At 53.3% G+C, this 256,935-nt stretch overlaps 8 protein-coding genes across 11 annotated transcripts; 5 read left to right on the top strand and 3 right to left on the bottom strand.

Annotated features, from left to right (window-relative positions):
* Positions 1-18,299: 18,299 nt before the first annotated feature.
* Positions 18,300-83,224, bottom strand: Kdm4b (lysine demethylase 4B). Its single transcript, XM_051139930.1, has 23 exons — positions 83,097-83,224; positions 76,369-76,533; positions 73,758-73,933; positions 73,292-73,406; positions 68,476-68,669; positions 53,085-53,134; positions 49,482-49,585; positions 45,957-46,094; positions 35,218-35,414; positions 30,807-30,908; positions 30,464-30,654; positions 25,902-26,290; positions 25,566-25,686; positions 24,326-24,504; positions 23,897-24,113; positions 23,666-23,742; positions 23,430-23,485; positions 23,198-23,306; positions 21,109-21,294; positions 20,808-20,972; positions 20,618-20,737; positions 19,462-19,554; positions 18,300-19,185 (listed from the first exon to the last, which is right to left on the bottom strand). Exons 2-23 carry the CDS (start codon positions 76,507-76,509, stop codon positions 19,015-19,017), a joined length of 3,291 nt encoding a protein of 1,096 aa, XP_050995887.1. The 5' UTR covers positions 76,510-76,533; positions 83,097-83,224; the 3' UTR covers positions 18,300-19,014.
* Positions 83,225-107,244: 24,020 nt separating this feature from the next.
* Positions 107,245-127,968, bottom strand: Uhrf1 (ubiquitin like with PHD and ring finger domains 1). Its single transcript, XM_051139848.1, has 17 exons — positions 127,767-127,968; positions 126,115-126,279; positions 118,747-118,989; positions 117,920-118,080; positions 116,382-116,597; positions 115,262-115,365; positions 114,977-115,187; positions 112,581-112,704; positions 112,395-112,502; positions 112,021-112,125; positions 110,729-110,835; positions 109,819-109,978; positions 109,593-109,730; positions 109,204-109,327; positions 108,931-109,076; positions 107,753-107,857; positions 107,245-107,541 (listed from the first exon to the last, which is right to left on the bottom strand). Exons 2-17 carry the CDS (start codon positions 126,265-126,267, stop codon positions 107,395-107,397), a joined length of 2,352 nt encoding a protein of 783 aa, XP_050995805.1. The 5' UTR covers positions 126,268-126,279; positions 127,767-127,968; the 3' UTR covers positions 107,245-107,394.
* A 1,907-nt stretch (positions 127,969-129,875) lies between these two features.
* Arrdc5 (arrestin domain containing 5) lies at positions 129,876-136,754 on the top strand. Its single transcript, XM_051139950.1, has 3 exons — positions 129,876-130,128; positions 132,787-132,992; positions 136,235-136,754. Exons 1-3 carry the CDS (start codon positions 129,876-129,878, stop codon positions 136,751-136,753), a joined length of 978 nt encoding a protein of 325 aa, XP_050995907.1. The 3' UTR covers position 136,754.
* A 9,509-nt stretch (positions 136,755-146,263) lies between these two features.
* On the top strand, positions 146,264-152,484 carry Plin3 (perilipin 3). The gene is made up of 6 exons (XM_051139685.1): positions 146,264-146,480; positions 146,654-146,736; positions 147,717-148,014; positions 150,253-150,452; positions 150,910-151,035; positions 151,920-152,484. Exons 1-6 carry the CDS (start codon positions 146,336-146,338, stop codon positions 152,253-152,255), a joined length of 1,188 nt encoding a protein of 395 aa, XP_050995642.1. The 5' UTR covers positions 146,264-146,335; the 3' UTR covers positions 152,256-152,484.
* Positions 152,485-159,589: 7,105 nt separating this feature from the next.
* Ticam1 (TIR domain containing adaptor molecule 1) lies at positions 159,590-161,990 on the top strand. Its single transcript, XM_051139837.1, has one exon. It carries the CDS (start codon positions 159,723-159,725, stop codon positions 161,937-161,939), a length of 2,217 nt encoding a protein of 738 aa, XP_050995794.1. The 5' UTR covers positions 159,590-159,722; the 3' UTR covers positions 161,940-161,990.
* Positions 161,991-171,103: 9,113 nt separating this feature from the next.
* On the bottom strand, positions 171,104-173,238 carry Fem1a (fem-1 homolog A). Its single transcript, XM_051172916.1, has one exon. The coding sequence runs from the start codon at positions 173,120-173,122 to the stop codon at positions 171,152-171,154; it is 1,971 nt and encodes a 656-aa protein (XP_051028873.1). The 5' UTR covers positions 173,123-173,238; the 3' UTR covers positions 171,104-171,151.
* A 40,882-nt stretch (positions 173,239-214,120) lies between these two features.
* On the top strand, positions 214,121-245,655 carry Dpp9 (dipeptidyl peptidase 9). Of its 4 annotated transcripts, XM_051172926.1 has the most exons (21): positions 214,565-215,369; positions 215,577-215,629; positions 221,303-221,556; positions 226,818-226,930; positions 227,827-228,000; positions 228,071-228,239; positions 228,364-228,477; positions 229,622-229,750; positions 231,047-231,108; positions 234,054-234,154; positions 235,148-235,325; positions 235,460-235,622; positions 237,130-237,209; positions 238,347-238,499; positions 238,844-238,979; positions 241,109-241,254; positions 241,329-241,475; positions 241,928-242,080; positions 242,653-242,795; positions 244,077-244,188; positions 244,943-245,655. In XM_051172926.1, exons 1-21 carry the CDS (start codon positions 215,274-215,276, stop codon positions 245,033-245,035), a joined length of 2,769 nt encoding a protein of 922 aa, XP_051028883.1. In that variant the 5' UTR covers positions 214,565-215,273; the 3' UTR covers positions 245,036-245,655. The 4 variants fall into 4 exon arrangements, with proteins under 4 accessions (XP_051028881.1, XP_051028883.1, XP_051028880.1 ...); XM_051172924.1 differs by lacking the exons at positions 214,565-215,369; positions 235,148-235,325; positions 235,460-235,622; ... (7 more) ...; positions 244,077-244,188; positions 244,943-245,655 and adding an exon at positions 214,121-214,243 and having other exon boundaries at positions 234,054-234,232; XM_051172923.1 differs by lacking the exons at positions 214,565-215,369; positions 215,577-215,629; positions 235,148-235,325; ... (8 more) ...; positions 244,077-244,188; positions 244,943-245,655 and adding an exon at positions 218,015-218,199 and having other exon boundaries at positions 234,054-234,233.
* A 2,967-nt stretch (positions 245,656-248,622) lies between these two features.
* On the top strand, positions 248,623-255,139 carry Mydgf (myeloid derived growth factor). Its single transcript, XM_051172894.1, has 6 exons — positions 248,623-248,830; positions 250,110-250,160; positions 253,553-253,614; positions 253,864-253,945; positions 254,446-254,518; positions 255,045-255,139. The coding sequence occupies exons 1-6, from the start codon at positions 248,678-248,680 to the stop codon at positions 255,122-255,124; spliced, it is 501 nt and encodes a 166-aa protein (XP_051028851.1). The 5' UTR covers positions 248,623-248,677; the 3' UTR covers positions 255,125-255,139.
* The last annotated feature ends 1,796 nt before the right edge of the window (positions 255,140-256,935 follow it).

Below are 256,935 nucleotides of genomic sequence, written 5' to 3'. Positions count from 1 at the left end.
GCCTCTGCACCCCACATGGAGGATCTAGTCCCCAGGACTATGGGATACTTGGGGGACATTTGACCCCCTGGAGCAAGTGAGGTCTTTCTCTTTGTACGACAGCGGGTCAGCACTCGTCCGCGCTGTTTTTTGGGCAGAAGCAGCGGGTGACGCCCCTGTATGTAGATAACCGACTTTGTATTAAAGAAAGATTCGTCCGACCTCAGTGAATGGACTGGTCCTTGATGCGGCCACTGTTGCAGGGGCGGGGGGTGGTAGGATGGGATGCTGGTGACCACCGGGCCCAAAGAAAAGGTGCTGCCCATGAGGTCACACAGAGACTCGGGTAAAATGCCTGCCACGCAAGTCTGAGAACCAGGGTTCAAATCCTAGCACCCACGTAAAGAAAGAGCTGGGTATGATGGCAAATGCTTGTCATCCCACCACTGGGGAAGTGGAGGCAGATGTGTTTCTGGGGCTCACTGTGGGAAAGGTGGCAGCACTGGGGGGAGGCAGGGTAGGAAGGACAGTGAAGAAGGGAAGGTGAATTGGGCAAGTCTGCCATTCGTGACCTTAGCTCTGGATTGGAGGAAACCCTTTCTCGGGCTGCCTGAGTCTTGAGTCCACCTCTCTGAAGAGATTGGGGCTGAAATTTCTGACTTGGGGTGGCAGGTGAGGACCTACCCAGAATCCCTTGTTCCTCTCTCGTGTGATGTCAACCTGCTGTTGCTCAACCCCAGGCTCTATGAGAGCCTCAAACAGGCTGGAATTATGGGATGTGCCCTGGTGTTGCATCTGATACATGATATGCAGAGATGTCCTAACCTTGACTACCAGTGACTGAGCATGCGTCAGACCCTGTCCTGAATGACTGCGTCTACTTCATTAACGTCCTTAGGTTCACCTGGGGGGTTTATTCCCTAGTGGCGTTAACTTTGAACTCACAACCCTCCTGCATCAGCCTCCCTGAGTTGGGGGTTATCACACACCACCACACCTGGCTAAATGAATTTTCAAGCAACAGTGGCTTTACTCGGATGTGACCTCATCCTAAGGCCTATGGCTGGAATTAACCAGATTATCAGCAAAAGAGCCAACGCTTACTGACCATGCTTGTCTCCTCTGCTTTTGTTTTATTGGGGGGGGGGGCTTTTGTTTATTTGCTTTTCAAGACAGGGTTTCTCTGGGTAGCCTTGGCTGTCCTGGACTCCCTTTGTAGACCAGGCTGGCCTCAAACTCTCAGTTATCCACCTGCCTCTGCCTCCCAAGTGCTGGGATCAAAGGCATGCACCACTGTGCCTGGCAACATCTCCTCCATTTTTTATTTCAAAATTAATCTTTATTTTTTCATGTTGTTGGGACACTTAACAATGGCCAGAAGGAGCCAAGTCCCCTGGACCTGGACCTGGCTTCCAGACGGTTATGAGCAGCAGGACCCGCTGCCTGCCACACCCAAAGTTCAGTCCACCGAGGCCAGTAGTTTCTCACCCTTCACAGTTGTCTTTTGTCAAGGTCACTCTACAAATCACAAAGAAAAGTTGATGGGGAGTCGCCCCAAGATTGGGGGTGAGAGGCTGAGGCCACAGCCAGGAAACACAGAACCGACCGGTTCTGTTAATCCAGCCTCCACTAGGCCTGAAAATGGACAAATGGGTAAATCTGACTTTTGCTTTGCATTCCAGTCAGGCAGACGAAGGGTCCAGTTCTGGCTCTTCTCGTTCTGAAGCCGGACAGACAGAGGCAGGGCGGGACATCTGAACCCCGCTTTGCCTGCCTCAGCCTCCCCTCCTGGAGCCTGGCTGTGCTCGCTCTCGGCCTATGGCATGGCTGCCCTGCAGCAGGCAGGAAGACAGGAAGGAGCAGGCACCTGTCCCTCACAGGGCTTGGCCCAGTCCTCCACAGCCCCACACTGCCCCTCTGGCCCCCACAGCAAAGCCTCAGGCAGATGTGGGGCCCATTTCACAACTTGGGCTGAGGCATGGGGATTTAAGTTCAAGGTCAGCCTGAACAAAAGCAAAAACCGTAGACATGTCTGTGGAGAACAGAAAGGTATGTGTGGTGTTGGAATATCATACAGCCATGAAGAAGAAGTCACAGTGTGGAGGGACCTGGTGCTGGTGAAGCAGAGGCCACACACAGTGCGGAGATCCAGAGACAGGAATGAGTTCACGGTGGCTGGAGCCAAGACAGCAAAGGGTGATGGCGCATGGGGTGGAAGTCGCTTTTGACATGATAGAAAGTTCTAGAATCAGAAGGAAAGCCCATACAATTCTGTGGATGTCTTGGTTGAGTTTTTTTGAGATAGAGTTCCTCTGTGTAGCTCTGGCTGTCCTGGAACTCACTCTGTAGACCAGGCTGGCCTAAAACGCAAACTGATCCACCTGCCTCTACCTCCCAAATGCTGGGATTAAAGGCGTGTGCCACCACTACAAGGCTTAATTCTATACGTATTGAAATAAGCAAACTGAAGTACTGGTTACATGGTACATTTTCCAAATAACCTCAATTAAAAACAGTGTGAGGCTGGAGAGATGGTTCTTAAAGAGGACCTGGGTTCAATACCCACATGGCAGCTCACGACTGTCTGTAACCCCAAGATCTGACACCCTCACACAGACATACATGCAGGCAAAACATCAGTGCAATAAATAAATAAAAGTGTAGCCCAGACTAGCCTCAAATTTACAGAAGTGCTTCTGCCTCAGCCCCCTTCCTCCTCCTCCCCCACACCCCCACCTTGGGGGCAAAGTAAAGGGCAGTTTTGTTTTTTCAGATCAGGTTTCATAAGCTGAGTCTAACTTCAAACTCCTTCTGTAGCCGAGGCTGGTCCTGAACTCCATTATAGCCTGCCATTCCCAGAGGGCTTGAGTTTGGCTCCCAGCATCCATGGGGAGGGTCACAGCACCTGTGGCATCGCTCCAGGGGACCTGACACCTCTGGCTTCCTAGGACAGCTGCCCTCAAACCTAATACACTCCCACACAGACACAGCAACAGTTTTTTGTTTGTTTGATTTTGAGACAGGGTTTCTCTGTGTAGCCTTGGCTGTCCTGGACTCGCTTTGTAGACCAGGCTGGCCTCGAACTCACTGTCAGCCACCTGCCTCTGCCTCCTGAGTGCTGGGATTAAAGGTATGCACCACCATGCCCAGTTTAGCAACAGTTTTTTAAACTAAACTTTCAAAAACAGAAAAGGATTCTCAGAAGGGCCCTCCCTCCATCATCCTGAACTGGTTGATAGCAGCCCTTGCCCCCTTCCCCCCCTCCCACCTTCCCTGAGGACCAGCTGCACTGAGCCGCTCCCTAATAAACCTACCGTTTTGTCTTTGGCGGGTAATTCACAGTTACCCAAGTAGATGATAAACACAGATACCGGATGTTCTGGAAGGAGTATTTGCTTTCCATTAAAGACAAGGAGAGCGGTATGGGGACCAACCAGCTAAGGAGGGGATGGCAGGGAGAATTGCACGCCCAAACACCAGAAGATGAAGCTCTCCCCCTCCCTCTCCCCTTCCCCCTCCCTCTCCCCTTCCCCCTCCCTCTCCCCTTCCTCTCCCCCTCCCTCTCCCTCTCCTCCCTCTCCTCTTTCTCCCAGACCAGGCTGGCCTCAAACTCACAGAGACCTGCCTCTGCCTCTGCCTCTGCCTCTGCCTCTCTGCCTCTGCCTCTGCATTACAGGCATGGGCCACACTTGCCTAGGAAGGTGGAATTTCTACTTTAGGGAGGAAGTGAACAGGATATGTGGATGTGTTCCTGTGGAGCTCCACCTAGAAACAGCCACCAACCCCCAGTTAGGAGGTGGGGGTGCAGTCAGGGCTGGAGGATCGCTGACCACATGACTCGGGTTGGAGGGGTAAATCACCCTCTCTCAAGCCTCCTTTCTGTATGGCCAGGAGGCCTTGCCGACTTCCTGACCACAGCAAGCACCTTTTCATTCTTGGCCAAACAGCACAGAGATGATTAGTTTTCTGTAATATTTTATTCAAATAATTAGTCCCCACATATCAGCCTCTGTAGTGAGGGAGGGAGACAGATAAATCCCCGCCAGCCTCTCTTAGTCTTTTAAAGGCAATTAACTCCTCGTTATTAGCTTTTAATTAGGGTGATTATATCCTCATCAATACGTGTTATTGCAGTTGTTAGCAGACAGCTGTTGAGCAGACCATACATCAGATGTCTGTCCTTGGCCCCTCCCTGCTGCCAGTCACCTCCTGTCCCTTCACCAAACAGCATGCCAGCCTGGCTCCTTACTGCCACCCTGCTCACAGGACCCCACTCCCCCAGCCCTCTCTGTGCCGCATGGTCACTGCATGCTCTGGGTGCAAGGCCTTACCTCGAAGAAGTCATGGTGAAGGCAGCTGTGGGAGTTTCTTTTAGAAAATCCTCATTTTGCTCATGCCTTTAATCCTAGCACTCGGGAGGTAGAGGCAGGAGGATCTCTGTGAGTTCAAGGGCTACACAGAGAAAGCCTGTCTTGAAAAAAAAGAAAGAAAGGAAGGGAAGAGAGAGGGAGGAAGGAAGGAAGGAAGGAAGGAAGGAAGGAAAGATGAAGGGAGGGAGGGAGGGAAAGCTTCATGTTCACACTGTGGTGCTACAGACCTGTCACCCCAGCACTTGGCACCTTGGCTGGCTGAGGCAGGAAGATTAGGAATTACAGGCCATCCTGGGCTACATAGCAAGACTGTATCTCCAATGGAGTGAGCTAGGATGGGGTAGGGGAATGAAGGTGGGGATGGTGGCGGGATCTGATCCCAAGCTGAGCTGGGGTAACAGGTGACTCCCGCAGCATTGGATGATCATCACGCTGCCCCAGGCCAGGGAGGTCAGCCTGTGTCTTCCCAGCTCTGTTAATCCGATGTGAAGCCCCTCACGGACACCCTCCTTGCTAATTCTAGGTCCTATCACATCAACCATTATGACAAGGAAATAAATAAAACATCCCAAAATAATCACAACAGCCCCACTCGCATCAGTGATGTCCCCACCTGTCTTCTCATCACTTGGTGAGTGTATCAAAGCTGTGGTTTGTTTCTCACGGTAGACTATCCCACAGGCAGAATAGAGGGTCACACCAGGAACACACCGGGTGGAGTCCCAGTGTGTCATCCTGAGGGACAAAGGCAGCTGTGAGCCAAGTCTGAAGTCTCCGCACCAACAACCATGGAAATGCTGCCAGGAAACACTGACAGCCGACGAAGACTTCTGGGGAAAATGTTCTCTTCCTCTTCGGTTGCACTCACTCAACAGCACACATTAGTCAAACGAGAAGGTATTAAATGTGGGACAAGGGTAATTAGTGACAAAAAAAATGTCCACAGTAACGCTCAAATGGAAAAGTTCACAACCTTTCTTTGTAAGAAAAATAACTACAAGGAATTGGTTACCTAATGGTGGATAACAAATTATTTCAAAGCCTAGTGCTTTAAACGAATGTGTGGGTATTACCTCAGGACACTGGGCGTGAGTGGGATTCCTAGCCTCGCAGTTTCTACACAGGGTTCCGTAATATCTAAGGGAGAGATTCAGTGGTAAAACCCTACCCAAAATCCCCCAGTGGGAGGCTGGGGGCGTGGTCAGGGGTGGAGCATCACCTAGAATCCCCCAGTGAGAGGCTGGGGGCGTGGTCAGGGGTGGAGCATCGCCTAGAATCCCCCAGTGAGGGTCACCATGCTCAGTTTATATGCAGTGCTGTGTATGGAACTCTGGCCTTAAGGAAGAGCCATTTTACAGCCCACAAATATAGTTGTATTTTTGTTGTTGTTGGGTTTTGTTTAAGTTTTTCTGTGTAGCCTTGGCCGTCCTGGAACTCACTCTGTAGACCAGGCCGGCCTCAAACTCAGAGATTCTCCTGCCTCTACCTTCCAAGTGCTGGAAGTAAAGTCATGGCCAGAAAGCCCTCCAGCCTGTTAATGCAGAGTGTTCTCTGAGATGCCAGCACCCAGGCAGAAGGGTGAGGCCTCACCGCAGCCAGCCGGCTGGTCTCAGGGCTGAGAGGCCTCTGCCTGCTCTGTCCCGTGTACTGTTGGCTGCGCATGCGGAGGTCACTGTTGGGTGTCTCCCTCAGTCGCTCCCTGCCTTGTTTTTGGATTCAGGGTCTCACTGAGCCCAGTGCTGGTCACTTCGGTCAGGCTGTCTGGCCAGAGAGCCCAGGGAACCCCTGTGTTTCGAGAATGGGGCTATAGTGCACAGTGCCATGTTTGGCTGCCTTTCCTGTGTGGGCCACGCCCTCAGGCCCTGGATTTGCACCCCTGTAGTCCACTCTCCAGTCCTGGGTGGGACACAGGGCACTGGCTCAGCCCGGTTGTTGTTGTTGTTGTTGTTGTTATTATTATTATTATTATTATGTATACAATATTTTGCCTACAGGCCAGAAGAGAGCACCAGATCTGATTATAGAAGGTTGTGAGCTAGGCAGTGGTGGCACATGCCTTTAATCCCAGCACTCGGGAGGCAGAGGCAGGCAGATCACTGGGAGTTCGAGGCCAGCCTGGTCTACAAAGTGAGTCCAGGACAGCCAAGGCTACACAGAGAGACCCTGTCTCAAAAAACTAAAGGAAAACAAACAAACAAACAAAACAAAAACAAAAAAGAAGGTTGTGAGCCACCATGTGGTTGACCTCTGAGCCATCTCCCCAGCCCCTCCCCCTGGTTCTTGACAAGGAGCATGGTGTTGGGTACTTAAGTAGCAGCCCCTCCTGGTGTCCCCCGCTGCCCCCACTCTGCTCGTCCCAAGATGCCCTGTGGCTCCTAAAACAAGGGTGGACAAGGACTCATCACAGTCAGCAGAAGGCCCTCGCTGCAGTCCCCGGCCATCTTGTACGCAAAAGACTCCTTGGCCAGGCCCCATGGTCACACGACACAGTCCTGAGGAATAAAGGGTGAGTGGCTGCGGAACACTAGAGGGGACACCCAGTGCCACTCCCAGCGTTTGCTAGCCCACTCCTTCTGTAAGCAATGGGGCTGTACTGACTGGAGTCGCTCGCAGCAGCCGTCAGCTGTCTTGAGGGAGGCCAAGTGTTCGTGGGTTGGCTGTATAAATAGTCTTGTCATGGCCAAGCTCGGGGTACCAGTGTAACGCTGCAGAAGTGTCATAGTGCCCATTAATTAGAATAAACGTGAGTGTGGCAATGGCTGCACAGCAAAGGCACCAGCGAGGGAAGTGTTCTGGGTTCCTTGGGAGCCATCCATTTGAAAGAAGCTTACATTAGAACTTTATTTATTAATGTGTTTTTTTATTTTTATTTTTTATGGTTTTTCGAGACAGGGTCTCTCTGTGTAAGCCTTGGCTGTCCTGGACTCACTTTGTAGACCAGGCTGGCCTTGAACTCACAGTGATTCCCCTGCCTCTGCCTCCTGAGTGCTGGGATTAAAGGTGTGCACCACCACACCTGGCATAAAAGTAGTTTTTAATGTTGTTGTCAAGCCTAATGTCACAGGCCCATCATCACAGCATCAGGAAGTGGAGGCAGGAGGATCAGGAGTTCAAATCCATCCTTGGATATACAAGGAGTTTGAGGGGTATCCTGGGCTAAAAACAATTTGCATGTTCTCATAGTTCACAGTGATGGAAAACATTAAATAAAAAAAATGCCAGAAATGACTGAATATATCATGTACCATTCTCTGTGTAGTGAGATCTTTTTTCTATTTCATTTTCTATTTTTATACTTTATTAATTTATTCATATTACATCTCAATGGTTATCCCATCCCTTGTATCCTCCCATTCCTCCCTCCCTCCCATTTTCCCCTTACTCCCTTCCCCTATGACTGTTCCTGAGGGGGACCTCCTCTCCCTGTATTTGCTCATAGGGTATCAGGTCTCTTCTTGGTAGCCTGCTGTCCTTCCTCTGAATGCCACCAGGCCTCCCCATCCAGGGGACGTGGTAAAATATGGGGCACCAGAGTTCGTATGAAAGTCAGACCCCACTCTCCACTCAGCTGTGAAGAATGTCCTGTCCATTGGGTAGATCTGGGTAGGAGTCTTTTTTCTTTTTTTTTTTTTTTTTTTTTTTTTTTTTTTTTTTTTTTTTAAAGATTTATTATTTATTATTATGTATACAGTGTTCCGCCTGCATGTACACCTGCAGGCTAGAAGAGGGCACCAGATCTCATTACAGATGGCTGTGAGCCACCATGTGGTTGCTGGGAATTGAACTCAGGACCTCTGGAAGAGCAGTCAGTGCCCTTAACCTCTGAGCCATCTCTCCAGCCCCATCTTTTTTCTTTTTTAAAGATTTATTTATTTATGTAATTATTATGTATACAATATCCTGCCTGCATGTGTGCATGCCCACCAGAAGAGGGCCCCAGATCACATTACAATTGGTTGTGAGCCACCATGTGGTTGCTGGGAATCGAACTCAGGACCTTTGGAAGATCAGACAGTGCTCTTAACCTCTGAGCCATCTCTCCTGCCCCGTGTAGTGAGATCTTATGTCACTGTTTACTTCCATCCCACATGAGTGTATATCATCTGTCTCGGTAGCATCTGGGCTGTGTACATTTCCCTCCTGTCAGTCAGCATCGCACACTGACCGTATGCTGTGTCAGTTAACTGTTCAGGTGTCACAGAGGTCATAGCCGTAGTAGATGTAAACACGTTTTTGTTTTGATCCCAAGTGTGGGATGGAGAACAGACTTGTGAGAGATCAGGTGATGTTTATCCACTAGAAGATGAACCACCTAGTTCAGGGGCTTGGTTTTTGCCAGCTGAAACACATCTTAGTACAGACTCTGAGAGGAGATACATATATGCGCCCAAAACAGGGGGCAGGGCTTTTTGGGTCTTGGTATTGTTTGGCTGTTCATCGCTTCACTTCGAGATGCTCCTAGAGAGACCGTTCCAGAGAACGCTTCAGGGCTCCGGGTTCCGGCTGCTGTTCCAGGTTCCTGCAGCAACTTTGGTTGAATTGCTGGTCTGCTGAACTCCTGCCAACTGAGCCAGGGGAATTGCTCCAAGGAACTGAGTCCAAAAAGGTCTGCTTCTCCTGTTCCTGTTCCCTTTAACTTCTTTTCTCTCCTACCTAAGGTAGGTGGGTTGGACGGGAGGTGTAAGAATTAAAGAACCCCAAGTAAAGTAGGTTTGGAAGAGGTCATAGCCTAGAGGTGGCACCCAACGTGCTTTGGACATGATGGGTGACTTAACTTCTAATGTTGTGGAGGAACGTACAGGTTTTGAAGATGCACAGATGCTGTTTTAGGGTGTCAGCAAAATCGCAGCTGCTGTTGCAAAATTCTTTCCTGCTTTATACCCAGAGGGAATTTTTTTTGTGTTTTGTTTTTCCTTTGTCTTTTTGTTTGTTTTTGTTTTTTGTTTTTGTTTTTGGTTTTGGTTTGGTTTGGTTTGGTTTAGTTTAGTTTGGTAGTTTGGTTTGGTTTTTCAAGACAGGGTTTCTCTGTGTAGCCTTGACTATCCTGGACTTGCTTTGTAGACCAGACTGGCCTTGAACTCACAGCGATTCGCCTGCCTCTGCCTCCCGCATGCTGGGATTAAAGCTGTGCACCACCACCACCTGGCGGTCTTTGTCTTTTTACTATATTACATTTTTTTTTTTTAAGATGGGATGAAAGACTGATAAGATATGAAAACCAAAAGGGTCAGTAAATTCTATCATTCTGGAAAGGACTGCAGAGTTGGCTGTACAACTAGAGATTTTTTTTTTCCAAGACAGCGTTTCTCTGTGTAGCCTTGGCTGTCCTAGACTCGCTTTGTAGACCAGGCTGGCCCCTGCCTCCCGAGTGCCTGGCTATTTGCTGGTAGAGGTTGAAGCATTTGGAAAGCAAAAAGCAATGTTGGTGAAGGGAAAACACCTGCTAACTGCCAGGTGTTCAGAGAACCAGCGTGAGGAAGGAGGCGGAGAAATAGGAGGGGCCAGAGAGGCTGTAAAGATTCTAAGGCAACAGGAAAGCAGACAGGCCGAAAGGGTTTTGGAGACAAGAGCTCCGAGAGACAAATTCTTTAGGGCTACACAGGCGCCATCAGCTTTTCCAGCCTTTGTGCAACGTGTCCCTGATAACGATGGTGGTGAGGCTCACGACGAGATGGCATGGCCTCCAGTAGATACGCTAGATTTAAAGCCTTTTAAAGGGCCATTGTGCGGAATGGAATGCATTCATCTTTTGTTAAACAAATGTTAGTAACTGGGCCATGCGGCGTGGATTTATTCCCCAAGATAGGAAGAGATTGGCGTCAGCTGTGTTAGAAGCTGCTCAGCAGTTACAGTGGTTATCATGGTGGAGAGATGAAGCCACGAGAATAGAAAAACAAAATATGACAAGGGAGATAAGTGTTATTAAAGATCAATTGCTGGCCGGGCGTGGTGGCGCAGGCCTTTAATCCCAGCCCTTGGGAGGCAGAGGCAGGTGGATCGCTGTGAGTTCAAGGCCAGCCTGGTCTACAAAGTGAGTCCAGGACACCTAAGGCTACACAGGGAAACCCTGTCTCAAAAAACCAAAAAAAAGAAGAAGAAGAAGAAGAAGAAAGATCAATTGCTTGGTGAAGGGCCTTATGCTGACTGAAGAGAACAAAACTGATCTGAAGACGTAGTCATTGAATAGTGTTGTGTTGCAGCCTTTAGAGCTTGGGACATGGTTGAGGAGCCTGGAAAAACAACCACTTCATTTACTGAGTTATTTCAAGGCCCTGGAGAGGCCTTCACAGAATCCTTACAGAGATTGGGTTCAGCTCCAGATAGAGCCACCCCAGATCCTGAAACCACACAGGCATCGACACTGATCATGGCGTAGGAGAATGCACATACTGAATGTAAGAGAGCAATTGGACCATTAAAAGCACGAGGAGCCCCATTAGATGGATGGGTAAGAGAGACAGTTAATATTAGCTCTCAGGAGCATCAAAACAATATCATAGGACAAGGCTATAGCTGGGGGTCTCAGATATCAAAACACCTGGTGCTTTAACTGTGGTAAATTGGGCCATTTACAAAGAAACTGTAAGGTTCAGAGGTTAAGAGCACTGCCTGCTCTTCCAAAGGTCCTGAATTCAGTTCCCAGCAACCATATAGCGGCTCACAACCATCTATGATGAGATTTGGTGCCCTCTTCTGGCCTGCAGATGTACATGTAGACCACGGTATAAATAATAAATAAATAATTTTTTAAAAAAAGTCCCAGACCTCAGAATAACAGGTGCACTCCGTTTGGAGTAAATGGTACCCATTGAAGAGCACAAGGAGCTTCTGGCCGTGATGGTGATGAGGTGCCAAGACTTCCAGGGTAATGTAGCCGCTGTGGGAAGGGAAAACATTGGTCTAGGGATTGTCAATCCAAGAGAGAGATGTTGAGGTTATCTCTTGCCAGTGGGAAATGAAACGAGGGGCCTGTTTGCTCGAGGCCCCGCAGCAAACAATGTGAGCCGTCTTTCTTTAGTCAGCCAGGAGGTAACAAACAGGCAGGAAAACGAAGACTAGGTATTGATGATTTAATGGACGCGACTGAAGACATCACAGCTTTGGATCTGGCCCCAGATAAATCTCTTACACTATCCCCACAGCTTGAATGTTACAAATGACCACTGGTGTTTACGGTCCTTTACCTTCAGGGGCAGAAGGAATAATCTTGGGAAGAAGTGGATTAACTTCTCAAGGCTTTATTGTGCATCCCGGTATTATAGATGTGGGCTGTAAGGAAGAAATTAAAATCATCATTAGGTAAAGAAGGAGATGCATATTCACGCAGGTGATAGAATTGCTCAGCTGTTACTGTTTCCTTACATTAAGCAAAGCCTCTCCAGTAGAAAGAACAGGTGCATTCGGGGGTAGTGGACGACGTGTGTTCTGGCAGACAATGGTTAATCATCAGAGACCCGAATTAATAGTACAAGTGAATGGTGTTGAAATAGTGGTGGGGGACACAGGAGCAGATGTCACAATCATTTCTCAAAAGTCTTGGAATCCAGGCTGGCCACTTCAGAAGGTTAATACACAATTTATGGGAATTGGTGAATTATTTCATATAAGACAAAGTATAGTGCGGTTTAAGTGTGTGAGACCAAAAGGGCAGACAGGGATGCTGAGACCCTATATGGCTGATGTACTCATAAACTTATGGGGAAGGGCACTCGAATTAATATTCCTGCAATCACAGAGACAGAAAATGATGAAATTGGGGGTGAAATGGTAGATGCTTCTGAGGAAGGTATTAATATGTATAATCACGAACAATCACAAGCTGTGCCCACTGTCCAAACACAGAACTTCATATGTAATGAGTTTCCAAATTTATAAAAAAAAGGGCCACTGCTGACATGCCAACAGCCTTGCCCCCTAAGATGGATATCAAACAGACCTGTGTGGCGAGAGCTGTGGCCCAGAACAAAAGAAAAAAATGCAGGCACTTTAACAATTGGTACAAGAGCAGCTGGAGGCTCACCATATAGAAGAGTCTGCCAGCCCATGCAATTCCCCTCTGATTGTTGTAAAAAAGAAACCAGGAAAATGGAGGATGGTGACGGATTTAAGAGCAGTGAATTCAACCAATGGGTCCTTTATAGCCTGGAATTCCTTTACCTGCTTTGTTACCTAGGTCATGGCCTATAATAGTTACTGATTTAAAAGATTGTTTTTTCACAATACCTTTTCCTGAGCAGGATAGGGAAAGGTTTGCTTTCTCAGTTCCTGCTCTGAACAGTAGTGGTCCAATGACGAGATGCCATTGGAAGGTCCTTCCACAGGGATGTTGAATAGTTCAACTTTATGGCAATACTTTGTGGAACAACTATTAGAAATAAGTCACCGGCAATTTCCTCAATCTATTATTTACCATTACATGGATGATATTTTGTTGGCTGATTCTGATGCAGATACTTTAGAGAAAATGTTTAAGGAAACACAAAGCATTCTGTCATGCTGTGAGCTACAGATTGCTCCAGAAAAAAAAAAACCAAAAAAACAAAACAAAACAAAAAAAAAAAATAAGAGGCTGGGTGGTGGTGGCGCACGCCTTTAATCCCAGCACTTGGGAGGCAGAGGCAGGTGGATCTCGGTGAGTTCAAGGCCAGCCTGGTCTACAAGGTGAGTCCAGGACAGCCAAGGCTACACAGAAAAACCCTGACTTGAAAAACAAAACAAAAACAAGCCAACAAACAAACTCTGTGTGTGTGTGTGTGTGTGTGTGTGTGTGTGTGTGTGTGTGTGTGTGTATGGAGAGGGAGAGAGAGAGAGAGAGAGAGAGAGAGAGAGGAGAGAGAGAGAGAGAGAGAGAGAGAGAGAGAGAGAGAGAGAGAGAGAGAGAGATGTTCAGCTATTTGGGCTATAAAATAACTCAACAACAAAAAAATTGACCACAAAAGCTACAGATCTGTAGAGACCATTTGCAAACTCTTAATGATTTTTAAAAATTGATGGGAAATATTAACTGGCTGAGGCTAACAATTGAATTAGCTACTTATGAGTTAAGTAACTTGTTCCAAACGTTACAAGGGGATTCAGATTTAAAGAGTCCAAGGTGTCTAATGGCTGAAGCAGAAAAGGAGTTAATTCTGGGAGAATAAAGACCACAAGATGCAGATGTGGATGGAGCTGGATCCTACGCGCTTGGTTGTTTTGCTTTGTTTTTGCCTTCAGCGCATTCTCCTCCTGGGCTCATTATGCAAAGGGAAGATAAGATCACGGAATGAGTTTTCTTAGCACATAAACAAAGTAAAAATTTGAAGACATAGATAGAAAAAAAAAATTTCTGAATTGATTACAAAAGGTAGAATAAGATTGTGTCAACTGTCGGGAACAGATGCAGCAGAAATTGTAGTGCCTCTTAATAATGCGGAAATTATGTCATTATGGGTAATCCGTGAAGACTGGCAAAGGGCTTGCAGTAACTACTTGGGAGAAACTAATAACAAATATCCAAAAAGCAAATGTATACAGTTTATAAGAGGAACTAATTGGATCCATCCTTGCATTGTAAAGAGAACAGCAATTCCAGAGGCACCAACCTTCTGTACTGAGGGAAGCAGGACGGGAACGGCAGGTTCTAAGTAGGGTGAAATAACCAAGGTGCTCAGAAGCCTATATACTCAGTACAGAAATCAGAATTGGACGCAACCCTTATGGTGCTGTTAGATTTCTCTGAATCTCTTTTTTTTTTTTTGGTTTTTCGAGACAGGGTTTCTCTGTGTAGCCTTGGCCATCCTGGACTCACTTTGTAGACCAGGCTGGCCTCGAACTCACAGCGATCCACCTGCCTCTGCCTCCCGAGTGCTGGGATTAAAGGCATGCGCCACCACGCCCGGCTTCTCTGAATCTTTTAACATAATTTGTTTTGCATATAGAAACTGCTGAATTGGGCTGGAGAGATGGCTCAGTGGCTGGGAGCTCTGTCTGCTCTTCCAAAGGTCCTGGGTTCAATTCCCGGCGGCCACAGGGTGGCTCACAACCACCCATTCTGAGATCTGGTGCCCTCTACTGGCATGCAGGCAGAACATTGTATAAATAATTTTTTAAATTTTTTTAAAAATTTTTAAAAATTTTTTAAAAAAACTAATAACTCAGAATTGTCTTTGTTATTTATGGAATTGCAACAGGCCATCAGAAGTAGAAACCATGTCTTGTATAGTACTCATATTTGGTCTCATACAGGATTACCAGGCCCATTGGCACAAGGAAATGAGGAAATTGACCAATAACTAATAGGAAATGTGTTAGAAGCCTCAAATTTTCATGAAAAGCGTCATGTTAACAGTAAAGGTTTTGTTTTTGTTTTCGTTTTTCTGAGACAGGGTTTCTCTGCGTAGCCTTGGCTGTCCTGGACTCCCTTTGGAGACCAGGCTGGCCTCGAACTCACAGAGATCCTCCTGCTTCTGCCTCCGGAGTGCTGGGATTACAAACATGTGCCACCATGCCTGGCTCCATGTTTTTGTTTTGATCCCAAGTGTGGGATGGGGAACAGACTTGTGAGAGATCAGGTGATGTTTATTCACTAGAAGACGAACCACTTCCTGCAGGGGCTTGGTTTTTGCCAGCTGAGACACATCTTAGTGCAAACTCTGAGAGGAGATATATATATGAGCCCAAAATAGGAGGCGGGGCTTTTTGAGTCAGTATTGTTTGGCTGTTCATCGCTCCGCTTCAGGATGCTTCTAGAGAGACTGTTCCAGAGAACACTTCAGGGCTCCGGGTTCCGGCTGCTGTTCCAGGTTCTAGCAGCAACTTTGGAATTGCTGGTCTGCTGAACTCCTGCCGACCACGCCAGGGGAATTGCTCCCAGGTACTGAGTCCAAAAAGGTCTGCTTCTCCTGTTCCCTTTAACCTCTTTTCTCTCCTACCTAGGGTAGGTGGGTTGGAAGGGAGGTGTAAGAATTAAAGAACCCCAGGCCAGGCGTGGTGGCGCACGCCTTTAATCCCAGCACTTGCGAGGCAGAGGCAGGTGGATCGCTGTGAGTTCAAGACCAGCCTGGTCTACAAAGTGAGTCCAGGCCAGCCAAGGCTACACAGAGAAACCCTATCTTGGCAAGAAAAAAAAAAAAAAAGAAAGAACCCCAAATAAAGTAGGTTTGGAAGAGATCGAAGCCTACACAGTCAGTTCAAAGGTCACATCAGCCTAAAGTTAGTGTCCCTGGCACCTTATCTGGCAGTGTTGCCTCGAGTTACCGCAACAGGAAGGCACTGATGTTAACTGAGCATTGTGTGCTGGCTAATTTATATCAGCTTGACACAAGCTACAGTCACAGGTGAGGAGGGAGCCTCCATTGAGAAAATGCCTCCACAAGATCAGGCTTTACATGAATGAGCCTATAGGTCATTTTGTTAACTAGTGATTGATGGGGGAGGGCCCAGCCCATTCTGGGTGGTGTCATCCCTAGGCTGGGTGGTCCTGGGTTCTATAAGAAAGCAGGCTCAGCAAGCCATAGGGAGCAAGCCAGTAAGCAGCTCTCCTCCATGGACTCTGCACCAGCTCCTGCCTCCAGGTTCCTGCCCTGCTTGAGTTCCTGTCCTGACTTCCTTAGATGGAGGTCAAACAAACCCTCTCCTCCTCAGGTTGTTTTGGTCATCATGTTTCTTTGCAGCGATAGAAACACTGACTAAAGCACTGAGGTAGAAACCAGAACAATCTGGCCACAAGATAAGGTACTTAGGGCTACCCGTGGAGTTTTGGGTCAGCATAGTCCTGTGGGCCCTCCACTTGGTCTTCAAGCCACCATCCTGCAAGGACTAGCTTGTACCATCCAAGTTCATAGTTTGTAGACCCCAGAAAATGAAAGAAGCAACAGACATGTCTGGCTGCCAACAAGGATGCTCAGGGGGTCAGGTGACATAGACTCATCCAAGCAATCAAAGCTTCGGTTCTGCTTGTTTATTTTTGGTTCTTTGAGACAGGATTTCTCTGTGTAGCCTTGGCTGTCCTGGACTCGCTTTGTAGACCAGGCTGGCCTTGAACTCATAGCGATCCACCTGCCTCTGCTTCGAGTGCTGGGATTAAAGGCTTGCACCACCACGCCCGGCTTTGGTTCTGCTTCTTAAGCATGAGGCTGGTGCTGTGTAGGAGATGCAGTGGACCTGATTCTCCACCCTGCTCAGTTGGTGACAGGGGGGGACATCTGTCAGGGCAGGAGCCCTCTGCAGCCACTGGGACACCAGGCACAGGGCCAGAGGGCTTCAGACCCCATTTGTGGCACGGGGACTAGGGCCCTGAGGCATGTCCCCTTGTGTCTGTGTTGGGGACTGTCCTACTGTCTGTAACTTGAGTCCTCAGAGCAGTTCTCCATAGGCCTCGGTGGGTTGAATGGCCAGTTTGGAAGAGCTAGTGTTGAGGTGCAGACAGCAATATGGGGAAAGCCAGTGAAGAAGGAAACATGGCATTTAAGGTAGTCAAGGAAGCTGTAAGCTGTGGCCATGTGGGATCCAGGCCTGCACTTCTGTGTGCACACAGGCGGGACAGGGGTGGAAGCCATGCTCTTTCCACCCTGGGCTGAGGTGCAGCTGTGGGTGTCGGAATCGTTTCAAAACCTGAGAATGATAGGAACAGACAGGGTGGGCTGGGCCTAGAGGACAGGACTTGGGGGAGGTGGGAGCTGACTTGGTGCACTCGGGCGACCTTGGCTGTTGCAGAAAGGGATGGAGGCCGGAGCAGGGGCGGCGAAGCTGGTGGCCCAGGGTGTCTCTTGTTAGGTCCAGGTCCAAGCTAGGTTCAGCTTCCCAGGCCAGGCAATCACTCAGCTATGCTGAGGTTGGGCCAATGGCTGCCACATGCAAATGATATAAGGGTGGCCCATACTCAAGTAAAATTTTATTGACAAAAAAACAGGTCTAGGGCTAGGGCAGGGGTCAGAGCTGGTCAGATGTTCCCTCCCCACAGTGCCCTGGCCTTGTTACTGTCAGGGCTGCCTTCCCTTTCAGGCCCAGAGCAAAGGCCTGTCCCATAGACCATAGTATGATACTTCAAAAAGGAATGGAGAACAAGGCTCCTGGCCTGCACCGGGAATGCTGCCACTGAGAACACCCAGCAGGCTCCTCCCTCCCTTCCTCCTCCCTCAGGGCCAAATCCAAGTCTCCCTTTCGGGCCACCAGGTAGGAACTCCCATGCCCCCAATCCTCTCTCTGCTCCCCCAGGCCAGGATCTGCCCACCCACGGCCTTTGCTCACCTGTGGCCCTCCCAAGTGTGGGAAACAGGTGGAGGCTGGGTGGCTGACAAGCAAGGGGGCAGGGGGCAGAGAGCCCAGACATCCTGTAGGGGACATGCTGCCTCAACCCCTTGACACTTGGGTGAGACAAAGGTATCTGGGGGACTGCATCCCACCTCCTGGCAGCGTCTACATTCAGACCAAAACGCACTGTCCCCATCATGCCCACCAAGGAGACCTCCATCCTAAGCCCATCTTGCCCTGGCCAGAAATGAAGACGTAGCCATGACCAGGAGGGAATAGGAAGCACTCAAGGGCTTTAATTCATTCTGAACCAGAGGTCAGAGACTGAGGCAAAAATACGGCGTCCTTCATCTGGGGTAGGGAGAAGTGGGGGTGGCTCAAGGTTTTGTTTTGTTTTGTTTTTGCACAAAGTAAAACCCAGGCCTCCCTGTGCGGAGCGTGTGCGGGGCCAGCTGCAGCCACTGTAGAGTCCGCAAGGGGCACAGCCTGAGACCCTCCAGGCCCAAGGTTGGGTCCTTTTTATTTTCTTTACAATATAAATAGAATTCCAAAGTACACATGGACACTCCATCCACTGGACACTCCACAGAGGCCCAGTCCCTTAAGTCCCCGGTAGGTCCCCAGGGCCAGTCCTTTGTCATTTCCAGGTCAGCTGTCCATCCTGGGGACTCAGGTGCTAGGATGGCGGTCACTTCGAAAGAGACAGAGCCAACCCATGGGTGGTGGTGGCTAGTGCAGAACAGGCCTGTGAGATGTGTCTTGTGTCACCTGACCCATGCTGCAAGTGAAGGTGACACCTGCTTTCTTCTGCCCTCAGCCACACATATAGGATCTCTGGCCAAGGGTGAAGGCTCATGGGAACCCAGGCTGCATCCATGGGACTTGGCCACCTTGGGAGCCTGGCTCACCCATGGGGAGACACCTGCCATCCTAGGCAGTGAAGGCAGAGTGAGGCGGACTCTGCGGGGCAGGGCCCCATCTCCCCCAGCAGGAAGCAGAAGGGACCACACACAGCCATTACACAGGTCACTGTGCACTGGGCTGTTGTCCCCTCCATGGGACTCCTGTACAAAAGTGCCTCTCCACCTGCTCAGTAGACAAACAACATCTGCAGGCAGCAAACAAGGACGAAGCTTTTCTCTCCTCATATCTTGGTTCCTTGGTACCGAGGAAAAAGAGCATGTCCACTGTCAGTTTTTAAAGCCGCAAATCGAAGACAAGTTGGGGCTGTGCCCCGGCGTCCTTGGCTGGCGTCTGTCACAGGAGGCTCTGGGACGCCCCGTAGCACCTTTAGGAGAAAAGCAGAGCCAGGCTGGGTCCCGCGAAGTCGCTGCAGTCCAGGGATGCTGGCCCCGCTCCCTGAGTCCGGCCATGTTGGATTCTGCTGGTCCTGTTGCCCAGGTAGGTCCCACAGTGGGACAGGTGTGGGCAGTATCTAGAAGGGTGCCCCAGGCCGGCCCTGCACCTGCAGCAGGCTCTCCATGAAGGCCAGGTATTCTGGGCTGCGCCCTGTGTCCTCAGCGGTGGTGGCCACCCGCGGGCGCTTGGCAGCCTTCACATCGTCTCCAGAGAAGCTGGGCTCCTGTGGTGTACCGGTGCTCAGTGACTGTAGACATCAGAGATGGATCAGACTGTCACCCTGGCACAGCCCCTCAGGACCATCCCTGTCACCACACCTGGCTCACGCCCAGGGGCAGCCCCCACATGTCCCTAGATCTTGAGACTCTACAGAGGAGACAGCTGTGTCTTGGCTGAACAGAGTCCAGTTGGGGAGCCCTGGATGACTATGGACAGGGCTGGGCATCACTCATGGCCAAGGAGGGGACAGCATATCTGAGACATCCATCCTCAATGCCCCAGGTAGAAGTGCAGGGGCACTCACCAGCCGGGACCGCACCCTCTTGGGCAGCTCCTCCTCCAGTGTGAAGACATCCCCACGCTTCACAGTCAGCTGAGACCCGTCCTCAAATTCCACCTGCAAACACATCTCAGCATGGGACAGGCCACAGAGTGATAGCCCCGTCCCCAGGGGCTCAGGCATCCTGGGGTCACAGGGCCCAGTGGACACCTACCTAAACCCAGGACTGGCCTAAGTTCTAAGCAGGCCCTGGGGCCTTAAAGTCAACATAGGCTAAGACATGGCTGGACAGCAGTCCTGCAGCCTTAAGGTGGGCCTGGACAGCAGGCTAAGGAGGTTCCCCAGGGCCCTTGGGACTTGGCACCTGCTTCTCTCAACTCAGAGTGGCAGCTATGGCATACCACCCCACACAGGCTCCCTGCTCCATAATCGATGCCCAAAACAAGGATGATCAGGCTGCCGGGCTGGGAGATGGACACCACGGGCGCTCAGGGATCTGGTCACCTTCTCTGGGGACAGCAGTGAAGTGCCCAAGTAACCACTGGCCTAGGTGCCAGCCAAGGGGTAGAGGTCAAGGCCCCTTCTGGTGCCTTTGAGGGACCCTGAAGTACATGAGCAGGGTCTGAGCCTGCAGGGCAGCAGCTGGCCTGTACAGCGTGGCTTGACAGTCCCGTGCACTGGGAGTCAGGAGCTCTGGAAGGCACCCGCTGCCTCCCACCTCTGCCTTAGCCCAGCCCCTCTTTAACCTTCTCGAAGAACCAGTGTGATGTGAGTGCGCCTAAACCCTGGGCTCAATGAGGGGTGACCTGGCTGGCCTTCCACGTTGTGCCAGCACCTTGCTTGGCCACACAGATGCTGTGTGTCCCCAAGCCACCTTGTCTCCAGGCACAGAGATGGCTGGGCTGGGCCTGTGCCTTCCCCTCCTTGTCTGCCCAGGTGGGAGCACAGCTGTGTTGTAGTTCCCTGTTGGTGTTTGCCTCTGTGCCTGGTGTTGTTTGAGACAAGGTGTGTTGCCGTGGCCAGGCTGGCAGCTCCATCCCAGGCAGCACCCCACCTCCTACCCCTGTTGTAGCTTGTCCCCAGCCCTGGCATGCCTGCCAGGTGCCTCTGTGTTGAGCACTGACACAGGGCAAGCTGGCAGAGGCTGTGAGTCAGAGCAGGCCGCTGTGAGACTGCTCACCTGGTAGATGAGGCTGGTGGCCGCGGAGATGAACCGGGCTCTGTATAGGTTGCCATCCGTCCACCGCAGCTCCACTAGCTCGCCCTCAGCGGGTGGTCCAAGCCGCACACAGTCTCTGCTCTGCAAGGAAGGGACAATGAGGCCCTGTCCTGCATGCCTGTACCTTTGCTGCCCCGGCCCCGTCCCTCACCGTGATGCTCTCTGGGTACAGGTTGTCACTGTAGGAGCCATCGTCAAAGTTGACCTCGTAGAAGGTCTGTGCGGTGGTGCCAATGACACGGCAGCGGTAGTACAGCCCATTGCGATTCTTGGTGATAACGACCTGGCCCAGGGACACCACTCGGAGGAGCTGGCCCTAGGGGTGGAGTGGTGGCACGTGTGGAAGGGGCTTAATCCAAGTGAGGGAGGCTAGGTGGGCAGGACTAGCCCACATGGGTGGTGCCCAGGCGTGCTTGCGTGAGTGTGTGTAGAGCTCTAACCACCGCACTCACCCCGGCTCCACCTGCTCTGTGCTTGAGGCAGGTGATGGACACTACATAGGGCCAGTCATCAGGCTCCATGAGGACGCCAGCAGCATGTGCGCAGGTCACATGGAAGGACGTGGAGCAGTGCTCATAGGAGCATTGGATGCAGGCGCCAGACACCTTCTTCATGCGTTTGCGGCAGTACACACACTTCTGCAGAGGATGGGGTGCAGGGTTATCAGCAATGCCAGAAGAGCCCTCCAGAGCAGGCAGGGGCAGGGGACATACAGGGCAGGGGCTGGGGCTTGATGGCATCTGAACCCAACCCCCTCTTCTCAGGTACCCTCCCTAACGGCAAGTCCCTACCCTTCCTGAGGCAGAGAGCTGGGGGTGGGGCAAGGGTGTCATCTCCTAGTGCAATGCAGCCATTGGGGTTTTTAGCGGTAGGCTCCACGGTTGGAGAGGCTGTGTGCACATGGTGGCAGGAATGGCTGTCAGCATGCCATCCTCATTGGCCATGTTGCTCACTAAAGCTACCCTGGCTCCATCAGACCACCCAGCCATCAGGCCCTGCACCAGTGGGCTGTGACTCCCATACCAGCCACTGGGAGCCCAAGCTCTCTCTGGGAGCCAGCCCAGTGCCCACAGTGCTCCACAGCAGCCCTGCGCAGCATGCTGACAGCAAGGGAAACAAACCAGGAAAAACCAATGCAGGACACGGTCTATGCCCTAAGGGCCTAGCCTCCAGGCGTTCTGACAGCAGCCTTAGCCAGCTTCCCCTGCCCAGCAGTGTGGTGCTCAGTGGCCAGAGCAGGGCTGCCCCAAGGTCTGAGCTGAGCCACCTTCATTCCACAACCCGCTGGCCAGGCCACCTTCCAGACACAGGGTAGGAGCCCCACTCAGTCCACATCTGGGGTCAAGGGAAGGCCTAGGAGGGTGTGTAGCAAGAAAGGCCCCAGGGAACTGATGCTCTCCAGGTAGTCACGGCAGTCCACACTCCTGCTTGGGAAAGCTGAAGCCCAGAGTTTGTCTAGAGGCGCACAGCTCCTGGGCAAGCAAACTTGAACCTGTGGCCTCCCTCACTAACCTGCTGCAGAGTGTGTGTGTGCGCGTGCGTGCGTGCGTGCGTGCGTGCTCACGCAGGATCCTGACATGCAGCAACACTGAGTGTCTTCAATTCAGCAGAGACACTAGTGATCTGACTGGAGACAGGTCAAGGATGGGGACAGCAGCAGCTCTCAAAGGACACGGATCTGAGGAAGGTGCCCTGTGTGCAGTCATCAGGGAAACCACTGGGAGCTTTACAAACTGTCCCTGTGACACCACTGTGACCACGGTGAGCGGCTGCGTGCTGCAGGAGGCCACAGAGGATGTAGGAAAGGTTCCTTGGAAAGTTTCCCAACAGTGTGACAAACGACTGTGCTGTGGCAAGCATGCAAAGAGGAGGTCTATAGTCTGCATCTGCCTGTTTCGGTCAGGCAGACAGGTGAGTGAACGGAATAGCGCAGTATTAACTCTGGCATGAGAGGGAAGGAAGAAGGCTGGCGAGACGGCTCAGTGGGAAAGCGTTTACCACACAACTGGAAGGGCGTGCTTGAACCATCAGAATCCACGTAAAGCTAGCCGCAGAACATGTGAACCCAGTGGCGCTGTGGCATGACGGGAGTCAGAGCTGGGGAAGTCTTCAAAGCCGACCGGCCAGGTAGCTGGGCAGCCAGTGAAAGACTCCCCCTGAGGACTGACGCTTGTGGTCCTCTGGCTCTACACGTGCCTGCACATGTGCGCACACACGGGACACACTGCCATGTTTGGGACACAGTGGAGGAAGAAGTAGTTTGGGAACATGACTGAGGGGCTAACAGTCACAGCTTAGGAAAAGGCTCCCTTCCCTGAATCATAGTCGGAAGCAGTGCGGAGGGGCAGCGGCTCTCAACGTGGTGCAAGCACTGAGCTCAGGTATCAACAGGACCTGCAGGCTCTGGAGTTGGGACGCTTGGCAAAGCAGGAGCTTCAGGGCTGCACCTGGGGGGGGCTTGCCACTGTGCCCCGTGTGCTGCACACAGCTCCCCAGCCTGCTGCAGGCCTGAGGCTGCTGGCTGCAGTCTCGGGGACCTACCAGCTTCCAGCGCTGCTCAGGGATGGCACTGACGTCCACGGGGTTGCGCTCAATCACACTCAGGAACCGCACCTCAGGGACTGCGATCGCGCAGATCACATGGATCCACCTGAGGTCAGGACAAGACCACAAGGGTGTTGCTGATGGTTCCAGGCTATCCCCAAGGGGCCAGTGTCAGCATAGGTGGTAGGAGGGTGGGTAGGTGAGGTTTACAAGGCAGTCAGGGACACACCTGTGTTCTGTGGTCATCTGCAAGGCTCCCCCGCGGAGGTTGCACAAACAGCACTCCTAAGGGACAGACCAACATGGTAAGGTGCAGCCACCTCCACCATGCACACCCCAACCCCAGGGACACCCTAGAGATAGTGTCAGGCCGCAGCAGCCTCAGCACAGCTAAGAGCAAGGCCACTGGCCCATGGGGTCCAGGACCTCCCAGGCTTTAGGTGCCACCCAGCACAGGTGAGTTACCGCAGTCCAGGCGTGGGCCGCACACCGGGAACATGTCCAGCCCTCCTTGGCCAGCTCAGGCCGGACACCATAACAACCTGGAAGACAGTGGAGTGGCTGGGACCAGACCAAATCTGTCAGCTGGAACACCTGCAGCCCTCTACCCACACCCTCCATACTCAAAATGCACAGGAAATGCCCTCCTGTCCCCGAAGCTCCACAGAGTGCAATAGGGTGGCCACGGACACTCACTGGCATGGACCTGCAGGCAGCAGTGGGCACAGGAGATGAGTGGGCTGGTGCCATCCTCGCCAACGTATGAGTTGGCAGGCAGAGGCTCCGTGTTCTCCCCACTTGAAGTGAAGCACATCTCAGGGATCAGTGGCCGTGTCCTCTGGCCACTTTTGGAGGGCGGTTGAACAGCACTGTCCCCCGGAGTGGCCAGGACCTCCCGCTCTGTGTGTACTGACTGCAGAGACACAGTTGTAAGCATGAGACAGAGGGCCCCACACCCAGCTCGGGGTCACGGTAGGCCAGGCAGCAGCTTCCCCTACACCCATCCTCAGAGCCTGGGGTGTCCACACGACTCTCCCCTGGGGCTAGGGCTATACTGGGACTGAGCGGGGCAGGAGAGACAGCATCGGGCACCATGAATGTGGGGCGGCCAATCAGACAGCTCACCTGGCTGTAGGGGTAGAAGAGGGTACAGATGGCGCAATAAGGCTCAGTGAGGGCAGCGGCCGCATTGAACTTCCTCTCCGCTTGGAAGCCAGCTGCCTTGTTCTTCCACTGCAGTGACAGCAGGGACTTCAAAGCCTCAGGGTCACTCACGTCGTCCTCTCCTGAGAATGGGAAGGTTTCTGTGATGGATGGAGGGACTCAAGCTGGAGTTCAAGGCCCCGCAGCAGCGCGACCCACGCAGGGCTCCTGCTTGCACAGCACCAACCTTGGCTGGCAGTGGGTGGTCTGTGCTCCCGGCAGGGAGGGGGGCCTAAGGCCTATACACCAAACATACCACCCTCAGGCATGTCCTCCTGTCTTTGAAGCCAGGCCCAGTGCTGCCTACGTGTTCAGGAGCCTTAGCCACAGCCTGCTGAAGGCTGCCCCACCCATGCAGCAGCACAGCCACAGGCAAGAGGATGGAGTGAGTAGGGAGGTCAGTCAGCACGTGGAGGAAATTCTCATCACCTGACACCTTCCAGCCCCAGAAACTCCTCCAATGGAGCCTGGGGCACCTGCCTGGATCCAACCTGCTCAGCCTGAGGAAGCCTCAAATAACCCCAAGAGACCCAGAGGTACCAAGACTGTGTGGAGTCTGGATGCTGCCATCTACCAAGGATGCCTGGGGCATGGAACTAGGGGAGAAGGCACAGAGCCTTCTGGGAAGAAGCCAGCTAAGAGGCAAGAATCTGGGGCGTGGTACAGCACAAGCTCTGCCACCTGCGAGCCATACCCTCTGCACAGGTGCTGGGCACCAGGCCTCAGCCACCTGTCCCAGACCCCAGCTCCCCAATCTTCCCACTGAGATCCTTACTGCTGCTAAGGATCTGAATCCTGAATCCATTGCTCAGATGGAAAGGAAACTATCAGTGACACCAGGGGTCCAGGCCCTCAATGGCCACATGACATTTGAGGCACTGGGCCTTGCCAAGTGACTGAATGGGAGGCAGGGTGGGGTGGAGGAGGCCCTGCAGGCAATGAAGGACTGTGGGTCACGATACATGGACAGCGGGCCTCTGCAGATGTGAGAGGACATAAGAGGCTATGTTGAACCTCACAGCATGCAGACAGGGTACCATAGTGCAGAGAGGACCTGACTCCAAGGGACAGGATGAGTGGACACTGGCAACTGTGGAGAGGGGCTTGCCTGGGCCCTATGCAGGTGGCAAAGGAGCTGCATGGTGGCCGGGGGCCTCCTCACCTTCATCACTTGAGGCCTCCTGCTTGACCACAGACAGCGGGGATCTCGTGGGCGGCCGACCCAAGGGATGACGACGGCTCTTTTTGATCTCCACCTTCAGCTTAGAGAAGGGGGTTGGCGCCTGAAACACACAGCACTGTGAGTGCCCGGGCTTGTCACTCACAGCGCACACGCAAGTGCTCACACACACTCCTGTCCCCTACAGCACGCATGCACATGCTCATACACACACAGTAAGGGGGGGGGGGGGGACTCCAGTTGCTACCCTGGCAACCAGATACCACACAGCTGTGTGGGCAGAGCTACAAATGTACCCAATGGCCCTTAATCACACACCTGTGTGTCACCAGCCTGGGCCTGGCCTTCCTCTTCCGGCCCCAGCTCCATGGGTGCCAGCTGTGGGTGGGTAGCACGCTCTCTGTCCCCATCAGCGGTGTTGGTGCGGGGCAGCACATACAGCATTGGGATGATGGGCCGTGGCCGCACCTCTGCTTCCTCACCTGGCACCCCAGGAGGCATGACATTGAGGGGTGTTGGTGGAGGACCCCCCTCTGCAGCCATGGGGCCCGTGGCTTGCACTAGAGACTTGGGTCGGGGTGGCTGCCTCAGGACCTCCTCGGTGGGAAAGAGGGCTGGTGGGACAGGTGGCAAAGGGGGTAACACCGGGCTGGGAGTCTTCTTCTTGCTCCTGGCCTTGGTTGGCCGAGGCTTGCTTCTGCCATCCTCTGCGAAGAGAAAGTGCCATTGAGAACCAAGTGGAAACAGATGGAAGTGCTGGGGACTCAGTGTCACCAAAAGCTTGGCCCACAAATACCCAGTACTACTGCACTGCTGCACTTAGAGATTCCTTAACAGGTGTACAGCTCAGGTTGTGGAAAGAGGAGCTCATAATACTGACCCTCCGCCTCCAAAAAAAGAAAAAAGGGAGCTTTCTGGAATCAGGTCTAGGAGGGCGAGCCTGGGCTCTCAGGGCTCAACTGTGGAGAGCTGTGGGCTCCTGCCAGGCCAGCACAAATGTCGGGAGGAGCTTTTCATGAACCGACTTCCATGTGCTTCTATGGTTACTGCAAGCGCCATGTTAAGAGCTACCACAGAGGGACCCAGTGGCAAGTCCCTGGGGACTTCCCATCTGGCAGTCTCTGGGGGGAGTGTTGGGGACAGTTCCTGACAGGGAAGGAAAGGGGCCGATGGGACATTTCTTTGGTGATACCTTAGTTTGGTGCCATGATGGCTGTGCAGCACATTGGTGGGGAGAGAAGGACCAGGGCCTGGTCAGCCAGTGTGCTCTCAGGGAGCACCACTTAGCTCCCTACACTGGGGCCCCAGGGGTTAAGATGTTACTTCAGAGTGTCATGGGAAGCTGGGTGGTGGTGGCGCAGGCCTTTAATCCCAGCACTCAGGAGGCTGAGTGCAGGCGGATCGCTGTGAGTTCAAGGCCAGCCTGGTCTACAAAGTGAGCCCAGGATAGCCAAGACTACACAGAGAAACGCTGTCTCAAACAAACAAAAAAACCAGAGTGTCATGGGACCATACTGTGCTTTGAGTGGCCTGGGCTGGCCACCCAGGCCATAGGATTCAGTGAACTGGCTTGTGGGTAACAGCTTCACCCCAGGCCTAGAACCTAGCACCTGCCTCGCCCAGCCAGGCAGCTGAAGGGAGAGTGGGAAGGAAGCATCCTGTCCCTCCTCACACTAGAATCATGTGTCTGGAGCTGACACACCCACCAAAGGCAAGGGCTCACAACCCTGACAATAGGTCATACTCTGTCTCCAACATGAGGATGAAACCTCCACCCCCTTAGACACTCAGCTCCCCACCCTGCAATGGGGCATGGGTGTCCCCTGGACTTGACTCATCCTAAATACTGGGGAGCCGCTTTGGTCACCATGGACTAGGATGAAGCCCCACAGGATGTTTCCTAAGACTGGGGGAAAGGACCCAGAGTGCAGCCTCAGGAATCTGTACCTGTGATCATGGCAGCTGCTGTGCAGAGACTATGGTCCCTGATCCTGGACCACAGGACCCTGCTCTGGTTTTCATGTGACCAACAGCTGTGGATGCCTTGGCATCTCCAAGCTCCACATAGCCATGAGAGACCCTGGAGCCCTTAGCGGAAGAAGCCCAAGAGGGAGCACTGCCAAGCCACTGGCCCAACGCAGACCTACAGTGGCCACGTCAGCACAAACACTACAGTCCTCTACCTGCCTTGAGGAGAAAGGAGAGATAGACTGAAGGTCCCAATCTGGTCCCTCTGGAGTGTTGGGGTGGAGAGCCTAGTGGACAGGCCCTTCAGGGGTGACCAGGACCTATGGCCAGGTGCCTAAACACGCCTGTGTTTGTCAGCCTGTCTGGTTCAAGGTCACAGGCCATGGGGGGCCGAGGGGTGTGGTAGGCCAAACATCTACAGGTGTGGGCTCTGTCCCAGCTATTGAGGCTGAACATAGTGGGAGCAAACAGGTGCTCCTGGCTTGTCTGAGTCAGAGTTGGCCTATCGTGGTCCAGTTAAGAGCCACTCTGCCACATCATGGAACCAAGCTGTGCTGTTGGGGGAGTTCCCAAGCCATCACCTGTCACCACTCCCATAGATGCCTGGGATGCTGCCTTCTTACCACCCAGTCCCTAGTGTCCTCTCCTGATGGTGAGGCTGGCTCTCCTCTGTGACACACCGAGCCTCAGCCCTCAGAGCAGCAGAGGCCCCGTGGTGCCATGGCCACTCTGCCTATTTCCAGTCCTTCAGGTAAGTGTCTCAACTGTGCAGAGAAAGAGTGGAGGTGCGGCTGTGCAAACACATAAGGTGGAAAAGCAGACTCAAGAGGAACCATTAATTTAGGCCTTACTACATTCCTGATGGTCTGAGCCTCCAGTGTGCTTGTGCAGATGGGGTGTGTCAGGGAGACTACCTCTTGCCCTTCTAGAAGACCCTTAAGCCCCATCCCACTGTCCCACCATATAGCGTGGGTGCCTGAACACGAGCTGTCACCCCCACAGGCCTCCCTGTCCTGCCAGCAGCTGGGGACCCTGCCTCTGCATGGAGACCCGACAAGGGACGCATCATGACCCAGAATCCACATCTTGAGTAGCCACCAAAAGGCATTGGTGGTGCGATGCTGGGGTGGCTTCAGTGTCTTCACATGAAGGGCACAAAGCAGGTTTCCCCGGTAACAAGGCATGGGGCTGGCACTCCTCCCAGCCTTGGCACCCACCACTCCCGGATCTTACACACTGGCCAAACGTCTACCTCAGCCTGTGGACCTTTAATCCCCCCGCCTGGGAGATGTGGCCCAGCGGCCCACGCATGTGCCACAACTTCACAGCTGACTAGACGAATGTGATTGTGCCACACATGGTCACTGCAGGTGCTTGTGATGCATAGTGGCTGGGGGCCACCTGGGAAGCTGGTGGCACCTTCCTTCCTCACACCCACCAGAAGGGACATCCTAGGTACCATGAGAGTTCCTTTCTAGCAGGGGACACACCACACCTGCGGATGTGTCATCATCCTTGGTGGTCCCAAGTCTACTGGAATGCCCTAGTAGGCTCCAGGCGAGGTTCCTGTTCACAGCAGAGGCAGCCAACCCCAGCAGCGGGTAGCAACCTCTAAAGCTGGAGGACACGTGTGTGGCAGGCTGAGCTATGTGGCCTGCATGATTCTTGTGGGCATCTCACTGACTGCTGGGGTGTCAGGAACCCTGTCACCCCCATCTGCTCCTGTCACCCTCTGCCTGGTAACTCTACTTTCTGCTCTCTGAGGTGAGAGGCCCCATATGCTGTCAGACCTACTCATCCAGGTGTTTCTCAGGAAAAAGCTGCCTACCACGAGGACCCTGCTTCCACTCTATGCTAGGAGTTCAAGGTCAAGGGAATCTTTAAGGCAGCGAAGACAACGGAGGCCTCAAATGATGGCCATGTCACCTCCACAGCAGAAAGAACACTAACTAGATAGAGCCAAGGACTCTGAGGTCACCATGGGATCCTCAGAAACGGAAAGACTGGGTGATGCTGTGCTGCAGGGTGAGCCAAGGGGACCACCCTCCACCCTTACCCCACACTCAGGAATGAGGAGGGGTTTGCACCTGACAGCAGATCCACAGGAATAAACATACATCAAGGCAGTGAGCCCACAACCACTCACATGGCTACGGGGACTCATATGTCAGTACTGGAGACTAGAGAAGGGAGCCCAGGATAGACTCTTAGCACGTCACCTGCTTTCTATGGCTTCTCTGTCTGTGTGTGTTTGTGTCTGTTAGCATCACTCTAGCTCCTGAGGATACCCATGTGACCATGATGACCCACATGACAATTCAGGGATGTCACAGTACCCCATGCCCACAGCCTCCTGGCATCTCATCTGCTGCTGTAGCTAGCTAGTGTCATCCGTCTGCATGCATAAGCCCAGGGCCTTGTGCACACCAGCAGGCACCTCACCACCTTGCTTCAGCCCTATTCAGGCATCCAGCTTGGAGCTCTCTGGATCTGTGGTCATCATTTTATTCTTGGCTGATGTCACACTAACTTGCTATGTAGCTGGATCTGGCTGGGTGGGTAGGAACTGCTGCCCACCAGTGGTCTGCCACATGGGTCACTGTCTGTGGTCACTGTTTGGGCTTTCTGGGATGGAAGACTCTGTGTCATGGCATGCGGGGGACAGGTGTCTGTAACTACTCCCAGAAGCCAGTGAGACCTGAGATGCTGTGGCGATGCAGGCTAGTTCCTGGCCTCTCATCCCTGCCTAGCACCCCAGAAAGGCCAGGGCCCTGCCTGGACACACGGCTGCAATTGAAAGGAAGCCAGTGGCAGACAGTGTCAAAAGGAAGGGCTGGGACCCTTGTTGCCTCATGGTACACCCTGGCAGCAGGAGTAAGACCAAAGGGACCCAAATCCCATACAGCACTGACCTTCCATGCCCTCGGCCTCATGGCTCTGTGAGGGCAGTAGCTCCTCCTCATCCTCTTCGTCCTCAGGTGTGGCCTCTTCACGGGAACAGCCCTTGGCCTCCTCCAGACCAGCCACCCCAGCTGCGGCCTCCCCAGGACACCTGGAATCTTCAGGCTTTGATTTCTTGGGCTGGCTGCGTCTCCGGTGCGACCTGGAGGAGGGCACTAGTCAGGCAGGAGGGGAAAGGGAAGAGACCGAGGTGGTCCAGGGTGGGCAGGGCGAGGAGCAGGGTTGGGGTGAAGCCAGTGATGGTGGCACGGGATGGGCAGGATGCTGCGGGTGGATGCAAGGGAGATCACTTACGCCGGCCCTGGCCTCCTGGTTGGCTCCCGCCTCCTCTCTAGACTCGGCCTCCTCTCCTCCTCAGCCTTTCTCCAGGGTCTGTTCTCCTTCACACTAATTTGTCTAGAATGTAAATTTTAGGGTTTTCCTCTGGCTCCAGGGCCCTCTCTTAAGCCCTCCACATGGGGCTCTCAGGCCCCGCACCCAGCCTGAGCACAGGAAAATGCCACCCTCCTGATGATAGCAGGAATGGTCCCTGACACAAACAACCCAGCCCTGACGCAGGAGGCGACAGGGTGAGCAAGTACAACAGGAGCAGAGGCAGGACCTCCCCCACTAGCACTTAGACTGCTTAGACTGACAAGAGAGGGAGAATGACTTCCTACAGCTGTGTCCCTGGTGTCCCCAGCCCAGTAGCCCTCACCCATCACAGTCCCTCAGTGGCCCAGCAGAGCTGGGAACCCTCTGCAGTCCCTGGCCCTGCGTGGTGGCCTCTGGTTCTGACCATGGCTTGCCCTCCTCTCTCTCACTCCTGTGGCTGAAACACCCCGGACTAGGACAGGATCCCTCAATGAATATGTGAGCCCCAAGAGATGACCAGCAGGCAAGCAGGTGGCATTCCAAGGGGGATACAGGCAGAGGCAGGGTGTGCATACACAGTGGCTGCAGGGCTGGACAGGCAGGAGGAACAGGCAGGAGGGACAGGCAGGAGGGAGGGGATTAGAGACATGGGGCCTCGATCAGGGACCTCCAAGCCAATCTGATCGGGATAGGCAACCCCAGCAACAGGAAACTGGGAAACACCAGGTCAGGAAAAGAGTGGGGGAGGTGCAGACCCCCAACTGTTGCCCCAGGGTCTAGGGTTGCTCCTGGTGGCTCCCAGCTCCAGATAGCACTCACAGCCTACCACCAACTCACCTGAATGCAGCTTCCTGAGTGGCCCTGACTCAGGCACTGTACTGACCCCACTGTGAGCTGGTTCTGGAGGCCGCAGCGGCTGGGACAACCTAGGCTGCACACAACACTGTACAGCTGAGCACCCAGCCTGCCTGGTTCCCACAGCCACAGCGCTCAAGGGTACAGGAAACGGGACCGTAGACCATCTGTGCCCCATACCAGAAATTAAGGAACTCAGGACTCAAATGCATGTGCTGTGCCCATCCAGAGCAAGAAGGGCCACTGTATGCCAAAGAACAGCCATACTGAATTATGAAAACAAGCTGGGACCCAACCCTGTCAAAGCTGTCGCACCCCATACTGACACCCCTTCCAGAGGCAGAGCCGACCTGTATCCTGTCTCCCTCTTGAGGCCTGACACACACAGATACGGGTGGCCACCTTGCTGCAGCAGCTTCTCTTCAGGCCGCCACAGCATCCTGCACTGTGTGACCCAGAGCCGGGGCAGGGCTCCCGGTGCCTGCAGGCGGCTTCAGACCCTCTTCTAATGGATGATTGATGCTTCTTGGCACCTCCAAATGCTCTAGCCCCACTCTGAACCCTAAGCTGCTCTGTGTCACCAGCTCCACAGTGATGACCACTGCCTCTAGCACGGCGAGACTTCCTTCAGCTTCAGGGCCTACACTTGTGCTGGGCTGCTGTGCACCCGGCAGTAGCTTTCTCAGAGAGGAAGTGCACTCTGAGGAGCTCAGCTCTGTCTTTCCTGCCTCTTCAGTCCAGCAGGTGGTTGGCCTGGGGGATCCTGGGAGGGGAACACAGACCACAAGGGCTTGCTCCTCTCGGGAAGTTCTGGGGACTGCCTGCTGAACCCAGGCGGGGGACCCATGGCCATGTACCACTCCTCAGGCCATCAGCACCATGCTGTACACTGCTGTAAGTGTTTTTGCTTAAAACTTGTGCAAGGCTAGACCCCTCTGCCTTTCCTTGACTTCTAGCACTTTCTCTCTGCTGCTCCCTGGGGGCTCACATTTCTCTGCAGTGGTGCTGGCTTTTCCTGTCCCTGCTCTTCTGCCACATGTTCTGGTGACTTTGGAATGGCCTTGAAGACTGTCTCAGCCCCACCCTGGCCTCTGGCTTCTTTGTGAGCTGGCATGAAGGATGCACTGGGAGGTGGTAAGGGGCTTGGCATAAGGGTATAGAAGGCAGAGAGAGGCTCCACAGAGACCATATTTAGGATCAGAACCACTGGTGGATCCTGTATGTGGCACTCAGGGCTCAGGAAGGTGAGGCTAAGATTCCTCCAACCCAGGGCTCCACCCTGGCCTATGTAAGCCATCCAAGGCCCCAGAGCTCCCAAAAGTCCTGGCCGAGTCCAGCTTGGTCTGGCAGGCCTCTTGCTGTCTTCTCAAGGACTCTGAGCCACACAGCTGCTCCTGCACAGTCCTGCTCTCGTGCACACCCCAGTGGGATTAGCAGATGGCTGAACTGGGCACCATTTTGTCAACTTTTGGAAATCAAGTGTTGGCATTTACACAACACAAATCTGGGAGAAAGCTGGTGCTCTGGTACTTCAGTGACAGGTGAGGAGGAAGCTCACAGCCTTCACTGAGGCATGACACATCAAGTGAGAGATGACAGCTGCAGGTACAGGGTGACCTGTGTCCACAAAAGAGCTATAGGCTGCCTGAAGGCTCTGGCTTCCCTCATCGGGCTCCATTCCTGCCACTAAGTGGCAGCATGTAAAATATCACCCGGGGAAATTGAGGCACATTGTGGGATTAGGAGACATTTCTGAGGCCCTGGCTATGAGTGGTCCTAGAGCCATCAGATACTTGAGGTCACAGGCTGACTCTGGTGATGAGGTCAGGAGGCTGGGGTGTCACACTGGAGCATTGAGTCAGCCCACCTGTTAAGCCGCTGCAAGAAACAGGAGCCTGGGAATGGGGACAGGGTGGCACAGGATAGCCTGTGCTTAGGCCTGTGCTGAGAAGCAGTTAGCTTTGAGAGAGCCCTGTACAAACATCAGGAGCAGAGAAGAGGGGCCTTCATGGGGTGAGGAGGCTGAGATGCCACCGCTGGTCTAGACAGCAACACCCTACAAGGGGCCAATGGAAAATGTCTGATGTCTAGGGTTGTGACTGAAATGTTGCACAGAGGGCAGAGGCCAGGGGTACTCTCAGCACCTGTAGAAAACAATGCTCCAGTACCCCAGGCTCTGGTGTGTTGGGGAGATAGGTGCCTGACTCCACCTCTGAACCCCTACTGTGCTTCAGTTTCCCCAAGGGAGCCAAGCAGGGTCATGAGCACAGCTGGGAGAATCTGGGCACACGATCAGTAAAGTCGCAGCACCGTGTGCTGTGGACAAGCGGAAGCATGACAAGTGCTTCCCACAGAGAAACAAACAGCTCTGCTCTCGTACATTTTAGCAGCTTTAACAAGAATTATGTCCTTAGAGGTGGGCTTTACCTGCTACTCAGACACTGTGGCATTGGCACAGCTTTCAGAGAGCAGGGGTGGGACACTGCCTGGGAGGGAAGCCTGGGAGAGGCTGGCTGCAGCTATGAGGGTGGGAGGTCCCATATCTGGATGGCCCTGGTGTCACTGTGGTCCTAGAATGTGGTGTTTGTTTGCTGGTCATCCGCTCAGCTGGCCCACAAGCCCCAACCCTGAAAACCATCCATCAGAACCCACCCAGCACAAAGCCTCCAGGTACACTCAGACCCCATAAGATGCTTGCCATGGGCCCTGCAAGGAAGGAAAGAAAGACATTGCAGAATGACCTAGAACCACAGACTGCCCAAGAGAGGAGGACATGGAGCAAAACTGGTGGTAAGACTCCAGGACACACGCAGCAGGGTTGAAGAGGACGTGGTGAGGAGGGAAGGCTTTAGACCACAGGTGACTGACACAGAAACAGCTCCCAGGGCCTGTCTGAGGGGACCCATGGCCAGGGCAGGGCACAGCCAATAGTGACCCCTGGGCCAGACTCCTGAGCTCTCCAGGAATGGAAGACTGCAGGCTACCCACAGCACAGCCAATGAAGGCTGCAGGCTACAGATGGTTCCAGAAGATGTCACAGATTCTGCAAGATTTGGAAATCGTCAGGATCTTAACTGCAGTGTCTGCAGGCCAAGGGAGCAGGCGCATCCCTATGCAAGTCTTGTCAACAGTGGTGGTTCCTTAGTGGTCACCTCCCCATCCCTATTACCCGCTAGAGGCCAGCACCAAGGCTGCACCAGCCCTGTCCATGTCCCTAGTCAGAGGTAGCCACACTACTGTAAGGAGCAGGTCAGTAGGGTCCAGGCATCCTTAGAAGCATGGGCTTTGGCCCCATGAATGCTTGCAGGGGACCTGGCAGCTCTCAGAGGCATAAAGGTACCAGGATTATGTCACCAAGGGAACTAGTGGCAAGCATTCGGATGCCCAGGCATAGGGCCTGGGGCTCTGCCCGCACTGCTCAGATAACCCCTGCTATAGAAGCAGAAGCAAAACAATGAGTGGAGGAAGGGGAGGGCACTGGGGTGCAGCCACTCACCTGCGCAGTAGCTTGGCCTTGAGTGAGGCACGAGAGGCACTCCAGGAGCTGAGCTCAGGGCTACTCAGGGCCGTGGGCCGTGTGTGGTCCAGCACAGTGAGGTCTCGGCCCTGCTTCCACTGCTCATAGCGTTCAGGCTGCAGAATGCGTACAAACACGTCCATGGAGATCTTGACCATGTCCTTGCGACATGTACACTGTGGGGACACACAGGGGCACTGACTGAGTCTCATTCACGCCAGGCATCTGGCTCCCAGGCTGCAGACACCACTTTGTATGAGGATGGAACTGCTAGCGCAGCATGCTCCCTGCCCTCACCACGGCAGGCCAGGCTGAGAGACCTCTTTCCATGGCAGAGACTCCCAGAGGGAATGCCTGTCTGTGAGTGGATGCCCAGCCTTGCCCAGCAAGAAGCAGAGAAGAAACATAGACACAGCATCATTTCCAGAGGGCAACATAGATCTTACAGGTAAACCACCTATAGGACCAGGCAGTCTCATTGCCATCCAAAGGGGCCTAGAAGATCCAAGACCGGGTCTGGCAAATCCAGACAGGTTAGGGAGCAGCCAGGGCCTTGTGCTCACTACCCAGCCTGAACACTCCCAAGCTAGGCTCCATCCCAGCTTTGTGGATACAAGCCTCTCAAGCACCATGGCAACCCTGTTACAGGACGAGCTGGGCTGGAGTAGAGCACTGACAGGGTAGCTGACACACTCTTGGGTCTCTTCTCCTGAGGGGACTACAGGCTGTGATACTGCAGACAGGGTAGCAAGTGGCCTCCTAAGCCCACTGTGAGCTCTCTGCCCCAATTCCACAGCAGCTATGGCTGCATTTGGGGTGTCCTTAACAGAGAGGAAGGAAATAGACATGTGTGTGATGAGTGTCCCTCCAGTGTCCCCAACCTGCTGAAGAATCCCTTCTTTGGGGGTGAGGTGAGGCACTAAGGACCTGACTGGGCCCAGCATGCTGAGCGAGAGGGAATATTTATGGCTGAGCAATTCCCAGCAAACTCAACTTGCTTAATGGGAATGTGCAGGATAGCGGCTGAGAAGGGACTTGGCCAGTCAGCGGTGGCCGCAGATGGTGCCCAGGTTGCGCGTTCCTGGGCCTGGCCTCCCTGAGCCCCCATCAACTGCAGATTAAGGGATCTGTGCCAAGCAGCTCAGCCATCGCTTTGCCGTCAGTAATTAGCAAAAGCACCTGAGTGCTCCCACAGGGCCCACAGATACCGTAGCAGCCAGCACTGGCTCCATGGCCAGTACCAGCAGCCAGAATAGAGCTGCCAGCTCAGGCTGGCCTTGCGATGACAGCGGCCTTCACACACTCCACGTGGGCCCAAAAGCAAATGTTGTGAGGAGTCGAGGAGCTGGGTCTGGGAGCGGCAGCCTGGTGGATCTAAGACATGGTCACCTGGAGAAGGGTGGTGAGGTGGCCTGACAGCTCAGCCACAGGGAGTGCCTGCTCCATCTTCCAGGGAAGCACCCACCAGGGTTCTGCATCTGGCTACAGCAGGCTAGTACCATCAGCACAAGAGATGGTGCACAGTTCTCTACAGCTAAGTCCTCTCTCCTGATGGACAGAGGTCCACCTGTGCAGAGGGTCTGACTGGAGCCTGCTCAGAGCTGGACATCATCACCTTGAGCCACAAAGAAGGAAAGCAGTGGGGCCACTGAGCCCAATCCACTCTAGAGAAGGTGGAGGCTTGGACTCCATCACCTCCTGGGGGCAAAAGTGGCCTTAGGGCTCCCTTCTTGGTGGGCAGCTATCACCTGGGCATCCTACTGCCACCTGGGATTCTCGGGTAACTACAGCCCTTTCTGGTAAAGCCCAGACTATGATGAGGGTGGGTGTTATCCACGTTGGAAATTAGCAAGCTCTCCGAAGATACCTAACAGCGAGAGCGGGTCCTCCCGAGGCCTGAGTGGCACCGCTCTCCAGAGCTGCTGGCACTGGCTCACTTATGAGCAGGCAGGAATGAGGGTATCCTGGGACAAATGACTAACAACATGATGGAACACACACACACCGTACACTCCCATCAGGGCTGCCAGGAAGGCCTGCATCCACCACCTGTGAGGTCCTTGCACCTTGTGCCTGTACTCCTGTGGCTGGGCAGCCAGAGCTCTGATACCGAGTTCCAAGGGTGGCACCGCACTGCCAGCCTGAAAACAGCAGCTGCATCCCAGGAACCCTTGCTCAGTGCAGTTTGCTGAGAATCTTCCAGAACCGGAGGCACAGGCACCTCACCTGTAGCAGCCTCTTCACTTTCACCATCCCTTGGTGCCACCCTACCAACAGGACAGTCACACCAGGCCCACATAGCATCAGGCAGGCACCTCACACATACCACACACAACAGTACAAGCTTGTAGTTAAGCATCTGTGATGGTGGTCATGGAAACCCCAGCTGCAGTGCTCCACGCCTGAGGGTAAGGAAGCAGATAGATCACCCTATTACTTGGCTGGGCCAGGGGCTTTCTGCTCTGAGGGCTCCCTGAGGAGGGCTGAGGCATGGAAGGCCAGGGGCCTTCCTCAGCCACTGACCTGGACTTGGCTACCTGCTGAGTCTGCCTCAGAATGGGGTTTAGGGACGATGGGAGGGAAGGCTCCCCTTGTGCCCCTCCCCTGAGGTTGCACTGGAGTCCTGAGCAGGGGTCCTGTCATGGACCTGGAGAAATGGTCTAGGCTGAGAGGTTCGGCTGACACAGCTGTCACTCACTCGTGACAAGCTGGGGAGTTATGAGAGGGCACAGGTTACGATCAGTGCACTCCAGCCTGTCACTGTCTGGGGTGATCAACGTATCAAACAGCCTTCTCAGGGCTGCTGCTGGGGCCCAGGGAGAGCAAGTGAGAGGCAAGGTACTGCTGTCCATGGCCGTACTTCACGCTGGCAGCTGGGACGGCTGAGGTCTCCCCAAAGCGAAGTGCAGGGACTTCCAGTGCAAGGCACAGAACGCACCTGCTTAGGATGTGACATGGGTGTAAGCAATGAAGAGCAGAGCCCCAGGTTGTGACCAGGGGCCTGCCTGATTCCCTCAGGATGCCTATAACAGCACAGGTCAAGGGGCAGCGACACTGTCCAGAAGGGTAGTAACCAAGGGCCCTCCCTGCATGCTGCCTGCTGGAGTCTAGGCCAAGGAAGCACGGGAGGAAGCAAGAATGACCAGCTCTACTCCACATCTCTCTCCAGGAGCCCCCAAAGCTGACTGCAGACCCACTGTCCTCTAAGCGCTAACGTAGTGGTGCCTCATGGCAGCCCTAGGGAAGGGGTCTACACTGACATTTGCAGGTGGAAGCACAGAGCATAGCAGTGCTTTCTGGGGTGCAAGGGAGGCTAGTCTGCTGCTCCCAGTGCCTGGGATCCCTGCTTCTACTTCCTGTCCTTTGCCATCATCACCTGGAAGTAGCCAGATGGAAGTGACGCTGTATCCCCAGCTCCCCACACTGCTCTTCTCAGCTCCACTCCGTAACTGTCCAATGGGAAGTGACCACAGCCAGACAAAACCAGGGGCTTTTGTGAAGTACAGAACACATCTGAGCACTGAGCCGTGGCCTGCAGGGTGTGCTATCCTGCCCACCCCACACGGTGGCCCCTCAGGGACTGTAAGCCATAGTGGCCAAGCCTGGTGCCCAAGAGGCTCGCAGCTGCCCCTTGGCGGGCAATCCTGTCCGGCTCAGCAGAACTCCCAGGCAGAGAAGAACTGGGATCTGCAGCGTACACAATGAGCACAGACCGACCCGGGTCCTGGAGGTGCAGGGTGGCTCTGCAGATGCAGAGGAGTGAAAGGCCTGCCACACGGTTCCCATGAGGTGAGCACAAGCAGACCTGGAGCCGAGCTGGACCAGCCTCCAACTCTGCACACAGCCTCTGGGGAGACCTGCAGCTCCCACTGCCCAGCCCCACACTCTTCATCTTACTTTATGAAAAATGGCATCCTGCATCCTGCATCCTGCTGCAATCACACGGCCACTTCATAGCCTAAGATGCCTGGTACCTCCTCAGCACTGTGCGATGGTCCAGAGCTTAGTGTGCCTGCACATGGCACAGACAGCTTCAATGTACTGCTGCATGAGACCCCACAGTGGCACCTGGCCTACTCCTGCTCTACTCATTTTATACCATCTGTGTCACTATCCACACCCCTTCAAAGATCCTGATGGAGACCCCTTGTCTACCTCACAGGTCACTTGGGCCACTGATTATCAGGAGCCTATCTAGGTCCGTGTGGTCAGTGAGATCATCAGACACACAAAAGAGATGTATCTTCCCAGACTCCCCAAGTCATGGAAGTGCTTGTCCAATGATGCAAAACACGTGGCCAGCAAACACAGGGCACCATCAGCAGCTTCAGGGCTCTGCACATCCCTTGTGTGGCTAGACCACGGCTCTGGGCCTAGTTGAGCCTTGGCCCCAGGACCATCCCCATGGATGGACTGTGTCTATGTGCCAGGCATCTCCAGCAACTGAGGACTTCTGAAGGTGTTTCGCTGTAGTGGGGTGCATGCATGCTTATTCCAGCCCTACTGAGGGCTTACATGCCCTCAGCTTCCTGGCTCCTTCAGGGCCAAGTCAGGCACTGAGGTTCTGGCACACCCCTGCCCCCAAGGCTTCCACATCCTCACACTCTGAATCTGTTCCCACTGCCTCACTCAAAGATGGGCTGGGTGTGCGGCAGTGAGGCCACCTGGACTCCCAGGATCCTCTGTGGGCTCTGAGCTCTGGCTGTAGGCTGTGTTCTTTTGAGATGCTGGGTTACAGCAGAACCTGCTCATGTACAGCAGTGAGCTAGGGAGGCAGCGGCTGGAGAGGAGATGATTAAAACGCAGCTCAATAAAACCACCAACCCGAATAGCATGTTACTGCTGGGACCTTCTTGCTCTCACCAGTGTAGTGGTGACAACGCTCAGTCACGGCACAGGAACCAGGGCGGAACACAGAGCCTGATGCTGGGGTGGCCGGTACCAACTGCGGGTGGCGCATAGCATCCCTAAAAAGCACCAGTCCTGAGGGGGACAGCAAAATTGTCCCCAGCTGACCACCATGGTCACGTGTGGCTGGACATGTTCAGATGTGATCGTCCCTCCCCTCCCACCCAGGTCTGTACCGTATTTCCTCTACACAGACAACATGACCATACAAGGTCCCTGACTACAGCAATCCTGTCCATGCTGAGGTGTCCAAAATGGCCTCCAAACTCAGAGCCCCTCTCAAAGCAAGCAACACAGCCAAGTGGTCAGTCACCACCACTTTTCCTGGGCCCCCAGCTCATCTGGAGGTGGGGGCCCCACAGTGTGAACAGATGAACTCCTGTCATGGGGTCCAGCAGCCAGAGTAGGGGCACACCACAGGCTGTAGGAGGGGTACTGCCCACTGCTGACCTGATGAAGACTGAGCCACAGTTGTATGCTCTGGATGCCTGCCTCAGGCCTGGTCTGTCAGTCCTTAAAGGTGGGCCTTGCTAAACCATGGTGCCATGCCAACTGGCTGTGGCTACACGCACCTTCTCAATGCCACCATAACCTCCCAGTCAGAAATAATATAGCCGAGGATGACCTTGAACGTGAGGCAATAGTTTTGCCTCGGCCTACTAAGGTGACAGGTGTGCACCTATCAGAGGAAGGTGAGCATGGTGACTGAGGAGACACTTCTGCAGAGCCATCTGTTTGATGGCCAGACGCTCCAGCCCACTAAGGGTTAAAGCACAGAGCTCTGCCTGCGGCTTGGCCCATTTCTGCTGTGATTACCAGCACTGCAACAACATCTAGTTCATTAGAAAGCCACAGGGACCTGTGCACAGGACGATTAGGCGCCAGCCCACAGTGCTGCCTGACGGGGCGACTTGTCCTGGGTGGTACGGGACACCAGGGCACAGTGAGCAAGGTGCTGGCAGCACTAGCCTGCCTTCTCTCCCTATGCTGCTCTTTGCTCTGCTTTGTGCAAACCTCAGTGTGACCATCATAAGCCAAAAACCTGGCACTGCCACGTTGGGGGCCTCCCAGGGCAGCCCAGAACATCCCAACATCACTTGACATGGGAACCCCTGGAGCCCCACCTGGCTCATGGGGAAGTTGAGGCACAAGTGGCAATGCCCTGGCTACATAATGTGGGGGTGTCCAGGGTCTGTGTCCATGATGCACTCATTCTTCACTGAACGTACTGGGGAGTCAGTGGTAGGGGTCATGGGTCAACACGTACCTCCCCAGCCAGGGCCCTCAAACAACACTTGGGAACACTATTGTCATCAGGGATGTGGGAGGTTCTGACAAGGGGTGCATGGCTAGGATACTGCACAGAGAACTCCAAAACCATGCACAGTGCTGAAGAGCCCATGCCAGGGAACCTTGCTGGAGCCTTCCTTTCCCAACCACAGGCCAGCTGTGCCACAAGGTGGAGTCAGCCTTACACAGGACCCTCTGTGCTCCCAACAGCCTTCAGGGAGCATGAGGTACGGCCAATGGATGCACGGCAGAGTAAGGCTCTGACAGGGAGCAAGGGAGAAACACATTTCATAACAGCTAGCCTTGTGCACACAGCTCTGTCACGGGACAAACCAGGGGTCAGTCAAGTAGGGTGGCCAGGTGGTACTGGTAGCCCAGACCCAGCAATTGCAGCTGCAGGCCCAGCTTCATGCCTCCCAGTCTACAGCTAACTGCGGCACGGAAAGCGCTGCCACTGACAGCGGGGACCATGGCTGTCCGTCCTCACCTGGTCATTAATCTCAGTGCTTCTTACCCAATGCCTGCTGCTGCCAGCCCACCACAAGGGTGTGATGACACAGCACCAAGCAAGGGGGCCAACTCCAGACTTTTACCCTCAACTCCACAGGAGGCCTCCCAGCTCCAGTGCCTACCCCCTGAGGCGTGCCAAGCATTCCTGGGAAGACTGGCGTAGGGCCACAGGGACTGCAAAGGGGACAGAAACCACTAAATTTGCAGCCAGGGCCAAACTCTCAATCACATCCTCAGCCTCATCACAGCTCAGCCTGGCCGGCTTGGGGAAAGACCGTTTAAAGAAGAGCTCCCTCCCCTGCAGTGTGCGGATGTGGCATTTGCAAGGGCGGATGCAGCAGCTAGTGAAGAGCAAGGCTGTGCAGGCAGCTCCCCCTTGCTGGAGAACCCCTTTGATCTACTTAGTGACCTAGCTGTGGAGAAGGTACTCCAGCTTGCAAACGCTGACAACCCAAGCAGGCAGGCAGACAGGGTGTGCCTCAGGCCTGCCCATGTCACCCCTGGGGAACTCAGAGTCGGGAGGGCTGACCTGGAGTGGTCCTAGAGAGGCTCATTCCACATTCATATAGAGGTCTATTGAACAGGCTAGGAACCTAGAGGGCACGCAGGACATGGCACCTGCTGTGCACCACTGTCAAAGTCGCTTGGGCTCTCTGCTCCTGTTTGTCAGGCCAGGGTGAGCGTTCCATGGAGGGTGCTGGTTTCATGGAGCAGGGAACAGGCCAGGCCTGCTGGCCCAGCTCACTGCCTGTCTCTTACGAAGGAAGAGGCAAGGGATGTTCAGAGTGCTGGCCAGTGCTGAGCCAATTCAGTTCACTCAAGGCCCTTGTACATGAGAGAGGTAAAGTGACATGGCTGGGCGGCTGAACTTTCTAGATGCTCAGCTTTTTTCATTTTTGCTTCCGAGACAAGATAATTCACCATAGCTCAGGTTGTGACCAACCTCATGGCAATCCTCCTGCCTTAGCTTCTTAGGCGCTAGGATTCTGTGTGTGCACTGGGCACAGCTCAGACACCTCTCTGTTAAGGGTGAATGCCTGGAGCCTCAGGGGCCCAAGCCCCAAACGGGCCTTTGTTTTGTCTCTGGGGCTTTGTTTTGTTTTGAGGTAAGCCTCTCATGCAGCTCAGGTTGGCCTCAGACTCACTATGTAACAGAAGATGGCCTTCAGCTCCTTTCTCTGGTGTTGGGGACGGAACCAGGACCTCATGTGCACTTATGGTTGCCTTTTTTGTGTGTGTGTTTGTTTTCTTTTTTGGTTTTTTGAGACAAGGTTTCTCTGTGTAGCCTTGGCTGTCCTAGACCAGGCTGGCCTCGAACTCACAGCAATCCTCCTGCCTCCGCCTTCCAAGTGCTGGGATTAGAGGCGTGCACCATCACCCCAGCTTCATTTGGTTGACTTTAACCCTCACTTCAAAACCAAACCAACAAAACTGCTAGCTACAACTGGTGCCCCACATGGTGCCACATGTGGAAGAGACTCTGGAAGGCACCCACATGACCAAGGCCATTCCCGACTACCCTGCTGTGACCACAAAAGACAAAGTCAAAGGAATCAAGAGGGTGGCGGAGCTAGCACTAGCTTTTCTGCTGTCCCCATCTCTCCACACAGCCAGTTTACATAAGGACACACATGGACACACACCCCTCCCATGCAGAAGCGGGAGCTGATGTTCATGGCCTATGACTTGCCCTGTAAGTCAGACTATTGAGGTCACCTCTCCATGCCAGTAAAGGTGGAAAAAACCCCATGGGAGAACTATTTTGATGGCTGCGTAATATTCCCTTACTATTACCAGGTAGGCCTTGGCCATCCCTGTCTGTCAGACCATACTACATCTGTCCCAAGAAAGCAGTTGCCAAGGTCAAAGGTCGGAGCAGATGTGGTTCATGAGGCAGCCTTCTGCAAAGGGTCCATGAGTTGCTGCAGTTGGCCTGAGAACTCTGGGGTCTCTGCCCCGGGTGACCTAGATGCCCCAATACCAGTCCTCTCCCTTGAGCTGAGCCTCCCACAAAGTCTGCACTCACATCTGCACAATTTAGAAAATTCCCTGTCTCCTGCAGCATCTTGTCCCCATAGAGATCCTGGTGGCCCCAGTATGTGCTGGTTCCTGGCCCAGAGGCCAGTCTGTAGCTGCAGCGAGTTTGAGTACTGCCTCCCACTGCCAGGGCCGGAGGCCTGCTGGCCCTGCTCACTGCCCGGGCCCTTATGAAGGAAGAGGCATGGGATGCTCACAGTGCTGGCAGTGCTCAGGCCTTCACTTGCACAGCCAGCAAGCACCTTTCTGGGAGACTCAGCGGGTACTAGGCTGCAGAGAGGACCTGGCTTGGCACTGCATGGACGGGGTGAATGACTCCATGCTAGTGGCTCTTCTGTTCCTTAGGGATACACAGGTGTCACTCCAGTGCCTACCATGGCCATGTATTCCTCTACACCCCTTCAGCCATTAAAAATGAAAAGTGGTACCTGCTCTGCCACTGAGCAGGAGAGGGAGAGAGGTGGTTTGCCTGCAGCTTCCTACTGCCACTATACTGGCACTGTGCACCTGAGAGAGCAGGTGAGGACCCAGGAGAATGGGTTTAAGCCAATAAGGACACAGCCTGAGCATGCAGGCAGAGGCCAGTATGGGACTGGGACCACCACGTGGGAACAGCTGGCTGAGGAGAGACAGGGGAGATGGGCACTAACCCTGCCCAGATGCCCTGGGGCTCAGACCCCATCCTGCCCTTGCATGGCATGTCACCCCTCACAGCTTCTTTGCCCACACTGGCTAGGGAGCACAGTCTTGGTCCCCAGTTTCTACCATGAGGCCCCACCCTCAGCTGGCCTCATATTCCCCCCTCACTGGTGGATACTGCCTCACTAAGGCCAGCCTGGCAGCTGGGCAGATGTGGGAGGGTGTTGTACTTGCCACTCTGCCCTGTCCCTGCCTGGTCTGTGGTGCCTCGGGCCACTTGTTCCCTAATTTCACGCTATACTGACTGACAATGTGAGCATGGCGCCATTGCGGATGGCACTCCCCAAATGTTACTTGTTTGTGAACACATGGCTGAGCCTGAAATTGCTTTTACTATCTGGGCAGTTCCTGTCATGGCTGCGGCTGAGACAGCCCTGTGAGCACAGGCCCTGCCATTACAACTCAATCTGCCACAGGTGCAGGTTATCTTAACTGCCATCCCAACAGCCCTAGCCATGAAAAGTGTCGGCCATCACCAGACACAGGTCCCAACCCTGGGTTATGCTGCCTCCCTACCTCACTCCAGACTTAGTGTTTCATGAAGACTGAAAACAGGCCCCAATAACCCCAGAGCAGATAACCAGGTCCATATTGCATCCTTAGCGAACACCTGGCCAGAACTCAGGCCCTGGCTTCGTGTTCAGCCACAAAAGGAGACGACTGCCCCCAAGGAAGCAGGGTGAGGGCAGCAAGTAAGCAAGCAGGGGAGGAGCAGAAACGGCCTGGTGGGCAAAGCAGTGATCTGAATCCCTAACCTGAGAACTTGCACAAAGGTGGATGTGCCAGTGCATGCCCATGAGATGAGAGGCCGATGGGGCACTGAGGAAGCCATGGCCAGGAGACCCTGCCTCACACAGGAAGACTACAGACGTGGAATATAGGTGTACACAGGCGCCCATGAACATGCACATGAAATGTAGCAACAGATAAAAAGCTAAATGGTGACCCAGTCCTGGGCATAGGGGCACCCTGCGCCCTGCCGTCCCACCACTAGGGAAGGCAAAGCAGAACCAGGCTAGCCCATGAGTGATATCTCAAAAAACAAAACAAACTGATAATAACTTGGCTCAACAGTAAAGGCCAGTTCACCAGAGCAACACTGCCCAGGGGAGATGGTCCCAGCAGAGCACTAAGACATTAAAAAAAACAAAGATGGGATTCCTTGAAAACAGAACCCACAAACACTTGCCTCCACAAGCAGCACCAGCATTTGGGGTGCACCCAGGTGTAGGACTGTTCCCACCCACTGTACCCGAGGTGACCGCCACACCTACCTGCGTGGCCACTTTGCCGTAGTCGATCCAGCGTAGTGTGGCAAAGTTAGTGGACTCAGCGCAGTTGAAGCCGTGGTTGAAGCCCGCATGGTAACCGTAAGGGAACGTGATCATGAATTCCCCGGCTTCTTGCGTAATCTACAGAGGAGAGTGAGTGAGCAACTCATGGGGGGTAGGCGGATGGATACAGGCTTGAAGATGGCCCATGGCTGCTCAAGCTCTTTCATGACCCACTGGGTTTAGTAGGGGCACAGAGCTCAGGAACCTGTGGGATCCTGACAGGCTCAACAGGAATGTGGGTGAGGCCTGGTGTGATGGCTTGGCACTCTTCAGTGCCGTTTGGCATTTGCTGGCAAGCCTAACAATACGGGTTCAATCCCTAGGTCTCCCAGGGCAGAAGGAGGGAATGCATACCTGACTTCTGTGGGCTATCCTCTGACCTCAGCACGCATGCTACAGCACTCACACCCATACAGACACACAAACAGTTTCTTAAAAAGAGAGCTGGGCATGCTAGTGCATTCCTTTTATCCCAGCACTCAGAGGCAGGTGGACTTTTCTGAGTTCTAGCCTAGTCTGGTCTACACAGTGAGACCCTGTCTCAAAAACCAAGCAAACAAGGAGCAAAGCTGGCATGGTGGAAAATGCAGTCATGCCAGCCCTTGGTGGCTGAGGTACATGGAAAGACATGGCTCTAGCACTAACCACCAAAGGTCACAGAGTGAGAAGCATGCCCCTACTCTGCACCATGACCAGCATGGCCTGGCCGTACCACCCAGGCCAAGAAGACAATGGTCATCCACCCGCAGTGTAGCACTGGGCCATGGGCTGCTACAGCCACACCTGCTGAGGCCAGGGTGGCGCACACGCAGTGTCATCTTGTGGAGAGGTGCCCGCCTTGGATAACACCACTGTCACATAGATGACTTCCATGAGGCAGGTACAGATGCAGCCCTTTGTGCTGAGAACAGCACTGGCAGGTCCAAGGATGCTCTGGAACAGCTGCTGACCTGTATGGCCCTCAGCCCCAAAACAGAGGCAGACCAGAAGGACAGGAGGACACGTGCTCCTGAGGGGAGACTGAGGCTCCAAGAGAAGGGGCCTCTCTCTGAGGCTGCTGGGTCCTCACTGTCTACTGAGCAGCAGGAAGGCTTGAAGAGCGCAAGTGGGATTCTGAGCTTGGCAGGTACCAACAAAGGTTCCAGAGCTCTGGGGAGGACCTGCCCCTCAGCCTGGCTCATTTTGCGACGCTGGTCACTCTTGGCTTCTCAAAGCTTGTGCTCTGGTGCTGGCGTCATCTTGTGCACACAGGAGATTTCACTGGCCCAGGGCTTCTGAGCCTCCACAGATGGCCCGGCTGGATGGCAGCACCCCATGTGCCTGCCACAGTGGCTCCCTGTGATGCGAACCATACTGAGAAGGTGTCCAGTGTCTTCTCGTTCTGAGCGTTCTAAATCACAATAATCATTACTGGGATATGTGTCCCCACAGGCTACCTCACCCATGTAAGTGGGTTCCTTCTGGTAATGCTGGGAAGTAGAGAGTGGACACCAGCCACTTGTCAAAAATCCATCAAAACCAACATGGTCTGGAGCACAGCCAGTCCTGGAGAATGCACTAATATTTTTCTTTTCAAATAATTAATTGCACCAATCAAGGGAAGTCGGTGGCATGGCATCATCTTTTAAAATTCCTACCCAAGTGACAGCTGCTCACGGCGGAATGAAAGGTGGTGAAGTATGGCACACGTGTGCCCCTGGTCCTGACAGTCACAGCACCTCCAGGGGGGTCTCAGCCACCTCACCTTGAGCTCTAAGTGGACAAAGGAAAGAAAGGCCCAGAGCCTTAGCAAACGTCTCTTTAGACAGCGGTGGTGACCCTGGTTCACCACTGGTCCAGCATTCATGGTACAACACACGGTAGGTGGGAGCTATCACACTTGGCCTTCTGGGGTGCAGCACACCACACATGCTAAGGCTGGCAATGAGAACACAGGCATGGGCAGACAACAGACATGAGAAAGTCTTGCTCAGGGTGGCAACAGAACCACGCTCCTGTCACAGTCACTGTGTCCTGGATGCCGCTAAGCCCCTGCCTTCCCCCTCACTGCTATCAACAGAGCCCGGGGATAAATCAGGAGGCGTCAGATGATGGATGGTTGTGCGGCAGAGCCACAGTGGCCGGGGCCGGCGCCAGTCAGGGAGAAAGCGGGAGACGCTTCAGCAGGACAGATGAGGAAGTCGATGGCAGATTACAGAAATACACACTCTTAATTATTAACGAGCCGGTTATTGATCAGCTTTCCCTTCTAAAAGTAAATACCATTACAGACTCACGAGTGCAGTGTGCAGCTGCTCATCTGAAGGGTGACAGGAATTCCGATGAGGGGACCCGTGCCTCACTTGCAAGACGACACTCATCTCTCGCTTGATGCTCTGTCCTTAGGCCCCATCCCAAGGCAAGGGAACTGACTTCTGATGCCAGACAAGGGCCTTCACCCACAAGCCTTTGGGGCAGGCCAGGCCCAGGCCAGCCAACACAGCAGTATAGAGTCTGGAGGCAAGCCAGCTGCCGTGGGGCTGGATACACTCCACAGCGCTGTCGAGACATTGCCCCGGAGGAAAGGACCAGGAAGGCACTGTCCACAGGGGTCCCTGTGCATGAAGCACCAGCTAGAAAATATTCTCCACAAGCCAGTTACAACGCAGACACTTCTCGCTTCCACAAGTGATGCTGCTGCCATCTGGCAATAGGATCTGTGCTTCTCAGAGACATAGCCGGGAGCAGCCTCCGGGCGGCACCAGCAGGAAGAACACAGCCGGATGCTGCGGCTGCCTTGATTGAAATGTCAGAAGCAATTTCCAACATGCTGACGCCCCATGTGAGCACGGAGTGAGGGGTCTCATCACACAACTCGCTCCTGGGCTGACAAATTGCTCTTCAAAAAGACCTTCAGAAACAGCTGTCCTGAGGCCCCTCTCCCTCCCTGGTCCCCAGGGCACACAGGCTTGCACTCCTCTGCCGACGCACGCCCAGTTGGGTTAGCCTTTCCTGCTGGGATGTGCCCCCACATTGCATGGAGAATCCTAAGGGCCTGGGTCTACAAACTTAAAGTGCTTGTCAGTTCAGGAGTAAAAAGCCAATTGCCAGCTTCCCCCACGCGCCAGCAGCTGCCACAGGGCTGGCTCTTCCTGCTCAGACCTTCCCCGTCACAGCCATTACAGCAGCATGCAGGATGGGCTCAGGCTCCAAGCTCAGGAGGGCTAAGCCACTCACTGCTAAGCAGGACACCCTCACTCAGGGGCCAGCCACCCTGCTGACTATAAGCAGCTAACATCAGGTGTGGCCTGGGAAGTGAGAGACCTGCACTCGGGCAAAGGGCTCTGTGTGGTTTAGAGGCAGCAAAGACTCTGCCAAATTCACACTTGCCCTGTCCCCTCCCCGATCTCCTCTGCAGAAGAACCAGGTCACCTGCCAAGACCAGCTGGTCACCTGCACAGAATCCAGTCAGGGGCCTGTACATACCCGGCTGAAGGGAATGCCATACTTCTTCAAGATGATGGGCGAGATGAGCGTCATCTTGTGCCTCAGGAAAGCATCGCAGCCCTGCGAGCTCCCCGGGAAGAAGCCTGGGGCGGAGGAGAGCGGTATCAGAGTGGGCGTCAGTGTGGGGCCCCGGGGCTGATGGCCTCGTCCTGAGGAGCAGGCACTGACCTGGAACCTCAGGCAGGTCTCAGGCCAGGGCCGCAGCCCTAGCCTCAGTGAGGTGGATTATAGTATGTTACTGCCAAGCAGCGTGGGAGACAAAAGCAGCTGTTACTCCAGTGACTGGCAACTGCCCAACACACACCTCTGCTGCAAGCTCTTCAGCAAAGTCCACTCTATTCACCAGGACAGTCACTGTGGTGACCTGAGCACATAGGCTCTGGGAGCCAGCATTTCAGCACCATACGGATGGGCAGAGAGCTGGCAGCAGTTAGCACCTCCCTGAAGGACATGGTTGAGACAGCACAGGTGTAGCAGCTGTGCGCAGCCTCCAAGTCCCAGCACCTCAGCAGTCCAAAGAGGAGAAAATGAGGCCCCAGGACACAGCTGACCTTAGGACAGGGTGCAGCCTATGTTCCTACCAGGCAGATGCTCTGTTTACCTCAGGACAGGGACAGCTGCCTCAAGGCTCAGCCATGTCCTGGAATCCCAGGCTCCTTGAGGACCACAGTTCCCACGATTGTCCTTCAGAAGCCCAGGGCAGGCTGGGGCTCAGCCATAGCGCCTCAGAAGCAGCAGGCACACAGAGAGTAACTGAGGCAGGGCACACGCAGTTCCTAGACTAGCTGCTCACCACACAGCACTGTCCCATGGATCCTGTGGAACCTGCACACCATCACCCACCACAGTGAGGGTCACAGAAGTCTGCTGTGGGCAAAGCAGGTTACAGCAAAACTGACCCACAGCCTCAGTCTAAGGGCCCTTCCATAATCCCACACAACTGTCCAGCCTCCAGGCCAGCATGTCTACTTCAAAAGCACATGTTCATATGTGTGCACACGCAGACATGTGCATGGGGCACATGGAGAGCAGGGCTTGGAGGCCCTGGCTGCTGGCAGGAGGCTCAGCTGAAAGAGCAGGCTCCAAAGGGGATGAAGGCCGAGTCCTCAACTTTCCCTCCTTGGTGCTAAAAGCGCCTTGGTTAAAATTATGACTGCTGCTGCCAGAGGTACATTCCCCCCTTTTAATGCACGGCTTAAGTGGCTCTCATTAGGGCCCTAATAAAGGCTCGCATCTGAAGTGATTAGCGCCCCCACATTAGTGCTCTCCCGCGGGTGCTTCTCCCCATAAGTCCATTTACGGCTCAGCTATTCATTCTCTGTGCTAACCGTGAGCCCTCTCCACCCGGCTCTGCCGTGGGTGGCATCAGTGGCGCATGCCCAAAGAAAGTCTCAGGGCTGCCAAGACCAGAGCTACAGGGGAGCTTCATGTGGCCTCCTGCGGGGCACTGCTGTGTCATGCACCCTGCCTCCCTCCCTGCTCTATCCCCGCCCTCCCCTGAACAGACTGCTCAGTCCTTCCTCTGGTTCCAGGGGGCTTCTTCACCCTGGCGGGAACTGTGTGGACAGGGTGGGTTGTTCTTTACTCTTTCTTGGAGGCAGGGTCTCACTATGTGGTCCTGGCTAGCCTGGAACTCACTGTGTAGACCAGGAGGACCTTAAACGCAGAGATCCACCCACCTCTGCCCCAAGTGCTGGGATTAAAAGCATGTACCACCACGGCCTGCAGGCCAGACGTTTGAAGCAGCCACTTTGGAGACTCAGAACTCAAACCCTGCAGCTGGCTCTCCCTCCTCTAGCTTCTGCACACACCTTCTAAGAAGACCACCTGCCACCTATGTCCCCTGCTACTCCTGAGAATGGAGATGTGGCTACTGGAGGGCACTGAGCCTGACCATGCCTTTCCTGTCACTCAGAGGCCAGCCTCACTGTCTCCAGAGGCCAGAGTAAGACTCACCTGAGCCTGGCTCACTGAACTGTCCGCCTCATGTACAGAGAGGAGACACTGTTAGTAGGGGCCAGATAGCTAAGAGAATTTCCTGTGTTTTATAAATGATACCAGCTCACTCAGGGTACCCACAAGGTATCCACAGTCTAACCCCCCAGGACCTGTGGTGTCATTTCAAGGGCAGAAGAGAGTCTGCAGATGGCTCACTAAGCTGCGGGGCATCCCGGATCACCCTGGGCTCAGTGTCCTCATGGGCCCTCCTCAGAGGGAGACAGGAAGGGAGAGGCAGAAACAGACTAGGAAAAGGGGACGGAGGGCAGAGAGATACAGAGCCTCTGATGCTGCCATGGTGGGGTTGCAGGACTCCCAGGATGCCCTACCATGCCTGTGGCCTTAGGATCTGAGTTGTGGAGGCATCATCTAGGCTGTTTACAGCTACTGAGGTTGCGGGTAGGCACAGTGGGACTGGGATGCTGGTTTAGCAGCCAGCACTGCCTTAGCAGCCAGGCTCAAGTGCATATTGTAAACACGCAGTGGGAGATGTCTAGGGTGATGTCTGCAGCAGCAGGTTTCCAGTAGCTGGGCCCTGCAGGACCTGGCTTAGCTTTCCTGAGGAGTTATACAGCTGAGGAGAAATTGATAGGAAAGGCCAGAGCTGCTGTAGACCCAACTGACCCAAGGCCCTCAGAAGCTGTGTGGCTAGTCAGTCCCTCTTGGTCCTGACAGCCCTAAACTGACCCTCCTGGCTACCAGGAGATGGGACGTGTGTCAGGGCTGCTCTAGGGATGAAAGAGGACAGACAGCCCTTTCAGGTAGTCAGGACTCAAGATGCTCTCAATGTGTGCGTCTCTAAGCTCCCACATTCAAACTTACACCTGACAAAGGAACAGGTGAACTGGGCATGGTGGCACAGGTCTGTCGCCCCAGCACTTGGAGGCTGAGGCAGGAGGTCAAGGCCAGCCTGGGTTGCAAAATGAGTTTCAAACTGGCCTGGAAAACTTAGCTAAACCCTGTCTCAAAGAGCCAACAAAAGAAAAGCCAAATGGCTTGGAATGCTCAGCAGCAGGGAGCCTGCCTAGCACGCATGAGGCCCTCGGTCCCATCCCAAGCAGAGTGTGTGAGAGAAAGGGACAGCTGGGTATGGTGACACACACTGTTCAGACATCCTAGACCCAGGCAGGAGGATGGTGGGCTCCCCACCAGCTTAGGGTACAAGTGAAACCCAGTACTGAAGCAAAGCATAGCCTATGGTGACCAGGGCTGCTGACAGGGCTTGCTGTACCCCTATCTGAGGATGAGTGTCACTGATGGAAGACTGAGCTGCACTCCTACTGAGCTCAGAGAGCCAGGCTATGCACGGCATGCTGTCACTCAGCCCACTATACCTGCCCAGTGCCTATAGCTGGGACCTCTCTGCTACCTGAGCCTGGCTGCTTGGTTCCTTTCTGACAGCCAGCACCCAAAGCTCTGCCATCACCGCAAGGAGAGGGCCCAGAGGGATGGGTAAAAAGTGGTCATGTTGCATCAGGGGAGTGACCAGGAGACAAGCACTGTAAGATTCACCTGCATAGGCCACCTGCCCATCTCATCTTTGTCCCTGTCCCACCTGGGCTGAGCAGGGGCTCAGATACCTACCTATGGCCAGGCGCTCCAGGCGCTTGCCGTGCTCCGGTGGAATGGCGTACCTATGAGAGAAGGGGGCACATCAGAGCTAAGGCCCTCTGGCCAACACAGTCCACACCCACAGACAACAGACAGGGCTGTCACCACCAAACCCTAAGGCAGTGAACATGGTGCCTGTCACACTGGGACAGCTCCTGGAGTGGAACAGGAAGGGGGAGGGGGTAGCTCAGCACCCTGCAGGGCCCAGAGGCAAAGAAAAAAGAAAAAAAAAAAAAAAAGATGTAGGCCAGAACAGCCTAGAACTGAGGAATTTTTCAGTCAAATATAAAGGTGTTGGGAGTCATCAGACCTACAGAGGACATGATAAGGAACTTCCAGGTGCCTCTAGGACTTCTGTCCAAGAAAACCTGGGCACCCTCAGCTCCAGGGTTACTCCAGAGTTTCCGTGTCTGCACAAGCTGAGGTTAGCTTCCTTCCACAGTCTCTTTTCATTCAGGCAGCGATGCTGAGTTCCTCACAGCTCAAAGCACCGAGATGGAGGCCAGGGGCCCCCAGAATAGGGGTGGGGGCAGAGCAGGCAGGCTTCTGGGAAGACACCCGAGGCCTGAAAGGAACCAATTCCCAGCTCTGGCCACAATGATGAATGGCGGCATCCCCAGTCCACAGCGCCTTCCACTTAATTAGTGCCTGTAATTGGGAGTTGTAAAGATAAGATTAATTGAATCTGGTGGCTGCTGGAAGTTTAATACATTGGAACACGCCTGGTGTTATCGGGAAGTGCAGCCTGCAGGCCGCTGGCCAGGGGTGCAAAAGGGTGGCCCTGGGGAGATGAGCCTGTGGACACGTGGCAGGGAGCACCGGGCTGAGAACCTCTGTGTTTTGCTGCAGCCACATGAGGCCAGAGACTGTGCTCACCCACCACCCAGCCGAAGTCCATGGCCAATGAGGACCTTGATTTCCAGGCTGAGGAAACCAGGGTGAGGGCCCAGCACTGAGCCTGGAGGAGGCTGCAGAAGCCAAGGTGACTAACCCCATCTTGAAGGACAGCTCTGGGTAGCCATAGCCAAGTGCAGAGCCAACCTTCCCATGGATTCTGTAGGGCTCCCGGAGCAGAGCCTACACCCATGAGAACTAAGCCTTCGTTGCAGGCCTGCCCCATGCTTAGACATCACTGACATGCAGCCTCAGCTTAGTAAAGGGCAGCCCAGGCTGGGACCTGTGCAACAGTACTGCAGAGGATCACGAGCCACCTCTCCACCCGGGACTCCATCTCCAAGCTTCAGCCAAGGCAGGTGTCTCACCATGAGGTCAACCTCCCTCCAGCACCAACTTGCCACACCATGGTGACTGTGCCCAGACAGCACCCACACTGGTCCTGGGCAGTGGCTACTGTTGCAGACTGCTCCAGGCTCTCTTGTGTGTCAACTCTGATTACTGTTTGCACACCTCCTCCCTCCCACCTATACCAATGTACGTATACACACACACACACACACACACACACACACACAACTCGTGTGCTCAGTAGGCCCCATGTGCCTTGCCCCTGCTCCTCTAGGACTGTCCTTGTCCCCAGAAATAACTGAAAGATCTATACCTGCCTAGACCAAGCCAACCTACCCGTCCCAAGACATCCTGGGGTGCTTCAGGATGGCAAAGAAGCTTCTGGCTGGCTGGGCTCTGTGTGGACACCGGGCTGCCCTGGCTGTGTACAGGGCCCAGGAGGACCCTTCAGGGGCTATGAAAAGCCTTCAAGATGGGCGCCGAGCAGGCAACTCAAGGCCCGGGGGTTCTAAGGTTTAGCCAGCTCCTCCAATTATGCATAGACCAGAGACCACATGTCAGGTGGAATACAGACTTCTGAATAGTCCCACCATCCCCTGGGACTCCCCTTCATGTTCTAAAGCCTCTGCTATCCACAAAGTACTTCCCGGAGATCTACAGCAGAGACAGCACTGTCCTCTGTCTCCAGCATGCTTCATGGATTTGGTCTCCCTGGCAACCATACCGAGGACTCTGCACTGGCCAGGGGGAGACAGCAGCTCTACACCTTCATGGGAGGCCTGGTGCTGAGGGACCCTCTGGGAGACAAACCCAGATATAGAGGAGGGGACCAGAGGCTTCTGGGAAAGGGTGAACTACTCCAGACGCAGCCCTGAGAGAAGTGTGCTAGTCACGGCTACTCTCCCACACTTTAGTGGTTCATGAAGCCATGGGAAACAAGCACTGACTAAGGGTGAGTTTAGATAGAAGGTTCTAGAAGGAAGCAATAGACGGGGTCTCCAGGAAGGACAAGATAGCTGATCTGGCTCCCCCAAACAAAGCTGAGCCCACAAACCTGTGCCAGGGACAAGAAGAGTGACTCATCCCTGTGTGCAACTACCACAGTCAGGACTCTAATGGCTACATCGCCGAATCCAGACCACACAGCTGACTGACCCTGGAGAATGACTGAGCGAGCCATGTGGGGAGAGTGGGAGACCCACAGGGGAAAGTTGGTATGGGGCAAACTGGGGACATAGGAGCACCAAGTGCTTCAACATGAGGCTGAGGATGTAAACTCTGTGCTGAGTTTACAGTGTTGAGCAGCCTAGGACCATCTGGGGAACATGGCCCCAACGGTACAGTACAGGTTTCAAGTAGGAGGAAGGAGTTTCAAGGCCTCGGGTGCCATGGGTCTTCAGCCCTGTGGGCGGCAGAGCCAGCTGAACCCTGGTGCAATAGGATGAAGAGGCCTCTGTGGACACACCGGTCTCTCTTCCTGCCCTCCCGCCTGCCTCCTGCCCATGGAGGAGGCCGCTATTAATAGTGCAATTTCCGCGGTGTTCTGTTTATACCCCGGAAGGGCTGATGGATGTGAATAATTACCAGACTATAAAAGCCAGCGTATGTGCTGCTCTCTATCGCTCTAAATCATCAAACAAATAAAGCAAGAAACAGCGTTTCTGAATATAATTTTCCTCTCTAATGGCTCAGAATTATTATCAAGAACAATGAAAATAAATAAGCAAAAGCCTCGCCAGTTAAAAACTAAATGACTGTGTCAGGAAGGGGCACACAGGCTTGGTGGGAGTAGGCCACACGGAAGCCTGTCAAGCAGGTGACAGTGAGGCACAGGCTGTGTATCCAAGCTGCCCTAACGTGCTCAAAGCCTTCAACCTTGGCAGCCTCTGTCTGGCTCCCACAGGCCAGGTGTCTTCCCAGACCTTCACCCATCTGAGCCTCAAGCTCCAAGGCCCCGCTGGAGACCATCGTTCTCAGTCCCCCGTGTGGCTTGGAGCTGGGAACTGGAGACCATCTTCCGCCTGAGCTCATGGCTATGATGACACTGAGGTCAAGTGCCAAGCAGCTGGTGCTGCAGGAGCCCTGAAAAGCACCCACTGCTGAGGACGAGGAAGATGATCCCATAACGCCTGTGCAGTGCCAGGCAGGAGAGGGCAATTTGCACAGACCTAAAGAGGGGACAGGGCCCTCACCTCATCTTGCCAGAGGCCAAGACCAGTGCCACGTGAAAGTCCCTGGCAAGAAAACACACACACACACACACACACACACACCCACACACACACACACACACACACACACACACACACACCAGGGGGCAGGATGTTATTGTAGATTTGACTGCAGTGGCTCTCCAGGGCCCTAAGAGCCACTTTGTCATGGCCACCCTCAGACACAAAGGCCGCTGGGCTCAGAACAGCAGGGCAACTCCTGTGCTGGGATCCACACAGCCCAGCACAATGGCCTTCCTTCCCCATGAGCTTGTAGCTACCCAGGCCCTGGTGGAAGCAGTCCAGGATTGGGCCATGAGGCTCAAAGGCCAAGACAGTGGAGACATATCTGATGACCATAAGATGACACATCAAGTCCTTACGTGGCTCCTATACACAGTACCCTAGGATGGGTGTGATGTTTCCCCTTAGGAAGGCTGTTTAAATAGCTGGGCTCTGAGGATGAGGTTAGTGCATCAGCCGCTGCAGACAGCACCTCAAATGGCCTGGGCCCATCACAGAAGCAGGTGCCAGGTCATGGGCCTCCCTCTGGAAAAGGTCCTGGCCCTGGACATTTTCCTGGGAGTCCTGGGGTGCTGATCAAGATTTCTTAGTGGAAGAGAAAGGAAGGGCAAACAGAAAACCATATTGCCCACATGTGCATGTAAAGTGACAGGCCAGCCCCCACAGTAAGGAATCAGACCAGAGAACTGACCCCCAGAGCTGCCTAGAAAACTGCTCCGGACAGAAAACCCACACAAAACACCCATCCAGTCAGGTGAGGCGGCAAATGCTAAACCTATCCCTCCAGAGGCAGAGGCAGGCGGACCTCTGTGAGATGGAGGCCAGCCTGGGTTACACAGTAAGTTCCAGGCTATATAGAGACCATATCTCAAAACCAAACAAAACACCAAACCACTCCACATAAAAGCCTTTGGACAGGGCTGCAGAGATGGCCCAGCGGTTAAGAGCACTAACTGCTCTTCCAGAGGTCCTGAGTTCAATTCCCAACAACTACATGGTGCCTCACAACATCTGATGTGCAGTATATACATAATAAATAAACAACAACAAAAAAGAAACAAATACTTTTTTAAAAAAGCCTTCGGACAGGAAGGATCATATCCCCAAGTGTTCCTGTAACAGTAAAAGGATGACACTGAAAAGGTTATCAATGGGAGCAAAGTGAGCAACCCATTACAGCTCCTCACTGGAGACGCTAGCCAATGAAACACACCAGGAATGAGACAGGAACCTGAGAGATGACCAGAAAACAGGCTGAGAGCTATCCAGCGCTCTGCAGAACTGAGCCACGGCACAGCGCATGCAGACCCCCAACACTAGAAGGGGCTCAGAGAGCACAGCACTGCTGGAGAACGCCCAGATCTGCAGCTAGGACCTCAGAAGTAAGCCAATGCTTCGTGGAGTCTAAGGGTCACCTGTCCTCTGTGTCCCCAACAACAGAAATGTAGACAAGAGTGTTAGACACACACCCTCCCCCAAGGTCCTTAAGGCCTGTGGTCACACACTGGCAAAAGCAGAAAAGGGTGACTCCAACAGCCCAAGAGACCTTAGACAGTGAGCACAAGGGATATCCTGGTGTGACCCAACAGGAGGTCAGGGCAGCTGAGTTACAAAAAGGAAGAACCCTACAGGTCAGAGTAAAGCCTAGACAGATAGGTGTTCAAGAAGCCCTTGAGCCGGGCGTGGTGGCGTGCACCTTTAATCCCCGCACTAGAGAGGCAGAGGCAGGTGGATCATGTGAGTTCAAGGCCAGCCTGGTCTACAAAGTGAGTCCAGGACAGCCAGGGCTACACAGAGAAACCCTGTCTCAAAAAACTAAAAAAAAAAAAAAAAAAAAGAAGAAGCCCTTGAACTCAGGAATCTGGGTGTAGGCAGACTGTCGAACAGGCTGTCAAAATCCACACTGCTCACCAAATGGAGAGGAGGCCTTGAAGGACCTGACACACATGGGAAAGGCACCTGGGGGCTGGAGGCAGTTCCATGAGGGAACAGGCTTCTGTGAACCCCAGTTTGACCATTACTGCAAAAAGGGGGTTATTTCACCTGATCTAAAAGGAGCAGCCTCAAGGAGGAACCACCTGGCCTGGCAGACACTGAGTGAGGCCAGCCCATTCCCACCAGGGAATCCCATCTCTTATCGCCCGCCTGCACAGGTGGGACAGACACAGCCAGAGAAGATAGCAGCAGCCGGAAAGGGGGAGGCTGCTCCCAGGGAGGAGACGATTGAGCCGCTGGCTTTATCGCTAATGGATCGTTTTCTGGGACAATAGGCGGTAGAATTTGGTGTCACACACCAGCAGTGTCAATGGCTTCTAGTAATGACATTTTTATTGAAACACACAGGGGATCAAGAGAGCTGGCTCAAAGAACACAGAGACCTAGAGATGGGACCAACCACCCACAGGGAAGCTGGTGGCGTGGGGAAACAGTGTCTGAAAGCCTGGGGAGGAGGTTGGGCTTTGGCACATTTTTGTCCCACCTCAGCTAAGGCAGTGGATGCATGCTCAACAGAGGTGCAGGGCTCATCTCACCCACGAATTTTTAGTACAGGACAAAGACCAAAACCTACACAATCACCTGTGGGCCCGTGTTGGATGACACCTACTCTGATACATATTCACAGGCGACAGTCAGAGAAGTGGGTCCTGGTATGGCGCAGAGCTAGCAAGGGGCCTGGCACTGCAGACACAGCACCATTTGGGACTTGGAGCTGTGTGCATGCAGAGGCTTCCAATTCCCCTGTCCCATGGCTCAAACAGCCAGGAGTCGCACACACAGTCATCAGCCTAAACTACACAGACCCATGCAGTAAGCCTGCATTAGCAGTGTCCTACACCAGGGACAGGACTCAGCCCAAATACTGAAGACAAAAGATAAAGGATCGGTCCTCTGGGAGTCAGGACTGCTCAGGACGAAGAGAGCACGGGTGGAGACAGGAGGGACACTCCTGGGACATGTAGGACACATACTGTGGCTGACATGGCAGGCAGCATAGGCACCAGGCCTGTGGTCACCTAGGTCTCTCTGGGGTGAATCCAGTGCAGACCCAAGCTGGGGCTACTGTTAGTGGCCCATCAAAGGAACTCTCCTCCCTACGCATGCAACACAATGTCTGGAGGCACTGTTGACACCACAGTCAGCCCTGGTGTCCTACTTTCTTTTTAGCAACAGGGCTCTGTAGATGCACAGCCCCACTGAACATGCACATGATGCCTCTGGAGGGGCCTTGCAACACACCTAGCCAGCTTCAGCTAGACTGGGGGCATTCCTAGCACAGAGACTCTGTGGTCTCCTGCACGTGAGCCATGTGGCATGTCATAGTGCCAACCCTAAAGACTCTGAAACAATACAGGGCCATCTGCTGCCGCCAGACCTGGCCAGAGAGGCTGGGACAAGCCAGTGGGTTCCAGAACCCCCACCCTCAAACACACACACACACACACACACTGGAACCTTCCTGGAAGCATTCTGTACTGTAAGGACTCCTCATTCCTGATCCAACCCAATCTTCCAGCAGAGGCCCCGTTTCCCTGCCTATACTCTTGGGGGAATCCAAGGCCTAGAGTTCATACTCTGAGCTCTTCCATATGGTAAGAAACACAGAGTAGGTGCAGACAGCTCTGCAGTGACCTGACTGCCTCAAGCCAGCTGGGCCAGGCAAGTGAGTGTGCTGACATTCACCCCTGACAACTCTGCAGGGACCCAGGTGGAGGGCAAGCTGGCGCAGGGTTAGGGCTGTGAGCTTGCCCTTAGGCAGTGTGGGCAACCCATCCCCCATTACCAGCCTGGAGCTAATGCTGAGTCAACAGGTGCTGCCCCTAGTGGGGAGATGGGAAACTGGCAGGGACAAAAGCCCTTCCAAGCTCTGAGGAGCAAGGACAGTGTTTTCTGAGAGGCTCACAAGCCATGTGAGATCCCTCAGCCTACAGCAGGTGTGAATGTGGCAGGTCCTGTGCAGTAGGCTCTGCAGGAGCATCCCAGTGGCCATTAGCAGACACCAATACAGCCCTGAAAAGGTGAGTTCCCAGGAGGAAGGTGTGACAGAGCCAGCTCTTACACACAGGTAGAGACAAGATTGGCCTGTTTATACAAAGTTCAAAAAATGGCCCTTGCCAGGCCATGCAGCCCAGGGGCAGATGTGTGGGGATGGCTTAGCTAGGTGTGATGGCACACACCTTTATGCCCAGCACTCTGGGAGGCAGAGACAGGTAGATCGTTGTGAGTTTGAAGCCAACTTGGTCTACAAAGCAAGTCCAGGACAGTCAAGGCTACACAGAAAGAAACCCTGTCTTTAAAAACCAAGAAGGAAGGTTGGGGTGGGCAGCTTAAGTCTTCAAAGCCAGGACAGCGGCACGGTGTACAGAGGGGCAAAGGGAAGAATACAGGCTGCTGCAGAGCGCTCTAGTCCACACATGGGAGACTGTACATGCACACACACCTAGGCCCCGAGACAATGTGTCCTCTGTCCCACAGGAAGAGAAGAGTAGGTTCCATAGCATGTCTGGACCCTGCAAAATTAGTAAGTGACTCAGGGCTAGAGAGATGGCCCAGTAGTTAAGAGCGCTGGCTGCTCTTCCAGACAACCGAGGTTCAATTGCTAGCACCCATACAGCAGCTCACTCCAGTTCCAGGGGATCCAACATCCTCATACAAACATACATGCAGATATAATAAAAACACACAGGTCATTTGAAAAAAACTGAGTGACTCTGGGGTGAGCCTGGCCAGGGATAGCCCCTCCAAGGTCAAAGCTGTAGAGAGCAAGGGCGTTCCCACACAGTCTGAAGGCAGCGTCTTGCCATAGGCCACCTGGAGAGCCTGAAGGACCCACAGACTCCCAACTCCGAGCCATGGAGCCGCAGGCAAATGCTCCATCTGTGATTCCTCTCCAGGAAGAAGGGAAGGACCCAGGAGCCCTGAGAAGAGAGGCGCACACGTCAGCACAGCACTGGACCCAGCGGCCAGCCTGGCACAGGGCTACCCTACTGCTTCCTCTCTTGCCTTCTCTGATAATTAAAACATTTCATTGTACAGAGTTCATTTCACCTCAGAGTTCAGTGTGGGGGACAGTAAAGAATGCCCTGTCGGGAGAAGACACTCGGCAGACAACCGGAGCCACACAGCTAACATCAGCAGGGCTAGCCTATAATGGCGGTGACCACAGGACACTACAGCCCACATCAACAAGGCCATCAAACAGAAGGGAGTTGGAAGTCAGAGGACGGGCCGGCCAAGAGGAGCTGAGGACATTGACAACTCTGGATGGAGTTCAGGAGCCAAGAGGACAGTGCAGGAGGACACTGAGGAATCTACAGAGGCCATGGTCCGCGCCAGCCAGGATCCACAGCAGCCAGGCTCTGGGAGGCAGGAGTCACTCACGAGGAGCTACAGTGCCAACTATTCTCAAAAGATCCACCTGCACCATTAGGCAAAGGAGGCAGGGATGGGAAGAGGGAGGACGAGCATGAGGGCATGGAGGAGGGGCCAGAGAGGGGGAGGAGGGAGAGGAACCCCAACCAAAAAAGTGGGCCATATAGAAACCAAAGAGACAAATCCATAGGTCACCCCCCGCCTAGCTCACCAGCTGGCCCAAGAGCCCAGCTCAGTTCCAATTCCCCAAATGGAGGCAAGGGTGTCCCCACAACCAACTGTCTTAGGCAAAAAATACAGACAGCTTCCTGCTCAGCACTGCTTACTGAGCTCTGCATCCCAGAAGGAAACTCTACGTGACAACAGAAAGGCAGGGACAGAGTCTGTTGAGGCCCTGAGTGAACCCCAATATGCACATAGTCTCCTGGCTGCTCTGACCCTCAGGTCCTGGGGACACAGCTGCAAGACAGGGCCTGCCATAGCCGCCTTTGGCAGGGCCCGGCTGTGGAAAGGACACAGAGCAGGACGGCTCATCGAGCTAATGGGCACAGCCTGTGACTCAGAGCTGCACCCTGCCGTGTGCACCAGATTCCCTGAAATGGCCTGTCATCATCAGAGCCGTGGTGGCTAATGACACAGGGCTAATCTTGCTGTGCCAGGGGCCCCAATGCCCCAGTTCAAACTCAGGCGTGCCACCAGCCTCAGTTAACTCTCGGGCTCCAGCCGTGGCTGAGATATATAGCGCAATCTCAATAAGCAGACAGCCAAGCCATGGCATTTGGGGTGACAGAGCGGCTGTGGCCAGAGCAAGGCCAAGGGCCCAATAAGGAGGCTGCAGGGGCACCAGGCCAGGGATAACACAGCTGTCCCTTGCTAGCTTCAGTGTGTCTCGACCAAGTGGTTATGCTGGCTGGAGTGCCAGCCTCGCAGGGCAGAGCTTTGATGCCAGCTGGAGAGCACCCCTAGCTGGCTCTCGGTCACCATGCCATTTTTTGGGGTCCCCTGGTTTCTAGTAGTCCTGAGGGGGGAGAACACACAGTAGCCCATGGACTGACTTTTCGCCTCACATGCTTACAGTGTCTGAGACAGGACAGGGCATGGACCAGGTTGTATCCTTGGGACAGAGAGGTCAAGGTCGCCATCAAGATGTGGACTGGATGGAGAAAGATCCCTTCCTGCCACATCCATACTTGGTGCACCAGCAACACAGCCACAGAGCCTGCTGGTAGGTTCTACCAGCACAGGGCAGCTACTGGGACAACTGTCATCCTTCTGCAAAGAGCTCTGCCCCTAGGACAGCTGGGGACAAGCACCAAGACCAGGTGCTTTAGAGAAGACCGAGTGGCAGAGCAGGTACTAGGGAGGAGCCCCCACCCCCATGACTGGCGGTGTCCCCACACCAAGAGGCCATTATGGTCACTGGCTTCAGGTCAAAGCTGGGGATAGCAGCAGCCCAGAGCCTTCCACAAGGAATCAGTCCAATTTAGACATGGTAAGGTACCTGCTCTCTCCAAAGTGCTGCAGGCCATGGCTGGCAAGTGGAGAGCATCCACATCACAGGTATCTGTCATACAGTGGAGACAGAACAGGGGAGGGCTCAGTGATGAGAGGCAGATGAGAAACAAGCATTGCAAGCTGAGCTGTCTCCTACTGGCTTGATCATCAGAGCGACCTGGTGGCCCAGCTGACAGCTGAAAGGAGCCATTCTGGCAGCTGTGTGGGGAGTTAAGCCTAGAGTGAGGCACAGGGGCCACCTTTGCTCCCTAGGATAGAGGCTGCAAGGTACTCAGAAGCCAGTAATGTACCAGCTAGCACGGAGCCAAGCCAGGGCAGCTCTCCAACAGGTCCAACTGTCCTCTGGGGCCTTAGAAGGTGATGCAGATGACTTTGGCTAGGCCAAAGGTTTGACTAACCAGTAGCCATAGGAGATTACGCAGGGAAGAGGGGAGGTACAACCGGGAGACCTGTAAGTACAGGCCTCCTCACTTCCCCACAAAGCTCTGCTGCACAGTGTGCCCACTCCTCCAGAGACCGCAGTGCAGGTCTTCAAAGTCTTTTGGCCCTGGATCACACCAGCCAAAGCAACAACAGATACACAGAAACTCCAGAAAATACTGAGACCTGCAGATATCCTCATGCACCCAAACCCAGCATGGTGCTGAACCAAAACACAATACACAGGCTGCACCGGAGGCTCTGACAGGGGAATGTTCTAAGATTAAAGCATTCTGTTTTGCAGGGAGGCTCTTTAAACAGGAAAGTAAGCTACTCAAAACAGCTCAGGAAGTCCCTGAAATCAACCAGTTTCTTGAGGTCCCTCCCTGCCAGAGTGAGTAATAAAAGCTGAGCTCACAAAGCCAATCTGCCTGGAAGAGGCTCAGACTGAGGCATCTGAAAGGATGCTCTCCTACCTGCAGGCTGTGCACTGAGCTCCAGGTCCCCAACTTTCTGAGCTGTCACTCATGCTTTCCTCACCAAGACCAAGGCCAGGCTCCACCAGAGCTTTCTTTCTCTGAAGTGACCATTGTCACTGGCCCTGATGGCCTCCCCCAGCCACAGGCAGGATGCAAGGAGGGGGGAATGGCTGGACCTTCACTCACTGTGCGAGAAAGGAGAGTGATAAAAAAGGAGCCCAATGCTATGAGTCATTTCTGCTCCTGTCTGTGACCCCTCACTCACTTGCCTGTCAGGAGCCCAGTAAGTCTCAGGGAACTATGCGGGGCTGCAGTGGTGTCCACACTAGGATATGTCGTAGGCTCTCCACCTGGGCAGAGTGGATGTGTTTCTCTTCAGGAAAGTCTTGTCACACAACAGAGGGAGACAGAAGGGCTTAGCTTAACACACCCCAGCTAGGCGTGATGGCGCACGCCTTTAATCCCAGCACTCAGGAGGCAGAGGCAGAAAGATCTTTGTGAGTTCAAAGCCAGCATCGTCTACAAAGTGAGTCCAGGACACAGAGAAATCCTGTTTCAAAACAAAACAAAACAGAGCATCCAGCGAGCAGCACCCAAATGTCCAAAAGGGAAAATGAGACAATTTCAATGGCACACCAGGGACCAGGGACCTGAGTGGCGCCGACTCCTCTCAAGTCCCTAGTAGAGGCACAACCGGGATCCTATCTTTCTGGGGCCCACAGCCTGGTGGGGAGAACTCAAGTCAAGCACACACTGAATCTGTGTGTTCTCAAGGACATGCAGGTCCCATACTGTCAGTTAGCTTCAGCTATCAGTTTGACAAACCTAGAGACCCTAGAAAAAGCCTACTGGCCTGTAGGGCCGTGTTTTGATTATGACTGACACAAGAGGTCCTAGCTCACTGGGGTGTGGCAGGGGCCTAGGCCAGGGGTCCTGGGTGCTATAAGAAAGCAGGCTGGGTAAGCCCTAAGGAGCAGCCAGTAAGCATCACCCCTCAGAAGTCTCTGCTTCAGCTGCTGCCCTGACTCCCCTCCATGATGAAGTGCCACTGGGATGGATAAACCAAGTGAGCCTTCGGGTGGCGGCCTTTACCACAGCAACAGAAAGCATAGTAACACCCTCCCTGCTGTGGGAGGGGCAAAAAAGTGGATGTTCATAGTAGGAGGCCCCTGTTCATGGGTGCCAGGGCTTCCCTCACCAAGACCAGGGCTGGGCGCTGCCAAAGCTTTCTTTCTCCAAACAAGGGGCCATTGTGTTCACCACTAGCCCTAACGGTCACCCCCAGCCACAGGCAGGATAAAGGAAGTGGGATGGCTGGACCTACACCCAGTATGCAAGAAGGGAGGGCGGTAAAGGAGGGCAAACCAAGCAACCAGTGGCACACTGTGTGGGTCCTTGCCACAGACAGCTCTCTGTGTGGCCCCATGTCTCACCAGCTGCAGGGCCATGAGGCCATGTACAGCCTGGCACCCTCAGACAACATGGCTCTTACTTCCCCTGTGAGGTGGTCCCCCCAGGCCCACAGCTGGCTCCTAGCCCATCTCTATGGCTTCACTGGCCATTCTGATAGTCCCTGGCAGCTCTGAGTAGTAGTCATCTCCTGAGTGCCCCAGAGAAGCTGTGGTGCTGCTGGGCCTCATTCCCACTCAGCCTCAAGCAGGGGCTGGCCTAGTCTGTTTGTTTGTTTGTTTGTTTCTGTTTGGTTGAGTTGTAGTCTCACCATGCAATCCCTGCTGGCCTGCAGTCTTTATTATTCTTTACTCACATTTTCTGAGTGAGAAAGTGGGACTGTCTCCCCCACATCCTTAACACAAGGATAAGGGCAGCTAAGGAACCTGTGATAGCAGAGTAGCTAGAATGGGGGTAGGAGCAGGGAATGGCCTCCTCTGTCAGGCGGGCGGGAGCGCCATCTAGTGGCCACCAGAGGTGGGACTTGGGCCCTGGCCGCCTCGTCCCAACACATCTCACACACAAATACACTCACCCACACCTGCTCACACAGGCCTCTGTTGTGTGCATATGGGGACTTGGAGCAGAAGGGCTGTGGGCTCAGTCTGGACCGACGGGTGTTAACTGGCCCTACAGGACAATGCAGCCACGAGGAGCCTGTCATTGGTCCTTTACCATTGCCACACTGCTTCTCAGGGGATGCCAGGGCCCCAAGTAGTAGCCACCATAGCTGCCCCCCACAGAGGTGGCAGCTGAGCATCATGAGAGGAGTCGCCTGGCTGGACAGGTCTACACAGAGGATGGTGCCACTAGAGACTGGGGATTGAGGGCACAGACTTGGCTGCTTGTGAGACGCTGTCACACACCAGGCTTCCAGACAGGGACCTTGTATGTTGAACTTATAGAATGGGGAGCAATTGCACAGCTCAAACACCCCAGCAGGAGCCACAGTGACAGGATCTAGAAGCACAGGAGACAGGCCTCTAGGACCGCCTGTGGGGTTATCTTGCCTGAGCTACCAGAGGAGGGAAGACCTGCTCTACTGTGGGCAGCACAACTCCTGGTTGAGGAGCCTGGTCCTGTCATGTGACCAGCTGCCTCAGCTCCTCCCCTTCATCATGGTGGGGGCAAACCCTTCCTCCTGTCAGTCACCTTTGTCAGGGGACTTTGTTGCAGCAGGAAGAGCAGCTAAGAGTCAGGGCTGCAAAGTGCTGCCCACACACTCCTGACCTCCTCCCAGGACTGTGGGGGGGGGGGGTCACCTTCCCCATGTACAGGGGACTGAGCAAACAGGGGTTCTCCTGGATCACCACCATCACCACAGAACCCTCAAAGGGCAGCAGGACTGTCAGAGGCAGAAACTGGGAGATGCCTCACAGCCAGCTCTGTGGCGGGAGAAAGGGGACCCAAGCAAGGAACACAGAGCATCTGATGCCAGACAGCACCGTGCTAAGCTCCCTGAGGCCTCCAGGGAACCAGACACAAACCTTATGGGGAACTATAAGGGAACAGTACTGGGATCCACAAGGCAAGAGACCGTCAGAAAGGGAAACAAGAGCATACGGGTCACACCTTCTCATGCAGCCCAGCCCGGCCATCAGGTGGGAAGCCAGCCTGGCTGTAAGCAGATAGCTGGCTGCAGGACAGACAGCCCAGTCTGCAAAGGAGGCACACCCATCAACAGCCATGTCCTCCAGGAAAGGAGAGCTGCCCAGGGCTGAGCATGGATTCCACTGGGAGGGCTGTGTTGCATAGACACCAAAAAGAGGGTACTCTTGGCATGACCCTGTGCAGGCTCAGCAGTCAGCCCTGTCTACAGCTGAGCAACACAGGGGACGCCTGTTGATGGTAAGGTATTCCTGTCACACCTGGGGGACGCCTGCTGATGGTAGTTCCTGTCACACCCGGGGGACGCCTGCTGATGGTAAAGTGTTCCTGTCACACCAGGGGGAAGCCTGCTGATGGTAAGGTGTTCCTGTCACACCCGGGGGAAGCCTGCTGATGGTAAGGTGTTCTTGTCACACCCGGGAGAAGCCTGCTGATGGTAAGGTGTTCCTGTCACACCCGGGGGACGCCTGCTGGTGGTAAGGTGTTCCTGTCACACCCAAGGGACACCTGCTGATGGTAAGGTGTTCCTGTCACACCCGGGGGACGCCTGCTGGTGGTAAGGTGTTCCTGTCACACCCAAGGGACACCTGCTGATGGTAAGGTGTTCCTGTCACACCCGGGGGCCTCAGGAGGTGCTTGTCAGTGGAGGACAGAAAGGCCGCACTGTGCGATGCAGGTACAACTCAGGGGCACAGAGCCCTAGCATCCAGTATTCAGGGCCTGACTAGGAAGCTGAGTTGCCACCTTGTGCTCCAGGCAGACCGCAGGAGTCACACAAGTGCCAGACACAAAGTACTCAAAGGGAATAACTGGGCTCCCTGCTGGTTGGTACCTCACTCCAGGTCCCACAGGAACCAATCCCTGTGATGTGGCCCTTGGTTCACTGCCCAGAGTGACAGGAGTACATGTGGATAACTGCTACAGAGAAGGCCAGGGTCCTGGGTCAGCCTACCTCCCTCAAGCCTGAGAGCTGAGCTGGAGGCGCCCCACAGTAGCCCCTCGGCAACCATCAGATCTCCCCACACCTCACACCCCAGAACTCACCAGGACTTGGGCTCGCCAAAGTGCAGGTAGTTGATGCTGTAGAGGTCCATGTCCTCTGTGTGCCAGGCAAACGTGGTCTTCCACATGCCGAAGTACAGGTAAGGTGTGTTCACGCCCTCGATGATGGTACCGCACTCGCGCTCCACCATATCCAGGATGGTTCTCAGGTTGCCGATGTTCCACTGGGCCACGTCCTGTGGACAGTGAGTGTACAGTCAGCAGGATCCTCCCAGGACAGCTGTGCCAGCCTGTACCGTGGCTGCAGTCACCCAGAAATAAGAAGACAACTGAGGTATGTCAGCATCAGGTCCCCAGGCTCCATGGTCCTTCACAGAGGTCAAGGGGCCTAGGGTCATGGGCACACCAGAGCTGCTTGGGCTCCACCCAGCCCTTCCTAGAACAGCACATTACACACAACAGTGTACAAGCCAGAACATTCCAAGGGACAAATGCAGCTTGGCAGTGACCGACCCAGAAGGAGGAAGGCGGTCTCCATGTGCAATAGTCCCGTCACAAGCCTGTGAACCCACGCCCAAATGCCAGCCTTGCAGAACCCTGCAGCCACAAGCCCAGACAACTTCAGATGGACCCAGGCAGATGTGGATGAGGTCCCCACTTCCACCAAGCTCTCGTCAAACGTTGCTAGCTGGAGCTAAGGCACAATACGAACTTCGGCTGCCTGCCCGAGACCACCCCTCGTCCCAGAGGCATCTCAGCATGGTGACCCTGGCCAGGAGGCTGAAGGTCCAGCAGAAGCAGCTGAGGTCCCTCAGCATAACAGCAAAAGGTCACCATGCACACAGACGACCTTACTGCCCCGCCAGCCACCCAGCATAGTCACCACATGGGACATGTCACGAACTATAGAAAAGGGGCCTCATGGAGACAATTCATCCCATGGCTGGGTCAAAAGTCCTCAACTCCGGGCCTCAGCTTCCCCATGTGTATCAGATTCTGTATTGCTTTAGGTGAGGCTAAAGCCACAAGCTTCCTAGGAGGCCTGTGGCAGATGTGGCCCAGGGTCCAGCGTTGGCAGCTGAAGCCTGGGCGTGGCCAGAGCCCTCCACACTGGCTGACAGGAAGTGAGGTGCAGGGGCATGCCAAAACATCTTGCTGGACTAAGCCCAGACTGATTTCACCTAGCATCGCCCTGGAAGCATGAATGACAAAACTACAAGATGGCAACACAAGACAGCTACTAGAGGACCAGGAGCCCAGGGCCAACAGAGAAGACCTCACTGCCACCTGTAAAGTCACCTGGACCTGCAGGGGTTTGTAAAACAAAGACGTCAAAAGACTGGCCGAGACCCCCGGCCCCAGAGTGCACAGGTTTTGCCTACACAGGGCACATGGCTGGGCAGTGTGACCAGGACATGGCATGTCAGCACTCAGGAGGCAGGGGAGTCTGGAGTTCTACGTCCTCCTCAGCTACTCAGCCACCAGGGCTCCAGGAGAAAGAAGCCTCCTACGGAAGGACTTGTGCCACAGCCTCCACCTCAGCCACTCTCACCAGGCAGAGAGCTTCATCCACAGATGAGGTGAGCACACACAGGCTGGGTCCACACACACTTCAAGGAAATGAGCCTTCAAGAAAGGATGCGGACGAGCCCTAAGGCTGCAGGACAGAAGCCACGGGAAATGCTGTGCCATGATTCTAGCCCTGAGATGTTTTGAAAAGGAGTGAGGATGAAGGTGGGGAGTGCCTGGCATCTCGGCCTTGGGCAGGGAGGCCAAAGGACTGTAGGATCTCAAGTGGGACATTTTACTTTATTTTTAAGTTTGTGTGTGTGTGCGCGCGCGCGCGGGTGCGTGCGCGCGCGGGTGCGTGCGTGCGTGCGTGCGCGCGCGCACACACCCACAGGGACCAGCGGTATCAGATCCCCTAGAGCTGGAGTTGCAGGCAGTTATGAGGCACCTGATGTGGGTGCTGGGAGTAAACCCAGATCCTCTGAAAGAGCAAAAATACTCCTAACCACTGAGTCATCTCATCAAAACTTAAGCTGGATTTTCTAATCTACTTTGCTGTGAATTTAAAACTGATCTTAAAACAACAACAACAACAACAACAAAAAACTGTCTATTTTTAAGAACTTTTGTTTTACATGTATTTATTTTGTGTGTGACATGAGGAGTCGGAGGACAATGTCAGCTTTGCCTAACCCTGTGCATCCCGACGATCAGACTCAGGTCGCCAGGCTTAGTGGCCAGCACTCTTCCCCACTGAACCATCTCACCAGCCTTTTTGTTTGTTTGTTTGGTTTTTCGAGACAGTGTTTCTCTGTGTAGCCTTGGCTGTCCTGAACTACCTTTGTAGACCAGGCTACCCTTGAACTCACAGAGATCCGCCTGCCTCTGTCTCCTGAGTGCTGGGATTAAAGGTGTGCATCACCACGCCTGGCTTTTTTTAAAAAAAAATAAACAAATAAGTACAGCCAGTACTGACCTAGAACTCCCTCTGGCACCCAGACCATCCCCTGCGGTAAACATGTCTCCAGCAGGCAAAGCTGGGCCACTGGGCTCTCCCCACTGGGCTCTTCCTACCGGCCTGGGTTTGGGCCCAGCTCCTAGCATGGCAAGGACTCACTTAGCATAAACTGAGGACTAAGAGCACTGAACTCAGGACAGGGGACAAGGCCAACGCTTCCTAACTGTGCAATCAGCAACAGGTTCTTAAATGTGTTGCTGAGAAGGAAAAAAAAAAAGATTATGTGGACTCTACCAAGTAAGGGCACCTCCAAGATCCAGGCACTCAGAAGGCTGAGGCAGGAGGATCCCAGGCTTGAGGCCAGCCTGGGCTACTCAGTGAGAGCTTGTTCCCAAACAGTAAGTAGAGTGTGACTCCAACTTAGAGCACTTGTCCAATGTGCGCAGAGAAAGAAGACTATACAGACATTCATCTCACAGAACAGAGACAGACAGACTGTAGATGGCTGGTGACAAACTCACATCCAGTATATATATATAAAAAGCCCCAGGCCGGGCATGGTGGCGTGTGCCTTTAATCCCAGTACTCAGGAGGCAGAGATAGGTGGATCTCTGTGAGTTTGAGGCCAGCCTGGTCTACAAAGTGAGTCCAGGACAGCCAAGGCTACACAGAGAAATCTTGTCTCGAAAAACAAAAACAAAAACAAAAACCAAAAAAAAAAAAGCCACAAAACTCAGAGATCTAGAAACATGTTCACATGGCTAAGTAGCAAGCCCAGAAGGTACTGAACACTGCAGGGACAGGAACCACAGGAGCTTCTGAGGGGCAGCTGAGAACAGATCCACCCAGAGAAGCAGAGCCCTCGGCCACATAGACCTGGACAGCACCCACAGCTGCCTAACCTCTGGGAGCCCAAGCAGGGCGTGGCCCACACCTGATGGTTGGGGGCATGCTGGGTGGTCCCTCCACATGCTAGTGTGCAGGGACCCCAAGAACATGGAGAATCAGACACAGAAGCCACAATATGGGACACTAAAATTAAATAGGAGATGACCTGACAGAAGTAGATTCCTAGATGTCAGTCAGTCTTAGGAGGGATGGGTGACTGTTCGTGGGGCTAAGTTTGTTTTCAGGAGTGATAGGCAAAGCTATACAGCTCAGTGGGTGCACCAGAGCACAGTGAACCCCATGACTAACTGCTGTGCTGTGAGGCTTGTCAGCTACACCCAGCCAAACCGCCTTGAGAAACAATCACAGACACTGAGGGAACTCGAAGTGAAGGTGCCTGCCACCAAACCTGGTGACCTGAGTTCAGAGCCACATAGAGGCCGGACACATATGCCTACACACACACACACACACACACACACACACACACACACACACACACACACAAACACACACAACCAACACCAGAAAGCTGATTCAGTGAGTGGGAGGCCTTGAGCCCACCTCCCACATAAAAAGTGGGGTGTGCCCATAATCTCAGCCCTGGACAGACATAGGGGGATCCTCTTGGCTTACTGGACAGCCAGTCTAGCCTAATGGGTAAGCTCCAGATTCCATGAGATCCCTGTAGCAGAAAACAATGCAGAGTGAGGGGCTAGGGAGATGGCTCCATGCTTAAGAGCCTGGCTGTTCTTCCTGAGGACCAGGGCTCAGTTCTAGAGCCCACATGGAGGCTCACGCCAGCTGTGCTCCAGCTCCAGGGAATTCAACACACACGCAGGCAAACTACTCACACACACAGAAAACCATATATAAACACATATAAATCAAGGTGCTAGGCCAGGTAACTCCTTGAGGTTGAGGCAAGCTTGTCTACACAGTGTCCCAAAAAGCAAGGTAAACAGGGCCAGTGTCTGAGAAACACAGTTGAGATTATCCACTGGCCTCTTATGCACATGCACACACGCACAAAATGTCAACAAAAGAACCTTCTAGCAGCATGCAGTGAGGTATCAACGCTGACTAGGCTCTGCCCTGGGCTCCTGAGTTAGCCCCTTGAGCTTGACAACTGAGCCTAAACAGTATAGCCACAGCTGAGCACTGGCCAGGTAAAGGTGGCAGGTGGCAGCAACAGGCTGGGCTCCTGCCATGGACTCCCAGATCTACACCTCAGCAGCCCCCACTGAGGTGGCCAGGACCTCAAGGCGAACACACAGGTCAGAATGAGACAGAGCCCAACAGGCCCGACCCCCACAGAGACTCCTGTCCAGTGTGCCTTCTGGGCCAGAAGTCAGAACGGCTCCGCCAAGCAGTATCGAGGACCCCACAGGAGGAAGCCACTGGAGTTAGGGTGGTCCTAAGCAAAGAGGGACAACCACTCACCTCCCATCCCCGGAGCCCACAGTGTTGGCCAGGCCCATGGCGGGCACTCATGGCACTTACGTCATCATACAGGGAGCCACTGATGTCAGCCCCATAGATGGGTGAGACAAATGTCAGGTTCTTCCAGTACTTGCGTTCCAGGTCGTCAAAGTCCTGATGGCGCGGGGTGCAGTACCTGGAGACAGCGCAGTGCTCGGGTTGGGCTCTGGGCGGTACAACACCCTCTAGCTGCCTGAGAACCCAACCCCAAGGCCACAGCCGGATGTGGCAAGGAGGGACAGAGTTTCAGGAACCAGGGGCAGCTGGAGCAGAGAGTATGGGGACTATGTGTCTGCACACAGTATGACAGAAAGCCTCAAGATGCGTGCAAGCAGGAAGCATGGAGGCCCTCCACTGAAAAGCTCCCTTCAGGCCACATACTAGGACAAGGGAAGGCCCCTGGGGAGAGAGACAAGGCTGGGGTGAGGGACCCTGCAGCCTCAGCTGGACCTCCAAGAAGGGGATCAGCGCAGCAGACAGCACGCACTTGTCGCTGTTGGCCAGGCGGCGGTACTCCCCCACGGTCATAGCCTTCTTCTGGATGTTGTATTGCGTGAAGAGGCCCGACTGGCCCGTCACCACCTGCTGGATGGGTGCTGGGATGACCACATCATCGATGTCATCATATGTCTGCCGTGGCTTCCACTCCTTGGGTGGGATAATCTGTGGGGCCAAGAAGGGTGTAGATGATGCAGCTCCCAAGGGCAGGGATTCCAGGTTCCCCAAAGATCTAATTTTCCCAAACCAGTGCTGCCACACACAGGCACCACAACTGTGACAGTTGTGGCGGCCAAAGTGGCAGTTGGCCCCCACTACAGCAGAACAGACAGAGAGACACAGACACACACTGCTAGAAATGGCAGAGGCGAGGCTGCACCTGCATGTGGCTGTGGTAGGAGGGCAGTGGTGGCGCACGCCTTTAATCCCATCACTTGGGAGGCAGAGGCAGGAGGATTTCTGTGAGTTTGAGGCCAGCCTGGTCTACAGAGTGAGTTTCAGGGCATCCAAGGCTACACAGAGAGACTCTTGTCTTGAAAAAAGAAAAGAAAAAAAGATTTGCTGGTTTCATTTGCAGGGGCTTCAGCAAAAGCCAAGAGGATAGTCTATGATGGCCACACACAACAGCCTCTCTGGTGGAAAGGTGCTGCAGGCAGGGGAAGGGGACTATAGCAGGTCACAGTCACCCAATTTGCAGCTATGGGGGACAAGGAGGTGGAGGGAACCTGCAGCTTCGCAGATGAACCAGCTCCAGAGCCTTCTTGAGATGGCAGTGTCTAGCTGAAGCTGGGGACAGTGTCTGCTGCGCAATGGCATCCTCAACAAGAAACCCAAGGTCAACCCCAGAACTGCAAAATGCATGGAAGCACATCTGCAGGTGGCACAGCTGGCTGGGGACACACTCACTGGGTAAGGACATTTGCCCTGAAAATGTGAGGGCCTGAGTTCAAATCCCCAGGAAAGAGCTGAGCGTGTGGAGACAGGGGATCGTCACAGCTCCCTGACAGCCAGCCTGGCCCTACTGGCAGGCTTCCAGTTCAATGGGACCCCGTCTCCAGGCAGAGGGGAAGGCAGTGACACAGGAAGACACCCAACACCCTGCTCTGGCTTGCACATGCATGCACCACATGGGCACACACCTGCACACCTGTGTCCCCATGTCCAGACAGAAACAGAGTGGGAAGAAGGTAGTAGTCAGCTAGCAGTGCCCTTACCTGATAGGTGGAAAGTGAGGAAAAGTCTGAGGTGCTACCAGGTGTTTCAAGGCCAAAGCAAGTATGATGGACACCTGATCAACATGGCAGTGGGGCCAGGGAGAGTAGACACAGCCTAAGGCCTGTGAGCTTGTGTCCAGACTCCATCCAGCCCGCTGTGTCCCCTGCTCTCCTTGGGCCTTTGCATGAGGAACTTCAGGAGAGGACACTGCATGACAGCTCTAGAAACGTGGGAGTGGGCTGGGGGCGGGGGGGCAGCAGAATGCATGCCTGCCTCGGAGGCACCACTGCCCTAAAGGGCAGCTTTTGGTCTTTGCTGGTTCATCTAGAGTGTGTGTGTGTGTGTGTGTGTGTGTGTACACACAGACAAATGCACACGTGGAGGTTGGAGGACAGCTCGCAGAAGCTGTTCTCTCTTCATAGAGTATGGTTCCCGAGGACTAAGCTCAGGCCACCAGGCTTGGTGGCACTGTTACCTACACAGCGCCACTGTCTGTCTGGGGATGAAGTTCTACTGGCTCCTGGCACCTGAGGGGTTTCTGGACTGTCTCTGGCACTCTGAGGGTGCTGGCTGAACTCCAGAGAACCCGGTTCTAACAGCGTGATGGCCGAGTGGGGACCCATCAACAGCACTCTCAAACACGCAATCACAAATTGCTCCAGGTATCAGTGGGCCAGGTGTGAAGGTGTTGGCCTGCCTGCCTGCCTGGCACCTGGGAGGCTGAGGCAGGAGTTCAATATGGGCTCAATACCATATTGGATGGTTTCAGAAAAACAGAGTCCTGAGGCTAGTGTGCCTTTTACCCACAGTGCAAGGCCCCATGCACCCCAGCACTGAAGAGAAACAAGAAATAAAGCAAGAGACAAAGAGCTGGATCAGCATTTAGAGCCCAGCACCCCGTCAGGAGGCTCACACCTGCCTGTGGCCCCACACCCCTTCTGGCTTCCACATGTACAATACACATGTGCACATTCATACAGACAAGAATTTTTTTTTAAAGGAAAAATAGATATAAGGTGGCCCCAGTAACCTTCTGTAGGTGTCAGTATACACTACTATGCAAGGCCTTACACCTACACACACACACACACACACACACACACACACACACACACACACACACACACACACAATCAGGAATTGCAGATGTCTCCTGGTACCGCCACCCCTAGGCATCAGGTCCCCCTCCACCCCTAGGCCTAGAGTAGCCTTGTCCCTCACAGCAGCAGGCTCTATGTCCCACCCAGGCTGGGCTGCTCAACATGTACCTTGACTTCGTCCAGGTACCCCCACAGAACCCAGCACCTCTGAGAGTTTAAGAAGGAGGCTAGAGAGACATGACATGGCGTCTGGGCACAAAGCAGCTTGGGAATGGCGTCACGCACCTTGGCCAGGCCAGCGCGGTGGGCACCCTGCGACTCAATGTAGGCCACGTATCTGTTGAAGTCCCTGAACTCATCCATGGTGGGGCGGAAGGTCATGATTTTGCAGCTGGGGTTCTGGGCGCTGTGGTCCTCGGACCCCATGGCTGCAGCGAAGCAGAGCCACACCTGTGGGGAGGTAAGAGCTGTCAGAGTAGCCAGCAAGCCATGAGGCCCCATCACTCCCACCAGCCAAGGTTACACCAGCTGATAAACACATAGGCACCCTCTCCCTCTAAAGCTGACGGGGTCCCAGAAGCTGTGCACTTTCTAATTGGAGGCCCCTGGAACCCAGCATTGCTCAGCAGGAACCTTCTCCTGTGGACCTTCGGGCCTTGGGTCACCACATCCACCCAGGAGCCCTGTGCACACATGAGGATGTCCTGGGCTGGTTGAGAGTGTCCCATTTGTGTACAGAGGCAAACTGTTTGTAGCCTGGAGTGCATCCATCAAGCTACTCATGGAGGCCTGGAGCAGGAAGGCAAACCCAACCCATCTGAGGCAGCCCAAGCCACGGCCAGCTCCGACCAGCCTGTGCTATTATAGGATGGCAGGACAAGCTGTCCTTCCTCTCAGCCAGGTGACCTCTCCTCACTGGAAGGCCACATGGCCTGCAGCTCAGGATCCAGAAAGGGCTGTCAGAGTCCTCTCCTCCTAGAGAACCCCAAGATAGTCCCAAAGTGGGTGGGGAGAGCAGCTCCTACGTACTTCCCAGGGTGGCCACCAGGCGACTACCCATGCCCAGAAATGGAGTGCAGGGCTTGGTAACAGAGGAAAGCTGGGCCAGGGGTTGGTGGCTGGGCACACAAAAACCACAGCCCTGCTGGGGCTCTATTCAACATAGCCCTCAGAGTCACAGTGACATGTGACAGGAGGGACAATAGCCCACTGGGCAGGGTGCACATGGTTTAAAGAGAGAGGCTGCCAGACGCTGTCCTCCAGGACACCAAGGGCAGACCCTACAGACTAGAAGCTATCTTGCTGGTGATCTGAGCACACCCCTGAGGTCTCAGAGCCATTACTGCCCTACCAGCCCCACACCAGTTGCTGAGCCCCCCGGCCACCCTACATACACACTTGGATGCAGAGGGTGAGAGCTGGGGAAGGTGGTGCAGAAGGAACATCATGCTCTCAGGGACCTCACAGCCTAGAAATCAGCACAGGAGGGCCCCGAACCACCAGCTGACCGCAGCCCTGACCATGGCCCTCCTCCACTGCCTCACAGACCACCCACAAGGGTGAAGCACTGAGTGTCTTCTGTGGGCAACATGAGTAGCACACGGTTCCTTTTTCCATGATACACTGCTGAGCCCTGGGCCACAGGGTGATCCCAGGGCCTGACCACCAGGAATCAAAGTCCTGGCTCCCCGGCCTGTGTGATGAGGGCCCTGCACTCACCACCTCCCTCTCACATAGGCTCTCCTTCCTGGGGACTGCTGTCCACCTAGCTAGGGGTAGCACACAGTAGCCCTCCCTGTTTCTTGCTCAAAGTCAGCATGGCCATGGTATAGCCAGGTTGTCAGCAGGGTCCTGTGTGGGCAGCTGTGATGGAGACGAGACCTGTGGGCTGTGTTCCATCAAGGGGGCACTGCAGACCCCACACAGGGCACTAGTGATAAGGAGAGCACAGAGCACTATGTCCTGCAGCACACAGAATACAGGCAACCTGCTGGCCACCTAAAGGCGGGAGGGCCAGGACAGAACAGGCAGTGCTGTCCAAACATGTGTGTATGGAGGTCAGAGGGCAACCTACAGGACTGAGTTCTCGCCTTCCACCATGTGTGACCCAGGGAGCAAACTCAAGTTGTCAGACTTGACAGCAGGTGACTTGACCTGACAAGGACTTGGGATCTTGAAGGTCCCAGCTCCAGAGAATTAGCAGAGGGCCAGGGCCATGCTGACCCCTCAGGCTATCCTCAGAGGCACAGAGGAGGTGTGGACCAGGACTAGTGGCCATGGAATGCCACTCCCAGGAGAATCCTGACCTTGCAGCTGGGATTCTTTAGATGGGCATGGAGATGAACACAGGGCCACCTGGGCAGTGTCATCACAAGGGAGGCAGGGAGATGAGGGTTCACGTGCCACTAGAAGCTGGACAATCTGGAAGTGGAGTGCCACAGGATCCCCAGGCAGGACAGGCACCTCACTTTCTACCACATGCACCATGGACTTGGACACTGAGACTCTCCATATGGGGCAGAGGAAACGCAATGGCTCCACCTAGTGGCAACAGCTCCTTACAGCCCACAGAGAAAGCACTCCTTACTGTCTGGGGACACTTGTCAAGACCAGAGCTTTCAGGCCAAGACTGGCAGTTGCTAGTGGCCTGTTCCCAGACTGTGGCGTGCCATAGGATCTACACACAGAAGGTCTCTGCAATGGCTGCTCCTCAGCGGAACACTGTGTGGCCAGACTGTGTCCTATCACCTGCACACATCTGTCCCACCCACATTTAATCCCTAGGTCAGAGTCCCTAAGGCCTGGACTAGGGAAATTTGGGCTAGGCTCCAAGGCCCCCATGAGAGGGCAGGTGACAGCTCTTGGCTCAGCCACTTGAAGCACAGCAGCACATCAGTACCATGAGGCCAGGACAGCACAGGCTCTGCGCCATGGGCAGTATCCTCAGGAAACACAGAGCCAGGAGCCTGGTGGGCTCCTCACAAACAGCACTAAAGACATCAGTCCTCAGGTGTCCAAGGATATCTTCCCAACCCCTCTTGCTCCCGAAGACCTCCTCTGGAGATCTGACACCTCAGACTCCCTGCTGAATCCCAGCTGGCCATGGGCCTGGGCCACCATCTTGAAAGGTTCTAAAACTCAAGCTCAGTCCCAGCAGGAAAGGGAAGTGGTCACAGCTCCCTGAGCCTGGTTCTGGGGTGTGGCTGGGCCCAAGACAGGGTGCCCTGCAGCTCCAGAACCACCTAGTAGAAGGAAGTATGTTCCCTGACAGGTCCCACCTGCACAGGGCCCAGGGCAAGGGGAGAGCAATTTGCCCCTAGAACAATGTCTGTCCCACTCTTTTTGCTCCCCCAGCTGTGTGACCCCTCAGCACACGATGGCTCAGTGGTTAAGAGCGCTCTCTGCTCTTCCAGAGGTCCTGAGTTCAACTCCCAGCAACCACATGGTGACTCACAACCATCTACACTGGGATCTGATGCCCTCTTCTGGCCTGCAGGGGTACATGCAGGCAGGACACTCATACATTAAAAAAAAAAAAAAAAAAAAAAAAAAAAAAAAAAAAGATATTGTCTCTTTTCAGGCGGGCAGTGGTGGTGCACACTTTTAATCCCAGCACTCAGGAGGCAGAGGCAGGCGGATCTCTGTGAGTTCGAGGCCAGCCTGGTCTACATATATTGGCTGGCAGAGAGAATGAACGCTGAGGGCGTCCCCTGGTCAGCTGGACTGCATGAAGATGGGGCTGACGGCACAGGGCACAGGGTCAAGACCAGGACCTGGGAGCTGTGGCTGGTGGGCTTGGAACTTTGTTCTTTAACTCTGGAGATGCGCGGGCGGGGCACCTAGGCCACAGGACCGAGTAGACCGTGGGCTTGGCACAGCACCAGGAAGAGACAGGCCGACCAGACCAAGCACTCCCTGAGGCCAGGTGAGGGGTGGCGCAGTTCCAAAAGCAATACTCAGTGCTGTCACGAAACTGCAGGGACCTGCCATGCTTACAGAAGGTACAGGGGACATCCAGGCCAACATCTCTACTCCGAACAAGCCATGTGGACAGACACTCTCACTGGCCCAGGAGTAACAGGCAGCAGATAGGAAGCTACTCTCTACAGCAGGGACCCATCAGTTGTCCTTCTGCCTCAGTACCCCAAATGCAAACAAAGTGCAGCACCCCTGTGTTGCCTCCTGGGGGACTGGATGGAAGCCACCAGAGGTGAAAGGGAACTGCTAGGCAGGCCCCTGCCCATGAAGGCCTGAGCCACTTCCATATTCCTCTTGTCTAGTTGGGGTTTTTTTATTGTTTATTTTAATTTTATGTACATTGGTGTTTGACTGCATGTATGTCTATGTGAGGGTGTTGGATCCTCTGGAACAGGAGTTACTGACAGTGTGAGCTGCTGTGTGGGTACTGGGAATTCAACCTGAGTCCTCTGGAAGAGCAGTGCTCTTAACTGCTGAGCCATCTTTCCAGCCCCCTTCTCTTGTCTGTTTAAGGAAGAAATAAAAGATGCCATCTTGGTCACAGCAGCACAGGAACAAGGGCCATGACCTGTAACATCACACAGGGTTCTCTAGAGCTGGCTCAGCTGCAGCCATCTGTAAGCAGGCACTGCGGGCAGGTGTCTGAGGGTTGCTTGGGAGGCAGAGGTGGGAGGCAAAATGGGATTAAAGTGTGAGTCTGACTTGAGCTCTGACTGAGCTGTGGCCAAGGTCAGGATACAGCTGCCACCAGCTGTCACAGCACAGATCAGACTCTGAGAAGGTGGAAGTAACTCTGGATGCTGATCCAGCAGTTCCTGTGAAGGCAAGGAGCACTCTCACTGAGGCTAAGGATGGAAGGTGGAGCAGCCACTGAGATCTGCCTGGAGCTCCAAAAGCCACTGTGCTATTGCTGTGAGGAGCCCCATGACTGCAGCAACTCTGATTTAAAAAAAAAAAAAAAAAAAAAGCATTTAATCAGGGGCTTGCTTACAGTGTCATCATGGTGGGAAGCATCATAGCACACAGGGGCTTGCGTACAGTGTCATCACGGTGGGAAGCATGACAGCACACAGGGGCTTGCGTACAGTGTCATCATGATGGGAAGCATGACAGCACACAGGCAGACACGGTGCTGGAGCAGGAGCTGAGAGCTTTATGTCCTGACTCACACGCAGCAGGCAGAGAGAGAAAGATACTAGGCAGATATGGGCTGCTGAAACCTCCAAGCCCACCCCAGTGACACACATCCACCAAGTCCACGTCTCCTAATCCCGCCTATGCAACTATGTGAGCCCATAGGGGCCATTTTTATTCAAACACCACAGCCCAAAGCCACTGCCACCACAAACCAGAGAATCCATGCTGTGATTTCATGTTGCACACAGTAGCCAAAAACAGAAACAAGATGGATGATGGATAAAGCTAGAGGCGGAGGAGAGAAGTAAGTAACTGCCCCTGGAGATAGGGCTTCCTTTGGGGTAATAAAATGTTCTGTAACTAGACAGTGGTGATGGTGGCACTACTCTGTGAATATACTGCAAACCACTGAGCTATCCGCTCCTAGCAGGGGACCAAGTGGATTCTCCTGACAGAGGAGGGCCTGCAAGACCTGCCGGGCCTTGTCTGTACAGAGGACCATCGCTGGGCAAGGCCTCACTGTGGACTCCTTAGTTTTCTTCTTGGAGCTGGAGAGGAACCCAGGCTCAGCACTCACTGTTCTGCTCCCGGTCTGCTCATCCTGGCTCAGTGTACCTAGTTTAAGGGCAAAGGCTGCCTGGGGCATAGCTAAGGACAAAAGCAGTGTGTTAGGAGGCTAAGACAGAATGACTTCCTGGCTACAGAGATGGCTCAGCGGTTAAGGGCACTGTTTGCTCTTAGAGATGTTCTGAGTTCAATTCCTAGCAACCACATGGTGGCTCAAAACCATCTATACCCTCTAATGGCTTCTTTTAAAAAGAAAAGAATGACTTCTAAAGCCAGGCCCACCTGTCCATTGCCTCTTGCCCAACAGTGATTACACTGCCTGTGGGGATGGTGGCTCCGGCCTTTTGAGCCCCACAGGCAGTAATCTCTGGTACAAGGCTCCATTGTACCAGCTGTGAGCCAATAAAGCTCAAAGCAATCGGAGACCCCGAAGCCTGCGGGCCCGCCCATCTAAGATGCTTACAGCCTGGCCCTGCAGGCCAGCCCTTCTGCGCTGTGGCTTCCCTGTCCGCAGCAAGCAGAAAAGCCTCCCCAGCTCCAGTCTGCAACAGCCCGGCCAGCTCAATGGCCTTGCAAAATCACCTCACCGGGACCCATGCCTGAGCCAGGGAGGCAGCAGTGAACCCACTTGGCAGTGTGCCCTTCCAGGTGCAGACGAAAGCTTTGTGCGCGTGTGAGCACAGGTGCCTGCAGATCCAGAATGTTGGATCCCTTGGAGCTGCAGCTGCAGACAGTTGTGAGGCCCTGACACGTGCTGGGAACTGAACCCTGGTCCTCTGGAAGAGCAGCCATTATTCTTAACAACCAAACCATCACTCCAGCCCCACATGCACTGGGGCTTCATTGTTGTTTGTTTTTTTTTTTTTTTAAGACAGGGTCTCACTACATAGCCCTGACTGTCCTACAACTTAGTATGTAGCCCAGACTGGCCTCAAATTTAGAGATCTGCCTGCCTCTGGGATTAGAAGAGCACACTACCATGCATGGCTTACATCCACCGTTTTCACGGTGTTTCAAAAGTCACCTCCCATTGTTAGAGACCCCAGCCCGCTGCCTGACCCCAACTTCTTGCTGGAGGTGGATAATGGGAACAAGCCCCACAGCCCCACAGCCCACAGAAGGTGCTCCAGAGATGGAGGCACAGGGCAGGTGGTCCTAAGCTGCAGGTCCCACCTCAGTGCAAGAGGACCTCAGTTACCACTGGACAGGAACACAGACTCCACTTATAGGCTACCAGGCCTCACCAGGCCCAACCCCAGGCTCCACACTCAGGCCAGTCAACCTGTCTCCCAGAGCCCAGAAAATCACCTGGGCTTGGCCAATGTACTTACCTGGGGGTTCCAGGAGGTTCCAGGGGACTTAGGTGGCCAGATGACCTGGGCTCAAGGAAGCAGGCAGGGCTGCTTCCTGTCAGGCACCTCCAGTAGCAGCAGTGTCCTGCAAAGTGCAGATGAAAGCTGATGACTGAAATGCAGGGCTGCAGTCCTTGCCTGTCCGGTCCTTCCAGCACCGCCTCCACCAGGGGCAGTGACCTGGCACAGCCCTGTCTGGCCCTTGCCACTTCTCAACAACATGTAAACTGTCCTCATCTGCTGGCCCACTGTGAGCTAATGCAGTGAGAACTGAGAGCAGTCAAATGACAGCGGAGAAGCTTCTGGAAGCCAGAAGCCACAGACAAGTACTGATTTTCAAATTTAGTCAAGTGTGATGGCACATGCCTACTACCCCCAGCACTTGGGAAGTGGAGGAAGGAGGGCAGGAACCTGAGGCTAGCCTGGGCTACATAATACTTGGCCTCAAAAAGCAAAGTGTCTGGCTCCTTTCAAAGTCCCTAACCTCTAGATGGAGGTCAGTGCAGTCTCCGCCGGTAAACCACCATCTAGTGCACAGGGACCCAAATCCTCAGGTCTCAGTGATAGGAAGTGCCACTGTGGCACCAGGACCTTGTGACAGGAGCCTGTGGCTGAGATTACCAATCTGCAACCATATGCCCCAGTCACAATGTCCTGGGCTCCAGCTGCCTTCACCTCTGCTCAGATGTCCAGTCCTGCCTGACATGGCCCATCCCTGAGGGAAACTCGGCCCCTCCCCCCACTTTCTAAATAGTGCCAGAATGACAACTTCCCTCCCAGCACCCAAGGCCATGTAACACCATGCCCCACTGTCACCTTGTTTTCAAGACCCCCTGGGTCAGTCTTCCCAGGCCCAGCAGCAGCAAATGCGCCCTCCCCTGCCCCCCCCAATCTGGAGACTGCCCCTCCCCCTGGGGCTCCTCCTGACTCTGTCCCTGCCGTTGCCCTGTCTGCTTCTGGGCGCCCAGCTGCCCAGCACCAGCTCACAACCTGTCTGGCAGAAAGAACAGAGAAGCCAACAGAGGGCCAGAGAGATAACTCTGTGGGTCAGAATGCTTGCTGCATAGCTCGTGGACTTGAATTCAAATCCCAGCACCCAGGCAAAGGGCGGAACTGGGCTGCCAGTTGGAGTGGGGTTGTGGAGTGGGGACGGGGGTGTCCGTGGAGACAAGAGCTTGCTGGCCATCAACTCAGCAGAAAATAATGTCAGACAGCTCGGGATGGCAATGCTCCAAAAATTAAACAAGTACGGATGAGGGGTGGCTCAGGTGGCTGGGTCCCAACCGCAGCAGTAATGAGAGACCTGGCCCTCGCTAAGGGCATGCAAGAGCTACCAGAGACTAGGTTCCTGAATAGATCCACATTGAAGGTTTGTGCTGAGACTAGACCCATCAACAGGGAGGAGGTAGGTTTTGTTCAAGAAAAGTTCCTGCAATCTACATGGAAAAGAATGTATTTAGACCCTGACCTCACACCACACACAAGATTAATTCTAAATGGGTCCAGACCAAATTTTAAAATCAAACATCAAACTCTAAGAAGAGTTATGGCCTTGAAGCAGGTGGCTTTCAGACAAGATGTAAGAGAAAACATGCCCTGGGCTCTGAACTCAAAGGCTGCCATAATAAAAGGAAGAGGCAGCCTAGGAAATATCTGAGAGCCACAGGCCTAAGAAGACCAGCATCCAGAACATATAAAGTCTTCACTGGGCGTGATGGCGCACGTCTTTAATCCCAGCACTCGGGAGGCAGAGGCAGGTGGATCTCTGTGAGTTCAAGGCCAGCCTCGTCTACAAAGTGAATCTAGGACAGCCAAGGCTACATAGAGAAATCCTGTCTCAAAAATTAAAACAAACAAAAGTCTTCATCACTCAATAACAAGAAAACAAAGGGCCAGCATCCAAAATATACAAAGAGCTCACCATTTGTACTGGCCAGTTTCACATCCAGGCTTTATAGGGGCTGGAGATATGGCTCAGAGGTTAAGAACACTGGCTGGGGGCTGGAGAGATGGCTCAGTGGTTAAGAGCGCCACCTGCTCTTCCAAAGGTCCTGAGTTCAATTCCCAGCAACTACATGGTGGTTCACAACCATCTGTAATATGATATGATGCCCTCTTCCAGCCTACAGGTGTATTTGCAGGCAGAGCACTGTATACATAATAATAAATAAACCTTAAAAAAAAAATGGCTGTTCTTCCAAAGGCCCTGACTTCAATTCCCAGCAATTACATGCTGGCTCACAACCATCTATAATGAAAACTGGTGCCCTCTTCTAGCCTGCAGTTGTACATGCAGGCAAAACATAGTATACATAATAATAAATAAATAAATCTTAAGAAAAAAAAAAATCAGGCTTTACACAAGCCTGTAGATTATTTTCTTAATTAGTGACTGGTGGGGGAGGGCCCAGTCCTGTGGATGGCTTCAGGTTCTATAAGAAAGCAGGTTGAGCAAGCCATAAGCAGCACCCTCCACAGCCTCTGCATCAGCTCCTGCCTCCAGGTCCCTGCCCTGTTGAGTTCCTGTCCTGGCTTCCTTCAGTGACACACTACAATGTGGAAGGGTAAGCTGAGTAAGCCCTTTGCTCCCCAACTTGTTTTGGTAATGGTGTTTCATCACAGCAACAGAAACCGTAACTAAGGGGCTGGAGAGATGGCTCAGCAGTTAAGAGCACTGACTGTTCTTCCAAAGGTCCTGAGTTCAATTCCCAGCAACCACATGATGGTTCACAATCATCCATAATGCGATCTGATGCCCTCTTCTGGCCTGGAGGTGTACATGCAGGCAGAATATTGTACACATAGTAAATAAGTAAATAAATCTTTTTTTTTTTTTTTTAAAGAAAGAAACCATAGTCCTGGAGAGATGGTTCAGTGGTTAAGAGTGCCTCCTGTTCTTCCAGAGGTCCTGAGTTCAATTCCCAGCAACCACATGATAGCTCACAACCATCTATGATGTGATCTCTGCCCTCTTCTGCAGATAAAGCACTCATATACAATAAATAAATCTTAAAAAAAAAAAAAAAGAAAGAAACCATAACTAAGACATCATTCAACAACAAGAAGACAAAAGACCAACATCCAGAACACATAAGGGGTCTTTACTACTCAACAAAAAGACAAGGGACCAGCATTCAGGACACTGCCACTCAAGCAAACACAAGCCATAAATGGTGAGGCAAGGGTCTGAGCAGACACTTCCTCAGACATTCGTGGCCAACAGAAGCATCTGCCTGGCATCACAGGGACAGAGCAACCACACTGGGGATGGAAGAGCCTGCTTTTGAGCTGGCACTGGGCATATGTGAGTGTGAAAGGGCTGTGGGATAGGTGAAGAGTTGACATGCTTGAGTGGATGGCCACTGCTCAGCATCACAGCTCTTGTAGAGTGCTGTTCTCCAAACAAAATCTTCCCAGTAGGTCTGCAGCAACAACTCTACCACAGCATGCAGGTCCTAACGCTGTCCATAAGGGTGTCCATGTCCACCCAGTCCAGACCAGCCACCAGAGAGACCAAGGGACCAAATAATGCCATTGCCTCAGCAGGCAGCACTGCCAGTTTGGATAAGAGTCAAAGAGAGCACGCCTCACATGACTCCTCACTCCTCCCCAGGCCAAGTCCCCAAAATGGCAACCCAGGTAGGACAAAGCTGCTGCAGACCCCTCTTAGCCCCCAGACAGGCACAGGAACAGGAGGCGCTTCCACAGTGAGCTTCTGGGCCCATCCGTGTCTCTTCCCAGAGCCCTTGGAATGTCAGCCATTAGTACCAGGCCACAGTCCTGGGTTCTCAATGAAGCCCTGGCTGAAATGATCACAGAGACAGCCAAGTGGCTCAAGGGGGTGATTCCTCTAGCACCCACTGTCTTTCAGAGGGGTCAAGACAGATGATCAGGGACAGGCCACACAGGCTTACTGATACCCTTTGATGTGATGTAACAAACAACCCAGGCACCCAGGCCCCCTCAACTCCCCAGCAAGGCAGTAGGAAGCATGGCAGGGAGACTCAAAGGCTGGCGCAAGGCATGGCGGTGATATTGTCAAGAAGACGGATGAGGGCAGTGCTGGCCACAGTGCCAGGAAGACAGGAAAGGCCACACTCTGCACCCTGTCCCAGGCAGCAGGGCCCCTGACCACACCATCCCAAGCCATCACCATTGGAGCCAGTCCTCAGATATGCCTGGAGACCCAAGGCACAGGCTGGGCCTGGCAGGCAGGCAGTGAGGACTCCTGGAGTCCTGAGGGGTAGGGCTTGAAGCCAAGGTGACAACAAGGAGGCTACAGATGGCAGAAATAGCCAGGCCACTGGCTTCTGCCAAAGGCAATGCCCCAGCACAGGGGGATACAGAAGCCTCTCCACCTTCCTTCCCTAGAAGAAATCAAGAATGCAGACCTAAGGCCCTATCCCCAGCAGCACACCACCGCCTTCTACAGGACTCAGCCCTCCGTCAACAGCCCCACCACCTTGAATTCTGATATTACTGTTGTGTCTCACCCATAATCACCTGCCACCTGAGGACAACTGGAAATACACAGCCACACAAGAGTCACACATTGCCCTGAGGGGACAGGTGGCTAGGCAGACCATGGACAAACATCTTAGTGAAGGAATGAAGGCTAGATGCTGTGAGTACAGCCTGAGTGCAAATGGGCACATTTTAAATGACTTTACTACATTTGCACTAGTTTGTCTCATATGTGTATGCACCATGTGTGTGGCAGTCAGAGGACTACACGAGGAGTTGGTGCCTGCCACCACGTGGCCAGGCTTGGCAGCAAGCTCCTTACACACTTGAGCCCTCCTGTTGCCCTGTGTAGTTAGAGTTTTGGAATTTAGGGCTCTTTTTAATTTTAATTTTTTACCTTCTTTTTGTTTGTTTCTCTGTGTACCCTTGGCTGGCCTTTGCCTCTCTGAGCACTGGGATAAGAGGCATGCACCACTGTACCTGGCAAATCTTGGTTTCTTTTTATCTTTTTTTTTGGGGGTGGGGGTGGGTTTGGGTTTGGGTTTTTTGAGACAAGGTTTCTCTGTGTAGCCTTGGCTGTCCTAAACTTGCTTTGTAGACCAGGCTGGCCTCGAACTCACAGCAATCTGCCTGCCTCTGCCTCCTGAGTGCTGGGATTAAAGGCATGTGCCACCACGCCTGGCCAATTTTGATTTTTTAAAAAACACAGAAATATGGGGCTGGAGAGACAGCTCAGAAGTTAAGAGCACTGTCTGTTCTTCCAAAGGTCCTGAGTTCAATTCCCAGCAACCACATGGTGGCTCACAACCATCTATAATGAGGTCTAGTGCTCTCTTCTGGCCTGCAGGTGTACATATAAACAGATCACTACATACATAATAATAAATAAATAAACCTTATTTAAAACCCACAGAAATACTATAAGAATATGTTTTCATTTTAATGCCAGGTATGGAGATATGGGACTGCTTCGAGTTGTCCACTACAGCTTACTATGATTTGCCTCGTGTTCTGGCGAGGGCATGATTTTGCTAGCTGCAGGTAGTTTCTGCAGTTGTGTGACATTTGGAATTCTGGGAACTTTTCAGAGGATATATAAATGCTAGGGCCCAGAGAGGTTGCCTAGGTTACTGGTTGGTGGTTCGTTGCTTGAAGTTTGTTAAGTAGTCATGGCAAAGAAGAAATTAGATATCCTGACAGCAAAGATCAAACCTGCCCCAAGGAACTCGATGTCCCAATCAGCGAGACTAGTCTTCAAACTCATGACTTTAACAGGGATCTCTTTCCTTTCTTCTCTATCCTTTTCCCCCTCATATCTAGTGTCAGAAGGTTGAAAGGATGGAAGAAAAGAGGTGGAATATAAGAGGACCACAGTGCAGTGCAGGACGATGCATGCCTATCCTAGTTCTCAAGGGCTAATGCAGAGGATTTATGAGTTTAAGGCAGCCTGAACTACAGAGCCAGACCCAGCCTTAAAAAAACAAACAAAAACAAAACACAACCAAACCAAACAAAAAACCAACAAAAACACCCAGCAAAAATAAAAAATTTAAACTGTCAGGCATGGTAGCATACACCTTTAATCCCAGCACTCAGGAGCAGACACAGGTAGAAGTCTGAGTTCAAGCCTGGGCCAAACAGGACAGGACAGGACAGGGCTACACAGTGACACGTTATTTTAGAAAGAAAGAAAGAAAGAAAAAGAAAGAAAGAAAGAAAGAAAGAAAGAAAGAAAGAAAGAAAGAAAGAAAGAAAGAAAGAAAGAAAGAAAGAGTGTGGTGGTCCACACCTGTAATCCCAGCACTCAGGAAGGCAGAGGCAGGCAGATTTCTGTTGAGTTTGAGCCCAGCCTGGTCTACAAAGCAAGTACAGGACAGCCAAGGCTACACAGAGTGGATATTGCTCAGGATTGTACTGTGACACTTGTTAAAATAATATAATGGAGTCTCAATTACTTGTGTGATAGCCGGTTTAACACTTTAAGAGAAAAACTAATTTAGTCCCAGCACTCAGGAAGCAGATGCAGGCAGATGAGGCCAGCCTGGTCTACAAAGACAGTTCCAGGATAGCTGGACTATTACACATAGAAACCCTGTCTTGAAAAACAGAGAGAAAGAGACAGACAGACAGACACAGTTTTATAAAAATAACATGAACAGATGGGTGGGTGGATGGAAGGATGGAGGGATGGGTGGGTAGATGGGCAGAAGAAAAGTTAAAGGGATAGGTAAGATGTCCACCTAGATTAGCTGTACACACAGACACGTTTCTCAGCTTGGAACTAGACACTGTGACATGCCTGTACTTATAGTGTGCACAGTGGCCTTGCAACACTGATGAGAGTCTTTAGAAGCAACTGCAGTCCTGAGGCAGACAGCACAAGGCTAAGCTCCTGGGAGAAGCACCCAGGAATCCACCACAGGGTGGCCAGTGAGGGTGTGCTGAGAACACTGTGGCTCAGGAGCCATGCACACCATGATGTCAGTGGAGGAGAGGAAATCACCAACAACCCAGGGAGGAGACACAGGGCTGGACCTCAGAGAGCAGATAACAGATGGGCACAGAGGAAAGCCAGGAGATGCCCTTCTCTCTCCACAGTTTTCCTGGATGGGGACCAACAGTGAGCTCTCACAGCTCTGTGGAAGAACGCTGAGTGGATGTATCAACCATCAATAAAGCGCTCTTTAGCCAATCAGCTGGGCAGAAGGACAGAAAGTGGAAGGCGGGGCTTGCTGGGGGAGGAAGAGCAAGTGTGGCAGTTGAGGAGGGAGACAGTTGACTAGGGAGAAGGATGGGGGAAGAATGGCCAGTGGAGCATCATGGTAGCAAGTGCTTGGGGTGTATGTATTATGTATCAGTTTAGAGTGGTTTGTTTACCATAGTTTAAGAATAGATTTGTATTAGTATAGTTTCTGCCCAGCGTAGAGCTGACAGCCTAAAAGTAGGCTTCGGACTCTGTGTCTTTATTTAGCAATTTTAGGCTGAACCCATACTTTTTAAATGTAACACAGCTCAAATATCTCCCTTAAGATTCACAAGGAACACAGAGTGGAGAGGCCACACCTCTAATCAGTTCAGGTCTCCCAAATGGGAAGCATCCACACCAGGGCCTTCTGCACCCACACTAAGAGGACACAGTGGCATTTCTTCTGCCACACCTGAGACCTGACCTCATCAAACCCCACATAGACTGTCACTAGGGCTGTTCCCAGTGAGAAAGAATGACAGGAAGTGGGCCACTTGCACCCTGACTTCTCTACTGTCAAGCTACCACAGAGTCAAGATGGGGCCTATCAGTGCTGAGCGACAGATCTGATAACTTGGCCCAGCCTAGAGGGAGTACACACTCAAGCACTAGAGATACAAAGGACTCTGTCCACAGTTGCCTGAGATGGCTCAAGCAAAGGACAAAGAGAAAGGAGAACTTGAGGCACCCTCAGAGTTCCCCCATGTGGAAGCTTCAGGAAAGACACCTGGGAGCCTTTCCAGAGCTCCTTGCTAGTGCTGGCTCGATGTGCCCCAGGTGTGCCCCAGCAGAGCACCCCGCCACTGTGGGAACAAGAAGGTCCTGCTTGCTGGTAGGCAGCCCCACCTGGAGTGTGAGCTTCCGGTTCAGGAAGCCTTATCACAGAGAATGAGGCAGAGAACATGAGTGGGAGCGCACATCTGCAAAACTGACCTCACCCACAAACATGCTTGAGCAAGCACAAACACGCACCGTCACACACACTCACTCAGGCAAATAATCAGCGTCATTAAATAACACCCATCAGGCTGGGGTGACTTTCCAAGGACTAAAATAAGAATGTCCCCAGGACCCCCATGGGGGAAGGAGAGTCAACTCCCTCCACAGGCGCACTGTGTGACACACAGGCCCACACATACACATCTATACACATAAAATAAGTGCACAAAAAGTTTAAAAAACTAAAACAATGAAATAAATCAGTGCTGGGATGTGGGCAGGGAGCAGGGGCTAACAGCATAGCTTCCCATCCCTGGCTCTAGAACCCCACAGCCTTCCTCAGAATGGGGAAGCAGACTGGTGGCAGCTACTTGTCTCTCCTATGGAAAGAGGTGGCAGGTAGCACCCAGCAGCCAGTGGCACTGGTGAAAGACACACAGCCCACACCCTGCGGAGACAGCCTCCTGCACATGCTGCAGGCCGCTAGGTCCGTCCTCAGCTACTCAGTACCAGCCTTAGCCAGTGTCTGTGTACTGGCCCATGAGCCAGCCTTGCATCCGACACCATAGCCAGTGTCTGTGTACTGACCCATGAGCCGGCCTTGCATCCAACACCATAGCCAGTGTCTGTGTGCTGGCCCATGAGCCGGCCTTGCATCCGACACCATAGCCAGTGTCTGTGTACTGGCCCATGAGCCGGCCTTGCATCCAACACCATAGCCAGTGTCTGTGTACTGGCCCATGAGCCGGCCTTGCATCCAACACCATAGCCAGTGTCTGTGTACTGGCCCATGAGCCGGCCTTGTATCCAACACCATAGTCAGTGTCTGTGTACTGGCCCATGAGCCGGCCTTGCATCCGACACCATAGCCAGTGTCTGTGTGCTGGCCCATGAGCTGGCCTTGCATCCAACACCATAGCCAGTGTCTGTGTGCTGGCCCATGAGCCGGCCTTGCATCCGACACCATAGCCAGTGTCTGTGTGCTGGCCCATGAGCCGGCCTTGCATCCGACACCATAGCCAGTGTCTGTGTACTGGCCCATGAGCCGGCCTTGCATCCAACACCATAGCCAGTGTCTGGAGGACCAAAGATGAATGAAACTGGATACCCCTGCATCCCTGGGCTTCATTGCACCCAGTGGCCTGGGACCGGTCTCCTCATCTGTCACCGCCTCCTCCTTGTGGAATGGCCAAGGGAGCCCTCAGAGTTACTGCTCAGGGCAGGTCAGCTAGCAAGGTAGTCAGGGGAGTCTGGTCCACATACACATGGACACACATGCACAAAATGCATGGGCACACGCATGGACACATGCACACAAGTGGACACAAACACACACACAAGCGCTGCCTACCTGGGCCGGCAGGCCCCATCCCATCACTACACTATCCCAGATGGTGAAGGAGACACAGGGCAGGACATGGCTTGCCCAAGGCCACCCAGCGGTGGGGATATAGGGGGCACGAGGACAACAGTGACATGGTGGGAACACTGAGAACACAGATCCCAGCCTTCAGAGAAGGGAGGGAGAGGCTACTGCCACTCTTGTCACCTCACTAGGCAGATGGCAGAGCTAGAGAAGCCTGTGCTCCATGATACGCTTCAAACCTGCCGCTGGGAACTGAGGGAAACAGTGAAGCCAGGGACAACGAAGTATCGCAGCGAGGGCCACCACGGAACAGTGCCCCCTGGGATGCCCACACTGTCAGACATCACTAACTGTCATGGCGTTGGGCCCAGAGAGGCTGATGGTCACGCACCCCAGGACACACCCTATGGGGGACTCAGGAGAACACAGCTCAACAGGAGAGAAGGGCCAGGACAGAGACTCAAACAAGACAGCAGGGTCCAGGGTGTGGGACATCGAGGCAGGAGGATTGGAATTTCCAGGCTTAGCCATAGTGAGACCCTGCCAAAAGAGAGCAAAACCAAACCAGATGCCAAGCAAAACCAGAAATATTCCATACTGCTGGGGTGTGGACACTGGAGCAGCCATTCTAGAACATATATTGAGTATGGCAAAAAATAAACACACACGGATCTGCAGAAAGTCACACATGCACAACAGCCAAAAACCCAAAGAACTCAAAACATCCATCAAGGACACAGACATATAATGGGACCCATGCAGTCTACGGAATATTACTTAGCCATAAATGGTAACCAGGCTCCAACCCACATTAAAAACCTTGATAATATCATGTCAGTGGGAGAGACTCGCCATGCAATCTCATCCCCAGTCACAGACAACAGGGATATCCCTTACAAAGGCTGTCACCAGCCTCAGCTGCAATCCTGCAGTCTGCCACCCAGAGAACGCGGGGCACTGTCTCACATCTACAGACTTCCTCACATGAAAAAGAGCCTCGTGAGGCCGGGTGTAGTGGTGCACGCCTGTAATTCCAGCACTGGGGGAGGCAGAGGCAGGCAGATCGATATGAGTTCAAGGGCAGCCTGGCCTACAAAGTGAGTCTAGGACAGCCAAGGCTACACAGAGAAACCCTGTCTCAGAAAAAAAGAAAGAAAGAAAGAAAGAAAGAAAGAAAGAAAGAAAGAAAGAAAGAAAGAAAAAGAAAAAGGGCCTCGTGAAAACATGGGGTCATAGGATCTTCATCTCCATCACCAGCTTGAAGCCCCTTCACAGCCTTGGCCCACCACAAAGCAAGACTGTACTGCAGACACCCACAGCAGGCAAAGCCAACATATGCAAGCTTTGGTCCATGTCTAGAGAGGCTGAGAGGAAAGAGCGGATGGAAGGACTAATCGAGATCGGCTTCTCTGGAGTACTGAGATGTTCTGGAAGAACAGGAACAGGCGCTGTGGGAAAACAAGTGTGTCATGCTTAGAGACATGTATGCATGCATGCATGTGTGTGTCAGTGCCTGCTTCAGAGCAGGAGGACTGGACTCCACCCACAGCTCCCAGGATGGAGGTGCAGCCTGTGATGACAGCACTGGGGAGGTGAAGCAGGATCATCCATGAGGCTCTCTCTGACCAGCAGCCATGACAGCAAGCTCCAGTTTCATTGAGACCCTGAGTCCCAAGACAAGGTGGAGAGCGACTGAGGGGAATTCCTAGGGCTGTCCTCCAGCCTCCACATGCACATAGACAGACACAAAACTTGAGAGGGGCAAGATGAATCTGGGTAAAGGGGCTTGCTGCCAGCCTGTGAACCTTGGACGCTCCTTTGTCTGGGAGCACCACCCCAGGGCGTTTACATGTGTGGTCTGTCTGTCCTTGGGAATCTCTGCCGGTGACTGCTTCTGCCCACATCACCTGCAGGACACACAGTGCAGGGACAGCGCACTGGAGGACACCAGTCAGCGCTCCCTGGTGCCTATTTCTTACCTCAGGCTAACATCCCAGGACCTGGCCTGACACATGAGGACTCGCCTTGGGACACAACTCTGCAGCTCATTTTACACACACACAGACACACACACACAGAGACACACACACACACAGACACACACATCCCGGGCAGGGATTGGTTCTCTCCTTCCTCCCTGTGGATCCTAAGGAGTGAACTGGTGGTCAGGCTTCCCAGCAAGCCCCTTTACCCGCTGAGCCAGTCATCACCTCTGCAGCTGTCTTTCACACCACACTTTCTGGAGTGTGGGGAACGCTGCTGGGGCCTGGTGTATGGGGCAGGCACTCACCCCTGATCCATGCCCTCCATGCCTCTAGGAAGCTGGATGCAGCCAGGTAACTGCAGCCATGCTCAAGCCACAGGCACAGCAGATGACAGGGATTATGAGGCCTCCCCTCATCTGTCCCACAGGACTGCTCATCCTCCCCGTGCTCCTCAAGTAAGCCCAATAGTGGGCCAAAGGAATGGCTCAGCAATTAGAGCACTGGGTGCCCTTGCAAAGGACCAAGGTTCAATCCCAAACACCCACAAGGCAGCTCACAACTGTCAGTAACTCCAGCTCCAGGGGATCTGATATCCTCTTCTGGCCTCAACAGGCACTGTGAGCATACATGCGCACGCGCGCACACACACACACACACACACACACACACACACACACACACACAAATAAGTAAAAATTTTTAAAAAGCAAAGGCCTGGCATGCCTTTAATCCCAGCACTCAAGATGCAGAGGGAGAGGATCAGCCTGGTCTACACAGAGAGTTCAAGGATGGCCAGGGCTATTACACAGAGAAATCCTGTCTTGAAAGACCAAAAAAATAATAAAAGCAATAATAATATGTGCACACAGCCTCCCCCACCCCCACCCAACACACAATAAATACTATAAAAACACTAAAACCCAAAACTATAACCATTTCTCAAAGCAAGGGGCTGGGACTGCAGCTCTGATGGTCCAGCATGTGAGAGGGGCCAAAGCTGGCCTGTCCACAGTGGGGTCATCTTAGTAGAAGGCCACCCAGAAATGGCAGGTATGCCTACTACAGGGTTACTGCCATGCAGCAGGCAAAGCACTCAGTACTGTGACACAGGGCTCCTGAGGGAAACCCACTGCCCATCTCCCATGGGGCCCGGATGCTGGGGAGACTCAGAGACACCCCACAGCCTTGAGCCCAGCTCCTCCCTGCCTGCCTCCAAGGGTCCCGGTCCCTTCCTCCTATCCTCTACCCACCAGCACTCAGGATAGACAGATGTACATCCCAAGAAGCCTCAATGCCCTGAGGCCCAGTAGCCCCTGGTCTGGTTGCCCACAGTGCCAGGACAACCTGTGCACATCGGGCTCCACTCATTGGCTGCTGCTGCACCTGCTCCAAGCACACTCAGCCTGGTACACAGAGAGAGCAAGAACAGCACATCACCCCAGCCTCCTCCACTCCAAGCAACCATGCCAAGCAGCTGTAGGCGCTCAACTGGTAGGGAGCCACAGGGACAGACAGAAGCAGAGCACAGGAAAGGCTCCCTGCACTGAGTGAGGCTACTGGTGTCTCTAGCCTGGGATACCTGCTAGCCAGGGACTAAGATGCTATGGCTCCCAGCAGCAGGCTGAAAGGATGGTGGGAAACTCCTTTAGCCACCCCACCCCGCTGCGCACAGGTTACCAATGACTCATAACAGGGGCGGGGCACCTAAATTCCTGGGGCTCTGCTCGCACAGCAGCCACAGTCCCTGTCCCTCTCCCCACATCCTCTCTGAGATGGTGGCACTCTGCAACCACTTATGGTTGACCCTAATTGAAGGTTGCCTAATTGAAGAGACTGTAAAGAAATCTCATGGAGAAGACACTGGAATTTGGAGGAGCTGCTGAGACCCGCTGGGATCCCCATCACAGCTGGCCCTTTCTTCCCACCATGCTCAGGGGTCCCTGGCACATCCCAAGCCCAGGGTGGCTTCTGCCGGCTCTATGGTAAGAGGCAACCCTTGGAGAACCATCATCCCGAGGCAAGGAATCATGTGACTCTACACCCCATCCCCTGGGACTGGGCCACCCTAGGCAGCAAAGGGGCGAAGTGTCTGGAGCTACCCTGTAAAGGCAATGTGGCTGGTGTCTGCCTGGAGTTCCTTCCACCTGCAGCACACACAGGCACAGCTGCCACTCCAACGGGCCCACAGGTTAAGGTCTGAATCTGCCACTCTCCCTTCTGTACCTGTGACCTAGCAGGGCAGTGACCACAGCCTGCCTTACAAACTTACTCTTTGTCCACTATCCAGGGACAAGCAGCCTGGCCCTCCAGTTGATGAGTAGGAGGAACAGCCTGGGCCGGGATGCCCAGATAAAGGTCTTGCTGTGCAAGCATCAGGACATGAGTTTGAACCCTCAGAAATCATAATAAAGCCAGGCACAACTGAACAGGCCTGCAATCCCAGTACTGCGGAAGGGAGGGGGGAGGGTCTCTTGGGGCTGGGGAGATACCTCAGTGGGTAAAGCACTTGCTGTACAAGTGTGTGGAGCTGAGTTCAAATCCCCAGAACCCAGAAAGCTGGGTCAGGAGCATGTGAGCTAGGAGGTAGACACAAGAGCTAGAGGGCCAGCTGGAGACAAGAGGCTCTGTCCTTAGACAGTTGAAGCAACAACCCACAACCTCAGGCTGTCCTCTCACCTCTACACTCACCCTGACGCTCATGAGCATGCACAGAGACAAGAAAGAAAGAGAGAAAGAAAGAAAGAGAGGGGGAAAGAAAGAAAGAAAGAAAGAAAGAAAAGAAAAGAAAAGAAAAGATAGACTATAGCCCCACCCCACTCTACCCAGGGGCACAGATGGCTTGGCAGGAACTTGGCCCCAAAGCTGTCTATGCAGGTAGGGAGAGGAAAAAAGGATGGAAAGAAAGGGGGACAGACAGACACAGCAAAGGTGAAGGGAGCACTGCAGTCTGAACATCTGTGAATCTCAAGACATGAACAGGACAGGATGAGGCAGGCATGAGCCCTGCTCCCAGACAGAGGCTGCCTGCTCACAGCCAGGCCCTTGCCTGGCAGAAGCTGCCTCTAGAGGGTGTTGAAGTTCTTCCTACAGCCACTGGCCCTGGCTCAGGGAGGCTGGGGGTCTGGTTTTGATGTGTCACCCAGGGGAGAGGGGGAGATCTCATGAGGCCTGAGGCTGGGGTATGCACAGGGCTCCTGTGAGACTCACAATTCCTAGGGAGTTGTCGTGCAAGGTGAGGAAAGGCCGCTCACCCCTAACTAGGAAGCTCTGTCCTTGCTGACATCCACTTAGTGCAGGGATGAACCCAGGACCTCACTCACATACGCCAGGTGAGCACTCGCCACTGAGCCACACCCTGACCCAGGCCTTATTTCTTTGTTGCTGTGTGTCTAGGGTGCGTGTGTGCGAGTGTTGGGGACAGAGGTCAATATGGGTGTCCTCCATCACCCTCTCTACCTTATCTCCCTGGTCTCTGAGGTCTGGAGCTCACCATTTTACTTAGGCCAGTGCCCAACACCCTCATCAAGAAGCTAGGGCTGCAGGCACACCTGGCTATGGCAGCTCTCTGTGCAAGCAGGTATTTGTGCTTACACAGCTGCAGTTCCATATACTAAGCCCTCTTCATGGCCATGGTTTTGTGGCTGTGTTTCACTGGCCATCCTCCTGCCTCCACTTCCTGAGTGCTGAGATTCACACACAGTTTACGTGGTGCTGGGAAAGAAACCCAGGGCCCAGCACATGCTAGGCATGCACTCTGTCCACTCAGCCCCAGCCCTCAGCTTTGTTTTTCAGTAGCCTTTACTTTTCTGGAGTGGCTTTGTGTAGTGATGCCTCATGTTCTCCTGTCCCCACAGTGAAGGGCACAGCAGGTGGGAAAGTGACAAAGCCCCAAACACCTTATCCAGCCAAGAGGGGCACCACAGAGCAGACTGCACCCAGTGGGGGGGTCAGTAGAAAATCCACTCATCTGAGACTTCTTTTTTAAAAAATCAATTTATAAGCCAGGCGGTGGTGGCGCACACCTTTAATGCCAGCAGAGGCAGAGGCAGGTGGATTGCTGTGAATTCAATGCCAGCCTGGTCTACAAAGTGAGTCCAGGACAGCCAAGGCTACACAGAGAAACCCTGCCTCAAAAAACAAAGCAACAACAACAACAAAATCAATTTATAGCCAGGCGTGGTGGCACACGCCTTTATCCCAGCACTCAGGAGGCAGAGGCAGATGGATACCTGTGAGTTCAAGGACAGCCTGGTCTACAAAGCGAGTCCATGACAGCCAAGGCTACACAGAGAAACCCTGTCTTGAAAAACCAAAATATAAATAAATAAATAAATTCATAACTTAGATATTGTTTTTGTGGCATTGGGACCGAGCCAGGCCCTCGTACCTCACTGTCACTGACCTGCCTGGTTGGATACTAATTTAAGGCTTCGGGAGTCACTGGGCCCCTGTCACTCTCTCTGAAGCTCCAGTGTAGGAACACCCCCACAACTTCAGGGGCATCATTGTGGAGTGAAGGCCAAGATTAAAGAATGAGTCAACTTAAGTTGATTAGTGACAAGTTGATCAAAGCAACAGGACAGGGCACAGCAACAGGGAGGGGCGTCAGAGCCGCCTCCACAGAGCCAAGGCAGCCAGGGTGGGACCTGCACAAGGCTGGTCGCAGGGGGAGCCTGTCTGTACAAGCACAGGCCTGGACTAGAGATAGCAGGCCAGTGGGGTGCAGGAGCAAACAGAAGCACTGGGCATTGAGAGCAGACCGAAGGGTGGGAGCCGGGACAGAGAGGCAGGTGGCTCCACAGAGGGCTGAAGAGCAAGGCCCAGCTCTCATGTGGAGGGACCCGGATGAAGTCCTGGCAAGGTGTAGGTAAGAGCCAGCTGCACAGAAACCACTCTCAACCCCAGGGGTGACCTGGCCACAATGGACTGAGCCAGTATGGACAGCGGGGCAGAGGAGAATGCTTCCAAGAGCCTGGCCCCCTGCCCTTGACCCTCAAGGCCACCTGGGGGCAGGAGCATGTTGGGCACTAACTCTACAGATGGAGGGAGCCCCCAGATGCTAGGCAGAGCAGGAAAGACGCCCGCCTGCAGGAGGCCTCAATCCAGACCTCTAAGACTCTGACCATGGCCCTAACTCCAAAGAGGGTGGGCCTGAATGCAGTGCCCCCCCCCCCCCATCACACACACACACACACACACACACACACACACACACACACCCGGGCCCTGCAGTGACAGGTCTCTCCCGAGACTGGCCATCTGCTACAGTCTGCTCCCTGTCCCTTATTACTAGGAACTGGTAGTTCCAAGCTTGTTTCTGGAGCAAGTGACGATCCCCAGGCCACTAGGCCTTGAACCCTCCATCTCACCTCCAGATCTAGAGATAAGCATCAGGGAGTATCCGGAGGCCCTCACCTTTGCCCCTCCCCATGCATGCACAGACCTCACTGTTGGTGGATGCTGGGCTGGCCAGAGCATCCCCCCCCCTGCACTCCCAATGAGTCCCAAGGCCCCTGGAGGGAAGCCTTTGGACAACCTGCCAACTGACGAGCCAGTTGACTCCCCCACGGGTTTCAGGTGGCACAGGGACAGATGGCTACCTAGTGCTGAGACTCCCAGGACAACGCGAGAAGTGGGGGCAAAACAAGGGGCCAGAGCCCAGGAGAGGAGGGGGAGCAACAGTCAAAAGTCTAGGCCAGGTCTAGGAGGGCTGGGAGAATGGAGGGGTCCCCTGAGATGCGGAAGGAAACAGGCTGTGGGCTGGGGACAGATATCCACAGGAGAGTGACCCTTCTGTGTACTAGGCTGTCTCCTCTGTAGTCCTCTCCGATGGAGCATTAGAGAATCAGTTGTCACCCAGACCTGCACATTCCCAACTCAGAACACACACACTCACAGGGGCACCTGGATATGCACAGGCACACGGAGCACCTGGCACAGGGACATTTCCACCCCAAACACCTAAATACCATACGGCAATCTGTGCAACCCAATCTCACATGAAAACTCGCCCAGTGTCTTGAAAAGGGGGATCCTGCAAGTTTAGATATGGGGCACTCACAAGATTTGGGGGGGAAGAGGGGAAGACGAAAGCCGGTTACAGCTAGAGCAGGATAACAAAAAAAGAAAAAAGCTGGCCCTGTCTGGGGACACGCCCTCCTGGTGCCTCTGAAGGCAGCAATTACTGGAGAATTAAAGAGAGTGATTAGCCCTTTCCTGGTAGGGGGGAAAAGCCCCTGAAGGCGCAGGTAATGAGCCCATTTTGAGGCAGGAGCTGTTTGGGGACAGTGGAGTCTCCCAGCAGGGGGACTGTCAGATACACAACTAGTGGGACACGGAGATATCCCCCCTCCCCCCGGGGCACCCAACCTTCTGCAACCAAGATCCTCAGCGCCTAAGAAGGTCCTGGCACCAGGCTGCAGGCTGAGCAAATACTCAAAGGAAAAGATACACTCTTTCTTTTTGCTTTTTGAAACATGTTACAAGATCCACCCTCTGCTGGTTGAAAAAACTAGCGACTCAGGCAAAGACACTTCCCCAGGTGTTACTGAATTATTAAAGCAATGCCATTCTTTCCCCTCCCCCAGTCAGACAGATGGGACAAGGGAAAGCTCAGGAACGGCCCCAGTTACCCCATCAAATCTGCAAACCCGGACCGCGGCAAACCAGAATCCCTCATACATCCATCTGGCTCACCGCAGCATGAAGCAGAGCCCCCAAAAGCCCCCAGGACACAGTAGAAAAGCCACCTCTAGCTGTCTCCGGGTTTGCCGGGCTTCTCTGGAGAAACAGTGGCTGTTTGTTGGGGACGCCCTGGACGGTGTGCACGCGGACAACTGCACATTTTCAGGGTTTACAGAGAAGGGAAGCTGGAACGCAGAGGGACCAGGGGACGGATGCGAGGTGGGAAGGCTGCCATTGCAACAGCAGATACGTGCACTATTTATTTTAACTTTTAAAAAATGCAGATTACATGGTGATTTAGGGATTCTGGGACACGAGGGGGTCAAGTTTGTATGGGATGATGGATGAGTGTTGGAGGGGACAGCATTAGTGTCCCCTAAAGGAAACCGAAATGCAAGCGGGGGAGCAAGGGCTTGGAGTGGGTTATTTTATTTTTAAGGATTTCGGGGTGATGAAGAGATGGCTGGCCCGGGCCACCCACGCTGTCATCTTTTGTGCCCTGGAAAGGGGACGCGGCGCCCCGCCCCCGCCCCGCCTTTGTCCGGCCCCATAGTCCCCCCCCCCCCCCCCCCCAAAAAAACACACACCCTCCTTTCCCAGGCACACAATCGTTTTGTCGATCAACAAACAGCAGCTTCGCCCGAGCGGACAAAAGCGAGGCGTACCCCACCGACCCGCGGAGCCGAGTAGGCCGCAGCCGAAGCCTCGGCCTAGAGTGTGCGCAGCGGCCGCGAGGCGCGGCGCGGGGGCAGGCATGGCGGCTGCGCGGCCCCCCGGAGGGGCCTGGAAAGCTGCGGAGCGCGGCCGCCGACCGCACACTCACCTGGAGCGGCGCGCGCGGCCCCGAGTGTGGACAGCGGGCTGGGCGGCGCGTGCTCGGCCGCCTCGCGTCGCCGCCGTCGGGCCTCACTCGCTCGCTCGGGCCGCTCGGCTTCTGCCTTCGCCCCGTTCGTTCGCTGGTTCGATCGTTCGCTCGCTCGCGGCCGAGCCCTCAGCAAGCGCCTCGGGCGGGGAAGCGAAGCCTCGAAGGGGCGGGGCCGCGGTTCCTCCTCGGACGCCATTGGACAACATGCCCACGCCCGTACGCTGATTGGTGGCAGCTGACAGCTCCGCCCCTCCCCTCATCAACACCGAGCGACCCCGCCCTCGGCGACCTGGGGCGGGCGCAGGCACACGACCTCTTCCTTTCATTGGTTCAACCACGAGGACGCGCCGGCACCCACTCACGTGCCTGGTGACCGGCTCAGCTCTCAGTGGATGTGGGGCACGCCCGTCAAAGGGGACCCAGCCAATCCGGCAGTGGTCGGGTTTAGGCTCGTCCGGAGCGCACGCAGATTGACAAGCGCATTCTTAGGGACCTCGGCTGAGAGAAGCGCGGATTGGTGTTTGGTACCGACCTCTGCGCGCCGATTGGTTGGGACTAAATGTCAATCGCAGTCTTTGCTGCTCCGGACTCCGCCCTGTTATCAGGCGGCTGCTGAGTACGTGATTTCCTGCACAACATCAGCACCAAGTCCCGGAGAAAGTGGTTCGAGACCCTGTGGGTCAAGATCTGGGGCCAGAATTCGGGCAAAGCTGTGCAAGAGGCCGAACTAGGGTAGAGAGGGTACCAAAAGCTGTCCATTTTGCACTCCCTAGACGTTTAGGAATTCCCTAAAAACATGCATGAGTTCAGCCGGAGAAGTTCCGAAGCTCGGCCTCTGCTTCCCCTCACATGAACTGATAGCTGTGTCCACGGAAAATTTTGCAGTAGTTCAGTGGAAGAAGCGATTCAATTCCTTCTCAGACTTTCCAAAGTTCTGTCCAGCTCCAGCATGTTGCAAGTTGGGGGCCTGGGCATCCAAGTTCCGGCTCCAGGCACAGCTGTGGCTCTAGGGAGCATTTAATTAAGGTCTGATATCACCCCCCCCCCCCCGGTCAATATGTATTTATAATGTAAAGTTTTTGCCCTTTAGAGGTCAGCGGGCAACTCTGAAGTTGACTCTCCTGCCATCTGGGTGCCAGGATCAAACTCAGCTTATCAGGGTTGGTCACAACCTCCTTTACCCACTGAGCCTGCTTGCTGGCACACCATCATTATTTCTAGAACAACCCTGGGTAACCAGCATTCCTGTTTTATGGGGCAGGACTAGAAGTCCTTTGATTTTAATGTCTACTATTCGGAAAGTACCCTCCCTAGAGCAAGTTCTTTGTGCACCCAAGATATTTGCTCCATCCCGTAGTCTGTTCATTCACTAACTCCCAAGGTTATGCATAAATTATCCCAAGGTGGATCACTCTTGAATTGTTTCCCTTGCTCTCTGTCATCACCTCGCCAGCAGAAGTTGAGGTGGCAGAATCAGTTCACAATCATGCTGAGTTACATTAAACCCTGTCTCAAAAGAAATAGGAAGCAGGACGTGGTGGCGCACGCCTATAATCCCAGCACTTGGGAGGCAGAGGCAGGTGGATCGCTGTGAGTTCGAGGCCAGCCTGGTCTACAAACCGGGTCCAGGACAGCCAAGGCTACACAGAGAAACCCTGTCTCGAAAAACCAAAAAAAAAAAAAAAAAAAAAAAAAAAAAAAAAAAAAAAGGAGGAAGGTGAGACACCTCAGTGAGCTTGCCTTCTAGCCAGATGACCTGTGCTTGACCCACCCACCCCCCAGAGTGGAGGAAGATTCCTTTGTCCTCTGACCTCCACAGATGGCATGTGTCTACTTGTGCAGGCATACACAGACACACACAAATGAACTCCGACGTCTTGTCAGCCATGGCAGTCCACAGTCCCTGGCAACAATTACCTTCTGAGCCTCCAGATGTCTTGACCACTGCACGCACAGACACAGAACCCTGCGTGGTCATTGCCACCATATTTTCAAGGGTAGGTGATCTATGTGAAGGGCGAGGAGGTTTCTTAGATTAGGAGTGGATTTTATTAAATTTGCTATAGACAGGTGTCCTAAACTGGAAAGCTGCTCTAAGGTTAAGATTCTGCTCTTCACGAGGGGTAGGGGGGCCCCTTCACACCTTTGATGCCAGCACTCTGGAGGCAGAGGCAGGCAGATCTCTGAGTTCTAGGTCAGCCTGGGATATTGTGCTAAGGAGTTAACCATACCCCATTGTATTTGATGAGTGTGATTTTTTTTTTTTTTTTTTGAGACAGGGTCTCTCTGTGTAGCTTTGGCTGTCCTGGACTCACTTTGTAGACCAGGCTGGCCTTGAACTAATATTGATCCGCCTGCCTCTGCCTCCCCAGTGCTGGGATTAAAGGCGTGCACCACCACGCCCGGCTTGTTTTTGGCCTTTTTTTTTTTTTTTTTTTAAAGATTTCTTCATTATGTATACAGTGTTCTGCCTGCATGTGTGCCTGCACTCCAGAAGAGGGCACCAGATCTCATTATAGATGGCTATGAGCCACCATGTGGTTGCTGGGAATTGAACTCAGAACCTTTTGCTCTTAACCTCTGAGCCATCTCTCCAGCTCTGTGCTGGATTCCTCTGTCAACAGACCTTAACTGTCCTGAAACCCAGTTTGTAGATCAGGCTAGCTTCAAACTCAGTGAGAGCTGCCTGTTTCTGCCTCTCAGGTGCTTGGGTGCACCACCATGCCCTGCAAATTTTGTTTTGGAGACAGGGTGTCACTATGTAGTCTGGGCTAGTCTTTATTTTTATTTTATTTATTTATTTGGTTGTTTTTGGTTTGTTGTTTGGTTTTTCGAGATAGGGTTTCTCTGTGTAGTCCCAGACTGCCCTAGCAGGCTAGTCTTGAAGTTAAGACCTTCCTGTCTCAGGCAGGAAATATAATATCTCGTTCACCCAGCTCTGCCACTCAGTGTCCTTAAAAAGTAATCTAGCTGTTGTTAAGAGGGCTTGCTGTGTCTGTGTGTGTGTAAAAGCACTTCTAGCCAACCATGACAACACACGTTCCATCTCCAGGACCTACAGGAGGAAAGCTGACTTTCAAAGTTAGTCTTAAAAACTGTTAGATGTGCCAAGGCTACACAGAGAAACTTTGTCTCAAAAAAGAAAAGGTACTCTTTGGGTGTTTCGTCTGCATGTTTTGTGTGCAGTACCTGCAGAGGCCAGAAGAGGGCATTAAGTACCCTGGAAGTGGAGTTACAGGAAGTTGTGAGTCACTACATGGGTGGTGGGAATCAAACCCAGGTCCTTTGCAAGAGCAGCCAGTATAATGTATACATAGCAAGTCTATAAATGTACTTTTTTTTTTCTTTAGCAGTCTCATCCTTGCCTTGAGACTCCCAAGCTCATTCTGAACAAAATTAATCTGAACAATCTAGCAATCTCCAATGCTATAGGTAGGGGACATGGCCCTGCTGTGTCCACCCACCAACCACTCCACAGGGAGCCCACTACAGAGAACACAGGCATACTAGGACTCACAGAAGGCCAAGACCCTGGAACAGCCTCCCCCCTATAGGTGCTAGGGATTCTGGTCCCACAAGTAAGAGCCTGCTGCCTTTCCCTGTACTCACCTTCAACATCTAGTTGCTGTCTGTACAATCGTAGAACCTTCTAGAACAGGGGCCAGAAAACTATTAGTTAAAGGCTTAGGCAGTAAAGTGTTCTCTGCTTTCATAACTATATAGTTTCTGTTCAATCTACTGGGTGGCACTGACTTCAGCAAGAGCCAACGTGGATGAGTCAACAGCTACATCTGTATAAAACTTTATTTGCAAAACCGAGCTGGGGGGGGGATGGCTGGGGTTTGTTTGTTTGGGTTTATTTTTGTTGTTGTTTCATTGGTTTTAGATTTTCAAGACAAAGTTTCTCTGTGTAGCCTTGGCTGTCTTGGACTCACTTTGTAAGCCAGGTTGGCCTCAAACTCACAAGGGTGCGCCTGCCTCTGTGTCCCTGAGTACTGGGATTACAGGTGTGCGCCACCTTGCCTGGCTCTTACTCCAGTTTTTACAGCAATGCCATAAAGTAGTTCAAACACAAACAAGCAAATGCAAATAGTCAAATATATCTGCAGAAAACAAATTTATTCTGAGATCTAAAATCTGAACAATATTGAACTTCAGAAAACATCCACATGGGACTTTGTTTTCTTCCAATGTTAACGATCTAACAAGGAAAAAAAAAAAAAGCACACACACACACACAAAACAAAATGACCCTTAAACAGTGCTGTCCAGTCTGCCTGCAGTTACGTGGTTCTCTTTCCATGGTCTACTGAGGTACAGCCTGCACACTTTGGTAAAGTTACAAGTTACAAAAGGAAACAAAAAAGTAACCAATGAAAACATCTTCCTCAGGACATGGTGTAACTACAAAGAAATTCATTGGAAGCATTCATCCCATTTAAAAAAAAACTACAGATGCCCTCAGTTGCTGAGTTAAAAACGAGAGGGGAACTACACCTAGCCAGGACACCCCCCAACAGCCAGGCTTCCGAGGTGGGCATCCAACAGTCCAATGCTGAGGATGGAGGAAGGAACGGCAAGCCAGAGGCACACACGCAGCTTTGTTTGGCTCAGCTGGTCTCCTGGCCTGAAGCCACAGCCAAGTCCCGCTGAGGTAGTTGTCAGCTAGGTCCCAATGCACCCGTGGGGATGGTGAGGCCAGGGCTGAGGCTCACCCAGGGCGCCATCCAGGACTCCTATGAAGGCCCGAGGGATGGCTGCAGGGGCCACCCCTGGAATGAAGCACGCTGCTCGCTTTCAGGAAGATGTGCCTTGCCTTTTCAAAGATGGTTGCAGATTGTTCTAGGCAACTGGTATCGGGTGTAAACTCCTGACAATATGACACTGAGGTCTGGTATTGGGCTGAACAGTTTCTTAAATCCATTTTCAAGGGGGAAAAAAAAGCAAAAAGAAAAAGAAAACAGTTTCTTTTTTTTTTTTTTCTTCTCTTGGAGAATAAATCGCAGGCGTTGTATTTAAAAGAAAAAAGAAAGAAAAAGAAATGAAAAAAACAAACAAACAAAAAACCAAACAAGTCCAACTGGTAGCCAGAACGGGATTCCTGCAGATGCCTTGGTGGCAACCAGGACAGACAAGTCGCCAGGGCAGACATAGAAGGACAACACCTTCGAGCTAAACCCACTACCAACTCAGAGCGGGGCTGCGGGCCCTCTGCCTGGGTCTTGGCATCACCGGCCGCTGCCATAGCCAGGGAAGAGCTGGTTGAGAATGGTCTGCAGAGGCCTATTGACCTGGGTCGGGGAGCTGTGGTCCAGGTCACGGCGACAGGCTGGGCAGCTGAACACCTGGGCCCGGAAGGACCTGTCCAGGCAGTCCTGCATGAGACATGGGCAGAGTGAGGGGACAGCTGGGAGGAGCCACACAGGACTTCCCTTGACCCTCAGGAGCCCACTCAGGACTCTCCGAGTTCCCTCTCAGTGGTCCCTAGCAAAGTCCTGAAGGGGATGAGGTGTCAAGAGGCTGGGGTCTCTAGAAATCCCAAGAGCGCAGGCAGTGGGTTCAGAACATCTTCACAGGCCTCCTCACCTTGCAAACATTGTGCTGACACACAGTGGTGACGGGCCGGAACACCAGCTCCTGACAACAGATGCACTGGAAAGCCTCCTTTACCTTGCTCAGGAAGACCTGGTACTGCAAAGCAGGGATGGGAGGGCACATGTCCATCATTCTCCCCCCAGCCACAAGACAGAGGCTCCCGCTGTCCCCATTCAAGCCTCAGCAAAGACTGAGGACAGTGCCGAGTTAATGCAAGCAGGCAGGGAGAAACCAGAAAAGTGACAAGAGATAGCAGGACAGACAGACAGACAATGACCATCAGGATTCACGGTTGATAAGAAATAGAGGGCTTCAGAAGGGTAAGAGCAAGGGGATAACAATGAGGATATAATGTGAATAAATTAGAAGAAAAAAAGAAAGAAAAGAAAATAGAGGCTTCATTCAGTTTGACCTTGAATGAGCTGAGGGAGCTGGCCTCACCAGGACAGCAGTCATCCTGGTAGGGTTCCACTGTCCCTGCCCTGTTAACGGAGTGGAGCGAGGTACACATTTCTCTAACAGGTCTCCAACAACACACACACACAGTGGCTACATGATGTAGGAATCCCACCGTGAGGATACACTAAAGCCAAGCGCATCAGGGGTAGGGCAGAGCTGCACTCACGAGCCACAGTGGCGCAACAGTGAGTGGCAGCAGATCACGTGACCTGACATAAGGACAGCCACCAGAGAGGGCAGTCTATCCAGAGAGGAATGTTATTTGCCGGGCATGGTGGCGCACTCCTTTGATCCCAGCACGGAGAACTCTGTGAGTTCGAGGCCAGCCTGGTCTATAAAGCAAGCCTAGGACAGCCAAGGCTACATAGAGAAATCCTATCTCGAAGATTACTCAAAGCAGGAAAAGGGGTATTCTGATATCTGCACCAACAAAGATGAGCCTCAGCGGTGTGAGCCATCAGAGAAAGACAAAGCTGCACGGTCCCACTCCCAGGAGGTCCCCAGAGTCATCAGAACCAGAAAGGAAGAGGAATAGAGGATGCCAGAAGCTAACTAATATCAAAAAAGGACAGAGCTTTAGTGAAGTCCCAGAGACAGCTGCACAGCCACAGGAATGGCTACGCGCAGCCACACAGGAATGCGGCAGCAGGCTGAGACAGGGCCTCTTGACCCAGCTTGCCCACAGGAGCTAGGGCCCCCCGGTGGCTCACCGGCCCATCCTGAAGTGAACTTAGCACGTCATCCCACAGCTTGGCGTTGCTCTTGTCCTCCCTGATGAGGTTGGCCTGCTGCACTGGGAGTGTATAGGGTTCCAGTTTGCTCTTCTTAGACACACGGGAGTTGGAGGTGACCGCGCCTGGAGGGAAGGGGGGGGAGGCAGAGCAAGGCCTGTGAGGAGTACAGCAACGCCAGTGAGCACACGTCAGACATGGGACGGATGGGAAGTCAGGATGGACAGGAAGTCCAGATAGGTGGGCACCTACCTGTGGACTTGCGCTTGCATTTGCCGGTCTTGGAGGGTGAGGGTTCTTGCTGTTCCAAGGCCTTGGCCGGGCGCTTCCTGTTCTTCTCCTTGCTGGCCAAGGCCTCCAAGTAGCCTTCAGGGTACTGACAAGGAAGGGGTGGGAGGCAAGAGTCAGGACTCAGCCCATCCGTTCTACAGGGTCACAGTGCCATCACCCAGGAAGGTATGTGGCCCAGGTTGGTCTTGAACTCTCAAGGCCAGCTTCCTGAGGGCCAGGAACCCTAGAAAGCCTAAGGCCTCCAAGTAGTCCAAGTGCCCTCACCCCAAGCTCCCCCACAACGGACAAGCTCCAAAGATGAGAGCTGGAGCCCCTTGACACCTTGACCTCTGACCTCCAGGGCCACCCACCTGCATCGTGAGCCCCAGCTGCCGTATGCGGTCCTTGCCCTCTCGGGTCCAAGGCCCAGGCTCTGTGTCATCCCGTCGCAAGAGATAGCGCCACACAAGAAAGCCAGATTTACCTTTCTCTGGCCAGTATTTCACCACCTGTGGAAAGGACAGCACAGCTGGTGCAGCGCAGTGCAGGAACTGGGGGACATGGGCACGAGGACATGGGCAGGAGCTCACTGCTCACCTTGTAGATGCCATCGTAGCGGTTACCCTCTGCGGGCGCGTACTTGCTGTGTTTCCCGCCCTTCATGTTGCGGACCACGCGCACTGGCTTCCCCTGACGCCAGTCAAGAGCCTCTGCACCTTTCTCATTGATTGGATGATTGCAGTTGAGGGCTAGAGCCCTTTGGGGAGGCAGGACAGGAAAGGGACGTCACAGCATGTTCCCCCACACACAAAGGGACATCCTGGCATCCATCGATACACGGGGCCTTCATCACCAACAGAATACCAGGACAAGATCCCTGGCAGTTGGGCTGGAGAGATGGCTCAGAGGTTAAGAGTCCTGAGTTCAATTCCCAGCCACCGCATGGTGACTCACAACCATCTAAATGTGATCTAATGCCTTCTTCTGGCCTGCGAGCACTGCATACATAATAAATAAATAAAATCTTTAAAAAAAAAAAATCCCTGGCACTTCACAGCTGTCTACAGTCCCAAGAGATCCAATGCCCCCTTCTGGCCTCTGTGGACACTGTGCCCAAGGGATGCAGACAGACTAAATGTCTCCATTAGTCCCGGCGCTGATGGCTGGGTCCCTGGGGCAGAGCAGCAAGGAGCGGTGGAGGCTGTAAGGGGCGGGGCCCAGCAGCATCCAAGAGAATGGTGAGACTCCCGCTGTCCTTTTCACTTTCATGTCCTGCCCATGTGCCACACGTCTGCCGAGTGCTGCCTCCTAGTGGAGGCCTCAAGGCCCAGAAACTTGCCTCCAGAAAGATTAAACTGAAACCCCTGGCTGGGGTTGTGGCCACAGGACACAGATCCATCATGAAGCAAACAGAAGACACATAAAATAAGCACTGGATACAGCCAGGAAGTTCCTGAGACGGGGACAGCGGGCACAAGGAGGGAGAGGCCTTTTCCCCACCACACACCTGTTGGTATTAGTAAGCTTCTGGTCAGAGGACTGGCCGGCAGTTCGCTTGTTACCAGAAAGGTCTCGGCCACCACTTCCGGTGTATGTGAAGGAATTACCGTTGTCCTGCAGTGGGGAAGGACCATCGGATGAGCCCTCAGCACAGGGGGTGAGAAAGCCCTGCCCAATTCAGTGAGGACAGGTGTGTGAAACTCAGGCAGCACGAATATGGCAGACTCAAGGCCACAGTGAAGGGGCCGCAGCACACAGTGGGCCCAGAAGATCCACACAGGCACCCTTAACAACTGAAAAGAAAAGCCAGGTGCGGTGGCACACACCTTTAATCCCAGCACTCGGGAGGCAGAAGCAGGCAGATCGCTGTGAGTTCGAGGCCAGCCTAGTCTACAAAGTGAGTCCAGGACAGCCAAGGCTACACAGCAAAATCCTATCTCGAAAAACCAAACAACAACAAGAACAGACTGAAAGAAAAACCAAGCACAGCTCTTTGAAATGCCACTGAGTCCTGTTTTAGTGTGGAAGGATCTCGAAGGAGCAATGCTTAGTGACATGAGCCAGACACAAAAGACACAGCACAGGTTCTCCATGCCCTGGGGTCTCCAGAGTAGTCAGACCCACAGAAAGAGAAAGGACAGGGTGTGCTGGGGACTATTGACACTGAGTAAAGTATCTGAGGAGACAGCCTTAGCATGTCCAGGAAGATGCAAGGTTCTAGAAGTGGATGGTACAGTCAGTGGCACCTGATTCTTCATGTTGCTGAACATGCGGTGTTCCTTTGTCCAGAAGGGAGGCCTGATCCACCCCCACCATGGGTGCAGTGTTCACCTCACCCTGTAATCTCCCACCTCCCCTTCTATTTAAGTAGCCAACCCCACACAGCAGCAGACTGAGTAGCCAGCACAGCTCAACACTCTCAGCTGCCGCATCTTCAGAGTTGATTTTTCTTTCCTTATAAAATCAGGACTCACTCTTGTGCTTATAGGTCACACCTCGTGACATCTCTTTCTCCAGCATTAATGAACCTCAAGTGTCACTACTCTTGTTGTCTGGAGACACTGTTAGGTCCGACAAAAGTGACTGACACATGTTGAGAGCATGGCATGGTCTGGCCAACTCCGGCCAGCGCCGAGGGCAGGCCCCAGTGTGGAGACTGGGGAGAACGACACAGAATCCCCACAGGCTATGCAGAGGCAGGTGCGACACTTGACATCAATAGTGCTGGATGGCGGTAAGAGCTAGAGCTGAGACACAGCTAAAAAGGAGAGGAGCCAAGTGGTGGTGAAGGAGGCTTACCACATCATCTTCATAGCCGCCTGCCAGCACTAACGAGTAGGCACCATCGTTGCTCCGGCCATGGATGCCCGCCACATGTGGCCGATGCACACCAGACTCGCTGACCTAAGAACACCAGTGAGAGAGCTGTTTTGATCTCCTGGCGACTGTAACCCTCTATTGTTCCCCAGGATGACGGCTCTTGACAAGAGCACACTGGCCCGATGGCCGAGTACAGCCACCACATAAGAGCTGGCTGTGACAGGGGTGTAAGGTCATGCTGCAACCTGGTACCCTCTCCCAAGCCGGCACATGCCTGGACCTCACTCAGCAAGCATTAGAGACACAAACTCGACAGAAAAAAATGTCTGAAACCCTGTGGGGTCAGCAGATACCTGGACTCTGAAGCGCCACATGGTCCCCACGGGGACGCCGGGGATGGGCCCGAAGTGGTTGGCGGGCACAATAGTACACTCCGTGGTACGTCCCACACACGCCATGCCCTGCATGTGGAAAGGAGTGTGTGAGCAAAGGGGAGTAAGGAATAGAGACAGGGACAAGATGCAATGTGTGGGCCTCACCTTGCCCCAGTCCCGCCTAGAGGATGAGGTGGCCGATGCCATCTTCGCCTTCTTCTTGCTCTTCTTTAGCTTTTCCCCAGCTTGCACCACCTCGCTGGAGTCAGTCCGGCAGCTAGGACAGTACCTAGGACAACAAGAACCTCACCTGCATGTCGCCTGATGCCCGCGTGTAGGACGGAGAGTGTCCTTCCCCCATGCATCACACACAGGCCCAAGACAGGGCCACCCAGCCCATGTGGTCCCTGGAGCTGAGTCAAATCACCAACTTGGGTCCCCAGACAGCTTTGGGTATGCTCCACCATCCATGTACAGCCAAAGCCACACGGTCAAACTCCAGGCTGGACCATCCCTACTGTCGTAGGGTTTCTGGGGTTCTTTTGTTTTGTTTTTCAAGACAGAGTCTCTCTGTGTAGCCTTGGCTGTCCTGGTCTCGCTTTGTAGACCAGGCTGGCCTCGAACTCACAGCAATCTACCTGCCTCTGCCTCCCAAGTGCTGGGATTAAAGGCATGCGCCAACATGCCCAGCTGTTGTAGGATTTCCACAGGACATGAGTTTTCTTAGCCTTCCGCTAAGAGCCCTGCCTGCAGAAGGCCAGTGAAACAGCTCAGCAGGTAAAGTCTTGCCACCAAGTCTGAGGACTTGACTTCAATCCCCAAGACCTACACAAAGGAGAGAACCAGCCCCCAAAGTTATACACACACACAAAGTAACAACAAAAAAATTCTTTTTAAGAACCCCACAGTGGGTCATGGAGGCACTGTGGCGCACACCTTTGATTCCAGGACTCAGCCGGCAGAGGCAGACAAAATCTCTGGATCTGAGGGCAGCCTGGTCTACAAAATGAGTTCCAGGCCAGTCAGAGCTACACAGAGAGACCGTCTTGAAGGGGAGAAAGAAAACAAAAACAACAAAACAGAACCAGACCTAAAGCTCTACTCCTTATCACCTTAACTTATGAGAAGAACTAAAAACTTCAGAAGCCAGGCAGAGCTGCTCATGCCTGTATTTACAGCAGGTCAGAAGGAGACCAGAGGCAGAGGCTGCTCCAGTTCAAAGCAGGCTGGGCTACAAAATCAGACCCTGTCTCAAAAAGAGCCCCACCCCCACCCCACCCCACTCCCAAAACACCCTCAAGAACAGAGCGGGAAGCAGTGGCTGTGGTGGCGCACACCTGTAATCCCAGCACCGGGAAGGCAGAAGCAGGCAGATCTCTGTGAGTTCCAGGCTAGCCTGGTCTACAAAGTGAGTCAAGGACAGCTAAGGCTACAAAGAGAAATCTGTCTTGGGGAAAAATTAAAAACCCCACAACAAACCAACAACAAAGAACAGAGCTTGAGCAATGGCGCAGTGGTCTAACCCTGGCTGCTCCTAGCTAGAGCAATGGTGCAGTGGTCTAGCCCTGGCTGCTCCTACAGAGGACTGGGGTTCGGTTCCCAGCCCATGCATTATTGGGCTCACGAGCACCTGTCACTCCAGCTCCGGGAAGATGTGACATCTCTGGCCTCTGTGGGCACTCTACTTACTTGCACACACACACAAGTATAATAACAATAAAAGTAAATTATAGAAAATCAAACAAGAGGGCTGGAGAGATGGCTCAGCTGTTAAGAGCACCGTGTGCTCTTCCAGAGGTCCTGAGTTCAATTCCCAGCAACCACATGGTGGCTCACAACCATCTATAATGAGATCTGGTGCCCTCTTCTGGACTGTAGGTGCATGTGCAGGCAGAGCACTGTATACATGATAATAAATAAATATATAGTTTTTAAAAAAAGAAAGAAAAGAAAATCAAACAAGAGCTGGGTGGTGGTGGCGCACACCTTTAATCCCAGCACTCAGGAGGCAGAGCCAGGCAGGTCTCTGTGGGTTCGAGGCCAGCCTGGTCTACAAAGTGAGTTCCAGGACAGGCAGGGCTACACAGAGAAACCCTGTCTTAAAAACAGGCAAACGGCAATGCTGATTAAATGAGAGGGCATGGTCCATGTGACAACAGCCCTCCTCCCTCTGCCAGCCTCAGGTTTCCCACCTGCATCAGGTCAGGCAGACAGGAAGTGGGCCCAATGCACACACCACTGTCAAGAACACAAGCTCCCCAAGTGGGGCAGGGCACACAGTGGCAGACCTAAGAGACATGAGCCAGACTCCACTGACTGCTTTCTCTCACTGAGCCTGCAGCCAAGCTGGCAATTATCAGGTGCCAGCCAAACTCCTGGCACCGTTCCCCCGAAACACTGAACTCCCAGGGCTATGTGCTGGCCACACCCAGCATTTGATGTGAGTGCTGGGATTTGAACTCAGGATAGCAGAACTATGCAGCGAGGCTTAGCCAACCTCCCGGCCTGTCTGAAAGTTCCCTTCTGGGCATGTCAGGTTGGACAGCAGGTCTGTCACTCACCACTCAGGCTCAGGGGGAACGCTGGTGAGCGGGGGCTCCAGGCAGTACAGGTGGAAGGCCATGTCACACTCGTCGCACAGCACCTGCTTCTCGGGAGCCTCGCGCCCGCCGCACACGTGGCAGGCGCACTTGCGACACAGCTTGTTCTCGTCGTCCTTGCAGTACTGGCAGGACGGGCCGCTCTTCCCTGTGTTCCGGAGTGCGGGAGGGGCTGCAGCAGGCCACCATGCCACCTGGGACTGCCACCCGCACCCAGGATGCACTCAGGGCCCGACCAAGACTCACGTTGCGAGGGGCTCCCAATCAAGGGGCTCCTTTCATTAGGGAGCTCGACCCTGAAGACCTCATCCACGAACATGATGCGACAGTCATTGAGCTGAGACCCGTTCCTGCAGGACATCCCGACCATTACAACACTGCGGGGCCGAGCGGGGCCTCAGCTCTACCAGGAAGATGGACAGCTCCAGCCCAGGCAGGTTCCTCCCCTTTGGTTTCTGCATGTGCGCACTCTGTAACATGGGCACTCCTGTGCCACCTACAGGTCAGAGGCTGCCCATCCTCGACTTCTGCCTGCACATGCCAGGCCAGCTGGCCCAGCACGTCCAGGAATTGTGTCCTTACTTCCCATGTCCCTACTGTAGTGCTAGCTTCTGCAACATGGCTTTTGTTTTGTTTTGTTTAAGACTTATTTACTTGTTTGGAAGTTTTGTTGTTGTTTTTCATTTTTCGAGACACGGTCTTTCTGTGTAGCCTTGGCTGTCCTAGACTCACTTTGTAGACCAGGCTGGCCTTGAACTCACAGCAATCCGCCTGCCTCTACCACCCAAGTGCTGGGATTAAAGACGTACACCACCATGCCGGGCAAGACTTACTTATTGTGTATACAATGTTCTGCCTGCATGTGTGCCTTGCCTGCCAGAAGAGGGCACCAGATCTCACTATAGATGGTTACAAGCCACCATGTGGTTGCTGGGAATTGAACTCAGGACCTCTGGAAGAGGAAGGAGACAGTGCTCTTAACCTCTAAGCCAATCTTTCCAGCCCTCTACACGTGGCTTTTATGTGGGTGCTGGGGATTTGAACTAAGGTCCTCATGTTTACACAGCAAGAGCTCTTACTCACTGAGGTGGGAGTCTGGAGAGAGCCTGGGCAAGACAGCGAGGCAAATGCTCATAGAGAGCCCTGGAGCCCTCCCATATACACACAAGACTGCTACATGCAGGCTGGCAAGGCCTCCAAGAACTACTCAGGCCCACACCTTCCCACAGCATGGAGACAATGCTGATAAACACACAGAAGCATCCAGAAAGCCAGGTCTGAAGGCCTGGAGCCAGACTAGGCCAAGGGGGGCCTGGCGGGAGGATAAGAGACGACGTCAGGGTCCCTGCCCGAGCAGGCCACTCACACGAGCATGACGTTGCCATACAGCTCACGCGCTGTCCTGGTCTGGTGCTTCCTAGAGATCTCAGCGTCATACCAGAAGCCACGTTTCCGGGGGTAGTCCACGTTGTAGTTTACCATTACCACCTGGCCCACCTCCAGGTCGGTCCACGGGATCACAGTTCGGGCACGAGCCCGGACATCCTTGGCTTTGACAACCTCCACTCCATGCTCTGGGTAGCTGTAAGTCAAGGCCCAATCTCAGATCTACCAGGCCACCACACGCTGTCCCTTCACAGGGCCAGAGATGTGGTTAGCATGGGCAGCCATATTCTGGGTGACCCCAGTGTCTATGCTGGTGATTCAGGTTTGTGGGACATACGGAGAGATGTGGCCTCCCAAAGTGACTCCGTCCCCATCCCAGGATCTAGAGAGGTGGCAATTTGAAAGTGAAACTTTTGCGGCTAGGTGTGCCTGCTGGAGTAGGGACAGCTCTGGGTTCTCTTGAGAGACGTGACAGACAGTAGCAGACATTGTGGCCACATGCCCAGAACTCCAAGTCAGAGCAACTTGGAACGGTTGGCCCAGGATCAGACTTTGGAACCATTCAAAGGCCAAGTGAATGTTTCTCCCCATCCATGCACAGAATGACCTCTGTGTGTCAGAGGCATATGCATCTGAAAAAAGACTGCAGCCAGAGGTGACAACTTCACACAGAGGACTCTCCCACCTGTTGTTAAGGCATGTTCTCTGGGAAGTTGCGAGCTATACCACCTCAGATTCATTAACTTTCAGGTCCATCACAGAACTCAGCTCAGCAAACATCCTCTGCCAAGGACTTCCACACTAAATGGCTGACTATTTCAATAAAGCTTTATTGACAACAACAAGCAAGGGGCCACACATGATCTCAGAGTTAGAACATGGAAATCTCAACAAGGTGCCAATTTGTGCTACTGGGATTTGTACCATCTACTTTGTCTTGAGGGAACCACCCTAGGCAGGTCAGAGAGCCACCCAGGCCATGGACAGAAATGACAGCACCCCTCCCTCCAATCAGGATTGATGGCAAAACCCCAGCATTTGACCAGGAGAGGGAAGTAGAGTTCAGCAAAGCCATAAGGACAGGGGTCTCCCTCCACTATGGGATGCTGGTCTTAGGAATAAAGTGTTGTGGCCTCCTAGACCCAAGGACACAGATGACCATGACTTAGCTGCCCACCGGAGGCCTCTCCTCACTACCTGTGACACTGCGCAGGCCCAATAACCATGTGGAACCAGGACCTGCAATGCTCTGTTGTCCCAGGACTCTAACACCCAAGATCTTCCTGTGATGGTTGAGACCAAGGACACAGGAAAGATCTCCACGCCCTTACAGACCAAACAGAAACATGGCTGGACTCCTATCACTAGGAAGCCTTGGGGAAGAGGGTGCTTTGTCTAAACAGTCTCAAATGGAAACAAGCCTTCCATGGCTTCCCCACCCTCACCGCCAGGCAGCAGTCGCTTGGAGAGTGCAGGGCAGGGCTTGGGACTATGCTGTAGACTCCCAGTGGTACTCACTCATCATATTTGATATGGTACATGATGTCATCCTCCGGGGTGGTAATGGCACTGGAGCTGCAGGGATCTTCCTGAGCTGGGGCTTTCTTCTGTACCTGGACCACCTGGGCCTCAAACCACGCACCCAAGGTGTTGTCACGCACATCCACGTACTCATTAACCTACAGAAAGCAAGTCGGCTCAGAGGACCCAGCAAGCAGTGCAGGATCAGTCAAGGATTTGAGTTGTGCAGTGCAGGGGCACCGCCCAGCACAACCAAGGTTTCGTCTGACTTTGGTAGTGCTGGCGATTGAATCCAGGGCTACATGTGTCAGGCAAGGGTGTCTGCACCCAGCTATGCCTACAGGCCTCACTCTGTAGCCCAGGTTAGCCTTACACACTGTAGCGTGCTGCGCTGCCTCAGCCTCCAGAGTATGAGGATGGCGGGTGTGAGCCATATGCTCCATCTGGCAGCCAAGCTCAACACTGGTCGGGACTGGACTACTCTGGATGACTCAGTTTAACAAACACCTTCTGCAGGAGACTTTGTTCAGCCTCAACCATATTGCCTAGGTGTCCCAGGGAGGCTCAACCTCCAGTTTGTCAAACCTCCCTGGAGAGAGGTGTGAATTCGAAATGGCAGCTACAGGCCAGCTGTAGAGGTGACACCTGCAGGTACTGACTACAGTGGAGTCACCAAGGAGTCCCAAGCGACCCTGGGCAGCTGTCAGCAGAGTGACGGGGAGAGAGGCCCAGGCATTACCAGGGTTGGCAGTGTTATGTATCTGGGTTGGGAGCAAACCCAGAAAGCCACCGTCACATCTCCACACAACCACAGGGAGCCTTACCTTGTACAGCCCTAGCTCCGTGTCCTCCCACACGATCTTGTCGTCCCCTTCAGCGGCCCCTTCGCCGTGCATGGACGACTTGTCCGACTCACTCTGGCCTACGCCGTAGCCAGAGTCAGAGTCGGAAAGCTCCGAGTCCCGTTCCTTCGTACTGAGAGGCAGCGCCAGGCTCTGGCGCACCAGCAGCTGAATGGTGTCATTGAGGCGCACGTCGTAATCGAAGAGTGTGTGACCGTCCTCCATCTGGGGGGAAAACCCACAACAGACTGTCATCCAGGAAGGCCTGGACACTCATAGGTGCTCCCCAGCAGGCAGACAGGGAGCACTATCAGCACCCACAGAGGGCTATAAGCAGAGGCGACACAATCCCTCCACGCTGTGGCTGTCCAGAGAGGGCGTCCCCTTCCAGGGAGACTTGCTGAAGTAATACTGAATGGGGTTCAGGGGTTCAGACAGGGTCTCACGTAGCTCAGGGTCATCACAAACTCCTGATCCTCCTCCTCCCATTTCCCAAAGCCTGGGAAGACAGGTAGGAGGGCTATTAAGCCAGTTTGTCTGGTGTTGGATGATGTTGCCACCGCCAGGGGCGCTCCTAGCGTTGAAGTGGGTGCACTGGCCAGTACACTGCAGGGCCCAGCAGGGACAGACTGTAGCCTGTATCCTATGGCACCCAGAAGCAACCAGGGGGGACCCACAGTACAGCCCCAGAATCCTCTCTAAAGCCCTCTTCCAATCTCCCCCAGGGTCCTGGGCAGCAGCTCCGGGCCAACTCAGCTGGTGGCCAAGAGCTGGGGGGTCAGGATGTGACCTGTGACCCCCCCAGTAGCCCCTTCCATGGTATTCTTCCCCACGGGCTCCTTCCCCACTGGCGGCCAGAGGCCTTGTGACTGCCACAGTTGTGAACCGGCTCCCCCAGGAGTGGAGTCACCCAGTGTGTTTGGGGGGGGGGGGTAATCACTGTCATGCAAAGAGCTCTGGGGACTAATGGGGAGGGCGTGTGAAAGAAAGGCTTGCAGGCCCACTGGCTATGGTAACAGGCCTGACCAAGCCAGGAGTGAGACGGCAGGAACAGGAAGGGATTCTGGACGTGAGAAGGGAAAGCTCTGTGGGAACTCTGCACGCCACGCGGGAACAGGACTCAAGGAGGACTCAACATGCGAGAACTCTGCATGCCATGCAGAAACTCCGCATGGGGGAGCAGGAACGGGACTCTGCAGGAACTCTTGGGGGGAGAGCAGGAGCTGGACTCTGCGGGAACTCTGGCGGGGGGGGGGGGGAGCAGGAGCGGGACCCTGCGGGAACTCTGGGTGGGGGAGCAGGAACAGGACTCTGCGGGAACTCTGGCGGGGGGGGGGAGCAGGAGCGGGACCCTGCGGGAACTCTGGGGGAGGGGGTAAGCAGGAGCGGGACCCTGCGGGAACTCTGGGTGGGGGAGCAGGAACAGGACTCTGCGGGAACTCTGGGGGGGGAGCAGGAGCGGGACTCTACGGGAACTCTGTGGGCGCAGGAATGGGACTCTGCGGGAACTCTGGGGGGGGGGCAGGAGTGAGACCCTGTGGGAACTCTGGGGGGCGCAGGAGCAGGACTCTGCGGAAACTCTGGGGGCGGGCACAGGAATGGGACTCTGCGGGAATTCTGGGCGGGGGGGCGCAGGAGCGGGACTCTGCGGGAACTCTGGGGGCGCAGGAGCGGGACTCTGCGGGAACTCTGGGGGGCACAGGAATGAGACTGCAAAAACTCTGGGTGGGGGGGCGCAGGAGCGGGACTCTGCGGGAACTCTGCTGGGGGGGCAGGAACGGAACCCTGCGGGAACTCTACTGGGGGGGCAGGAACTCTGGGGGGGAACAGGAGCAGGACTCTGTGGGAACTCTGGTGGGGGGAGCAGGAGCGGGACCCTGCGGGAACTCGGGGAGGGCAGGAGCGGGACTCCTCGGGAACTCTGGCGGGGGGGCAGGAGCAGGACTCTGCGGGAACTCTGGGAGGGCAGGAGCAGGACTCTGCGGGAACTCTGGCGGGGGGGCAGGAGCAGGACTCTGCGGGAACTCTGGGAGGGCAGGAGCGGGACTCTGCGGGAACTCTGGGAGGGCAGGAGCGGGACTCTGCGGGAACTCTGGGAGGGCAGGAGCGGGACTCTGCGGGAACTCTGGCGGGGGGGCAGGAGCAGGACTCTGCGGGAACTCTGGGAGGGCAGGAGCGGGACTCTGCGGGAACTCTGGGGGGGGGGAGCAGGAGCGGGACCCTGCGGGAACTCGGGGAGGGCAGGAGTGGGACTCTGCGGGAACTCTGCTGGGGGGGGGGCAGGAACTCTGGGGGGGAACAGGAGCAGGACTCTGTGGGAACTCTGGGGGGGGGGCGCAGAAGCGGGACCCTGTCGGAACTCTGCGGGGGAGCAGGAGCGGGACTCTGCGGGAACTCTGGGTGGGAGGAGCAGGAGCGGGACCCTGCGGGAACTCTGGGAGGGCAGGAGCGGGACTCTGCGGGAACTCTGGGGGAGGGGGCAGGAGCGGGACCCTGCGGGAACTCTGCGGGGGAGCAGGAGCGGGACTCTGCGGGAACTCTGGGGGGGGGAGCAGGAGCGGGACTCTGTGGGAACTCGGGGGGCGGGGCAGGAACAGGACTCTGCGGGAACTCTGGGGGGGAGCAGGAGCAGGACTCTGCTGGGGGGGGCGCAGGAATGGGACTCTGCGGGAACTCAAGGGGGGGCAGGAACAAGACTCTGCGGGAACTCCGCATGGGGGAGCGGGAATTCAGGGGTGGGGAGAACGGGACTCTGCGGGATCTCTGCAGGCAGTGGGAACAGGACTCTGTGGGAACTGCATGCGGGAACTCTGCAAGCAGGAGAACTCTGCGGGAACAGGGCTCTGCGGGAACAGGGCTCTGCGGGAACAGGAAACAGCTTGGGAAACAACGTGGTCAGCAGTTCATGGCTGCTCTGTTCACCGCCAGGACCCACACTCCACCATACCTGTGACTCAACACACAGGGACTGTGCACAGCAGGCTAGACTTGGATGGAAGAGGGGACTAAAGAAAAAACACACATGGCGGTGCCCACAGGGAAACCAAGGCCTTCTGCAAGTGGCCACCCACCCAATGAACATTACTCAGCCACGAACAGCCAGCACAGCTAAGAAAGCAACTGAGGCTGGGCAGTGGTGGCACACGCCTTTAATTCCAGCACTCGGGAGGCAGAGAGGCACGCGGATCGCTGTGAGTTCGAGGCCAGCCTGGTCTACAAAGCAAATCCTGGACAGCCAAGGCTACACAGAGAAACCCAGTCTCGAAAAACCAAAAAGCAAACAAAGGAAGAAAGCAACTAAGGACACCTGATATCCATATCCATATGCATATGTATATGCATATGACACACTCAAGACAGACACGAACTCGTGCCCAAAGTTTTCAAATACAAAGCAAAATGTGGTAGCTGCTGGGCCCAGGAGCTGGTAGCCAGGAGGTAGGGCCACCAGCCCCCCCACCCCCACCCCCACCCTTAGCCCTAGAAGCCTACCAGGCTGCCCCAACTATGGTCACAGTCTGAGACAGTAAGGGCAGCCCCCCACTCAACAGACAGGACAGGATGTAGCTGGGACAGACTCACCAGGCAGTTCTAACTAGACTGCCTAACTCACAAGGCCGGTTGAGCAGCTTCTGAAACTATCCAGAAGGGCCCCCAGGAAGGCAGGTAAAAGCCTGCAATGGCATGTGACTGGGACTAGGGGTAGGTGTAGTGTCCGCCCCCCCCCCCCCCCCCCACCTATCTTGCCAAGGGGCTGGCTAGGAAATTCAGGAAGCACGTGATCCCAAGCTCTGGTCACCTTTGAGACCACCTGTCACAGAGGGCAAGACACTCGGAAGACCACTCATCGACCTCAATAACAGCTGAGTCCAGCACTCAGTCACACCTCCTGCTATTGTTTAAGGAGTGAAAATTAAGCCCCTGACAGGGGCTGAGAACACACCAGTGTGAATTAAGGTCCTGGGGCCAATTCCCAGCACCACACAAACCAGATAGCAACACACACACCTGTAGCCCATCACCAATACCAACAACTTCAGGGTTATCCTTGGCTACATGCAGCCTGATGGCTCAGCAGATGAGAGCCCTTGCCCTACGAGCCCACAGTGGAAAGAATGGACTTTCGAACACTGTCCCCGACCCCACACACGCCAAAGTACATGCACACACAATAACAAATAAATTTGTTTTGTTTTTGTTTTCCCAGACAGGGTTTCTCTGTGTAGCCTTGGCTGTCCTAGACTCCCATTGTAGACCAGGCTGGCCTCGAACTCACAGGGATCCATCTGCCTCTGCCTCCTGAGTGCTGGGATTAAAGACGTGCGCCAGGGCTGGAGAGATGGCTCAGTGGTTAAGAGCACTGACTGCGCTTCCAGAGGTCCTGAATTCAATTCCCAGTAACCACATGGTGGCTCACAACCATCTATAATATATACATAGTAATAAATAAATCTTAAAAAAAAAAAAAAAAAGATGTACGCCACCGCCACCTGGCATGACGAATAAATTTTTAAAAATCCACAAGTAACATTTCCAGACAAGACTTCAGTGTATTGCCCAGCCTGGCTTTGAACCTGCGAACCTGCCTCAGCTTCCTGAATAACTGGGGAGACAGGAGCTATGGCCAATCTATTTCTTCAAGATAGCTGTCGGTTTCTGTCTATACTATGGGGGAGATCTACTGCGCCTGCAGTGAAGGTGGTAGGGACCCTGCATCCTGCATTACGTGGCTGGTTACATGATCCTGGGTAGCAAGTCATTCTTGCAAAGGCAATGGCTCCCAGGCCATATCAGAACAACCTGAGAGACAGGCCTTGGCCCAACCTGACATGATTTCTTTTTGGGGGTGAGGTGGAGGGAAGGGGGTGGTTGACAAGGTTTCATACAGCCCAAGGCTGACCCTGGACTCCACAAGTAGGAAAGACTGACTCAGTGCTGCAATGACAGGTGTGATGGTTTACAGGGTACTGAGGTGAACACAAGGTTGGCCAACTCGGTCAGCATGGCTGATGTCAATCACCCATGAGACCAGCTGATGTTAACGGGGAGAGAGGTGTCCAGAGGGACTACTGGGTGATTTCTGGAAACTCTTCTTTGTTGTTGTTCAGGCAGGGTTTCTCTGTGTAGCCTTGGCTATCCTAGACTCACTTTGTAGACCAGGATGGCCTCAGACTCACAGCGATCCGCCTGCCTCTGCCTCCCAAGTGCTGGGATCAAAAGCGTGCACCACCACGCCCGGCTCCTCTGGGTACTGTGTTAACAAGTGGAGAACCCCAGCATAAAATCAGAACAGCTCAGGTCTGCATTATCCTGTGGGGACCCTGGTGCCCCCCATTGCCAAGCCAGGCCCTGTTCAACTCACATTACCACATGCAGTGGCCACCGGTCGGCCACACTTGTGATGTGGGACACAAACAGTTAAGTTGTCCCTGACCAGAGAGCCAATGGACCCGGCAACATTTGAGTAAAGCCTGCAGGCGCTGATTGCATCGAAGACTACTGCTATTTCAATGGCAGTTTCAAGATAACACGGGTCTGCCAGACATATCTCACTCTGCTCTGGCGGGACGCGGCCCAGAGTCCCCTCCTACATACCCACCACCTTGCTTAAAGGCAAGGAGGGGCCAGGATACCAACTCCTGACACTAGCTAGCTCCTTCAGCTCTTAAAGTCTGGATGGATCCAGGCAGCTGGGCCACAAGAGGGAAAAAAAGCCAGCCCTTCTTGAACTTGCTAGAACCTTCTGGAAGCTTCTGGAAGTGTGGCCTACTTGCATCATTTATATTGCTATCATATCAACCAAAGCAGGCTTTCTCCAGCTCTCTGCCAGACCCCACCTCCTAGCCCCTTATTCCTTCCCAATGGGCCGCTGTGTCCCAGTAGCAGGCTGCAGCTGAGGAAGTTGCGTCAGAAACCGGAAGCCTCCGCCTGCTCCCTGACAGAGCTAACAAAGCTACAACACGGCAAGAGCTAGGAAAAAGGACCAGGCAGTAGGGGGGGGCTGCCAGGTTTGCTACGGGTTAACAACTTCGAGACTGAGCACACCTTTAATCCCAGCCCTCCGGAGGCAGAGGCAGGTGGATCTGAGTTCCAGGCCAGCCTGGGCTACATGAAACCGTCTCCCGATAAAGACATAAATAACAACACTGTTCAGGGAGAACCTGTACAAGTATTTCCACTCAAACTGTGAGTGAGCCTGGAGACTAGATCGAAGACAGGTAGCCAGCTGAAAGCCAAGGGGAAAAGGCTGACTCTCTGCAGTGGGCGTGGCCACTGACATCTGTACCTCTGCCAGCCTGTGTCCCTGACCAGGACACACACTGCTAAAGCGGCACACTGGGTATGGAATGAAACGAGTCGCCATAGCAGGCAACTGAACACAGTGCCCACACACCACCCAGCTACACCAAGAATACCCATGTCCGGGAGTAAGGGGACAGTCTCAAGGCCTCCTAGAGTCAAGAAGGGTCATCTTGATTCCTAACACAATGCCATCACCTGGGCACAGCCATCCCAAGAAATGAAGCCTTGAACCTGGACACCAGAGGGTAGCAGTGCCCTGCGCAGCCACAGGCCATGGACACAGGGCAACTGCAGATCTACTTCCGAGACCCTTGTCTGCTGGGCTGCAGTGCTCTTAAGAGTGTCAAATGGCTCTAGAAGGCACTTACCCCACACCAAACACCCCAAAGCCAGCACAGCAAGACACCAATAAAAAAAAAGAAAGCCCAGCCAGGTGCCAACAATAGGAAGTCCCAAATCTGGGCAGCTGGGCTACAAACACGGCCATTCAAAAGACCACAGAAAGCTGGAGCGAGAAGAGGTAAAGAGGTTCAACAAGGCGGCTAGGCTACCCCCCCCATAAGAAGCATCAACCAGCTCCGTTTTCCCCACAAGCCTAGACGAATGAAATTTCTAATTGTGAGTAAAGTGAACCCTCCAGGGCATTTGATGTCTCATGGAGGCAAACTACAAGCAATCAATGTGGGAATCAAAAGGAAAACCTGGTCCTCTCTCATTGCCACCACATGAAAACTGTTGGGAGAAACTTTTCATCCAAAACCCTCTTGAACCCTCTGTTGGCCACTTCAAACTTTTCCCTCAACAATTATTTTAGTTTAAAATAAAGAGGGGCCAGGCTCTGCAGCACCGAGCCAGCTACCCGCCTAGTGAGGAGGCCTGCCTTTGTTCACTCTCCACCCCAGCATCTGAGGCGGCTCTAAATTCTCCTTCCGGGACTGACTACGGGGTTGGGGGGGTGGGGTGGGGGGGCTGGTTGGGTGTGACCTCTTGCTTAGTGGCTTTGAGAGGCAGGGTGCTTGGAACAAAGCTCAGTGGGCGGATGGTTACCTGTTTGCCCCTGTAAAAGAGTCTCTGCAGCTGGGGGTCCACGTGAAATAGCTCCTCGATCTTTTTCCTCAGCTCCTGCACCTTGGTCAACCGGGACAGAGAGTCCACAGTGTGGGTCTCCTTCCCATCCATGGTTCGAACTTGGATCCACATGATGCCGAGATGCTTGAGGGACAGAAAGAGAAAGGTAGACTCCGGTCAGTGTGGTCTGCCAGGGGGCGGGAAGTGGGCTGAGTGTACCCTAGTAGCTTTCTTTACTGGGCGATTGATTGAGCGAAGGAAGCAACTCCCACGATCAACCTCCGGCAGCAGTCCTGACCCCCCTACACTGCCAGACCCCACCTTGGAGGACCAGGTGGCATAAATTAGGCACTTAATGTTTTAATGACCAGCTAGTGGAGACAGTTGATCGTGAACCGCCAAAGACATCCTGGGTGATCCAAGACAATCCACCACGTCTCCAAAGAGGGAGAGAGAAAAAAAAAGCAATGTCCACAGAGGGAAAACGGCCCTAGTCAGGCTGAAAGTAGCCGCAGCTACTCATTCATTTGTTCACCCATTGATTCATTCATTCCACGCAGTCTAAGTCCCAGCGACGGGAACTCAACAACTCCGAAGCGGACCGGAACTTCTCAAGTCCGGGAGGGGGAACTCAGTCACAGAAGGAAGGTCGCCCCCACACACACACACCACTCAGGACACCTCCCCGGAGTTCGGGGCCAGTGTCCCCCACTCCCGCCGTGGCCATGCAACTCGCAGTCCCGGCCGGGTCACCTCCGCGCGCGCGCTCGTAGCAACAAACTCACCTAAGTCCCACGCGCAGCTGATTGCTCTGACCTCCTCCCGGGACACCGACCCAGGCCTCTTGAGATGGCGCTTTAAAGACTAGGGAGGCCCCCGAGCCCACGCCCACACCCTCCGCAGTCGCCAGGGTCGGACCCCCGGAGCCGCGCCGTTTAGGTTCCGCCCTTCCCGGAGAGCCCACTACTGATTGGCTCCTCCCGGCTACACGCCCCGCCCTCCTCGCACTCAATTGGCCGAGACGTACTGGGAGAAGCCAGGGCGCGCGAAACCGGACTCGGGCGCGACAATTGAATCGCGGGGAACGTCCGCGCGCAGGCGCGGAGCCGCGTGTACTCCCTCGCCGGACCCCACGCGTTTCCCGCAAACTAAGCGGTACTCCGGAGGGTCAAAAACCGGGTGCAGCGTGGAGGGCTCCCCTCAGGTTGCCCCTTAACGAATACAGAAGCACGCATGCGCGGTGGTTCTCTGCAATGCCCCGAGCCACGCGCGGGAAAGTTTTGCCAAGCTTTCGGGTATAACCGTGTGCGCGGGACCAGAGGGAGAGGCTCAGCGTGTTGAATAAAATTCGGATTCTCTTTACACGTGATGCAGAACCACGCCTGAGCGATGGCTCTCTGCAAATCTCACCCACGCGCGGGAAAGTTTTGCGAATTTTTGAAAAGCTTCCCCCCCCCCCGCCCCCGACTCGGACGGTCAACGTTGTGCGACTGGCCAGAGAGGAGGTTTGGCATGGAAAACATAGCAGATCCCCAGAAACAAGTCCCCGCGGCCACGCGTGGGAATTCTTTGCCGTTTTGCGCAGTGCCAGGCCGTGCCACCGTGTGCGTACAGCCCGCTCGTCCACTCACCTCTCCCGCGGCGGCGATCCGCACTCTCCTCTCGCCTGGAGTTTCTGGCTCTTAAGTTAGGGCTCTGCGGCTAGGTGACCGAGGAGGGAAGCCGCGTGAGTGGCAGAGGACCTTAGTGAGCCCCAGAGCGCGGGATCCTTCCAGCTGCTAGGATTTTTTTTCCCGCGAAAACTTAGGGCGTTCTTAGAATTGTGCACAGGCTGCTACGGGACACTCTGCCACCCTAAAGTGGGGGGGAGGTGGAGGAGGCCGGGGCGGGCTCTTGATTCCTGATTGGCTGGCGCAGTGGCGGGAAGCAAGAAAGAGAGTGGGGCGTCCCCCACGACTGGGGATCTACCCCACCTCCGGCTCCACCCAGCAGGCCACGGACTTGCCCTGCAGCCTGTGTCCAGTTTACCAAGAAGGCCCAGGTCCACCATCAGGCAAACCTCATAGGAATACCGGGGGTACCGATGCCCCGGCAGAGACACTCTCCCCTCCATCTCAGTCCATGCCCATTCCCTCTCGGCTGGACAAACTTTCACCTCTTAATCTAAGCAGCCACCAATCTATGTCCATATACCCCAGGGGAACTTGAGGGATGCCTCCCCACCAGACGTCCTGCACCCCATGTCTGGTCTGAGCACCCCCAAACAGCAACGAGCACACTGAGTAACAGGGGCATTGCCAGTGGGCCCCCATGCTACCCACCCGCAGGGCTTCTTTTCCCGCCTGGTTTTTCCCGCCTTCTGCAATCTGTCCAGGCCTCCCTGCCCCCTCCACCGTGGCCTGCTCCATTCTGACCATTCTTGGCGGGCACTCAGCGCTGGGCATCTGTGCAGTTAACTGATGGACAGAGAGACCAGAACTAGGGGGCCCAATCCCATGCAAGGTCCACCCTACCCTCCAGCATTTGGGGGAGGGGGGGGGTCTCTGAGAAAGCAAATGCTGGCCTAGGAACCAAGGTAGAAGAAATTAATATTGAGGGCGGTTCCAGGTACAACCACAAGTCATGAGGACGGAAGTGACCAGCAGCCACGTGGGGGGGCTGGGGCAGAGGCACTTCCGGCTGAGGAATGCCGAGGACATGACGGGTGTGGAGAAGGATTGGGGTGGGAGTGGGGCAGGAGGAGGCCCCTGGGCTGGGACAAAGAACCGGTAAGACCTCAGAGGCAGGCCATGCGAAGGACTTTGGTCTCTGCTTTCTCTACCTTGGAGGTCCTTAGAGGAAGGACTTCCAGGTTTTAACTGTTTTGCTTTTTTTTAAAAACCGAGCTGCACATAGCCCAAGCTAGCCTCGGGCTTGCTCTGTAGCAAAATGTCTGAACTCCAGAGCCTCCTGCCTCAACCTTTCTGGTTCTGGGCTAACAGGTGTGCAACACTATACCCAGAGGATTTGGAAGGGTCCTTACAAGGTTGTTCCTCCAAAGATATTTCAAGTATCTCTCTCTGTGAGCCCCCCCCCCCCAAAAAAAAAAGGTGTCCAGCCACTCATCTCCAAGGTCTGAGTAGGCAGGACCTTCTATAGTGAAGTAGACTTTATAAATGTGAGGAAAGACTTCCCAGACAGGACAGCAGCTTTGCACAGTGCAATCTCACAAGACAAGAGCACAGACAGTGCACAGGATCCGACTGAGAAGCAATGGGACATTTGGCACAGGCTTTAGTGTCCTGACACTCCGTACAACATACTCCAGGCTGACCCCAAGCTTCGGCAATCCTCCTGCCTCAAAAACCCTGGCATCACCAGCATAAGCCCCGAGCCTACTAGCTCTTTTATTTTAAACGTTCACACAAAGTTGCCCAGGCTGGCCTTGAACTGTTTTGAGCTTCCTGCCTCAGCCTCCTAAATTGCTGTGGTGACAGGCCTGGAGCTCCAGGCCCAGATTGGAGGGTTCTAGGTTGCTATAGCGTCCTAGAATGCAAGAATCAAGACTGGGGCAGGAGTGGTTCCAGAGATGAGTCGGGTGGATCAAGAGTTCAAAGTCATCCTTGGATACAGGACAAGGCTGCTTCCTGGAACTCTGGGTGGAGTGATGTCACAGAGACTCACCACAGCTGAGGAGCCCAGGGGAACCTGGGTAGCACTCGGGGGAGGGGAAGGATGTGTCTCCCCCGGCCCAACCTCCCATGTCTGTGGTAAAGTCCATCGAGCTAGTCATGCCCAAAGATGAGGTGTACCTGGCCGGCTCGAACATAGACGGGCAGGTGGTCCTCACCCTCAACAGTACCCTCGTGGACCCCATCGTGAGGGTGGAGCTGGTCGGGAGGGGTTATGTCGAGTGGAATGAAGAAATCGGAGAGACTCGAGATTATAGCAGAGATGTTATTTGCAATAATAAGGCAGATTACGTACACAAAACGAAGACATTCCCAGTAAAAGGTAAGAGTGTGAACAGTCAGCCTGGGGCAGGAAAAGTAAACACATCTGCTGGGCAATCAACAGTCTCTCAGAGGAAGGTCGTGTGTGAAGATATGAAGAGGTGAGAACCAACCTGGACAAGGACATTGCAAGAACTCGCAAACCCCTTAGGAAGTAATATATTCCTTCCCACAAAAGGAATGAGAGGCCCTCTAAGACATCACTGGGTTTTTTTGTTTGTTTGTTTGTTTTTGTTTTTTCGAGACAGGGTTTCTCTGTGTAGCCCTGGCTGTCCTGGACTCGCTTTGTTGACCAGGTTGGTCTTGAACTCGCAGTGATCTTCCTGCCTCTGTCTCCCAAGTGCTGGGAGTAAAGGTGTGCACCACCACGCCCGGTCCTGACATCACTCTTCTTAGCTTACGTGAACATCTCCCTCTGGTGCTGAGATTTAAGGAGACCCAGGAAGGAGTCCTGAAGGTCACAGGGCAAGAGAGGAGGACCAAGAACGCAACGTGGACCAAAGTTCTCAATCTTGCCAACCAGGCTGTGATATCACATCACCCTGAGCACCCTGGAAACTCTGTCTCCTTCCCAAAGTTTGTTATTGGGTTGTTGTGGGTGTTTACGGGGTCTCCACCTTTGGGGCTTTGTTTTGAGACTGTCTCTCTAAGTAGTTCTGAGGACCCTGAAACTTGCTATGTAGATCAGGCTGGCCTCTAACTCCCAGAGATCCACCTGCCTCGGTCTGAGTGTTGGAGTTAAAAGTGTGCTGAGGGAGGGAGGAGCTGGAGAGTCAGCTCAGTGGTTCAAGGCAGATGACTGCTCTTCTGGACGACCAGGATTTGGTTCCCAAAGCCCACACATGGCAGCCTACAACTGTCTGTAACTCCAAAATCTGACACCCACACAGAAACATGCATGCAGGCAAAAACACCAATGCACATAAAATAAAAACAAATTAATTATAAAATTATAAAAATATTTTGAGCCGAGCGTGGTGGCGCATGCCTTTAATCCCAGCACTCGGGAGGCAGAGGCAGGCGGATCGCTGTGAGTTCGAGGCCAGCCTGGTCTACAAAGTGAGACCAGGACAGCCAAGGCTACACAGAGAAACCCTGTCTTGAAAAACAAAAACAAAACAAAACAAAGAAAGGGTCTTATTGCCAGGCGGTGGTGGCGCACGCCTTTAATCCCAGCACTCGGGAGGCAGAAGCAGGGGGATTGCTGTGAGTTTGAGGCCAGTCTGGTCTACAAAGCAAGTCTAGGACAGCCAAGGCTACACAGAGAAACCCTGTCTCAGAAAGCCTTGAAAAGAAAACAAAAAGAACAGGTCTAAGTCTGTAGCATCCTGCCAAGTGTCAGCAGTGTTTTTTTCATTGAGAGATCTAACATTTAACTAGGTCCAATAGCACTCTGGAGGGTGAGGCAGGAGCATCCCTGACCGTTTGGGACCAGCCTATGGCACAGAGCCCTGGGTTCCATCTCCAGTACCAGAGAAAGCACATAAAACAGGTGCATGCCTGTCACCTCAGCACTAGAGATGGAAGCAGGAGCATCAGGAGTGTAGCTCATCCCACATCATGAGTTCCAGGACAGCCAAGGCTCATCCTGAAAGACAAAACAACAACAAAGAAAAAAAAAAATCAAGTGTTTATAACCCGTGATTCACTTACTCCACTATTTATTGAGCACCTACTGTTTTCCAAATGCAAGTGAATTTTTGAATTTACAACACTGAGTACAACAGATAAAGTTTCTGATTTTTTCGGAAGTTGGAGGGGAGGAGAGGTCATAAGAAGGTCAGTGGTAGCCTGGCATGGTGGCCAACGCCTTTAATCCCACTACTCAAGAAGCAGAGGCAGGAGGATCTCTGTAAGTTTCAGGCCAGCCTGGTCTACGGAGCGAGTCTAGGACAGCCAAGATAACAGAGAAACCCTGTCTCAAAAAACTGAAAAACAAAACAGAATAAGAGGGTTGGGAGGACCAACAAGAGGGCTCATTAGGTAAGGACACTTGCTGCCAAGCCTGAAACATACACACACACACACACACACACACATACACACGCGCGCGCGCGCGCGCGCGAGCATGTGCACATAAATAAAAGTGCAATTAAAAAAAAAAAAAAAAACAAGCCAGGCATGGTGTTGCACACCTTCTATCCCAACACTGGGAAGACAGAAGCAGGCAGATCTCTGTGAATTTAAGGGCAGCCTGTTCTACAGAGTGAGTTCCAGGACAATCAGAGCTACACAGAGAAACCCTGTCTGGTGGGGGGTGGGGGGTGGGGAAGACGCAGAGGGAGAGGAGGAAGTGGAGGAGAAAGAGGAAGAAAGAAAGAAAAGTTGGGCGTGGTGGCACATGCCTTTAATCCTAGCACTCAGGAGGCAGAGGCAGGTGGATCCCTGTGAGTTCCAGGACAGCTACAAAGTGAGTCCAGAACAGCCAAGGCTACACAGAGAAATTCTGTCTTGAAAAAAGAGAGAGAGAGAGAAAGGAAAAGGAACACAGAAAAACAGGTTCACAGAAATTGAGGCAGAGTAGGAGGGTTCAGCTTCCTCAGCTGTCACTCAAGAAACATGGGGGAGTGGTTCAGTGGTTAGGTCCCAGCCCCAATACTCCCACCAGAAAAGGTTCTGGAAAGTTCTCACGCACGGCCTCGGTGTGTTTCACTTACAGATAATTGGTTAAGGGCAGGCAGCCACACCTTTGACTTCCATTTCAACTTACCTCCCAGGCTTCCATCCACCTTCAACAGCAAGATCGGCCACGTCTCCTACTTCGTGCAGGCCTTGTGCATGGGCCGGGAACATATCCTGGCCAAGAAGAGGCTGTACTTGCTGGTCCAAGGGATTTCTGAAGCCCGCCAGCGGAACTTAAGCCAGGTACAGGGTTAGGGATGGGAGCAGAAACGGTGGGGCTACTCACCTAGGCTACCAAGTGGTTTCACAAAAGGTGGCTGGGGGTGGGGGGCAGCAATAGGGCTTGGTAAGTAAAGGTGATTGCTGCCAAGCCTGATGACACGAGTTCAATTCTCAGGGCCCATTTGGAGAGAGAAGGCGAGAACTAACTCCAACACTTTGTCCTTGCCTGACCTAAGTGCTGAAGCCTAGGCCCTCCTTCCCTCCCTCCCTCGCCGCTCCCTCCCCCCCATCCCCTCCCATACATACACAATAATTGATCAAAAAATAAATAAATAAGCCGGGTGTGGTGGCACACGCCTATAATCCCAGCACTCCAGAGGCAGAGGCAGGTGGATCGCTGTGAGTTCGAGGCCAGCCTGCTCTACAAAGCGAGTCCAGGACAGCCAAAGCTACACAGAGAAACCTTGTCTTGAAAAACAAACCAATAAATAAATAAATAAATAAATAAATAAGAAGGGCAACTGAGAAAGCAGAGCAGGCCCCCACAGATGCAGTGGCTCTCAGCTCTATGATGTTATACCCTGGCTGTGTCTTGCAGAGAAGTGACTGTTGGGGCCTCTCCAGGCACCCAGCTCATAACAGAGCCTCGAACCCTGCTAAAAGCCAAGTGAGGGCATTTGAAGGAAAGACCAAGGTGATATGTCCTTGGACACGAGTGGCTGTCACAGTGGGGAAGATCCTGGCATGAAGTATGTGGATGCCAGGGACATGACCCACCACCTTGCAGGGCCTGGGACACCTGAAGAGAAAAATCCAGTGGACACAGGTCCAGGTGACACTATGGGGGATCCTCCTGGTGGCATAGAGCCAGGATACTCAGTGGCTTCCCTCGATGGCCTGTGAACCCTGCGGCACTGGGAAGAAAGGCCCACCCTCTAGCCTTCAAGCTTGGCACCCAGCCACCAGTCCTGAGGTAGAATTGAAATGACCCTGACCATGGACGTTGGTCCCACCCCCAGAGCCTAGCAGTGAGAGGCAGGAAGGAGGGCCCTGGATTGGAGGTCCAAGCTCAAGTCCCAGTGGCCCCTCTGTTTGGATGTGACTCCGTTCCCCATGGGAGAAATGGGTACTTCAAAATCAGGCTGTGGGTGTGACTCAGTGGTGCAGCCAAGAGACAGAAACAGAGAGACAAAGAGAACAGAGAGAGAGAGAGAGAGAGAGAACAGGACTTTCAGAAGCTAGGGCCTGGCTCAGGCCAGTGATACAGTCCCTGCATAGAGGTTTGTCACTTTCACAGCAATGGAAGCTTGTGACCTAGCCAACCTGTGCAGAGGGGTTGCTAGAAGGACTTGGGGCCTGAGCGCCTGCCCCTGGGAGCCCTTTGGCAGACCATGCGCCCTCTCTGGGACCTGAATGAGAACCAAAGGTGACTGATAGAGACCGAGGAGGGAGCATCAGGTAGAGGCCACAGCCTGAGCAAAGGCCCCGGGACTGCCCAGAGCCCAGCGTGCAGGCATGGCAATGAGATGAGGAAGCCAATCTGTGAACCCCAGCTTTCTTCTTGTTCATGGCAGTCGATTCTGGGAGCTCTGCAGAGGCTCAGGCATACTTGTGAAGTTGAAGTTTTGAACACACAGGACGGCTGCAACCTTAGTGTTGCAAGCAGAGAGATATGGCCCCTCGTTGAGAAGGCCCCAGAAACACAGGGGTCAGAGGCTGAGAGTGGAAGATGATGTCAAAGGGGTCAAAGGTCATCTAGACCCTTGACCTTGGCCCAGGGAGGACAGTGGCTGAGCCTAACTGTACTTTTTTTTTTTTATTTATTTTTTACATTTATTTATCTTGGTGGAGGGGCTCTGCAGCAAGTATATACCCATCAAAAAGGACAGACTGAGGGAGTCAGTTTTTCCTTCCACCATGTGGGGGCCCCAGGATTGAACTCAGGACTTTAGGCTTGGTGGCAGGTACTTTTCCCCACTGATGCATCTTGGAGCCCCCTAATGGGTTGTATTATTCAAGCCACAGGTCAGGTCATGACTGATGAGAAAGTTGCAAGAATCAGTGACGCGCGAACAGGATGTAGCAGTACATTCCTGTCATCACAGAACTTGAAAAGGCTGAGGCAGGAGGATGGCCATGTGTTAGAGGCCAACCTCAGCTATCTAGTAAGGCCCTGTCTTAATAACAGTGATGACCTTAGTAATAATATTAATAATAGAAATAAGCCAGTTGTGGTGGCGCATGCCTTTAATCTCAGCACTCGGGAGGCAGAGGCAGGCGGATCGCTGTGAGTGCAAGGCCAGCCTGGACTACAGAGCGAGTTCAAGGACAGCCAGAGTAACACCAGCACCATGCCTGACTGTTCATTTGTTTTGTGGTTGTTGTTTTGAGAAAGGGTCTCCCAGTAGTTCAGGATAGCCTTGAACTTCCTGTATATCAAAGTATAAGGTTGGGAGTCCTGATTTTCCAGCCTCCTTCTGTTGAGTGCTGCTGGGGTGACAAGTGTGTGCCTCCAGGACAGACTGTTTTATTTGGTGTGGGTTGGAGCCCGAGGCTTTGTGTATGCTGGGTGAGTGGAGCCATTCACTGAGATACATCTACTCTCTGCCCTGTGCTTTTTTTTGTTTTGTTTTGTTTTTTAGGTTTTTAGAGATAGGGTTTCTCTTTTTAACCTTGGCTGTCCTAGACTCAGTTTTATAAGCCAGGCTGTCCTTGAACTCACAGCAATCCTCCTGCCTCTGCCTCCCTAGTGCTGGAATCAAAGGCATGCACCACGGCCTGTTTTTTTTTTTTTTTTTAGATTTTTAGAGATAGGGTTTCTCTGTGTAACCTTGGCTGTCCTAGACTCAGTTTTGTTTTTTGTTTTTGTTTTTTTTTTTTTGGTTTTTCGAGACAGGGTTTCTCTGTGTAGCCTTGGCCATCCTGGACTCACTTTGTGGACCAGGCTGGCTTCGAACTCACAGCGATCCGCCTGCCTCTGCCTCCCGAGTGCTGTGATTAAAGGCGTGCGCCACCACGCCTGGCCCTAGACTCAGTTTTGTAAACCAGGCTGTCCTTGAACTCCCAGCAACAATCTTCCTGCCTCCACCTCCCTAGTGCTGGGATCAAAGGCATGCGCCACCACCGCCCGGCTGAACTGGCCATCTTTCATCTGAGCTTCCTGAGAGTGCTCCAAGGAGACACACAAATCTGGATCCCACACCCCACACCGTGCCCCCACGGGCCTGCAGGGATTTCAGGGGTCTATCATCTTGCCTTTACAGAGCCCCCTGTCTGTGGAGGCCGAGAAGAATGTGTCCTACAACTGCTGCAGCCAGGGCTGGGTGAGCGTGCAGGTACAGATAAGCAAGAACACCTTCGTGCCAGGAGAGAAGGTGACGTTCACGTCGGAGATCCGCAACAACACAGGCAAGTACATCAAGACGGTGGTGTTCGCCCTGTACGCTCACGTGCAGTACGAGGGCTTCACGCCCAACGCAGAGAGGCGTCGGCGCGCAGACAGCAGTGAGCTGCTGCGACAGATGGCCAACGCGCGCATACCAGCCTTCAACAGCACCACGGTGGTCAGTGCCTTCAACCTGCCGCTGGTGTTGTCTGTGAGCAATGACTTTCAGGAGAATGAGATCATGCGGACCAGCTATGAGCTTGTGGTCACCATCCACCTCCCTTGGTCCTTGACGACCGTCAAAGCCCGCATCCCCATCATCATCGTCAGCACCCGGGAAGACAAGGCCTACTGCTCCACAGAAGATGAGCCGCCAAATGAGGATCAGCTGGTTTGAATGCCCAAACTTTAAATATTAAAAGCTTATTGCAGCTCTGAGTTGTTTGTCTGCTGGGCCAGGGAATGTAAAAAGCCCTGAGCTCTATTCCCGGTACCCCATAATCGGGGTGTCATGGCATGCACCTGTCATCCCAGCACTTGGGGGAAGATGAAGCTGGAAGAACAGAAGTTCAAGGCCAGCTTTGGCTTCAAAGCAAGCTCTGGGCTAGCCTGGGCTATATGAATCCCATGTCTGAAGAAGGGACCAGAGATGTCTCTAGGATCCTGGCAGAGCAGCCTCTGTGAGCCAAGTTCCCATGGGTTAAGTATCTACATTCGCGCAAAGATCTCTAAGGCCTTAAGCATGGTGACACACACCACGTGCCCAGCACTGGGGAGGCTGAGAAAGGATGATGAGAGGTCTAAGGTCATTCTTGGCTACATATCGTGTTGCAGGCTAGCCTGGGTTATACAAAATCTTGTGTCAGTCAGTGCTTACTCCACAGCGACCATCAGCGACACAGCTAAAGCCTTCTGGACCGTTCTCTTCAGTTCCACAGCTTTCAGAGGTTGTCCCCGCCCACTGTACGCCTGAGACTCAGTGACCCACACAGGCAAGCGTTGGGGGGTGGGACACTTCCTGTGTGGTGGTTGATGGCACCCACCATGCCAGGTGGGCCAACGGGAGAAGGCAGCTGAGGCCACCCCTGTTTCCTGTCCTCCCTGGAGGGGGCCCCTCTCATCCTCCCTGGCTCCTAACTCCAAGATAACCCCCCACCTCCCAGAAACCCAAGCAGTGCACACAGCTGCAGCCTCTGCCGGGTAGGTGGGGAGAGACAGGTGGGGGAGAGCTGTTCACTTTGCAAGTGCACATGGCCACCAGAGCTGTGACCATGGCCCCACCCCCCACCCGCTAGGAAATGGGAACTTTCCCATCTCCGGCTGGTGGAAGGAGCTCGTCTCTATTGTCAGTTAGAGGGGTTTACGGGTCCTGTGGAGTCAGCCAGACACCCCCCTCCCACAGACACACACATGCCGCCCAAGTCCAAAGTGACACCTTCATGTTCACTTATTCAGTTTCAAGGTGGTCACCAGGACAGCAGCAGCCCAGTCAGTCTCTACCCAGGAGACCAGTCTTCTTCCAAAGAGACAGCAGGAACAATTTGTTCCCACCAGCATGACAACATGACCAGGATGTCCTGGTTGCTGGCAGTGCTCTGAGCTGTGGGCCAAACCAGGGCACCCTGGCTCAGAATGCCCTCTGTAAGGTTTGGGAGAGTTGTGGCCCCCTAGGGATTGGGTTACATGCCCCACAGGGCACAAGGCACGGCTCTTGGGCCAGGCAAGATACGTACAAAGTGAATCCTGCCCGCTGGCCTGCTTGCTTTAAGTCACCTCAGGCGCTACTAAGCAGCCTGCAGGATCTGCCTCAGAGCCCAGAGAAACAAGGGACCAAGGAGATCTAGTGGATGTCTCTCACGGGACCTGGAAGCGGCCAGGAAATGGTGGCCAGAATGTGGTGGCCAGAGAAAGGAGACCAGGTGATTCACAGGGGGCCTGGAAGAAGCTAGGCCAGCCTGCGGCTCTGAGTTGCGCTCCTCCCCCAAGCCTGCCACCCCACCTCCTCACAGGGGCAGCTGGCGCCAAGAGGCCCAGGAGGGCGGGGACAGCCAGGGCCTGCACGTTAAGCATGTTAAATGACCTCCAGCTTCCTGTGGTGGCCAGGAGCAGGACAAAGCCAGGCCACACAGGCCACGTGAGGAGGACACGTGGACAGCAGCTAGCCATCAGGTTGCTGAGTAAAAAGCAAGGAAATTACTATATCCTCCAAAGAGAAGGGACCCCCTGATGTCAGGACCCAGCCATTGCAGACAGAGAGCTCCCCGTGTTCCGTCCAGAATCTATATTGTTTTACCTGCCTCAAATCTCATGTAACCCAGGCTAGCCTCAAACTCACTGTGTAGCTAACGCAAGCTGCCCTTGTACTGACCGCCCCCCTGGCTCCCCTGCCTCCAACTCTGGGGTGCTGGGGTGACAGGCAGACGTCACACCTGGTGGATGTGGGGTGGGTGGGTGAGGGGGTGGACGACAGAGCCCAAGTTTTGTGTCAACTGATTGATTGAGCACTCTGCCCCAGCCCATAATTTTTCCTAAAATTAAAAGAAGCCAGAAGTGGTTGCGACGTCTCTCGTCCCAGCACTGGGTGAGGCAGGGGGATGGCCTCAGTCAGTGAGACAAAGCAGAAGGTCTTTGCAGGCCAGTGGGACGGATCAGTGAGAAAGGGAGTTGCTGCCAGTTCAGAAGACCTGAGTGCAATCTCCAGGCCCCACGTGCTGGAGAGAAAAGACTCCTGTGTGCTCTTGTCTGACGGCCCGCGTACCCGTGGTACATGAATCCCCACCCCCACTAAGTAAAGAGATAGAACACATACTTTAAAAATTCCTTAGATTCCCGCTCCCCCCTCCCCCCATTGTATTGTCTTATTGTTGTTTTGGTTTTTCGAGACAGGGTTTCTCTGTGTAGCCCGGGCTGTCCTGGACTCACTTTGTAGACCAGGCTGGCCTTAAACTCACAGAGATCCACCTCCCTCTGCCTCGTGAGTGCTGGGATTAAAGGCCACCATGACCGGCTAGCCCCTAAAATCTTAATGCTATCCTGCTGGCCTGCTTTCCCACTGGTCTGAGTTCTACCAAGCCTATAGGGTCCAGACTACGTTCCAGGGGCATCCTGCAGAACCTTGGCATACATTCTGTGTCTAATAGTTGTTGAACACCTGTATACATGGCTAATGAGCCATGGGCCAGGTCCAAAGTTAACAGAATGTGGCTTCTAGGGCAAAGAGAGACCCGGACACAGAGGGAAGGGCGCGCGCGCGCGTGTGTGTGTGTGTGAGAGAGAGAGAGAGACAGAGGGAAGGGGCGCTTGTGTGTGGGGGAACACAGGGAAGGGGCGCTTGTGGAGGGGGGAGACACAGGGAAGGGGCGCGGTCAGGAGCAGGGCGCCACCTGGCGGCAGCATGCCCCACGCCGCCTCCGTCCTCGTGAAGGCTGCATTGTTCAGTGGAGGCAGGAAGAGGCGGAATTCAGTCATAGTCAGGGCAGCCCAGAAAAAAAGAGGAGTCCCGGGCGGAAGTCATGAACGACTTGAGGTAACTCGGTAAGGGTGGGTCCTCCCCAGGCCGGGCTCACGTTCGCGCTTGCGTAGTTGCAAATGTCTGTGCACAGGTCTCACCGGAGGAGACCTGAGGGGCTAGGAAGAAGCACATACCGTCACACCCTCAGCAAACACACTCACCTCTTGGCCCCCGAGGCCATCTGAGGTTTAACACCTTGGGTTACAGACCAAGATTTAGGGATGGAGGGGGAAAAAAAAAAGGTCCAGGCTGCAGCTTCAGGAAAGGGTTGATCCAGGAGTCTAGGAGCTGAGAGCCGGGCATTGCCAGGGCTGGCCATCTCCGGGCCTCAGTGCCCTCGGCTGCCAAAACGCCTAGGACGATGAGAGCCTCGATCTGGGTGAGAGCAAACTTTCCCTTTAGGACTCTATCAGGGCTGGGATTCAGGGTGTGTATCCTGGCTATCCATCCCCCTGTGTCCGACGGACATCTGAAGACGTCACTCAGCCATCAATTAGATCTGGAAGCTTCTTTAAGGTCTCTGGGAGCATAGGAGGATTCGAGGATCCCTAGAATGGGCCTCCCAGGGCTCCAAGTCTGTGGGTTTCCTTAGAGGGGTAGGCTGGTGGGTGGGATTACGTCATGGGGACCTCTGATTGGCCCTCTGTCCTATCACTCCAGGGCCCCTCCCTCACTCGGTAGCCACAACGCTGCCCCGCCCCTCCCGGGCAGATTGGAGCTGGCCTTGGGAGGGGAGGTTTCCTTGCTTCAACAACCTGAGGACGCTGGTGAGAGCTGGGGTGGAGGGTAGGGTCGATCTTGGGGCGCCCGTTGGGGAGAGGGAGAGACGAGGCTTTGCTGGGAGGATCGCGGGTCCCCAAATTCCTACACGCTAGGAAACCTTACTTTTACAGGAAACTGTAACTTTCACGCGAAGGTCCAAACTTTTGCAACGCTTCCAACTCTCTTGGCCTGGGTCAGCCACCCCGGGACTTTAGAGGTAGAGACTGATTCCCTGAGCGCCAAGGAAGGTGGATTCCAGTGTCTCGGTTCCCCAGAGGTAAAGCTGTGTGCAAATGCACGTCCCATGCCTCCTGGGCTGCGACTCCGCCCTCCTCCCCGGAATACTGAGTCTCCTGTTCCCAAGAACAACCAGCCCAGCAGCCGCAGTTGCAAATAGTTTTACCAGCCAGGCACTGGCCCCAGCAGCTGGAGTGTACGTAGGGGTGGGGGGTGGGGGAGAAACTAGCATAAAGCCAGGCCTGTTCCTCAGGGGGTTGTGACCTTTGATCTTGTCCCCAGCCGGGCCTGGTGCCTCCCTCTCTTGGAATCCCTCAAATTCAATGTTTTGTTGATTGTTTTTGGAAATGGTCCTACTCTATAAACTAAGATGCCTTGGAACTTGCCATCCCCCCCTGCCTCCATCAATAAGGCTGGGATGACAGCATTGCTTCCTAACCGGGCAGAAAAGACTTCCCTTAACCACTTCTAAGCCTTGGCTACTTGCTGAGTCTTTGGCCCTAGGGGCTTCTTTGGCTTTCTCGGCAGAGAAAGTAATCTTGTGGGCGGAGTGTGTGGGGGAGGGTCAGTTCCAGGCAGCTGGAGACAGCTGTCGGGAGGTCAGAGACCACAAGGACTTAGAAAGCGCTCTAGGGCAGCGGCCACCATTGCTTGGGGGTGGGGCGCTCCAGGGGTGTCTGGCTCCTAAGGGATCAATCAGGCTTTGCCGCCCACCTTACCAGGTGACAGTAACTAGGTTTAGGTAAGCCATCACATGGCCTGAGGCATGGCTGTCATCACCTGACTTTTCTGTTGGGAAATCTCTGTCACAAACCGGAAGCTGCAACCTTCTCTTGCAGACCAGTTTACTGGGCATCCTACAGATGCCACCAACCAATCCTCTATATGGGCACACTACGGCCAGCTTGCACTCATACTCTCTCTCTCTCTCTCTCTCTCTTTCTAATAATAAATAAAATGTAAAAATTAGAGCTGGGGGCAATGGCCCACACTTTTAATCCCAGCACTTGGGAGGTTGAGGCAGGTGGATCGCTGTGAGTTCGAGGCCAGCCTGGTCTACAAAGCAAGTTCAAGACAGTCAAAGCTACACAGAGAAATCCTGTCGCGAAAAACCAAAAAAAACAAAAAAAAACAAACAAAAAAAAAAGTAAAATAGACGGTTGGCAGTGTGGTTCAGTGGTGACTGGCTGTCTGGCCTGTGATAAGACCCTATGGGCCCACCCTAAACACTGTGCGTGGTGTGTGCACCCCAGAACAGATCCAGTGTTCTGGAGTTACTGGGGTCTAACTTGTCACACCAGAGTTGCCTGAGGCACCAGTGTCTGAAACAAGATCAACCTTTAGACTTGGTGTTGATATGAATCATTGGAGCTGGGTGAGGGAGACAGCCTGGCCTTTCCAGGCGCTGCTTATACTGAGCCAAGACTCCAGCTTCCTTCCGACATGGTCTCTCAAAACCCTACCTTGGCCAGGTTGGACAAGAATTCGCTGTGTGGCAGAAAATGGCCTTAAACGCCTGTTCTTCCTCCCAGGTGCTGGGGTGACAGGCGTGTGCCACCACACCTGGTGTCTGGTTCTGGGGGTATCACGCATGCTGGTGCTGCCCACTAACACTAGCCCCAGTCTTTAGCTGATCTTTACATTATTTTAAAATTTTTTTTATTTATTATTTATACAGTATTCTGTCTCCAGAAGAGGGGACCAGATCTCATTATATGTGGTTGTGAGCCACCATGTCGTTGCTGGGAATTGAACTCAGGACCTTTGGAAGAACAGACAGTGCTCTTAACCACAGAGCAATCTCTCCAGCCATCATCATCATCATCATCATCATCATCATTATTATTATTATTATTATTATTATTATTAGTTTTTCAAGACAGTGCTTATCTGTGTAGCCTTGCCTGTCCTAGACTCACTTTATAGACCAGGCTTGCCTCGAACTCACAACGATCTACCTGCCTCTGCCTCCTGAGTGCTGGGATTAAAGGTGTGCGCCACCACGTCTGGCTTACTATTGGTTTTTTGTTGTTGTTGTTTTGGTTTTTGTTTTTCAAGACAGGGTTTCTCTGTGTAGCCTTGGCTGTCCCGGACTTGCTTTGTAGACCAGGCTGGCCTTGAACTCACAGAGATCCTCCTGCCTCTGCCTCCTAAGTGCTGGGATTGAAGGCGTGCACCACCGCACCTGAATTTAGCTGGTTTTTAAATAGGTGATATTACGTACCTGGCCCAAAATCCAGACACCTGCCTTCTCTACCTCTATCCAAATCCTGCCCTTAGCTGTCTCGCTTCCTGATCTAACATCTACGTAAAGACAAGTAAAATCAGGCTGCAGTGATGGCTCAGGGGCTAAGAGCACTTAGTGCTCTTTCAGAGGACCTTGGTTCAGTTCCCAGTACCAGCTCCAGGCCCCCTTGACAGGACCTAACTGCAGCTGCAGGGGTCTGATGCTCTGTCTTGCACTCGGTAGCCGCTGCGTGCGCGTAGCATAAAAAAAAACCAAGGCACAACTCTTTATAAGATTTATTATGTTTGTTTATTTTTGCTTTTTTGAGACAGGGTCTCACTCTGTAGACCAAGCTGTCCAGGGCCTCGGAAATCCTCTTGTTTCTTTCTGTTCCTTAGTGTGTTGCCATTCCTGACTTTAACTTACTGTTTTTAATTCTGTGTACGGATGTGTGCATGTGAGTGTGGTGCCCTGGAGCTGGAGGTACAGGCGGTTGTGAGCTGGTCAGAGAACTCAGGTCCTCTGAAAGAATAGTACATGTTTTATACCTCCGAGCCATCTTTCCAGCTCCCAAAATACTCTTTAAGGAGAGACTCTTGGATGCTATTTCAGACATTTGTCTCTGAACATTTTGTCAGACTTCTCTGTCTTAACTTGAACACACGGGGACATTTGTTAGTCAATCCCCCCGCCCTCCTGGGTATCTAGGTTGTTTCTACTCTCATATTTAGAGACCCACAAAGGGGAACACCCCAACAAAGCAGAACAGGTGTGGGATCAGTGTCAACTATCTGGTCACTTGGAAGGAGGCTGTGAGGCCAACAGTACTTTAATGGATGACAAAATGGAGCCTTTAAGGGGGCACACCTGCCGGTGTGGCCTAGGACCCCTGTCACTACTACCCAGAATTGAGGGTTCTAAAGCAAGAGGTTGGGGGCGTGGTCAGGGTGGAGCCCCGCCTAGAATCCCCCAATGAGGGGCTGAGGGAGTAGTCAGGGGTTGAGAATTTGGTTTTGTTGATGGTGGTGGTGGTGGTTGGTTGGTTTTTTTTGTTTTGTTTTGGTTTGGGTTTTGGTTTTTCAAGACAGGGTTTCTCTGTGTAGCTTTGGCTGTTCTGGAACTCCCTCTGTAGACCAGGCTGGCCTTGAACTCACAGAGATCCACCTGCCTCTGCCTCCCAAGTGATAGGATTAAATTTGTTGAGTGTGCCTGAGGCACAGAGTTGGATCTTTTCCAGGACCATAGGGGTCAGGGGTCGGGGAGGAGCTAGGGTGAGTAAGGCTCCACCTTGGACCTTCTGAAGTGATGACTGGGCTCTGAGGGGGCTGAAGGTTCATAGATCAACTGTGCTTCCTGTGTTCCTGGGTTTCCCTGGAGCGACGAGTGGGGCGGGCCGGCACTGATTGTCTCTTCTGTCCACAGGACCTGCTGCTGCAACCATGTCTAGTAACGGGACAGAGGTCACAGCTGAAGCCCAGGCTGCTGCTGCAGAAGAACCTGTCATGCAGGTGAGGGGTTTGAGCTGCAGGGAGCCCTGGGCTTCTGACATCGTCTGTGGCGGTCTGCTGCAGGCTGCGAGTGGCTGGCCAAGAGGGAAGCCAGGAGGTCTCTCTTTTTTATTTTTATTTATTTATTTTTAATATTTATTTATTCATTATTTATACAGTATTCAGAGGCCACCAGATCTCATTACAAATGGTTGTGAACTACCATTTGGTTGTTGGGAATTGAACTCAGGACCTTTGGAAGAACAGCCAGTGCTCTTAACCTCTGAACCATCTCTCCAGCCCCTATTTTTATTTTTTAATTTTTAAATTTTTTTCCGAGACAGGGTCTCTCCGTGTATCCTTGGCTGTCCTAGACTCACTCAAACTCACAGAGATCCACCTGCCTCTGCCTCCTGAGTGTTAGGATTAAAGGCGTGCGCCCGGCAGTCAGGCGGTCTCTTTTTTTATTTAAGTATGATCACTAGTAGCCAGGCATTGGTGGCGCACACCTTTAACCGCAGCACTCGGAAGGCAGAGGCAGGTGGATCTCTGTGAGTTTGAGGCCAGCCTGGTCTACAAAGTGAGTCCAGGACAGCCAAGGTCTACACAGAGAAACCCTGTCTCGAAAAACAAAAACAAACAAACAAAAATAATTGCTCACTGGTAACCCAGGCTGGCATGCAACTCAAAGAGATCCTCCTACACCTGCCTTCTGAATGCTGGGAGTTAAACCCCTAGGCTCAGCCCTTTGTTCTTTCTTTCCTTTTAATACAGAGTCTCAAGTAGCACAGGCTAGCCTCAAACTCACTATATGGCTGAGGATGATTTTTTTTTCTAAATTTATTTACTATGTATACAGTATTCTAACTACTTGTATGCCTACATACCAGAAAAGGGCACCAGATTTCATTATAGATGTTTGTGAGCCACCATGTGGTTGCTGGGAATTGAACTCAGGACCTCTGGAAGAGCAGGCAGTGCTCTTAACCTCTGAGCCATCTCTCCAGCTGTCCCTGAGGATGATTTTGAGCTCCTGCTCCCCAGCCCAAGCCTGCTGAGTGCTATAATGAGCACTCATGTGCTCTCTCACTCTCTATGTTTCTCTTTCCCTCGTCTCTGTCCCGCCACCCCCCACCCCACCCGACCCCCCTCCCCATCTCTCAGTTTCTGTGTCTTTGTGAAAGTGTCATTTAGCCCAGGCTGCCTTCTAATTCATTATGTAGCCCAGGGCACCAAAGTCACAACTGAACCTTCCAGGCTCTGGCCTGTGCTGGATGATGCCTTGTGCCTAGAAACTCTTGGTTCCTGGGATTGGAGATGAAACCAAGGGCCTGTTATGTGGTAACGTAACAAAAAAGGTGCCTGTGCCCTGATGAAAATGCAGTTCCTAAGCCAGACGTGGAGTGCTCTGCAGAGGTAGGCAGATCTCTGTGAGTTCCAGGCCAGCCTGGTCTACACAGCAAGACCCAGTCTCAAAAAAAAAATTGGGGTTCCCTTATCACCTCACTGCCTGACACGTAAGCGGGTGTTCAGTTCCCCGCTCAAACAAGCCCCCAGAAGCACCTGACAGAACCTTTGAGTTCCTGCCTTATGCAATTATTTGTGCCAGGTGTGATGGAGCCCAGCCTATCTGCTCCCCCAAAATGAGAGCAGGCCTGTGAGCACGCCAAGCTTCTCACCTAGTGGCCCCCTGCCCTCTAGCCCAGCGTGGTGGACCGTGTGGCCAGCCTGCCTCTCATCAGTTCCACGTGTGGTATGGTGAGTGCCGCCTACACTTCCACCAAAGAGAGCTACCCCCATGTGAGGACCGTGTGCGACGTGGCCGAGAAAGGCGTCAAGACCCTCGCCGCGGCTGCAGTCAGCGGAGCACAGCCCATCTTGTCCAAACTGGAGCCCCAGAGTGAGTTGAGCACCCTAGGGTGTGTAGTATGCCTCTTATTGCAGGGAATCAGGCCCCCAACCCCTCCCCCCCACACTTCTGAACTCTAGTTCCCTGAAACTGGTCCTGGTTGGCTCTCCTCACCTTTGAAGGGCAGTCCACACTAAATGTGTGTTTTCTCTGGCACCCTGCAGTTGCGTCCGCCAGCGAATATGCACACCGAGGCCTGGACAGACTGCAGGAAAGCCTGCCCATCCTCCAGCAGCCGACCGAGAAGGTCAGTACTAAGTCAATTGACTCTGTCTTGAGGCCTGGACCTGCCGAGTGCCAGCTGTAGACTCGGTGCACATGTGACAGTCCTCTCTGTCCCCACCAGCACTGGGCAAGAAGGTCTTGAGGGTTGGCCACATCCAGTCAGAATTTCCTCTGGACCCCCAGTGAACCCAGAGCAAAGGGCGCATGGTGTGGCTGTCATCTGGTCTGGCCCCTCAAGCACGGTATACAGTTTAGATATGGGTACATACCTTTAGAAACAGGGTAGCAAGTCTTGTTTTGTTTTGTTTTTATGGTTTTTCGAGACAGGGTTTCTCTGTGTAGCCTTGACTGTCCTGGACTCGCTTTGTAGACCAGGCTGGCCTCGAACTCACAGCGATCCGCCTGCCTCTCGCCTCCCGAGTGCTGGGATTAAAGGCGTGCGCCACCGTTACCGGTGCCAGCGTTGTCTTCTGACCTCCACACATGTGCTGTGGCGCACACAAGTGTAAAAAGAAAGTTAAAGTGTTTACTTAACTACCGAATTAATTAGTTAGAGGCTGGAGGAGACATGACTCAGTGGTCAAGGCAGTTTGCTGTTCTTCCAGAGGGCCTGAGTTTGGTTCCCACCACCCATATCTGGTAGCTCATTACTGCCTGGAACTCCAGCTTGCTTCTGAGGGCAACAAGTGTATATAGAGACATACACTTTAATGAAAATAATAAAAAGCGTATTTATTTTAACTAACTGAGGTTCAACCAGGAACATTTCAAAATAGAAACCAAAGGCACAGAGAGGTTGAATGACGAGGTATCCTAGAGCTGTGTAGCCCAGGCTGGCTACTCAGAAATCCACCTGCCTCCCCGGTGCTGGGATTAAAGGCATGTGCCACATTACTCAGCTATGAAGTCTTAACTACACAAGGCTAGGATGACCCTCTCTCTGGCCTCCCTGGGTTTTGGGGATCCAGGTATGGAAGGATGCTGGTATGTTCCGCCCTGCAGGTTCTGGCAGACACTAAGGAACTGGTGTCATCTACGGTGTCTGGAGCCCGAGAATTGGTATCCAACTCAGTGTCTAGTGCAAAGGACACGGTGGCCACCCGGGTCACGGGAGCGGTGGATGTGACCTGCGGGGCTGTGCAGAGCAGCGTGGACATGACCAAGTCGGCAGTGACCAGTGGCGTCCAGTCAGTCATGGGCTCCCGAGTGGGACAAATGGTGATTAGTGGCGTGGACTCCGTGCTGGTAAAGTCAGAGGCCTGGGCGGACAATCGCCTGCCCCTGACGGACGCAGAGCTTGGTGAGGATCCTAACCCTCCCCCCTCCGGCCTCTAGCCTGCCTCACCTCCTACCTCAGTCAGTACCCCCAAGAGGGCTCCCTCTGCCCACAGCATCCCCCAAGACCTCCACCATATAGGTTCGCTCCATCCTCCGGGAATCAAACTCAGTCAGACTTGGCAACAAGCGCCTTTAACCACTGAGCCATTTGTTAGTTCAAGGATGATGCTTCTGCCTCCACCTCCCATGTACGGGCGTGTGCCACAGCCGAGGCTCGCATAGATGTCTCAGTTCCTCCTTGGCGGCCACGGATCAACAGCTCTGTGGCTTTTGAGTGGCACATAGCTGCCCAAAGCTGGACCAGGGCTCATTCCCAGCCAGTGGTGACCCTCTTGGCGGGGGTGGGGGAGGTAAGGGGTGCGGGGGGTGGGGGGCCAGACCTTGCTGCACCTCAGCAGCTCCCCACCAGACAGCAGGAGAATGCTAACCTGGAAGGGGGGGGGCCAGAGTGAGAGGCTAGGGAGGTGCTCCAGGTCAGGGGTGGGGGTGGGGGGCGCCCATGTATAAAGAGGAGCCAAGGCTCTGTGGAGGCGGTTCCCATCTGAGCAGCCTTGATTTTAACCACTGCCCTCCCAGGTGCATCCCTGGCTGTGTGCTATAGTGCCACATATGGATGAGCACAGGCATGCGGGACCTAGCTTTATAAGTAATGCAATCGAGGAGGCCGGGGGGGCTGGGGCTCAGCGGGTGGAAAATGGTCACCTAGCACACACCAGGCCCTGGGTTCCATCCCCAGCACAGCGTCCAGGCTTGGCGGCACACACCAGCCACCCAGCACTAGAGAGGTGGGTGCGGGAGGGTGGGCGTGGTGGCACATGCCTTTAATCTCAGTACTTTGATCCCAGGAGGCAGAGGGAGGTGGATCTCTGTGAGTTCGAGGCCAGCCTGGTCTACAAAGAGAGTCCAGACCAACCAAGACTACACAGAGAAACCCTGTCTCGGGGAAGAGGGGAGGAAGGAGGGTGTGGGTGGGGGGTTGGAGGAAGTTGGAGGCCAAGCTGGGTGGGCTGATGTACTCTTAGCGGCGGAGGCAGAGGCAGGCAGATCTCTGTGAGTTCGAGGCCAGCTTGCTCTACAAAGGAGTCCAAGGCAGCAAAGGCTACACAGAGGAAGCCCTGTTTCGAAAAACCAAAAAAAGAAGAAGTTGAAGGCTAGCCTGAGTCTTTCCCGCCCATTCCAGCTCCCGCCGGTTGAGCTGACTGCTCCCTTCCTGTGTTAACACGAACCCTTTATCCACAACTTCCTGCCCTTGCTTGGGCTTAAAGCACAAAGCTCATTTCATTTTCCTGGGTGCAGTCCCAGCTTCCAGGAGAACTGCCACACACCAGCTGGCCTGGACCAAAATCTAGCTGATTGGTTTTGGAAATGTACCATGTAAGGAGAAATGGGAAAGAGGGGAAAACAATTTTTTTTCCCCAAAATACAGGATTTGGCCTGGTGTGATGGTACAGGCCTTGAGTCCCAGAACTCAGGAGAGAGAGACAGGCAGATGTCTGTGAGTTTGAATCCAGGCCAGCCCGGGGACTTAGCTTTGTGTCTCTGAATGTCTTGAAGGCCTCTCTCTCGCTGAGTGTGTGCAAAGGCTACGGGATGGCCACGGTCTGCCTCAGCCATTCTTCTTGCTTTTGTTTTGTTTTTGTCCCTCTCCCCCCCCCCCCCCCCCCCCCCCCCGGGACAGGGTTTCTCTGTGTAGCCTTAGCTGTCCTGATTTGCTTTGTAGACCGGGCAGGCCTCGAACTCACAGCTATCCACCTGCCTCTGCCTCCCCGAGTGGCTGGGATTACATGCATGTACCACCACACCCAGCAAAAAAATATATTTCATTTTAATCATTTGAGGTATGCCTGTGGCAGCTGCATCTGGGGCAACTGGAGCACAGATTCTGGTAGATGGTTCTCTCCCACCAGGGGGATCCACAGGTTGAACTTGGGTCATCAAACTTGGCAGCATGTACCGTGGCCTGCTCAGCCAGCTTGCTGGCCCACCATTTCCTAGTCCTAGGGGTGAACTTTTGGACAGCTGCTCTACCACTGAGCCACATCGTCAAACCCTCTTTTTCTTCTCTGTTCCGAGACAGGGTCTCCTGCAGATGAGGTTGCCAGAGACTTGCAATCCTCCTGCCCCAGCTTCGCAACTTGCCCAGTGGAGAGCATGCGCTGGGTAGTGTGAGGCTGAGCGCACTCTCCCTCTGTCCCTGCAGCCCTGATCGCCACATCTCCAGAGGGCTTGGACATGGCCTCGCTGCAGCAGCAGAGACAGGAACAGAACTACTTCGTAAGGCTGGGCTCGCTATCCGAGAGGCTGCGTAACCATGCCTATGAGCACTCGCTGGGCAAGCTGCGTAATGCCAGGCAGAGCGCGCATGAGGCGCTGCAGCAGCTCACACATGCCCTCAGCCTGGTGAGCCTGGGGGTGTGGCTACACCTGGGACCACCTTTTTGCAGCTCCCCTCCCTGAGCTGGGTCAAGTAGCAGGTGGGCAGGGCTGGTTCCTCCTTGGCTGGCTTCCTCCACACCATGGTGTATCAGTCAGCTCAGGCTGTGTAACAAAGGTACACGACCTGGATTCTTGAACCAGAAACGTTCCTACTCTTCCATTTTATTCATGTGACGCTGACGGTGTTTGCTGGTGGAGCAGGGTCCATCCTCAGCACTGCCCAAGGGGAAAAATAAAAGCGTAGGTCTCCTTGGTGCATGCTTCCTATCCCAGTAGAGGCCAGCTTGGATTCCACAGTGGATTCCAGGCTAGCCAGAAACAGGAGGAAAAATAAAAGAGCATCCTCATGCTCAGATGCATGCTGCGTCTGAGACACGGGCTCCCTTTGATGTAGCCCCCCATCCCTTTCCCTGCGATGCAGATGGAATCCATGAAGCAGGGCGTGGACCAGAGGCTGGGAGAAGGGCAGGAGAAGCTGCACCAGATGTGGCTCAGCTGGAACCAGAAGACCCCTCAGGATGTGGAGAAGGACCCAGCTAACCCAGAGGTAACCTGCTGGGGTCCTGGGGTCCCCATGTCCATTTCCATGCCCTGTTCTGCACACGTCATGTTTCCTGTCCCCAGGGCAACTAGAGAATCCATGCTTTACAGGATTATATTTGTTTTGCCTTTGGTCTTTATTTTTTTTTTTTTTAAGATTTGTTTATTTTATTTATTGCATATGAGTGCTTTATCTGCAGAAGAGGACATCAGATTGCATTATGGATGGTTGTGAGACACCATGTGGTTGCTGGGAATTGAACTCAGGACCTCTGGAAGAGCAGGCAGCCCTCTTAACCACTGAGCCATCTCTCCAGCCCCCTGGTCTTTAATTTTTGTTGTATTTTTATTATTATTACTTGGTGGTGGGGTTGGTTTGGTTTGGTTTGGTTTAGTTTTGAGATCACAGCTCTACGGCCACCACATCTGGCCTCTTAGTTAGCGTCCACATTATGTTCTTTTATGGTTTGGTTTTTTTTTTTTTTTTTTTTTTTTTTTTTGAGACAGGGTTTCTCTGTGTAGCCTTGGCTGTCCTGGACTCCCTCTGTAGACCAGGGTGGCCTCGAACTCAGAGACCCGCCTGCCTCTGCTTCCGTAGTGCTGGGATTAAAGGCGTGTGCCACCTCCCAGCTCGACATGGAGGTTTGATTAGGGCTTTGTATGCTTTTTAAAACTTGCTATTTGGCCTTTGAGTCCTCCTTAATGGCTTTTGTCCCTGATGAGTCTAGATTCCAGGCATCTTCTGGTGTCTCCCTGTAAATCTTAATTCTTTTGAAAAGGTTATGGGAGTGAGTCTGCTTGTTCCAAATGTAGGGAGCCAAATTCTTATCCACCACGTTGGGCTGTGGCCCCGCCTGCCTTCACTTACCCACCCTGCTCTTCCCTTTGTAGCAGGTGGAAGCCCGGGCACTCAGCATGTTCAGGGACATCGCCCAGCAGCTGCAGAGCACGTGTGCGAGCCTGGGGGCCAGCATCCAGGGCCTGCCCAGCCACGTCAGGGAGAAGGCTCAGCAGGCCCGGAGCCAGGTGGACGACCTTCAGGCTACCTTCTCCGGCATCCACTCCTTCCAGGATCTCACAGCCAGCATTCTTGCTCAGACCCGGGAGCAGATAGCCAGAGCCCGGGAGGCCCTTGACCACACTGTGGAGTATGTGGCTCAGAACACGCCAGTCACGTGGCTCGTGGGCCCCTTTGCTCCTGGAATCACCGAGAAAGCCCCTGAATAGAAGAAGTAGGTAGAGGAGTCAGGGCCAGCATCTGGCTTGTGTCTGCCTTTCCCAATAGTCCTATTGCATAGCTGGTCTTGACCTACTCTGAGTCTGAAGGAGACATGTGTTTAACCCTTTCCATCAGTTTTTTAAAGCAACATTTTTTTTCCTAGAATGTTCCATGGGGGAAAAAATTTCTAGAATGTTCTAGAAAAAAAAAATTTTTTTTCTCTTAAAAAAAAAAAAAATTAAAGTAATCAGTAGTGACGGCACAAGCCTGTCATTCTATGCCAGCACTGTGGTGGTGGTGGTGGAGGCAGGCGGATCAAGAGTTCAAAATCAATGATAGTCTAAGGTACATAAGGCCTTGTCTTGAAGTAAATCAGGGCATAGTGATATTTCATTCCCGTTCCTTTCCTGCATCGTGGCACACAATAGCAAGTGCTTTTCTAACACAGCTCCACAAAGCCAGCCTCCACGACAGGGTGACAGCTGGGATGTGGAAATCAGTTTCAGAGGTGGGCCTTTAATCCCAGCACTCGGGAAGCAGAGACAGGCAGATCACTGCAAGTTTGAGGCCAGCCTGGTCTACAAAGCGAGCCCAGGATAGCCAAGCCTAATACAGAGAGATCCTGTGAGAGAGTGGCTGAGGGCTGAGTGCCCACTGCTCCCTAAATCCTGGGGCTCAATGTTACCTTAATAAACTTTATGTGCATCAGAGGCCAGTCGGCCAGTGTGTGTGTGTGCTCCTTTCCCTGCACCTGAGCCACCCTGGCATCTTTGGGGGCCTCTTATTCTATCTCTGCTTTATGCACAGTGAAATGCTAGAAGTGACCACTGTGACAAGGAGGGACCTGCTGCCAGCTTTCCCTCCACTGGCCTTTCTGTGAGGTGGCGGGGATGGGCATAAGGGGTATCAGTGTGGCATAGGAAACGCCACCTGCCAGACAAGCCCACGTCTGTTCCCCCTTGACTACAAGGTCATCCAGGCACTCAGAAGGTGGGAGAAAGAGGTTATCTTTGGCTACACAGTAAGTTTGAAGCTAGCCTGGGCTACCTGAGATCCTGTTTCAAAACAGTAACACTCGGGCGCAGGAGAGATGGCTGGCTCCAATGGCAGAGTGCTTGGAGTGTGACCAGGAAAAACACCTGATGTCAACCTCGACTTCACAAACATGTGCATATACATAAACACAAAAGGCTGTTCAGATACCCGCTGCATGGTCCAGAGCCTCACGACATCACCCTCAGTAATGTGAGCTAGATTCTCTTTCCCAGGATCTTCCAGGGAGAGGCTGGGTGGCTGCTCACTTGTCCCACCTTCCAGTCATAGTCCCTTGAAAACTGCTTTTGCTTTTCTGTATTCACAATTTAGTTTAATCAGGTTTTTTGTTTTTTTTTGTTTTTTTTTTTTTTTTTTTTTTTTTTTTTTTTTAAGATTTATTTATTTTTGCAGTGTATCAGATCACATTATAGATGGCTGTGAGCCACCATGTGGTTGCTGGGTATTGAACTCAGGACCTCTGGAAGAGCAGTCAATGCTCTTAACCACTGAGCCATCTCTCCAGCCCCCAGTTTTTTTGTTTTATGGTAGTTTTTTGTTTATTCCTTTTTCTTTTTGTAGGGGCGGGAGGGGTTGGGGTTTTTTTTTTTTTTTTTTCTTCCTGAAACAGGGTTTCTCTGTGTAGTCTTGGCTGTCTTTGTAGACCAGGCTGGCCTCGAACTCATAGCGATCCGTATACACACACATAATCTCTTTAAACAAAGTTTTGTTTTGTGTCCTTGTGATGGCTCAACAAGGGAAGGTACTTGCTGATATTTGACCTACACACCACATGCACACATACAAAATAAAATTACAGCATTTAAAGATGTTCTCAACTGCCAGGCATGGTGGCACATGCCCTTAATCCCAGCACTCAGGAGGCAGAGACAGTTGGACCTCTGTGAGTTTGAAGCCATCCTGGTTTACAAAGGGAGTTCCAGGACAGCCCCGGCTACACAGAGAAACCTTGTCTCACCCCCCGCCAGAAAAGCCAGCCAAATGGATTTCCTGGTAGCCTCCAGCTCTTTTATTTATTTTTGAGATGGAGGTCTTGCTGTGTGTAGGTCAGGATGGCTTGAAACTCAGGGCAATCCACCTGCCTCAGCTTCCTGTGTGCTGGACTGATAGGCATGGGTCACCAAGAGCCCTGTGAATTCAGCCACATGGTGCTTTGTGAATCCCGAAGTACGTCATTAAGGTCTGTGGCCACCAGCTCCTTTGTCTCTCTGTGTGTGTATGTGTGAGTGTGTGTGTGTGTGGGGGTCCTCCTTCCCCAGTTTTGGCCCCACACAATTGGAGCCCTGCCTTGTTCTACGTGGCACAGTGGCACTGGTCAGAGAGCAGGGCCTGGCTTGGGGCTCCCTGGGGACTTTCCCTCTGGGGCGGGACACTGGTGACCTCATCCTCTCCTCCCTGACAGGATACGGAAGAGAGGAAGGGGTGGAACCAAACTCTTCCTCCTCCTCTTCCTCCTCTTCTCCCTCCTCCTACTCCAGCGGCCACCAGGGACCTTGAGATCCACCAGCCCAGGACCCCCACAGCCAGGTAAGATGAAGGCAAAGGGGACAGGACAGCCCAGGGTCAGGGAGGGCCTTGTATAGCCTGAGAGGCACGCTGGGCCACCACCTGCAGGCCGTCTGGTTCCTCAAGCCGTCTGTTTTCCCATGGACACTCAGATCCCCTCAGTCCAACTTCTGACCCCCAACCCAGCCTTGGGTGCACACTCAGTGCCCAGTGCCCCCCAAATCGCTAGATCTCGAATTCCCAGGTCTCCTCCAGCCCCAACAGCAAACCCCCACCCTTCCCCATGCCCAATCCCTTCCCTTGTCTCTAGTTCTTGACCAGATCTGCTTTCTCTACCCCCATGTCCCCTGTTATAACCCCTGTCTCCAGACTAACATAAGCGCCTTCTGCTACCAGGGGAAACTGGTCTGGGGCAGCTTCTGCAGCCAGCTCTGTTCCCGGCTCAACACATGCCCCTGGGTATGTGTAGGGTCAGCCTGGGAGCCATTCCAAAGTCCCTGGCAGCGCTCAGTCCCTGAGTCCTGGAGTTGGTGGTCATCAGAGACCCCTGTGCTCCAAGAGACTGGTCAGTTCTGCCAGAGGGAGAAGGCCAGGCAAGAAAAAGAGGAAAACCCATTCACACCCCACCCACCCACAAACCATCTACCCACCCATCCACCTACCCACAAACCCATCCATCCATCAACCCCCAAACCCATCTACCCACCCACCTACCCACCCACAAAGCCATCTACCCACCCCTCCACCCACCCACAAAACCATCTACCCACCCCTCCACCCACCCACAAAACCATCCACCCACCCCTCCACCCACCCACAAACCCATCTACCCACCCCTCCACCCACCCACAAACCCATCTACCCACCCCTCCACCCACCCACAAACCCATCTACCCACCCCTCCACCCACCCACAAACCCATCTACCCACCCACAAGTTCTGGTTTATGCTCTGCTGAGGACAGAAGATGAGTGTTCTACCTATTGAACATATCTCTCTCTCTCTCTCTCTCTCTCTCTCTCTCTCTCTCTCTCTCTCTCAAAGAATTACTTCCATCTTGTGTCATTTATGTTGTTATTTGTCTCTTGAGAACTCACCCAAGCTGACCCTGATCTCTAAGGCTCAAGAGATCCTCCTACTGCCAGGTGATGGGGGCGCACGCCTTTGATCCTAGCACTTGGGAGGCAGAGACAGATGTATCACTCTTATCTTTTGTTGGTTTTTTTTTTTTTTTGAGACAGGGGTTCTCTGTGTAGCCCTGGCTATCCTGGAACTCACTCTATAGACCAGGCTAGCCTAGAACTCATTGACATCCCCCTGCCTCTGCCACCCAGAGTGCTGAGATTAAAGGTATGTGCCATCACTGCCCTGCTGAAGCACGCAGATCTCTGAGTTCAAGGCCAGCCTGGTCTATAGAGTGAGTACAGGACAGCCAGGGCTACACATAGAAACCCTGTCTTGTTTAAAAAAAAAAAAAAAAAAAAAAAAAGAAGAAGAAGAAGAAAGAAGGAAAGAAAGAAGAAAAAAGAAAGAAATTTTCCTGCCTCAGGTTTTCAAGTAGCTTGGACAAGAAGAAACTGCCACCCTTAGGTGTTGGAGGCAGGAGGATCAGAAGTTTAAAGTTATCCTGGGGTACATAGTACAAAAGGCCTGATCTTGTCTCGACAACAAACCTAGAAAATAAATCCCAAATACTGTGTGCCCTGCTCTACTTTGTCTGCTCACTGCTTACCTATGTCAATAAACATTTCTCTCTCCTGTCTGTGTCTCTCTCACTCCTCTCTTCTCTCTCTGCTGCCATCCTCTCTCTTCCTGGCACTGGAAGTTGAACACAGGGCCTCATGCATGACTGACAAGCACTGTCAACTTCGTTGCACCTCCAGCCCTCTGTAAGCAATTATTAAGCACTCACTGTGTACCAGGTACTGTCCTGTTTGTGTTCTTGTTTGAGATAGTGTTTCACTATGTAGCCCTGGCTATCCTGGAACTCACTGTGTAGACCAGGGAGGGAGATCCTCCTGCCTCTGCCTCTAAGGGCTAGGATTAAAGATGTGCGTTATCAGGGCCAGGCGTGGTGGTGCACGCCTTTAATCCCAGCACTCAGGAGGCAGAGGCAGGCGGATCGCTGTGAGTTCGAGGCCAGCCTGGTCTACAAAGTGAGTCCAGGACAGCCAAGGCTACACAGAGAAACCCTGTCTCGGAAAAAAAAAAAAAAAAAAAAAAAAAAAGATGTGCATTATCAGGCCCAGCAGTTTATTTATTTATTCTTTAAAAAAAAAAGATTTATTTATTATTATGTATAACAGTGTTCTGTCTGTACGTGTGCCTGCAGTCCAGAAGAAGGCACCAGATCACATTCTAGATGGTTGTGAGCCACCATGTGGGTGCTGGGAATTGAACTCAGGCCCTCCAGAAGAGCAGCCAGTGCCCTTAACCTCTGAGCCATCTCTCCCCAGCCCTGTTTTATTTATTTATTTTTCTGTTCATGGGTCTAGAGACTGAACTCAGGCTTCAGGCTTGGCAGCCTCAAGCACCCTTACCCACTGAGCCATCTTGCCAACCCTCAGTGCACATTTATTATGCACCCACTGTGTGTCAGGCACTCTAGATACAGGAACTAGACATTCCTATCTGAACTCTGCTCCTGATGGGCCCTTAGACTGGTGTCTCATCGGGTAGGACATGATGGTAACATTACTTAACAACACTGAGTAACATTTAGTGTGAGGAGTTGAGAGAAACCTCGGGCCGGTTGACTGAGTGCAGGTGGGTACGAAAGCCACCCTGCTGGGGAGGGGGTTGCTCTGAGAATATCTCCCCCAGGGGTGCTGCTGTCATCTGAGGGACAGCCATGTCAAGACCCTTGGGTAGGACAGCGTAGCAGGGACAGAGGGAGAGACAAGTCCCGGTGGATTCTTTGTGGTGCTATGTCCTCTGACTGGGGATCCCCTGAGCCCCACAGTCTGTTCCTCCCCACAGAACGCAAAGGGTGCCAGTGAGAACAGAAGACGCTTTCTCCGTAGGGCGTCTGCCCACAGGCCTCCAGGGCTCCCACCTCTCTGCAGCCCACAAGGCCCTGGCCACCTCGGCCTCCCTCCTCCCTGCGCTCTGGCCTCCTTACTACACCAGCCAATATGTCAGGATCCTCCTGCTCAGCCATGAGGCTGAGCCCGGTGTCACGATGCTCCCTGAAGGAGCACCCTGGACTAGGTCACCTTCAGGGGCTCAGCTCAGCAAGGCCCTTCCTAAGGAGTTCCCCACCCCAGCTTCTGTCCCAGGTTCATTTCCTCCGTGGCACTTTTATTTCTGGACGCGCTCTCAGGTGCTTGTTCTCATTTCCTGTTGTGCCCCGTTCCGTCCGCAGCAATCTCCCACATCAGTGCCCAGGCACAGTTGGTGTGCTTGAGAAATGCCCAGAATCTGAAGAGAATGCACAGCTGTGGGGTGGGAAGGTTGGACGTGAGGACACGGGTAGAGCATCCTAGATGTGGCTAAGAGGTTTTTGGTGTGGTCAAGTCGGGACCAGGGCTTAGTTGGCAGGGCTGTGTCCTCTGCCTGGGAGCTTTTGGATGAGCTGTGCCCTCCTGGAAGCACACTGTTCAGAACTACAAATGTGAGCCTTAATGCTTGGAGTTCTTTTGTGTGTGTGTGTGTGTGTGTGTGTGTGTGTGTGTGTGTGTGTGTGTGTGTGTGGTGGGGAGTCTGTGTAGCCTTGGCTGTCCTGGACTGGCTTTGTAGACCAGGCTGGCCTCGAACTCACAGAGAACTGCCTGCCTCTGCCTCCCGAGTGCTGAGATTAAAGGTGTGCGCCACCACTGGCCAGCGAATCCCAGGAGTTCTTGACCCTCCTTTGGGCTGAGTCTTGCTGTAGCTCTGATGGGCAGTTGACCCGCTGTGAACATTTTTCATTTCTCTGTACACCAGGCTTTAGGTTTGTTTTGTTGGTTTGTTGTTGTTTTGTCCCCACTGTCACCACCTCTGTCTTCACATCCATACTTGATGGCTTCCATTTCCCCGACAACCACAGAGAGAGTGGTGGCCCTGCCTTTTTCGCTCCTGGTCTGCCATCTTCCCTCACCGCCCCAACCTGTGACCCTGGCTCTGCCGATGGTCCTTAGGCCCCTCCCTCTGTCTACCTAGTTTCATTGACCTTGGCCCTGGGCCTATCCCATCTGTGCTACTCAAAGCCCAGTTTTTTAAGGCGTTTAGATTGTCTGTGTACAAAGTCTGTGCATTAACTGACTGACGTGTCCACTTCTAATCTAGACCAGGGCTCCTCTTGGCATCCTGAGCTGGCCACGTCATTTTCCATGGGGCATTGTGGGTCCTGCAGCTGCTAGAAGCTGCCTTGGCCTCCATCCACTCCATGTCAGGGCTCTCCGGTTACAGCGGGTCTTCTGGGCTGTGAACAGGAAGCTGGGGGGGGGGGGTGAGTGACAAGGGCGCTCTGCCCACCTGAGGGTCCCTGCGAGTGTCCTTTAAGCCATTAAGAACATCATGCCAGCTCCAGCATCCACTCACCCACTGGTTCACGGCGGTCACTTCTCACCACAGGTGGTTTGTGCAATGCTGGGCGTGGAGCCCGTCGTTCCATGAATGCTTGGCCAGCACGTGTAGCGCTGACCCCAGCCCCTCTTGTGGATTTGGAGACATCTCCCTATACAGTCCTGGCTGGCCTGGAACTCACAGCAATTCCCCCTGCCTCTGCTTCCCAGGGCTGGGGGTGGGGGTGGTTAAAGGGCACACCATCTTGTTTGGAAAGTCACTATGAACTCCCACTTCTGCAGGTCTGCGGTGTCACCCTCCAGGATTCCCTGCAGCAGGGCGGGGACACAGCTGTTCAGGAGGCTGTTGGTTCGGAACATGTCTCCACCCACCCCAGCCTCTGTGGCTCCAGGATTCATCCTGCTCTATCCATGGCCAACCAAGGCCCGTCACTCCATGGTGTCTTTGAACTTCTAGGAGCTGTGGGAAAGGATAGGCTGGCCTACCTGAAACACAAACTAGGGAGTGTACATCCGGGCAGCCAGGAGTCCAAGCTGCTCCACGCCATGGTGCTCTTGGCTCTGGGCCAGGACACAGAGGCCAGGATCTCCTTGGAGGCCTTGAAGGCCAACACAGTGACCCAGCTGGTAGCCCACCAGTGGGCAGGCACGGACAGCACAGAGGGCCCCGAGGAGCCTCCAGACTTGTCATGGACAGTGGCTCGACTATATCACCTGCTGGCTGAGGAGAACCTGTGTCCGGCCTCCGCAAGGGACATGGCTTACCAGGTGGCCGTCCGTGACCTCGCCTCCCAGGGTAACCACCAGTTGAGCCAACTGGAGAACGAGGCCTGGGACCGGTGCAGTTCAGACATCATGGGGGGACCTGATGGCTTGCAGAGACTCCATTCTGATCACGGTTCCCTGCTGCCGTCTTCAACATCCCCTTCAGTCACCAGAAGCCAGCCTCGTCCCATTGACACACCGGACTGGAGCCAGGGGCTTTCTTTACACTCCACCGGCAGCATTGCCTCGGTAGCCAGCCACCTAGAGATCAGCCAGTCACCCACTCTGCCCTTCCTCTCTCCACACCGTGGAACCCATGGGCCCAGCAAGCTGTGCGATACACATGTGGGCACCCCGGAGCCTCAGCTCGTCCCCGCAGGCTGCCAAGAACCTGAGGAGGTGAGCTGGCCCTCGCCGGTGGAGACCAGCATCTCCTTGGGGTCACCACACAGAACTGGGGCCCCAGAGGTGTCTCCAGAGGTGGCTCCGGACATCCTCCCTGACTCCCCTGCTGCTCCAGATGTGGCTGTCCACTGCCCCATCGAATGCACGGAGGTGTCTGCAGCAGCTCCCCTGCCGTCCGCTGTGGAAGGTGCTAGAAAGCAGTCTATCGCAAGTCAGAAGTCACCTCAGGTTTCTGCAGGAGATGATGCTCTGCACAACACCATGCCTAGCCCTCCTGCCCAGCCACCGTCCCCCCAAGTCTCCCCTCCGTCCTCCATCTCCTCCTCCAACAGCAGCTCTGCTCCCCCTGCCTCAACACCCCCTGCCTCGACACCCCCTGTCTCGACACCCCCTGTTCAGGGACACTCGGAAATAGCTGAGCGGAAATTCTATAACTTCGTGGTTATCCATGCCAGGGCTGATGAACATGTGGCCCTACGGATCCGGGAGAAGCTGGAGACCCTTGGGGTGCCTGATGGGGCTACCTTCTGTGAGGAATTTCAGATGCCTGGGCGTGGTGAGCTGCATTGCTTCCAGGATGCCATAGACCACTCGGGGTTCACCGTCCTCCTCCTGACTGCCAGCTTCGATTGTCGCCTGAGCCTGCACCAAGTCAACCACGCTCTCATGAACAGCCTCACACAGTCTGGGAGGCAGGACTGCGTGATCCCCCTCCTCCCTCTAGAGTGCTCACGGGCCCAGCTCAGCCCTGACACAACCAGCCTGCTCCACAGCCTCGTGTGGCTGGATGAACACTCCCCAGTCTTTGCCAGGAAGGTGGCGAACACCTTCAAACCACAGAAGCTCCGGGAACACTGGGTCCGCTGGAAGAAAGAGCAGGAGGCCAGAGCCCTCAGGGAGTGGAGCACACAGCTGGAGGGCGAGCGGCAGAGGGTGACTGCCATGTCTGCTGCCTACTTAGCTTATGCCCACAGTTACAACGCCTGGCAAGCGGAGGTGAACAGACTAGAGGTGGCCTTCAGGAAAGACTTGTCCCTGGGGGTTCCTACATCCTTCCCCAGTTGGCAGGGACGTTCATATCCACAGCAGGCCAGTACCCCAGTTTTCTCACAGCCTCCGTGTTTCCCGCAGCCTCCGTGTTTCCCGCAGCCTCCGTGTTTCCCGCAGCCTCCGTGTTTCCCGCAGCCTCCGTGTTTCCCGCAGCCTCCGTGTTTCCCGCAGCCTCCGTCTCCCCCACATTCCGGATCCTTCCCATCAGCCTCCTCCCCAGCCCCCCAGACTCCACCGGGACCTCAGCCTCTCATTATTCATCATGCCCAGATGGTTCAGCTGGGCGTTAACAACCACATGTGGGGCCAGACAGGGGCCCAGGCGTCCGGTGGCAACACTGAGTGCTTGGAGGAACCCTACCAGGGCCATCTGAGTGACCAGGGGGGACCCCTTGAGACTCCAGAGTGATCATGTTGCAGCCCACCTTAGTGATTAGGTTGGTCCCCCCACCTAGATTGCTAGAGTGGCTAGGTTGGATTTCACCTAGTCCCAGAGTAGCCATTCTGCCTCGGCCCCCACAGTGGCCAGAACTTGGACCCAGCTTGGGACGCCAAAGCAGGGAAGACCCATTTGAACACTGGACAGGATTCTGTGGGACTCCAGCTTGCATCCCCTAGGTGGACAAGAGGATAGTGGCTCTGAGGTGCCCTCAGCGAGGCCACGTAACCTCCCTTCACGGTGGCATATACTGTCCACGGGGTCTCTCTAGTGCTGGGGCACAGGGAGAGGGTCCTGTCTTTATAATAAAGCTATGGATAGATGAATCACAAGCCGGCGTCCCCACCCTCCCTGAACAAGCCGAAGACTCCAGCTCTGCTGCTGGGAAAGGAGGCATGCCAGCCCCCATCCTGAGTGGCAGGAACCGGAAATTATGTAAATAGATTCTCATCCCATTGGTAAATGCAGGCCACGTGGTCGTCTGCTGCAAGAAATTCAGGGAAACGTAGTCTTTTGGAGGGCATGGCGGCCATATCTTAGGAAGTCTTGGAATGTCAGGGAAGAAGGAGAAAAAGACACTGGAAGTTTGCAGTGATTTTTATTCTTTTGTGTGCATTTATTTATGTAGTGTATGTATGCCAGGGCATGTGTAGGGGTCAGAGGACAATTTCTGCCCCATTTGCCCCATCCACTTTCTCCAGGAGTCCTCCTCTCCAAAACACGTCAAACCCACCCTATACATTAAAATTTTTTGGTTTTTTTTGTTTGTTGTTTGTTTGGTTGGTTTTTCGAGACAGGGTTTCTCTGTGTAGCCTTGGCTGTCCTGGACTCGCTTTGTAGACCAGGCTGGCCTTGAACTCGCAGAGATCCACCTGCCTCTGCCTTCTGAGTGCTGGGATTAAAGGTGTGCACCACCACTGCCCGGCTGATTATTATTAGTATTAACAAATTATTATTATTATTATTATTATTATTATTATTATTATTATTATTATTATTATTATTATTATTATTATTATTATTATTCTGGTCTTTTGAGACAGGGTTTTTCTGTGCAGCAGAGCTCTGGCAGTTCCTGTGGCCTCAAACTCACAAAGATCCACCTGCCTCTGCTTCCCAAGTGCTGGGATTAAAGGCATGCACCACCACTGTCCAGTTTGTTTAATTAGTTTTTGAGGCAGGGTCCGTTTTACTGCAGGCTGACCTGGAACTCAATGTGTAGCCAAAGACTTTCTGATCCTCCTCCTGCCTCTAGCTCCTAGCGCTGGGTTTATGGTGCTCAGCACTTGGGCTCCTGCTGTTCCTGCAGGCTAGGCAGACATTCTCCGCATTCCTGAGGTTGTGACTTGCCCACACAACTCAACCCTCCAAACAGGCCTCTGCGAAATGTGGACTCATTTTACAGATGGGGAAAACTAAGACCCAGCGCTGAATCCTGGCCCACAACACCACTCTACTTAGAACTGAGGAGGGTTTAACGCAAAAAGCCAGCAACTGTGCACTTCTCCACAGACGGCCAAGCTTGCGGGGCCTGTCCCAGGCGTCTTCATAAACAGCCAAGGGCGGAGCGGATGAGTCACTTGGCCCGCTTGCGCGAGCATTATTTTATTCTCTGAGTCAGACCTTGTCAGAGCTGTTCTGTGCATTACAGACCTGAAGTGAAACCCCAGCGTGGCAGTTCTGAGGTTCCTTGGGGCACAATGTAAATGAGGGCCTCGGCAGTGGTGGATGGGAGGGTGCTGGGCTCTCCACTGGGGGGGGAGGGGGGAGTGTAAACGGAGGCAGCAGTGAGAGAAGCCAGGGGACACCTTGGAAAGCTGAAGGGTCTTGGAAGAAGCAAGCTCCTGTGTGTGTGTGTCTGTGTCTCTGTGTCGTGCGTGCGCGTGAGTGTGCGTGCATGCGTGTGGGCACGTTAGGGGAGCCATGGGAGGGAGGGGGCGAGGGGAACTGGGTAGACAAGTCACTTCCACTGGATTTAGGAGTCCTGAGAGATGGCTCCGCTGGTAAAGACACTTGCCATGTGGCCTCATGACCACATGGCAGGCAGAAGGGGAGAACCGACTCCTGCAAGCTGTCCTCTGACCTTCACACAGCTGCACGTGCACACGCCCACAATAAATCAAGAAATATAATCGCCCTGGCACTTGGGAGGCAGAAAAGAGATCAAGAGTCCAAGGCCAACTTCATCTACTTAACAAGTTTGAGGCTAGCCTGGGCTATGGGAAACCTTGTCTCAAGTCAAAAAAAAACCCTTTTTTCCCCCTTTTTAAATTTTTTCCCTTTTTAAATTTACTTGTGTTGCTAGTCAAGTGCTCTGCTTCTGAGCCACTATCTAGTACCTGCTGTGTACACATGTGCTAGCACTAGGGCACAGAGAGGCCATTTGTGTTCATATGTTCACAGCCTTAGGGCTGTGATGGGTGGAGTGATTGAAGGAAGCTTCTGGAAGGAGGAAGTCTCTGAGGGGCTAGAACCACACTGAACATTGTTTGAGGTCCATGGTGCCCCCCCCTCCCCGTCTTATGTTCCCTGGTGGCAGCCTCAGCCTGGTGTCACTACCCAGCTGGGGATTCAAAAGGCCAATCTCTGCTCAAAGCCTGTCCTGGCTTTTATGGAGGGTGGCAGGCACAGGGTGTCACTATGCAGCCCTGTAACCCACTATGTAGATCAGGCTAGCCTTGACTCTCCTCTGGAGCACCGCGATTCAGGTTGGGTGTTCTTTTGTTTTTTGTTTTTTCGAGACAGGGTTTCTGTGTTGTCTTGGCTGTCCTAGACTCACTTTGTAGACCAGGCTGGCCTCGAACTCACAGTGATCCACTTGCCTCTGCCTCCTGATGTGCTGGGATTAAAGGCGTGCGCCACTTCGCCTGGCATGTTGGATGTTCTTAAGGAAACCTTATTTGTTTTACAAATGTTCTTTCCAAGCCCATGGTCTTATTTTGCAGCAGAGTCACACACCATGGGTGTGCCTGGGTTTTTACAGGGCAGAATGTGTGACAAATGTGCTTTTACACTTATTTTGTGTGTGATCATGTGTGCGGAGGTCAGTCCTCTCTTTCCGTTAGGATCAAACTCCGGGGGGTGAGGCCTGGTGGCCTTAGGTGTGTGGCCTAACACAGGCAGCAGAGGGGTCTCTTGGGGACTTGTGTGCTTATGGATTTGTAGCCAGCTGGGGTGAGGCAGGAAGCCAGGGCCGTCTCCTGCTCCTTTGTAGCTTGCTCTAGAAGCATCTGGCAACCTCCCTTCCTAGGCCTGCAGCACGCTGCTGGGCGAGTCCAAGGTTACCATGACCTGGCTCCAGTCACCCCAAGGGCCCTCCTCAAGGAACCGAAAGGAGGAAGTTGTGTCATTTGCCAAGGCCCTCCTGGCTTCTGCCCACACTGGGTTCCCACAGCTTCTGTAGCAGAAAAGGATTTGGAGGGAGGCCTGGGTGAAGCCCCCACCCCCTCAGCAGGGAGTGCACTGCTGGAGGTCGCTGTGAGTGTGTGCGGGGGGGGGGGGGGGGGGGGGGGGTGACCTGCCCTCCCCCTCCCCCCTTCCCCCTCCTGCTGGCTGCCCTTCTTCTTCCAGCCAGTTCCCTCCTGTCTTAGGTGTGCCAGGGACCTTTGTGACTGGCTGGAAAGCTCTCCCCGCTAGATTCCTCCCTGACTCCCTCTTAAATTTCCTTAAGCTCTCGGAGCTGGCAGGACAGCTCAGTGGTTAGAGCACCGGCTGCTCTTGCAGAGGACCTGTGTTCCATTCCAAGTACAAAAGTGGCAGCTCACAGCCATCTGTAATGCTGGTCCTAGGGCATCCAACACCTTCTTCTGGCCTATGCAGGCAAACTACCCATAAAAGTACACGCGTGCGCACGCACACACACACACACACACACACACACACACACACACACACACACACACACACTGCATATCCAGAGTCTTTATAGGGGCGTTTTGGCCCCTCTTTTGTTTTTGTTTTTTCAAGACAGTTTCTCTGTGTAGCCCTGTCTGTCCTAGAACTCACTCTGTAGATCAGGCTGGCCTTGAACTCACAGCGATCTGCCTGCTTCTCGCCTCCCCAGTGCTGGGATTAAAGGTGTGCGCCACCACCTCCAGGCCCTCAGCCACCTCTTTAAAAACCCATTACTGGGGCTGGAGAGATGGCTCAGTGCTTAAGAGCACTGCCTGCTCTTCGAAAGGACCTGGCTTCAATTCCCAGCACCGATATGGAAGTTCACAACTGTCTGTAACTCCAAGATCTGACACCCTCACACCAATGCACATAAATTAAAATTAAATAATAAAAATAAAAAACCCTTAATTTGGGGCTTAGGACTTGAACTTGAGCCTCGAGCATGAATAAAACAGCTGGCGTTTGCCTGTGGTCCCTGTGCTGGGGAGGCAGAGGCAGCAGGAAGGACTCCGGGATTCCCAGGCAGTCCAGGCAACTCTGCTGCAGGGTCAGTGAGGTCAGCTTAAAACCAACCATGGTCACTAGAGGGCTCAGTTAGCAGACCCTTGCAGCAAAGCCTGCTGGCCTGAGTTTAATCCCAGGTACCCAAGAGTACCAACTCCCCAGAGTCAGGCACACAAACGCAAAATCCCAACAAATCATCAAAGAGGCAAGGTGAGCAGCTCCTGAAACACTGATGCTCCCTGGACCCCCTAACATGTGCACACATGTGCCTGCTCACACAATTTCTGCTAGGCACCTACTGTATGCCAAGGACGCCTTCTGTGGTTCTTGCTTCCATCTGGCTGAGCCCAGACCTCTAGTCAGCAATGGTGAGGATGCTGAAGGCACAGTAGGTACCTCAGGCAGCTCCTAGAGAGGCATCCTGGAGGACCAAGAGGCTCTAAGGGGCCCAGGGGTCCCTCAGTGGGCTCATCTCAGCTGTGGGGGGGACTCCATCCTCAGCAGATCACGAGTTCAAGGTCAACCTCAGCTACAGGATGCTTGGAGTGTGGGAGGTGGTTGGGTGTGCCAAGGCAGCGCTGCAGTGAACAGCCCTTTCAATTGGGGGCACCAAAGATAGCAGCCTGGGCCCTGGGAGGGGTATGATGCTCCTCCCCCATCTCCCAGATAGAGAAACTGAGGCATGGAGAGGGTGGAGTCAATCTCCAAGACTGCAAGCTGCTGTCCTATGTTGAGTTGGTGCCCAAAGAGAAGAGCCTCCTATGAGATGCCAGAGTGGGGCTTTTATTTTTAGCCTGTGTGTGGCTCGGGCCTTTCAAGCAGCATCGGGAGGCAGCCAGACTCCTAGGGGTGTGAAAAGGATTTGGGCTCAGCATCCAGCAGTGGAGGCTCTCAGACCCCACACCAGATGTGAGCTAGTCAGTCCTGTGTCCGCTGCTCTGGGGCTTTTGTACTGATTTCTCCTGTCCCGTTCTTCTGACTGTTGCTGGTGACCCTGGCCTTACTCATCCTATTCAACTGCAGCCACTGAGTTTAAGTAAACTTTACAGTTTTTAACAAGTATCCCAGGGCTTGGGGTGGGTCCCAGAGCTCCAAGCTCACAAGTGCTTACCACATCCCAGGCCTGAACTCAGCCTCTGGGGGTGCCCGGAAGATACCCTAAAAACCACTGATTTGGGAGCTGGAGAGATGCTTCAGTGGTTGAGAGCACTGGCTGCTCTTCCAGAGGTCCTGAGTTCAATTCCCAGCAACCACATGGTGGCTCAAAACCATCTGTAATGGGATCTGATTTCCTCTTCTGGTGTGCATGAAAACAGAATATTCATAGACATAAAATAAATAAATTAAAAAAAAAAAAACCCACTGATTGTAGATGTGAAAAGGGTCAGTTTTGTAAACTGAGCGTGATGGCACATACCTGTGACCCAGTACTCTCAAGAGACAGTAGTATCAGGAGTTCAAGGCCAGCCTGGGCTACATGAATGCAGACCTTGCCTAAGGTGGTTCAGTGGTTAAGTGTACAGTGCCAGCACCCACACCAGGTGGCTCACATCCACTGTAACTCCAGCTGCACGTGGGTGGACTTGTCTGGCCCTCAGGTACTACACTCACATGCACCCCCCACTCCCCACCAGCAATTGGCTGAGAAGGAAATAGCCTGGGGAGGCAGTGGCCTAGACGCAGAGGGTAACCTGGGAAGCTTCTGAAGGTCAGGGTCAATCAGGCTCACTTCTTGTTGTTTTTTTTTTTTTTTTTCCCCCAAGACAGGGTTTCTCTGTCTGTCCTGGACTGACTTTATAGACCAGGCTGGCCTGGAACTCAGAGATCCACCTGCCTCTGCCTCCCAAGTGCCGGGATCAAAGGCGTGCGCCACCACGGCTGGTTGGTTGTTTTTGCTCCTGAGAGAGGGCCTCACTGTGTAGCACTAGCTGTCCTGGAACTCACAGAGATCCCCCTGCCTCTGGAGGGCTGTGATTGAAGGTGTGGCAGTGTATCTGGCTCAAGCTCACTTCCTGACAGGCTTTAACAAGTCGTCAGGGCTGAGGGTGGCATCTCAAACGTGCAGAGCCAAGCCCACCATCTCCTCTGCAGCACAGCAAGTGCTGGCCACAGCCTCCAACCCACACCTGCTGGGCTGTCAATCCTCCTGTCATCCCCTTGGGCCCAAGGTTCAGCTGGGTGGTTCTGAGCTGGGCTATGTTTAACCTGAGGTCGGGACGCTCCCTACCTAGAAATGCCAGGCACTGGTGCAGCCCACAGGGACAGGCTGTGCCACTGCCCTGATCCACATGAACGGAGACCAGCTGGGGGTGGGGTGGAGTGGGCCTCCCTCCCTTGCTCCAGGTCTATCTGCCCACTCACCACTGGTGTCGTGCTGAGGGGCTGAACTGGAGCCTCACAGGTGGCTGGCACTTAGCGCCATCCCTCCAGCAGTCATTTTTGTTTTTTGTTATTTTGGGGGGAGGTGGGTCTCTCTCAGTAGTTCTGGCTGTCATGGGGTTATGTAGACCAGGAGGACCTTACACTCAGAGAGATGCCCCTGCCTCTGCCACCACACCCTACCGTTAGTCTCTCTTAACTCTCCCAGGAAGTCTACCATCTGACCACAGGGTCTCCAGGCTACCTGTTAAACCAATCACCACAGCCCCCCCCCCACAGGCTGTTGTGATTGATAAGAGGGAGTACAAGAGACATAGGCCTGTACAGTTATTGGTAAGGCTGGGTAGAACGCAGGGGAGGGGGCTTTGTAGGAAATCTGTCCTTTGACCCTGCTGCTCTTACCAGGGCGAACCCAGCTGGAAGGAGCCACTGGGAACTGCCAGATCAAACCTCCCAGAAGACTGTCCACCATAGCCTGGCCCGAGGCAGCGCTTTGTATTCTGACCCTGTACAGAACATGGGGCTCACATAGTTATTCTTCTAAATTTGGCGTAGGGCAGAGGGGGTCAGTGGTTCTGCAAGGACCCATGAGACAGATGCTCAAGGTGCTGAGGCAGGGGAATGGATCTGGACACCTGCTGAGATGGAGGGTTTGAGTCTGACCTTTTCGCATGTGCTGTGTCCCTGGGCACACCCCTTGTGGTCTTCACTTGGCTAGCCTTGCTCCCCCTGATACCTAAATGGGAACAGCTACATGAAAAGGCAGCTGCTGTGGGCAGGCGGGGCATTTGAACACCTGGCGGGCAGTAGGGGCTCAGTAAATGCTCACTAGTATCATACAGCATAGGAGATGGTTTTGAGAGTGTAGGGGCCTTAAAATACTGCTTCATTATGTTAGCACCAGACTATACATTAACTCTCGCTCTACTCCAGCATTGCCTCCAATGTATGATCCTCCTGCCTCAGCCTCGGAAGTGCTGAGACGGCGGGTCTGTGCCACCACCCACAACCTGACCACATCAAAGAACGGTTAAGCAGATTTCTTCACATACCTGCATTTTAATCCATAAATATCAGTTCCAAGACTCACAGAGGTTCCCGTTTGCCCTGAGCTTCGGCAGGGCGGGGCAGCGAGGTCCTGCCCAGTAAGGCTAAAGCTTGGTTTGTACAGAGAACCTACCTAACACTGCAATCACACACTGATGTCTTCGAGGAACAGCTTATGTGGCACCAATGGCTGGGCGAAACCGGCCCCTCTACACATGACTTCCTCTCCCTGCAGCTGGTTGCTACAGGCTGAGGATGTGCACCTCCTGCCTCGGCATGAATGATCCAGGGTGGATCACACACCGCAATCATGCACACACACAGGGAAAGAGCTGGTGGAGTCAAGGCAGCTGTTCAGTGGTTTTTGTTTTTGTGGTGCTGGGCTGCACTCAGGGCCCCACGTGGGTCAGGCTGGTACCACATGGATCCATCGCAGCCCTGGCTGGCAGCTCCCTACCTTCCCTAGTCTTCCCTGCAGCTGTCAGGGATACTAGGGACTCCTCATGAAGACCTTGGGTCAGTTCCTCAGGGAAGGGGAAACAGGACCAATGTGGCACGGATGTGAACCCAGTGGCTGCAGCACCTGCCAGGTCATCACTGCTATAACCTAAAGTTGGGCCTGGAGGCATGGTGTCTGCCTGGTGTTGCTCCTGCCACTTGCTCTGGGCCTTTTTTTTTTTTTTTGGTTTTTCGAGACATGGTATCTTTATTGAGACTTGCCTCTGTCTCCTGAGTGCTGGGGTTAAAGGCCTGCTCTCAGCCTTCTTGGGGACAGTGCTCTCTCTGACCACCATGGGCATGACGAGGCTTCTCAGGACCTCTGTCACAGATCTGCGCTTACAACTCGCGCTGCTCTTAGCTGTGGCCACCGCAAAGTGCTGGCAACTTCAAACTAAGTCATTACTAAGTTGAACAAGCAGAAACCAGAGGGGGGGGAAAAAAAAAAAGACAGAGCAAACACCTCAGATGGTGGGCTCCAGGCTGCTGCCCACCTGCTCAGTAAATGACAAACCAACCGCACACATCTAGGTGGTGGGTGCCCACCGCAGGAAGGAGCCTTTTGCTCACTGCGCTTCCAGACTTCTGACCCCATCTTGACCAGGGCTGGTGCACAGGACTCCAGTACAAATTGGCTGGGGCCTGGGTGACAGAGCAGAGGCCTCCAGACCCATAGAGATGCCACTGACATCGTTTAGCATCTCCAGGGAGAAAGGCCATCTTCCTACCATGTGACCCTTTAAGGCTTCTAGAATCAACAGCGGGGCTCACTCCACTGCACCCCCACTGCCAGTAGGCCAAGGGGACAGGATGCTCCTGCTTGGAGAAGGCCAAAGCAGACACTGGTGGCCGGGCCAGGCTCAGTGTAACTGGATGAAGGCCTCCAGCTCCTCTGGGATAAAGCCCTTATAAGGGACCTTGTTCCTGTCCAGGGCGCGGGCAGCCAGGCACTGTAGTGTAATGTAATTGAAGGGCTGCACGGTGCTCTTCGCCAGCAGCTTCGAGTCCAGCAGCTCGTAGGCAGTTTTCTTGAAGGCATTGGTGGCGTCCATGTGGGCCCCAGCTTCGATGAGTGCGTCCATGATGGCCGGGCAGTTGTTCTGGGCAGCAATGTGCAGTGGGGTGTTGTTGTCAAAATCTCGGCTGTCTGGGTCGGCTCCGCAGTCCAGCAACACCTTGACCACGTGCAGCGAGGGGAAGACGCCCACACGGTACCGGCCCACGTTGGTGGTCTCCTTGTCCACCGCCATGTGCAGTGGGGTAAAGCCGTTCTTGCCTCGAGGGGCACACTTGAGGAGGCGGTAGACCGTCTGGTGCTTGAGATGTTCCTGGCTGGGGGTGCACTCCACCTTCTCGAGCAGGTACAGCAGGTGGAGGATGATAGCAATGGCTTTGGTAAACTGTGCCGAGTCCCCTGGCTCCTTGGACAGCTGCAGAGCCCGCTCCACTTCCCGGACCCCTTTGCTGAGCACACCCATGAGGTCGGCAAAGCCGAGCTGCATCCCCAGGTTGCCTTTGGCTGAGCGGTCCTGCAGCACGTAGGAGAACAGCTCTGCGAACGACAGGAAGCTGCTGGCTGTCATGGGGCTCAGGGGTTCCAGGTTGCTCTGTTGCATGTCCAAGGCATACTTCCACAGACGGATACAGCGCTCAAAATTTCCAGAGTCCGCATAGACGGCACCCCGGTACCTTATATAGTATGAAGTGTCAGGGTGTGAGGGGCCCAGGATCCTCTCCCGTATAAGTAGTGCCTGCATCCGCATCTCATCGGGATCTGTGATGAGGGCCTCCAGCTCCTGGGGTGTGGTCACCTCCCTGGAATAGTCATAGGCCAGAACCAGCTGCTGGGGCTCGGGCTTGGGAAGGTAGTCCCCACCCTGGTGGCGGAGTTCCATCGCCCTTCTCCAGTGCTTTAAGGCTCCAAGCAGATCTCTTTTCTTATCCACATAGGTGGCTCCCAGTAGCTCCAAAGCTTCCACGGCCGCTTCCCGGCTAGTAGGGCAGCAGCTCTCGTAAGGTTCTGCTTCCTCCGGGGTGGAACAGCGGCTGTCTGGCCCCTGGGAGGAGGAGCCGCCTTCCCTGCTCAGCTCTGCCCCTGAGAGCTGCCCGTGACCGGGCTGCTCTTGGATGAGATACTCCACGATGTTTGTGTGCCCGGTGACGCTGGCGGCCAGCAGCGGGGTCATGCCATAGCCGTCGCGCTCCATGCGCGCGTGGCAGCCCAGCAGCAGTTGCAAGATCTCCAGGCTGCCAGATTCGGCGCAGTCGTGCAGGGCAGTGTTGCCCTTGGCGCTGCGCCGGTTTACCTGCGCGCCGCGCTCCAGCAGGTAGCGCGCGATCTCGCGGTGGCCCTTGTAGCAGGAGATCATGAGGCACGTGTGGCCGTGGCGGTTGGCGACCTCCAGGTCCGCCTTGTGCTCGCCCACCAGGTAGCGCACCACGTCCAGGTGGCCGTCGAAGCAGGCGGCGCGCAGCGGCGTGGAGTTGGTGCGCGTGGTGCGGTTGACCGAGGCGCCCCGGCGCAGCAGGCTACGCACCACGGCCAGGTGGCCCGCCGCTGACGCTGCCCAGAGCGGCGGGGCGCCCTCAATGGTCTCGCCATCGAAGTGCACGGAGCCGCCCGCCTCCACGCTGGCGCCGCAGTGGTCCACCAGATACTCCACCACGTCCAGGTGCCCGCGGCGCGCCGCGATCAGCAGCGGGGTGCCGCCGCCCGCCACCTCACCCAGCAGCTCGTCCAGCTCCTCGCGGCCGCGGCCTGCCAGCAGCTTCTGCAGCAACAGCAGCTTGCCGTCGTGCGCCGCATTGTACACTGCCGTGTGCAGATCCATGCTTGGGAGCGACGCTGCCGGCTCTAGCCGGGCCGCCGATCGCAGGAGACAACCTTCACCTTCTCCCCGGCTGCCATCTTAGCGGGCCTCCAGGCGGAACAAAATGGCCGCCGCGACGGGGGTCGCGGGCATGCCGGGAAATGGAGTCCCAGGAGCGATCACTCGCCGGAAAATACTGAGAGAGCAGAGTGGAGGAAAAGACTACATTTCCCGAAAGGCGTAGAGAGAGCTGACCGCAATTTGCTCCAAGCAAGGCAAATGGTCAATGCGACCCTGGGAAATTTGGTGACGCTGGTCCTGGGACCAAGTCTAAGGCGGAGCCTGCAGGAAGCATGTTCGCGCTCGGTTCCCAGAAGGACGTTTCTCAGAAAGCCTCTCGGTTTTCAATACCTACTATGCGAGGCTATAAAGTGTGTGACCCTAGGGTATATGATGGCGTATTTCCAGTTACTTTCAACGGCAAGAGTCTATAGAAAGAGCAAGCGCTCTCCTCCCTGGAAATGACATTTCCCATTAAATTGTCGAGGTGGCAAGCCTCCTGGAACCGCGGGAAATTTGAGGCTATTTCTGACATTACGGCACAGGGAGTGCAGGGGTACACCCAGTCATAAAGGGCTACATTTCCGAAGCCAGCTACGAGCCAGGGCATGGTGAGAATTTTGTTTTCAGTTACGGATCTTAGGGATAGAAAACAAGCTACTGAACGAGCATAGGGATAGAAAACAAGCTGCTGAACGGCTGCTATTGCGTCATGCGAGGCTATACGGGCATTAGCGTCTGCGACGCTAGGAAATATGGGCAAGTGCGCTACTGTCCTAAAAGAATGCCCAGAAATCTGTGCTCCAGCTCTGAGAACGTGGGCGAGGTGCATCGTAGCCGGAGGTAGCCATTGAAAGGCTCTAGTTCCCAGCATGTAAAGCTGCACGCCAAGCTTTGCCGCAGAGCACGCAAGAAAAAGCGTGAAGCCGAAAAAAGACTACACTTCCCAGAGAGCGTTGCGACATCCGAGCTGAAAAGCAGATAAAAGTATTTTCCTCGCGTAAGGGCACGTTAGGGGACACGCCGCAAGCAACCCTGGCCAATGTAGTGACGTAATTCCGGTTTCCGTGCCCGCTCAGGCAAAAAATAAACGTGGCTCCTCACCCTCCACGGACTACATTTCCCAAGCGGGTACGGAAAGTGACTCGCAGCCAATCGGGAGCCATGTGCCGCGTGTGGAGGCTTTTCTGACCAGCAGGGGGCGCGCGCCGAACGTAAGAGACAAAGACCCGCCAAGGTTCAGCAGTCCCGATTTTCAAGTTATTTTTAATTTTTCAAAAAGCACGTGTATCAGCCACATGCGCGCCGCGTCCGACGAGGCCAGCAGAGGGCGTCGAGTCCCCTCCAGCGGGAGTTACAGGTGATGTGAGTTACTGCTGAACCATCGCTCCAGTCCCACAATGTGGGTTGTTTTTTTGTTTTGTTTTGTTTTTTTTTTTGTTTTTTTTTTTTTTTTTTTTTTTTGGTGTTTCGAGACAGGGTTTCTCTGTGTAGCCTTGGCTGTCCTGGACTCACTTTGTAGACCAGGCTGGCCTCGAACTCACAGCGATCCGCCTGCCTCTGCCTCCCGAGTACTGGGATTAAAGGCGTGCGCCACCACGCCCGGCTTGTTTTTGTTTTTAAAGATTTATTTATTTATTATGTATAATGGTCTGCCTACATGCATGCCAGAAGAGGACATCAGATCCATGTGGTTGCCAGGAATTGAACTCAGGACCTTTGGAAGAGCAGCCAGCGCTCTTAACCTCTGAGCCATCTCTACAGCCCCCTCAATGTCTTTTTTAAAGATTAGTTTGAGGATTTCACGTAGCTCACGCGGACGTCAATTCCCGAGACCCACATGGTGGGTGGTGAGAACTGATTTCCAAGGGTCCCTCTGACGTCCATACATATTCTGTGGCACACGGACACACAAACACACACACACACACACCAATTGCATTTATTTTTTTCATTATTATTATTAATTATTATTATTATTATTATTATTGTTTGTTGGTTGGTTTGGTTTGGTTTTTCGAGACAGGGTTTCTCTGTGTAGCCTTGACTGTCCTGGACTAACTTTGTAGACCAGGCTGGCCTCGAACTCACAGCGATCCACCAGCCTCTGCCTCCCAAGTGTTGGGATTAAAGGCATGCGCCACCACACCCGGCCCAATAAATGCAATTTAAAATTGCATAATTCTCTGTGCACATATGCGTACCACAGCACACACATAAGGAGTGTGTGCTTGGGAGTCAATTCTCATCTTCCACTGTGTGGGATCTGGGGATTGAACTCTGGTCATCTGTCTTGGAAGCAAACCTGCCTACCCATCTCACTAGTTGTTTTTCTTTGTTTTGAGTATGGGTTGGGTGTTTTGTTTTGTTTTGTTGAGTTTTTTTTGCTTCCTCGGGCCTCCCAGGGAGTCAGCTATGAGGAGGTCCTCTGGGGCCTGTGCTTGGGGACACTCCAGCCACTGTGTGCCTCCTGTGCCTGTGTGTCAATCTGTCTCCACTCTCCCCGTCTCCTCCTCAGCTGTGGGCATCTGCCTGCTATGCACGGGCACATTCTGGGCTACCTGCCAGGTGGACCCCACTTGGGTGTGACTAGCCATAGCCAGCTCCTAAATCCTGACCATGACCACCTCTCAGGCAGAGTCACAGCCGAGCTACCTCCACCAGCCACGCAAGAGGCTCACACAGAGCTTTGCCAGGGCTGTTCCCCACAAGGAACAGTTAATAACGAAAACACCTAGATGTAATGTATGTATCTGGGTGGTGACACACGCCTTTAATCCCAGCACTCCGGAGGTAGAAGCAGACGGGTCTCTGAGTTCGAGGCCAGCCTGATCTACAGAGAGTTCTAGGACAGACAGAGCTACACAGAGAAACCCTGTCTCAAAAAAAGGGGAAAAAAGGCCGGGTGTGGTGGCACACGCCTTTAATCCCAGCACTCTGGAGGTAGAGGCAGGTGGATCGCTGTGAGTTCAAGGCCAGCCTGGTCTATAAAGCAAGTCCAGGACAGCCAAGGCTACACAGAGAAACCCTGTCTCATAAAATAACCAAATAAATAAATAAATAAATAAATAAGGGGGAAAAAAATACAGAAAGTGGTGTCGCAGACCCCAGGATGTCCAAGCTAAGGACAGAGTGGATTTCTTCATTCTGTGAATAGTTTCTGATCTGGTGTTGGGGACGGAAGGAGTTTTGAAGCTGGGTGGAGTCAGCAGGACACAGGAGGTAGAAGTTTAAACCAGTGTGCAGTGGGTAGATAGGTCTTCCTGGGCAAACACGGGGATGGGGGGTGAAGGTGAGAGGGGTGGGAGGGTGGAAGTGAGGGGGGAGGAGGGTGGGGGGTGGAAGTGAGGGGGATGGGGGGTGAAGGTGAGGGGGGTGGAGGTGAGGGGGGTGGGGGGTGGAGGTGAGGAGGGTGGGGGGTGGAGGTGAGGGGGGTGGGGGGTGAAGGTGAGGGAAGTGGGGGTGAAGGTGAGGGGAGTGGGGGGGTGAAGGTGAGGGGGGTGGGGGTTGGGGGAGATGGCCACACCACTGACTTGTTCTCATGGTGCTGGGGACCGGCCCCTGGGCACCGCAGATGCTGGGCAAGCTCTTGCCACAGAACCGCTTCTTCAACACGTTATGCAACTTCCAAAATACATGTTTTGTTTTTATTTATGTGGCTGTGAGTGCAGGTGTCCTCAGAAGCCAAAAGAGGGTGTCAGATTCCCCCTGGAACCGGAATTGCAGATGGTTGGCTGAGCTGCCGCGTGGGTATGGAGGCCAAGTTCATCAACTGAGTCAACAGCCCATGCTCCAACTTCTGCTGCCCTGGAATAGGAAATGTCTGTCTGTCTTTCTTTCTTTTTTTGAGACACGGTTTCTGTGTATCCCTGGCTGTCCTGGACTCACTCTGTAGATCAAGTTGGCCTTGAACTCCCAGCGATCTACCTGCCTCTGCCTCCCAAGTGCTGCGATTAAAGGCGTGCACCACCACGCCCGGCTGGAATATGCAATTTTTAAAAATTCATCTTTGTCTGCATGTTGCTTATGTTTAAGGCCTGAGGCTCCGCCCATCCCTCGTACACCTTAGTTATTGAAGCAGGCTCTCCCAATCCAACTCAGAGCTCAAAGATATGGCTGGTCTCAGCATCCAGTCTCTGCCTTCCTCGGCAGGGATAGGCCACGCCCACCAGAGTCACACTTAGGCAGTGTGATTACTTACTGAGCTACTGAGCGCTCTCCCTGGCCCTCTAATGGTTCTTTTATACATTGCCTTTACATGGTGTGTGTGTGTGTGTGTGTGTGCATATGTACCTTACTGGAGAGAATCCACTCTCTCCTACCACCCTGTGGATCCTGGGGAATCACACTGAGGTCCTCAGTCTTGGACCTCACTGTGAGGCTAGCCCCTGCTCCATCACCTTCCGTTTGTATTCTCTGTCCACAAACATCCCTCATGTCCCTTCCTCTCCACGTAAAGACCCCAGTGCTAAGGGCCAAAGGCCACAGTCATTGGCCTCTTGGGTCCTTCAAATACAGCGGGATTCAAACTGCTTTAGATTTAAACTTACTTTCTTTCTTTTTTTTAATTGTGTCCAGCCTGCCGTGGTTCTGTACACATGTCATCTCAGCACTCGGGGGCTGAGGCAGGAGGATGATGCGCGGTCTAGCCTGGGCTACAGCAAGACTCTGTCTCCAATGGAAAATTTTGTCTAGGGTGCCTGGCATAGTGGCGCAGGCCTTTAATCCCAGCACCTGGGAGGCGGAGGCAGGCGGATCTCTGTGAGTTCAAAGCCAGCCCTGTCTCAACAAAGAGCAACAGGGAAGTTGTGTCTGGGCTCGGGAGAGGGCTTAAGGGGTGGAAGTGCTGGCTGCCAAGCGTGACATCCCCGAGGCTGATCCCTCAAACCCACATGGCGAAGGAGCACACGAGGTGCTGCAGGGTGTCTACTGATCTGCACATGGCTACACACATGTGTATGACACATACACGTGAGCATGCACACACACAATAAATACCTGGGAAATATTTTTATAAAAAAACTGTGTTGAGAGCCGGGCATGGTGGCACACGCCTTTAATCCCAGCAGTCGGGAGGCAGGGGCAGGTGGAGTGCTGTGAGTTCAAGGCCAGCCTGGTCTACAAAATGAGTCCAGGACAGCCAAGGCTAACACAGAGAAACCTTGTCTTGAAAAAAACAAACAAAATTCCAGCACTCGGGAGGCAGAGGCAGGAGGATCGCTGTGAGTTCGAGGCCAGCCTGGTCTACCAAGTGAGTCCAGGATGGCCAAGGCTACACAGAGAAACCCTGTCTCGAAAAACCAAAAACCAAAAAAAAAAAAAAAAAAAAAAAAAAAAGAAAGAAAAAAACAAACAAACAAACAAACCCGGACAGGTTCTCGTTCTCTCTCTCTCTCTCTGTCTCTCTCTCTCTCCCCCTCTCCCCCTCCCTCCCTCCCTCTCTCTTTTCTTTTTGTTTTAGACAAGGTCTCACTATGTAGCCCAGGTGGCCTTGAACTCACAGAGACCTTCTGCCTCTGCCTCCTTAATGCTGGGGTTAAAGGCTGCAGCACCGGGCCTGTGGATGTGTTCTCTGCCTATAGTCCATAGGGGATGGAGAAAACAGTCACAGACACCGGATTTAAGTAGTAGCCGGTTCTGAGTCAGACAGAGGAGGTTGAATAGAGGAGGATGAGCAGGCTCTGGGGAGCCGCGGAGCTATAGGTACTAGCAGCAGGGCAGTGCTGATTAGAGCTGCCAGGAGCCGAAGAGTAACAGGGCTTGGTACCAGCTGGTTTGGAAAACTAGGACATGGCCGGGCGTGGTGGCGCACGCCTTTAATCCCAGCACTCGGGAGGCAGAGGCAGGTGGATCGCTGTGAGTTCGAAGCCAGCCTGGTCTACAAAGTGAGTCCAGGACAGCCAAGGGTACACAGAGAAACCCTGTCTCGAAAAAAACCAAAAAAAAAAAAAAAAAAAAAAAAAAGGAAAACTAGGACATGGATCATGCCTGTCATTTCCGGAACTAGGCCGGAACTGCCAAGAACTGGAATTACAGGTAGGCGCCACCAGGCCCCCCCCCCGCCCCCCACCCCCACCCCCGCTCCAGAAGCCAGACGGCTTGGTGGACACCGGGCTGGGATGCCTTAGAACGAACTGGGCTGCTCCCACCGTAACCTAAAAGCCAAAGGTGGGTGCAGTTCCCATAGTGGACAGCAGGGGGCAACAGGCTCAATGATCCCATCTTGGAAAAACCAGGGTTTGTGCCATACATTTACTGGGAAAAAGTTGAGAGGCTTAGCTTATTCGGAGCCATGCCCACGACCCCCCGCCCCAACTCCGAGGGAGGGATCTAGGCAAGGGCTCCACTCCTGAGCCACATCCAGCGGCACGCGCAGTTTCTCTGCTTTTCCTTCATCAGGATAGACCGGGCTCTCGTTCTCACTGTGCACTGGGCCAGGAAGCAGCACTCACAGGTGTGTCTGCTAGGCATCTCCCCGGCCCTCAGGCTCAGCTCGCAAGAGCTTGCTGCCAGAAAGCATCTACGGGGGTGGGTGGGGGGAGCTCGGGAGCCACTTCCCTTCTGCTGCTGCCTGCCTGTTGCCATAGAAACCAAAACCACTGTGTTCTGAAGGACCCATTAAGGAGCAGGAAGTAATCAAGGCTTTCTGGGCAGCTCCCACCCTCCCTGGGGAGGTGACCTCCCTGGTTGCTGAGCAGGGGTTGGGGGGTTGGAGGGGTTGGGGTGCGTGTGTTGAGGGTGTGTGAGGAATATGTCATTCGACCTCTGAATCCTACCTTCTATCTCCCAAATAAAATTTCATGATACAAACAGCAGATTCCAAGCAAGCAGCAGAGACCTTCAGGGTCCTTGCGTGTCAGCTAAGTCTCGGAGCCTTCGTGGCTGGAGTCCCCACCCCAAGCGCCCGGTCACATGTCTGTGTGTCAACATGCTTGCTTGGGAAAGTTGCGGACCCCATCGGCGTTATGCAGTAGACAGGATTCATTGTATATCTCAGTCCCGTCATCCCAGAAGCTGAGGCCTGGAGGGGCCAGCCTGGGCTACAGTGAGAGACTGTGTCTTAACAGACGAATAGCATGGCGTTAGGGAATGCCAGGCTGTTAAAAGTGTGTAAGGCATCAAAGAACCTCATAGAATTGGGCCACAGGCTGCATGGATCCCAGCTAACCCCTCTGTGTCCTGGCTGCACTTCCCTGGCCCACGTACTTTACCCCTCGGGGCCTCCGCTGCTAACGTAAAAGGCTACAGTACATCTGCCCCAGGTCTGTAAGTGTCTGGACAAAGAAACTGTAGTGGGGCTGGAGAGATGGCCCAGTGGTTAGAATACTGGCCGTCCTTCCTGGTTCAGTCCCCAGCACCCACATGGCAGCTCATGATGGTAACTGCAGCTCCAAGAGGTTCTACGGCCTCTGTGGGCACTGCACAAATTGTCCCCAACACCACTACAAAATGAAAATACATATTTTCCTTTGTTTTGGTTGCTGTTTTTTGTTTTTCGAGACAGGGTTTCTCTGTGTAGCCTTGGCTGCCTTGGACTCACTTTGTAGTCCAGGCTGGCCTAGAACTCAGAGCGATCCACTTGCCTCTGCCTTCTGAGAGCTGGGATTAAAGGTGTGTGTCACCATGCATGGGTTTTAATAGGTGATTCTATGCTAACTCAGCTGGGATAAAATCCTGACCTGTGGTGGGGCTGTGATGGCACATGCCTTTAATCCCAGCACTCAGGATGCAGAGGCAGGCAGATCACTGTGAGTTCGAGGCCAGCCTGGTCTACAAAGCGGGTCCAGGACAGCCAAGGCTACACAGAGAAACCCTGTCTCGAAAAACAGACAAACAAACAAAACAAAACAAAAAAGACCTAGTTGGATGGAGTTCGCCTGCCATCCCAGGACATGGGAAAATGGAGGATCCCGAGTCCCAGGCAAGCTGGGGCTACAGAGTGAAACCTAGACTCAAAATAAAACAAGGCAAGCAGCATTAAAATATTAAGAAGCCAGAGCTGGAGGGATGGCTCAGTGGTTAAGCGCTTGCAGAGGTCCCAAGTTCCATTCCCAGCAACCACATGGTGGTTCACAACTGCCTGTACCTGCAAGATCTGACACCCTCACACAGAAAACCCACCAATGCACATAAAGTAATTTAAAAAAAAATTTTGTTTTTAATTCAAAAGCCAGGCTAAGGCTGTATAGGTCTGTGGGTAGAGCATGTGCCTGGGGTGCACAAAGCCCTGGGTTCGAGTCTCAGCATCATGCAAGCCAGGCCTGGTGACACACACCTGTCATCCAACAAGACAATTAGGGTTTCAAAGTAAACCTCACCTGCACAGGGAATTTGAAGGCAGCCTGCCTCAAACAACAGATGACACACATAAACGCACATATTTCTGGAAGCTGACTGTTGACCATCAAGCACTCCATGTCACCTACGCATGTCCATGTTCATCTCCCAGAAAGAGAATCTGTCTGCTATGACTTTTTTCAGCCGTAGATTTGGGAGACTGATGCAGGAGGATCTCTGTGAGTTTGAGCTAGCCTGGACTGCAGAGCAAGAGCCTGTCACAACAAAACACACTCTTCTTCTTTTCTTCTTTCTTCCTTTCTTTCTTTTCTTTTTTTTTTCTCCTCCCCCTCCTGAGGTTTCTCTGTGTAGCCCTGGATGTCCTGGAACTCTGTAGACCAGGCTGGCGTCCAACTTAGAGATTCTCCTGCCTCTGCCTTCCCGGTGCTGGGATTAAAGGCGGGTGCCACCACATCTGGCTAAAATATAATTTAGAAGATAATTTGAAGCCAGGCAGTAGTGGTACACACCTTTAAATCCAGCACTCAGGAGGCAGAGGCAGGTGGATCTCTGTGAGTCTGAGGCCAGCCTGGTCTACAAAGTGAGATCCAGGACAGCCAGGATGGTTAAGTAGAAAAACCATGCCCAGAAAAACAAAAAACCTCACAAAAACAAAAAGTTCGGGAACAACAAAATGGCTCAGTGGGTAAAACTGGTTGCTGCAAAGGACCCACATCAGGGAAGGAGCTAAGCAATCCCCGAGTGTCCTCCTCTGACCCAACACTCACACTCACCGCACCCTGAGGGCTTCCGTGTGCTCTCCGCAGGCAGGTGCTGTACTGGTGCAGCGGTGGCTGCACTTTGTCAGGCAAGCAATCGCTTTCTCATCAGCTTTTATACCCACTCTCCTGCCAACCTGGTCAAAAGCCAATGCCTGGGGAGGTCAAAGGTGTCCGACCACTGTGGTCTTCCTCAGTGGACACGAGTGAGTGAAACTGCTCCCCCACGCTCAGAAGCTGTCTCCGGCTCCCTAGCCAGCCCACGTCTGCCGTTAGTAACATCAATGACTGACATTCCTCCCCATCCTGGGCATGTGACATTCATTCCGTCCCCCTCACTCCGTGTGGCTGGTGAAATGTCACAGATTGATCCCTGCCCAGTAAACAAGAGAAACTGCAGGTCCGACCACTGTGGTCTTCCTCAGTGGACACGAGTAAGTGAAACTGCTCCCCCACGCTCAGAAGCTGTCTCCGGCTCCCTAGCCAGCCCACGTCTGCCGTTAGTAACATCAATGACTGACATTCCTCCCCATCCTGGGCATGTGACATTCATTCCGTCCCCCCACTCCGTGTGGCTGGTGAAATGTCACAGATTGATCCCTGCCCAGTAAACAAGAGAAACTGCAGGTGGTTCTCATCCAAGGCCCTTGGCCATGAGCTCTGCACCCCTCAATGGACTGGGGAGTGCAAAACTACTCAAGGCTGCCATCTGCTCAGGGCTCTGACAGACAAAGACAGTCATGTTGTTCCTGGGTCTGTGCTGAGGTCCTTAAGGGAACCTGATGGTCCGAGGGCATCAACATGTAGCCCAGGCTAGCCTTCACTTTGTGAGCTTTCTGGATCTTTGAGAGACCCGACAGTTCTGTAAGAGGATGGGAAAGCCAGACATGGTAGCTCATGTCTGTGAAATCAGCACTTGGCAGACTGAGGCAGGAGCATTGCTTTGAGTTCCAGCCCACCCTGGGCTATAGAGTGAGATGTCTCAAGTAAGAAGTGAGGTGGCTCACCCGCTAGGGGAAGTCTGCCACCAAGCCGGATGACCTGAGTTCGATTCCCCAGGGTCCATGAGGCACAAGTAGAGGGACTTGCAAGCTCACTCAGTATGTAAATAAGTAAATGTAAGTCAAAAGGTGACTGAGGTCTGAATGCCAGTGTTGGCCCGTGACCCACACATGCATGTACACACACACACACACACACACACATCAAGCATACACACTAGGTGCTTCCCTCAAACCATACATGGAAGCTACCAAAACTGAGGAGAGCTGTGTCCGTCCCTTAAAAGCAGATGGGGCTGCAGTGAGAACCAAGGGGGGAAAAGTGCTGGCACAGAGTGGACCCTGGGCTAGCCTCACACTCTGGGCAAATGTGGAGCAGCCTGGGGCCACCACTCTTCACCAAGATCACCTTTACTATCTTAGGTGCGTGTGTGTGTGTGTGTGTGTGCGTGTGTGTGTGTGTGTGTGTGTGTGTGTGGCCTGCATGTAGGTCTGTGCACCATGTGAGTGCCAGGTGTCCATGGAAGCCGGGAACTAGACTTCCAGGCAGTTGTGAGCCAAAGCCAGGTCCTTGGGGGAGAGCATCCAGCACTCTTAACCACTGGGCCATCTCTGCAGCCTCTTACTTGAGACTCTTGGCAGGGTTTATGTGTAGAGCTGGGAGAGACACTCCCCCCCCCGACCCCCCCCCACAACCCCCAGACAAGGTTTCTCTGTATAGCCTTGTTTGGTCTGGACTCTCTCTGTAGATCAGGCTGGCCTCGAACTTACAAAGATCTATATCTGGTCTTTGCTACTTTGTGGGTTCTTTATTCCTTCTCCATCCCCTTAACCCCCTATCACAAGATAGGAGAGAAAGAAGGATAGAGGGGAAAAAGACAGAGATCTCTGAATCTAATTTATTTTTTTCTTGTTTCTTCTTTGAGCACAACTACTAACAAAATACAACCAACCCGTCCCCCACCCCTCAGTGACCACCAACCACCAACCCCACCTAACAGGGCTGTAGCGTTTATATACCTTCTGAAAAGTTCCAAGAATTGCAAATGTCACACAATCACAGCAGACAAAACCACGCCCCTGCTAGGCCATGAGGCAAGTCATAGTCAGCTGCTGTGGGCAGTCCAAAGCAGCTTCTTATCTCCACACCTGGGGTTAAAACAAAAACATGGGGCTGGAGAGATGGCTCAGCGGTTAAGAGCACTGGCTGTTCTTCCAAAGGTCCTGAGTTCAATTCCCGGCAACCACATGGTGGCTCACAACCATCTATAATGAGAGCTTGTGGACAGTCACACATGCAGGCAGAACATTGTATACATAATAAAATAAATAAATTAAAAACAAAACAAAACCATGTAGCTGGGCATGGTGGCACACACCTTTAATCCCAGCACTTAGGAGGCAGAGGCAGGTGGATCTCTGTGAGTTTGAGGCCAGCCTGGTCTACAAAGTGAGTCCAGGATAGCCAAGGCTACACAGAGACCCTGTCTCGAAAAACAAAAACAAAAACAAAAAAACAACCCCCCCCCAAAATCGTGGGTTTTTAAATGATTTATTTATTATGCCTGCATGTATGCTTGCAGGCCAGAAGAGAGCACCACATCTCATTAGAGATGGTTGTGAGCCACCAGGTGGTTGCTGGGAATTGAACTGAAGACCTCTGGAAAAGCAGCCAGTGCTCTTAAGCTCTGAGTCATCTCTCCAGCCCAAAACACATTCTTATAGTATTTCTGTGTGGTTATTTTTTTTTAAAGATTTATTTATTATGTATACAGTGTTCTGCCTGCCCCCCAGGAGAGGGCACCAGATCTCATTATAGATGGCTGTGAGCTACCATGTGGTTTCTGGGAATTGAACTCAGGATCTTTGGAAGAGCAGACAGTGCTCTTAACCTCTGAGTCATCTCTCCAACCAGTATGCTTATTTTTAAGATATATTTATTATTTATTAAATATATGGGCATTAGATCACATTATAGATGGTCGTGAGTCACCATGTGGTTGTTGGGAATTGAACTCAGGACCTTTGGAAGAGCAGCCAGTGCTCTTAACCTCTGCAACTCTCCAGCCAGTGTGGTTATTTTTAAAGAAATCAAAATTTCAGAATTGCCACTACAACAGAGATCCTCCTGCCTCTGCCACCCTAGTGCTGGGATTAAAAGTGTGCATCCCTACCACTTCTTTATTTTTCTTTTACTGTTACTGTTTTTGTTTTGTAAGATTTATTTATTATATATACAGTGCTCTGCCTGCATGTCCACCTGCAGGCCAGAAGAGGGAGTCAGATCACATCATAGATGGTTGTGGGCCACCACGTGGTTGCTGGGAATCGAACTCTGGAAGAGCAGCCAGTGCTCTTAACCACTGAGCCATTTCTCCATTATTGTTTTGAAGACAGAATCCAGTGTAGCCCAGGCTGGTCTCCAACTCACTATGTAGCTGAGGATGACCTTGAACTCCAGACCCTCCTGCCTTGACCTCCTGAGCACTGAAATGACAGATGTGGCCACCACACACCCAGCTTATTTGGTGCTTGGGATGGGCCCAGGCCTCTACTGAGACACAATGCAAAAAGCAAACTTCCTGGTGTGATTTCTGTTGCTGTGACAAAGAGTAAAAGCCACTCAGGGGAGAAAGAGTCCAGTGTGGAGGGGACCTTGAGGCAGGAGCTGATGCAGAGGCCATGGAGGAGACTGTTAAGAAGCTTGTGCCCCGGGGCTTGCTAAGCCCGCCTTTCTATTCAACCTGCCAAGGTGGCACCACCCACGGTGGCCGGGACACTCCCACATCAATCAATCCAAGCGAAGGAACCAGGAACCACAGGTCAAACTGGTGAGGCATTTTATCAGCGGAGGTTTCTCTTCCCGATGATTCTGGCTGTGTCAAGTTGGCAAAACCCAACGAGGGCAGTGCCCATTTCCAGAGCTCTGGAGGTTCTAATCAAAGAATGAATTTGGGGTGAGTTCAAAAGACATAGGGTATGTGGGTGGCGGCGGCACATGCCCTTAATACCAGCACTCAGAAGGCAGAGGCAAGAGGATCTCTTTGAATTCAAGGCCAGCCTGGTCTACAGTGCCAGGACAGCCAGGGAAATACAAAGAAACCAAACAAAAACCAAACAATGGCACACACTTGTAATCCCAGCACTCGGAGACAGAGGCAGGAGGATCTCTGCGAGTTTGAGGCCAGCCCTGGTCTACATAGTGAGTCCAGGTCAGAGAAATCCTATCTCAAAAAAGAAAAAAAAAAGGGGGCAGGAAAAAACAAAACAGCACAAAAAGCAAACAAACAGCAACAGAAGAAGAAGGAGGAGGAGGAGGAGGAGGAAAAAGAAAAGAATGAAAGAAAAAAGAAAGAAAAGAGCCGGGCGTAGTGGCGCACGCCTTTAATCCCAGCACTCGGAAGGCAGAGGCAGGCGGATTGGTATGAGTTCGAGGCCAGCCTGGTCTACAAAGTGAGTCCAGGACAGCCAGGGCTACACAGAGAAACCCTGTCTCGAAAAACCAAAAAAAAAAAAAAAAAAAAAAAAAAAAAAAAAAAAAAAAAAAGAAAGAAAAGAAAAGAAAGGAAAAAAGAAAGAAATGCAAGAGGACAGAATTTCTGAAACAAGGTTGTAGGCACTGGTTCCTTCTCTCACTGCCTGTGACGTGATGCTCACTATAAGAAAAAGTCTCCTGCTGAGGGATTTAACCCAGACATCAAAGGCCTCACAGGATGTCCCGTCTATAAGCACCTCTGGCATTTAGGCATCTTTTAATCTTATTCTCTTAGCTTGTTAATGGGCCCACTGAGGCAGGACTCCCAGGAAAGAGAAGATTCCAAGTTCCTCTGTGTGAAGGGGGGCTTGGTGGGGGGAGACCGTGCCTGCCTCAGCTAATGAGGAGTCGATGTCTCCTAATTGCTAATGAACAGAGACCGGCTCTCTCCTGGGGCTGTTCTCTCATTGGCCAGCCCCTGAGTATCCACAAATTTAATTATATTCCCCCAGGAGACACCTGCCAGTGCCGTCCCTCGGCAGCTGCTCCCTCATGGAGCCCAGACAGGAATCACAGTGTGTACGGTGAACAGATGGGTTTTGTTTACCGATGCCTGTGTAGTTGTATTCCTTAACGCCTCTGTGGATTCAACACAGTTAATCGAGCACCCATTGAATACCCTGTGCTGAGCTGGGTACCAGGGAAACCCAGTAGCAGGCCTGGCATCACAGCCCTGCACCCTAGATTAGGGGGAAGCGGAGACAGGAAGATCCTGACTTGCCATTCGGGGCACAATGGCATGATGTCCTCAAGAAATAAAAGGTAAACCAGGCAAGGAGGAGGGGGGCTGGAGGGGAAGGTTACCGTCCTTAACCCCGGTACTCTGGAGGCAAAGCAGAGGCAGGTGGGTCTCTGAGTTTTAGGTCAGCTTATTCTATATAGTGATTGATATCCTGTCTCATAATAAATTACAAAATAAAAGCTGAGGCGTGTTGGTGCACGCCTTTAATTCCAGCACTCGGGAGGCAGAGACAGGCAGATCGCTGTTGAGTTTGATGTCAGCCTGGTCTACAAAGTGAGTTCTAGGACAGCCAGGGTTGTTACACAGAGAAACCCTGCCTCGAAAAACAAAACAAAAACAAGCAAACAAACAAACAAACAAACAAAAAGCAGACTGAGCAAGCCACGGGGAGCCAGCTAGTGAGCAGCACCCTCCATGGCCTGTGCGTCAGCCTCTGCCTCCAGGCTCCTGCCCTGACTTCTCCCAATGGTGGGGTGTACCCATCACCGTAAACTTCCCACCTCGTATTTGGGTCTTTGTCACAGTGCCAGAAAACGCACTAAGACAGCTGAGCAGAATCCCACGGTGGATGTCACAGATGGTATGTGATGGATGTTGAGGGTACCAGACACAAGCCCACATTTTCCTGGGACCAACTAGTGGGTTGGTGTGTGTTTGGGGCAGGGCACGGAAGTTTTATTGAAAAGACCTGCTGGGCTGGGCTGGGACTGCATGGGTACAGTGTCCAGGTAGCGTGCTTGAAATCCTGAGTCCAGCACTGTGTACACCGGCCATGGTACTCAGGGGCTGGAGGCAAGAGAGTCCAGTGTTTAAGGTCATCCTTGGCTACATTCAGAGTTAGAGGAAAGCCTGGGCTACAGGTAACACTGTCTTAAAAACAGAGTAGACCAGATGTGGCAGCATACCCCTTCAGTCCTAGCACTCGGGAGGCAGAAGCAGTGGGTCTCTGTGAGTTCAAGGCCAGCCTGGTCTAGGAAGTGAGTCCAGGACAGGCATGATTCTGCTGTTAATTAGAAAAACGCTGTCTGGAAAAAACAACCAAAATACAAAACAACAAACAAAAACCAGACAGAATGGAAAGAAGAAAGGAATACAAGAAAAAAAAATTACCAAAGGGTTCTCTAGAAGCATCTTTGATGCTAATTCTTTTTTTTTTTTTTTAACATTTATTTATTTATTATGTATACGGATTTCGTTATAGATGATTGTGAGCCACCATGTGGTTGCTGGGAATTGAGCTCATGACCTTTGGAAGAGCAGTCAGTGCTCTTACCCTCTGAACCATCTCTCCAGCCCGCTAATTCTTTTTTTTGTTTATTTGTTTGTTTTGGTTTGTTTTTTTGAGACAGGGTTTCTCTGTGTAGCCTTGGCTGTCCTGGACTCACTTTGTAGACCAGGCTGGCCTCAAACTCACAGTGATCCGCCTGCCTCTGTCTCCGAGTGCTGGAATTAAAGGCGTGCGCCACCACACCCAGCTTGCCAATTCATTTTTAAATTTTTATATATGCCTGGTGGTGGCAGCACATGCCTTTAATCCCAGCACTCAGGTAGCAGAAGCAGGCGGATCTGAGTTCAAGGACAGTCTGGTCTACAGGGTGAGTTCCAGGGCATCCAGAGCTGCAAAGAGAAACCGGTCTTGAAAAGAAACAAGAAAAAAATTTTATGTGTGTTCATTTGTGTGGAGGAGCATGTGTGTCACAGTACATGTGTGGCGGTCACAGGATAACCTGCAGAAGTTGGTTCTATCCTTCTACCATGAAGAAGCTGGGAATCAGACTCAGGTTCTCCGGTTTTTCCCGCGCCCTTGACCCTCTGGCTTGTTTTGCTGGTTCACGCATGACGAGATGGCCCAGGGCCCTGCGGTTGTGTCTCCTCTCCAGTCCTGTAGACGTGTTTGGGAGACAGGCCAATAGCAGGTGTGAAACATCACAGCACTCTTCCGGGACCTGTGACCTTGCTGGACACCCTCCCGGGCCCATGCCAGACCCTCCTTCTCCCCCTCCCGCCCCAATTTCCTGCCCCTACCAGACTGCGTGTTTCAGGAGAAAGCTGCCGGGAGTCTGCGCTGTGAGGCCGGCTGTGACTTGTTGTCATATCAGGATCAGAACAACAAAATCACAAGTCTTCCACACAGCACTGGCTCACACGCTCGGCTCCTCGTCCTCCTCCTGTGCCGGGTCCAGCATCCTCAAGTGCTTCTCTCTCTGTGTTGAGGTCTGAGCATAGCAAGTCCCCCTGATATGATGTGCTTAAGCCTCCCTTTCCCATCCCACTCTCCCCAACACAGGCAAGATGTGGTCTCCAACCACCCAACCCACAGCCCGGAGCATCACCGATGTGGGATCCATTGGTCCAGGCATGAGGGGCACACACTTGTCATCCCAGCACTCAGGAAGTGGAGGCAGGAGGATGAGACTACACAAGGAGTTCAAAGCCAGCCTGGTCCACATAAAAATGTTTTAAAAAACTAATAGCTATATATATGTGTGTGTGTGTATACATACACACACACACACACACACACACACACATAAATATATATCTAGAAAGAGATAACCTTTCTAAAATTAAAAAAAAAACTGAGATATAAAGTTGGATTGAAGCTGGCTGCCTCCTCACCACTTCACTTGGGACCTCAGTTCGCCCCAGTGGCACTCATATTCTGTTAACAGAATGTTTCACCTACACTCTGTAAGTTCGAGGCTAGCCTGGTCTATGTAGTCTACCTACCTAGTGAGTTCCAGCACAGCTGAGGCTATGCAGAGAGAGACCTGTCTCAAAAAACCAAAACCAAGAAACCCTTCGTAAAGGAAACGTGTCCAGAACACCCTCTTCCCTGCACATGATCTGCCAGGACGGATCCCCGAAGCTGTCCCTGAAGCTGAGTGCTGAGAGCTTGGTACTGTCCGGGGCTGGGTGCTGAAGCCGAATCTCCTTGGTGACCCGCTGGGAGCTGTCCCGGCTCCGGGTGCTGAAGCCGAGCTCCGCTCCCTGTCCCTCACCCGGGTAGCGCTGTCCTCAGTTCCGGTGCTGAAAGATAATTAGCTATTCCTCCAGGGTGGGTGGGCACGAGGACAGGCGCCCAGCTTCCGCCTTCTGCCCGGATGCCCGCTCCTTGTGTCTGTCCTGCCTTCCAGGCACCCATCTTCGGGTTTAACCCCTTCCCATCGTGCCAGGAGGGAGACAGAAGGCACTTTTGTTCCCACCTCCCAGGGAAACCTCTCTGGCTTCTCTTGCCTTCCCCCGTAGGTCGAGTTGGCCTTCTGGAAGATGTACCTACCTGCATTGTCTTCACGGTCCCCCCGCCCCCCGCCCTCCCTCGGTGCACCTGTCCCTCCTCCCTTCGTGCCTCACCTGGTCCTGCTCAGCAGCTGCTGCAGGTGTCCCGGTGGTTGCTCAGGGCCGGACGTTGGCCTTTTATGCGCTTGAGGGAAAGGCGGAGCGTAGGGAACCCTGGGCGGGGCTTGGCCAGTGAGCCAGTAGGAATCATCCTGAATGAAGCTCCACGGATTACCTCATAGGTTGTGGCCTGGGCTTCAGAATAAAAGTCTGGCATCTGTCCAAAAATTATATATAGGGGTTTCCGGCTGGGGAAGGAGTGCAGTTGTTGTGGCCCGCGAAGTCTCCATGTGAAGATTGCCTCCCTAGCCTATCACTGAACATCCATCGGGTTATTTGGTGTATGTGTGACAGAGAAACTGAAAAAAAAAATGCCTGAAGAAATTAAGGGATTTTGAGAATAAAATCCAATTCTACAAGGCGAGGCTGACGTTTGCAGGAAAAGAGAGCTCACAGAAGCTTAGTGTAGACTCTAGGCTCTGGAGAGCTTTGTTTTGTTTTGAGGCAGGATCCTCCTGAATTGTAGCTCAGGCTGGCCTCAAACTTGTGACCCTCTTGCCTCACGCTCCCATCAGGCAGGCATTTGCCATTAAACCGGATTGATGTGGTATTGGGGACGAAACTCAGTGCTTCTTGATTGCTGGGTGAGCATTATACCCTCAGCCCCAGACACAGCCTTTCCCCTGGGACACAGTCTCTCACTATGTAGCCCAAGCTGGCTTTGAACTTGTGATCCTCCTACCTCAGCCTCCTCAACACTGGCATGACAGGTGTGTGGCACCTCACATGGCCTCCTTTGCAGCCTCAAGAGGAGAGTGGGGATGATTCATTCTCGGCCTTCTAAGTTTTCTACCATCTTCCCAAGGCTGTGGAACTGACAGGCGTGGGAGGAGGGCCTGCAGTCAACAGCTGTGGGGGCTAGGATGAGTCCTCGGAGACATACCTGCAAGGTCTGAGCTCTGGTCAATTGTCCCTGCAACTGTCACTTCTAGTGGTCTCTTGTAGAAACTTATATGCCACCCCCCCCTCTTCATCTTTCTCTCCTCCCATTCCTCTCTCTCTGGATTCAAACCAAGGGCCTTGCAATCTCCCAAAGAGCTACTAAGCCACCTCCCTCAAATTATAAGATTTATTTATGTACACATGCACAGTACATGTGTGGAAGTCAGCAGACAGCTTTGTGGGTCCTGGGATCCACATTCAAAAATTTTTATTTTAAACCGTTGAAGAATGATTTGTTTGTTTGTTTCTCTTTGTTTTGTTTTTGTTTTTGTTTTGAGACAGGGTTTCTCTGTATGGCTCTGGCTGTTCTGGAACTCATGTGCTGGTCTTGAATTTATAGAGATCCACCTGCCTCTGCCTCCCAAGTGCTGGGATTAAGGCATGTGCCACCAAGCCTGGCTTTATTTATTTATTTTTTATTCAAAGTTATTTTGTTGCTGTATACACAAGAGAATTTATACCACTAGAGCAGAGGCTGTGGACTACTCGTATTTCCAATTGGGTGGGAGGATCCACTTAGTCTTATAGTAATGAGCCAACTGGTGAATTCTGCTATCAGAATTAGGCAGAATTTAGCATCCATATTCCTTTTTGATTTATTTATTACTATGTATATAATGCTTTGCCTGTACGGACACCTGCAGGCCAGAAGAGGGCACCAGATCTCATTATAGATGGTTGTGAGCCACCATGTGGTTGCTGGGAATTGAACTCAGGACCTCTGGAAGAAGAGTCAGTGCTCTTAACCTCTGAGCCATCTCTCCAGCCCAGCATCCAGATTCTTTCAGCTCCTCTCAAGATGGTTGTGGACAGTAACCACTTTCTTAATCAAATGCTAGAGATCCTCCAGGAGACCAAGGGCAAGGCCTTTGGACTTAACAGTTCTCATGATTTTATTACCAGTCACAAAATGGACCTGTGCCACACCATGTGGGTCCCTCAGGGTCACACTTATCTGGGAGGGAGTCAGGCTTTTCTTGGCCAGTTTGTAAATCTGCTCCTTCATGTCATCAGAGGTCAACTTCAGCCACGTGGAGGCAGTAGTGCCGTGCTGACCCATGATGGTGGAGGTCTGACGGCATAAAGCCTTAAAAAAAAAAGTATTTAATTTTATTTCTATGTGCATTGGTGTGAAGGTGTCAGAACCCCTAGAACTGGAGTTACAGACAGTTGTGAGCTGCCATGTGGGTGCTGGGAATTGAACCCCGGGTCCTTTGGAAAAGCAGACAGGGTTTCTCTGTGTAGCCCTGGCTGTCCTGGAACTCACTCTGTAGACCTGGCCGGCCTCAAACTCATAGCTTTGCCTGCCTCCGCTTCCCGAGTGCTGGGATTACAGGTGTGCACCACCACTGCCCAGCTGGAAAGTACTTTCTGGGCCAAGGGACAGCTGTTTGGTGGATTCCTTCTTTCACATTTGTGTTCCATCCCAGCACACACAAACAAGTCGGAAGAGAAGGGGTGTGTGTGCACAGGGTCATGCCTATGCGCATGCGTTCCATGGTGCACATCTGGAGCTCAGAGCAGTCTGTCCTCTCCTTCTACCATGTGGGTCCCTGGGCTGGAGTTCAGCCTGGGTTAAGCATCCTCCACCGCCCAGTCCTCCTCCCCTGCCCCCCTTCCCCCTGCGGCCCACCTGCCCAGGCTTCTTTCAGGATTGAGTCACAAGCATTTTGAGGATGGATTTTGTCAGTCAGACGTTTCCTAATTCAAGGACCATTCCCTTGTTTGGACATCACAAAGAAAATGCCCATGAAATCACACATGTGCTTCTGTGTGGGTGCTTTTTCACCTCATTTGCTTTTGTAATTGGTTTTGGGGGTTTGTGTGTGTGTGTGAGGTGTTTGTTTGTTTGTTTGTTTGTTTTTTGTTGGTTGGCTTTTTGTTTTGAGACAGTGTTTCACTGTGTAGGCCTGGCTGTCCTGGAGTCCTGGACTCACTTTTTAGGCGAGGCTGTCCTTGAACTCATGGCAATCCACCTGTCTCTGCCTCCTGAGTACTCAGATCAAGACATGCACCACTACCGCCCAGCTTATTCTACCGCCCAGCTTATTCTTCCTTTTTCCTTTTCTTAGGTTTGTTTATTTATTTATTTGCATGTGTGTGTGTTTGAGGAACTCCACCCTCACACAAACAGTGGAGGCCAAAGACTGACATATGTGTTCCTCGCATTGTGTTTTGAGACCAAGTCTCCCACTTAACCTGGGGCTGGTGGTTGCCACTTACCAGCAAGGTCTGTCTCAACCTCCAACACACCCAGCAAGTCCTGGCTGCTGACGGGTGCTAAGTCAGTCCTTCACACCTACCCAGCAAGCTCTTCACCCACAAAACCACCTCCCCAGTGCTGTGTTCTTATTCTTTCATATATAGAGGCTTTGCTCTGTAGCTGACGTTGGTGGTGTCATATTTGAAATCCTCCTGCCGCAGCTTTCCGAGTGCTGGGATGATGGGTGTGGGCCACCACTCCCAGGTACAGCTGGTGTCAAGTGCCTCCCCGGTTTGTCTGCCTTGGTGATGCAGGCTCTGCTCCTATCTCCTGGGAACCTGCTTATGGATCTTTTATCTCCCTCTGGGAGACCCCAGGTCTGCACTATTCCTTGTATCATGGAAAATTTGGGTGCTGGTGGACACCAGTGAATGAAGCGTTTTGTTGTTGTTGTTGTTTTTGAGACAGGATTTGTCTGTGTAGCTCTGGCTGTTCTGGAACCCACTCCATAGATCAGGCTAGGCTCAAGCTCAGAGATTCTTCTGCCTCTGCCTCCCGAGTGCTGGGATTAAAGGGCCTGTGCGCCACCGCTGCTTGAATGAAGGCTTTTAATAATCACCGACCTACACCCACTAACACTCCCATTATGCCACAGCTATGAGGAGTTGCTAAACGTGTTGTAGAATCTGAGGTGTGTCATCCTCATCCTCAGGAAGCTGAGACAGGAGGATTTTTTAGAAGCTTGAAGCCACCTAGTTGTAACGAATTTTAGAGATCACTCTTTTTTTTTTTTTTTTGGTTTTTCGAGACAGGGTTTCTCTGTGTAGCCTTGGCCATCCTGGACTCACTTTGTAGACCAGGCTGGCCTCGAACTCACAGCGATCCACCTACCTCTGCCTCCCGAGTGCTGGGATTAAAGGCGTGTGCCACCACGCCCGGCTAGAGATCACTCTTAAAAAGAAAATGGAGTTGGTAAGCAGGCAGTGGGTGGGGCTAGGGCTCACTGGGTAACTCTCTCTGGAAGCAAGTAGGGGCTCTCAGTTCAAGGCTGGTCTTGACTACACATTGAATTTGAGGTCAGCTTGCGCTACTCAAAAGAGAAGAGGCTTTTTTTTTTTTTTTTTTTTTTTGGTTCTTGTTCAAATGTCAAAAGCCAACATGTTGCGTAGAAGAGGAGGAGGAGAGATCTCGAAGCATTGCGTCTGTCAGCTGTGTTCCTCTGCATGCCTGGCATGCAGACACCCACGCGCCTGCAGCCCCTTACTCAGTGTTGCTATGGCGACCTCTGCTCCACCCCCACCCCCAGCCCAGGAGCGTTTGCGTTTGCAACACAGGTCTGCACAGATGGTGGCCTCAGCTGGCCTGTTGTTCCCTCTTGAAGGGACAGTTCCTGAGGCCCCAAGGATTAAGGAAAACAGAACTGTTTTCTGGGGCCCCCCTGAAACCTGACGCTGCCTAGCAGGGGAAGATTAATGGATGGATTGGCTCCAGAGAAGCCCTATGCCGCCCAGGACCACACTCAGGCTGCCCTGAGGCCACCAGGAACTCCCTCCTGGTGGTCTCCCACCCAACATCCCCAAGAGCCTCCTGTGTGTTTGTACAGATACATAGTGATATGCGGTGTCAGATGAGGGGATTTTATTGCCTAAACCGTGTCCTCCACCTGTGCCTCCCTCCCACCCAGACCTTGGCAACACTAATTATTCTTTTCTTTTCTTTTTTGAAAAAAAGAATTTATTTATTTGTTTAATGTATATGAGTGCTTTATCTACATGTACACCTGCAGTCCAGAAGGGGGCATCATATCACATTATAGATGGCTGTGAGCCACCATGTGGTTCCTGGGAATTGAACTCAAGACCTCTGGAAGAGCAGGTGACTTTCTTAACTGCTGAGCCATCTCTCTAGCCCCCTCATTTATTTTCTTTTTTGATATCTATGAGTCCACTTTTTCTAGAAGAACATGTAATTGAAACCACAGACCCTAGTTATTTTATTGAAATGCTGAGGACCTTAAATATCCTAGGCAGGGGCTCCACCCTGATCATGCTCCAGCCCCTTACTGGGGGATTCTAGGCAGGGGCTCCATCTTGGCCACGCCCCCAGCCCCTCACTGGGGGATACTAAGCAAGGACATTACTCTTGAGCTGGACAGGATGGCTTTAAACCTTCCTTTGAATAGGGCAGTGATTCTTTTTTTGGGGGGGGGGGTTTCGAGACAAGGTTTCTCTGTGTAGCCTTGGCCATCCTGGACTCACTTTGTAGACCAGGCTGGCCTCGAACTCACAGCTATCTGCCTGCCTCTGCCTCCCAAGTGCTGGGATTAAAGGCGTGCGCCACCACGCCCGGCTCCCTTTTTTTTTTTTTTTTAGATTTATTTATTATTATGTATACAGTGTTTCACCTGTATGTCAGAAGAGGGCATCAGATCTCATTACAGATGGCTGTGACCCACCATGTGGTTGCTGGGAATTGAACTCAGGACCTCTGGAAGAACGGGCAGTGCTCTTATCCACCGAGCCACCTCTCCAGCCCTCTCTTTGTTTCTTTTTTTTTTTCTTTTTGGTTTTTCAAGACAGGGTCTCTCTGTCTAGCCTTGGCTGTCCTGGACTCTGCTTTGTAGACCAGGCTGGCCTCAAACTCACAGTGATCCACCTGCCTCTGCCTCCCAAGTGCTGGAATTAAAGGTTTGCGCCACCACGCCGGCTTGAATTTACACTTTTTTGATGCCAGAGAATTTGATCTCAAAGAGGCCTGGAACTGAGGCCTGAGATTCCCCTGTGACCTCTTCACTCCTTTATTTTATCTTATTTTGGTGGGGTTTTTTTGTTTTTGTTTTTGTTTTTTTTTTTGGTTTTTCGAGACAGGGTCTCCCTGTGTTAGTTAGCCTTGGCTGTCCTGGACTCACTTTGTAGACCAGGTTGGTCTAGACCTACAGAGTGCTGGGGTTAAAGGCATAGGCCACAATGCCTGGCCTCTTCACTCTTTTTTGTTTGTTTGTTTGTTTTTGTTTTTTTAAGAAAGAGTTTCTCTGTGAAAGAGCCAGGCTGTTCTGGACCTGCTTTGTAGACCAGGCTGGCCTAGAACTCACAGAGATCTCGCTGCCCCTGCCTCCCTGAGTGCTGGGATTAAAGGTGTGTGCCATCATGCCTGGCTTTGTTTTGGTTTTCAAGAGAGGATTTCTCTGTGTAGCCTTGGCTGTCCTGGAGGTCTCTCTGTAGACCAGGCTGGCCTTGAACTCACAGAGTTCTCTGTGGGATTATGTTGATGGCTTCCTCATTCTTAGAAGGCTTTTGCCCATCTCACTGCTCTTAAGGAATGGTTGCACTGTCATTCTTTTTTGGGGGATGGTGGTGGTAGTATTTTGAGACAGGGTATAGACTTGGCTTTCCTGAACTCACTTTATACCAGGCTGGTCTAAAACTCACAGTGATCCACCTGCCTCTGCCTCCCTGAGTTCGGGGATTACAGGTGTGCGCCACCACGCCTGGCTCACCCTGGCATTCTCCCACATCACTTCCCGGAGAAAAGAGGCCCTATCTCAGGGGCATTCTGCCCCCAAGGGACTCTGTGTCATGACAGGGGACATGTGTGCCTGGCAAAATTAAGGGAGCTCTTAGCAGGTTCCCTGCTTAACATCTTGTAGGTCACCTGTCAATCAAAGGCCATCTGGTCCCTGATGGCATTGGAATGCATTGGGTGTGCTAGCCTTGGAATTCTACCACACCCTAAGTGTCCACATCTACGATCTGAAGCCAGATGTGATGGTGTAGGAGGCAAAGGCAAGTGGATCCCTGTGAGTTCGAGGCCAGCCTGGTCTACAAAGGAGTCCAGGACAGCCAAGGCTACACAGAGAGACCCTGTCTTTATTTATTTATTTCGGTTTTTCGAGATAGGGTTTCTCTGTCTTATCTTGGCTGTCCTGAGCTCACTTTGTAGACTAGGCTGGCCTCAAACTCACAGTAATCCACCTGCCTCTGCCTCCCAAGTGCTGGGATTAAAGGCATGAGCCACCATGTCTAGATGAAACCCTGTCTTGAAAAAATAAAAGCAAAACAAAACAAAAAAAACCCCAAATCTATGATCTGAGTAGGACAGTTGTCAGGAGGTGGAGTGCCCTACCCCCAGAATCTTCCAGTGAAGGAATGGAGTGTGGTCATGGATGGGGCCCCAAGTGAGGGGTTGGGGGTGTGGTCAGGCATAGAACCCTAACCTAGAATCCCCACCCTCAGTGAGGGGCTGGGGGCTGGCCTGCTTACTGTCTGGGCATTTCTCAGCTGATTTCCAAAACCTTCAGACATAACAGAGAAAAGACCGAAGCTGGGCATGGTGGTGTACGGCTCTCACCACTGTCCTGGGCTGACTCGGGCAGGAGGATTTCAAGTAGTTCAAGGTCAGCCTGATACGCACAGGGCTACCATGTCCCAGCTCTGTGTAGTGGGCAGAACAGATGTCCTTCAGTGCTGAGGACAGTTCAGACGGGAGTGGGGATTGCAAGGCGAAATAGTGATTGGACCACGAATTAGAGAAGAAAAGACTGTTGAGAACGAGATGGGGACACATGGTGACATATGATTATGGATCGTGTACTGGGTAAAAGGGGACCAACATTAAATTTTTATGAACCTGTTCTGTGCTGCGCTGCCAGGAGTAGTCACAGCCCGTGCAACGCCCTTTAACAATAATGTGCGGATATGGAAATGTCTCCCTGGGCCAGTGGGACGGCTCAGTGTGTAAAGCCGCTTGTCACGAAAGCCTGAATTCAATCCCCGGAGCCCACACAGGGGAGGGAAGAACTGCATATGAACATAAGTGTTGTTCTGTGGCCTCCTCCTCAGGCATGTTGTGGTTGTGCACATTCCCTGTAAGAATAAAACAAGTAAATGCATTTTAAAAATATACCCTGGGGTATGACTTTCACACGAACTCTGGTGCCTCACATTTGACCATGTCCCCTGGATGGGGAGACCTGGTGGCACTCGGAGGAAGGATAGCAGGTTGCCAAGAAGAGACTTGATACCCTATGAGCATATACAGGGGGAGGAGATCCCCCTCAGGAACAGTCATAGGGGAGGGGAATAAGGGGAAAGTGGGAGGGAGGGAGGAATGGGAGGATACAAGGGAGGGGATAACCATTGAGATGTAACAAGCATAAATTAATAAAAAAAAATTTAAAAAGTATCCCACCAGTGAAACATTAAAGGGGTACCCAAGGGATATGAAGAGACTTTATACCCTGTGATCATATACAGGGGGAGGAGGTCCCCCTCAGTCACAGTCATAGGGGAGGAGAATAGGATGAGAGTGGGAGGGAGGGAGGAATGGGAGGAGAGAAGGGATAGGATAGCAATTGAGATGTAATATGAATGAATTAATAAATAAATAAACAAAAAATTTAAAAAGAAGTACCCAAGAGATTCTGGAATTTTTCTTTTTGGCTGCTTTCCATATTTATTGTGTCCATCTATGTATGTGGACAGTGCAGAGGTCAAAGGGCAACATGTGGGAGTCAGGTCTCTCCTTCCACTCCGAAGTACCGAACTCAGTTCAGAGTCAATGGGAAGCCATTTTACCCACTTAGGCATCTTGCCAGGCTCAATTCTCCTTTGAATGCAGGCTGTGAGCTCGGAGGGGTCGCCAGCAACTGTGTGACCACCTCTTCTGAGTCTGGAGAGTATTTATCTGCCCGTGCATGCATGTGTTGTCACCTGATCCTTGTTCGAACCTGACCTTATAGATGCCACCCACATGCTGGCTGATCCTTATGACAGGGTGAGGGTGGGGTGCCTCGGTTGGAGGACAGGCCTTCCAGGAGCAGGGGAGGATGGCAGCACTCACCTGCCCTACCCCCTGTCTCTCCTCATAGCCACCCACCGAGTCATGAGACCCCTCATGGCATCCACAACTCTTCTCCCAGCACTCGCAGTCCAATGACAGCCATCACCATGGCAACGCTGGGATGCCCAGCAACAAGTCCAATGATGCATGTCACATGGTAGACATGGACCAATCAGGATGCCCGTGGGGAAGCAGGTTACCCCGCGCCGAAGTCTTCCTCCTCCTCCTTTCCCTTTCCTGCCCCCACCCCCAACTCTTGGGGCTAATTACCGTAATTACGGTGGGAAAGAGCATCACTCCCTTCTAGGCGTGGGATGTGGGTGTGGGGGTCGGGGAGTGGACAGAAAGATCTGAAAAGAGGAACCCACTCCTCTGGCACCATAGCATCCATCTTGCTGTTAAAGCAAGCATTAGGCGCCTACTGTGTGCACCTTTTGTAGGTGGAGGTATTTGGATAAGGCTGTGTGGCAAAGGCATTCCAGCTTGGATAAATCTGCTGTGGGGGCTTCTGGGAACACATCTAAAAAGGTATAGAGTCTCAGCTGGGCGTGGTGGCACGCGCCTTTAATCCCAGCACTCAGGAGGCAAAGGCAGGCGATTGCTGCTGTAAGTTCAAGGCCAGCCTGGTTTACAAAGTGAGTCCAGGCCAGCCAAGTGTACACAGAGAAACCCTGTCTTGAAAAAAAAAAAAAAAAAAAGAAGAAGAAGAAATGAAATGAAATGAAATGAAATAAAATTAAACCGTTGGGCTTGGTGGGGAAAGGTGCTTGCCACCTAGCCTGTGGACTTGAGTTTGATTCTTGGAATCCAAAAGTTGTTTTGTGACCCCTGCATGTGTACCTTGGCACGTGTGAGACCGCCCCCTCCATAAACACATAAAATGAGAAAAAAATAATGCTCTCATGGGTGGACAGGTGAGCATGGCAGGTGACAGACTGATGCTCATCACAGGAGACCCTAGGTTGATGTCAAATCTGTGTCCACCCAAGGGAACGCACAAATGTCCAGGATTCTCAGTGACTCTTTTATCTTTTTGCTTTTTGTTTTGTTTTGTTTTTGTTGGTTTGGTTGGTTTTTTTGAGACAGGGTTTCTCTGTGTAGCCTTGGCTGTCCTGGACTAACTTTGTAGATCAGGCTGGCCTCCAACTCACAGTGATCCTCCTGCCTCTGTCTCCCAAGTGCTGGGATTAAAGGTGTGTGCCACCACCCACCGCCCGGCATTGTTTTTGTTATTTTGAGTGCTCAGGAGGCAGACACAGGGTCTCACTATGTAGTGGAAGTTATCTTGGAACTCACAGAGATCCACCTGCTTCTGCCTCCCCAGTGCTGGGATTAAAGGGGTGCACCACCATACCATGCTCATTGATCCTTTGAAAGAGAATTTCTTTGGTTATAAATTTCTTATTACAGAGGACAAATCTCTTGTGGGTGGTAATAAAATCAGAAGAAATCAGCAAAGAAAATGAAAACCACAGAGGTCCAGTGGGCAGCCAGTTGGTACTAAAAGAGACTTTTGCACCTAAAAAAAATTTAATATTTTCCATTAACCTCTCCCAACACTTCTAGCTCTTGTCCCTTAAATATAAAATAAAAAAATAAAGCAAATAAACATAAAACTCTACCTACATTGGTAAGTTATTTCTCCTAATAGAAGGAAACCAATTTGTGTGCCTTGAAATCTTCTTGTGTATTATGTTTTTAAAAAATATTTATTTATTATTATGAATACAGTGCTCTGCCTGCAGGTACACCTGCAGTCCAGAAGAAGGCATCAGATCACATTATAGATGGTTGTGAGCCACCATGTGGTTGCTGGAAATTGAACTCAGGACCTCTGGAAGAGCAGACAGTGCTCTTAACTGCTGAGCCATCTCTCCAGCCCTTGGGTAACATGTTTATTAACACTGTGGTTAAATGTGTTACATTGTAAACCATTCTAGATGTTTCTATTTGAGCCTAAAGCAACCTTGTAGCAAACGTGGGAGGTGCTGGGCTTGGTACAGCTTTCTTAAAATTACACTGATGAGGGCAGAAAAGCAGGAATAGAGAGATGGCACTACTGATTAAAGCACTGGCCGCTCTCCCTGAGTACCCAGATTCAGTTCCTGGAACCTACATGGTCACAACTATCTGTAAATCCACATCCAGGGTGTCCAGTGCCCCCTTCTGGCCTCCATGGTTACTGCACATGTTACACAGATGTACATGCAGCAAAACACTTGTACATATACAAATTAATTAAAATTAATACTTTTTCTGTTTTGTTTTTCAAGACAGAGTTTTTCTGTATAGCCCTGGCCACCTTGGAATTTGCTCTATACCTGGAACTCAAAGATCTGCCTGCCTCTGCCTCCTGTGTGCTGTACACCACCACTGCCTGGTTAAAATGAATCTTCAAAAAGAAGAAGAAGAAGAAGAAGAGAAGAAGAAGAAGAAGAAGAAGAAGAAGAAGAAGAAGAAGAAGAAGAAGAAGAAGAAGAAGAAGAAGAAGAAGAAGTCGAGTGTGGAGGTACATGCCTTTAATTCTAGTGCTCAGGAGGCAGACACAGGCAGATCTCTGTGAGTTCAAGGCCAGCCTGGTCTACAAAGTGAGTCCAGGACAGCCAAGGCTACACAGAGAAACCCTGTCTTGAAAAAGAAGAAAATATAAGAGTAACCCTTCTATTTTCAGTTCTAATGACATCAGAAGCCTGGGCCCATCTGAGGTCCACGGGAGAAGTATGGGGTCCAGACTGATCTTGCTGGGACTCAGCTGGGGAGCTGAAGTGTGGAAGCCGGACTTCCAGCTTGTGAGATAAGGTGGGTGGCAGGAGGCTGGGTCTGCGCCGGCTTCCCCGAGCGACTGGAGCTGGGTGTGCAGGGGCGTGACCCACAGGGGAGAGAGAGTCACGGAGGTTAGGTCACAGGGTCTACGGCCCTGCAGAAGGACCTGTCAGTCTCAGACACACACATCTCTGTGGCCCTGCACCTGCTCTGGGTCCTGGTGGACCCACCAAGTCCAACCCTAGCCTAGTCAGTACCTAGGGAGGGATCCATTGCTGGCCTTGGGGTAGCCTGTGTTAATTTCCCATTCTAGTACATTCCATATGAAATGTTTCTACCTCCATTAAATTCAACACTGGAAATGTTTATTCTAAAGAATAAAATTGGGGTGGAGGGAGGGAGAAGGGAGAGAGAGAGAGAGAGAGAGAGAGAGAGAGAGAGAGAGAGAGAGAGAGAGAGAGCGCACATGTGCCTTGCAAATGGAGACAGCATCTTTTGGTAACCATGGTGACCAGCATGGTGACAAGGATGTTCTGTGTGGAGTTTTGTAGCCTGGGGCCTATGGGCGGTGCATGTGCACCTGTCTCATGATGGATGAAGGCAACCTTGGGGTATACATGTGGGCGTGATACTCCCCCAAAGGGTCATAGGGGACAGGCTTGGTCTTCACACAGTGGAGTTCAGAGTGGGGCCATGGATCAGGAGGCGCCCATGTTCTCAGTAGATGTGTCAGTAGGCAGCTCATCCTCTGCTGGGTGGTGGTGGCAGAATCTGAGGATGTGCAGCATAGGAGGAAAGGCTTGGTGCCTTCTCCTGTCCCTCTGTCCATCTATGTCTGTCTGTCTCTCTGCTTGCTGTCTCAAAAATCTAATAGAATTCTGTCTAGTTGACAGTGCTGGGCTAAATCCTACACTCTGGCTTTGAGAATGTTCTAGAATATGCAAAATGGTATCCCAGGGAAGGTGAGGTGAGGGTTAAAGGACTGACTCTGCTGCTATTGACTTTCTGTGCAGATGATTATTAAAAATAGGTGGCTGAGCCTGGTGTGCCAGTGCATGCCTTTAATCCCAGCGTTCAGGAGGTACAGCCAGGTAGATCTCTGATTTCCAGGCCAGCAAGGACAATGCAATGCAAACCTGCCTCAAAAATTAAATCATTAAGTTAGAGTCCAGGACAGTCAAGGTTACACAGAGAAACCCTGTCTCAAAAAAAAAAAAAAAAAAAAAAAAAAAAAAAAAAATATATATATATATATATATATATATATATATATATATATATATATATATATATAATTTAATTAAAACTCTGGCAATAAGGCAAGTAGACACTTGACTCATATATCCCAGAAAAAGCCAGGCTGATGTAACCAAGCCTGCCCTGGTGCTGTCATGAGATCATCTCCAAGAGGCCAGCCAGATGGTTCAGCAGGGAAATTGCTTGCCCCTAAAGCTGATGACCTGGGTCAATTCCTTGGAACCACATAGTGGACGGAGAGAACACACTCCCACCAGCTCACCTCTGACCTACCCAGGAGTTCACCACCCATACATATATACATGAAATAAGAGAAATGTGCTTTAAAAAAAAAATAAAAAAGACTTGTGAACAGTAGGGCCTGTGTCCGCAGCCCTTTGGGTGGGGATGGAGGCCCTATCCAGGCAGCTGCGATGGGGGTGGGGGTGGGGGTCTGGATGGGACAGGCAGAGCCAGCTCAACAGGTGCAGGAACACCATCAGTGCCGTGGCTGTCTGGTGACCCTGACGGTGGCTTCACAGGTGGAGTTGAGATGGTTAATCAGGTGTCTGGTGTCAGTGATAGAACTGGTGTGAGGCAAGTGAGATGGGGAAACATCTAATCCCCTGGTGTCTGGTTGTCTGAACACCTGCCACTGCTGTAAAGTAGGGCTGTGTAGAGTCGCGGTTCAGGGGGCAAGAATGAGGGCAAAGAGAAAGGCAGACATATGGAAGCCAGGAGGGATCCAGGCAACTTGGGAGGGGTATGGAGACTGGGAGATGCAGAGACAAAGATGTGAGACAGGAGGAGGGATGGGAGAGATAGTGGGAGAAAGACAGATGAGAGAAACAGACAGATGAAGAGACAGAGAGAAGGGAAGAGATGAGGAAAAACAGCTGGAGAGAGGGATGGAGGCTAGGAACAGGCACAGAGAGCAGCTGGAGAGTGTGGAGGCTAGGAACAGGCACAGAGAGCAGCTGGAGAGAGGGATGGAGGCTAGGAACAGGCACAGAGAGCAGCTGGAGAGAGGGATGGAGGCTAGGAACAGGCACAGAGAGCAAAGGCTGCAGTGTAGCTGCCACTTCACTGTGTAGCCAAGGATGACTTCACTCCTGCTCCTCTTACCTCGGTCTCCTGGGAGCTGACACCACAGGTGTGCACCCCACATCCAGTTTCCAGGATGCTGAGGATGGAACCCAGGGCTCGTGCTCACTGGGTGAGGGCTTTACTTACTGGGAATCAGTGGATTCTCCCAGGTCCATCGTTCCCCCCTCCTTCCTCCTCCTCCTCTTCCTTCTCCTCCTCCTCCTCTTCCTTCTCCTCCTCCTCCCCCCTTCCTTCTCCTCCTCCTCCCCCCTTCCTTCTCCTCCTCCTCCCCTTCCTCCTCCTTCCCTTCCTTCTCCTTCCCTTCCTTCTCCTCCTCCCCTTCCTCCTCCCCTTCCTTCTCTTCCTCCTCCTCCCGCCTTCCTTCTCCTCCTCTTCCCCTTCCTCCTCCTTCCCTTCCTCCTCCTTCCCTTCCTTCTCCTCCTCCTCCCCCTTCCTCCTCCTCCCCCTTCCTTTTCCTCTTCCTCCCTCCTTCCTCCTCCTCCTCCCCTTTCCTCCTCCCCTCTTCCTTCTCCTCCTCCTCCCCCTTCCTTCTCTTCCTCCTCCCCCCTTCCTCCTCCTCCCCCTTCCTTCTCCTCCTCCCCCTTCCTTCTCCTCCTCCTCCCTCTTCCTTCTCCTTCTCCTCCCCCTTCCTTCTCCTTCTCCTCCCCCCTTCCTTCTCCTCCTCCTCCCCCCTTTCTTCTCCTCCTCCTCCCTCCTTCCTTCTCCTCCCCCTCCCCTTCTTTTTCATAGGGAGCTCTCTCTACATTTTATTTACTGTGTGCGCACAAATGTGCCATGGTGCACACGTGGACGTCAGAGGACAACTTACAGGAGTCTTTCTCTCCATCCAGCATGTTAGTGGCAAGCCCTTTGTCCCCCTGAGCCCTCCAGCTCAGGTGTCTCTCCATGGCTGCAGGATGACTACCACAGCCTCCATCCCTATTTGACACTGGCTCCTCCTCAGCTTCTCAGAGCTGTCAGAATGGTTCATTTTTCTGTTTCTGTGTCCTCAGCAATCCTGGGCGCAGCCAGTCTCCCTCTGCCCCTCTTCTCTCCTCGCCAGAATAGTCCCAGGCCATGCTCCACTATTAAGTCAATACTTTCAGTTTTTATTTTCTTCCTTCCTTTCTTTTTTTTTTTCCAGACAAGGTTTCTCTGTGTCATGCCCTGGCTGTCCTGGAACTCCCTCTGTAGACCAGGCTAGCCTTGAACTCAGAGATCCTCCTGCCTCTGCCTTCCCAAGTGCTGGAATTAAGGCATTTGTTACCACTGCCCACCTTAATTTATTTTTTTGTTTTGTTTTGGAGACAGGGCTTCTCTGTGTAGCCTTGGCTGTCGTTGACTAACTTTGTAGACCAGGCTGGCCTGGAACTCACAGTGATCTGCCTGCCTCTGCCTCCCAAGTGCTGGGAGTAAAGGTGTGCGCCACCACCACCCGGCTTAATTTGCTTTTTATTACATGTATGTGTGTGTAGGTCAGAGGTCAAACTAAGCATTTGCCAGCACTGCTTTCCTTATTTACTTCCTTACTTATTATTTTTTGTTGATTTGAAGTCTCACTGTAGTAGCCCTCGCTGGCCCGGAACTCACAAGGATCCTCCTGCCTCCTTCTCCCCTTTTCTGTCTGGGTTCTGTGACCTCTGAAGTTTCTGCTGTCATCTGCTTTCTCTGCGTCTCCTGTCTGTCTGAACATTTTCACTTCCCCTGCCTGTGGGCCTTGGCCCTACCCTGTCTCAGTTGGAATGTGAAGGGTCTTGCACTGACGGACATAGGAGAGAAAAGGAGTGGGAGGGAGTAGGGGGAGGAGCCAGAGAAAGAGCGATCTCCAGGAGGGAGAGGTCAGAGAAAGTGGGAGGGGCCAGAGAAAAAAGGGAGGGTTCAGAGGCTATCTCCTCCATTCATGCCATGAGGCCTTGGGGCAGGGAGAAAGGGCCTTGCAGGGCCACAGTGGCCACATATTTCTTGGAAGAGTTGCTGTTTTGTTTTGTTATCGGTGGCCCAGCCTGGCCTATTACAACCATCCTTCTGCTTCAGCTCTTTGAGTGATGGGATGACCGGTGTGCATTTACTGTAGACAGAAAAATGAGCTGGCGTCCTAGTTAGTGCTCTGTTGCTGTGACCAGCAGCAGCTTGGGCAGGAAAGGGTTCCTTTTACCTTCCCACTGACTCTCCATCACTGAGGAAAGTCAGGGTAGGAGCCTGCAGGCAGGATGCTCCATGGAGCACAGAGGGTTCTGCTCTCTGGCTTGTTCCCCATGGCTTGCTCAGCCAGCTTTCTTACGGAGCCCAGGACCACCAGCTCAGGGATGGCACCACCCACAGTGGGCTCCCCAACCCCAGTCAGTCATTAATCTGATGGGGACATTTTCTCAACTGAAGTTTCTTCTTCATTTGACTGTCATGTGCATCAAGCTCACAAAACAAGGAAAACCAAAACCAACCAACCAAAACCATGCTCACAGCACATGTGTGGGGATGAATGATGGTGCAACCAGATTCTGTTTTGTATCGAAGAGTCTGCTTGCACCAAAGGCCGAGTGGCCCGCACACCACCAGGAACTTCCTGCACACAGTGTCCTTCCTGTACATGACGGGACTGTAGAACTACAGTTGAAAGTGGTTAGAGCGCTGTGGTCTGGGTGGTCCAACAATGGCCGGCTCACACGAAAGGGGCTGAAAAAACAGTTGCTGGTCAGTCCTCCAGGCTGGGTGTCTTAGTGGTCCTCATCTGGAGTCCTAGAGGGTTGCTGGGCTTTAGCCTACCCTGAGTCCCAAAGAAAGGTCTAACATCAGGGAAGGAATGCCCCTGCCTCGGTGGCTGGGATGGATGAACCTGCCAGCACGACCCAGAGGTGGGGCCCAGATTTTAGGCTGGGTCTTTCCACTTCAAATATCTGGTCTAGACGATCCCTCTGAGACATGGATTTTCCTTGTTTCCAGAAGTATCAGGCTGGAAGAGGCAGCCAAGAGGACCCATCGTGTGTCCCAAACAGGAGAAATTTTGGCACCATAGAAGCCCCACCCTCTTCCAGCAAAACAGGGTGTTGCCTACCCCTTTTTCTGGAAGTTGAATTTTTTTTTTTTTTTTGAGACAGGGTCTCACTGTGCAGTAGCTGTCCTATGTATACCTGGATGGCCTCTGAGCCAACCTCTCCAGCCCCATAGGTGCTATTTTTAGCTCTATTTTATTTGGGGTTCCTTAATGCCTCTACTTCCATTCCAATCACCCCTCCTACCCCCCAATCCCCGCTGCACACACACCCTAGGTAGGAAAGAAAGAAGGGTAGAAGGGACAGGGGATGTAGACCTCTTTAGACTTAGTTCCTGCAAGTTAGAGCCATCAGGTTCTTCGGGAAAATACTAGTCTGTCTCCATGGTATCCAGCAGTCCAGCAGAACCAGCAGACTTCTTTCTCCATCTGTCTCTCTCAGAACATCCCTCAAAGTGTCTTCCCTTTCTAGCTGGGTTCTGATATTTATACCCTCTCAGAGTCCTCAGAATTAAACTAACTGCAGCTGACAAAAACCACACCCCTTTCTGAGCTGCACAAGGCTGATATTAGCTGCAGACAAACAAAAAGAATCTCTATATCCAACACTTGGGATTAAAATAAAACCCTGCTTACATAGCATAACTGAATTTTTAAAGAAACCAGAACTTTGACTACAGATTTAGGATATAGCAGACACATAATAATAAGTACTGAGCTGGCCGTTGGTAGCGCACGCTTTTAATCCCAGCACTTAGGAGGAAGAGGCAGGCAAATCACTGTGAGTTCGAGGCCAGCCTGATCTACAAAGCAAGTCCAAGATAGTCAAGGCTACACAGAGAAACCCTGTCTCAGAAAAAAAATAAAAATAAAAATAAATACATAAAATAAAATAAAAACTGAAAGTTCACAAGCAAAAGGTACCAGCGTAGAGCTCCCATTTTGCATCTAATAAAATGAGGGTGCTAAGAGAGGTCCATGAGTAAGGCGCTTGTGGCCAAATGTGAAGATGTGAGCTTGGAACCCCAGAACCCATTAAAAAGCCAGGCATTGGGGCTGGAGAGATGGCTCAGGGGTTAAGAGCATTGATTTTTCTTCCAGAGGTCCTGAGTTCAATTCCCAGCAACCATAGGGTGGCTCACAACCATCTATAATGAGATCTAGTGCCCTCTTCTGGACTGCAGGTGTACACGCAGGCAGAGCACTGTATACATAATAATAAATAAATAAATCTTAAAAAAAAAAAAAGTAGCGCCTACATAAGTCCAGAGTGCTTTCTATGGCCCCTTGTTGTCTAGTTTTGCAAGTAAGGAAACTGAGGCTGAGAGTAGTTATGCCCCCACCAAGGAGTACCTGGATGCTGAGAGACAAATTCAGGCTTTGAACTCAGATGGGCAAGGGTGGAATTCCTATACTGAATTTGTTCTCTCAAGACTACAGAGAAGCCGGGTGGTGGTGGCGCACGCCTTTAATCTCAGCACTAGGGAGGCAGAGGCAGGCGGATCTTTGTGAGTTCGAGGCCAGCCTGGCCTACAAAGCAAGTCCAGGATAGTCAAGGCTACACAGAGAAACTCTGTCTCGAAAAACAAAAACAAAAACAAAACCCGTCCACACCCACAGATACCAGGGACTTTAGGGATAAAATAATAGAGGGTTTAGGGAGAGCCTAACTTTAGATTTTTGGGAGGAGGAGGTAGATGGGGGAGTGGCCAGTCATATGGCGTTTGGGGGCTTACAAGTTAAGTCAGTCCTGTGTGGTGGTTTGCACCCTGCTTGAACCCTGCTTAGGTTATATACATCAAGACTCTGTCTTTAAAAAAAAAAAAATCTGAAAAGGAAAAGAAAAGAGGCTGGAGATATGGCTCAGAGGTTAAGGACACTGCCTGCTCTTCCAAAGGTCCTGAGTTCAATTCCCAGCAACCACATGATGGCTCACAGCCATCTATAATGAGATCTGGAGCCCTCTTCTGTCCTGCAGATGTACATGTAGGCACTGGTATACATAATAAATAATAAATAAATAAATGGTCTGGAGCGATGGCTCAGAGGTTAAGAGCACTGTCTGTTGGTCCAAAAGTCCTGAGTTCAATTCCCAGCAACCACATGATGGCTCACAACCATCTATAATGAGATCTGGAGGTTTGGTGCCCTCTTCTGGCAGGCACACACGGGAGCAGAATACTATATAAATAATAAATAAATAAAATTTTAAAAAGAAAAGAAAAGTTGGCAGGCCTACGGGCTAGAGGCAGATGCTGTAATGCCTAACTACTTGAGTTCGATTCCTGGACCCACCTGAAGAAGTCGAGAAACTAATTCATGTTATCCTCTGATCTCCACACATGCATTCGCAATGCAATGATAAATAAAATTACATTTGAAAAATCAACAGAAAAAAGCTGAGCATGGTGGTGCATGCCTTTAGTCCCAGCACTAGGGAGGCAGAGGCAGGCAGATCACTGTGAGTTGAGGCCATCCTGGTCTACAAAGTGAGTCTAGGACAGCCAGGATTACACAGAGAAACCCTGGGGGCGGGGGGGAGAACAACCAAAAAAACCCAAAACCAAAACCAACAATAACAACAAAACCAAAAAGACTCCTCCCTTCTGTAGTCTCAGGAGCTCCCTCAGGGCTGAATCCCTGATCAGGCCACCCCCACCCCCACCGCAGGGACTTTGGACTACAGGTAAGGGCTCAAGGCTCAGGGCTCCGAATGTGCGCACTGCTGCCTGAGCTTGGCTTTAGAACATTCCTGCAAAGCCCGTTGGCTCCGGCAGCAGGAAGAGCTAAGTCACTGCTGAGAGTCTTTGAAGGAGAAGGCTGAGCTCTGGAAACTTCTCTTCATCCCCTAGTTCCCTTGGCCGTTAGTGGAAGGCTTACTTTGTCCCAGGCTCCAACCGGGTCCTGCTTCTAGACACAGACCCAGGGGCGGAGCCTCAGGGGCAGGAGGAGGTGGGAGGAGAGCGGTAGGGACGGAGCGGGGCTCTCCTTAGTCTGGGCTCAGTCCTAACCAGAGCTAGGAAGGGGCTGAAGGGACAGTGAGGGCAATTTTGAAGTTCCTGGGCGTCCCTCTGTAAGGTCTCCCACAGAGCCCATGTGCTCCCAGGTTGAAGGGGTCCCCCTCTTTCTAAACAACCCACTTTCTGAATTTGAGGCTCCGCAGAGTGGATCCAAGACCTGGAGGGGCCAACTGGCATCATCCTATTCCTGTCCCCCAATCTCCACCCACTGCCCCTCCCCATGTCTTCTCTCTCTCTCTCTCTCTCTCTCTCTCTCTCTCTCTCTCTCTCTCTCTCTCTCCCTCCCTCCCTCCCTCCCTCTCTCTGTTTTTCGAGACAGGGTTTTTCTGTGTATCCCTGGCTGTCCTGGACTCACTTTATAGACCAGGCTGGCCTCGAACTTACAGAGATCCGCCTGCCTCTGCCTCCGGAGTGCTGGGATTAAAGGCGTGTGCCACCACGCCCGGCCCCTATCTCTATATTCAAACACCCCTCCCGCTTCTGTCCCACACCCTACGTTGAATTTAGGGGTTCTTATTGCAAGTTGAGGGTGCAACCAGTTCTCCCTGAGCCTGGCTTCCTAGGAGCCTCCTATGTGAGGTGCTCCCCCTAGGCCTCCCACTGCACACTTAGGTCTAGGTCTAGCCAGCTGGGAAATGGCTGTCGTTCAGGTGCCACCCCCAAATTTTCACCCTCCTCAAGTCCCAGAGATAGAGACCCAGACTACTCCTCCCTCTGTCTTCAGTAGTGCATGCTTATGTCAAGGGTCAACTTCTGATTCTCCTGCCTCCACCTCTGAGTGCTGGAGCTGACAAGGACCTCAGAGACCCCGCCCCCCCCCCCCTTCCTCAACACGGAAGCTCATCTTGAAGGTTAAGCTGAGGCTGGGCCTCGACCTCAGTCCCCAGCTCCTCAGTAAACAGGCATGGGGGCGAGGGCACACCTGTCACTAGCACTGGGGAGGTGGCAGCAGGAGCTCAAGAGAAAATTGGGCTACAATAGTGAGCTCTGGGCTAGCCTGAACTACACGAGACCCTCCCCCCAAAATGAAGATAAGATTCCTAGTAAAGATGTGTGTGAAAGGGAAGAAGACTCGGGCCTGGGACAGGAGGAGAGGGGAACAGATGGCTCAGGATGGGGAAGAGGAGGGAGAGCGGCCAGGCCCGAACCACGTCCTGTAATTATGTAACAAATGGTGTCTCCAGGGAGGGTTCCTGGAAAGGGAATCAGTTTGCAACATCATGTTCAAAATGTAGCCCTCGGGATGTCCGGTCAAATAGCTTACTAGCAAGGAAGCTAAGAATCACCAGGTGTGTGTGTGTATGTGTGTGTGTGTGTTTTGAGGGGAGCAGCCAAAAACAACAGAGGATGCTCACTAAATGTCACTAGCCAAACAATGGCTGTCCCTTCCTCAGGAAGCCAGTTATAAGAACTTCTGGGGAATGTGACTTCCTTTATAAAAGCTCTTCAAGGGTCGGCTCAGTGAGGAGGGGATTTCAGTTTCCAGCACCCACATGGCCATAACTCCATCTCCAGGAAACCCTTTGCTCTCTTCTGGCCGCATTCGCATGGCTCAGACTCACTCAAAGAGGCACAGATAAAAAGTAAAAACAGGGGCCTGGAGAGATGGCTCAGCGGTTAAGAGCACTGACTGCTCTTCCAGAGGTCCTGAGTTCAATTCTCAGCAACCACATGGTGGCTCACAGCCATCTATAATGTGATCTGATCCATACTGTATACATAATAAATAAATCTTAAAAAAAAAAAAAAAGTAAAAACAGAGCTGGGCAGTGGTGGCGCACGCCTTTAATCCCAGCACTCGGGAGGCAGAGGCAGGTGCATCGCTGTGAGTTCGAGGCCAGCCTGGTCTACAAAGCATGTCTGGGACAGCTAAGGCTACACAGAGAAAAACCCTGTCTTAGGAAAACAAAAAACAAAACAAAACAAAACAAAAAACCGGGCTGTTGCGCAGGGGATGAATGGTGTGGGTATCAAGGCAGAGAGGCAGGTGGATCTCAGAGTTCAAAAGCAACCTGGTATGTGTGGAGAGTTCTAGGCTGCCCAGAGCTGCATAGTGAGAGCCTGTCTCAAAAAACAAGTTAAAAAAAAAAAGCATAAAGTTCAAAGCCTGGCGATGCAGCTCAGTGGCATGCTCCCCCCCACTTCCCCTGCCCCCCACCCCCGGAGTCCAGGAGACCTTAGGTTCCACATTCCCAAGTTTGGTGCCATGGGCATAAGCTAGTAGCCGTTGCTTCACACTATACAAATGTCTTGGTTTTAATATCTGATGACACGTTCCTTTGGAGTATTTTTGCACTCAAGTCGACTAATTTTTAAAATACTGCTTTAAAATAGACCGTATGTTGACTACTTTAAAATTTTTGCGACCCTTGAATTTTTAATCACTTTGTATACGTTCTGCAGCACCCACCACGGGGGCAAGAGAACAATTGTAAGGGATCTGTGCTCTTTCCATCACGTGAGACTCAGGAACTGCACACAGGTAGTAAGGCTTAGAAGCCGGAGCCTTCGGTGTCCCACAGTCACCAATTTTGGCTCCATACTTTCGTCTTCTCTCCTTTTTTTATTCTAGGAATTTTTAGTTTAAGGTTTTTTGTTTTTGAAACACGGGTGTAGTCCGGAACTCCTGGCAGTCCCCCTGCCTCTGGAGGGCTGGGATGACTGGCGTGAACAATCAAGGCTAACTTCCTGTAAGGGCTGTTTTGTTTAGTGAGATTCTGAAGCTGATTTTCAAGGAAATAAAAAGATAAGCTAAAAAAAAAAAAAAAAATGAAGATAATAATAGCATTAGTACTACTTTAACCAGGACTCGAACCTGGGCCATCTGCTTGGAAGGCACCTACACTAACCGATATGCCACCACAACCTCAGTTTTCCATTCCCGTATCTATTTAATTGGTGTCACCTCAGGGTCGGGTTGGCTGACAGGAACCGGTGCAGGGGTGTTCATCCCGCAATCCTCTCCCGGAGAGCGCGGCGACATCAGTTTTGCTGTCCTTCCCGAGTCACTCCCGCACACCGCCCCCCTAGAGCTTCGTGGATGTTGGTTCCTCCCTGACGTTATCCAATCAGAAGCTGCCGCTTTTGCAGCTCAACTTCCGGGTCAAAGGAGGCGCAGCCGGCGGGTCCCCCCCCCCCCCGGTGTCCGCCGCCTTCCCTGTCCCCCCGCGCCCGCCACTTCCGGGCCCTCGTCCGGGGCATGGAGCGTCGCTCGTGAGGCGCCGCCGGCCCCGGGGACGCCTTGCCCAGCTCGTCCTCCGCGCCGCGCCCCGGTGAGCAGCGTCCGGCCCCGGCTCGTCGCCTCCCGCCCCGGCTGGCGCCGTCCGCCCGCCTCGGCACCGCGCGCCCTGTCCTCGTCGTCCCCGCCGCCCCGATCGCCGCGCTTCGCCCGTTCCGGGCCGCGCCCAGGAGCTGCTGCCGCACCGCTGCGGAGACGCAGCCGCCAGCTTCATCGCACAGCGCGGCTCAGCCCGGCGTCCGCGCAGCCTCCGCCAGCCTCTGCCAGCCTCGTCTCCTCCAAACCCTCCCTCCCGGCCTCACCCCCCCCCCCCAACCCCCGGAATCTGATCCCCTCAAGCCTCATCCTCTCCCATTTTGATCTCCCAAATCCGGATCCCCGCAAGCCTGATCCCTTCCAAGCCTTATCCCCCCCAAACCTGATTCCCCTTCGAGCTTGATCCCTCAAGCCTGATCCCCAAAACTTGATCCCGCTAACTTGTTCTATCAAGGCCTGATTGTCCAGATTGCCCCTTTCGATCTGGACACCCAAAGCTTGACAGCCCCAGCATGAACCTCTCCAAATGACCCTACTAGCCTTACTTCTCGAAGACTGATCAACCCCAGCTTGATTCTCCCGAAACCTGATCCCTCAGCCCTTATCCCTCAGCCCTTATCCTTTGCCTCAGTTTCCACGTTGTCCCATGCCAAGCTTGATACGCTCCCAGACTCTAGTCATATCCTCTGTCTCACCCCTTTTCTTTCACTGATTAGCTTGAGCCCCCTCGGTCCTCAGCCTCAGCTTCCGCCTTCAGTCCCCCGCATCTTCAGCCTCATCCTCAGGGTCCAGGCCTCAGGCCCGCCCATACCCTTCCCCGTCCACGCGATAGCCCAGCCTTCCATCCCAGTGGTCCTCTCGCTGCCTCCCACCAGGCTCCCTTGGGAGCCCCCTGGGCAATCACCAACGTGCTTTCGAGGAGCTGGGACTGGTGCCCAGGAGGTGTGGACCACAGTCACCACTTCCCGGCTGGGTCCCGGGGAGACCGGGCGCTGAGGGACACGTCTCTTCCAAGTGAAACCCAGGGCATGCTGGCAGCCCCGAGGGGCTGGGAGGCTCAGTTAGAGTCTAGCCAGGTAGATAGGGTTAGGCCGCACAGGCGGAGACTCCCGCCCGCATGGAAAGTGAGTGAGAAGACGCCAAGCACATCACTGGCCCCTCCATCCTTACCATCCTCACCGGTCCCCCAGTCCTCACCAACCGCTCCATCCTCGCCAGCCCCTCATCCTCACCAACCCCGTCATCCTTGCCAGACCCCATCTTCACCAAACCCTTCATTCTCGCTAGCTCTTCCCATATGCCCACCTTAACGCCACATTTGTTCTGTCAAGGTCCGTGCCCCTCGCCTGCAGCTGCCATGGAAGCTCCTCGGACCCTTTAGAAGGTCAGTTGTGCTGGGATTGGCATCGAGGCAGGCTCTGGGGTGGGCTGGGGCTTGCTCTGGAACATACAGGTTGAGAGAAAGTGGCTTTGGGGGTTAGGGACCCCGGAGATGCGGTGCCTACTGCAGTGTTTTGCACATCTGACACTTCCTTCTCTGCAGTTGCCCTCCAAAGGCTGGGGGTGGGGGGTGGGGGGACAAAAGAAGAGTGGCTAGTAAGCTAGGTTTAGGGGGGCTTGACCCCCTCTTCCGAGTTCATATGCCACAGCACCCAGCACGTGGGCATCAATCTCTGTGGTAGTTTTTGCCTCAGAAAGACCGGTTGGGTGTGATTTTAAGTGGCTCATTCGTCTGACAGCTGTCATTATGAAAACCTTCTGTGTGCACACTCCGGTTAATCCTCAGCCCCAGGCCTCGGTATTGTAGTTCCAATTCAATAGCTTTGGGAGATTGAGGCACAATCACACAGCACAGATGTGGTTACGCTGGGGATTGAATCGTTTTCTCTAACATGGGAAGCCCTGCTTTTCAGCACTGGACAGAGAACACTGGTGACATTTCCATTCTGTGTCCAGGTGGCATCAAATATCTGAAAGGCTGTTGGACTCTTCTGAGAAGGCATCTGGGTGGTGACTGGGGACAGTAATTCAGAGGGGACAGCGGGTTGTGCCTTTAGACACAGATGGAGTGCTGCTTGAGGGGGGGGGGGGAGCTGTCATTCTTCCGGGACACTGGGATAGGTTGTTCTCTGTGAGGCATCCTGGGCCCTGTGAGGTCCTGAAGTGTCCCAGGTCTCCACCCACTCCTGACCAAGCTCTGGTCAGGACAGCCACACATGTCCCCAGACATCTCGTGGGGTCCCTAGTTGGCAGAGTTACCTACCTCAAGACCATGATGTCATCCAAGTAAGTTTTCCTAGCATTTCCTAGGTGGCATGCAGGGTGAGCACCTGCCATGAGGGTAACATTCTGTCTCCACAGTCCCCTGGGCTGGAAGTGTCTCCCCTGTCTTAGGGGGGAGAGAGCAATAGAGCTCATCAGCTCTGTGGTCTCAGCCCTCCCCACCCCCCACCCCATACACACAAGATGTTGAGACAAACAGGAAAAGATGTGTTTGGGCTTGGTTTGGGGTGAAAGTCTGAAGTGCAGGCGATGGTGGCCTTGAGTGCTGAGGTACCCTGGAGACAGGAGGGTGCTCAGCGGCTTCACACCCCCAAAGATGCTGTTGCTTGGGACCCAGGGAGACTCTTAGCACTGGGTGTCCCTGGTCCCCAGTACCTGCCTGAAGGCAGAGGTGAACTGTTGGCATTGCAGACCCTCCAATGGTCCCCGGTGCCAGACAGTGGGTCAGGGTTAAAGGTCAAGTTGCATCTGGATTATGAGGATGGAGAAGAAGGTGCAGGAGGCCCACGTGCAGTAGAGATGGGCCCTGCTGGTGGAGCTCAGGAGCCCCCTGCACCTGCTCTCCCTCTGCTGGTACCCAAGGACCAGGGCACTCTGGGTTATGTGTCCTGTCAGAGTGCTGCGCAGTGTCTCCAGACTCCATTCTTTCTCTATCTCCTCTTCCTCTATCTCCTCATTTTTCTCTTTCTTTCTTTCTTTTTTTTAAGATAGGTTTTCTCTGTACAACAGCCCAGGCTATCCTAGAACTCTCTTTGTAGACCAGGCTGGCCTCAAACTCCCAAAGATCCGCCTGCCTGCCTCTGCCTTCTGAGTGCTGAGATTAAAGGTATGCGCCACCACGCCCGGCCCGGCCCTCATTTTTCTTATTATCCATCTCTTCTTTCAGGTGGCAGGAGGGGGAAGATGGGGGTATCTAGGGCTGGTCCTCCCAAGATAAAAGGTCTAGGCGCGGTGACCCTGGCACCTGTGGTCCTGACACCAATGTTCCCCTCATGAAGCCACACCCTGTGAGGCCTCGTCTTGGTCCCCGAAGTGCTGGGCATGACCCAGGACAGCTCAAGGAGGACACAGGCCCTCTGTCTCTGGACTTCCTGTACTGTGGGGCATCTGCCAGTCACCACCTTCCATGCTGCCATGCCTCTTCACCTGAACTCTGGGGTTCCCCCCCACCCCCACCCCATCACCAGCCTCTTCAATGACCCTGCCCTCTTTCTTCCCAGGGACTCCCTCTAGGGTCTAAGGCAGGAAGTCGGGTGTGTAAAAGTCGGTTGCTTCCAGCCTTGACCAAGAGTTTTCAACCTTGTTTCCTGGTGGCTTTTCAGGCCACTGATGGGCGGGTGGGAGGGAAGCGATGGGAGTGTAGGTGGCTGGGTTAAGTGGCTTGGCATCGACTTCATCCCCAGCTGTGTAAACTCTTGCATGGGAACTGCACTGCGGGGCAGGTTGGTGCAGGTGGAGGCCTTGCTGCCACCTGTCTAATTCCCCAACCCCTCTCTGGGTCCCCATTTCGCATTAGGATAGTAGAGAGGCAAGTGGCACAGTTAAGCAATAGCCTGGCTGGAGCTCATGCTGGAAGGTCCTAGAACACATCCCAAAGCTCCCGATGTCTCATTTCGTTTCGAGTCTCCTGGAGCGGATCTTTGCGGCCTGGGCCCTCTGCGATGACTCAAGGCAAGAGGCCCTCCTAGGCTCTCTTCTGTGCAGGTGTGATGGGATTCTAACAGCGCTTGAAGGGGACCCACAGGTCACAATTTGTGTTTCCTGCTGTAAGCTGGGCTGGGCCAGTCTGAAGGTACTTAAGCCAGTCAGATCTGTGGGCTTGTCCGCTAGCTGCTCCTACCTGTCCCTGCCCCTGGCTTCCGACTACCCTGAGGCTAGACTGCAGTTTTGGGAATCCCTGGTCCCCTCTGGGGTCTTTGACTCAAGGACCCTGGGACACCTGTGGTTTTCTGAATTCTCAGAGCATCCCATGAGCAACTGCCGTGGCCGTGCCCTGTGGGAGAGGGAGAAAACCAAGCCTGGTGGGGTGAGCCTGCTGCTTGCAGAGGTTCCTTTCTGTCCTGTCCAAGGTTTCCACCATACTCGCCTTTTAGGGACTTATTTTGCGGCTGGTAGTCACAGTAAGGCAGAGTGAATTGAGAGCAGGAGCTCTTGCCTCAGTTTCTCCATATGTACAATGGGCTCCTATAAGTCAGAGTGAAGTGTCTGTTGATCAGCCTGGCTCTCACGTTGACGTCATCACTTCTCTCCTGAAGTTTTTTTTTTTAAGATTTATTTATTATTATGTATACATTGCTCTGCCCACATGCCAGAAGAGGGGGCATCAGATCACATTATAGATGGTTGTGAGCCACCATGTGGTTGCTGGGAATTGAACTCAGGATCTCTGGAAGAACAGTCAGTGCTCTTAACCTCTGAGCCATCTCTCCAGCCTCTCTCCTGCACCTTTTAAGGCACCCTGAGCCATTACTGCTATCACGTAACTGTGTAAGGCTTATTTCTGATTTTCTTTTTTTCTTTCATTGATTAATGTCTGTGAGTGCCTGTGTGGGCTTGCGTGTCCTGAGGAAACCCTCGAGGCCCTTTGGTGAAGTCATTTTCCTCTTTCCTTTTTTTTTTTTTTTTTCCGAGACAGGGTTTCTCTGTGTAGTCTTGGCTGTCCTGGACTCCCTTTGTAGACCAGGCTGGCCTCGAACTCACAGCGATCTGCCTGCCTCTGCCTCCCGAGTGCTGGGATTAAAGGCGTGCACCACCACGCCGGGCTCCTCTTTCAATTTTTAAAAGTGGTCCTGGGTGGAAATCAGGTCCCAAGTACCAGCGCACACTGAGCCACCTGCACACTTCCCCTTTGGGTTTGGGTTTGAGACCGTGTCACCTGTGATTCGGATGGGACTTGTCATCAATCATTCTGCTTTGGCTTCTGGGCACTGCGGTCACAGATGTGTGCTACCGCCACCATGCCAAACTCTGTGGGTCTCTGTCTGGTTGAGACACAGTCTCACTGTGCAGCGCAGGCTAACGTGGGCCTCGGAGATGTTTTCCTCTGCTGGGTTAAAGGAGTGGCCAGCCCAGCCACGGTGGTCTCCTGTTGCTGAGGAACTGGACAGCAGCTGACCAGCTGTGCCGTGGGCCCCTCCACCGACTGCCCCCACAGTCCTGACCCTTGTTTGGTGCCACCTTCAGTTCTTACCATCTGCCAGTGCTGAGGCCAGGTGGGCACAGTTGCAGAGGTTCCTGGAGCTTTTTTTCCAGCCGCTCTGGCACGTCTAGAACTGGGTCACTGGCTCGGGTAGGTGTTTAGATTTCTATAAAGCAAATATTTGCCTGGTTGGTCCAGCTCCACTCAGACTGAGCTGAGTCCAGTGGCAGTGACGGGCAGAGAGCTGCTAGGTTAGTGGCCACTCTCAGCCATGGACAAGGGTGGCTTAGAGGACACTGTGCCCTAGATGATGTCTACGTGAAGGTCCCTGTGGGTGTCCCCTGTGTGCAGTGACATGGTTGGCTTTTCCTCTGGAAGCCTCAAGCGTTTGTTCATTGTCAGTGATGTCCGTGGGGTGCTGGGTTCCACAAGCAAAGAGCTAGGAAGGAGTGGCACAGAAGTCGGGGGATGGGGCAGGTATCCATCAAGTAACCATGGTGAAAATGCTTGAGGGAAAGCGACAGCCAGGTAGACAGGGACAGACTGTTGTACCCATCTCAGAATAGGATGGCACTGGAAGGTTCCTAAGGACCTATTTAATACTTTCCTGAGATTGGTTTTAGATGTTAGTCAACCTAAAATGAAAAAGCCCAGCCCAGAAAGGAGGACATGTACCCTGCCATAGGAGTAAAAGGGGTCCGCCTTCTTTGAGGATTGAGTAAGGGCTGGCTTCTCTAGGCACAGGCATGAAGAGGGAGAGATGTTTAAGAGTTTGGGAGGCGTAGGAGGGGGGCCTCGAGCACCAGAAAACACGGTGGGGTTTGTTGTGTGCTTCTGGTTCTTCATTTCCTCCTCCTCCTCCTCCCCCTTCCCCTCCTCCTAAGATTTATTTATTATGTATACAGTGATCTGCCTGCCTGCCAGAAGAGGGCACCAGATCTCATCGTAGATGGTTGTGAGCCACCATGTGGTTGCTGAGAATTGAACTCAGGCCTTTGGAAGAGCCATCTCTTCAGCCCCAGTTGTATGTTTTTTTTGTTTTTGTTTTTGTTTTTTCAAGACAGGGTTTCTCTGTGTAGCTTTGACTGTCCTGGACTCACTTTGTAGACCACGCTGGCCTCGAACTCACAGCAACTCACCTGCTTCTACCTCCCGAGTGCTGGGATTAAAGGCACGTGCCACCACGCCCAGCCTGTTCTGTGCTTCTTTCAGCCTTGAGTTCCTATTAGTCTAGCATCCACCCCTGAGCCACGCCCCATCTCTTCCCTGGGGGATTCCAGGCAGGGGCTCCACCCCTGATCAAGCCCCAGTTCCCCACTAGAGGATTCTAGGCAGGAGCTCCATGCCTGATCTCATTGGGGGAATTTTAGTGGTGGCTCCACCCTGAGTTTCAACTCAACCAAGGGATGGAAGACCAGAAAGGGTTTCAGATGAATGAGTGGCCCCGGGCTCAGGTGGGATCCAGTGTAACTAGCAGAGCCTTGACTTTGAGAAGGTAGAGGCAACAAGTTGCAACAACTTGAGAGATCTTTGTAACAGTGTAACAGTGACTGATGAGGGTGCATCCGTGGTGAGGGCCGCTTGTCAGGAAGACAGCCCCTCCCTCCTTACGCTTTGCACTGTCTCCTTGCACAGCTTCTCGCTGCCGGCACAGGAGCCGCAGAGGATGTCCAGCGGGGTCTCCCCAGCTGAGCAGGTGGCGGCCGGTGACATGGATGACACGGCAGCGCGCTTCTGTGTGCAGAAGCACTCGTGGGACGGGCTGCGCAGCATCATCCATGGTAGCCGCAAGTCGTCGGGCCTCATCATCAGCAAGGCCCCCCACGACTTCCAATTCGTACAGAAGCCGGACGAGTCTGGCCCCCACTCTCACCGTCTCTATTACCTGGGTAAGCCACCCCCGCCCCCTTACCCTATGCTGCCAGGCCCCAGGCGCCCAAAGGTTTCATTTAGAAGCGACCAGCCTGGGACAGACAGTGTTGGTTCACTTCTAAGGTCAGCCATGCAGGTGACAGTTCAGGGTTATCCATGTAGCTCTGAGCTTAGAAACTGCTCCCAGCCTGTGCAGTGCCCAGACACTGTCCTAGGCCTAAAGGGTTATAGAGTTAAAAGAAAGAACCCTCTGGGCCAGGTGGTGGTAGCTCACGCCTTTAATCCCAGCACTTGTGAGGCAGAGGCAGGTGGATTGCTGTGAGTTCGAGGCCAGCCTGGCCTATAAAGCAAGTCCAGGACAGCCAGGGCTACACGGAGAAACCCTGTTTTGAAAAAAACAAAACAACAGCAACAAAAAAAAGACAGAAAGAAAAAAAAGAACCTTCTGGAAATCAGCTAGGCTTGTTTGTTTGCAAACAGTGTAACTTGTGCTGGTGACTAGAGGTACGGTCCCCTTGTACTGTGACACCAGGCTGGGCCACTTGTGGTTGGCCAGGATTCCTGGGGGTTGGTGTCACCTACAGTTGAGAAAAACACTTTTAAGACATGGTTCTGGTCATCTTCCAAGTCAGGCTTGTTGCTGCTGGTCTTGTGGCCTTGGTCCCCGAGACCACATCTGTACGTGTCAGGGGTCCTCAGCATTTGAATACATGAATAAACAAACATTGTCACCTGTCCACCCCTGGCTATACATGGATGACAGGAACCAAGACGGACACTGGGTGGCTGTCCTCTTCCCACTTCCCCCGTGCTTCCTCCTCAGAGCTGTCCCAGGAAGAAGTCACCAAACTGCAGATGCAGAGTAGTTGAGAACAAGCCGGCTTGATATCACCAGTCTGCCGAGTGACTGTGTGTCAGCTGTGAGCCGCAGCAGCTGTGGTGCGTGGTCACGCTACCACAGAGGAAAGCAGGAGATTCTTCTGAGGCTCTTATCATAGCTGGGCCAGGAGGACAGGATTACCTCAGGTCAAACAGCAGGTAGTGGCCTTCTCCACCTGAGGCCCCGGCCCCTCGCTTTCAGTGGTGGCCCCACCCACTCGTTGCCTGGTCTGTCTTTGGTGAGTTAGCCTCAGCCTGCACCTGTTGAAAGGAAGCAGGCAGCCAGAGCTCTGGGCAGGACCTTCCTGTGACATGGGTAACACCCATCTGCTTGTGGCCACATGGGAGCATCTCTGCCTCCGTGAATACATGGTGTTCTCTTTCTGTCTGAGAGTTCCCTCTTCGCCTCAGTCTTCTGAAGATGCACATGGCATCAGCTCTTCTCCCGAGTCCGAGAGCCTTAATATTCAACCAACAGCTGCAGAGACCCGTCTCAACAAAGGCCCCGGGCCCAGGGCGCTCTCTCTCTCTCTCTCTCTCTCTCTCTCTCTTTCCGGATCTCTCAGCCTCCCAGGACTGTGAGAAAGAACAGAATCCTCTGAGCTCTCAGTCACAAAGTGTACCTGGTAGTAGTGACCTCAAGACAGTTTAGGGAGCCAGGACATAATGCCACGAGGCTCAGAATGAGGTGCCTGTAACACAGAGCCTTGTAAGTTCCTAACTTTGGCTTTGGGTCCACCTGGCACTTCAGGTCTCCTGTCTTTCCACCAGTGGAGTGGGGGGGAGGTGGGGGGGTTGGGGGTAGGGATTGGGGGCGGAATTGACCTTCTGGCTCCAGGTTCCCCGGAATCCGATTGGCTCAGCCTCAGTCCCATGAGCTCTTCCTTCTGTGTGCTTGGAGTAGGATTGTAAAGTCTCACCTACTTTCTCCATGTTTCTGGGAGGAATCTGTCTCTTGTAGGCTGGGCCATGTGGGCTGGGATAGGTGTGGCTTTGAGCTTATAGGGTTTCTGGAGAAGGAATCTGATTGGCTTAGCTAGGATGAGTACTCAAGTCATCTATGTGTCCGGCCCTGGTGGGCGGGGCCTCTTGAGGTCCCTGTGGGATTCTTAGAGAGAGAATGAGATTGGCTCAGGTCTTTGAGCCCGGTCATTCACATGTGGCCTCTGCATGCATCTGGGCTGAGATGCGCTTGACCCCAGGGTTCAGTGCAGGGTGCTGGGGGTTCTTCGTGGGGGTTGGAGGGCCGCAGATGAATGCGTAGTGTAGACAGACAGTGAACACATGCCGATGAGCCCAGAAGTCTGGGGTGATGGTCAGTTTTCTCCAGCTAACTCGATCGCCTCACTGACTGCTACCTGGTAGCACTGGCCTTAGATCACCTCCTGGTCCCTCCGAGACTTTATCCCATGTCCTTGTGTCAGGTATCACTAAGGCTTAGGTGGCCGAGTCCCGGGCTGAGGATCCACTATTGTTCTGAGAGTGTGCCTGACCCTGTCACTCCTGAAGACCTCCGTTCTCACGGGCTCAGGTTGACTGTTTGGGCATTGAGAGTCAGTCATAGGTCCTCTGGGAAGGATGGGCTGAGCCCTGAGGGGACCTGCCAGCCCTTGCTGTCAGCCCGTTCTGTTGCCAGCAGAGCAGAGAGGCCTCAGGGTTGGGAAAGGCCTGGACTCTGGCCTTCTGTCTAGGGTTCAAGATGCAATGAACACTCTGGTCCAGGTTGGTCCCTGCCAGGTTGGCCAAGGCCATACTCCAGGGTAACTAAAGTGTGAGTGTGTGCTCAGGGCACCTACCACACCTGGGGCTGGGTAGGGTGAGGAGTTGAAGTGGGTAGTGTGTGTGTGAGGGCAGAGCCCTCAGGTAGGTAGCGCAGCAGAGGCTGAGGGAGGGCTGCCAGCAGTCAGCTCCACCCTTGCCTTTGGTGCCAGGCACCATGGGCTTTGCTGTTAGCACTGGAGGCCCGTTCAGGAATGCACTGGCTCAAGCCATTGGTAGAATTGCTTGTTAATAAGCTGTGGAGGGGAGGTGGCTTTGATGTCCTCAGCACAGACTCGCCTTGGACTTCCTGTTCGGAAGCCCCAAGGACAGCAGTGTCCCAGAGCACAGGCCACTGCTGAGGAACAGCTACCCCACTGGCTTAGAGTGGGCCTTTAGTATGAACAAGGGACAGTTCACATCTCAAAATGTCTTACTTCCTGCATTTCTTAGTTGTTTGTGTGTGGGAGGTACATATATATGTCGTGGCATATGTGTGGAGGTCAGAGGACAACTTATGGGAGTTTGTTACTCCCATGTTACATCATGTGGGTCCCAGGACTTAGGTCATCAGTCTTGGTGGCAGGTACCTGTACCCACTGGGCCCTCTCATTGGCCCTGTGCTGTACTTTTAAAGGTGCGAGACACAGGCTTTAGGCCCAGCACTTAGGAGAGGCAGGTGATCTCTGTGAGTTCAAGCCTAGCCTGGTCTACATAGAGAGTTCAAGGGTCAGCCTAGTCTACATAATAGTTCCAGGCTAGCCTGGTGTACATAGCAAGTTCCAGGACAGCCTGGGCTACATAACGAGTTCCTGGACACACATTGACCCTGTCTCAGAAAATCACAACAAACCAAACGGTCCAGGCAGCTGCAGAAGTGGAGTGAGGCAGAGGTCAGACACAAGTCACTGTATGAGGTACCATGTTCCAGGCCTGCAAAGTGCCCTGTGTGCTCAGAGGAGCGCCAGCACTGTCCCCAGACTTCTGGACCAAAGAGAGGAAATTGAGACATGGTTGGAGCTGGTCATTCCTTGCTGACAATACTTCTACATTCCATGGGTTGCCACACACTGTGACCTCTGCTTCCCCACCTGTGGAGGATGCACTTGTCACCTGCACCTGTCATCCCAGCATTTGGGAAGTCTGGAAGAACAGGAAGAATTCAGGGTTATCCATAGCTACCTAGCAAGTCAAGGACCAGCCTGGGCTACAAGACCAAAAAAAAAAGAAAAAGAAAAGAAAGAAAGAAAGAAACAACAACAACAAAAAGAAGCCAGGTGTAGTGGCGCACACCTGTAATCCCAGCACTCGGGAGAGAGAAGCAGGTGGATCTCTGAGTTCGAGGCCAGCCTGGTCTACAAGGCAAGTCCAGGACAGTCAGGGCAACACAGAGAAACCCTGTCTCGAAAAACAAAACAAACAAACAAAAAGCAAAAGAAAGGACAGTGACCTCGAGGAGATATACATGTTCCGTGCAGTGAGTGACAGGGCTAAGAATGAGAGGGCTGGCTTGCACACTCATAGTCTGGCGCTGAGCCCAAACGTGCTGAGGAATCAGCTACAAAGAGTTTGAAAAGCTTCTGCAGCAGGCGTGGTGGCGCACGCCTTTAATTCCAGCGCTCGGGAGGCAGAGGCAGGCGGATCGCTGTGAGTTCGAGGCCAGCCTGGTTTACAAAGTGAGTCTAGGACAGCCAGGGTTACACAGAGAAACCCTGTCTCGAAAAACCAAAAAAGAAATGAAAAGAAAAGAAAAGCTTCTGCAACAAAAACCCAGCCCGGCCTCAGCGCCCAATCATGTCCCTCTGTCAGGGCTCAAATCCATTTGTCCACCGAGGTGACGCCCACAGGAGCCTAGGGCAGGGGCCTGAGGAAGGTGGCTTGGAGTTGTTCCCGACCCAGGCTGGAGTGGATGGAGCCATGGCCGCGATGGCAGGAAGAGCCCCTAAAAGCACCCGCCATGAGCACTGTGGGAGCACACGCATGTGCGTGAGCATGCACGCAGGCACGCACACTCCTCCGTCCTCTCCCTGAGGTTTAGCCTTCCTCTCATCTGAGACTGCTTTAGTCTTCTGTCTTTGCTAGGGTCTCTCATAGAAAGGAACCTTCTAGAGGTACCCCTGACCTCAGGAGGGATGAGCTCTCCCACTGTCCTCTCTGACCCTCAGATGGTGGGTGCTGCAGACCCTGAGGCTCAGATCTCAGGATAGGAGAGCCTACTGCAGAAGTGACCAGACAGTGGGGCCGGAGCGACAGCTCAGTGGGTAAAGTGCTGACTGCACAAATGTAAGGACCCAAGTTCAAATCCCCAGCCCCTGTGTCAAAGCCGGGTGTGCTGACTGCACCTGTCACACCAGTACCGGTGCCAGGAAATAGGAGACAGGAGACTTGGGGTTCACTGGCCAGCTAGCCGAGTTAGTGGGAGACCCTGACTCAAAAATATAAAGAGGCTGGGCATAGTAGTCATCCTAGCACTTGGAAGAAAGAGTCAGATGGATGTTTGTAGGTCCAAGGCAGAGAAAGAGGTGGCGGGGAGACATAGTGATGGACGTGTGGGCTCTGACTAGAAACAGAGGGGGCCATGGCCTGATAGCCTCTCAGGTGGGGCCTCCCAACTCTTGAGCTTTCTCTGACCTTTCCCTAGGAATGCCCTATGGCAGCCGTGAGAACTCCCTTCTGTACTCTGAGATCCCCAAGAAGGTTCGGAAGGAGGCCCTGCTGCTGCTGTCCTGGAAGCAGATGCTGGACCACTTCCAGGTGACCCACCCATGCCACTTCCGGGAACAGAGTTCTGACTGGGACACTTATCAGACTCACTTCTCCCTCTCTGCTCCTTCACGTGAAGGCTGCTGACTCATGGGCCTGGCTAATGATTGATATCACTGCCCAGAGGGGCCCAGGAAAAGGAACACCTGGCATGGCTGTGCTCTGTGGCCGTAAACATTGCACAAGGCTGCAGCTCAGTGGCAGGCCTCGCCCAGCATGTGCAAAGGTCCTGGGGTCCCTCAGAGGGAACAGTAGCACCATCACAGTGGCATGCCCGAGCCGTCCCCGACCCCAGTCTTGCCCAGTTACTGGGCAGGTAGACTTCCGCATAGCGCAGCGCTGGGAATGCAACCCAGATGTTCACACTTGCCTCATCCGTACCCTAGGTCTGAGCTGCGCTCCTGCCCAGTTCTGAGGCGCGCTGAATGGAACCCTCAGTTGGTACCAATGGTTCCATCCCATCAAACCAGTTGTGGTGGTGCATGCCTGTCAGTCCAGCACTCAAGGTAGAGGCAAGAAGATCAGGAGTTCAGGGTTATCCTCTGCTAAGTAGTGAATTCCAGGCTAGCCCAGGCCACAGGAAACCTTGTCTGGAACAAAACAGACTCACTCCATGTCCTTACACTTCTGCCCAGATATCTTGCCCACCGAGATTCCAGGGCAGGTGGTCAGAGGAACCTAGGGTGTGTTCTGTAGAGCTGTGCGTTTGGGTGAATGGGACATGGGAGGTTCCCACTGGGACATCCAGAATTGAGGGTGTCAGCAAGGGCCAGGGTCAGGGTGGGCATGCGGAAACATCACGAGTTCCCAGCCAGCATGAGATGCTCCGTGTCATAACGGGGGGTGGGGGGGGGAACCAAGAGAGGCCCTGTCCCCTATGTCCCCAGGCCACACCCCACCATGGTGTCTACTCAAGGGAGGAGGAGCTGCTACGGGAGCGCAAGCGCCTGGGCGTCTTCGGCATCACCTCTTACGACTTCCACAGCGAGAGCGGCCTCTTCCTTTTCCAGGCCAGCAACAGCCTGTTCCACTGCAGGGATGGCGGCAAAAACGGCTTCATGGTGAGGTACTGCCCTCGTCCTGGGGTGGGAACGAGGGGCCAGCGCCCTGACCCGACCTCTCTGTCCCCAGGTGTCCCCCATGAAACCACTGGAGATCAAGACCCAGTGCTCTGGGCCGCGCATGGACCCCAAGATCTGCCCTGCGGACCCTGCTTTCTTCTCCTTCATCAACAACAGTGACCTGTGGGTAGCAAACATCGAGACTGGGGAGGAACGGCGGCTCACCTTCTGTCACCAGGGTGAGGCCTGGGCGTGAGCAGGGTTGAGGGTGCCAGTCCACATGTTCAGAGGATGGCTGTCGTAGCCGTGTGTGGCATCTTGCTCCTGGAGGCTGTGAGTCACTTGCAGTGTGCCCTTCTCCAGGTTCAGCCAGTGTCTTGGACGATCCTAAGTCTGCAGGTGTGGCTACCTTTGTCATCCAAGAGGAGTTTGACCGCTTCACCGGGTGCTGGTGGTGCCCTACGGCCTCTTGGGAAGGTAGGGAGCCTGATTCTCAGCATTGCACTGCAGCCCAGGGCCACACGCGCCTCCACTGAATTAGTTCATATGGTCCCAGGACCAACACCTAGGGACCCATTAAACACCCATGTCAGGGTCTGCACAGGACAGGAAGAAGACAGGGGCCGTGCTTAACCTGGGCCACTCACATACATCATCACTACATACTGGAGATAGAGAATACCAGGTGAGCCACAGGCAGCCCCTCACTCGGGGGATTCTAGGCAAGGGTTAACCCCCTTGGCCACGCCCCCAGGTCCTCACTGGGGGATTCTAGGTGGAACTCCACCTCTTACCACGCCCCCAGCCCCTCACTGGGGGATTCTAGGCTGAACTCCACCTCTTACCACGCCCCCAGCCCCTCACTGGGGGATTCTAGGCTGAGCTCCACCTCTTACCACGCCCCCAGCCCCTCACTGGGGGATTCTAGGCTGAGCTCCACCTCTTACCATGCCCCCAGCCCCTCACTGGGGGATTCTAGGCTGAGCTCCACCTCTTACCATGCCCCTAGCCCCTCGCTGGGGGATTCTAGGCAGGGCTCCACCCTGACCACGCTCCCAGCCCCTCACTGGGGGTTTCTCGGCAGGGCCCCCCCCCCACCTCATTGCCAGGCCCTCACAGTGGGTAGGTCCTAGGTCAGTGCTGTGTTGTGCTCCCAGGCCCTCATTGTGGAGTTTTGTACTTCCAGGACATATGTGTTGTTTCTATGTGTTCAGGTTGTCATGACAAAATCTCCCTGACTGAATGGCACAGAGAGCAGAGATGCATGCATGACTCCACACTGGCCTTGGTGGTTCTGGGGTGCAATGTGACAGACCTGGCTTCTCCTAAGGTTCCGATGCATACCCCAGGCCTTCCGTGTCCCATGTTGTTGTGTCCTGGACGCATGAGTACTCCTGTCATGCTGCTCTGCCTGTTGTGCCCGTGGCCCCCTTACAGGCACCGCACAAAGGCCAGCCCTTAGGCTAGAGTTTGATCATATGGTTTCAGGTGCCAGCCTGCCTCTATAGCCCAAGCAGGTGGCTTCTGACGGCTTCGTGCTGGCTCCTGCCACCCCTCTGTGGCACAGAGCCCCTGTGTATTGTGGGTGGGTGGCCTGAGTCTTTTCCCTGCGCCACACCAGGCTCTGAAGGCCTCAAGACACTGCGCATCCTGTATGAGGAAGTGGACGAGTCTGAGGTGGAGGTCATTCACGTGCCCTCGCCTGCGCTGGAAGAGAGGAAGACGGATTCCTACCGCTACCCCAGAACAGGTGCGTACCAGCAGCAAGGCCGGCTGCCTGCTGCGTGACAGCTGGCCGGCGCAGTCCTGCCCTCTGGGGTCCCCTCCACTTGGCTTTATTGGGTCTCATGGTCACAGAACTCAGAGGCCACAGATTCTCCAGGTCGGCCCAGAAAGTGAAGGTGCCAGTGTCTTCCAGCTGCCAAATGGCACATTTCCATGTATCTCCACGGCAGCACAGCCACAGACAGACAAGTGGGCCTCGCCTAATGGGAGGTGCCCTGGTGTAGTGGCCCCACCTGTCGTCCCAGCCCTCAGGAAGCTGAGGCAGGCGGCTCATGAGTTCGGCCTTGTCAAAAACAAGCAGCAGGCCGGGCGTGGTGGCGCACGCTTTTAATCCCAGCGCTCGGGAGGCAGAGGCAGGCGGATCGCTGTGAGTTCGAGGCCAGCCTGGTCTACAGAGTGAGTCCAGGACAGCCAAGGTTACACAGAGAAACCCTGTCTCGAAAAAGCAAAAAAAAAAACAAAAAAACAAAAAACAAAAAAACCAAGCAGCAACAACAACAGACGGGTGGGGGGTGCAGGATACTGACTCTCCTGGCTGAACCCCTGTTTCTTTGGTGTCTCAAGGTCTTTGAAGCCTTGAGCCAGCAGCAGCCACTGCCAGCCTGGTTCCACCTTAGGTCTGCTGCCTGCACCTCTGTGGGAGTCACTGGTCTGGGACTGAGGCTCAGTGGAGGCAGAACTTGTTTGCACAGAGCCCCAGGCCCCACCCCCAGCATCATACACTAGATGTGGTGGGGCAAACCTGTGATTACATCAGGAGAGTTCAAGGTCAGCCTCAGCTCCATAGAAGGTTCGAGGCCAGCTTGAGACCTTATCTGTTTTGTTTTGTTTTGGTTTTGTTTTTTCGAGACAGAGTTCCTCTTTGTAGCCTAGACTCACTTTGTAGACCAGGCTGGCCTCGAACTCACGCTACCTGAGTGGTGGGACTAAAGGCATGTGCCACCATGCCCGGCTTGAGACCCTATCTGTAAAAACCAAATAAATAAAACAGAATGTCATTGCGGACACTCTGTGGGCAGGGACAGGGCCATGTCCCTCTGTGTTGTATTGTTGCCGTTTCAGCTCCTGTCATAAAGTCTGACCTGTCACATGTCACAAAGCAGCACATCATATACCCTGGGTTAGAAATGTGGTCCAGGACCTGGAGACTTAGTGTCATACCTGGGAGGAACCCTGCCACCTCCCCATGGGTGTGGTCCCACAGTCCCTGGCCAGGGTGGCCTCTGGCAGCCTGGCACTCACCTGGTCTTCCCCACCACAGGCAGCAAGAATCCCAAGATTGCACTGAAGCTGGCTGAGCTCCAGGCAGACAGTCAGGGCAAGGTAAGAGCCTGGCTCGGGAAGCTTCCAGAAGGTCCGGGAGGGCCTGTGCATAGCTAGCCTGCTCTCTGTGACTTGTGCTACAGCCAAGTGGGCCTCCCCTGTCTCCTGTGGTGGCCACAGTGACTCAGGACCGTGGTAGCCACAAGCCCAGCACTGAGGCAGATGGCCAGGGTGCCAGTCCTCACGTCATCTCATGTTTAGCAGGGCAGAATTCTGGGTCCTGTTCTGGCCCCTCCTCCTTGGCATTGCTCACTTTGAGACGCCCAGTAGGGCCCCACCACCCAGAGTGCATGCCAAGCAGCAAGGGCGAGTGACATGGTCTCCAGCGAATGCATCCACCTGCCTCTGCGGGCCCATCTGTCACTCTGATGCGCCTTCCCCAAGGCCAGTGAGAGCAGCTGACAGCACTTTTGGTCCCTTGGGTCACCAAGGGCGTGAGACAGTGAAAGTCACTCAGGGCAGCCTCTGGGCCTGAAGCTGTGTGGTGCTTATGTTTGGGAACACTGGGTGGGCAGGCCTTGGGCAGCCGCAGGAGCTTGGCCCCGGGATTTCATCTTTACTTTTATTTACTGTGTGTGTGTGTGTGTGTGTGTGTGTGTGTGTGTGTGTGTGTGTGTTCAGAGGACAGCTTGTGGGGGTCAGCGCTCCCTCTCCACTGTGTAGGTTCTAGCAGTGGGACCCAGCATCAGCCTTGGTGACAAGGGCCGTTCCCGCTGGCCTCTAGCAGGTTTCTGCGAAACCTTGGATAACATCCAGGGAAAGTATAAGGTCGACCCCCGTGTCTTTGTTAGTTTGTACTTTTTTCGTTATGTATAATAGGCCCTCCCTCGCCAGGACCCTTGTATCGTCTTCAGAACATTTCAGCAGTACCATGATGTAGATGTCAAGGGTTTTTTTCTTTTCTTTTTCTTTTTCTTTTTTTAAATATTTATTATGTATACAGTGTTCTGCTTGTATGTACGCCAGCAGGCCAGAAGAGGGCACCAGATCTCATTGTGGATGGTTGTGAGCCACCATGTGGTTGCTGGGGATTGAACTCAGGATCTCTGGAAGAGCAGCCAGTGCTCTTAACCACTGAGCCATCTCTCCAGCCCCTCTTTTCTTTTTCTTTTTTCTCTTTTTTTTGGTTTTTCGAGACAGGGTTTCTCTGTGTAGCCTTGGTCATCCTGGACTCACTTTGTAGACCAGGCTGGCCTCGAACTCACAGCGATCCGCCTGCCTCTGCCTCCAGAGTGCTGGGATTAAAGGTGTGTGCCACCACGCCCGGCTTTCTTTTCTTTTTCATAATGTATATAAGTACAGTGTCGATAGATGCCAGAAGAGGGCGTCGGATCCCCTGGACTGGAGTTACAAGCCGACATGAGCTTCCCTGTGGGTGCTGGGAACTGAACTCGGGCCTGCAAGTTCAGTAAAGGCTCAGCGGCTGCCCCATCCTCAGCCAGAGCCAGCCTCTGCGGCAAGCAGGCGCCTGAGCTCGGTGTAGGCTGCAACAGCTAACAGGCTGTGGGCTGCTGACCCCACCAGGGTTGCCGCCCATGACCCTGCCCCCCTTTCTCCCCATCATCCACTTGCCCAGCCTGTCCAAGACCTGCCGCTTCCCCAGTGATGACCCAGGGCACAAACAGGCAGTTCTAGAACCATCTGGATGTGGCAGGAAGCAGTGGCCTGTTGTGTGTCCATCCATGTTGTACCCCCCTATCCCTGCCCCTGTAGAACAAGCTGTCACCACAGTAGAGGGCCACAGGTTTGTGGCTTTGACTGCAGCAGTGTGGCCTGAAGCCATACAGGCCGAGGGTCCCAGGATGGGTGTTTGTAGGGCAGGCTTTCTCTGAGGGCTGGGCAGGGTCTGTCCCAACAGCTCAGATGACCAGCTGTCCCAAGGCTCCAGTGGATGCCATGCTAGTGCGTGCCTGCGTCTGCACCTCTCCCTTGTGTGATATAACATTCTGGATTAGGATCCCCACACAGTACGACTTCCACCTTGAGGGCAGACTGCTTGCCTGCCTGCCTTCCTTTCTTTCTTCCAGGATTTATGTATTTTTACTTATTTATTTTGATTTTTTAAAAAGATTTATTCGAAGCCGGGCGTGGTGGCGCACGCCTTTAATCCCAGCACTCGGGAGGCAGAGACAGGCGGATCGCTGTGAGTTCGAGGCCAGCCTGGTCTACAAAGTGAGTCCAGGACAGCCAAGGCTACACAGAAAAACCCTGCCTCGAAAAACCAAAAAAAAAAAAAAAAAAAAAAAAAAAAAGGTTTATTCATTATTATGTATACAGTGCTCTGCTTGCATGTACTCCTGCAAGCCAGAAGAGGGCGCCATATCATATTACAGATGGTTATGAGCCACCATGTGGTTGCTGGGAATTGAACTCAGGACCTTTGGAAGAGCAGGCGGCACTCTTAACCACTGAGCCATCTCTCCAGCCCCCCCCCCTTTTTTTTTTTTTTTTGGTTTTTCGAGACAGGGTTTCTCTGTGTTAGCCTTGGCTGTCCTGGACTAGCTTCATAGACCAGGCTGGCCTCAAACTCACGGAGATCCGCCTGCCTCTGCCTCCCGAGTGCAGGGATTAAAGGCGTGCGCCACCACATCCGGTTATTTTGATTTTTCTAAGACAAGGTCTGTCTTTGTGGTCCTAGCTGTCCTAGAATTTACTGTGTAGACCAAGCTGGCCTCAGACTCATGGAGGTGGTTCTAACTCTCCTCCCTGCCTCGCGCCCCCGCCCCCCCAGGATTGAAGGAGGGCACCACCACATCCTATTACTATTTTAGTGCACTTGTTTAGTTTGCATGTAGTGCTCATGGAGGTCAGAAGAGGGCACCAGAGCTCCTGAAACTGGAGTTCCCAGTTTGTTAGACACCAGGTGGGCGCTGTGAGTCCAAGCGTCTGGGCACGGAGAGGAGGGAGGCTGCGGCACTGCGTGTGACATGGCCCTGTTTCTCCAGATCGTGTCAAGCTGCGAGAAGGAACTGGTGCAGCCGTTCAGCTCCCTCTTCCCCAAGGTGGAGTACATCGCCCGGGCTGGCTGGACACGGGATGGCAGATAGTGAGTGTCCTGGGGACAGGCAGGTATCTGGGGGCCCATGACTTTTTCCTCAGAGTCCCTCTGCACCTCAGCTGGCAGGAGACAAAGCAGGGAGGGGGACTCAGGTGTCAGGTCACCATTCCAGGTGGCCCAGAGTGGAAGGGACTAACACCAGGCCGGGATGCTGAGCTCTCCATGGCTCGGTGGAATGCAGGGACAGAGCGCCCTCCTCACCATTTCCTCCCTCCTCATCCTCCTGCCCAGGCTGATCTAGAACTTGGTTTGTAGCCAAGGATAACTCTGAACTTAGAATCATTCTGCCTCCGCCTCCTCACTGATGGGTTGGCAGGTGTGCAGCCATGCCTGGCCACGCCATGTCAAAACAGAAAACTTTGAGAAGACCCAGGGTTGCAGGATCACGGTGTAGCCTACACGAGACTCACAGAACAGAATAGAATAGAATAGAACCGAATACTGTTCATTTAGTTAATGTTGGGTGTGATGGCATGCACCTGTTATTTCAAAACTCTGAATGTGGAACCAGGAGGATCAAGAGTTCAGAGTCAGCCAGGTGTGGTGGCGCACGCCTTTAATCCCAGCACTGGGGGTGGGGGGGCGCAGAGGCAGGTGGATCACTGTGAGTTCAAGGCCAGGCTGGCCTACAAAGTGAGTCCAGGACAGCCAGAGCTGTTACATAGCTGTTACACTCGAAAAACCAAAAAAGTAATAAGTAAGTAAAAAAGAAAGAAAAACTCAGGAGTCATATGTCAAAAAAAAAAAAAAAAAAAAGCCACCTGTCTGATTTGAGAATGCTGTCCCAGGCCCTAGTCACATGGATTGTTGTCACTCAAGCTTCTAATCTGTCCTGGAGATTGTGTGTACACCAGTTAGACCTCCTCCACACCCTGAGTGGCCCTGGGCCGACTCCCAAAAAGGATGGACCCTGTGGCCCTGTCCCCGGTCGTGCCCTGCCAGCCACTAAGGCCCCGGCCGCCTCCTGTCTCGTTCCTCCAGTGCCTGGGCCATGTTCTTGGACCGTCCCCAGCAGAGGCTGCAGCTTGTCCTCTTACCCCCCGCCCTCTTCATCCGTTCCCCCGAGAACGAGGCCCAGCGGCAGGCAGCTGCCAGAGCCGTCCCCAAGAACGTGCAGCCCTTTGTCATTTACGAAGAAGTCACCAATGTCTGGATCAATGTACGTAAGCAGGAGTGCCTGCCGGGGCGCCCCCACTGTTCCCGGGGTGCCCCCAGGTCCCCAGTGGGACGCCCAGCTGGGCTCAGGGGCTTGCTCAGCCTCAGTTTCCTCTGACGAAACATCTCGTTCCGCAGGTCCACGATATCTTCCACCCGTTCCCGCAGGCAGAAGGCCAGCAGGAGTTTTGCTTCATCCGTGCCAACGAGTGCAAGACTGGCTTCTGCCACCTGTACAAGGTCACCGTGGAGCTTAAAACCAGTGACTATGATTGGACAGAGCCTCTCAGCCCCACAGCAGGTGAGCAGAGCCTTAGTCACAACGCAGGAGGCCACACCCTGACCCACCTTGTGCCTTTGGTAGCGGTTGGTCAGCCTCATGTTTGTTGATTGCCTAGGTGAGGTTTCCTCAGCGCTTGGGCCTCTGCTACTGAATGAAAGAAATTAAATAAATACGGAAGGACATGGCTGCTCACAGTTACGGCTGGGGAAGTGTATTGTAGATAAGACGGAGGACATAGCTAGAGCAACCATGACCAGACTGACCTGGGCCTTGTGAGGAAAGAGGAGGAGACAGAACAAGAGAGGAGCCGTAGAGCAAGATGGGTGGCCTGGGCCAAGAGACTGCCGTAGCCAAAATGGCTGAGTAATACTGGGGCTAGAGGAGCTGAGGGAAAGGAGGCCCAGCGGGATTCAGGGGGAGGGACAGGATATGCTGGCCAGGAGGGCCCTGTAGCAGGTAGAGATTGAAGGATGCTGGGACATCCTGCCAGCATCCGCTTTGATTTGTCAGTGGGCACCTCATTTAGCCATTTGTCCCGGGTTTGAGGCCTAACAGCCGCCACCAGGGTATCAGAGTTTAGCCCATGTGCCATCGCCATGTGCCACCTGCGTTTGGTTTTGTCTTGTCACTTTCTGGTGCACATGTCTGTGTTCCAGCTTCAGCCGTCTTGCCTCAGGGCTTCAGATGCTCTGGGCCTCAGCCAAAGTGGCCCTAGGGGCCAAGGGATGTGTGAGAAAGAGCACGGAGTGTGGCGGTGCTCACCTGTGACCCCAGATCCCTGTGTGCTGAGGCCGGAGTGGCAGGGCCTGCGAGGCCCCATGCGAGCAGTCAGGCACAGTGTGTGGTCCCGGGAGGAGCAAGGGTGATTAAAGATGGCGACTCGGCCTTGGGGGACATAAAGAAGGTAAAGGTGGCAGAGTAAGGAGGATGAGGAACACTGTGGTCACAGCAAGTCACGTGCCTCCTGGTGATGTGCCACTGCAGAGATCTGATGGGGACTAGGAAGGCATGGAAGGCCCAGGGCAGGGGACCCAGCTGTACAGAAAGGCTGTGTGCAGGACACAGTATGTGGTGTTGGTAGAGCCTGAAGGAGGCTCATGTGGGGAGGGCGCCTGCAGGCGGCAGGGAGGACTTGGGACTTGGGCCATGACCCTGAAGGAAGCAGGAAGTGGTTGGTTCTAATGCCAACGTGCAGTGAGTGTTAGGAGTGTGGTTTGCTCACTTCTCTGCCTGGTTGCTTGATGGAAGCCTGGTTCTGGTTCTGGTGACCCAGGATGACCTAGTCAGAAGTGGCCACTTGTCACATGCCACACCTGCTGTAAGTTAGGAAGGCCCCTTCCTGGCTGCCCTCCCTCAGCATCAGGGACCAGTCCTGCTGGCCCCTGGTCCTCCCTGACAGGTTCCCTTCCAGTCTCCCGTTAGGCCAGGCTGGCCACCCGGACATGACGGGGCTTCCCTTGGCTGCAGCACTACCAGTCCCAGCCCGTTTCCCTGTCCCTCACCACTCTGCTCTCTTTCCTCACAGATGAATTTAAGTGTCCCATCAAGGAAGAAGTCGCCCTGACCAGTGGCGAGTGGGAGGTGTTGTCGAGGCATGGCTCCAAGGTACCCTGCCCTCCCCAGCCCTCCAGCCGCCTGGGGCCCTGTGCGCCCTTCTCTTCCTTTTTCTGCTGCTCTGTCACCTACCCTGCTCCCACCAGGGGCCCCAGGACATCAACACTTGTGTCAGCGGGGAGGTGTGTGTGGAGGCCTAGCCCGGCCCCAGTGCTGCCTGGGACCCTGCAGCCCACTGTATGATTGAGTGCTGTGAGGAGGCCTAACATCCACCAGTCCTTGTTGAGAGCTCCCCACATGGTGGGTGCATGTGTCCAGACATCTAACCCAGGGTCCCCCAAGCAAAGAATTGGGTTTAAACTTCTTTACTCTGTTCCGTGTATTTCTTTTCTTTTCTTTTTAAAGAAAATGTGTGTGTGTGTGTGTGTGTGTGTGTGTGTGTGTGTGTGTGTGTGTGTGTGTGAGTGCTCTATCTGCATATATATCTGCACACCAGAAGAGGGCATTAGAGGGTATACATGGTTGTGAGCCACCATGTGGTTGCTGGGAATTGAACTCAGGACCTCTGGAAGAGCAGCCAGTGCTCTTAACCACTGAGCCATCTCTCCAACCCCGCTCCCGCTCCATGTATTTCTAATTATGACAGGTTGTTTAACTTTTTGGTCCCAGACAGGGCTTCTCTATGTGGCTTTGAACCTTTGACCCCAGAATTAAGGTAAAAATGAGGCTGAAATATTTTCAAAGTCTGAGAAGAGAAATGTGCCCCACCTGCCCTATCATCCCAACACTCAGGGGGCCGAGGAGGGAAAGCCTTCATATTTAGGCTAGCCTGGGATACGCAACAAGACTCAGCCTCAGAATAAAACAGCTAGACATCTTTTTTTTTTTTTTTCTATTTTTCTCACATAGCCCAGGCTGGCAATGAACTCAACTATGTAGCAGAGGGTGACCTTGAACTTCTGATCCTCCCAAGCGCTGGGTTACAGGCATGCTCCATGTGCCCAGCTTATGTAGTGTTGGGGATGGAACCCAGGGCCTTGTGTGTGCTGGGCATGCTTTCTCCCCCCTGAGCCCATCCACGGGACCCACACAGTCGGATGTGCTACAGGGCTGCTGTTGGCCCCCGGGGATGGGAGGAAGGAAGTGTGGCCGAGGCACACTGGTCACAGGAGCCCCCATTGCCCGCAGATCTGGGTCAACGAGCAGACAAAGCTGGTGTACTTTCAAGGTACAAAGGACACGCCCCTGGAGCATCATCTCTACGTGGTCAGCTATGAATCTGCAGGGGAGATCGTGCGGCTCACTACGCTTGGCTTCTCGCACAGCTGCTCCATGAGTCAGGTGGGCATGCCACACCCCTGCACACCCTCATCTCCCAGGGAAAGGAAGACCACACCCCTGCCTACCTGTGCCACCTCCCCAGGTACAGGAGGACATAAGAGTGAGGAGGCTATCCCCCCGATCCAGTTGACACCCCTTAGCCTCTCAGAACATTCTAGAAATCAGGCGGATCCCTGTCCATCGGGGATGAGGCCAGCGCCTCTAGCCTGGGAATGGCCCTGGCTGGGTTATTTCCTCATCTCCAAAGGGTGTGGCAAGGACCCGTAGGTGGGTGGGTTTGTAAGGTGTCTCTGGGGAAGGTGGAGCCTGCTCCTGTACACTGACTGCCACCCTTCGGCCGGCAGAACTTCGACATGTTCGTGAGTCACTACAGCAGCGTGAGCACGCCGCCCTGCGTGCACGTGTACAAGCTGAGCGGTCCGGATGATGACCCGCTCCACAAGCAACCACGGTTCTGGGCCAGCATGATGGAGGCGGCCAGTGAGTAGTGTGGCCTCAGAGAGATGGCCCCGCCAGCCAGGTCAAAGGGCAAGTTAGACAAGCCAGGCTCTCAGTGACAGGTGACAGCAAGGGAGGTTCCCTGTGCCTCTGCCCTGCCTCTCCTAACTCAAGACTCAGCTGTGGCTGCAAATGCAGGTGCCTCACAAACTACCTTGGCACCCTGGGGTTAACTCTCTGACAGTGCCTCTAAGAGGAAGATGTAGGTTTTGTTTTGTTTTTTGTTTTGTTTTTTTTTTTTGGTTTGGTTTGGTTTGGGTTGTTTTGGTTTTTTGAGACAGGATCTCTCTCTGTATAGCCTTGGCTGTCCTGGACTTGCTTTGTAGACCAGGCTGGCCTCAAATTCACAGCAATCCACCTGCCTCTGCCTCCCGACTGCTGGGATTAAAGGTGTGCGCCAACACGCCTGGCCCCCTGTTTTTGCTATTTGAGACAGGGTTTCTCTGGGTAGGCTGGCCTTGAACTCAGAGATCTGCCTCCCTCTGCCTCAGGTGTGCTGGGATTAAAGGCATGCGCTACCACTGCCCATCAGAAATTATAGTTTTGACGAGGAGTTTAGGGTCTGTCACCAGAGGAGCCTTAGAGAAAGAAACTGTGTTCTGAGGAACTGCCCAGAGTCTGAGGTCCTCCATTGCTCTCTGCTCAAAAGGACCTTTGAGTTCCAGTTTCAGCACACAGGACTTTGAATGCTTGTCAATCCACTGTCCTGAAGCATGCCTTGGAAAGGCCTAGAATAGTGGTCGGGGCTCAGTGGCAGAAGGCAACCACACCTGAAGCCCTGGCCTTCATCTCCAGAAGTCCTGTGTCTTAGTGAGTGTTCTGTTGTGAAGAGAAACCAGGACCAAGGCAACTCTTTTTGTTTTGTTTTTTGAGACAGGGTGTCTCTATGTTAGCTTTGGCTGTCCTGGACTCGCTTTGTAGACCAGGCTGGCCTCGAACTCACAGAGATCTGCCTGCCTCTGCCTCCCAAGTGCTGGGATTAAAGGTGTGCGCCACCACACCCGGCTAAAAGAAGAAGAGTCTCTAGGCCACATACTAATATTTTCCCTCTCTACAACCTCTCGGGCCTCCACAGTTCGAACCACACTCAGCACCACCGTCTTCCATGCTCTTACTAGTATGGCCCAAAAGCCACGCTTAAATCATTCCACTGTTTTCCTAATCCAAAGTCCTCAAATCCACATTCCTCCAAACAAAAGCCCCGTCAGGCCTATCCCAGCAATACCCAACTCCTGGTACTAACTTCTGTTTCAGTTAGGACTTTATTGCTGTGAAGAGATGCCATGACCAAGGCATCTCTTATAAAGGAAAATGTTTAACTGGGGCGTGCTCACAGTTCAGAGGTTCAGCTCATGATCATCACGGCGAGAGGCATGGCGGCGTGCAGGCAGACGTGGTGCTGGGAAAGGAGCTGACAGCTCACATCTTGATCCACACGCAGCAGCAGGAGACTGTGCCTGTAGCTTAAGCATAAGAGACCTCAAAGCGCCGGGCAGTGGTGGCGCACGCCTTTAATCCCAGCACTCGGGAGGCAGAGGCAGGTGGATTGCTGTGAGTTCGAGGCCAGCCTGGACTACAAAGCGAATCCAGGACAGCCAAATACACAGAGAAACTCTGCCTCGACAAACCAAAAAAAAAAAAAGAGGGAGAGAGAGACCTCAAAGCTCATCCCAACAGTGGCCATGCCTCCTAATAGTGCCAACCATTCACACACATGAGTCCATGGGGGCCAAGCCTATTCAAGCCACCGCACCAAGTGTGGTCACCCCAGCCCTCAGGAGGCAGAGGTAGGAGGCTTGTAAGTTTGGGTCTAAGCCAGCCTGGCCTATATGAAGAGTCGGTATCTCAGGAAAGCAAGGCCTTGGTCCCTCCGTGCCAAGTGACCAGTGTGGCTGTGTATGAGTCCTTGAGAAGCAGAGCAGGGAAGCCGTGGTTGGGGGTGTCTGCATCGCCATGAGACCAGTATTAGCTTCCATCTTACTCCTCTTCCCAGGGTGTCCATTGGGCTCCCCCCCCAATCCCCTGTGCAGCATCCCCAAGATTATTATTTTTCAGACAGAAACAGAAGGGGGCCCGCCAGCCATTCTCCCTCAGCACCCCTGTTTCCTCAGGTTGCCCCCCGGACTACGTGCCCCCGGAGATCTTCCACTTCCACACCCGTGCGGATGTGCAGCTGTACGGCATGATCTACAAGCCGCACACCCTGCAGCCCGGCAGGAAGCACCCCACTGTGCTCTTTGTCTATGGGGGCCCACAGGTGGGTGCACCCTGGCCTAAGCCCTGCTCCCCGTCCTCCACCACCGCAGCTCTCACCGCCCGCCTTGCCTGCAGGTGCAACTGGTAAATAACTCCTTCAAGGGCATCAAGTACCTGCGGCTAAACACACTGGCATCCCTGGGCTACGCTGTGGTGGTGATTGACGGCCGGGGCTCCTGTCAAAGGGGCCTGCGCTTTGAGGGTGCCCTGAAAAACCAGATGGTGAGTCCTGCTCCCGCCGCAGTGTGGCCCTTGGGAACAAGAGGGTCCCAGGGGACACAGGTGCCCTCCACTCTTCCCAGGCCAGAGAGAGGATGGTGGCACAAATGCAGCCTGACACTGTGGAGCTGCCTCAGTCCAGGGAGCCCAAGGGGATGACAGAAGGGATTGGACAAGAGTGGTGGGGACAATGGTGTTGCGTGTGGTGACTCTGACGATTGGTGATGCTGCTGGTGGTGGTGGTGACGCTGGTGATAGTGGGGGTGGGGGTGGGGGATGGGTACCAGCCCTGTAGACCTAAAAGCAGCTTCAAGGCGGCCAGTCTGGGGAGACACTTCCAAAGTACGATTCTGAGTCTCCAAGGAGGGGCTTCCCAGGAGTAGCAACAAGGTGACATGGTGTGTGGGTTGCCGGTCACCGCCCGGGGGAAATCACAGAGCGCTGGGCGTCCACAGGGCCAGGTGGAGATAGAGGACCAAGTAGAAGGCTTGCAGTACGTGGCCGAGAAGTACGGTTTCATCGACCTGAGCCGCGTCGCCATCCACGGCTGGTCCTATGGTGGCTTCCTCTCGCTGATGGGGCTCATCCATAAGCCACAGGTCTTCAAGGTGGGCCCCACCCCCATGTTAGCCACCAGCAGCCTGATGCCCACACGCCCTTAGCCCCTGGGCCTCACCCCCGTGTTAGCCACTGGCAGCCTGATGCCCACACCCCCTGAGCCCCCTTGTTTCATCGCGGAGCCCCAACCTGGAGCAAGCACCTCGGCAGGGGCCTTGCCACCTGGCTATCTCTTCCCCCGCAGCCGCCCCACGAGGCCGAGTCCCCCTCCTCATTGCCCGCCACCACTGACCCCCAGGATGGCATCCGCCAGCAGCTCTCTATGTGGGAGGCCAAGCCCCGGACCCCGCCTCGGAGGGGCAGAGGTGGGGCACGCTGTAAGGAACAGCAGGGGGGGCACAGGCCCCACCGGGACTGGCAGGGCACTGCGGGGCGGCCATGAGGACGGGCCCTCCCTTCACACCCTGCCCTGCATGTCCCTGAGCAGCTTAAGACCCACAGGGACATGTCTCAGGGCCCCCTGCCAGCCACCACTCTCCATGCAAACACTCCTCTGAGGCCCACATCCCAGCCAAGGCCCCGGATTTGACACTTTCCCTGCCCCATCCGCTCTGTCTTCCAGGTAGCCATTGCGGGTGCTCCTGTCACTGTGTGGATGGCCTATGACACAGGGTACACGGAGCGGTACATGGATGTCCCCGAAAACAATCAGCAAGGCTACGAGGCAGGGTCTGTGGCCCTACACGTGGAAAAGCTGCCTAACGAGTAAGCCACCCACTCGCTTACCCAACGCCACTTCTGGCAGGTCCCCCCGCCCCCCCATCCTCCGTGCCAGCTGTCCCCCCTAGCTCAGGCATGCAGGTGCCTACTGAGGGTGCCATGACACCCTGGATCCCACACAACTCCAGTAGCCCCAATGAGCTCCTGTCCTGCCTTGATGGGCCATCTGGACCCTGCACTCCTTGGGTTGTATGTCAGACAGAGGCAGCCACTGGTCACAGTGACACCCCACCATTGCCTGTATCAACCGCCAGGTTCCTGCAGTCAGGATCCCACTCACGGAGCTGTGCAGGCAGATGCCAGGGCCCGGGCATCACTCCCCTGAGATGGCTCTTTCTCTGCAGGCATAGAATGTTCTAGGCCATGATGGGTATATAACGTTATAAAACCACAAAGACACCAAATTTGCCTGAAGCATCAGTGCTGCAAATTAGTGTATGAAGTTGAAATAAAAAGGCTTGGGCCTGGGCCCATGGCAGAGCGTGTGCCCAGCATTCAGGAAGCCCTGGGCCCCATCCCAGCACTACAGAACCCAGGCATGGCTGCTCATGCCTGTCAGCCAAGCACTCAGGAGGTGGAGGCAGGGGGATCAGGAGTTCAGCGTCACCCTCAGCTACATGGACAGTTTAGGGACAGCCTGGGCTATGTGAGACCCTGTCTCAAAAGTAAATAGCTAGGCGTGGTGGCGCACACCTTGGGAGGGAGAGGCAGGTGGATCTCTGTGAGTTTGAGGCCAGCCTAGTCTACAGAGTGAGTTCAGAACGGCCAAGGCTACACAGAGAAACCCTGTCTAGGAAAAAAAAAAAAAAAAATCAGCCTATCAACCTCATATAAAAGAGAAAATTCACCTTGTTTTGTTTGTTTTTCTTTTTCTTTTTTTCTGAGACAGGGTTTCTCTGTGTAACAGAGCCCTGGCTGTCCTGGACTCTCTTTGTAAACCAGGCTGGCCTCGAACTCACAGAGATCTGCCTGCCTCTGAAAATTCACCTTCTTGGTCACTCCCACCGCTTTTGATTTTCTGAGGAGTCACAGGTGGCTGCTGGCAGGTGCATAATGTAGTGGTTAGTGGCGGTCACAGTGGGAACGTGCTTCCAGAACATTCCACCATGTCAGAATGCCTGGGCGTGGGGCTACTGTAGACACCCCTTTCCCTCCGCTTTCATCCTTCCTGCAGCTGGAGCTGGGGAGTGACTGAACTCACGGGCACCGCCCCCCCTGCCCTCCCCCTCCCCACAGGGGCCTCACCTGCTCCCCTGTCTCCTCCAGGCCTAACCGCCTCCTCATCCTCCATGGCTTCCTGGATGAGAATGTCCACTTTTTCCATACAAACTTCCTGGTGTCCCAGCTGATCCGGGCAGGGAAGCCATACCAGCTCCAGGTACGTGGTTCTGGGGACCAAGGCAAAGTCCCAGGCTCTGATCCCCTGCTCCCGCCTCCTGTCATCTGAGCTCCCAAGGGTCCCATGTTCAGTCACGTCTTTATTGACCAGCCTGTGCCACTGGTCGGCACCTCTCAGGTTCCTTTGGTACTGGGAATACAAGTCCTTGGTGATTTATACCAGAGATCTCAGCTTTGATGAACCCACTTGGCTGGGGGAGCAGGGGATGACTAGAGATCCAAGAGGAATCCCCAGAGGGGAGGGGACATTTAAAAGTCCAGCAAGTCCCAGACAGTGGGGACAGCCATGGGAGTATGGAGTTCAGGGCAGCAGGGTGGTGGAGGTGGATGGGACCTGCTGAGTCGATCCTTGGTGTGGCCTGGGGCTCGCTGCAGAGGGGAGTCTTAAGTGCTGAAGTAGGGGAGAGGACCGCAGTGTGTCGGTAGACTGTCGGGGAGACATGGGCCAACCAGGACAGTAGAAGGGCAGGGCTCCCCCTCAGAGTAAGGTGATGAGTTTGCCTTTTCTCACTGGGAGAAACTCAGGGCACCTGCAGTTTGGGTGGGGGCAGTGTCCTCAGATTTGTGACTTGTCCAGAGATGGATGAAAGAAAGTTGTGAGGCTTTCCCAGCATCACTGTGGGACTGGTGACCTAGTGGCCAACACATGTCACCAACACGTCAGTCCTGTGTGGCGAGCTGTTAGTGCACCCCACCCCAGGGGGGGCCCATCGCCTGCCTTGCCTCTTCCGCAGATCTACCCCAACGAGAGACACAGCATTCGCTGCCCCGAGTCTGGAGAGCACTATGAGGTGACATTGCTGCACTTCCTGCAGGAGCACCTGTGACCTCTGCCCTCTGCCCTGACGCCACCGCTGCTTTTCTTGCATTTTTTGTAATCTTTTAATTTTTGAAGCTTTCAATTTGTTTGCTTGCTGCTGCTTGGAGGCCAGGACAGAGGCGGTGGCAGCCCCCATGCTGCCTTCCTCGGGCTGGTGAGGAGGAAGCCGCCAACATGCCATCGTTTTACACAGCCGCACAGGGCTGCCACAGTCCGAACTCGCAGCACCATCCCAGCGCAGAAGCATGTGCCGCCTGCTGCCCCCCCCTGCAGAGTCGTGTGTGTTTGGGGAGCATTTTAAATAATTATTTAAAAGACAGGACATAAGCGGTACCGAGATATAAAATTGGAGGTACGGCACTGGGCGGCTGGGGACCCCATGCCTTCCTGACGCCCAGACTCTGTGGAGCTGCCAAGCCCGTATCCAGGCGCCCTCTGCCCTGCCTGCCCCCTGCCCACCAGAGTTTGGGCATAAAGAAGTAAAAAGGAAAAAAAAAAAAAAAAAATACAAAACAACAAACCAGAAACCACCTCTACATATTATGGAAAGAAAATATTTTTGTCAATTCTTATTCTTTTATAATTATGTGGTATGTAGACTCATTAAAAGATTCCAGACGGAAATGATGCCCCTGTGAGGCTCCTTCTCATGCTGTATTGGCTGCCCGAGTCGTATTGGGCGACCAAGGCGGGTAGGAGGGGTTCAGGAGGGTGGGGCGACTGCTCAGGTGCTTAGGACAGCCCTATGTGGGTTCCATCCCAACACTTGGGAGCAGAGACAGGCGGATCTCCATGAGTTCAAGGCCAGCCTGGTTTACAGAGCAAGTTCTGGGACAGCCAGGGCTACACAGGAAAACCCTGTCTGGAAAAACCAAACCAAACCAAACAAATGGACAAACAAACAAGAAATATATATGTATGTATACACACACACATATATATGTATATATGTGATGAAATACTTCCTCTTAAAAACCTGTAGTGGAGACAGGAATGGTGAGATGGAAATGCCATGTGGGTCACCTGTAGCTTCTGCCAGGTTCTGTCCCTACGGTGGGAAGCACACGCGTGGCCTTGTGTGATTAGTGAAATAGCCCTCCATTCCTTATCATTTGAAAGGAGCGTGGAAAACAGAAATTGGGGTACCCAGAAAGATGGCCCAGAGAGTCAGAACACTTGTTGCCAAGACGGACAACCTGCATTGGCCCCCCCGCCCAAAGCCACAATGGAGAGAGAACTGACCCTGGAAGCCACCTTCTGGCCTTCATATACCAAATAAATAATGTAAAAGCGACAACTAAGAAAAGGAAGGGACAAGGCTGAGTGTGGTGGTGCACACCTTAATCCCAGCACTCGGGAGGCAGAGGCAGGCGGAACACTGTGAGTTCAAGGCCAGCCTGGTCTACAAAGTGAGTCCAGGACAGCCAAGGCTACACAGAGAAAACCTGTCTCAAAAAAGCCAGAAAGAAAAGAAAAAAAAAAGGGACAAGAAGTGACTGAGAGCAGATGGGTGGATGGGGGTGTGGGGGGGAAGCAGGCTGGGGTGGGCACCAGCAGCCATCAGGACAGTTTGAGGGGAAAAGAGGCCCAGTTCTTGTGACTGGATTGAGGATCGCTTGTCCCTGGCGTCTATTACTCATTTTCTGTTGTGCGTGGCTGCCTGCCCCCCAACTCACGTGTGGTCAGGACAAGTTTCAGGAATCAGCTCTGCCCGCATCTAGTTCCAGGGCTAGAGCACCAGGCAGTAGTCACAGCAGGAAGCCCCTTTGCACACTCATCCATCCTGCCGGCCAGCAAAGTCTAAATTCCCCCCTCCCGCCCCCCGAGACAGGGTTTCTCTGTATAATAGCCCTGGCTGTCCTGGAGGTCACTTTGTAGACCAGGCTGGCCCTGAACTCATAGCGATCCACCTGCCTCTGCCTCCTGAGTGCTGGGATTAAAGGCACGTGCCACCATGCCCGGCTCTGAAGTCTAATTTTTAACAGTCAGAGAGATGGGAATACTGCTCGGCACGCTTACAGCCTTGTAACACCTGGGATACACAGGAAGCTGCAAAAATCCACTGTCACTACACTGGGATGTCCTTCATCTTCACCATAGGACATGCTCAAGATGGCCTGTCTGGCCGGGGCTGAGTGGGAGCTGGCTGACGTGTCTCTCCTGGTAACACTTGCAAAAGTCCTCTAACTAAACAGTCACTTCTAACCTATGGAAGTTCAGCCATAGGTCAGAGGACTATCAGCCACGCCGCATTTGAGACGCCCTGGGCTCCATAGGCAGCACCAACAAAACCTGTCATACCCGCACTGGGGAAATGGAGACCGGAGAATCAGAAGTTCAAGGCCGTCCTTGCCCAAAAATGAAAATGCAGGCCAGCCTGGGCTAAAATTAGCCATCTGAGAAAAATATAATAGAAAAAATGTTTTTTTAATAAGTGAATTTATTTATTATTATGTATACAGTGTTGTGTCTGCATGTACACCTGCATGCCAGAAGAGGGCACCAGATCTCATTATAGATGGTCGTGAGCCACCATGTGGTTGCTGGGAATTGAACTCAGTACCTTTAGTAAGGGGCAGGGGGTGCTCTTAACCTCTGAGACATCTCTCCAGCCCGAAAAAAATATTTTTTTTTTTTATATATGTGCACGGGTGTCTGTCTGTCTTTGCACCACATGCGTACCTGGTACCTGCAGAGGCCAGACGAGAGCATCGGGTCTCCTAGAACTAGAGCTACAGTTGTGACCTGCCTTGTAGATGCTGGGACGCAAACCTTGGTTTTCTGTAAGAGCAGCCAGCGTTCTTAATTGCTGAACCATCACTAAAGCACTCACAATATTTTTTTGAGTAAAACTTAAAATATAAAGTAAAATAAATTATGAAACGAAAAACAATCAGTGGGCTGAGGTGGTGCACACCTTTAATCCTAGCACCCAGGAGGCAAAGGCAGGTGGATCTCTTGAGTTCGAGGCCAGACTGGTCTACAGAGAGCGTTCCAGGACCCTGTCTTGAAAAACAAAAAACAACAACAAAAAAGAGTAAGTAAAAGTAAAACTATTTTAACAAGATGCTCTACAGTCAGTTGGTTTGGTTGCGCACACCTTTAATCCCATCCCTCGGGAGGCAGAGGCAGGTGGATCACTAAGTTCGAGGCCAGCCTGATCTACAAAGCTAGTCTAGGACAGCCAAGACTACACAGAGAAACCCTGTCTCAACAAACAAACAAACAAACAAAGATAATCTACAGTCAACCCCATGTTACCCTTTAGAATGAGACCAGGAGCCCATTTAAATGAGATACTAAAATATCGGAATAAAAAATTCACCCTAATTACAATGACGTTAGGCAAATTTGATTTTGGGGGAACCCGGACTTGGAGGGGGGAGGGGAGGAAGCACAAAGGTTAGGTGAAAACTCTGACCGGAGCCTCGCTGAGATGGAGTCGCCCCCGTTCATCCGCGAGCGCCAATCGGAGGCGCTGGAACACATCACGTGCGAGGCGAGTCCCGCCCCAACCCGGCGGCCAAAGCAGGGGCCCGGCTGGGGCGCGAGCGTCACCGTGTCGTGCCGACGTGTCCCGCGCGGGTCCCTCCACGTGTCCCTCGCCGCGCCCCGTCCGCCAGCGCCTGCGCCTTGGCCCGGAACCAAGATGGCGGCGCCCAGCGGAGGCTTCTGGATCGCGCTGCTCCTGGCGGCCGCGGCGCTGAAGTTGGCGGCCGCCGTCTCCGAGCCCACCACCGTGCCGTTTGACGTGAGGCCCGGAGGCGTCGTTCATTCCTTTTCCCAGGACGTGGGACCCGGGGTACGTACTAAGCCTCCCTCGGGGGCACCGACTACTGGGGACTGCCGGTGTTGGGCGGGTAGTCCCGGAGACCGGTCGGAACGGCAGAGGCGGGGCCGCCTCATCTTTGCCACCTGTCAATCATTCCCTACCTGCAAGACGGGGGCGGGGTGGGGGCCTTCCTTGCCGGTCACACTCTAGAAAAGGGAATGCTGGTTGATGAGGGAAGCGGGTCTCTGGGGAGTTGCTCTATGCAGGTCCCACGAGGATTTGCTCGCTGTCCTCGGACCGGAGAGGAGTCGCCCCAGGCTTTCCACGGATCCCGCAACTTTTCCTCTCAAAATGGCTGTGAAGCCCCAGTCTCAGCCTCCCAGGCGTCCCCTGACAGCCCTGTCCCTGGTGACCGCTTCCTAAGAACGTCCATGGAGCCCGGGGCTTCCTGGCAGGAAGTAGCCAGAGCTTAACACCTCTCCAGGGTCCCAGGTACTGGCCACAACGCCAGTGGCCTGGGAGGCTGGCTGCCGACTGCCGACGGCTTTTTGACCCGTCCCAGGAAACCACAGGGACGGTTCTGAGCTCATGGGACGAAAGGAGGTTGATGCCCACTGCAAGGCGTCGCGGTCTTCCTTGTATATGGAACCTAGGGTCTCCTTAGGCAGCATCTTCACCCCCCTGACCACGCCCCGCCCCGCCCCGCCCCGCCCCCCCACCCTCCTACTGGAGGATTCTAGGTAGGGGTATTACCCCGCCAGCCACAGCCCCAGCCCATCACAGGAGGATTCTAGACGGGGGCTCACCCCTTGCTCACCTACCTAGGCGGGGACTTTACTGCTGATGCACACCCCAGTCCTCTTCGAACTGTTTTTACGTCAGGACACCACCCAGGCTGGCTTATCTTACAGTTATCCTTCGTCAGCTTCATGGGTACCTGGGATGATAGGCATACGGTACCATGCCCGTGGGGGCGGGGGAAGGGAAGTGGGGGGCGGGGAAGGAGGTGGGCAAGGAGGGAGGTGAGGGGGAGGCTTGATTCTGGATACTGAGATCTTAAAAGTTGCTTTTTAAAGATTTATTTATTTATTATTATGTATACAGTGCTCTGCTTGCATGTACTTGCATGTAAGGCAGAAGAGGGCGCCATATCACATTACGGATGGTTATGAGCCACCATATGGTTGCTGGGAATTGAACTCAGGACCTTTGGAAGAGCAGGCGGCACTCTTAACCACTGAGCCATCTCTCCAGCCCAAGGATACTGAGATCTTAGCCCTTCAGCCTCCTTTTATTTTCTCTTTCCCAGGGCAAGTTTGCGTGCACATTCACGTACGCTTCCCAAGGAGGGACGAATGAGGTGAGTTACTCGGGATCTCGCACGGCTGGTGTCATGAGAAGTGGCCACACTCTCCGACCACTGAGCCCTCAGTCATATGAGCCTGAAGGACCCCTAACTGCCTCGCCTTTTGCCTCAGAGCGCCAGCTTTCCACAGTGCTGATCGCTGACTATTTATCTCTGTCATCAGTGAGCCGTTGCCTTTCTTACTGGGATTTTTGCTTGTTTGTTTGTTTTGTTGTTGTTGTTGTTATTTTTTCAAGACAGAATCTCTCTGTGATACCCTTGGCTGTCCTGGACATGCTTTGTAGACCAGGCTGGCCTCGAACTCATAGGGATCTGCCTGCCTCTGCCTCCCGAGTGTTGGGATTAAAGGCGTGTGCCACCACGCCCGGCTGTTATTATTAATATTATTATTTTGGTTTTTTGAGACAGAGTTTTTCTATGTAGCCTTGGCTGTCCTGGACTAGCTTTATGGACCAGGCTGGCCTCAAACTCACAGGGATCTGCCTGCCTCTGCCTCCCCAGTGCTGGGATTAAAGGCATGTACCACCACGCCCGACTCTTTCTTTCTTTTTTAAGATTTATTTATTTATTATATATACAGCATTCTGCCTTCAGGCCAGGAGAGGGCACCAGATCTCATTATAGATGGTTGTGAGCCACCATGTGGTTGCTGGAAATTGAACTCAGGACCTTTGGAAGAGCAAACAATACTCTTACTTCTGAGCCATCTCTCCAGCCTACCAGGCCGCTTTGTTTGTTTTTTGTTTTTTCAAGACAAGGTTTCTCTGTGTATCCTTCACTTGGCTGTCCTGGACTCGCTTTGTAGACCAGGCTGGCCTCGAACTCACAGAGATCCACCTGCCTCTGCCTCCCGAGTGCTGGGATTAAAGGCGTGTGCCACCGCGCCTGGCCCCAGCCTGCTTTCTTATAGAACCCAGGACCACCAGTCCAGCAATGGCAGCACACACATTGGGCTGGGCCCTCCCCCATCAATCACTAGTTAAGAAAATGCCCTACAGGCTCCTGTAAAGCCTAATCTTATGGAGGCATTTTCTCAGCTGAGGCTCCCTCCTCTCCTGTGACTGTACCTTGTGTTGTCATGTTGACATGTCCCAGGCTGCAGGTCCTCAGGAGAGCAGTTGTGCTGCTCGCTGAGCCTCTCTCCCACCTAGCAGTCTGCAGTCAGCTCTGGGGAGTGGCTCATGCTCCTGTCCTGCTGTTGTCATTGCTGCCTGTTACAGGGCTGCGGCCAGCCCTCCCCCAAGAGACAAACACAGATCCCACTTCCAGAGACAGCTTCTCATGTGTGACAGTGACAGTTTTCATTACAAGGACTGTGGCTCTGACACCACAGTCCAGTGGGACCTCAAGGACACTGCACTCTATGAGAGACCCAGACACAGAAGCCACACATTGTGGGATTCTATTACAGGAAGTGTCCAGGACAGGGGAACCCAGAGATGGGAGGTGGATGTGCTGGGCTGGGAAGGGGCTTAAGGGAAGGTGAAGTGTGGGCTTTCCTTTTGGATTGATGGAATGTTCTGGATGCATGGTGGTTATGGCTGTGCTATGGAGTAGACCTCACTGACTCATGTGGGTTTTGGGTTTTTTGTTGTTGTTGTTTCGGTTTTTTGAAGCAGTGCTTCTCTGTGTTAGCCTTGACTGTCCTGGACTCCCTTTGTAGACCAGGCTGTCCCGAACTCAGATCGATCCTGCCTGCCTCTGCCTCCTGACTGCTGGGATTAAAGGCGTGGGCCACCATGCCCAGGTGATTCGTGTGTTTAATGTGAATAGTTCAAGAAAAGGAAATTTTCCACTTCTGTCAGCAGTTTTACGTTTGCCTGTGTCTGAGATTAAGTGGCTATCAGAGGGGCCAGTTGAGGCTGGAGAGATGGCTCAATGGTTAAGAGCATCGGCTGCTCTTTCAGAGGACCCAGGTTCAATTCCCACCATCCACATGGCAGTTCACAACTGTCTGTAGCTCCAATTCCAAGAGATCTGGCACTTTCACAGACAAACATGCAGGCAAAACACCAACACACATAAAAAAAATAAAATAGGGCTGGAGGTTAAGGGTACTGACTGCTCCTTTAGAGGTCCTGAGTTCAATTCCCACAACCACATGGTGGCTCCCAGCCATCTATGTGATCTGGTGCCCTCTTCTGGCCTGCAGGTGTATGTGCCGCCAGAGCACTGTGAACATAATAATAAATAAATACATCTTTAAAAAATAAAATAAAATAAAGAGCGGCCGGCTGGAGAGATGGCTCAGAGGTTAACGGCACAGACTGCTCCTCCAGAGGTCCTGAGTTCAATTCCCAGAAGCCACATAGCGGTTCCCAACCATCTACAATGTAATCTGATGCCCTCTTCTGGCCTGCATGTGTACAAGCAGGCAGAACACTGTCTTCATAATAAATAAATAAATCTTTAAAAAAATAAAAAAAAATAAAAAAAAAAATAAAGAGCGGCCAATAGCAAGCAGGAGGGGTAGCAGCTCACTTCAGGCTGAGGCAGGAGGATCAGGAGTTCAAGGTCAGCCTGGGCTACACAAGATTCTGTCTCTAAGGAAAAAGCAAAGCATGGACTCTCACATGGGCAGCAACCACTGGAGCCAGGACCTCAGCCTTGGCATGAGTGTGATTGGGTGTCAGGGCTTCACCCTAGGGAAACTGCACCCTAGCAGCTGCAGGCAATGGAGGCCCTCCCCTGTGGAGCCGGGACAGGCAGGGCTGGGAATGCTCACCATGAGAACTGGTTGGTTGGTTTTGTGTTTTTATTTACTTTATGTGTATGGCGTTTACCTGCATGAATATCTGTGCCCCAGCTGCATGCCTGGTGTCCATGGAGACCAGAAAAGGGCTTCCAGTCTCCTGTAACTGTAGTTACAGATGGCTGTGAGCCGCCATATGAGTGCAGGGGAGAACACGGGTCCTCTGAAAGAGCAGCCAGTGCGCTTAGGTGCAGAGCTGACGTCTCTCCAGCCATGGCTAGGTTTTGGTTTTGGTTTTGTTTGGTTTTGTTGGTTTTTGATACAGGGTCTCATGTAGCCCAGGCAGGCTTTCTACTTCTTATGTAGCTGAGGCTAACTCCTCGTTGTCCCGAGTGAGAGACATTCTCTACTCCCCTATGCCCGGTTTCTGGGGATGGGGCCAGAGCCCCCCATGCCAGACCCTGAACCCCAGCCCCCAGCCCCTGTCTGAGTTTTAGACAGAGTCTTATTGGTGCCTTGCTCTTCCCAAGTTGCCACAGGAAGAAAGTGGCATAGACAGTGTCTTGATCCACAGGCACGGATGTGACTGTGGTTCTAGCTTGGGACACACAGCTTGAGAGGGACCGTGTGTGGCTGGCCTTGCAGAGAGGCTGAGCACCCGTTCTTGCTCACTGAGCCTGTCCTCTCTCCCCAGCAATGGCAGATGAGCCTGGGGACAAGTGAAGACAATCAGCATTTCACCTGTACCATCTGGAGGTGAGCTGCTGTGTGTGCGCACGCGCCGGCTGGGTCTGTCTCTCTGCAGCTGCTGTGCATACACTGCTGGAGGATGGGGATGTCTGTCTGTCTGTCTGTCTGTCTGTCTGTCTGTCTGTCTCTCTCTCTCTCTCTCTCTCTCTGTCCCTCCCTCCCTTCCTCACCCTGGGAATTTTCCATCATGGAGCTCTACGTCATCCGGGGCCCCACCCCCACCCCCCGCCCAGCACCAACTCTTATCTCCCACAGGCCACAGGGGAAGTCCTACCTCTATTTCACACAGTTCAAGGCCGAGGTGCGGGGTGCTGAGATCGAGTACGCCATGGCCTATGTGAGTGCCAGTCATGGGGACCTGAGGATGGGAGTGGTCTGCAGAGCCCCAGATTCCATTCACTGCAAGGGACAGGACCCCATGTCATTCAGCCACCCTGCTGACTTCTAGGGCTCCCACTCGGGTTGGAGACATCAGCAGGAGGCCCACGATGGTGGTGCCTAGTCCATTTGCATAGACCTGCTTCACCTTAGGAGGCCAGAAAAACAGGAGGTTGGCAGCAGAGGCCACTGCGCCCTGCCGAGTGGCTGGAGGAGCCGGGGTGGGGCAGGGTGGCCTTAGCCGACGACAGGGTCTACCCTCAGAGCTCCAGAGCCCTACAGCAGCCAAGGTGACAGACTGAGCTGACCCTCTGCCTGGACTCCACTCTGGGGACGCTGCACCCTCCCTAGCGAGCATGCCTGGCTTTGGGCCACAGTGCTCAGAAGACCACACCAAGGGGGCTGGAGGGGACTTCTCTCTCTGTGCTGTGTCTGTTGAAATGATCTGTTCATTTTTAGTCCAAAGCTGCCTTTGAGAGAGAAAGTGATATCCCATTAAAAAACGAGGAGTTTGAAGTGACCAAAACAGCAGGTAGGTGAAGATGGTCCCTGCAAGAGCTGCTTGGAGAGAGGAGGTGGGGCCTCATGACTATACACTGCAGAGCAGAAACTCTATAAAGCAAGAGGGAGCGCTCAGTGCCCAGATCGAGAGGGCCAAGTGCTTCAAAGTGCTTGACTCTGTGAGAACCTGGTGAGGGAGACACGGCAGAGGCCAGGGACTCAGTCCACAGTCCTCGGAAAAACCTATCCAAGGTTTCACTGGGGGTATTCTAGGATGAGACCACGTCCCCAGCCCCTTACTGGGGAATACTAGGCAGGGGCTCCACCCCTGACCACGCCCTTCTGCTCTCTGTAATTTCCTAGTCTCTCTAAGTTTCCCAGGCTGCCCTCGATCCCCTCAAGCTTTTTCAGTATCCAGAGTGGCTGCAGTAACAAGCCTGTATCCTGATGCCTGGCCCGGAAGTTTTCTACTTCCATCCAACTCTCGCCCTGCCACCCCTTGGCCTCTTTGCCAGCTCTGGTTTGTGTCATGGCCCGACTGTGCTTGTGTCTTGCAGTGTCTCACAGGCCTGGGGCCTTCAAAGCTGAGCTCTCCAAGCTGGTGATTGTAGCCAAGGCGGCACGATCGGAGCTGTGACCTTCCCGTTTGGGCCTTCACAACCTCCTTCCTCAGGCACATGGCCCCCCTCCGGGTGTGGAGCCCTGGTTCCGGAAAGATCTGCCTTTGCCTTGCGCAGGTCACACTGCAACATCCCACCAAACTCTCTGAGCCTGTTGCCATCTCTCCAGGGAAGGTGCAGGACATGTGCTGGGTGGGACTGAGGGACTTCCTGACTTTCCTGAAGTCAGACACTGTGGTTTCCCCTCCACGCCACAGATGAGTGTCCCACCCAGAGCACCTCCCTTCAAAAGGATGGGAAGAGACAGGAGAAATAAACAAATAAATAACCGTCTTAGCCTGGGCTCTGTGGGGTGAGGACTGACACGGATTCCCACCATCTTCCATAGCAGCAGTGCAGGCACAGACACGTGTGTCTCCTAAGAGTGACCATCACACAGGTGCCAGCACAGTGGGTCTCAGGGCAGTCAATGTCTTTGTGCCCCCAAAGACTAACCACTCTCTCTCCACAGAGAAGCTGACAGGGCACATGACTACAGCAGGGCAGTGTGGGGCTCAGGCTGGACTACAGGGCAAGATACTGTCTTTTAAAAAAAAAAAAAAAAAAAAAAAAAAAAAAAAAATATATATATATATATATATATATATATATATATATATATATGTATAAATAATATGTCCAAGCAGAGGTGGCGCACACCTTTAATCCCCAGCTCTTGGGATTTGGAGGCAGATGGAACCATGAGTTCGAGGCCAGCCTGGTCTACACAGTGAGTCCAGGACAGTCAGTGCTACAGACAGAGAAACCCTGTCTCAAAAAAACAAAATAAAAAATAAACAATCTAGCTCTGGTAGAGTCTTCTGTGTACACGTTGGCAGCTGTCTGTGTACACTGAAACACTGAGGAAGCCCGTGTAACTCCTGGCTGGCCCCACAGGCTCCAGGTTGTAAACTTTGCCCTAAATACACACAGTTCTGGGTGTTCTGTGTCCTCCCCCAAAACCCCAGATAAGCTTCCTACCTGCGGTATTGCACAACCACTGCGCCAGCCCCTCCACACAGGAGCTACAGATGTGAGCTCTTAGTTCTCAGAGGTCTTCCCCACCGCTCACGGGGATTCTAGGTCAATGCTCCTGACTACCCACACTATGCTCCTCACTGGGGCATTCCAGGTCAGGGCTCTGTCCTTGACCACACCCCCAACCTCTCACTGGGGCGTTCTGGACAACTAACCCACCTCAGCCGTGCACAAAAGTACCTGAAGCCTGCCATCTTTGCAAGGACAAAAGTTCTGCCTCATAATGCCAACTGGGTTAAGCCAGGCGTGGTGCCACCGCGGGCGCACTCATATTGGAGGCGGTGTTCTCTGGCATTTGCATTCTGTGTCAGTTACAAGCCCCAGCTGCCATACAAAGGGAAAAGACAGAGTTGTTTCCCAAATAGGGAATTACACTTTAACATATACTTGTGTTTCCAGTGGTTTGACCCTGCTCTGAAGCTGGGGACAGCCTCTGAGGTCCCCAGGTGTGACAGCAAGTCCTGTCCTCCCTCCCAGTGAAGATTTCAACTTTTCACCGGGATCAGTGAGTGCCCTGTTTGCTCAGTGGGCGAACCTGTCTGCATTCCAGAGCTCCAGAAGTGCCCCACGCCCGGAGCCGGGTACGGGTCTGTGTGGACCTGTTCACATGGAGGTCAGAGGCCAGCTTTCCAAAACTGGTCCTTTCCTTCCACTGCAGAGGTTTTGGGGGATCAAACTTCAGTCACCAGGCTCAGCAGCAAGCGCCCCTACACCCTGGGCCATCTCACTGGCCCTATTTCGTCCTTTTACT

This window comes from Acomys russatus, chromosome 31 (genome assembly GCF_903995435.1).
Source record: "Acomys russatus chromosome 31, mAcoRus1.1, whole genome shotgun sequence".
In the NCBI taxonomy this organism is placed as follows: domain Eukaryota; kingdom Metazoa; phylum Chordata; class Mammalia; order Rodentia; family Muridae; genus Acomys; species Acomys russatus.
Note: the sequence above shows the minus strand (reverse complement) of the source record. Positions and strands in the feature narration are given on the sequence as shown.

Bases quoted from the DNA above. Each gene is read 5' to 3' on its own strand.
- Mydgf (XM_051172894.1), top strand. From the start codon at position 248,678: ATGGCGGCGCCCAGCGGAGGCTTCTGGATCGCGCTGCTCCTGGCGGCC. The intron at 250,161-253,552 runs GTGAGTTACTCG...CTCTCTCCCCAG, and splicing joins CCCAAGGAGGGACGAATGAG to CAATGGCAGATGAGCCTGGG. The intron at 253,946-254,445 runs GTGAGTGCCAGT...GTTCATTTTTAG, and splicing joins TCGAGTACGCCATGGCCTAT to TCCAAAGCTGCCTTTGAGAG.
- Fem1a (XM_051172916.1), bottom strand. From the start codon at position 173,122: ATGGATCTGCACACGGCAGTGTACAATGCGGCGCACGACGGCAAGCTG.
- Plin3 (XM_051139685.1), top strand. From the start codon at position 146,336: ATGGTGAGTGCCGCCTACACTTCCACCAAAGAGAGCTACCCCCATGTG. The intron at 148,015-150,252 runs GTGAGGATCCTA...CTGTCCCTGCAG, and splicing joins CCTGACGGACGCAGAGCTTG to CCCTGATCGCCACATCTCCA. The intron at 151,036-151,919 runs GTAACCTGCTGG...TTCCCTTTGTAG, and splicing joins AGGACCCAGCTAACCCAGAG to CAGGTGGAAGCCCGGGCACT.
- Uhrf1 (XM_051139848.1), bottom strand. From the start codon at position 126,267: ATGTGGATCCAAGTTCGAACCATGGATGGGAAGGAGACCCACACTGTG. The intron at 115,366-116,381 runs GTGAGTGGCCTG...GATGTCCTGCAG, and splicing joins TATGGCAACGTCATGCTCGT to GAACGGGTCTCAGCTCAATG. The intron at 110,836-112,020 runs GTAAGCCTCCTT...TCCCCACTGCAG, and splicing joins GCGGCTATGAAGATGATGTG to GACAACGGTAATTCCTTCAC.
- Ticam1 (XM_051139837.1), top strand. From the start codon at position 159,723: ATGGCCAACCAAGGCCCGTCACTCCATGGTGTCTTTGAACTTCTAGGA.
- Kdm4b (XM_051139930.1), bottom strand. From the start codon at position 76,509: ATGGGGTCCGAGGACCACAGCGCCCAGAACCCCAGCTGCAAAATCATG. The intron at 24,505-25,565 runs GTGAGGAGGCCC...CATCCATCACAG, and splicing joins GGAGGCCTCAAGTGATGAAG to AAACCTTCCCATTCTCAGGA. The intron at 19,186-19,461 runs GTGAGTGCCCCT...TGATGTCTACAG, and splicing joins AGAGGGTGCGGTCCCGGCTG to TCACTGAGCACCGGTACACC.
- Arrdc5 (XM_051139950.1), top strand. From the start codon at position 129,876: ATGTCTGTGGTAAAGTCCATCGAGCTAGTCATGCCCAAAGATGAGGTG. The intron at 130,129-132,786 runs GTAAGAGTGTGA...TTTCACTTACAG, and splicing joins GAAGACATTCCCAGTAAAAG to ATAATTGGTTAAGGGCAGGC. The intron at 132,993-136,234 runs GTACAGGGTTAG...TTGCCTTTACAG, and splicing joins GCCAGCGGAACTTAAGCCAG to AGCCCCCTGTCTGTGGAGGC.
- Dpp9 (XM_051172926.1), top strand. From the start codon at position 215,274: ATGCTGGCAGCCCCGAGGGGCTGGGAGGCTCAGTTAGAGTCTAGCCAG. The intron at 229,751-231,046 runs GTGCGTACCAGC...TCCCCACCACAG, and splicing joins CTACCGCTACCCCAGAACAG to GCAGCAAGAATCCCAAGATT. The intron at 235,326-235,459 runs GTACGTAAGCAG...CTCGTTCCGCAG, and splicing joins TCACCAATGTCTGGATCAAT to GTCCACGATATCTTCCACCC.